Source organism: Hylaeus anthracinus, unplaced genomic scaffold, assembly GCF_026225885.1.
Source record: "Hylaeus anthracinus isolate JK02 unplaced genomic scaffold, UHH_iyHylAnth1.0_haploid 4, whole genome shotgun sequence".
In the NCBI taxonomy this organism is placed as follows: Eukaryota; Metazoa; Arthropoda; class Insecta; order Hymenoptera; family Colletidae; genus Hylaeus; species Hylaeus anthracinus.
The window spans coordinates 7,328,311-7,616,668 of record NW_026535289.1 but is presented as its reverse complement, the minus strand read 5'-3'; the positions used below and the strand labels follow the sequence as shown (position 1 = coordinate 7,616,668).

General features: G+C 45.6%; 1 protein-coding gene across 4 annotated transcripts; it reads left to right on the top strand.

The window, feature by feature from the left end:
• The first annotated feature begins 109,931 nt into the window (after positions 1-109,931).
• On the top strand, positions 109,932-252,605 carry LOC128894622 (discoidin domain-containing receptor 2-like). 4 transcript variants are annotated; one of them, XM_054156470.1, is made up of 10 exons: positions 109,932-111,106; positions 195,310-195,353; positions 208,815-208,946; positions 221,662-221,767; positions 226,926-227,157; positions 236,329-236,784; positions 241,627-241,834; positions 242,602-243,153; positions 243,443-243,540; positions 244,044-252,605. In XM_054156470.1, the coding sequence occupies exons 3-10, from the start codon at positions 208,871-208,873 to the stop codon at positions 244,209-244,211; spliced, it is 1,896 nt and encodes a 631-aa protein (XP_054012445.1). In that variant the 5' UTR covers positions 109,932-111,106; positions 195,310-195,353; positions 208,815-208,870; the 3' UTR covers positions 244,212-252,605. The 4 variants fall into 4 exon arrangements, with proteins under 4 accessions (XP_054012445.1, XP_054012446.1, XP_054012447.1 ...); XM_054156471.1 differs by lacking the exon at positions 195,310-195,353 and adding an exon at positions 179,733-179,778; XM_054156472.1 differs by lacking the exon at positions 195,310-195,353 and having other exon boundaries at positions 244,044-244,252; positions 247,791-252,600.
• Positions 252,606-288,358: the final 35,753 nt, after the last annotated feature.

Below are 288,358 nucleotides of genomic sequence, written 5' to 3'. Positions count from 1 at the left end.
ATCGTTTTAATTCAACGCGAAATTGGTTTTTAATGAAGCCCCGTGCATCCCGTTTGGATAAAATCGATGCAACTCCCAGCTTGGAACACCAACCAACCGGTGGCGCCAGGAGCCCAGGATCCCGTCGATACCGGGTAATTTGTAACTAAGCGTTCGTTGAACAAGGCAGGGTGTATCTCGACGCGTGGGGATGGACAGTGCGAGAGCTATGGAAGAAGGTCGTATGAATATGTGACCTGGTGGGTCATTAATGCGGGTCATCATCCTCTAAGAAGCCTGCAGACGTCTTGAATACAATCGTCTACTAAAAGTCATTAACTCTTTGGTTCTATGTCTAGTTACATTAAACATCATAGTTTACAATAAGGAGATATGAATCAATGAATTATGAATCAATGAATTCTATACACATTCAATGTATGATTAATACGAGTGTACACGTTTTAGCATTGTTTCATAACAACTGAATTCAATATTCGGCAACGAAAAGTACTTCGTTACACTTTTACAATCACTTTATTGTACCGTACTCGAACAATTTTACTTCAGAATGGGAAACACGTATCTCGCCACCGACCTCCTGCAAGTGGAAAAAGAAAAGGTTGAACACGAGCGGACGCGTAACCTAGACGCCGGTTACAGTGTGTTCGACGTAAACGCAAGCAACGACGACGCCTCTACAGCGCGTCGCGACGAGCCACGTTGCGTTTCGTCGCATGCCGATGACAGTGCAGATTGTTGGTCGAGTATGTGCCAGCACCGCCCATGTTTTGCATATATTCGCTCGGAGACGTATGCACGGTGTTTCCACGTACGCCTGGGCCCATCCTTCGACGCGCGTCGTATCGACGTTGTTGCGTAAATAATCCTAACCAGCGAGCCAGAACCGAGGCCTTGCTTCGAACGGGACTAAAAAGAGTAGACCCTCCTAAGCGAAGGGGCCTCTTCTCGCCGATCTCTGGACCCCTTCAGTTTGCAGGGACGAGGGGGAATTGCTTTTCTTTTTATTCGTTCTAAAGGGAGGTGAACCGATGCAAGGTACCCAGGTAGTTCGAATCTCGATGGCATGAATAATGAAATTCGGATGTGATTCCTTGCTAGATGGAGAAAACGCTGGAGCCTCCAGTAGGTACGAACTAAGCAGTTTCGATTATTTACATCCAATCGCAGAGGTAGAGGAACTTGGAGCAACGGAGGATTTTTCAGCGCGGATCGTCAGTCTTGGAGAGTACAGGGGCTGTACAAATTTCACCATTTTCGTAGAACTCTTTGTAGAACTCTTGTATTTAGAGTCTACATGTTATCTTTATAGGTAATTGCCTCACTACCCGAAACGTCTCGATCGATCCATGCGATACAAATAAAATCTTCATGATCTCGATAAAATGAACCATCTACTACATCTAAATAAGAGAATCTTCGTCACACTCGTTTATATCATATGTCGTTATTAAATCTAGCCATTTTTAGCGTGATTTAAAGAATTTAAGGAAATCGCTCCTTTCTTTTTTTAATGACATAGACTGATGGTTGGTCACTCTTTAGGTATATTCTTCACAGCCATCAAGCTTTCAACTCGACCAATAGGAAATAACAAAAATTAAAATTTGGCCTTGTTCATCGAACTCCGTCCCACCATATTTCATCCGGATGATGACTGACGTCGGCGTTGGTAGCGAAAGGGTTAATCGTCCGTGTTTAACGAGCGTGATCTCATACAGCGGCGAGTCTATTTTCGCAGGGAATCGAACGAAATCGTAATTGACGGTTGCAAACCATAATTTACGCTCGATCCGAGGAAAGGAAGTCCCGCTCGGATCGGCGAGAAGCCTCGTGCGAGTGGTACGGGCAAAAACAAAAGGAACGCTCGATCGGCTAAACTACTTCTCGTGTTCTCCCCGGCGCGGTGTCGTATAGATTCGAACGTGTCAATTGCAGCTAAGGTAACGAGGACGTCCTACAAGAAGGACGTCGCGCTGAGAAGATAAGCGGCCGAACTCGCTCCGTGCGGCCATTAAACTAAATTCTCGTTTCGACGGCTCGTTAGCCGCGCGCACGAAAACGTCCTCGAAAAACCTGCCTCGGCGAGTTTCTGTTTCCACAGACGACGCTTCCCGCGTACACGTCGATCGATCCCTAGAACGATCAACCTTTGCTGACAAATCGCGACCATCGACGGGGCTTCATCGATCTCCTCGGTCTGCTGCGAGTTCTTTGCGCTGACACTCAGAAAAACATGGAGGAGGCTGCCGTATCGACACGTCTGGTGCATGCTAGACCATAATAACATAATAATGACTTTAGACTTTAAACATAATGACTTAGACTTTAAACATAATAATGACGACCACGCTGTTTAAAAGATTAGTAACGAGTTGAATTTAAAGAATTAAGGAAGTGACTCCTTTTTTTTTAATGACATAGGCTGATGGTTGGACACTCTTTAAATATATCAACACTCTTACATACAGTCAGTCCCATAAGTATTCGTACCGTTTATCTATTCGTCTATTGAAGAAATTTATCTAAATTAAATGATGGGTTTGATGTTTCCAAATTACACATGTATATGTTCGTAATGACAAATTTATTTGGGAACATGACATCTACCATTTAATTTAGACAAACTTCTTCGATGTATATAGAAGGTATGAATACTTATGAGACTGACTGTAAGCAACTCTTGATGTACCATGACCACATCGCCAGAAAATGTCTATCTAAAAAAGACAGTTTCAAAATCGTAACCTTCAGAGTTGGGGCACTTCAAGAGTCCAATTCAAAGCCTGCAGTACCAATGTTTCCAGCCCTCGAGTCCTCGCAGAAACTGAATAAAAATCAATTCCTCGATTCGAAGTTCTCCAGACTGCTTTCTTGAACACCCATATGACGCAATTTAACGGGACGGTCATGGTTTGAGCACTCGATCGGTGACATTACGGGTACATACGCCGCGATATCGCGGATCGGTGAACGTTGGGAGAATTTTAAGAACAAGCGATCGCGCGTCGACAAACAAAACCATTTATCTGGATTCCGTTTAAGTCCCAGCCCGAACTGTCCTGCAGCGCGATAACCAACGTGGACTATCGGGCTCGCAATTTCCAATTCGAGTGTCCGTCAGGATGGCCACGTTGTTCGCTGGTACGAGCCCCGGTCTCTCGTAGCTCGTTAACGGGACGAACCGCCGAGAGAAAGGAGAAAGAGCTCGAAGATGGCATGGGCCGATACAGGGTGAGCTATGCCCATCGCGAGCCTCCTTCCAGAGAATCTGGAGCTTCTCCTCTCCATTTATCAATGGAGGAACGAGCGGGAAGACGGCGAAAAACAAGGAGTTCGAGGAGAAACGAGAACAAGAAGGGAATGGAAGAAGACGAAGAGCACAGCGAAGGAAGAAGGGAAGAACTGGGGGCCGGCGCAAAACTCATTCGATCTTGGAATAGCGGCTCGTTATTTATCCGCCAGGCTGGTAATAGATCCTGGTCTATAAAGTCGCGTTGCTCTTCGGTAATTGGGAAGAAACGAACCTCGAACAAGGGAAATTGAGGAAGGAATCTGCCTTGGCTCTGTGTCGCAACACGGCTGCCCCCAGGATTCAGGTCGCGCACTCGAACCGCTCCTTTTTCGTTTTTCGATACGCTACGTTTCACGTTCTGACGCTAAATCATTAACACTCGGGGAACACCGAAGGATCAAATACGACGCGAGGACTATAAATTTCGAATACTCTGTGCTCTAACGATCCTTCCATCGGACCAGTTCTTAAATCGTAGTTTCCCTGTTGTAGAAATGTACAAATATTTCATGATTACTGATCTTTATGCAAATTCGTATTTATTAATGACGAATATTTTTAGGGCGATCTTGGATTACACTCATCCATCAGCGAGGGAATGTAATATATCGGGACTAGGCACTGCAGGAAGTTGGGCCGGCCTACTTTCCACTTATTTGCTGGCCTCTGACGAATTAATCTTCCAGGAAACTGCGTCCGCCTTTCCGCGAGCGAGCGAGCGAGCGAACACGTTCCTTTTTTTTTCTCCAATACTTTCCCAACAAATCACGAGAGAAAATCTAGCAAGAGTTCGCCGTCGAAATCTTTCCAACTCGAAAGACGCTAGTTCGACAAACTTTCCACCCGGGGCGGTATTTCGGAATGAATTCGAGCTGTTTCAGAATTTAACGGCTGTAATCCGCAAGTTCTTCAACCCCCTGGATCCCAACTGGTTCATGGAAAATTCTTCAGTAACCCTTTTTAGGCGCTTCACTGGCGATAGTCCAATTGTTCGAATGCTACTTCGGTGTTCTTTGTCATCGTTATCTATGGGGCGCAGTTATTGCTATTTTAATCGTGGTATGGATACGGAGAATATATATTACGAGATACAGGTGTGCAAAGAAACATTCGAATGCGCTCGTAAATAGTAACGCGATGTATATCCTCAGAAATAAATATTTGCGTGGCACGGGAAATATTGCGCGTATTTAACCGTCCATGTTTTCTATTGTTTTTAGTCTGAGGATTGAAGTGAAATATCGAAGTACGTGTAATACGTTCTTGCAGAGATCTTGTGAGATATACAATCAGTCCCATAAGTATTCGTATCCTCCATGTTTATTGAAGAAATTTGTCTAAATCAAATGATAGCTTTAATGTTTCCAAATAAATGTTTCGTAATAAATACGTACATGAATAAACTTTACACATGTATGCATATATTTATAATAAAAAATTTATTTAGAAACATCAAACCTATCGTTTAATTTAGGCACATTCCTTTAATAGACGTACAGAGTACGAATATATGAGTTGTATTAAGTTATAAATTGTTTTTCTCTTGGCAAATAGAACGTAAAACGAGATTTTAATTTCTTTGAAACTTCAGAGCCCGAAAAATGTTTCAGACCCCACGTGAAAACCAGAAAAGCAATATCAAAGAGGGTCAAACTGACAGTCGGAAGCTTTCCAAGAAAGAGCGTCGAGTTTTTTTTTTGAGGAAAGTGCACACAGTGCGCGAAGTTGAAAGAGTCTCTTCTCAAATTAACTTGGTACGGTGAATTCAGCTCGTGACTCCACGCTCGACCCTTCCCCCCCTTTTTTCCGCTCGAAGGTGTTTCAATGATAATCCGGCACGACCTTCTCCCCTGTCACGAGCAAGTGCGTCTTCGTGAAACTGAAGCGCGTTACGGGTTCATGAATCGATGCACGCAAATTTCGTTCCACGGTACGCTCTTCCTTTGAGACGTCACGCATTGTTCGGCCAAGTGCTGCTTTGGAGGGCACGAATCGACAGCGAAGTGAACCGAAATGAGCAATTATCGACTCCTCCGGTCGGTTCGAGGGGAAAAAAGTCATTCAGCATGCGGAACCACGAGCAAGAAGCTTGTTTTCTGGGCGCTGACGACACTATGGCCCTGTCGAAATTAATTGGCCACTCGAGGACACCGACAAGGGTAGGATCAGGCGTGTCAGGCTCAAATCATGACGTGCTTTATTAACATGGTCGGAGTTTCGATTGCTATATACTATAATGCTCTAGCGGAGGAATTTTTTCGCACCAGATTCGAACAAAATGAATAAAGTCTGTGAAATACACCAAATGTTTTCCATATAGAGTCAGGAATATATATTATGTGCAGTTGAGGAAGTAGTTATGAGCTTCCGATAGTGTTCGACCAGACTATGGAGCAACGAAAAATATTTGATCGCAGTCTCCGATCAAAACTCGCGAATTCTACGTGTTACAACTGCGCCGTTCGTTTAAACGTAACGTGCTCGCTCTTGGAAACGTTGAATCAGCTATTTGTGAATTACCTTCCTTCCAATTCCGCCGCTACTTCGTGAACAACGACGCCAGGGGTTAGGCGTTATATCGCCATGGTCGACGTTTCCATGACCGAAGCTAAGCTAGCGGATCCCAGCTACATACGTGTACCACGCACTGATACGCCAAACTGTCCATGAATCTTCAAAATTGTATCACAGAGCAAAATTTGTACGGTCTCTTAGATTTTCACGAGTAGAATCCCCCATGGCAAAGGATCTTAACTTTTTTAGACTCATGACAGTGTTTAGAGCAAAGACAACATATTAACGATTCGTGTGTCAATATTGATACACAGAAAATTTCATATTAAATATAAATTTTATTAAATTTTGCCTTTAAATAAATTATTATTCGTGCCAAAACATCCAGCACAAACAATCGCTGTAAATTTCCAGATCATTTGTAAGCCATAGTATGAAAAACTTGCAGAACCCGATATTCACGAGGGGTTTCGATGGCTACTGACTTATTAAATGGCTATAAACATGGCTATAAACGTCACATCCTCTAGATAATACCGTTGGATGGCTGAGTGCTTAACCTGTTTTCTCACAGGTTTAATTAAGCAAACGACTCCGCATAGGAGTTAATTGCAGCATGCACGACCGACATGCAAGGGAAGCGTTGTTGGACGAGACTTATCGAGGAGTCTGCCAGCTATATAGGGCGAAACGTATTTTTGCTAAGAAAACATCTGTCTCCATAAAAGAGCATCTCATAACCCATTTATGACACTTTTAATTTCTCTCATTAATACGATCATTATACGTTTATCGTGAACGGGGTACATTCTATTTTCGATTCGCTTTTAATTTATCGATGTTGGCGTGACTCGTTATATTATAAAATTGTTATTTTTTGCATGACAGGGCAATAAAATCGAAACAAATAACGGAACGTTCGCGACGAACGTAAATTCAAATATGAAACAGCGATCCTGCTGATTGAGTGTTTTAATTTGATAAATAAATGTTGAAAAAGTATTCATCGTACATTTCACTGTTCTGTCGTGTGGAGGTAATTGGATACTTGCAATCACGATCGTCGACAAATTTATTCATTTCGCTTCCTATTTTACGCTCCTTCTAGTCTAATTAAATATAAACTATCGATCAACGTCACGTTATACGTGACACATTAATTAGATTAGTCGATTGGTCTATGTGAAATACGTTCCGTTTGCATGTAATCAAAGCCAGACACTGTCATTAAACAAAATTACGCAGTACAAATCTAATAGACTCTAATTGACAAGCGAGTGGTGCCAAGAAAGATGTTAAATTTTCTTGAATTATGAATACAACGATTATAATCCATTATCTTGTATATATTTTTAACGAATCTCGGTGGCTACTTACTCGTTAATTTTCCAGGGCGACTCCTAGTGGAGAACTCTAAATCCTTGGCAGCCTTCCGTGCCGTAATTGTCGATAGTCCTGCACTATTCAGGCCGTTAACGTCGCCTCTTTCTATCTCTCTCCCTCCCTTCTTTATCCTCGGTATTCGAGCCACCCACCGCCGTGGTAATTGTTAATTTACTTCGGGCAAAGAAGTGCGTCAACGTCAGGATCGTGCGATGGCGGCAGAGAGAGAGAGAGATTGGAACAGGGAGACATTACTCAAATACTCATTAGCACGGTCGAAATAAACGCGCGGTCCTGGTCGCTAATTAACGCACGAGACAGCCCCGCCGTACTGCTCTGCCTCTCGCAGTCCCGCAGATGGGTTAGGGCGGTTCTCAAGATATTGTGTCGTACCGACCTCGCTTTCTCTCTCCTACCCCTATCCTCTTCATCTGTCCGTGGAAGCGGCTCGACTGTGGTCGTCGGTGTGCGTGAACGTACCTGGCATTACCTGTTTTAATTAGCCACGAGACTAATGCGAGATCGACGTGGCCAATCCGGAATCCCAAGATGCCATGGCCACCTCGCCAGCACGCGGGCGGGGACGGACGCAACCGAGGGGAAAGATCGCGCGAATAAAAGGCTGGTGAAGTGTCCGTGCAGATATCACGAAAGTTCTAATAGGTTAATTTTTCACAGAGCGGGGGGGGGGGGGGGACGAGAGGACTCTTAAACGGTTAACGAGAAAGAATGCAGCCGGTTACGCTTAAGCACCGCCACGGTATCTTTCGGGTTCCCTGTTTTCGCATTCCGAGCAATTTCTGTTAGTACGATCGGCAAACACTCGAGTTTTCGTAGTTAATCAGGGAATATTATTTTTGAGAAATTTGCAGAAATGCTTCTGTCATTCAGTATCTAATACTGTTGCTCAATGATGTTATCACTCAAGTCCATACTCCATTCAACCTTCTAAAATAAACGGTTAATGCTATTTAGTATTTATAATTGTTAGATGTAAGAATTAGTTATGTTAACCGTAAGTCATTCCATACTTATTTTAATTATATTATGACACACATATGTACATAAATGTTAAACATATAACTCAGAGTGGCTGCTAATGGCTTACACGCTGATGCGACAATAAATAAATAAATATGTGTATATAAACCAATTAAAATAAGGATCAACAGTATTAATTAAAATTAATTTACTTCGAAGAAGAATGTCCATTTCTAAAAACAACGTCAAGAATCGGCGATAAAAAGACATCGAGCATAGTTTCGCCCCCTAGAATAACCCACCCCCGATAAAAAGATGTTTAAAACCCGCTTGTCTGCGATGTTTCATCGCGATCGCTTTCGACGCTTCGCGGGAAGCGCAACCGAGGATCGTTAATGAATTACAAAACAGCGAAAAAAGTGGGGCAGAAGCAACGCTCGATGCCCCGCTGGTATTCCCGCGGCGCGTTGAAAGAAATCGTTAATTAAATCGTTCCTCGGGCCGCTTCGCAGCCGCGACGAATCGCCGTGCGCAAGCAAACCGAGTGAAACGGTCGCCGAAATTTATGACGGTGAAGTTTCTTAACAACCTGTAACTGGTGCGCCGCTTAAGGCGGATCCCGATTGATAATCCTCGGCGTGAGTGGCGCGAGAGCTTGCGCAGGACCGGCAGCCTTCGCGGATGAGGGATTGTCGTAATTTCTCGAGGACAAGGCTACTTACTCATTCGACGCCGATTCCTGCGAATTCGATAGGGCTCGTCGACCTCACGGAGAAGGGTAGAGGGACCGAAATCAAGAAAGATCGTGGATTCGCGAGGAACGAATGTCTGAGGAGGGATCCTTATGAAATTTAAATGTACGCCCTGTGGAACAGGGGTGTACATCTCGTAGGTTTGGCCGGGTGGAGAACAAACTATATGTGCTATTAAAGGTTGGAATGGAGATAAACATGAAGTTTAAAGCATTTAGGATGATATGAATATAATAATTTTAAATGCAGAAGATAATGTGATTTATCAGAAAAATGATAGAAATGGTTTAATTGTACATGATATTAGGAATACTAGTCAATGACTATGTTTATTGTAGTATACTACACTTTCTCAGATATCTTGATAAAAGGAAGAGAGTTTTCTTTGGTAACAATAAATCATGACAATTTTTGTATCCAATATAAACTTTCATCAATCTGTACCTGTGTATCACACACAGGAGATACATTGGGTAGGTCTAACCCTACGTTTAATTTTATAAGAGATCCAGGAAAGTTGCCTCAAGCCAGGGAAGATCGTGGATTGGCGAGGCACCGACGTCTGCGGCGGGATTCCTATGAAATTTAAATGTAAGCCGAGGAAGCGTCTCTCGCGGTGGACAGGAGACGTTGGCCGTTCGACCAACCGGAAAGCCGCCGTCGGAAGGGACAGAAATCCAGCTACGTCCAAAAAGGAAGGCTGGTTGGATCGAGCAAAAGGACGAACAGAAGAGAACCGTGGTCGAAAGAAGAAGAAACGAGGAGAAAGGCGCTGACGATACTGGCATTCGGCCACACAAGCCCTCTCATTAGCGGATCTGCATGTCTCAGTCCTCAATTATCTCGTCCCCGCGCAGGCCCGTTATTCTGTTTTCCCTTCGAAATTCCAGCTGGACGCCTAATACAATATAACAGAGTTCATTTCGTGCCAATTTGCATGTACCGTCGGCTAATTCCGCGAGAATTGAATTTGTCGTCGCGCCTTTCCTTCCACCGCGTGCTACGTCTCTCGGTCGCTCGTAAACCGGCCGGACAACAGTCTCTTTCTCCCTCGCTTATCCGCCATCGAACGATCATTCTATGAATTCATTCCCTGCACCTCGAACCGTTGTTCCCCTTTGCGAACCGCTCGCAACTCGATTAGGATTTATTTCACGCGCGATGGGAGATTTCACGGAATATTCGTCGCTTTGCGACCCGGTGAATTACAATTTGTAGCTAATATTAACTGATTCTAGTTCGCTTTGTGCGTACATACATCGTTGCGAGCCGGGTAACTCGTTTTCATTTCATCGAGTGTTTCGGGTGTTTCTACTTTGAATTTTAGGTTTTGCGTGTTTAGGAATTTTGTACTATGTAGTTCGATAGAAATAGTGTTACCTCAGATGCCTAATTATTTTCTTTTATGTATCTATAAATTAATTCCTCTCAATTTTAATTATTGATGCAATAATTACATTTGAAAAGAGAGTGCCCGAAACAATTTTGTTTAATATGAAATATTAAGGAGTAACACGGAGCGAACTTACTTTCGTTATACTGCGTGTACAACCAGTTTCTGTCATGTTTAGATCCTAATCTGTGGCACGAGTGCCAGTCATGTTTGGCCTGTAATATTGGCCACGAGTCTGACTCGATATTACTGGGCAAGGGGTTGTAACACGTTCACTGCGATGGCTGTTTTCATACACCAGATACAAGCAATATTCCTACCCAGATGAAAACTTCGAACTACCAATAGAAAACAACAATCTTTAATTAAATAAACTTGAAATACTTCTCGGTAGTTTGCAACAAAAAATTTAACTATTCGATCAAGCACACGTCACGAATAAAATCACATATTTTTATTTCCCCTGTTATCTATTACTCCAATCTTTGCCGTAGACGTCACGTGCCAGTTCCACTTTTTTCCGCCTATCAGGCACCGCAAAATTTCCAGTCGCACTCTGTGAATTTCGATAAAAATAATAGAAAAATTGGAGCGATATCCCGTTGTCGTGTAACGACGGTTCGGTGAAGCATGGTCTCGCTTGCAATGAAACACGATACGGGGGCATGTGTGCTCCGCACCGCAATGCACGCGTTAAAGAAGACTCGCGATTGATTCGATAGCAATATCGACTGGTCCGCCAATTGCGGCGTCGACGATGCGTTCGCGGTTCGACCTGCGAGAGATATTAATTTGGCCAGCCGTTTCAAAGGGATCGGGTGCATAGTCAAAAGTCGAGGATAATGGAGCGCAACCCAAGATAGAGCCGCTTTATCTGCGACTTGATGATACGACGACCTATATTCGCATTTGTATAGCAATGTTTGCGGTAAACGCCAACACCGTCGCGCGAAAAGAATCGATAAATCAATTCGTGGCGAGTTCGCAAGCGCGCAGCCCGAGTCGTGCCACGTTGGGAAGCCGTTCGTGCCGCAAGTAACACGGCAAATTTTTCTTTTTCTTTTTGTAAAAGCACATCGTGCCGCCTACGGCCCGAAGAGGACACGCACGGACCTGATGGGACGCGTGTATAAATTATGATCGATTCAGGCTACACGTGTTTTAATGCGCGACACATGTAAATCTCGAGTCTGATTTCTGGTTGTTGGCCGTAATAACATGCGTCTCGTTCGTGGGACGTCGGACGAATCGTGGAATCTTCTTTAAATATATCTACATATTTTTACGACTCGAGCCAGTCGCCAAATGAACATCTTACTTTCGCCTGTCACGAGAAGAAAAAAAGTGGGATCCGAGGCGAACGCGGAGATCCGGTACGAATGATCGCGCTTAAACCCCTCTATGTGACTTCTTTTTCATGGGTAACTTGCACAAAATTGGTAAAGGCTCGGAATTTAAATTTCATTCTTCTCTTTGGTTAATTCATTTTGGGACATCATACCTTGCAAATCTGCGTTTCCTGTCCTACGGCACTGCCAAATCCTTCATCCAATGTAATTTTCCATAATTCATACTAATTATTACGCACTTCAAGTTTGTTACTTGGTACATTATTTCTTATTTTGTCTTCTGTGTCAGATCATAGTTTTTAATAATAACACTTTGTTGCGTCTGACTTCTTTTACACTTTAATTCATATACTGACCCATCTTTACCATATCTTATACAATCAAATGCAAAAAAAGGTGTAAATTAAAACAAATAAATAAATAGTACTACACTACATGATCTTAACACCTGAAATGCAAACGGTTAATTCCGCATCCCTCTCAGGCAAAGAAAGTCTCTATATTCTTATCGAGGGACGATAGCACCCGCGATAATGGACGGGGTAGCGGGGAAGTTTCGAATAAAAGGCAAGTTTCGTCCGCGTTTCCAGTTCTTTCTCGCGTTTCCCCCGTTGTTCCTTGCCAGCTGTACCGAACGGCGGTTCGATACAACGCGTGGAACCTGCACTAACGACATTAAAGCGCGTAGGGACGGCCGGCACGGTCCGTGATTTCTTCGTTGCCATTTCCCCGAGAAATTTAATTTGCTTAATCGGCGCGAGCGACGGCGCGGCCGCGGGTGAGGGAACAGCCAGTGGAAAGTTTGAACAGAGTTGTACTCTCGAAAGGAGAGAGAATTCATTGGCGTAATACCGGTACGCTCCGTCTTGCCACCGGTCGTTGATCGACCACACCGATATCGACGAAGGCGGCTGCCATAATGGATGCGTGTTCACTGTTCATGCGTTCCACGAGTCGCTGGTGCACGCACCAACAATCCGAACTGGAGATTTCAGATAAGTGGTCTTCAAGCTTTTTCGAAGACTTTTAAAAGAAACTCACGGGCCGCAACTAGAACTAAGCTGCTTCTAATAATTCGTATTGCTTACTTGCTGTATTGGAGGATATTTGAAGGAAATCTTTAGGCAATTTGGATGCTTGGAAAATGTTGTACTAATAAGTATTATGATTGTGAATAATTACACGTACTTTAGTGATGTATATTCGTCCATAGTGATATTGGGTTGTCCAGAAAATTTGTGCCAATTTCTAAGAAAAATTCAAAGGCATAGACTTTCCAGATAAATCAATGTAATAGGGCAACATACGATTGAAATCTGCCATTGGCCACCAGGGAGAATATAAATTTGAACTATCACAACGTAATGTCCTGCATGTCATTTAGAAATTGAACCAGTTAATTATCAATACGCGAAGCACGGGTAGCGAAGAACATATCCAGTGCTGAATCAGGATAAACGACAGCCACGAAATACAATCTCCTCGTCCTCATCAGCGGTTTTTCTCACGATTTCGTTGACACCCGGCACCATCTCATCTCTCGTGCCACAATTTCGCCTTTTTCTTCTCACCGCGTATCCTTTTAATCCTTCTCACCGTCGCGTCGTCGCGTTTCCGCCTCTCGCACGCCTGTTCTCTTTCAGCGCCGCTCGACGCGCGTCAATGCAACGGACCCAAGAAGTCACGTGTCGGTTTACGCGTCGCTTGAATGGCAGAGCGTGGTATCGTTAAAACTCATTATGGAATTAAAGGTGACGCGCCCGTGAAAGCTGTCTGCGACTAACAAGCGACCATCCCGACGAGACAAGCACACGCGAGCAAACGGCGGAGGGATTGCTGGCGAAAGTTTCAAGCCCGAAACGAAAACGGTACGAATGAACGCGAAAATCCGGAAACGCGCAACGCTGATCGCGAGAGAGTGAACAAACAAAGGACAAATTCGCTGAAATCGAGCAGGTCGCGACGGGAATCCTCGATCGCGTAGTTATCGTTCGGTCTCCGAGGGGACGTCGAGGAAAAGAGTCGCTTGACGCTGTTCGAAAATTGTCAATGGCCGAACGCTGGGTAATGGTTCAACCCCCATGTCAATACTCGAAAGTTTCCCGTCAATACCCGGAGTACCTGGGTACCCACTGTTAGAAGCTGAGAGCCGAGGGAGACTTGCGGTGTCGAGAATCAGAGGTTTACCTAGAGTTTGTCGCGGATGAATCTGCAACTTCCACGAGAACCGTATTCTGTACCCTGATGTTGCAATCCATACAAAATTAAAGGTTACCAATACGGTTCACTTGATGATGTTCGAACGGGTTCTCGAATTTTTAAAACGTCTCCACCTTAATATCGAAAGAATCGTGATGGTGTGAGTAGTCTTACACAGAAGGGTTGTTCGGAAAGAGCACCGTCAGTTAGGGCCATGGTCGTCGAGCTGACGCGCGAAATGCTTTCCTCCGCGAAGGGGGACGAACAGGAGGGGTGTGAATGGTCTAAGAAAGCGTCGGCGGAATACAATAATTACTTCACCTCAGATTTACGAGGACCGGGAAATTGAAATTTTCGTGCCACGCCGGGCACGAAGGCACCGTTGCCGCGCTCGCACGCAGTACAGAACATTTTCAATTATGGCATTATAATTGGTTGCCTCTGCCACAGCGAATGCGCGGCTGCTGCCGGTAGAGATTATATTAATTTAATTTCGTCTTCTTTGACCGTGTCGGCTGTACCCCCCGCCGCCCCTGCCGACCCGTTCCTCTCAACCGCGCCTACAGAAAACGCGTGGCTGTTGCGCGCGTGCGCGCACGCCCGCGCCTCCACCTATGCAAATACCTACGGGAAATTTATGCTTCAACTCGCGGACGGACGCTTTGATATATTTTTCAATTTTTCTGGCCGGCGCGCTTGCCACTCCATTTTGCGGCGACTTTAAAGGGTGAATTTATATTTACGGGCAGATTTTCTGAACGAAGATTTTCGTGCCACCCGCGCACCACGAAGGCGAGCCACGCGAACCGAAAGAAATTACGACTCGTAATTGGATGTTGCCGACTTTGGAATCCGAAACGGGCTCGACGATTCTGGAGGGAGTCACGGATGCGACGATTTACGCGGATTCCTTGGTTGAAGTTATGGTCTCGAGATCGGAGATCATCCACAAATGCTGTTGGATTTAACGAGGAGTATATTTTGGAATTTAAGTATCTAGGAATCCTTGAAAATTTTTGAACGCATCAACAACGTCAATAGAGACTCATAAGTCTGGTTTCAACCTTATCTGGTACCTTAATATGGTTCCCACTACGCGACACCATTGTCAGTGTAGTATTTGGGTCTTGAAGAAGTGAACCGCAATGGTGACGATTAGAATAGTATAAACTTTTGATTTTTGACACGAATATGTTCCTCAATGTCTAAAGATTCATATAAGCTCGAGTATCATTCAGTAAATTACATGTTTTATAAGTTACATTTTGTAATACGGCGTGATTCCTATTTGCACATTCTGTAACGAAATGGCTCCGAGTGCAAAGGGTTAATCGTGACAATTTCTTTGAAAGGCCCAGTGACACCATAGAATCCATCCCGATTACAAGCAAAATAAATAATGTCTTGCTGGAAGGGAATATAATCAGCGCCTCCGCGTCGAAGTCACGCGTAACGATCGAATCGAAGCTGTTCGAACCGTGGAGACCGCCCACTTGTTTAACGAGGCCTTCCGAATACGATTCCACCGGTACAAAAGCGTCTCTGCGGGGGATGAGGGCAGGGGGATCCGAAACCGCACCCTGTCCGCGTGAAAGTAAAACGAAAAGGAACTGGCTCTCGTCCGTGCGCTTAACGCTTGAACCTGCTCGCGCAGAAACGATTGATCGTTACGCGGTCAGTTTCGTGCGAGAGGCTTCGCAGTTGGCCCCTGGGCGAGAAAAAACAAAATGAGTGCCCGAGTGCGAAAGTAATTATAGCCAGGCCAGGGTACGCGCTCGATCGAAAGCAAGGAAAAAATATTGGAGAAGGACGGTCCCATTCGAAGGAGCGAGAGAAGGCGGAATGCGGTGGATGGCGTAGGAGGAGGAGGAGGAGGCACGGGCGTTAGGGTTGCACGGAAGGTGGAGGATACAGTCTGGCGAAGGGTGGCTGGCTGGAGGGGTGGAATGAGCGGCTAGTGTCAACACTCGCTCACTTTGTGAAGCTGGCAACTCGCTCGAAAGCGGGTAGCGCGCGATATTAACGTTTTCTCCCCTAGCGTCGAAAATCCACGGCCCCCTCTCCCTACGCCACTGTGGCCACGGACGGCCACTTAAATAAACACCGTGCGCGTTTTATTTGATATTTTACACATGACTCGGTCGAAAATGAAATAACTCCGTGCGATACGTTTATCGAACGTCGTAGCGGACTGAGAGACACGCCGTATCACGCGTGCAACGCAGCGGACTCGTCTCAAACAGAGCGCTCGTCTCTTTGACGTCGGTTCCGAGCTCTTTTTACATTTTTGCCCCGAAGCAACCCAGCCGCGCCAAGTTGTTTTAAACGAAGGGAACGGGGGGACGAACAGACGGATCGCGGGGGTGAGAATCGACGCGCGGTTGCATCACGGCGGAATCGAGACCGCTCGCGATTCGTTTGTTGACGCGTCGCGGCGGCTACGTCGACGACTGTAACAAGACGACGTTTGTTTGCGTACAGACGACGCACATCCCCTTTCTGAAGCGACCCTGCTCGCGTTGAATTTTGACGTATTTCTCAATGCGCTCCGAAAATAATGGCGAGGGTATTTTGAAACACAGAATTTTCCTTATTTTTTGCTTTAAGTCCTGAATACCAATGCAGACCAGTATTCAGATACCTAAGAAATATTTTTCTTCGAGAAAATTTCAGTGAACCAAAGACAGTTGCTCGCAATGTTTACAGTGTTAACTCCGTAAGGGCACAGACTTAGACTAATCGCATCACCATACGGCACACCATGCGGAATTCGTCTCTCACGGGCGTCCCTATACCTGGAATCATCGCAGATTATCGGTTAATCCGCAAGAATCAACCCGTCCACGTAAATACAGTTATGGAGATGTCTGTTTATTTACATCGCCCGGCTGAAAATGATACCCTGGCTCCCTGTACTTAGGACGCAACCGTAGATTTGAATAATTCTCAGTGCGCCAGAAGCGCGTATATTCGACGATCGTCACCGGTAAAACATGGCTCGAACACCTTGCGTTTGACTGGGAAAAACGAGGTACAAAGACGGTACACGCACCGCGCTTGGCCGTTAGACGATCAATTTCCGGGGCTCATTGATTGGCGGTAGCAAGGCGGGAAAACGCTGTATCACCGTCTGGCATGACGCTGCAGCGTAGAGTGCAATTTACTGCAAACGCACGCGGCTTAAACCGATGATAAACGAGCCGGCTTGACCGAGGGAAAAGAAGCGAAAGCGGAATGACTTTTCGACGATTTCTACTCGCGTATATCGCTTCAGATTACCGTTTCGAGGCGAGATTGGAAAGCATCGTTCTTTACGGCTGGTTCGTTGAAAAGCTGGCTATAATTAATCGGATGAAATGCTTGAAATACGATCCAGAGACGCGCGCTTCCTTGGAAACGTCCGATCGAATCGACTCGATGGAACCTTCGTATTGTAAGAATTCGATCCGATGCTGATATCGTCGCCCTTGAAGAAAAACGAAACGCGATGAAACAAAACGTGCGAAGTGGGTATGGAATACTGGAGCACCATTTGCATGCTTCGTGCGATCAGAATCCAATGAACAATCGATAGAATACGCGACCGCAAATAGGCTCCTTTTACACGGTCCACTGGCTCTACTGGGGAATACGCGACGTCTACCGTTTACCTGGCCAATCGTAACAAAGAAAGCATCGAGACAGGTTGGAAATGTGGACGATACTACAGGAATTCTATCTCGGTTCGTTCTTCGCGTCAACACTCCGCGAATTGCTCTTCTTTTGAATAGTGAACTCTCAAAAGTAGATGATTCTCTTTTGCGGTGGAGATATTCGTCGATCAAGGAGTCGTCGAGTTAATTACATCGTCGATGAGATCAGAGAATTGAAGTCACGTTCTCAAGTGGCTCTAAAACAGAGGTCGACAACCTGCAGCTCGTTGGATGCTCTTGATGCCGAATTATCGATGGAATTCTAACTAGACACGAAGGAAAGTCTATCGAATGAGATTGATCTTGGGTGTTAATATCTTTATAATTCGGATGGCTTCATAATTATATTTTCGATGTCAATAGAATATTCGAGTGGTTCCTTCGAATGCCAATTATTAACGTGTAGTTTATTGATTGTTTATTGATTCTAATTATATACAGATGACCTACATATTTTTCTTTACATAAAATATGTTATTTCCCGCACTCAGCCGTTCATTAGCCACGATTGTCCAATACCCTAAACAAAGGTTCCCAACACCAGCGCTATCGAGATCTTTCAAAAGCAACTCTCGCTGAATTTTCCCCGCTGGAGCTCCAATTACTATCTATTTCGGGATCCTAGACTATTTGCTGCAATCGAGGATAACACGTTTCAAGCATCGATCACAAATTGGAGGATTTGTTTTGAAAATTGAGTACGAGCGAATGAGATCGCCGTGTTAACATAGAATTTCGACGTCTCTCCGTCGAGGGGTCGTCGACCCCTAGCTCTAAAACAAACAATCGATCCGAACACCGTCTCCCGGGCTGATTGTCCGAAGCAGGTCGCAATTGAAATCAATTTAAAGGCGGCGCGCAAATGCATCGCGCTCAGCCGTCCACCGGTTCGCTGGAAAGGAGGCAGAACACGAAATTTATTTCCAGCCTGTCAAGGTGATTCTGCATGCACCGTAGGTGCATCCTCCCGATCATTACGGACGTGCTTGGAGATGGGTGGAGAAAGAATCGCCAGTCGAGGCGTTCCGGACGCTTGGGAAGACTGCAGGTTTCTCTCCAGGTCGTTTCTTTTGTTCCATCCGGTACCTCGTGATCTCTACTTAGAACTGTGCGAATCCAACGAAACGACGCACGTGTGCGTGGCCGATATTCGTCGCTCCTCCCACGCAGCTGGCACGAGCTTGCGGGGATCCGTGGCCCTAAGTGCGGAAAGGGACCCAGGGAATCTTGTTTATCCCCGCTATGACCGGAATAATAGGACCGTATATTTTGGCGGACACGCTAATCGCCAGTTATTAATATTCCATTGGTCCACGAATCCCGGATTAGGCACATATCTGCCCCGAATTCTCTGCCGTCCGTCTCGATAATTGATCGTCGTGGAACGTTCGACCACGCCTGCGATATTCCTCCCGTTCCTGTTTCCATGCGAAATATCGGAAAATAGAAGATTGACGATTCGTGTGAGAGACTCGTGTCATGATCGAAGTAAGCATCCAGAACCATTCACTCGTGCATACTAATAGGAGTTGTGCTCCGAATTACTACCCGAAGAGTGATCTGATAAACTTCTACTCGCCGGTGATTTTATCAATCTTATTTCCACTGCTCTGCAGAGTTTCGAAAGTAAGACGAACCAATACAACAGTCCTCGCTATTTTATTAAAAAATCTACCGTGGACGATCGCATCTCAATTGGCAATATTACCATCCCATAGATCCTCCACAAATCAAAATATTTTCCTATCCCGCAGTTTAAACACTCCCACAGACCTCCAAAAGTTGCCAAAAATTGTTTAGATACCAGCTACCTCACCGCTCCTCGTAGCATCCGATTGTCGCGCGTACTCGATGCAGTAATGATCCGATTACTCGCGAAACAAGCACTCGAATCGACCGGCGAACACGAAGTCATGCTATCGTTGAGTAACGATCGCCGGACGTCGAACACGGGTGTTCGCGGAACGATATTAAATCGCAGCTCTGAATTAAACGCGCCGCGCGAGTTCAGTACCCCGTGATCGGTAACCAGTATCGGTGCGTGTCGATCAGAGTCATTTATTAATTTTACGATTCGACGATTCGCTGGATTCCGATAGCGGCAGGCAGCGGCGCAAACGGTCGTGAAACGGGCGATCATTAATCACGCGAGTGATCGGCTCGCGATCCATTTTTCGCACATGCTAATCGCGGTTTATTAATATTGCATCGATTATGGGGACCGACGTACGGCTTATGCGAAGGGGGAACCGGCCCCAGCCGTGTAATTGATGATCGCTGGAATCGTCGTCGGATTCCGTTCCTATCCGTTATACGTATATCCGCGAGGATTATGCGTATGAGTCTTCATAGACGACTGGCGTCGCACACATGCTTACACCGGGCTCTTATGACCGGCAGCCCGCATCACGGCCGGCTATTCAATTATCCGAATCCGTTGTATACGAGCGAAGTTAGGTGACAGAGCGTTTGGATCAGTTGCCGGGTAACTGACCTTTCGGTTATATCGAGCTGTTACGCACGCCTACAGTGTACTCCGTTCATTGATTAGTGTGACTTACCGTTAGGAGAGCTGCTGGGGCCTCGAAACGATCTCTCATTTCTGAATCAGTGGTGGAAGTAAGAGGGAGGGTAAGTGCACCTAACTGTTAGATGGATCAATGTATGATTTCTTGAGGATCAGTGGACGTATAAGCAATATTTATATAGAAGCAGGAAATAATGAGACTCCTAAATTTATATTTACCTGTCAAAACAACCTCGTCAGGTTGTGAAAAACTTTTTCTTGAACTTTCTAGTGCTCGAAAACGTATAGAGTACTGGAGAAATTTATTGCACCACTTGAATACTACTGAAAACTCGTCAAAGTTCCATAACTCTCACATAATTGATCCAAAACTTTTGCAAAGAGATTATAGCTTGAACCTCCTACCCGTTGACCTCTTTCACCGATTTCATTTAGAAATCGATGCCGAAAAAGTAGACGCCTCCCAAATTCAAGCACCAACAGGAATTTTGGCATACACAGAATTTTCTACAAGGAGCTTTTTCACGTTTAGTTATAATCATGCATACTTTCCAGTAACATAAAAGAAATGGCATTTATTCCATACCACTCATGTTTGATTAACTCAAAGCTATATATGAAAGTGTACTAACAGCTCAGCTGGAAAATTCTAATTATCGATCATACTTTTCCTGCCTCTTAATTCATTGCACCGCGAGGAATGAATGCAACTACCAAAAGTGGCCAAACTCGAGGAAAATGTAAACTGCGCAGCCATGGCGACTCGCATCGGAGCGTGATCGTTCAATTTTCCGAATTGTCCGGTAAACACGGCCGATTAATCACGCTTTTACGCGCGATACGTCACAGCCGGTCGACAGTGTCTAGTTTTCGGTACGAGCTCGAGACATATGCTCGCCAGCAGGAAAGCAAGCGCGACTCGACGGTTTCGCATTCGCGCGCCCCTTCCGCGACTTAATGGATTGGAATGGGGCAAAGGTCGAACACGTAATTGCGAGTACGACTAGACCGAGGAGGAAACGGGGGGTCGAAGCGATATTTCGAACTTCGTTCGCGAACGCTATGACCATTTGTCCATGAAGAATGGATCCCTGCCTTCTCTGAATTGTACTTTCCGAATTGGTGGCTCGATCCGAACGATCCTGAGTCCGAGCGGTCCAGGAAACGACAGCCTTGGATCGAAGCCAGAGACCATTCTCGAATTTCGACGGTTCGAAGTCGTTCGAGATTCTGAGGTAAACAATGCTTGGGTCAAGTTCGATTGGTAATCACTCGATTGGATGTAGCCAGCACTGCGTCGGAATTGAGTGATCGTGTATTTTTAAAATGTTATAGGGTGAGGCTTTGGTAACTGGAATAGAGAGTATAAGAGAGTGTCAATATATGGATAGTTTGAACTTGGAAGTTTGACAAGGCTGTTCTTTTGCAACCTAACCCACCACATCCGCGTTAACCCCTTAAGCTACGATTTAACCTCCAACAGCTTGGGACCAAAATGTGATGTTTACATATAGCCTGAACTATACACCATGGATCAAGCTCGTGATAATCAGTTTTGGCCCGAATATCCAGCCACGAGTCTTCACACGTGGTTGTAACTACAAGGGATTAATATAAATCGTTATCATCCTACCTTCGCTCCGAAAATGGGACGTATGTTCCTCCTCGACGCGACGTTCCAATCACCATACGAGTATCGTGAAATATTGATAAAAGCACGTCCGTCTGTTGGTTTTTTAAATCGCCAGGCCCGCGACCGCGACAGCGCCGCGTCGATATTTATGAAAGCCGGTAATATCCGGCTGGAATCGGAGTACGGATGCCTGCATCAATTCAATCTCGTCCCACAAAGCCCAGATTTTAATTATGGGACGAAACAATTTCGCCAGCGATAAATTGTTATTAATCGTTATCAGTCGTACAGTGCTCGTTACACCGAGAACTCTTTTCTCTGCGACGTCATCCATGAATAATCTTCTTCAAAATCCGCATGCGGTGTGGTCCTCCCAAGACACGCTAAAGACATGTTAACCACAAGATATACTCTTCGTCTGTGCAAACGTAATCGCGCCTTTTGCAGCGAAACAGCAACGGGAAGACCCGAAGCCCTTTTACTTTCGCTTTCGTTGCACGCCGACGGGCGTGTCGGAGGCTACAGTGATGTTCAAAAGTATTAGGCACCCATAGAACTTGGAAGTCCTCGACTTACACGGCTAAATCGTACTGAAGCTCCCTTAGTAAGTGTGTAATCGCTCTGTGGAATTATGAACTACAGAGCTAGGTAAAATTCTTAATTGAATATGAAACTCAAACGAAAGTTACTTGCATTTGCTTAAAATTTAGCATAAATTAGTATTTTAACTATAACACCCTCTTACATCTGCGATGAACATCTGTGAATTGTCAAACATTTGTGAACCATCGTTTAAGTAGCATCTTACGTTTAGAGTTTCAAGGGATGATCCAGTGCATGAAATATACCCCTAATACTTTTGACCGCGTCTGTATGCACGCTAATCGCCAGCATTAATTACTGAATTTGTATTGTCCATTGTATGTGCAAGGGGGCGGCAAGTTATAAAGGACGATCCATCATTTCCGAAGATACGCCTTCCCTTGCACGTAATCACGGATACACGCGTGTCTGAAACGTCGCCGCGGAACACAACCGAGTTGTAATGGCGTTCCACGCGCCCTGGGAACTTTCTTTCACCAGACGAATTAGAATCTCGTAATTTAATCGAAAGTTTTATACCGCGGCCATCATGGAGGCTGCTTGAAACGCCGACAAACACTTTCTTCGTCCCCTCTGAACCCCGCGGACAAAGTTTCGTCGTGGTCGACGCGACAGAAGCAGGAGGAACGTTCGACGCGTGATTAAACAGCTGATAGATTGCCGTCGAATCGATCCCTCTAATAAATAGACAGAGCTTACCCCCTCATCTCTGGCTGACTTTCTTCGGTAGCCAATTATTTCGCTCCCGAGCAGAGAAAGTCGACCAAGCACCGGAAATCGTGGTTCTCGGATAGTTTCCGTTACGGTGTATTTGGACCTCGGCCAATGGGGGAACGACGGTAACGCTGCTAGGGGAAAAAGTTCTTGTTCGTTCGATATTTTTCTCTGACATCATAATTTTCCTCGTTCCTCTCCTGTGGGGCATCGCAGGTGAGAGGAGCCGAAAGTAAGTCGAGTGGGAACTGAGTTAGAAAGCCAAATTTAGTACAGCAGTGAACATCATTGCTTTTCTGAGACCCGTTCTGGATAATTCCACGTTAATTTTACCGAGGAAGAAGGGAAACCACTTGAAAATTACAAAATACAGCAATGGCGTTAATAAAACTGGCATTTAAGTGAATTTGTTCCTTTCTTTCTTTATTTGAATTGCCTTATTTACTAGTTAAAGCAAATTTAAAGTAAAACATCAAAAAGCTTTGGGATCTGCTGGTAACGAAATTGAAATATAATTAGGAGTACGAAGGGTTAACCCATACGCTTCCGTAAACGATTAAACAACAATAGGAAGCCGGAGATCTAAAATGAACAGAATTTTCTGAGTCATCATTCGATACCTGAGCGACACGGAGGTGCTTCTACGTCCCAGTCACGTCGATTCAAAGGGCAGCCGCAAGATTGCCAACCGGCCGATTCGATGCAGATCTCCCGCGGAAATGAAGCTCCTCCTTCTCGGTAATAATCGAAGCCCGCAGGGTGAAAATCGTCCGTTGAAAATTGAGGGTTATGCAATCGAATGCACGGCACGGCAAAGCTACGCGAATAATTCTCGCGGAGCTGATATCGTGAATGGAAGCAGATACTCGGACCCCTGCCGACAATAATTGAAACCGCATTCTCCGTGGCCATTAATGACCCTCCCGATCCCTCTCTGCCCGCCGTTTTCTATCCCCTTCTCCGAAACCCCCTTCGCCATCTCCATTCGTCGAGAGCTAGGTGGTTCTCTTTTCCTCTTTTCCATTACACTCCTCGCCTGGCGAACCTATGATTTGGAAATCCACCGGAGACGATGCGAACAGGTAGCTGTGCAGTCGCGACGGAGAGATATATGGGTTACACGGAACTGGGGGCTTCATACAAATTGAATTTGTGCAATTACGGGAGTAATTACGTTGGGATTAGGGCCATTACCTGCGCGCCCACCGCACAGACTCGACCCCTCCTCGTCCCATCCCTTTGACTTCTTCCTTCGTTACTAATGAACGACACTGCGAGACCTCCGTGTTCGATCGTTTCCTACTTAATCGAGAAAAGTGAGCGCGCCTTTCTCGCTCGCGACACTCCGACGTGGCTGCTCCCCGTTCGACTTTCACAATGGTCGCTTTCGATTCGGATTCGGGTAACTCGAATCAATGAGAATGAGGGACTGTTTACGCGATCTAATTTTTTGGAGTGCTCTTTGTTGAAAATCGAGGCATCCAGTGGAGGGACGATCTTCTAGGTCCTCTGGAGGAAGGGTTCAACAAATATTTAAATACTTTGATATATGAGCCGTTCATTGCACAAATTGATTAACTCCATAAAACAAAAAGTTGAGAAACGCGATGAAATGAGCGCTGAAATAGATTATTTATTATTCAGTGACCAAAAAAATGTTGTTTAATGGTGTTAATCTTTATTATTCAAGAAATTGATTATAAATATAAAAAGTTATGACTATAACAAGTGCTCTGACACTTTAATTTAAGATCGTTGAAAAGTGGAGTTAATCGATTTGTATAGTGAACGGCTGATATGATAACTATTACATGAAAAATTTCTCCACCCCTTTCTCTACATTCTTCCCCATATTCTATAAACATTCACTTAAAAGACCTCGTTTCAACCACGAGTTCCACAACTTTGAATGCCATTTTTGCAATCCCCCGCACGTTCTCTCCAGACTCCCGACACTCAAATTGCAATCAACGCTCGCAGCACTTTTGGAGCGGTCTGAAGTGTCACGGCGTGAAAGAGATACGCCGGTAGCCCACAAACAGGGGTCCTGTGAGAGGCAGAGGCGAATCGACGACGTAACGCGAGCCTCCTGCGTGTTCTATCTCGTCCAAGGGATGCAAACCGCATCCTCGAGCGGCAAACAGTTGTAAAGAATTCGTGCGCAGGGTTGTCTAGGCCGTTCGGTGTACGCGGAGTCGCTATCTACCCCGAGCAGAGGCCCCGTTAACTACCATTTATCGCGAGCCGCGTCGCTGCGTAATCAATTCCTCGGCCCGCGCCCGGAATTTCAAAACTTTTCAGGCTTCCCTCTTCTTCCACTTCCCAGCGCCGTTCCGCCCTCTCACGGCAGGGGACAACCCAGAGGGAACCAAGGGTAGGGAGACCCTGTTGCGAGGTTTCGCCGTGTGGCTTATATCAGATTAACCCCGCGGCACCCGTGCCGCTAATTTCCAATTAATTATCTCCGCGCTGACGCACCGTGAGAATGTGACGTGATTATCGTGATTGCCAAGTTTCCTCGGCTCCTCGACCGTTTTTTTCTTTCGCGACGGAGTTTCGGAGGATGATGTCTTCCTCTTTTTTATTCTTTTTTTTTCGTTCGTCTTCTTTCACTCGTTCGACCCCCCACCCCCCCCACCCCCCACCTCCGTCGACGAGCCTGATACGAGAGATCCGCCGGAATCTCCGCCGGCACACCTTTAATCCGTAATTAAAGTTTGAAGCGTTAACGTTCTCGCACAAGAATGCGGAGGATACTAATTTCCAGCGAAATATAATTACCGCGGACCTGCCGCTGGGGAGCTAATTAAGTTGTAAATTATTTCCCGCGAACAAATGAGCACCGATTTTACTTGGACCCCCGTCTCGTTCAGGAAATCGCCTACCGAGACCGAGGCGTCTCACTCAGCAATCGGTTGCCGATTGCTTCGATTTAGAATTCTTCACAATTCTTTCGAGGAAAATCCGATTTTCATTTGATTACAGAATATTAAAGGATTCTGTATACAAGGATTTTATCGAGTACGGAGTTAATCGTTCGGTCATCCGAGTGACTCATATATAAATCATCCAACAAAATTCTGTGTACATGCACGTTGGTGCTCATTTTGCTTTATACCTCTCGAGTGATTCATGCCACTCGAGTTATAACCTACGTTCACACTTCATATTTTTCACTGAGTAACTTTAACCCTTATAGGTCACTGGTACTCACTGTTATGAGTAAAGAAGGTGCGAGAATTTTGTATTTTCAAGTTTCTACGTTCATTCACTAAAAAAGTGACAAAAAATGGTCAGGGAGTTCTGCCCTATAAAGGATTAACCAAGCATCTATGTCTCTATGAATTTGTAACATCTACCCCTTCTCGAAACTCATTTCCTGGTGACGTTCAATTACCAATAGTTATTCTGAACTGGTCAAACAATACCTTCCGTTACTCTTCGTCAATATGCAGATGAGAAGAATGCAATTTATCGGTTAATGGTATTAGGATCATGTATCCACTCGTCGAGGATTGTTACACGGCTGAACGCGTAACGTGAATTTTAATCGCATCGATTCCTTCCCGTGTCTTTTCTGCTCTCGTTCCTTTTTAATCCCATTACTCCCTCCCCACCCAATTACAGCGGAAAGTTCAGCATTCTCCGATTCGCTGAAAAGGGACTGACGGAGTCGATATCGGTAGCAGCGATAGCGACTTAATGAGCTCGTTCGAACCGCGTGCACCCGACTATACGGTCCGCCATTGTAATTCAGCGAACGCAATTCGGCGGGCATGATAATCTGTAATAACTGCCGACGAATTTATCTCGACTAACGACGCTTGAAATAAGAAACAAGGAAATGGGCTGGTGGAAAACCCCTGAGCTTTCCGAGGGAAACCCTTATGAAATGGCTGGCAACATTGTTGTAGAACCTTGTGTAATTCAAAATATATTTATTTCTCTCGCTTTTAATAGGTAGATTTGCCAATTAAAATATTTGGTATTCTCTATATCTATATGGAATTTATATCACCCTCTGTTAATTTTTTTTTTTTTTAATTGGATGGCATATAGTCACAGAATGATTTTTTAATGAATCACAGACTTAATGAATGACAGAATTTTGTTTGATGATTCATACATGGTACACTCGGGTGATCAAACGATTAACTCCATATTTGATCAAATTCATGCATATAGAATTCTTTGATATTCTGTAATCGAGTTGAAATCGCATTTTTCTCGAAAGAAGAAAGCTAGTATTTAGAAAACTGCAACGATTAATCTCATACAGAATTTTGTGATCACTCTGTTTTGTATTTAAATTCAGAGCATCGAGAAACGCAGAGCTCCAGGGGTTGAAATTTTGGCCGATAGTAATTGTCCCTCCCTGGTGTATTCAATAACAGCTTGGCAAGTAAAAAGAAGGGCGGAGGGTTGCGGCCGTAAGACGTTTCTTTGCGCCCTCCACTTAAAAACTAACCACCTCGCCGCGCAGGGTCGTGTTTAATGGACGCGAAAAATATTGTGGCTGCTCTGGGGACGGCAGCCCAGGGGTGGCTGTACATTGCTTGCGATCGCACTTGCCACGGCCCTAAAGCGAAGTAGCTCTCCCCCACGTTCGTGCCAGCTCATTACGTTCTTTCCATTATTCGATTAATCGTGGACGTTTATTATCGTTCGCGAAGGAGGCGTGAATCGAACAGGGACACGCGTTGCCCGCCGTAATATTATGCCTGATAAAGAGCCACTCGGAGCGAAGACGACGACTTCGCGGGTCGTGGGGTCTGCGGAGGGAGGGTTGGTGTATAAATGCAGCGGCTGTCCTAAAAAGCGGAAAATTGCTCGGGCGTAGCTCGAGTTCGGATCCTTTTAATTTTAACTGCTGGCAATCGAGTCAGGCCTCAAGGACCTTTTTTACTAATTAATATAATGGAAACGGTCTTGTAAAGAAGATGCTCGAAGGAGGAGCAGGAAAGGTCGAAGATAAAGCGACAGAAGTGGCGAAGGGACGGAGGCCCGGGAAGGGGGGGGGGCTGAATTTATTTCTCTGTGTCTTTCTTATCGAGCCATTCGAGCCCCTCTCTTCGCGAGCACATTCTTTCGGGGTCGTTGCGCCCGCGGGGGTTATACACTGTAGAAGAAGACACTCTTAAACGCTTTTGTCTAAGCATTCGCTGCATTGATTGCGTCTGCCGAGGAAGCCTGAATGCAAATATAGGTGCACTGCGTTGGTATGAGCAATTTTGCACGCATAAGAGCTCGAGTCTTCGAAACTTTTCCAACTAGAAAAATCGAAGTCTGAAAATATAGTACTGAAAATATAGTTTACCATATTATTACTCACTGAATACCAAAACCAATCAACGATATATCCCTCCTAATATAATGCTTCAGTTAAATAAGCATTACAAGTGTGTCGTAGACCTGTTGGATGACCAACGCAACTAATCACAAACGTAACAACGATCATAGACTTATCCTCAACGAAACATCCTAATCTCAGTTCCTAGGTTCTCACTCATCCTGTACTTCGTACCCTTTCTTAGTCGTGCTCTCGTTTGACCGCTGTCCTTAATATCACTCATCCTCCAAACGATATACAAATTTTTCCGGAAAAACCCAAGAACCAGACAGAATTCAGTATTCACCAACACAGTGTGGACGCAGTTGTACAAATAAAAACCTTTAAGAGTTCCTCTAAAACAACAGTGTTGTCAGTTAATTCATTTCGCTCGGAATCTAACAGACTGTGGCCCAGCAATCGTCGAACATCGCAAGGCAGAGGGGGTTTCGAACCAAAGATCTTAGTTCTCCCCGTGAACGTTTCGAAAGTAGAGCGGAACACCGTCGCGCTAAGGACCAGAAGGGTTGAGCGATGACACAAGAGAGCGGAGCAGCCGACGGGCGATACTGCAAGGGCAGGAACGGAGGATCAGATTGATTAATAGGGGGTACATCTGTTACCGGCGAGCGAGAGAGGGTGGATGGCAATAGTCCGGAGAAGGGTAGCTCGCAGTTAGCATTAATCACTGCAACACGCCGCGGCCTGACTGTCAGGTCCCGTATAATGCCCATTGGCGTGGAACCAGTCGGTCTTTCCACCTGGGGACAGATCGACGGGGTCCCGTTCGAGTACATTGGACCGTATAAACTTACCGTATTACTGACAATTCGGTTACGTGTTAGTGGATATCCTCAGGATTATCGCGGTCCCCATGCGTGAATTATGTAATTGGGATCTTGTACCTCCGCGTTGCATGTCTGTATACCTAAACTAACAAATTACCGGTGAAGCTATGGGATTCGATATTGAGGGATTTCCGAAATTATGGTTCGCAGAATTATTGGGTTGTCCAGAAAGTTCGTGCCAATTTTTAAGAGAAATGATTACATCGCTACCACTTTGTTCCCCAACCTTTCCAGCTTTTAAGGGATGTATACATGTTACCTGTGTACCACCTACTAAAAATCGACATAGACTGTCCAGACATTTGTAATCGTGTGTAGCACAACGTTGAGAACTTCTGGTAGATGTGGGGAGAAATTGCTTCGTGAAAAGATACAAGCAACCGGTATTGGTAAGCGATAGTAGAAAAAAATACACGAGAAATATTGCAAGGATCGATGGAATCGCATTTACGGGAATGGTGGATCGCCAAGTGGCACGAAGGGTGGACAGAAAATATGGACACCGATGGAAAGTGTAGAAAGCTTTTCCAGCACGTACTTCCCAGTCGACGACCGGTGAATGCGTGCACCGACTTTGCGAGAATCTATCATCTGTCCCCAAGTAGCAGATTTGACAGCTGCGGGGTTCACTCTGTAAGCATCGGACCGAAGTATCCTAGATTCCTGGCGTATTGGCCCCTCGTGACTGTAATTAATGAAGGGGTACCGCAGCGGGTACGAACACTTCGTGGAGGGTGCCGACAACGACCCGAATTCCGAATTCCTCCCCCTCGGTAGGCTTACAATTCTATTTATTATATTTAATTCAAGCACCGTGGCGCAAGTGTACACAGTGTCGAGCTATAAACCACTTGCATTATGTATGGCGCAACGTGCGCAAAATCGATTCCCGTCGAGCGAAACGCACGAATGGAATTCTTTCGTGAACTCCACGCCAAGAGAAGATATTTCACGATTTTATTGCCACGGCACGTGTTGGAACTATGTTCGTAATTAAATTAGGAGCCTGGTAAATAAAAACTTCTTAACGGGAAATCGATGGTTGATATCGCTTAAGCGTTCCGCGTGTGTATCTGTATCATAGCTACGACACTTTTTAAGAGTTCCTTCGCGGTTCACGCCGGACGCCTTGTATTTCATCGGAATTAATTAACGGTTACACCAGGTGCAATACATATCGGGCTATGTTCACATTGTACATCGAACCGCTCTCGAGCCTGAGCCAGACCTGGCCGTCTTCGCAAACCACAACCACCGAAGAGGAACGATCTCGAAACAAGAGAAATGTTGAACCGCTTGTAAGACGTATGCACAGACGAACTCTATGCAATTGACCCCGAGACAAAACGATACAATACTCGATCTGCGGCCACGGTGCTGTACACTGCCTGTGGGGCAACGAATTAATGTACCGTCGATCGACGAATTGCGAGAGGAATGTTCGCAGATAAGTTTCAAATAATACCTCAAGCCTTAAAGATCCTTATAAATGATTTGTATACGTAATTTTATTATTAGATGAAATGATTTACATTAAAATCCTCATAAATGACATGTATGTATACGTATATTTTGTTCATTGAAAAATGTATTTTTTATCTTACTTTTAAAAATTAATTCGAGATTTAACAAATTTGGACATTTGAGAATAAAATTTGGAATTCCTTTTCTTTGATAGACACTTCTCGAAGGATCTGTTTTCAGTGGCCTCTACCAGTATTTATACAAAAGGAAATCACTACAAATTATGCCATCTTAGACTTCTCAGTTGTCCTCTCTAACAAGACACGATGGAGATTTAAATCATTCGAGTGTTGGAAGTCTCGTTATTACCCTTCTGTTGTTCATCCTTACACCCTAATGGTCCTTTTCGTCGTACGAACGGAATCTCTGAAACATCTTCGAGACATGTTGTTCATAACGGAGCACTTTCTAGTACAAAGGTCGAATTCGTGCGAAGTCCTACTTCCCTCTCACTGACAAGAGAACACTGGGAACTGTCAGACACTAATATTGACTAAACTTTGCGCAAACGTTGGTCCAACCTGAAAACTATGTCATGCTTCACGTTTTCTATTTCAAGTCACTTCATTTATGTATAGCTCTTAAATTAGACAAGATATCGAACATTGTTTCAAATGAATGTTTTTTTCCAGATACCAGAAAATTGATAGAGAACCCCTGTCTCGAATATTCTTTTCCATAACCTGAACTACTGTTACCAAAGCAACGATTCACGAGTTCCACTCTCAGCTTCTACCGCAAATCTGTGAATTTTTCAGTGTATCGGAATACCATCAAAACCGACACGCAGCAACAAAGCCGAGTTCTATTCTCGACGTAGAACCACGTCGATCAGTAATACAATTGCGCGTGGCACAATGGCGACGACCGTTAGACGTTATGTTACACCGTGGCTCGGAAATCGCAACCATTCAGCCCCTTTAACGCGGAATTAATTAAGAGATACGTTATCCCAGACATCATTCACGGGCGTTCGCAGCCCGAAGAGCTAGCCACCTCGACGGAGCTATCACGTAGGAACCGGTATCGCCTCGAAACAAGGGCGGTTCGCGGATGCGTGGGGGTTGCTTTGTCACGCGAAAGACGCGCATTCGGAACGCTCAATTCCAAATGGCACAATGCGGAATCTCTGGCCGCCCCGTGGTGCCTACACGAAGGTACGTAATACGTCGAGCTCTTCAGCTACTAGCACGGTATTGGCGTAACGTTTACATTCGTCCCGTGGAAATTGCCCCAATTATCCGTGCGAAGTCGGCCTACGAGGATCGGCTTCTGCATCAGAACGCATGCTCTGGCAAAATGGAACGCAATTGCCATTATCGCTGGACACGGAAGCCAGCTTGCTGCTCGGCCTTTGTTGAAGGGACCCGGGCCCCTGTGAATGGGTAACGATAGCCGTGGAAGGGCTGTTAGTCGCTGGAAACTAGTCGAAACTATCGTGTATAACAGTTGTGCGTGGATGTTAGGGTACGGCTAGCCTAGGTCCCTTTCTTTTCATGGGGGAGTGTGAGTTTTGTTTGACTTTCATTCGCCTTTGAAACGAAGATTGTATCGCGAGGTTCACTGGACCACACTCTAGAATCTAGAGTCTAGATGTTTAGACCGCCAGGCTTCTACACTTCTTGACTTTGGAACATCTAATCTTCTAGGCTCGCAAAGTCCTACACTTCCAGACTCTCGGACTCCCCGAGTATCTAGAACTCCAAAGTCTTCCATCACTGAAGCCTTCATAAAAATTCTTATATAAATCAATTCGTTCTATCTCGTGTCACGATGACAACTGACATCTCATGTTTCACACCTCATAGTCTTCCAAATTCATCTATGGCAGAAGTAACTCTAATGAAATCACGCTTCTAATAATAGCCACGTCTCAAATTTAAAAATAAACAGAATTATGTTACATATTCCTGTAGCATAAAAATTAACTATGCGACATTGGAAATGTATACTTTCTGCGTTGCAATGATTGATCGATGATAGAAAATCAGCGACTGCACTCGGCCGCTGGACTATCTGGACCTCGGCGAACGATCCCCCCTCTCAGCAGGTTTTCTATCTCGTTCGAAAAAAGTTTCTCGATTAAAATTTTGCTCGTTCCTCGGCGGAGTTTCGTACGTAGAGTGGAACGGGTAACGGGAAGTAAATAGTATTCGCTGGAGCTCGCCACCGATACCGGTGTAAATTTTTAACGAATTTAGCATAAGTTTATGTCGGTTTCCTTGGCCCGAAGGAATAACTCCCGCATTCTTCCATTCGCGAGAAGTTCCAGTAAAAATCGTTATTCCGTCCTCGCTAGCCAGGGGCTCGTTGACGCCGTAATGGAATAAGAAAATACAGATGCTACCGGGAATAATTAATTAACGCGGTTAAAGTTCAACGATTCAGCTGACCGCTCTGGCAAACGACGCAATACAAGATTAGGGAAGAGAAGTCCTCGTGGAAATTCTATCATTTTATGTGGAAGGAGGTTCCTGGAAGATCGAAGTGGTTTGTCAGAGAAAATAGCGAACAACCACACTTATAGATATAATAACGCCAATTTTAATAAGTCCATTGTGAGCATTAATTCATTCTCTTTTGGATGGCAAGATAAACATCACGATTGTAAATACTTCATGACACTTACACGATAAAATACATGAGCCCACGTTGAATTATCGAAACAAAAAATAATATTTACGTGACAGCTTCTGAAAAAAAAAGGGTACAGCTTGTTTAGCCTTCCGTTCCTCGACGCATCCTCCGTCCCAGGAAGAACGATTTTGAAGAGGACCCTAACCTCAAGGGTCGAGGATGTTTATCCTTTGCTTGTCAAGACTAACAAACATAATGATTCTGGAAATATTCCCCCGTGAGGAAATAAATAATCAAATAAATCCTGATTGCAATCGAATAAATTGAACTTTCACGGAAACTTCCCCCCAGCGTTCTAATTTAACTTTCGTTTCGGATCCTCTACCGGGCTCGATTTTCTCGCGGAAGTGTCGTTAAAGTACAGATACTTCCCAGCGACGCAACGAAGTTCATTACTATAATAAATTACACTCTCCGAGGACCTTCCCGCGGTCGTTCGAAAAGAATGTCACGAGTCTGGTATCCGTGGTTAGAAATATTCTACCCTGTGCCCGGGCTCGCAGAAAAACTCTGGAAAGTAAATTAGAAACACGTCCGAAGTTCCTCGAGCACGGCTCTCCCGGTAACTATGTCGAACGTTGTATAAACAACGACGAAAACGAGCCACTCGGCTTGCCGTGTCCCGGGAACGATCTCTCTTCGGTAGCACTCGTAACTTCCAGCTTCTGCGAGAGGGTGCACCGCGTATCCGTTTCTGCGAATCCTGAAAGGCCGCACGCTTCTTCGAACCAGAGAGCAAAGATGGCGCGACAAGGGGAGGGAGAGGACATATGGGAAGAAGTGGAAGGGAGCATCGTTCCCGAGCATAAGTTTAGTCTACGACCGGTGCACGACCACCATGTGTCCCCCATCGGAAAACATCCAGAAGAGGCGCACTGACAACTTGTCAGCGCAGCGTCCACGTTTGAGGGCCAACGAGAGACGTCGAGACGGCACAGTGTAAACACAGGAAGCGATGACGACGTGGAAGCAGCCCTCCAGGAAGCAGTGACCTCTCATGATCGCTGGCTCGCTCTTTTTTCTGCCGTTTCTGCGCACTCGCGTCCTCTTTTTCTAATAACAACTTTATTTCTTCTTGACTCAGTCGCTGCGAACTGGGGAAATGTTCTTGGGAAGTTGATCTTCTGCATGCACTTCTCCAGAGGAGTGGGAGCGTTGGAATTTATTGCAGTGTTGTAAGTAAAGAGTCTTTTCTAGAGAGAGAGAGTGTGATCTCATGTTTGTTTTCAGGTATTTCTGTAACTGAAAGCTTCGAACTTTGTTATGTTAAACCTTTTATAGGGCAGAACTGCCTGGACATTTTTTTCACTTTTTTCTAAAAAAAAAAAAAAAAAAAAAGAAAGTATAAGCATAGAAACTTAAAAATACAAAATTCCCGTCCCTTCCTTAGTGGTAACAATGAATATCAATGACCTATAAGCGGTTATAGAGTCGATGCACCCTTGCTCCAATTTTTCCATTTTACTTCTCAGTTTTCAAATGTTAAATTAGCTACCATTGGCATTGCTTTTCAAAGACACCTCTAATGATTTGATCAGCGTCTACAACTAACACTGAAATCGCATCTAGCGTTGAAAGCGCTAGGATCACGGCTTCGTCGATCCCCAAGACGCGGTGAAATCCGTGATAACTTGCATCTGTGGATCCCCAGCAGCCGTCGCGCGACACATTCCCCGCCTTGACGTCGACGTTACGAATTTATTCGACATCCCACCGCGGAGGGGTTAAAAAATTAAGGAAAAAAGAGGGACGACGGAGCGCAGCGCTGGTCGCCTAATTGTGGCTGACGTGGGTGCTGAAAGATGACATCGAGCGAACCGTGAGACTACGGTCCGGTGTCACTCGATACCGTGTTTTGGATTCTAATGGCGTTTACCAGCATGTCAGGTTGGACGTTCCGGAGCAACAGTTGGCATAAGTTACGCTCGGGTTATAACACGTTGTTGCTCAAAACACCGGATCCGTTTATTCGATCGTTTGCTCGTTCGCGGCTGGCATATTGTGTTTCGTTCGATGTTTGCACGCCTGGGTTTTACGTCCACGGACCTGGGAGGAGTTCTGTTTTTATAGCGATTACTCGTGTGGAGACAGGATCGAGTTGTGGAGAAGATCGATGAGGGTTATTTAAATGATTGGTTTTTAATAAATCGAAATTACACGAAGAGAAAAGGGACTTATTTTCTAAAACTGATGTATTTCTTTTAAATCTAGAGAAAAGGCTCTGAGATCAAGAGCCTCGACGTAATTGGAAAACCTCCCCAATAATACACGGTTCTCGAGTATTTTCTACACAAGAACCCCCAAGAAATCGATTTCTCTGCATAAAGACAACATTGAGCCGTTTACTGCGAAGATGGATTAACTCTACCTGTTACATAAAAATTGTAACATTACTGACAATTACTTTTTTTGCTATTCTGTCTTATTAATTTTATATACCGTTAGATGAAAGCTACATCTGTATTTATGCATTCTACAATATTTATTTGAATTTATATTATAAAGGGAATTTTAAAAAACAATATATATTATTTCATCGCATTTCTCAACTTTCTATTTTAGGGAATTAATCGATTAGTGCAATGAACGGCTCAATTACACTATCATTTTGAAACCGACATAAATTGCAATCGAGTTTTCCATAGGTGCATCGACATTACTCGCGTAGGAACGATTCGAGTGGCACCCTGCGCACGCCACTCTTGCACTTACCGCTATCGAGTACATTTCCTCTCTATAATCTGTATCGAAAAGTCTGATCGAAGCAGGGGGAAGGACGATTGGCCATGAGAACCGTTCGATAACGAGACCGTGATGACAGCCGGTTGTGTGTGTGTTCAGGTATAACTGCGTGGGAAGCGCTGGGTCGCAGGTCAGGTTGCAATATCGCGCGACCTCTGACACCGAAATGGCGGGGCTGGGTGTGCAGCTGGAGATTTTCAGCGGGTGTAATAGAGATTTAATGGACGATGGGTAGCAGATTGTAACGGAGGCCCGTGGTTTGATCGCGGCGCGTCTAACGGGCCGTGGCGTGTATCTGAGATTGCCATCTGCGAGCGAGACGTGCGAGGCTCGAATGAAAATCCACCAAGAGGCGTCCACGGGTATCGGGGTACTTTCTCTCATATTTTATCAGTCGAAGGCGTTGGCAAGAGAGACGATACCTGTCCATTGTTTCGTCCCCAGGGTATAGTTACCCGAGTTACGTTGGCGTTTTATAGTTATTGACTCCGATTACGTGAGTCCCGCTGCGCCGCTCGGCGATGGAAAATATTTTGTAAACACGGAAACGACCGTCCAACGAAGACTGTCTTCACGATTCTGCACTCCAAACGATCACGTAAAAGGATGTTATTTTAAATTATAAGTGAGATCGATATTCGGTTGGAATTGGGACTCTTTGATGTGCGTATGCTTGGGTAGGTGTCGTCGTTAATATCATGTCCAGAAAACGTTTAATTAAATTACCCATGTTTCTCTAACTATATCTTTCTATTTTCAAATGAAAAGTGTCCGGAATTCGTTACGGGAAAATTAAAAGGTTTGTTAGAGGAATACGTTGCCCGCTTTTTAATTAGATGTTCTCTGTACATTTAAGTGAAACTTTAAGCATTCAAACTTTGAATCGTTTCAGAGAAGCCACACCGTATATTAGTACTCCTATAGGTGCTGTGCGATTGAAATCGAGCGAATTTAATGTCAAATGTGTTTATCCGAAACAATTTTTAGAGTACCCATTATACAAGAAATAAAAATATACGAATAAAGGAAAACAGTACATCAGAATTCGTGCCGTTTGATTAACGATTTCAATTACTGACGTCTGTTGTTTCCACAGAATTTCAAATATTTCAATTTTAGGAATAACTCTGATGAATACGGTAGCGATAATACCATCCCCGGTGATGCCCAATAAACTGTATCTCTCACAATAGTTTCCATCGACACGTCCACGCGATCGCGAAATAATGTCAAAAATTGTATACTCACGAGTTATTTTGAAAGCTCTGGCCAACAATGGAAATACCGCACCGCTCGAGTAATCGAGAAACGTTCAAATCGCGCGTCGATTAAATTTTTCATTGGCAGAAATCGTCGATACCAATAAAAAAAAAAAAAGAAATGAGAGGAAATTTTTTTACAGCCGATAATGGTTTTCCATCGCGATATGTTACCACGATAACCGTCCTGGGATCGAGCGTTTCCGTGGCAAAATTGCGCTGGACACGGGGCGCGTCTTCCCAAAGAAATCAGATTGCTTTCAGCCATGAAAGCTCGCGAATTTTCCTCGATACATCGATTCCACGTGACAGCGTATCGTTCGACGAGCGATACAGTATTTTCCGCAAAAGGAAACGTGGGCGGATAAGCCTGGAAGTGGCGCAACCGGGTGTGATAGAGGCAATCAGAGAACCCATTATATCGCTGTCATGAGCTGAAGAGGGTAAACTCACGGGCGGCAATATTACTTATAAGCCTTTTACTACTGATTCTTAATACGTTATTGCGATAATGTTCTCGACGCGCGTTCTGCCTCGACAACGGGAACCTTTTATAAATTGGTTTACTGCCTAGGGGGCGACGAGACACGCGTCAATATGCAGAACCTAATATTCTAACACTGTCGATTATTACTGTTCGCGCAAAAAATAAGTTTATATGTTTTCACAACCATTGCGAGGAAATGATTCAATCATTTCTTGACATATTTAGTAGGTTAACACGTGCGCTAATCAATGAAATTATTACACGATAAAGTGTCTACTTAACTGTTACTCATTTTACATACAACTAAGTTTTCCAGAACATTAGGAAAGCGTAAGCTCCATTTCACTGCACCTTACAACAAACAAATAAAAATGATTTCGTCCACGTCCAATGGATCCTATTCTGCCACGCACAGTAGCAGTTTAAACATTCAATACCAGCCGTAATCAATGAAACATGTCTGTAAATTTGCGAGGTCCGCGAACGCTGGTCGATCGATCAGCTTCATCCCGAGATAAAAATTTTAACGCTGCTGAATTATACAAGCAACTTTTACGTAGGCTCGTGGAAAAATCCACCGAATACCGATGTCCCGTCGCAAAATGGAAAGGACAGACCTCTCCAGTATGCATTTTGAATCCGGATTACCGCGTTGTATTATTATTACGCGCTGGTAATCCTTACGGCTAGGCGTACAGAGAGCTTAGAGTGACGTCGCGGAGTATTTTGAAAACGATGTACGGTAATTCCTCGTTTTACGATTCGCGTCGAGGGTATTTCATCGTAGATATTATAAAGTATGGCGTTTTGAAAGGTAGTATTTATTACAATAATAAATATTGCTGATTTTTCATGGTCCGTGTGGTTCTGATTTAACTTGTTTACCGAGCTTGAAATTCCAGCTAATAATAAGTAATTTACTGTCGATATTAGACGAAGAAGGATACTTTGTACCTTATGAGCTGCGAATCAGACAGGCTCAGATAGAAGAGAGTGGGCGCGGGGTAGTAGATGTAAAGTATGAGCCTCGTTCAGCAGAAAATTTAATATTACCCATCTGATTTATTGTCATTTGCTATACAAGGATCAAAAAAGTATCAAATGCTTGCTTATTTATTCACTGATTGGAGGCTTACATATCACACTCTCAGATTAGAGTTATTCTGACTAGGGAAATACATTTACTTTCTAGCTCTCGTATGCATTTTTAGTTTATTTTTATTCGTCCATACTCCACACAAACTTAACATCGTTTATGTAAGAATCACGAACGAAAGTTGTCAAGTTATCGCTTGCTACTCTATCTAAACTTTCACTCAGTCAGTTAAAAACATCGAAACATTTTCCATTTCCGCATTCAGTTAGGCTAAAAGTGTCTACAAATTAACCATGAGTCCATGACCACTCCCGGCGCAAAATGATCAACCGCGTGGGGTGAAACAATCGGCAGCGATGTCGGGGCATTAATAGGTAACAGAGGTCGAGCCCGATCCCTCGATATAATCCGAATGCCGCGGTCTAGGGGTCACAGGTCGCGGGGTCAGGTCGTCGGCAGGTGCAGGTGCAGGCACACGTTCGGGGGGTGGACTGGAAGGGTTCGAACGCGAGCGCCCCGTAGTCGAAACGGGAACTATCACAACTTAATATCGATCCTGTAATTCTCGCGGCGCTCTGTGCCTCTCACCTCCGAGTTCCCTCGATTTTCGATCTCGCTCGTTCCATCGGTCGGCCTCTTTTCCACCGATGCATCTATACCTTCTATCGCCCACTACCTTCATCCCTCAGTTTCGCCTACTGCTTTCATCCCCCCCCCTCTCTCTCTCTCTCTCTTTCGTTCTCTGCTCTCGTCTTTCCGGCAGCGGCCGGTTCCTCACTTTCAAACTCCCGACAACCGCGAGAGAGTCAGTCGCAATCAATATGGCATCCTACTTATCTCCATGCCAGGGGTTTTCGGCTCTATCTGTTCCCTTCGGCCATTCCTCTGGACTGCGCTCGATACACTGTCACGAACAGGTTTCGTGAATCGCTGGAGGAAGCACGCTCCCTCTCGTCCCTCGACCCCCGCATCGCTGAACAGCTGTCAGCGATAACAGCAACGATTAATAATTGTTAAGTATAGCTTGTTGTTTAATTGCACTCGTCGATTGAGGCATATTGTAGAATTACGGGGGTTGATTGCAAGTGACTGGAAGAAGAATGTTAGAATATCATAATTTGTAGAGAAAGGGAAGAGGAGGAGATTCTACCTAAATAACTTTTGATAGTTTCGTGGTAATATTAATGCATCAATGTGGCCTACATCATACAATAGTATTGTTTAAATACGTTTATACAGCTTTTCTGAATTTTGGAAACTAGTAATACAGTTTAACTGCTAGTACAAATTACACTCAATTTCCACGTCGAGCACTTCATCGAGTACACGCAGCACCGACAAAATGACGCGTTCACTCCCCGTTGATCGGCTTACATTAACTCTAAAGTACCACCCTGGGGTGCAATGAACCACACATGCACTTCTCGCACACTTTACCAATTGTGTACCTCACTGCTCATAAATCATGCACTCACGGCCGACAGGAACTTTTATTAATTGCAGCGAGGAAAACAATCCTTATATTACGTCCCATTTCCATGTACACATAGTAAACACATAAACAATCGAAATGTATTAAAGTAACGAAAAGGAATAAACATATGTTCTCTTCATGGGGATCCTTAGGATTACGGTTTTTTATAATAAAATACGTCTCTCAGTGTATCCATACTGAACGTCATCTTACTCTAAAAGAAAACAAAATTCTGAACCCCCCCTTGGAAAATCTCCCTATCCCTTTCAAAAGATTTCTCGACCTTTCCACCGACATATTTTTTCACGAAACAATGACCTGGAGTTTTTCATTGAAAAAACACCAGATCCGTCTTCCGCGGTGGAAATGTCAGAACATCGAACTTTCACCGGTTACGTGATTGGCATTTAGAGTAACGAACAATGCGTTCCGCGCGACGCGATTTTTCCAAACGGGAATTGGTCGCGCGACACGCTTGGAGCGCGGCCAGCGGAAATCGGCTCCCTTTTCACCAACGGACTCCGGCGTCCAGGGGTTTCCGTTGAAATCTGGAACGAACCCGAAACACGAAATACGTGATTAGCGGCCGGACTGGGCACGGAATTTTATCGATCACGGTCGGAGATAGGCGCATGGCGCGGGATCCTGGCAGCCAGTCGCCTAAAGGCGGTCGTGTAAACGCGCGCTTCCGGTTGACGACCGATAAAGCGCGGCTGATTCGGATTGCGTAGCGCGCGGCCGCACGCGTGGACACGCACCGCCTGGAATGTTGATCGAACGCCGATAAATACCTGGCATCGGTGCTCATAGACTGAGCCTGTGCAACTACGAGTACGAATTTCGAGCGACTGTCACCATTTCCCCTGAATTCCAGGGTTTGTAGTCGAAGAAAAAAGACGGAGGCTTTCGATTATCGGAGACAAAAATCGGCTTGGGAATGCGATAATCGGATGAAGACGTTTTATCGTGAATTTAGGTGTGAATGTAATACATTTTATTTTTCAGAATTTAATTATAAAGGGAACACCTCTAATATCATGCAGACGTGCCAAAAGAAGTCAAATTTTGATTATTTCTGAGTGAAAAGACTGAGACAAAATTTGACTAAAAGGGGATAGACTTTATTAGCACGTAAAAGAATTATATGCATGTATGGAAGTTTGAGTCAGTCTGGTGCATCCAGAATGAACGAATGTTTATTTCCTGAAAAATGACAATCTCCCGAAGGCTTGCGAATATTTCGCACAAGATACGCATTGCCAAATACACTACACACTCTACCAATAAGATAATAACCTCCCATCGAGCCAAGGAATTTTACCACATGAACTTTTATCACAGAAGTTTGTTAAATTTGCAGTCTTCGCATTTTCAGTACTTTCACAATATATCCAAAGCGTATTCCGCAAATGTGTATTGGTTTTCTATCTCAAATACGTCCCATATTTTAATTGAACAACACGAATGATTTCCAATGATCTCCAATGGAGAGTTTGAATAATAGACAATACATTTTTTATCTCTCGATTGTTCCAAGTCGAAAGACACTCGCAATTTCCACGTGAATAAGTAATCCGCCGCTGAGGCCACAGTCGAGGGACACCAAGAAGGGACGCCAGTGACCTTATCAGTCGAGCGCAGACTTCGCCAAAGGAAAGTCCAATATATGTACTGAAATATACATCCAGCTTTGCGCCGCCTCAGCGTCCATTTTGTCATCAACCGCCTGGACGTGTCCTATCAATTACGACGTGTATTCGCGTGATCCCCCTGTACCTGGTAACCCCGTTTCAGAATTCAGCGGTCGCCTCGTATGGATCACGGAAGATCAAGACCTCAGATTAACGGGAAGCAACGCGAAATAAATCAATTAGCCTGACGTGCCGCGACGGGCACGCTTGTAGCGTCTTCGTTTCCTCTTGTTAAACCTGGGGACGGATTGGCAGCCTTTTTTCCCTTCCCTCGGCCAGCAACCTATCCCGCTCCCGGTAATAAAAGTCCCGACGAGATTTTCTTGTCAGTGGACGGCTAAATAAACTCGTGAACGGTGCCACGGAGCGGGTATAGGTGGCGAGGAATGTTTCTCTTTTTGTTTAGTCCGGTCTGCGCGCAGACAGCGATCGACCCGGACGTGTCGGGAGATAAAATGACGCGCGTCTGCATCGTCATTCGTGATAATGGCGGTACGGGGCTACGTTCGAGGCGGGGAACACGAAGGCTCGCTCCCGCTGTCATTTCGACGGGTTATTGTTTTGCCAGCGCCGAGTCACGACCACGCGAAAAAGAGAAAATAAGTGTAATAATAATGCGACTGGTCCTCTAATTCGCCGGCTCGGGTGGACTGGAATTTGTGGAGCTCGCGCGAGATCGTTTAATAATTCAGCAACTGTGAGCTCTAATCGATGCAAATAAACTTCTCGCGCGTCGTAAGCTGGGTTCTCCGCGATCATTCCTCTATGTAGTCCTTGAACGCGTTTTTCATTGAGTGGGTTCCAATGAATCATAAACGATTCAGTTTCTGACGAAAATGGAAAGTTTCTTACAACGATTCATCCAAGAATATATAATTTATGGCTTTGCTTATTTACACCGACAACGTGTCAAATATGTATATACCATATGGAATGTTTAAGCATTCCCAGATCTAAATTATCTAGTTCCAGCCAATTCGGGATGTATCGTGCGATATTACTTTAATCAAAATTGGCATGAGATTCCAAACTTTCGGCCCGCGCTGCGGATGAAGCGTCGCGGCGCCTCGATGTAAATAGCGGTGTTATATGTTACCACCCGATGCGGAGGATGGGTAGATTCGAAGTTACGTACACTTGCAGCAAGGTGTCGTAATGCAAGTAGACTCTACCGTAACTTTAATGCATCTGTTCCTACAGGAAATTTGCAACCGCATCACGTAAAACCAATGGGCGGTACGAAATCAAATTATATTTGGTAGTTGTTACGTGTAACGTAACTCCGTTCTTAATTGTATTGTACGACGGGGTTCTACTGGGAAATTCCATTCCAAGTGTGTACGCGGGTCACTCTGCTCCCAGATGGAAGAGATACTCTACCTGGTCGATGCAACCGAGGGAATGATATTCCAGGAATTAATTTCAAATTCTCGCTTCGATGTTCCGATGAAAGTAAATAAATTTGGTCTGTGTAATCCATCAGCTAGTCCTCGGTTCCAAGAATATAATGATCAAATCTTTATTTTCACTTGTATAGTTATTGTACTAGTGTCCTATCAGAAGTACTGTCGCTGGAAGAGATCTTATGAGGTCGTAAACCGAAACAGCAGTTACTGCTTTATTGGCCTGATATAGGTAACTGATCCGTAGGACGACAAGGGTGTCGCGGCTCTAAAGTATACATGCCCACGTTATACTCCGGGGCTCTAAGACCTGTTGTTTGCTACGCGGGTTTTTCCAAATTGGAAAAACCGAAAACTCTTGACGATGATTGGTTAACTAAGTTCCTACCTACCACAGTATTTTCAATAAGTAATATTTTTCGTCATTATTATTAGCATAAAACATAAATATTTGTGTGAGTTTGATTAAACTAGACTACAACCTCCTCTTCCCTCCCCTATAATGTACAATACAAAACGAAATAGTCTTATTGGAATCGATTCATGCATTACAGAATTATGTGTGAACATACATAAGAAGAAAAAAGTTATTGAAATATGAACATCCTAATTCTGATACCATACGGACATGAACGAAAAAACCAGCTCTGTCCTTGTCTAAAAAGGTGTCAGATTATTAATTGCGGTCGACTTAAGTTGTAAAGATCGATGTCCGACCGACTTTACGACCTGAAAAGATTCCTTCCAGCGACAGTACGCCTCTGGAAGTTATACGAGGTGTGATACTTGCGCCGCCTGTGGGTAAACCGTAACCATGCATTGCCTATATCAGACGGTATTGCAACCCCATGACAAATGTTAGGATTTTATGGTAGTGATTTCGATAAAATTGAAGTATTAATGCACGATTTATTTATTTTCGCCGGTGTATGGCCCGACGCGAAGGATCGCCAACGCGCTTGCAGGGGGCCAGCTTGTATATCCGGGGCGCAGTCGAGGGAAATAAAAAGGACGGTAATTATGAAACGTGTATCCAGCTGTGTCCTCGAAACTTGGATAAAGCCCCTATTCTGAGATATTGGTCGGGGGTCGCCATTTGCCCCGGGCCTCTCGAGCTCGCTGCCTACCTTACGACTCCATTGAAAGCTACCAGGCTGCTAAGTACACGCGGGGAAGGAGTTAATCGACGATATTCGACCGGGAACTTTGCAACTTTCGCGCCGCCTGCCACGAGGCCTAGCGGCGCGCGTTGCGCCTCGTCGACGGTGGTAAAACTGTCACGAACTTCCGCATTATTTACGATCAAATTTCCGTTAAATGAGTCCGGTGCAACGGCCATGGTCGGACGATACCGCGCAAGGCATTTGAGTTTCACGAGCGCTTGATCGGCGTGAGATAGGTTGAAAATGCAGGTCTTCGTGGTTATTCAAGGATTAGATGAATTTATGGAATTATCGAATGTTGCATAGCATATTCTTCGAGTAGAAGGTCCTGTCTAGAATATAAGTAGGTACATATATGCTCTGAAAGGTCAATAACACAATTCATATACTGGAATTTTATCGATACGAATGCATCTCACTGAATTAAATATCGAGAAATATCAAGTACCAAAGTCATTACCTGAAATCAAACCGAACTACCTACACAAAGCTTACTCGAAACGTCTACGAGGCTCCGCGGCTAGCCTCGAATCCCATTGGCATCGGCCCGAACAAGCCTCGGACATGCATACCGATCGATTACAGATCCTTCTACCCAGTATCGCAATTAACGCGCGAACACCGCGTGATCGACTCGTCGAAATCCACCGACATCCCTCCAGGTGTAACGTGTTATGTAATAACAACCCGTAACCGTCAATCGCGACGGCCGTAGACAGCGCTTATTATAATGGCACCGGAGGACGTCGCCTTCGGCAAGGATGGTTTTCGTGTTATTTGCAGATCGTGCACGCCCGTAGCGTGCAACGCGGATCAATTGCGATGCAGCTCTTGTAGGAGAGTACCACGAGGCAATGCATATCGGGCGATGCGACCGATGGAGAGCTAGACCGGCGATCGAGAGAGATCGTGGGGATGCTAGCGAGAGAGGAAAACGTGTCGTTCGGAGAGGGACAGTCGGAAGGAGCAAGGAAGGGCTGCGGGGATTGGCGAACAGATGCGCAGCACGATCGCGAAGCCCGATGTATTGCGTTTGCTAATCCCCGGCATGGCTGACAGTATAATACACCGCTTTGCAAACAGCAGCAACATCGGCGCTGTCGGTGGTGCTGCTGTTGCAGTTGCCTTGCAACCCCTTCGGCACCTCTCTCGAGCTAGGTAAGTATGCACGTATGTACCACCGACCAGATCCTACGCGAGAGTACGTGTCGCGCTCGGGTTGCCGTGTAGAAGGGCACGGACGTGTACTCGTTTATGGAGGAACCCTCACGAACACTGGGACGGATACCCGCTACACATTGCGGTGGCAGCCGAACTGAGCCGGCACCGTTTAACCTTCCAATCCGTGATCTGGCCACGTAGCTTTTCTAAGGTACATATTGGCGATGCATAAGGTCCGTGCGGGTGGTAGAAAGCGTTGTCCTGTGGTTAACTCGAAAAGTCGAACGTATTATTTAATTGACCCCATATTCAGGGTACGCGCGTTCAGGTGATTCGAGGCATACTGGAAATGGGGTATAACGAAATAATGAAATACTAAATTTATTAATTAATTAATTTACTAAAATGTCACGAATAAGCTGAGATCTTTTCTCTACCAGGAGCTGCTCAAGACTAACTGACGAACGTTATAAGAAAAAGGTAGAAAAAATTTCTAACAGTATACACTGCAGCTTTCACGCATCTTTTCAACGACCTCCAATGGCACGTGAGAGGGCTGGCCATATTCTAAACCTACCCTTCCGTTATTCTGCAGTGATATATATACATATACATTGGACATATATTCTCATTACATTTATTTTTGTAGTAAAATAAAATATTGAATTATAGTAAATATTCCAAAAAGGCGTTTGGGGGTTGAAAAGGAAAATCTTATTTTGAGGGTGCATCTGTGTTTCGGTCTTCTTCGTCAATTGTTTGTTCCAAATGCGACGAGAACCGACTCTAACGTATGTCTAACCACCCGAGACATCTCGTCTCCGTTGAAGAACCCACCCCTCGAGAACGCCCAGTCCTGTGTCGAGCGACAGGACCCCCCGTCGAAAGGATTGGAGTTCACTTTGATAGAAGGAGGTCGATTAATTCTCGCGAACCGCCCTCCTTCGTCCCCGAGAAACGAGCAGCTAAAGAGAGAGAATAAAAACAATCGACCGTGAACTTGTTCGAGCGAAGGAATCGTTCAACCGCCAGAGTCTCTCCGTGAGAGGACGGTTGGCAAGATGAAAAAAATATGAAGTGGAAGAGTAGAGAAAATAAAATAAAAATGGACGGTGCAAACAACAGTTCACAAAGACGCAGCGGAGCGTCTGGAACCCGCGGGTAATTTCATTTTCCTTTTATCGATGCTCGAGACGAGGCCGTTGACAAAACCGACGCGTTCCTAGGTCAGAACCCCTCCGCCGCGACGCGTAGCGTGGCCAGCCCCTCCTGGTCGGTTCCACGAGTACTTGGCGAATGAAAGTAAAACGGAGGACATACGGAATCGCGAGTGGCACAAAGGCGCGAACAATGAGCTATTCAGAGTACGAATCGAGCTGAATGTGACCCCGTCCTGGGACCTCTCGATATATGCGCCTAGGCACTCCACGCCTGCTGGGCCTGAATGGAGGGCGAAGCTTTCCTGGGAACGAGATAATCTCGCTTATAGAACACCGAAGCTCGAGCACTCGGGGGCCCCTCGAGCATCGAGCGTTCCTAGCCCTGATAACAAAAAAAAGAGCGAGTCTTCAAACGAAGAAAATCTCGGGTGAAAAGGATCGTCCTCTTTGATCTCGTCAGGAAATGAATGCAAGGTGTGTTGACCTTTTTGCGGCGGACAGGGTGAAACGGGGTTAACGCATATTGCAGAACGCAGTGCTTTCGTACCTCTCCACACAAGCGGAGTCTCGCAGTGTAAATGTTCCTGACGCTATTTATTCGAACGAAGACGCAAGGGATCTTTTATTAAATCCAGAAGGTATTATTTAACAAGAATTTCTTTCTTTCATTGTTCTACATTTACCTGATGCACTAGAGAATTTTCATAACACGTGTTCAAATCAATACCTAATATTCTAAGGGGTTACAAGAGAGAATTGTGGGATTTCAAAAGAAAACGACGCGAGCAAAAATCGCAACGAAATTCTTTCATCGACGCGAGAGATTCCAGATAGAAAAAGGTCTAGACACGGCACTGCCGGAGTTCTTTCCACACGAGTAAATCGTCCGATTCGAGCAACTACCGGGTAAAGCACGCGATTCTTCCTTTTCTTCGGCTTCTCAGCCTCTGACGTGCATTGTCTCTGATTCAAAGGCGACACGAAGATTGCCGTTTGATAGGTTATCTTCGGGTGGACTGGTTTCCGCTGAAAAAAGTCTCCAGACGGAGGATGTCGACTGGTTTCGATTGTCTTAATTTTAAGAGAGGAACGAAACTCAGGGAGAAAAATTTCCTTGTCGAATTTTCCTTGTTGTCAACGAAAACATACGAGGAAGTAACCCTTCTCGCCTTGTTTACACTTCTTTGGGAACTTTGTTCTTAGAACGTTCGACCTAAAAATTTGAATTCCAGTCGACCACGAGTTTCAAAGATGAACGTTGACTTAATGAAACGCAGCCTCAAGTTCCGAGGACGCTATTTTCTAGAAAGTAGATGCGATCAACTGTACGAGAAGAAAAAGGTCAACACGTACCTTCAAAGCGGGATGATAATTAGTTGGAATTAATTATCCCCGCGTCTGGGTAGTTTTAATAGCCGAAAAAGGGTACGGGTCAGGATTCGCGACGTTGGCTGAGCAAGAGCAGAAAAAAAAAACAAGTTGGAAGTTATTCGTCGACGCGAGTTGAACGATCCTCTCCGGAGAGGACAAGGTCTCCGCAGCGGAGGCGTTAAGTGACTGATAAAGCCCGGTGAAATCCAATTAGGAGCTTTTAATACTTATCGGGGCTCTCGGCGTTGCGAACCGTCACGTCGCAACAATATTTTACGATTCCTCGGTGTCGAGGCTCAGGCCCCGTTCGTAATTGCGCGCACTTACCGCGATTTATCAGTCACGACGTGAACATTCGAGGGCAAACGGATCGGGCTGTATCGCTGGCTCTCAAAGCGAATACGCGCGAACATGCGTCGACTCAGCGCGCCAGCGTTTACACGCGCCACGACGCGCGTCTTCAGTGGCGTAACTCAGGATCCACGGTTTGATAAATCAAAACTTGTATTCATACACGAAGAATTAAAGAAGAGACGAGTTGAGAGTCGAATCAAGGGATTTGTAGGAAGAAACAACATTACTTTCATTTTTAACAAGAATTCATATAAGAATGTCTCTATTTATGTCGATGGTAATTCTATCTTCCGAGATAAAAAGTACGGTTGATTGGAACTGAAAATATTTTTTAAAATTACAAATATTCTACTTTTTCAAGATGGACAGCATTTAGAGGAAGGAACGGTCATCTTCTAAGAGGACTCGAACATATGCTCGAGACGTAGACACCGGAATGGATTATTACGCCACTGGGTGTCTCCGTACACGCGCGTTCGAGATTCTGCGAATCGAACGACTCACTGGCTAGCTAAAAGTAAGGCATCGTTTGATAAACGAACGACAAGAACGACGAGATAATGACCGCCCGTGGAGCGATAGCCCCTCGCTTCAACTGAATCGTCCTTTTGTATGCGATTTCGTTCCGCGAAGAAATATTTTGCGTGGATACGCGGAGGAGAGCGTGGAACGCTTCGGTCGAAATTCAACATACCGTTTTATACACCATCCGTTTGATGGAGAACGAACAGAGGGAGCGTGCTCCAATATATTTCCACTTTGTGTGGTGAGCTATGGCGGTGATTGAGTACTTTTACTAATCTTTTAAATCAGATATAATATCTGGGGGGGGGGGGCAGAAAGTAATGTCATTTCTTTTACGTTAAATTCAAACGAATAAATTTATGACAAGTTTTTATTTGTAATTCAATTATGTAATCGCTCTCGTTATCAACAACCATTTGCTATCTAGTAACGAGCTGACAAATGATAAACGAGTATTGACATTCCCAGAAACGACATTACTTTCTGGTCCCTCTAATATCTTTGTGTCTATCCTCATTGAAATAGTGCAGAATAGAAAGAAAATATAATTAAGAACACCCGAATATATTAAGCTTCATAGATCACTGAATTTGGTTTTCATATTGGATCTATCACAGTAACGATAAATTAATAACAACTCTACGTTCTCTACTACTACTATTTTTTCCAAATTCACCAAAATCTTTGTACTCTTAAGACCAGAATCTTCGAGAAATATATTTCGTTATCTGAAAGTACCAGTCTGGCCTTAACTCGCCCTTTGTCTCGTCGTTTTCACGGTCGGCCGAAGAATATTCAATCATCGGCCAGGTCCGACTGCAGGGGTGGATTCGGAAGAGAATGCTTAAGGAGGCAAAATACGAAGGGAACCGTCACCGAAACATCAAGCAAACGTTAGCCACTCGACACAGGACTTTCAGGCCCGTCGTTTCGCAGTTGATGAGGCCAGTCTTGCGTGAATCCCCGATAAGCGAGTGAATGGCCGGCGCGGGCGTCTCCGGTAAATTTCTTTCGTCATCTGGCAAGAACGTCCCTCCCGCGTTCTCGCGAGACTTTTGCGACCAATTTTCGCTGCACCTGTTGTTCTCTCTCCACCCGTTTTCCACGAGATTGCCATTTCTCCACTGTAATTGGGTACTCCACGCGACGATCCCGTAATGGGCTATTGTCCATTAAAATACATCTCTCGTGGCCCGTGAACCTTCGCTCAAAGAGCTCAACAAGAACGCCGATGGGTTAAATTACCATACACGAGCTTTGTGGAAGAAACTGGAATCCACCCCCGCTAGAACGATACAAGAGGTCTCGCGCAAACCTTGCATTTTCGCCTGTACACCTTCTTCTCGACCGTAGAATGCCACAGTTGAGGTTCAATACACTCCAGTCTATTTTACCCTCGTCGTAGCCTTCGCAAAGATTGGCATTTTAGGTGTCTAGCCTAATCAAGGGAACCCAAATATGGGCATATCCACTGGCCCCCAAGAGTTCTAGACACCCGCACCGCAAACAATATCCGTGTCGAGTAATTATCTGGAACGGTTGATTCGTTGTAAATTAACAAACAGCGCCGAGGAGCAGGGAGAATTAAGTAAAACACGTATCGCCGTTAGAGACACGCGTGAAACAACCGCGACGCGAGCCTCCTCCCATTGTGAGGGCGAATTGAACCGTCGAGAAAACAAGAAATTTCCCGAAGGACCCCTGGAATACCGAGATCGACTCACTGAGCAAACGTACCCAGAGCGCTCGTACGCTGAATCTTGCATGTTGATTCCACTGTCTAATGTAAATTTAAGGTTTCATATTTTCCACGCCGTTGGAGTTGTTAACGCCATTCCAGGGTGCTCCTGTGCCCATCATTGGTTTCAATATGTGGGAACACGCTTGATTACACTTTATCCACCTATTAGCTACATAATTACTCGGAATAAACAATTGCGTTGGAATTGCGAAAAAGGATCATAAGTATTAAGAATCCATTATCTCTCAGAAAAAAGCCAATATCCCCTTACTCCACTCTCTATCGAAAACCAGTGCATAGGAATAAGGTGTCCGCGGAAGAATCACGAGCTTTTCTTAGCCGTCGAAGGACCAGTAAAAATCAATGTCTCCAAAACACCCTGTTCGCTCTTCCCAGGGGTGCGAAGTGACTCCAAAAACGCTGTGCTCTAAAACAGTAGCCCGCGGCGTCGAGAACTCCTCGTCGAAGAAACGCAGGGAAGAGGGCGGTGAAACGAACTTCCCTTATCGAAGAAGCGAAAATGAAAATTCGGCTGAATGGCGTGCGCGGCCGCGGTCGATTAACTACCGCGAGCGAGCGAAGCGCGGCATTCTCTCCGATAAACTTCGAGCAGGATCGACAGAACTTTTCACGAATTCCGAAAAGGCGTTCCCATCGGGCAGGATGTCTGTCGACAGTTTGGAAAGTATGGCACGCTCGGGGTGGATCCGATATGATTTCGCGCAATTTCAGAAGACAGAGGAATATTGTGAGACGACGGTGGAACGAGGGCGAGGGCGGGCGAAGAAAGAGGGCGGTTTACCGGAGGTAGAGAGAAACGGGAAAGGGGACAAAGGGGCACTCAGTAGAACGATTAGCACGGCCCATTGCCCGACGCTAGTGGCACACAACAACGACCCTGTTCAACTTGGATCGCTTCCAAGGGTTCTGGACTATCCTTTATACGAACCGAATCGTCCTGCCCACGCTCGCTGACGCGCGGCTACAAAGTATTTTCCGCTCGTCTCACGTATACGTTAGAAGTCATTTTTTCTCGCTGTTCCCTTGCCAAACTCCTGACGACGGGGCAAATTCTGCATCCAAGCAGAGAATTTGAAATAAGGAATAAGAGAACAGCTTTCTATCGGTTGTACACGTTGAAAGAAGGAGTTGAGAATGGACAACCCTTTACTGAAACTTTCGCAGCTAGATGTGAATTTTTCCCCATCCCCTAACCCCTGGAACCTACCAAGGAACTTTGATCGCGGAGAGAACAGGAGATGCGAGGAAACCGACGTGTACAGACGCGTTGCCTCGAAGCCTTACTTACAAAGTTTACTCGCGACAAGGGATGGTTCCGGCGTCTCACGGTAAAAAAAGGAAGCACAGTTAGTTCGGATCGGAGCGAAAAATAAATATCCCTGGACGCTTTTTTCTCCAAAGAACGTGGGAACTCCGCCGCCGCGATCGAAAGTTGAAAATACTTGTTGAACTTTTATTTCTGATAGTGAAGGCGACGGTGGGCGCGAGAAGAACGGCGGCGAGGGGTGATGGAGTCGCCCGCGGGGAAGAATTTTTCATCGCTGGACCAGCTTCGAAGGGAACAAGGAATATCGAAGTGGAAAAGTAGGGGCGTTGGAGACGAGGTGCACTTAGCGAGTGAACGTCGTAGAAGTGGAGGGTTGCTACACGCCGCTTAAGAGGAAGGTGAAGAGTACCTCGAAGGGAGGCACCGGGGGATGACACGAGCGGAACGTTGGGGCGTTTTTTGGTAAAATAGTAGGGTCGAGGCCTCGACGAAAATGGGAAATCCTTCGGGAACGCGCGTGCCTCTTTTCGTCGCGCGTTCGACGAGCCGCCTTAACCTCTCCACCGATTCGATCGAAGAATTAATATCGACTGGTCTCGTCGACTGGCTGCGAGAGCGTATCGCGCTCGATTACACCGCTCGCGACAGTGATTTATGGTCTGGATGTGATATCGTTGTTCCTCGTGCGGCAGTAATCGATTTGCGGGACTTTTGAACGCGGATTTTTATAAGCTCGAACGTTTCCAAACGCCGCGCCAGCCTCGAAAATCCCAAAAAGCTGGTCAAAGTTACTTTTTCGGGGGGAACTACGTAATCCGATTTTAGAAATAACGCAAAGGTATAGGTGAAAATTCGAGTTACCGAGTTCCATCGATTTTTATACTTCATCGTTGGTATTTCCATCGTTTATTAATCGTTGCATACTGCAAAGTAATTCAAAGTGAGTTAGGTATTTTAACTAACTAACTGATCGCGAAACAAAATTTACGTTTAACATGCGATAAATAAAATGATCGTCCGCTGGACGAATTATTCGCGTTGAAAACTAATGATCCGTTGTCTGCGATAACATTGACGAGGAAACATTTGCGACGAATTAAATTTAACGAACAATTGAACGCGACGCGAATTCACGACGATCGACAAATTTATAACGCGAGGCGTTCAAGTATCGCGCGTGGTATCACAATTACCGCCCCCCCCCCCCCGCCCTCCTCGGTCGTCGCTGTTGATTTTTCCATTACTATAATTATTTATTTTCGGAAAATGAAGTTTCGATGACACTCGAGCGACGGGACCGACATCGTTAAAACTTTCGTAGCCGACTCATAGGAAAATTCTAATGAGATACAACTTCGTCACGTTCCGGTGTTCAGCAACGGGGAACGTTCGACTGCGTTGAATTACACCGCACACGGGCGAACGGGATCGATACAACGTTCGTGTAATATATGGTACATCAAAGGTAATAACAGTCGGTCCGGTATTTGCTTTCGTATGTACGGACGGCGATCGATCGATTATCTACTCTCGCTTTTAAACGGATATTGAACTTCACTATATTTGCCTGTTTAGTCGGCGCCGTTCAATTTCGCGATTACTCGATCCTCTCACACATACCAACGCGTGTTCATTACTATTATTAGCATAAAAATTAACCTGGTATATACAAAATACGTTCTTTGTCGGAAGGAGTTCAATATCCTTTGTAACTCGAGTTATCATTGGTTTCTGAAGAACTTACATTATACAGGTGAAGTGTGAACATAAAAAGGTGATATTTAATGAAAATATGCTTCAGAATATTCGATTTTATCATGGGCGTACGGTTACTTAAAAACAGAGACGAGCTGAGCTGAGAATTCATTAACCCATCATAAAAATTAATTAATTAACTAAACTATGTTCTGTCTATGAGACGAACGAATATTTTTTCAAGTACCTTTGTACGTATGTATATGTCTGTATGGGTTATAATAATGGACGAATGTGCTGCATTGTTCTCGAAAGCCCACTTAAAAATATCAATTCAACTACCAAGCGCTACGCGTTTTCTGACACATAATTCCGTGACGATGAAACAATGATCGTCTAAGAACCGTCTTCCTCGTTCTTTCGAGACGGAAAACGACGCGACGCCGACAGGGGAAGCGTCTTCTGAATGGCTCGATTCACCGAGCTGCAAGCACAGCGAGACGTACAGGCATCGAGGGGTCGTCGATTCAAATTCACGTCGATTGAGCCGCTCGTCGTGCCATTAGTAGATTGTATCGCGCACTCCTCTGCCCTTAACTAATTTCGAAGTTCCAGTGACCCGTCGACCGGCGCACCAATTACAGGAATGCGTCGTTACGCCGATTGCCAATGATGCGATTAGTTGTCGACAGTGATTTTCTGCGGGGGATTTATTAATGTTTCGCGATGCATCGCTTCGATTTTCCTCTCTGAACATAGGACACCGTTTAACATACAGTAAGTGATCAAATCATTTATTATGTATACTAAAAGTAGATCCATCTTTGAAATTAACGAATCGAGTATTCTCTGTCAAGTTAAACTTCTTCAAAACAAAATATTTACAAATAAATAGTAAATTTACTTCGAAAGGTCAGATAATTTCCACGACAAACATTTTAATATGTAGGATAGCTTCAACTCGAGTACAATGTATCTACCCCCTAGCGTATATGACTTATATTTTGTTATCATTTTATTTATTTTTTACATCTGAACTTCAGCTTTAATCTGAAACAGATATCGTTCGAAGTCCACCCTATTACGTTCCCCTTTGTCCTCGTCGAATACATATCGGTACCAGTCGTTTCCCTGTTCAGACACTTTTTCCCTCGCCCCCGGGACGCGTTTCTTCCAGGTCTTCGAAGACGATGGTATGAGAGGGGTATCGGACCAACGGATGATAGATTGGCTCGCTATCGAAAACAAGGTATGTAGTCACTCTTTCCTCGTTCTTTTTCTCCCCGTCTCTAGTGGATCCGTCGATCCCCCGCGAAATGTACATGCCCACCCCGAAATCCAGCCTATCGTGCTCAGTGTCCCCCATTACCGCAGCGCGAACGGCGAGACGTAATTTCCGGGATGTCAACCAGATTCCAGATCGGTCGTCATCGTCAGTCTACCTCCATTCGAGCAGAGCGCCCGTTGTAATCGTTGTGGAGCGATCCAGCGATAGGAGACGATCTCTGTCTATGGTTCTTTCCCGTAATTACGTACGAGTCCCTGGTTCCGTTATTTCGCGTCGGTTTTTCTTTTTTTAACGTCGGCTGCGGTTAATTCCCCGCGTTCTTCGCAGACGAAGCAGCCAGGAAGACACCGTGTTATCGAAACCAACGAGAGACCGCCATTAATCACTCCTTGTTTGTTAAGCAACGTACACACCTGCTTCCGTAATATCCTGGCTGCAGCCAGACAACCCTCTGTCCTCGGCGTTCGTCGTCACGGACAGAGACAATCGCGAACACACGCGATGAGAAAGTCGCGATAAGACCGTGCACCGAAAGCTCTCGAGTACGGGGGTTGGCTCGAGGAGCGCGCGACTCGATGAACGATATCGATCAACTCGTCATACGCTGACAAAACGATACCGACGTGGATTCGATGGCGAACGCTATCGCAGCACCCATACACTTTCTGGCGGCCAATTAATTAACGCCGTCGAACTTGAAAGCTCTCGATGCTCTCGATACGATCGCAACACCGCTGAGCTGGAGGAATTGTGTTTTTGGGGGATGATTTTCGGATGACATTCTCACTGCAGGTATTTCGACACTATGGGATCATCTTTGAGGGGGAGGAGGAGGGAGGGGGGGAGGGGTTACATAGTTGTATATTCAGATAAGATGGATGTTTAGGAAATTATGAGGAAGACTATGAGTCGTACCTGTATTAAGGCTGCGTATATAACCTCGAAGAACCAAGAGATTCTCGATTTCTGGATTAATTTTCTAAAATTTTAAAGGCGTTTATTGTTTCATAAAATAGCAGGGGTTTCTGTTCTTTCCTGCGCTCTTTTTCGTACAGTATCTCAACAGCAATCTAGTCCAACTCGTTTGCAGAAATCGATAACACGTAGAGTCAAAGTGTGTATGAGTCAGAGTAACGTTTTTAACCCTCCTACACCGCATAATGTACCTAATCGAGAATCCAACGAATAGAATCTCTAGGATTTTCTATCGAATTAAAACGTACAAATCACTTTTTCAGCAAAAGACAAAGTAAAATGCACGCAATAGAGGGACAATAAATATCCTCTCGTCGTTCTAAAAATAGAGGTCGTGCTCCAGATAGTGGAGTTAGATAGGACACGCCGTATATGCCACAGTAATAGAGACAAAATGGGGTAAGTGGTTTTACTTCGAAGCGAAACGAGGCCGAGCCCGAGATAATGCATTGGCATAACCGCTCAGTCAATACCGAAATCTAGTTCCGTGAATTCCAACAAGGATCCATTCGTTCCGATCAAGCATCCAGGACAAAAAGAAACATCACCAGAAGCACCCACGTTTTACCTGCACGATCGAATCAATTTTGTCTGGTTAATGATGACGGACCCTCCTCGGGGTTTCGTAAAGGGTCGTGTCCTCGGTTTCCTTTCGACTCGCTACGGAATTGCTTGGAATCGCTGACCCTCGTGCGCCTTCAATAATGAATAAAAGGTGTGCCTATTGGTAGGATAAGAGGGACTCGGCTTGGCAGCGATAAAATCGCTAAGGATAAATTGAATCGAGGTAACCCCATCGATTCGGGGTCTCCTTTGATCTTCGAGAGGTCAATCCTCGTCGAAGGCTCTCCTTCGCTGGAGCTGCCTAGCCTTGCGGTCGTGGCAACCGTCGCGATGACTTCGAGAAATCGATGCATCGCTGCCCTGAACGGAAGGACACCGTCTGCATCGCATTATTCAGATCCTTCACCGGCGAGTTGTTTCGTCGTCATCATTCGGCTTATTTTCTTTGATGCACTCAGCATATTGTGCACGATGCTCTCTTGGGCTACTAGATTGATTACTAATGGCAGTCCTTGGGGATCTGTTCCCTCAAGGGCCCATCTATTAGCACTTACATTTATTTTGTCATAACTGTCACGGGTATATTTGAAATACTACTACTCCTTTTAGTAACGCTATTTCCCTCCTACAATCACCATCATCGCAATCTTATTTTAACTTAGCTAATCAATCTCATCCCAACCCTTCTAGTTTCATCTTTGTGTGTCCACGTTGGTTCGGCCCTCGACAATGGAATTTCGAACAACACTTGGGTCTCGAGACCTAGAACTCCGCTCAAAGTGCTCAACTATGGACGTTCTAGGCTGATTACGGATTTATTGCGTGACCCAGCCGTGCCTCGATCGAAATCTTCTCTGCGAATGGCAAGGTACAGCAAGCAGCCGCTATCGTGCGCGGACAATTATGCGAAGGGCCGTCAGGGTGGTCCAATTGGAATGGATTTCACGCATATAATTGCTTAATGCCGCCAGCATGTTTAGGCATTATTACTCACGGCAAACCGAATGGTGGCGCGTTTGGGACAATGGAGCGATGCTATTGTAACAGTTTAGTCCTCGAATCATTGAAGATTAAGTTGTTGGTTTTACGAGCGTATTGTCAGCTCCACGAGAACGTATTGTGGGATCGAGGGAACGTATGAACAGAAGGCTACGTGAGACGTTTGTTCCAGCTACTTTTAAAAAGTGATTCTATCAGTACATTTGAAAGAAGCAGAAGTGGATTGTTTTCTTTGAGCACCCTTTGGCTACACCATTGGTGACGAATTTGGGCAATGGTAATTTACTTATTATCGTAATTTGTCGTATTATAGAATTTTCGCTGAATAGAACTAAAAGCATGAGTTTCATTTACAAGTATCGATTTACTGAAACGTTGTTACGTTTTCAGGAATTAAAGTATCACGAAATAGAAGCGATAAGTCAAGGGAGGGATTAAAAACTAATTGCACGGACGGCACAAACTTAATTGTAAACGATCCCTGCGCAACTTTCTCGGCGTAAACTAATTCAATTAATATCCATAATTGAAAACGACAAAAGCAGTATGCAGAACCGACGCGCACGAAAAAGGTCGGGATACAAGTGGAGGCAAGCAGCGTAATGAAACAGGCACCGGCGCTAGCAAAAATAGAGGAAGCAAGGGACTAACAGAGATACAAAAGTGCATAAGTTAATGGGTCATTAGGTAAGAGGTCCTTCCTCGCAGAATACTCGAGTAGGAATGGTAATTAAGCGAGCATCCGTGGCCTCAGTGCATTCGCAAACCTCTGAATTAAACATAAACAACCCACTTAAGTGGGTCAAACCAATTTGACCTCCCATATCTGTGTCGAAGACGCTGTGACGCCGATAAGTAACCCTTCCTCTGTACCAGTGGCTCTCAAACCATTCACAAACGAGACAAGAAAAATGCTTTGCTTGGAATTTAGGAATAAATTTAGGTTTGTACTTAACTATGGAGAGCTACTACAATTCAACCCAAACATTCCTGCTATATATTTTTTTTTACTGAGAGAAAACTTGAAGAATACTCTACTCTATAACATCAAAGCTCCCGAATAATAACGTTCTGCTAAAACATTGCGTTTTAGTAGATAATTTTAGTCACGGCATTATTTTCCTCCAACTGGAGAAAAGAAATCTACCTCGATAATGGGCGCGATGATTCCCCGAAACAAAGGCAATAATGACGGTAGAGTAATACACGGAATGAAAAACAGTACGCGGTACGTTTCGGGGTTGGGGAAAATAACGGGATATTAATATCCCCCGGTTCATGGTATTCGATCCCAGTGGGACTCGTTTCGCAGCGGCATTAACAATTCGTTGCAGCACTTTGGGAGATACTTTCGCGAAGAAACGCGTTACCCCACGCCAGGCCCGACAACCCGCGCTAGATGATTAGTGTCGTTTTAGTTTTGAGTGCCAGCGACGACGACGACGATCCATCCCCTCGAACGACGCTATTGTGCCCGGCTGGGGGAAGACAGTGGTGGCTTTGATTACGACATTGTGCGCGAGAGAGGCCCAGACGCGGCGTGACTTCGCCGGGCTTAAGCCGCGTTCGCATCATCCGCGACGGCAAATCTTTCGACACGGCCAACATTGTCTCACGCGACGCCCGTAATATAAACGACAATTTGTCGGGGATTGTTCTAACCTTCGTTTCGGGGCTGCTTTTAATTCCGGGACAGGGAATCCGCGTCGAGCCAGACGAGTGAACGTTCGAGCTCTATCAAAAATTGATTTGAACGCCGCGGAACGTGACACTTGACGCGCGTCACATAAATCCGCGCTTTCGAGTGGCTGCAAGAAGCAAATATCAGGGCATGGAAATTGTTTTTGGGAACGCGCCTTTCGGGTCCAAATGGGAGGCTGATATTTGGGAATTTTTGCTGGTGATACCAAGCGTTTATAGTAAATACTTTATGGGTAGATTAATAGTACTTACTTTGGACTGCATTCTCTCAAATTTTCGTCCAGATTTGTTAGTTCGTATAGAAAGTATATAGATTCTGAGGATGGGGCGTGAACTTCAGAAACCATATCAATGTGGACATCGTTATACGTATATAGAAATTTGTACTTAAATGAAATGATGTACCACGTTCTCCACGTGATAATACTTTTTTTTTCTATGAATTATAGAAACTAATCATATTATTTTCAATTTACTACTACATTTTTGAGTCGACTCTTTGCCTTTTGTCTAGCGTGGAGTGCGAGAGCAGGGCGGATAGTCATTTTTCAAACGGTCCGTTTTTTTCCAGCCGTGTTCGTCCTTTTGCGCGATTTTATTGTACCTAGGATCGCCGACGTCTCTGTTCTTCGGGGCGAGGGAAAACCGGCACTCGGGAAATCGAATAGGCCGCGTCAAATTGTCGAAATTTCCAATCGGTAGAACCGGCGCTCGCGCGGAGACCGCGGCCTTTGATCGATTTAGCCGCTCGGATCCGAACTGGTCTCGCAATTTCGCTCGACGTAATTGCGTGAAAGAGAGGCTGTCGCTTTTTTTTCAATCCCTCTTTCAACCCCGCGAGGAGGATCCCCTACACCGCTGGGAATTTCGAGATCTATATCCCTGAGGTCGCGTCGACAGGTGAACTTCCTGGCTGCGGATTACACGATCGATACCCTCGGAACACCCGTTACATTCATTTTGAAAGGCTGCGAACACCACCGCATTTTCACGAAATCGGAACAAAATTAATCCTTATCGAACGTCAATGGCTTATCTGACTCTAAAAACACTCAAATTCGTAGTTCAGACACTCAGCGAGGTAGAGTTTTTCATTCTAATGTTTACCTCTTGGAATTTATTAACTGTGATGCTGGTTGTCTACTTGGAAAACTTAATTTGCAACTACATTCGTCTGTCATATAGTTAGGGAAAACAGACAATCGACTGCATACGTATGCTCCGCTAAATCCTTTCCCACATATCAAGATCTATTCGCCAATAAAAATTAAACCCCGATTTGGAATGTACCCCATCGCGATAGAATCGCGAAAGGAGAGTCAGAGTTCGCTTGCCCTCCAATTTTGTTCAAAAATTTAATCCAGTTCGGTGCCGGTCAATTTTCAACAACCACGTCCGAGGAGAAGATCGTAAATCTACCGAGGGGGTAGGATTCCGACGGTTTCGCAACGCGAACGTAACCCCTTTCGCCAGGAGTATTTCCCACAGGATCGAAGGATGCCCTTTTTAATCCAAACGGACCTCGAAAAATTCCAATTCAACCGTTCCCGGCAGTTTCCGAACCCGTCTGGAACCAATTTCCATTCGGCCTCGTCGTCCCGTTCGACCCCTTTCTCCCGCGAGTTTATGAAACGCACGATCGCGACAATAAAAAAAATACCCCGGAAAAAAGGAGGAAAAAACAGGCGCACACAGACGCGAAACGCAGCCACCGACGTCGGAACATCGCGAACGATAAAAAGCCGCACGCCGTATCCACGAGCAAAAAAAGACCTGGATGGTGCGGGGACGAGCGACAGGACGCGAAGGGAGATAAAGATACAGTCTACCTGGATTGTACTCCGGGGACGAGCGGAAGCGATCAGCCCGAGAAAATTACCTTCGATCGGTCGACCTTGAACCCGTTAACACCGGAAAAAAAGACGCGAGTGCGGTAACAAAAAGGAAACAAACGGACTCGAGGGGTTGTGGAGATGGTTAAGGAAAAGGCGGAAAGGCGAGGGTTGAACAAAGATCGCGAGAGTAAGATGGAGGGAGACGCGGATGGATCGTTCCCGTGGGACGTTCGTGGTAGCCGTGTTCCATGGCGTGCCGCAGGACGTGTCCATGGTGTGTTTCGTGTCGTGCTGCGGTGCACCGTGGTACGGTGGCACACGTTTGTGTACCGTAGGTGCGGCTAGGTGAGCGCACGTGCACGTACGCGATCGTGGGCAGACCGGGCATAGAAATACTCACAGATATAGCCTCAAACCAGAAACCCCAAGGGATTTCCTCGGCGCAATTAGTGGTCTGGTCGCTGAGAGCTGGGCAGGTCCTTAATTATATCTTTTAAAATATCGGACTTAAATTGAAAAGTCGCCTCCTTAATTATATTTCGGGGTACAGCAGGTATTATATACCTCCACCGCCCCCGCGATGCAACCCCTCGCAAGGGCCTGCCGAGCGCCCTGTATATACCGATATTGATTTACGGAACCCTCAATTATCCTAGGCGGCGCGGATTCATAGCGTTCTCCTTCCGACGTCTCCTTTTCCTCCTAACCGCGTCCCTTGTCGCTGCTTTTCTTTTCTTTTACGCTCGTGGATACAAAGCCGATCGTGAATCATAAGCCTCAGGCTTAACGAGCCGTGCCTTCGAGCGACGAGGCGGCTCGATGATGAATTTAAGGAGGCTTTCACCTTTCGGGCTCGAAAAAACGGGGCTGCGCTTACATTTCTCCTTCGAATAATTGTTAAGCCGATTAGCGAATTTAGCTCGCGTGCTTCGAAGAATGTGTACAAAAAAAAATCAAGCTACAGAAGTATAGTGGAAAGCTCCTTTGGAATCATCTAAGACGAAAATCCGAACAAGGGTTTACTTGGTAGTAGTTGAGGCATGAAGCTGGGATTTTGGAAAACATGACAGATGGACAAAGAGACAATATAAACATAAGCTTAGTGGATAAAGGTAATATTAAAAAATTTCAGAAATACCTCAGAACTTACTTCTGTTTCCACATAAGTCGATGGTATCGAATACTCGGTCGACGCGAGTCGTTGAACAAATTTCCAAGACGGAGGAGGCGACGTCGTTCTTTTTTAAATGCGCACCCACCGAGATTCACGGTGAAATTTAACTAACGTTATTAACGCGGACCGCTTCTCGCCCCTGGAATCGACGCTTCTCATAAATAAAATATTAGGCAGCCAATTAGAAACTCTGGCCGGGAAATTAATGAATCTGGGCGGCGGAGGCACAGGGCGTCAGGTCTTTCGCCTCGTTATTAAAACACCGTGCGTACGGAATTTTCGAGAGGTCGGGAACACCGTCCGGAGACCAGAACTCGGGGATTCACCCTGCGTGAAACATCTGATATTCCACCATCGGTTTCGGTTGCATAGGTGGTGGCAGTGTAATTTATTTTGCTAAACGACGATAAAACTCTCAAGAATGAAAGAAATTCTAAACAAAAACAAGAACTCGCTGTAATCACATATTAAAAAACAATGGACACGAAACTTGATAGTTACACCGTGTCAAATGTTTCTCCTCAAGAAAATGGCTTCCATTATCCATCGATTCGCGTTCTCAGTACACGAGTCGCAGCTTCTCGATATTTTTATTAATACCCGAATATTCTACTGAAGCAACTTTCGTCGAAGTTGCTTCTATCCCCCGCGAAAGTTAGAACAGCGTAACAGGATTCCGTCCTGTTAAAAGTCCGCCGAAAGTACACTGGTCTAAAGAGTTGTGTTAAATACGGATACACGAAGCCACGGTGAAAAACAGTAAGTGATTAATTGCGGCTTCTTATTTAACTCGATGAAACTTCGAGAATTTCACGGAGCCCGCGTCCGCCTTGAAAGGGGGGCGGCTGCTTCGTTATGCAAATAATAATAGCGACGCGGGACGGCTTTTTGATGCGTTTCATTTATCTTCCCCCAGACGAGACGCCCAACAAAAATTGACTCTCAAATAGTTTTTCCACTTTAATCACTACTGAGCGGAGCTGCCGCGCAAATTAAACATTCGCGAGCCACGGGATCAGCACCTACGAGAACGGACAACGACTTCAATTAGAATTCTTGGATGGTCGTAAGGTAACCGTTCCGGTACTCGAGTAATTGAAGTATAGGAAAACCTTCTGTCCTTCGGAGATTAATTACAACAATCGCTTTTACATGCTATTGAAACGAAGAACCATTTGCATTTAAAGTGTACTCATAGTACGCTATACTTTCTGCCTTTATTTTAAGTATTCAACACCATAGAATTAGGTACGAAGCAAAATTAAATAAAAAATGCTGTCAACGTCACGTACGAAAGTCGATTCATTTCATCGATACCCGTTCAACGCAGTATTACGATTCGCGCGCGATATTTCAATAGAAATTTTATCGAATTCGATGCTCGATATTAATTGAAACAGTATATCGGTTTGTCTCTGCTGATTTCCGAAACAAATACGCATTAATTCGATATTCGTTGCAACGAGCCCGCGTCATTATCAGATATAAACATTTTAATGCGAAATTCATCGCAGCCAGGCACCTCTCCTCTGCACAACCGCCAGGCATAAATGTTTTAACGCAGAATTAATTGCGCCTGATGATTCCCGTTACCATCAGACATGTACAATTCGAACGTCGATTTCGAGTTAAGGGTTTACACCTGGTGGGAGTCGTAAAATATCCATCGTTCTTTGAAAATTGCGGTGAAACCATACGTAAGAAGGACTATAGAGTCTAAATGAATTATGTGCAGTTTCGAATGTATATCAAAGCACATCGGAGTGGATTATTAAAAATTTTAAATTGCTAAGATAGAAGAGAATTTATTTCCAAATGAAATAAATTGTTGTGCTGTAATTGTTCCGATAGTTCTGCCAAATATTATCAAGATTTGCTCGAATCCGTGTTAGTTATATTATTTAGCAAACACAGTCATCGACGTAGTACGAATTGTCGATGTTTTTTAAAATCCCGGAATTCATAGAAACAAATGGTTTTCGATGTTCGGAATCTTCCCGACTCTGTGTACCTCCTCGAATCAAATGTTCCTCTGTCTCGATTCCCGATAAAGTCGTCTCGACGAAACGTCAAACAGCGTCCCGTTCGCGGCTCCTTGTCGCGAAAATCGTGAACGTATCCAGGACGACGCTGTTAGGGATGTACGAGGTTCGATTCCAACGCGTTTGGAGTGGCAGGAGATTCAAAGGAGCTCGCCGGACAACTCCGAAGGTGATCCCCTTTGTGAAAAAGCAATTGTACTCGATCGTAGGAGAAGATAGGCCAGTGAGTCGGGCGGGCTCCGCGTCGCGTCGGCGTTCTCCCCTACGGGCACAATATCGACTCCGATCGATTATGCCTAATCTTACTAAAACTTTCCTTTATATACCTGCCGCTAAACGACGTCGATACTTCCTTCGGATTGGTATCTCGGGGCTGCCATCGTTGCCGACGTGACACCTGCTACCTGCTACTTACTTATCTCGTCGGCCTTAAAATCGTCCCACGCGCCCCTATACTTATGTAAGGAGTCCGTTCCACGGGCAACGTCGGGCATCGGCCAGATGGGCCCTGCCAGATAAGCAGCAGACAGTTATTCACTTTGTCGACGTTCGATCATGCGCTTCTTGTCGACGAAAGAGGATCACCCGGCTCCGTCAAAGCGAATCCGAAACCCCCTCGGTCCTGTTTTTGCTACTAAACCGAGAGACGATTATAACGAGACGGGGATCCACGGATACTGGACGAAACGGACGTCTTTGTATTGTATTCCGTCGATCGAACGACTCGTTCTTGCGCATCCCTGGCCTTGACAATTACGAGTTTCTTGCTAGCGAATGGACTTTATACTTGATGGGATACTCCGTGGCGTTGATGTACGATAAACATTTTTCAATCGCGAAACCAGCGTTGCAGCTTTCTTGCGTGCTGCACGACATTACGCACGATAAGCGATTCGTTCCCAGAGATAACTTTATTAGCCCTGATTCTGATCGTTTTGGAATACACACGCCGCGGGCAGCCTACGTGGACGTGGAAGATATATTTCATGAAATTTTATGCCATTTTTTTGTTTAATTTATTTAGTAATTCGATCAGACACAGCCAGCGGCATTAATAATTGTGGGGTAAGCGTTTGTAAAAGAAACTGGAGGTGAGGTGAGCTTAGGTGGTGTTTGTAGATCTTAATATATCAATTGGTAAGTGTATAAATAACCAAGAAATAATCTCTTTTTCAAAAGACGAAAGAAAATTCATATTCCAGAGGGTTAAAAAGCATACTCGTACCTCGTACATAAGCCAAAGAACCTGAAACCACTCTATTTCCAGAAATGTGAGCGTGGTACAAGAACCGTTCGCGAAAAATCTACAAAGGAAGCAAAGCTTCGTCGAACGAGCGCAACAAATTTCCATTCTTCGAATACCTCTAGTTTTCGCGCGTGACAGGGTCCTGTAATGTACATCCATTCCTCCCCCAACCCTCGGGCGATAAAGCTTTTCTCGCAGTTTTAATATACCTCAAAGCGAGCCGACCGTTATGATTAACTTTGTATAATTGTCAGGGAGATGGAAGAAAAATATACGCCGGTAGCGTTTTAAATCTCGAGACGTCGGGAAGACGAATGACCGGAGCGTACGGTGTATAAACATATTCCTCGCGGTTTCGCAACATGGCGAATATTTATAGAAAGACGGCGGGGGCATTGTTGCGTGCATCGCGCGCCTCTATCTTTTCCCTCCTTCGATTATTTATTTTTTTTTTTCTTTTTTTATGCAGCTCGTTCCACCGAGGCGTTCTGTCCGAGTCTCTTTTGCACGGTTTCACGGTGAAATGGCAAAGACACGGCAACCGTGCGTACGGCTATAATTACGCGGCCGTCGATAAGTGATCTAGGCCGTAAAAGACACTGTATAACCGGGGCCCGATTATGCACGCCATCGATTCCGCTCACTTTGTAATTTTCATCCAGCCCTCGTACCGATGCCCGCTCATTACTTTCACTGGACGGCCGATTATACGCCGTTGCGATCTATTTCCTCCCCCTAACCCCCTCTTGATCACTCCCACCCCGTATCCTCTCGATCTCTCGATCTCCTCTTGTTTTATCGGCGAAACGTTCTCTCGCGTGCGCAAATCTCGCGAACCCTGCGATGCCGTTTCCCACCACCGCGCACACCCCACGTCGGCTAATCATTTCGGCGTTATTAAACCGGCTGGTTTCTTATTCGTGCCTAATGCCGCGTAATCACGCGGTCGTTCCTTAACTGTAATTACAGAAACGTTTAAAAGTAACTGTTATTGCGCGTTGACGTACGACGGCGGATGGCGACCGCTAATGGAGGCCAGGGGCGCTCTTAGGGCACTCGCCACCCAGGCTCGTGTTTGCCGACAAATTAGTCCCTTCGACTAGTCTTGATTTCAGGCTTTGTAGTGCCGTGAGAATATTGGAAGTAGTTCAATTTAATTCTTCAAGCGTGCTAAACATAATTTTTATACATAACGTATTTGAGGTCTATTTTAAATATTCAATATTTTGTCTCTCGAACTCGTAGAACTGTTCAGCGTTATAATTTAAACTCAGACTACTGCGTGTTTAAAGCAGAATAGAAGACATCCTTCTATAAAAATGAGGAACTAAAACTGTCCCTGTAACCAACGCTTCAAAATGTCTTACACTTTCGTACTAACGATTTTCTCAACTTTATAGAAATGGACCTCTCGCCCTGAAGCCTCAATCCGTACCTGAAGGTGACTTTGACAAATTCACCCGGACCGCTAGAAATCTCGATCTAACCGAGGAAAAGAGGAAACCCGGAATCGTTAACGGCAGCGCACTTACCCGATTCTTTCTAACCGCGCGATCATACGGGGAATCAAGTTGCCATAATTTTGCCTGATGTTCAGGTTTGCCCGAGGTAAGTTTCGCCTACGCGATAAAATAAGCCAGCAAACGCACAGTCTGCGAAAGTTCCAGGCGATGGTTAACCGACGGGGACACCTGCGCCCTTTGAATATTTGATCTCCTTCGGTGCATCGGACTATATTGCAACGCGCCGTAAATGGATTCGCTAAATAACATCCAATAATAAGGTTCGTCGCGGGGCTTATCGAGGCAAAGGCCTCAAGACGCGGCGAGCAATATCTCAATCGATGCGACGATTAAATAATGCACGGCTTCTTCGCGGTTTTGTATCGGTAAAAGCATTTTCCCATCTCGTACGTCAGCCACGGGGTATCCGCAATTAAACGCGCCACCGTGTCCAACTAGGCTCACGAGATCCGCGATAAACGATAACGCCGATACACTCGACCTCCTTATTAACGACGCGGAACGATAAGCGACCGATAATGGCGTTCAATCTCTGCGCACCTTCGCGTCAACGTAAACAACGCGATGTCCTTCCGCTGGGTAATATTATCGTTGGCGGAGGCGCGCAATTTTATCGATCCTAGAATAATATTGCAGAGTAACGTGGTTCTACTTCCATCCAATGAGCCGTTCATTGCACAAATCGATTAACGTCACCAGTTACATAAAAATTGTAACAGTACTGACGATTATCGTTCTTATTAATTGTATAGATGAAAGCTACATCTGTATTTATGCATTCTATAACATTTGAATTTATATTACACAGGGAGTTTTAAAAAACTATGTACATTATTTCGTCGTATTTCTCAATTTTTTATTTTATGAAGTTAATCGATTTGTACAATTCCATTAAAAAAATCTTTAGCGAAATGTATCCCTTCGGAAGCAAACATTTTTTTTCCTGTCACTAAAAGCAACAGAGATATTTCAGCCCCGATTAGACGACTCCCCCTCCGCAGTCAGGGGATAAAATATTCACATCGTCCCCCACTCGCGACAATTTCATACGACGCGCGAAACGTTATGATAAAATCAATCAACGGCGTTGGTCGATTAGCATATCGCGGCGGGGGATAGGGGTTGGCCAGCGGTAATAAAAAAAAAAAAAGAAGGAGAGAACAAGTTGCGTGAGGGGGGGGGGGAGGTGAAAATCGTGTAAACTGCGAGATGACAGCGTTTTCGTGGCAACGCGAACGGGCCGAAATTTGGAGGGAAATCGCTTTTCGCGCCGGGTACCCATCGGCCTGCACGGCCAATCAAATATTAATGCACGCAGTTGTTACATAGCCGGGCAATTTCGAAACGAGCTCGCCATCAAGCGCGGGTTATATGCCTCGGCCATAAATTCGTTCCAGCTGGCCCCTCGTCTCTCGCGCCCGCTCGCCTTTCCACCCTCGCTCGACCGACCAGGGAATACTCGTGAAAAGGGGTGGTGGTCCCTGGCCAGCAGACACGGGGGTGGTTGCGAGCACCTTTCGACCCCTGTACGTGAGACGTGTCGTAGCCGATATTCCGGGTATTGATAAAATAATGAGTGCATTATTAACTCGACTTAGCCGCGGGGGTTCCCAGTGTAATATGTGTTGGCATGCGTGCCGTCGTCCGTGCATGAGAGCCGACCACGTACACACAGAGAGAACGCGTGCGTTCCACCAGCACGCGTTCACCGGGTGTCCATAATATAGCCGCGTTTCTGGCATTCTTCGAGGGGGTCTTTCCACCTTTCCACCTCGAAGGGAGTCGCAGACCTAGAGGAGTTGTACTTGAACGTTTTCCTGCACATGACGAATTGTGTTTACAACATATTCGCACATAACTTAGATTCCGCAGACGGCGCTGGAATTTTTCGATATTGGTTGCCGGCGAGAGCAAAATTTTGGTCTTTGAGAATCTTAGTACTCTCGTTTCATGAGCCCTTACTTTGTTTCGTTACTTTCGTGAATGTTTACTTATCAAAGTAGGTTGATATTTTACAATGTGGAAATGGAATTCTCTGATTTTTGAGAATGAAGAGAGTCAGAGCTTGAGACTTCACAGTCTTCTGTTTATATTTTCTTTTTATAGTTCACTGTTTGCAGTCAATCAAAAGGTTCTTTATTTCCAAATAATGCCCCGAAGAGGAAATTACGTAAATAGGAAGAATCCCTTGACCTCTATTCTAATGGGAAGAAGCTCTGTACTAAACCAACCACGTCCAGTCACTATTCTATCTACCCTGTTGCATACACTGTGATTTTAATATCGAGTAATTTTCAAGATATTAATTTCAGTAATTTTCAAAATATTATGCACCATCGTTTGAATCCTCCTTTTGTAGTCAGCTTTCGTCGCAGAGAAAATAGAGCGCAAGGCGAACACCCTGTAGGTGTGCACGCACGAACGCCGCCCCTTTCGCACATTTTTTTGGTGGATAGATAGGAGAGTCCAGGGAGACGAGGCGGATACCAGCAGGAGGGTGAACCCAGGTACGTGAGGATATGCGTGCACGCGTTATATTGATCTTATAACGGACGAGTGCGTGTCGGCAGGCAGGTAACGCTCACCCATTAAGCACACAGCTTCGATCTCGCCTACGAGGGTGTTCCCTGCTGGCTGTGCACCAACGTTTACCGACCTTCCCCCTAGCTTTTGCGGCCGTTTCACGGGGCAACTGCGATAGCTACTTCTAATTCGCGTTGATAAGCAAAAACTGCGCGCGATAATTCATTGATCAACTGATACCTGGCGTACACTCGTCCTCGACTACATTCAACCCTGGAAAGGTCAATGGTAGAAAATGGACGATTTTTAACTACGTTGCCGACGTGAAACTTTTACAGAACGCGTGTGTACACTGCTTCCAAGCAATCTACATAAATACTGTGCATAACGGACGGTATACTTTGCTGTTTCAGACACGTGCGTGGCTCGTCGACTCGCTTTACGTGACAAAGAATTATTATACACAAAGTTTTGTATACAAATTTCAATTTTAGTTCTGTGGAATAAATATACAGATACGTGTATGTTCCGTGAAAATTTCACACTGGCAGGAAGGTGGAGAATCGGCTATTTTCTACCACTGTTCCTTCAAGCTTACCTTTTCCACCATCTTCAAAACCCAGTATCACGGAAACTACAGAACGGTGTCCAATTTTCAACAGCAATTTCATCTCTCGAACGTCAATGCGAAGCAATTTTCGGACTACAACGACGGACGTTTCGCTTAAAAACCAACCCTAGCGCACAATGGGCCAGAATTTATTCGGTAGTTGACAAAAGTAATTTATCGACTTCGGAGCGACCTACTTTCCTTAATATTTCTGCGTGACGAACACTTGGCAACGCTTTCTTAATGTTAAGGAAAAATAAATTCAAATAAATATTGAAACAATTTCTTTCCTTTTCGGAAAAGTTATTAGAAATATAAAAAGTTATGACTACACCAAGTGCTTTAACACTTAAATTTAAGATTTTTCAAAAAGTGGAGTTAATCGATTTGTGTAATAGATTTGATTGTGTAATCAATAGAATATAGAAATCAAGAAATCAAAGATGCAAATAATTGTTTTATTTGATTTCAGTTCCCCTTAACCGATTATCGAGACACCCTTTTCCCTAAATATTATTCTACGCGTTCCCTTGTCCACCGAAATCAGTCAATGAGTGATCCACCGGCGGGACGGAGTTGAATCGCCCCCATTTAATGCACTCGAAATGACGTTACGCATCAGCGAAGGCAACGGATTACGAATTAAATCCGCGCATCGATACGCTGTTCATCAATAGCCCGCGAATCAGCGCTGAAAATTCTCGGGAAATCACTTTCGGATCCCGTACGTAACGTTTACGGGGTCCCCTTTCAATCCCGGATATGGAGGAGGATTAGCCGAGCGCGTGGGGTCGTGGGGTGTTGTTTAAAAACGCGCTAACCCGTATGCGAATCTGGCCACGTGGGCTAGGTAAAGCGAGAGGGGGCAGAAGGGAGGCGTGATCCACCCTCCGGAAGGGATGGTGCCCGACGAAGGAGGAGGAGGTTCGGAGGGTACGTAGGTTGGGCTCGTAGGCTGCCTCGACGTAGACGCACCTGAGCCCCCTTCGTTTTCCGTTCTCGCTAATTCCCACAGACGGGGCTCTTTAAGCCCCCGTCTGTGCGCCGCGAATGCCGCTCATTGTGTGCCAGGGAACGCAGCGACGGAAAACAACAATAATAAAAGGAAAAGGCAAAAAGAAAAACGGAGGTAACACGGCCGGGGAAGGAGGAGCGAGCAGGAAAAAATCTTTCACCTGAAACGCGGCTCGGAGAGTTTTCAAGTTACGTCGGAGTAGGCTCGACGGTGCGGAACGACAGTCTAGTGATAATGGTGATAACAAGCGGTTATTTTTTAATTACACTATCCATTTTCATCGAATTTATCCCCTTAACCCTTTGGACTCCGAATTATATTTCAATTTCGTTACCAGCAGTTCCCAACGCTTTTGAGTGTTTTATTTGAAATTTAACTAAAAAATAAGGCAATTTAAATCTTACATACTTATTGGTAAGAGGACCGATCAAAGAACAGTTTTTTTCCCTGAAACAAGCGTTGGAATGGGCTTCACGGCGCAGAACAGACAGTGTGCATAGTATCGGTGACATTATCAGAGGGGCATATTTAAAAATTGTCCTGGACGTTTCATCGCGATGAGAGCAGACCGTGCACGAACCATACATAAATGTGCAGCATCGCGTCCTATCAAAAAGCCCACGCAATACTCGTAATTATCGCTGGTACCGCGGTTGTCATACGTGGTCCCGCTGATTGCAAGTGTTCACGAGGTGAAATAGTTTCGGTTCGAAACAATAGCGAGGGGAAGAAGAATGGTGTCGCGCATGCGAAACAAGTATAGTTATCCGTCGCATACCGGAGAAGCAACGAGACCTATCCAACGACGATCGTTGATAGCGACACGTATCGGTTGCAAGCATTGTGCTGCAGTAAGTTGATGCTAAAATAGATTGAGAGGATGCACTCGTCGATGTCTTGTATTATTGAGACCTCATTGCGACGACTCAGCAGCTAGTGTGTTATCCAGTTACAGATTGTCCCATTTTAAGAGCGTTTTTATTAATTTTACACTTTGACAGCTTGTATCTTTTCAGCTGATTTTGTGTAACTTTATCCTATTATTAACTATTTAGGTAATTTGGAACATTCAGCGCCACTAATTATGAAGAATTTACACATTCACGTTGATCGCCAAGTGATTACACCGCTTCCTTCATGCCTTGTGCAATGAATAGATATCGGTGCAGTATCAGCATGTTTCAACACGCATGGAGTCGTTCAGACACATTCCATAGAATGATCCTGTAGAAGTGCAAGAATTTCCAACGTAAATGTATCGATGGTTCCAAGCCTCCATCTCTCACGACGTCTTTTCAGGCTAGGAGTTCGAACGGTGATAAACGATGGCAAATATTTGCCTTCAGCTCTTCTCGCGACGGCGTTGTATCCAACTCAAAAAAGGATCTCGGTGTATACCGTTAAGAGGAAATGGGTAGGAGGAGAGATTCGTATTCGGTTGGGAGAGAGCTCGACGTCTTTGGCTGAGGAACGAAGCTGGAAAGTGGCCATTTGTGCGAGCTTCTACTTCCAGGACGCACACGGCCGCGTTATCCTTGATACTGAAAAGAAATCGCGGGCTCTTTGAACGGAACGTCTGAAACTCTAAAGGCACAGATCGAAGGCTGTTGCGAAACATCGTTAATCATCTGCGTGGGCGTCGAGATCAATCCGCGTTTTCAAAGACTGATTCGCTAAACTCTGTTACGATTACTGTGGATTATTATTTAATACTTGAGTCCTTCACTGCTCGGTTCCTAACTATAAATGCTAACTATAAATATCAGTGTGTCCTTTGATTCCAGAAGAAGCTAGCTCCCATGCTGGTAAAACGTCACAATTTTCTCCATGATGTACGAATTTTCTCCTGTGATACGTGGTCTCAAGAGCTTGATAACTAAATTCTTCAAAAGAAGCCTACCTCTATTGACTTAGACTACTTTAAAGAATGACACGAAAATAGCCCTATATCCCTTTATACGTTACAGAAAATAACCTTGAAAATCCAACTGGTGCATACCAACAAAATCTATCCCAGCCACGGTTTAAAGAACTCCAATGTTTCTTTTAACGAAGGAGCCAACACGATCCTGTTTAACCTCAAATAACTCTGAAAACTTAGATTACGGATGCCACGGGGCTTTGATCAAATCGTCAAAAGGCAGCGATCGGCAGCTGTTGCGAAACATCGTTAGTCATCGGCGAGGGAACCGACAATTTCGCGTTTTCAAAGGCTAGGTACCGATTCACTAAGCTCTCCCGCGATTTGCCAGCGGGCGAATGGCCGGTAACCGCGATAAAATTATCGCCCGGAGCTGTACGAATGGAGTCGAAGAGCTGCAACGAAGTAAAGGAAAGGGTGGAAGACGAAGGAGCGAGAGAGGAGCAGCGCGCGATAGAAACGCTCGCGAGGCATCAAAGAGCTATAATTGGACGTCAGGTTGTAAGGGGATCTATATTTAGGACGATGCCTGCGAAACCGTATGGGAGGTCGAGCGGCCACCTTCTCGCAGGGCCTACGAGCGCAAAGGGCAGGCCTCTTAACGTCACGAGAGCCACGAATTATTGCGCCATTCCGGTCACTTAGGGTGCGACCGGCCCTTATTACCGGTACACCCGCCACCCCGTTCGCTCTCGCGTCGTCTTCCGCTCGAGCCTCCCGCGCGGATCGATGGGAAACCTTTCGCTGGTTTCGTTTTTACCGCTGTTATTAAATCTGTGCTCCATCTTTTCCTCGTTTGTCCCGAGTAACGACGCGTCTTGAACAATCAATATTTTCAACTCGGACCTAAATATTTATGCAAATTTTTTGACACTGTATTCTTCAAGAATGTTGCTGTTTCTTGTCACAGAAAGCAGAGGTAAAAAACAAGAAGCGAGGGGTGTCAAGTCCTGATCTCCTGATCTCTAAGAACCCTAAGATGGTTTTGCCAGCTCTCCAACTTTTGCCATGTAATAGGTTTCAGGTTCAGAGAACATTTCATCAATATTTTCTTATCCAATTAGTATACATTCCTAACCGTATAAAACGATGAACAAGAAATAGCCCAACTTGGTATGACTACCCAATTGCAACGAAACGAAACGAAACAATTTATTCCGGGGGCAAAAACCTCGAGTCCACCACTGATTTCACCTCAGCTTTTTCCTGGATAGGATCAAGGGACCACGACCGTCTCTAATCTGCCCTTGAATATTTCAGCTGACGTTCGGTCTTACAACGCTTTTTCATTGTTTCTGATAAGCAGAAGGGGTTGACGCGCGAGGTGTTTTCTGAGAGGCGATTACGGGCGTTAGCGTTCTATGACTTTTTTTTATCCTAGTTAGAGTGGCAGCGGGGAACTTTTAACTTTGCCCTCGCGGTAATCTGTCGTTGAATACTTTAGCAGTATCGATCGAACGGGGTAGCCGATGAAGAAGTGGCGAATGAGGATAACTGAGCGCGCATGGCATCGCGATGATGTCTGTAGATTTCCGTTCGTGGAGTATCGATCTTTAGAATTTCTAATAAAACTAACAGGAGGACGAATAAAATATGTTTTAATAACAGAAGCTTATCAATAGTATCGTTTAAAGAATTGACAAGACATTAGAAACGTTTGTTTAAATTGTTCACAAATTTTCAATCGAATTTGATGCTATTAAAAAATTCTGTGCAGTCTCACTATTTATCCAAAATTTATTTATCACGAGCAGAATCAAATCTTTCGGGTCGTATTAAGTAAACGATATCGAGAGATGCTACTTATTAAAAACGGAGGAAATATTAATGTTGCAGGCATCCGATGGGTCCCCCGTTATATCAGACACCGTGGGAGGGTGAATAAAATCAAATTTTCGCCTAAGAACGAACGGAACATGATTAATGTATGTCACGTAGGCTCTTCGTTGGAAGGAAATGAGGCGCCCCCATACATTTAAGAATGTTTTTCAACTCGAATTTCCTTTACGGGGTGAATAATACTGTTACCCCGATGGGAGTGGCGAATAAACTACTAACTTTTTCGCGTATTTCTTCTTGATGTCTTCAGAAGCCGATGCGATAACTTCAGGTCACAACATCTACGCTATTTTTTAAAAGCTATTCGACCAATCGACTTGAAATTTAAACGTATCATACAAAAATTGTTTATCTGAAAAGCGAATATTACCAATGTTTAACTAATCATGTTTTCGGTTAAGAAAAATACCAACATTAAACTACATCACAACAGCCTGATTAAATTACTTCCTCGCGGAAAAACAATTATAAACAACGCTCCATTCTCGACCCCACAGCAGATTCCCCTAACTTCGCGGACATAATACGATCACGGAAATATCTGCCCTAACGAATTGCGCGCTGGAATTATTCTTTTTGAAGCCGACTAAGCCGCGCATAACTTTATTAAAGGGATCTTGTATTCAATTTAGAGAGGATTCCGAAAAGACATTTTTTTTTTCGCGGAGATACGTTCTCCCCTTTGGTTGAAGAAAAACAGCGAAACTCTTAAGCCCGTAAGCTCATCAAAATATTTAGTGGGCTCGGTTCTTTTTCTACGAAGCCATGGAACGATGTAGTATTTTAACGCGGATCGATGCGGAACGCAGATGCGCTTCCAAAGTTCTCGGGAACTGCGGTACGCGGTATAATTAATTAATGTATACAGATTAATGGACCACTTCTGCATTCGATATTAAATTGTCCTTTGTGGGCATATTGTTGCGAGGCGTTGTCAAAGCAGTCAATTAGGATATTCAAATTAGGGTAAGAATTACGTGGATTACGAAAAGGGAGCAGTAAGTATTTTAAGCCACTCGAGGTTAAGGGACGCCAGATGTTTCGGATGGAATTCGCCTGTTTTAAGTAGAGCTTCAGACGGTAGATGATTCTTTTTGTTCAGCTGAATTTTTAAACGTAACGTTGCAAGTTATTTTTACGCATTTTCGAAGAGATACTATACATTATTTTATTTACGTTGTCATTAATAATTACCATTAATAACTGTGGGAATATGTGGAAGTTTCGATTCAAATTAGAGTATATAATTGTGTGTAATCGTACCTCCAATCACAAAATCGATGACTTCGGGCTATTCCTGGTCTCCAATCGCGATTATTATAATTATTCGGATATCCCTCCAACGTTTCTGCTTAGCCAGTTAATAGCGACGAAAAATGCAATTGACGATAGAGTGGAAGAAGGAATTCGATGCTTATAAAAATGTCGGTGCCCGTTCAATTAGTGCAATTTATCGATCGGCCGCATACACTGGCAAAAGTGTCTACATATTCTCCGGCAAGCAGGAATATTGCTCTCGGATCAGCAATTTTCTGACCCGAGTACCTCGAGCACCTTCGACCCGACACCACCCTCGAAGTGCTCAAGCGTTCATCGAGTGTTTCCGTACACCCTTGGGAAGTCGAAAGGGTAGTGCTCCACCCGGCTTGAGCAGCTTCGTCTCGATTTCCGTCGAGCAGTTAGTAACGCGATCTGTCGTAGATTTATTTTCCTCCTCTTCTTTTCGTTCGTGCCAGCGGTCGAGGATATCGACGCTCCGCGATCAAACCGTGAGTATTATTAGAGGACACGCCAGACGACGTTTACTGAATAATTAACAAAGCCAGGATACGGATCCAGTTACGTAGCATCCAGTGCAACCTGAGAGACGACGTACGTCGTTCGTCGCTGGGGGACCTGAAATATTTAGAACGCCGATTCGAGCTGAATCTTCGGACAGCCAATCTGGTACAAACTTTTATTCTTAGTAAAAATCACCTTTCTACGATAAGGGAAGTTCAAATTTTGAACAACCATGCGTACGCCAATTTTCGAATCGATTATTGTTAATTCTAGCAAAAAGTTTGCGCATATAAGCTTTCAGGCAAGGATGAAACGTGATATGGCCTAAATCAGAGGGTAGAGGGTGAGTCGTAAGGATTCTTCTTTAAATCCGAAGACCTCCAAATCGATCGATGAATTTGACATCTACAGGCTGCGAGTAATAATTAATTATTGAAGAGTCTATCGAGACTTGTTTGGTTGAGAGATATTTGAGATTGCTGTTGAAGCGACTAACGCTATGAACGAACATTTTCGAAGGTGCTGACTCGCGCTGCAAAGGACTGGCGCGATAGAAGAATCGTACAAAATAATAATATTCACGGTTAGGATAAGATCCCATGACGATTGAAATACGGTAAGTACGTTATTGTCCAGGCGAAAGTATGCTAAACGCGAAGCCTGCTCGAATGGTCGACCAACCCCTTTTGGCGATCCCTTCTGGGGGATTAACGGAGTCACGGGGTACAGGACGTAAACACACGTTCCTGCGGCGGGTCAGGATGTGGGTCCTGGCGGCGTCTGACAGGGGCTGAAGACGGCTCCATTCTGAAATGGGATTAATGCCGGCGCGAGGAATTTGAAAAAGCAACCCTTGACAGCTTAATGCCGATCAGAGTCTAAGCCGGCCATTTAACCCTCGAGATCGCTTTGGTCATACGCGCAGCTGATTTCCCTCGACTTGCCATCTTATTTGCCTTTCCTCAACCCGGAGTTTTTCTCTCCACGCCCATTTTCCCGTCTTCCCCGTCGCAGCCACATCTTTCTTCGACTCGTCGAGGATTCACGCAACGGGGAACATCCAAGTGGCTCGCGGTGAACGGAGCCCGAGCTATGAATTCGTCGAGGACCACGGGATTTCTTTTCTCGAAATTTCTCCTGATCCTCTCGTATTGAAAGGATGTTCTCGCATTGAATACAGCGTCGCCTGCGGCACCGACTCCTTCCTCTTTTTCTTTTGGAACCGTGAATATGGCGCGAGGAGCACTACCGTCGCGGACAAGTTGATTTGTTGCCACTGTAGCTTTTAATATTTCGTGACCGAAAATGCATGGCGGTCTTCTGCAGCCTTAGGTTTTAGTTTGGAGCTTAAGAGGTGCTTGCAGAGGCTTCAGCAAGAGGGATGTGATGTAGTAATATCATTACTCAACGTGCTATAGCATTTTCAAAATCATCTGTTATACAACTTAGTTGAAAGAATAGTTCAGCAATTTCAGATTCACTTTCACGAGGATCCAACATTTAATTTAAAAATTAGTGATTTCATGGTACTTCGCTAGATAGATGAAGTAATTTAAATTAATAATTTTGATCTTCTTACGAATTCAGGAAGTATATTAACGCGTTAAAAGTTCCCTACACTGATTCTAAAACTTTAGCAATCTACGTCCACCGTTATTGCGACATAGTTGCTTACCATAGATTCCCTACCAGCCGCACGTAGCTTGTTACCCTCCGACGCGATTAAAAGTTCTAAAGAACACGTAGAGCTCTTTATCGAACGCAGATACGCAGAATTGTGACAGAAATCGTTCGATGACCTCAATGAGTCTCTTTCGTGTCCGAAGATAAACACTATGTGATCCATGGATCAGTTTGGATAAGATAAAGCCAGTTATCATCCTCGACTTGTGGATTTCAATTGGTCACCTTTTACTAGAGTCCCTCAAACAACAATTCGTGTTTATAATGGCTGGCCATTAACAGCTTTATCTACTTATTGCGTCGCAACGTCTTTGTTTTGTGGAGTCGAAAAACATTTTATATCTGACTTGATAATTCTTCTTGTCCTTGTCACTGTCTTATATACCTTCCTCGTACTCATCACGTGGCGATATCGGTAGAATATTTCGTTGCTTTTCAAGAAGCTGTATCTACTTATTTCATCGCAACGTCTTTGTTTCACAGAGTCGATAAATATTTTATATCTGACTTGATAATTCTTCTGGCTCTTGTCACTGTCTTCTATACCTTCCTCGTACTCATCACGTGGCAATATCGGTAGAATATTTCGTTACATTTTGATGTTGACTTCTGTACCATGTAATGTAAGGCGATCATAATTGAATGCGATTATTTTGCATTTGTATTTGAATGTAAACCTCTCTTGATAATTCTCTGACATCCCCAGATGTAATAGTAATCTGTTGGGACCTATTGGCTCTTCCATAGCTCGGGTACCTTGGGATTGCCAAACCCGTACTGTAGCTACAATCAAACATAGCTACAGCCCCTGAGGGCAAGTAATTGAATGTCACAACACTCGACGTTCCAAACGTACATTCCTGCTCCAAACAAAACGTCTTTAAAGGATTAAGTCCAGACGTCGGGGGTGTCTCGAAACAAAAACAGCCGTCAGCGTAGCCGGAGCGGTGTCACCTGAAATTCCTCGTGGAATCCAGTGGCGAGCGTCGAGGAGTCGCAGATGGTGACGTTATACGTTTGAAAACATTTGGGTCTGGCAAGCATCCGCGCTGCCTGGCCGTTCCTCGCCGCGGTTCCCGTGGGATTTAACGAGGGATGGCCAGGATCTAAGCTATACCCCCGGTGGAACTTCCTGGGATATAGGAAATACAGGGCCGTCGATCTCCCAGCGCGGAGCAAAGCTCGCGAGCTTATCCGTCTAAGCTCCTCTCAGCGACTAGCGCGGCCATCTTTTGCGCTTGGGAAGGTTTCTGCCGGAATCTCGGACCCTTCAACAATGTTTCATATCTGAACAATATTGTAGAGGACAGTGACGTAAACATAATCGCATTATTTCATTTGCAAACATTATTCAAATGTAATTCGTATAGGTTATTGAATTCTGAATTTTCATGTTCGCTCTACATTCCTGAAATCGTGGAAACCTTGGATACCGGGCTCGTAGGGCGTAAAACTTTCCTATCGATCAAACGATGCAATTCTTGCGCGAAATGATCTCGAGGGTTGCTCGAAAGTTCGAAAGAAAAGCGGAGAGCCTCTGGTGCGTTAGATTCGTTTGATGATCTTTCTTCGGGGGAGACTGGCATACGTATGCGTTCGTTTTCTCAAAATCGTAGGAACTGGGGGCTCGTCGAGAGACAAGGAATACAGTTTTCGACTTTTGAAGTTTTCAATGCTCGAGAAATTTATTCCAAAGTTGCCTCGAAACGTCGACAACTTCTAGGAATATCGAGCAACGTTACCGGAGCCGTTTCACCGTTCCCTTGACGATTTCCGTCGATCGGTTTAAACGCAGGTCGAAAGAGTTCATTCCTGCTCAATTTTGTTATTCAGTTCATTCTTTTACAAGGAGATCTATCATCTTAGATAAATATATATTTTGACCAAAACAATCGTTTCTACTATATCTTGAGAACCACCCTACTTGTCTAGAATTTTCCAAGCTATACTCCACATTTGTCAGTTTAATTTCGAATTCAGATAAAAGGATATTTGTTAATTCATGAATACAAACTTCCTATTGTAGTACCTCCAACACATAGAAGCATTTCAACAGCCCTTTCAAGTAACTCATCACCTGGGGATCAGTCCCCACATGCCCCTATATCTAAAGGCAAAGTGTCCTTATCAAAACTGAACGGTTCTCCATTTTATCCCAAAATTAATTCCGAAGGTAACGTCAACGGGTTCGTGGAATATCGAGCAACAGTTCTGTCGCCTAACCGCTCCAAATGCAGGTCAAAAGAGTTCCCGTTCATTCTACCAAGGGAATTTTCGGAGTCTGCTGTACACGCACGCGAAGAGAGAGCGTCGATATCTTTCCGAGGTCGTGAGTCATGCAGAGCACGTCGACAGACCGTTTCCCAATATATTTCAGGTATGCATGGCGCTTTCCACGATAAGATATTTCAATATTGACGCCCTGTCAGTATTTACCAGCCGGCGCGAGAGATTAGGCGAGCAGTCGGTACATATTTGTACGAGTTTCACTTTGGGTGATTGTACTCGCTCTTGCTCTCCCGCTCGATCGTCGGCGAATCGTCAAAGAGGGACGCACTTTGACGGCTGCGATTCGATTTTGATAACGATTCGTAATGCAGCCGCGAGCCGTGCCAAAGGTCCATCGGCTATCGCTATTTCCGGCAGACTTAACAGGATCGGGCAACGAATACCCAACCGAATTCGAACGCTTCGTTTGAATTCGAGGCGACAAAAGCGACAAATCCGCTCGAACGATTCAAGTAAACGAACCGTCTATACCGAACTGTATTTAGAGTAGCTAGTGTCAGACATGGACCTGATCGAATCTGCATACGACTCTAGGAGCGCCGCGGGTCTTGGATCGTTTTCGTAGATACCTCGTGGACGAAATGATAACAATGCCGGTGGATAGCTTTATGTATTCTGTTAAAGCTGTAGCCGTAGAGTATACAGGTGTATAGAGTTAAGATTTGAAGGTGTATTTTCATAACTATTTTAAACTATGAAGGTATCTACAAAGAGACTGGTCTTCCCCATCACAGGAATCTTCACAAAGCTTTGACCAGTCTTTAAATTTCTAAAGAAAGTCCCTATTGCTATTAAGTAAGCAAACTATAATTTACACGTAGCGGTCGTTACTTCCATCTCGATACGGAATATGAAACCTCGTTCCATAGTTGCCGGCAGCGAAAGAAAATGATAAAGAATACAGCGTCACGTTGAGCGTCATTTTTACTGGCCAGTGTAATTACGTCGGTGAACGATAAAATCAGAAAACAGCTTAAACATCGCTCACGCAATCGGTTTAAAGCCGTGTCGTTCGCGAAGCCACGTTCGCGTTGGTAACGGTGCATGGTGGCCGCCATTAATGCAACGCAATTAGTGGTTACACGCTTACCAGCGGTCCCACCGCCGGGGGTTCAATCTCTTCTTGGTAAAATTACGTTTTCTCCGCCCGGCGAGGTTGAACCGCGTCCTTTTTCGACGTAAAAAGGAAACGTCCGATCGTGGAAATCAAGAGCACTCCGGCTTCTACGCTAACGAATTCCAGATTCATCGGAAAAAGCACCATCAACGACGGTAATTTCATTTCGGGAAGCCAATCGGGGCCGCTGTATTCCGAAGCATTTCGCGATGATCAAAGTTAATACATTTCGTTAATTTCGCGCGGGCTCAGGTACAGCAATTTTCATTTAGCCGTCTGTTCACGGAAATTGAAGACCGCGACCAGCGATTAATAAAACGCATCGAATAAAACGAATTGTAAAATGCTCGCGAGCCCGCGTAAGGACGAAATCAAATTTTCGAAATTGAGGCGCGATTACCGCCGGCGTTACTCGCCTCCCTCGTTTCATTTCGACGGAATCAATTTTTCTGTCGTCGGATGACCCTTCCGCACGGTTTCCAGTCATCGTGATGCATTTTTTAAGCAGCTATCAGTCGCGTTTTGTCAATGCATGTTGGTATACGCGACATACACACGTGTGCCATAGAAGAGAGTTTTAAGCTATGGTTTAAACACTCTTCCAGCCTTCCGGAAGGAAGGAGGAAGGGTCACACGAGGTCAGTGGGAAACTCGCATCCAGGAAGAGTGTCGCGCCGCTTCTGCGATGTACAGTTTCCCAAAATTATAAGTCGCTAGACTTATCTATATTTTATACCTAAACCTATCCCTTGCACTCTCCTCCGTCTACACCCTGAATGCCTCTAATCGCCTGCTTTTCCACTCACCTGTGAATGGAAGCCTCGCAAAGCGTAAAAAAGAATTGTCAGGTAAGAATTCGCGAGAAATTTTCGCGTGACGGTCGGAGAAGCACGCCCAGGTGACTCTTAAACAGCCGGGTCCGAAGCTTTTGCATAGTTGATCCGAGTTTACTCCTCGGATACTCTTTAACGCGGTCTGGCGACATTCTGCAGCTCGAGAGCGTACGTGTATCCCGAAGTTGAAATACCTAGCCCGGCAGTTTGTTTGGAGGCCAGAGGCGTCGACAAGGGACCACCGTCGCGCAAACGTTCGCGCTTCGGAGCTTTCCGGGCGCGAGGAGGACGAGAAAACCGGGAAAGAGAACGAAGAAGAGGGACAGTCTTCGGGGCTCGCGTGTTCCATCGCATTCTTCGACGACGAACGGGCAAGGACACGTTCCAACGACCCTACGATATACCGCGGACTCGGTGCAATATGTATGCCCGCATTATCTATCCTAGACTACGCGAGTTTCCGAAGTCAGCCGGCGAGGCCAAAGGTCGTAGCTCCGGCCGGCGACTTTGATTATAGCCTCAGATTTCCGCGGGGAAAATTGAGAGGTACAATAAGCTATGCTCGTTCGGAGTTTTCTGTTCCCGAGGAAGTCGTACCGTCGGCGCGAGTAATATTTATTACTGGGAGGCTCCGGGACGCTCCGAACCACGTGTTAGGCCCCGGAACGTTTTATCGAACGTTCGTGGCAACATTGTCTGCAATGTTACACGGAAAGGATACGATGCCTTGTTAACTTCGTAACCGTTGGAGGAGATCGAGCTTTTTACGAAAGAAAACAGCAGGTTGCCAGTTCTCGATACAAAGCACGAACGACGTGAAATTGTGGCTCGATTAGGAGGAAGGAGGTCTTTCCTGCAATAGTACGTGTATCGATATTGTGGATACCTTGATACCAGGAGATATTGATTAGGAGACGACAGTATACAAGGATTTCTTTGGCCATGAAGCAATGTTCCATTTAACACGTTGGCTGCCAGACTGATTTACATGGAAAAGTCCTGGAAATGGCAGGACTAAAACTTTGAGACGTTTAGCTAAAATTTACGAATTCTATTCAGATTTGTTTTCATCGACACTTAGATCTCAAAATTAATTGTTGACGGTTCTTAGTAAAAAGCTCTGTCATCCATGTATTGGTGACGTAGCTTCCAGCGTGTTAAAGGAAGTAACTTATCACTAGAAAATTTATTTAAATATCAAGTGATTTTTCAAGTGTGAAGATCACGGTGACATTATTCATTAAATTTTCAGTTTCTGGTACCATCGTTTAGGTCTAGATGGACACTCAGAGTTACACTCTTTCTGAAAATACCACTTGCTGTACGCAAAATGATCGCCAAACGTGGAGAAAAATCGCAGTCCAGACGCGTTTCACTGTGGAAACAAGATGTTCATAACCCGAAGATGAGGAAGAGCAGCTGGCCCGAATCAGTATTTAGCGAGCCTTGGGAAACATCAAAGCTCGTCTTGGGAGTTCTGCCTCAAACGAGATTCAGCATTTGAAAGCAATAAGTGAATCCTTTTACAAACTCCTAGTAATGATATTAAAATACAAGTCAAGATGTTTGTAGGTTAAAATCGAAATTAGACTTGCACGAACCTGAAAGCAAGGAAACTTAAAGGAATTTGATTTAAATAGTAAAAAAAAATGTTGGAACGAGTATGTTTCTTGAATTTTCCAAATAATAATTCTCGCGATTTAAGGACCTTTTCAGGATCAGTTTCGAGAGTCATTATCACGACAGATCCAACGAACGCGTTTATTTTAACAGCTCCAGAGGAAGTTCGATTCACCGTTCCAAGAGTCCTCTCGATGGTTACGCGGCATTGCCAATCGATCCACGGAATCGTAACCTTAATGGCGCACTATAAGGGCTTACAAGATCGCGCACTTTCGGTGCACCGTGTGTCGAGTCCACACGCGTGCGTTATACCTCAAAGTAGCTCTTTATTGTCCCGCGATAAACGGTCCATAAAGCCGTAAACGCGATAAAACTGTGTACGATTCACGGTGCACGGTATAAATAGTCACGAAGGTTCTTTCACCGCGGAACGAAAATACGTTCGCACCCATGCAAACGTACCAATCTCTCGCGACGTTCCGCCCGTGCTTAAATCAACAGTCTAGCCGGTTGTACGGTTTCCTCGTGGACATTCTTTTTCTCTAGACTTAACTTAGATCCTCGCAAAGAAAGCCGTCGTATCGCTCGTCCGTTCGTGCCTCGGCCAGATACCGGCCGGATCGAAAAGCAAACGAAGCGTTGCGAAAGTTCGTGTTAGATCAGAAACACGGACCTCGGAACGCGGTGGAAAGGACGCTCGGGGTCGAGTGGTGTCGATTGCCGACGATATTGACTCTATCGCATGCAACCTGTGCAATCGATGTCCTGCTAAAAGTTACTCAAACAAGGTTTTCTCGAACGGCTCATCCCTGCTAATCTGCGGGCCACCAGAAGCTGTGCATCGCGTTTAACCCGTGCCGGAAACGTTGCGCTAAACGTTAAGTAAACAGTGTTTTACGTTTACTAATCTGTGGGGACGTAGAAACAGTGCCGGCTTTATTAGAAGCGTTCTGTGGATCTTTTCGAAATTAAACAGTTACATTTTACGAGTATAAGTATGGTAAATTGGTGACTTTATTTAAAGAAGAAGATTATCATATTATAGTTAACCCATTACCCTGGAGTGCGAGTGTGAATTGTGGCGCATGACCTGAACCAGAACATGTTGATACAAGTTTTCCTTGTAGTTGTCTATTTTGGACAATATAATGAGCCTGATTGTCTACATCAAACACAGAATATATGTAGGATGAAATACTTAAGTGATCTACCTTATGTGTTTCACCCTGTATAGGCACAGAATAAATGGGTGTCTCTGATATGAAGGAGGTATGAAGGAGGCTCCAATACACCCAAACAATAGAATCAACGATATTTCTAGGTTGTACAAATGAAAATGGATGTTTACCAGTTCACAATATTCCCCCTGTCATTGTGAAGATTCAATAGATACAATTTATGCCCAGATAGCCAAAGAAACTGTGAATTTTTCTTGAAGATATGTCAGTCTATCCGTAACCACCAGTCTACCTGCAAAATTGAGTACAATAACAAGCAAGCGTACATCAAACCAGCAATAAACCGTGTTCGCCACGTTTGGCGAAACGATCAGTCATCCTCGGTGCCAGAGTCGAGCCGTCCCACTAGGTGGTTAGAAATTCGCCCTGTCGCGAGTGGCCGCGTGCCGTCGAGATAAGGACGCAACGTAAAAAGTGGCCCTTCGAGCGTACCAGCCGTCAGACACCGCGCGATCCCTAAAGCGGTTCTGACGCTAATGTATGCGGGCATCCCGAAACAAGACGGCTGCATTCTTATACGGTTGCGCGCTCATCGCGCGAGATTTTCACGGTGGACGTGCCCGCGCAGCTGAATACACCGGCGGCTCGAGAAGCGTGCAACATTAAAGGGACAGCCCGTGGCCCCGAGGCGGGATGAATAAAACCGGGACTGCCTTTCTTGGGGATTTCTCTATTTCATAGGGATCGCGAACAATGCGTGGAAGCAACGGTAGAAACAGCGCTATGTAGGCTATGCAGTCAAGGATTTGCTTGGCGGTAGTATTACACTTGCAGTGGAGAGTAACACTCGCTTTGCGGGAGATGATCATCGGATGTAGAGGGAGTCTCGGGTTGATAGCGTTCCCTCGTCGAAAGGAGATACTCGTATTCTGGGAACGAGCAAAAACAGGTGGATGGGGGTGGTCATTATTAGCACTTTACTATTCAAGGCAACTGGTCTCCGAGAGATATCCTTCCTTACGCAATCAGAGAGTTGGACAGGAGTAACTTTGTCTGTGGAAACAGTTTTGTTGGCTGTAGAGTCATGAATATACTTAACATTCGTGATACATTTGGAAGAAAAATGGAATACGGAACTGGAGTGGATTGGCGTTCGATGTACACTATTAACAGCTTCACTGTCCAGAGTTTAAGCATGGTATACATTCGTGGAACGCGCTCTAATCTTCTTGGGTGTCTCGACCACTCTCCCAGCGATGCCCTTTCTCGTGGATTTCTCTATTTCCTAGGGATCGCGAACAATGCACGGAAGCGGCGCAGGGTCGAACAGGAGTCACGTTGTCTATGGAAACGGTACGAACGGTGGCAACGTACGCGGGAAAAGAGGCCTAGGCCTCGTGGCACCTGCAACACCTGCTTGTTAGCGGCAACTTTCCGCGAGCAAAGCACGGACTCTCTCTGCCTTCTCACGTGTGCTCCTCTTTGTGAGGTCCGCGCGCCTCCCACGTAGTGCGAGTGTCTGCACACCGGTCGGCCAGTGTAAGTACACGGCGGCGTGTAGGTACTCGGTTGCATACGTATGCACGACATCAGGTGGGAACACGACATGCTGCCGCGGCGAGTCGATGCCGAGGTACACACCGCGGACTGGCTGCATGCGCGCCACGAGAAACCTGTATTTAATCGAGGCGCGTTCTGGAAAGCGATAGTTTACGCGCGATACGTGTCGCGGAATGCCGAGGCGTTGCAGTCTTGGAGAGATGATAATTTTGGGTGAAATTTTTGGTGGATCAGTGTAGAGATTTCGACGAACACAGGTGGTTAGATGGGTCTTTTGTTGAATAGACTGTAGGGAAAAAGAATCAAGAAGCTTTGATTAGATGGATGGAAGGAAGTATGCGTATAAATAATGGAAATTAAAGTAGCACGTACTATGAACAGGTCAGTGATACGTGAATCACTGGTAGAAGAAGACATTTCATAACTGGACTACGTATACCCGCGAGTTAGAGACTTGTACCTCTAGAATCTGTAGGTGTAACTTTATTCATCGATAATGTATTAGATAAGGTCGTTGTATAGTCGCTACTAAGAACACAAGATTCCTAATTGACGTCATAAAATATGTGATGAATGCCACATTGTCTACCCTCAACGACCCTAGAGATTCCAACCGGCAAACTATTCTCCTCCGCACAGTAGCACCGCTATAATGCGAAGCTTCGACCCAATCCTCTGTCGCAGTCAGAATTGTACAGTCCGAGGGAACGGGAAGCCTCGCAATCGGCAAAATACTTTATCGCCGACAAGTCATAAACGGGGATTTTGGGCAACAATACGCCAGATGCGCCTGGCCCGATCAGCGGTCATTTTAGTTTTCGCAGGCTGCTTCCAAAATCCCAGAATGGTATCTATAGGAAAGAAGTAATTTTTTCTATCCTGTGCACATGCCTTTCGGACCTGACACTGTTCAATTATATATCAATAACAAATCAATAATTAATTACTGCTACTTGGTAATCTCAACTATGAACTCAATTTAGTCCAGCATCGCCAGTAGGATTCGACGAAGCTGTTGACGATTCAAATTCCCCGTTGAAATATCTAAGCAGCAGTCATGTGTTCGAAGCATTACAACGGATCGGAGCTCGTAGAATAACCGGACGGCCAGGGGCACCGGCTACAGCGACGCCGTGTAGATTGACTCGGATAATCGAGCGACGGTGGCGTTGCATAAAGTAGAAAACCGCCGCGGGGTTGTACGCGCGCGAACAAAGAACGGAAGTGCGGGAATCGATGTATGCACTTCCTCTGGTCGGTTCTATATGCGACTCTGACCGTGAAGGGACAAACGCGCGGCGCGTGCATCACTTATCGCGATTACACTCGCCCCGTGCGTGTGCGTGTGCGTCGCCGTGAAACACGAAACGGAAATCTCCGTACGACAATCGACGCGTACAACGATACACGTTGATTTAAAGTCGTAAAAATCTGACGAAAAATAAAAAAATTGGAATTTAAAAAATTGGAGTTGCTTTGTTACGGGCCTGTTGCTGTTTTGATGCTGGAAGCAATTTTTCCGTGGTTACTTTGTTTTACATTTTTAACCACGTGGAATTTTGAGTCTAATTTTTTAGTGGAATATGCGAAGCGATATAGTTACTGAAGTTTGAAAGGCTGAATAAATAAGCTATCGGTGCAGTATTTAATTTTATGCATTATTTAAACGCACTGCATATTTCTTGACCAGGAATCAAATCTTCTCCGGTGTTATTCACGTCAGAATAGTTTATCAATGTGAAACATGTTTGAACAAAATTGGTAACCGTGGCACTAGCTGGCGAGTGCACGCTAGAGTTGCAACGTGTACACAGGCGGGTTGTGGATGTACGTGCGAACGCGCGAGCAACAAACGCGGCACACGCGACGAACACCGGCAACATAAAGTCTCCATTTAATATCTTTACGAGAGCCGGCGAAAATGATGAGGTTTCCTGTTTTTTAATAATGTACCCGCGCGCACCTGAGCCTCGTAATTCTCGCCTTGGCGCGGACCCCTTCCGCGCGGAAAAGCTGCCCGCCTTCCTTCTCTTTTTATCCCCGCTCCTACTCCATCTCTGTCGCGTGCGCTATTCTCCCCTCTTTTAGTATAGTTAGTCGCGGTTTGCGTGCTCCTTGTTTTACTTCTCGACCACGGTTTCCTTTCGTCACTCCATTCCCATCTCCCGGGTCTCCGCGCTTTTCTGGAAGCTGCGCAACCCCTTTGCATCCCCAACACCTGGGATCGTTGCAAGGTAGTAGTGCTCTGTTTCGGAACATCTACGATTTTTAACCACCTTTCTAAATATTTCTTTTGCTAAGTCTTGGAATGAAATGATTCTTGACTTGTCTAGAAGAGGAAGAGGGAGGCCATTTAAGCCAAATGGTTGTAAATACAGAAATGAAATTATAGTTTTCTTTCTCTTTTAATATATACTTCAACGTTTTTAATCCTCTCCTACTCCAGACTGACAGTCTTAAAAGGTCCACTACCCGTAGACCAGGGATATGCAAAATTTAAATTCGATTCTTACCAGGTCCGTGCTTTCCTCAAAGCCGCTGCTACCCAGGCCCACCCTTCTGCACCCGCGGCAGCAGGTGTTATTGTATTATTCGCCCACCTCCTCTTCCGTTTCCAGTCTACCCCCGCCGATTACCGTTCGCATTCCAACGACCCGTTTCTTTACCCCGCCTAGGTTCAACTTCTTCCATCGCGTTCGTGGATTTCCGTGCCTCGTGCGTCTCGTTTTGCGTTCCAGCTCGCGCCTCTGGTATATCCTCCCTCCCCTATCCATCTATCCGGGCTGTGTCTTTTTTCAAACTGAGCTACCTACCGAACCAGCCGCGTTCTCCGCCTGACTTTGCAAATCCTTCGGTAAGCAAGAATCGCGCTACGGAATCCTCGAGGATCGTTCTTTTTCCCTCAGCTACCCCGTTCTCCACCCCCAGCCGTATCTATTTCCTATCTCTGCGTGTCGCTTCGTTTTTCCCAGTCGTTTCCTCTTCGAGCGCCATTCTTTCGCTGGCTGCGCCTTTTCGACACTGCCCACCGCAAACTTTCTCTGCACACTTTTAAGGGGCTTCTCAGAATCTGCCTCGATGGTTCAGAAAAATTCGTGCCTCGAATATTCCTCGAGCTTCAGGTGTTAGGCGTCGGTTATACATACAGATGGAATCGTCGCAAGACGGTTGTTAATCGACTTTTAACCTTGTTCTCCTTAATTCTTTGCGTTGGGAGAATGCAACTCAAGATATGAAAGATATCAGGGCAATCTGATTCTTTTTCATCGATTGTAGTATAACTTATGCGAAATAGGACATGCGAAAGTTTTTCGTAATGTAGGAGAAAAGAAAAGCGAGGAATTTGGCAAACCATCGTCTCGAATTTCGAAGCCCCTATTTAAGGGTTAACGACGTTCGACGAAAACTAAATTTGGGGGGACCACGATATCCGAAACAGAGAGCCTATTAGCTAGAGCTACGGTAAAGTGGTGGCCATAGAATTAGAGCGAGTAATATGACGTTTATAGACGTCAGCATCAACGGCAAAGAGGTTGCACGATATTCTATTCTCGCCACTGTGAAAGCAGCTTTGAAAGTTCCTGGGCGATGGCCGCTGTAAAACGTTGGAACGCGGCTCTGCTCCCTCTGATGTCCGATATTACTGGCTGCGTCGGTCGTGTATCTCGCGCCGTGATAGTAAAAGTGACAAAGGGATTTTCGCGTAAATACAAATGATGCATTTTGGTCGGGACGTGAAAGTGACCGCTCGTGGAACTTGTTTAAATAAAAAGAGGCCCGTCATCGTCGCCGGTAGTTGACGCGTTAGCGCGACGATGGACGATTCGCATCGTTATTTCGCGCACTCGACGAAACAGTGGTGCATTAAATGTGAAGTGTTTCCTAATGAAAGGTCGTTTCGCTCGCGGCGAATTTTCTTTTCGTGAGAAATTAATGAGCACGTTGACGCATTTTCACGGCCATTAGTAGTAGGTGATTGTAAGTTTGGAGAACGGTAGGAAAGTTGGGATCATTTATCGTGGCGATTATTTACTCTTCGGGTAACCCTTAAAAAACGCTGTCTGGATGAAGCTGCTTAGGGATGCACCAGGGGTATGTGTGCCTTTGGTTGCTTCGGATGTTTGTTCCGCTCGGTGGAGTTTATGGTTCTTATGACCATTGGATGACGCGGTATAAACAACATTAGTTTACAAATTTTCAAATTCTTCTGGCCAAGCTATTAATAAGTATGTATATTAATGAATTAAATCAATAGCTTTGATAAATCGATGTTGAAATTAGTTGCGTTTGCGTTTCCACTGGCGAAAGCACTATTGGTTCTTAGATTAATAGCATCGTTGATCGCGCAAAAGGAATTCCAAGTTACACAGTATGGGAACTGAATCGTTATTATTTTTCCATTAAACGGAAAACATGGTATCGATTCGACGAGTAACGAAGGACACCGCAACCAGGACCGATGGCACGGCTACCGACTTTTCCGAACCGAAAGTTACAAGCATCGCATCATCAGTCTGAAAGCTTTCGCTTATCACCGAGCTACCAAATCCCGCGAAAAACGAAAATCAACGCTCTTTATTCTCTGCCGAGCGAACCGCGATATTTCACCAAATGTTTCACCGCTGGGCGAAAAGCGAGACCGCGGCGTGTCGCCGGCAGGCAAACGAAAAAACAAAAACCAGGAAATTTCATGTTGCATTATCGCGAGTAACGGCGCGCTCGTTATTTTCAAAACGCGGCACGGACGTGCGTGCCACGTTCGGAATTAAAACTCCAGGAAATTATAAACGAACCACCCGGCGACGCGATGCGAAGGAATCCTATACCCACGCTTCATTACGTCTGCTCTCTCGTCAGTCGAAAGGTGATATAATCAGGTAGGGATGAAATCGATATGTCTCACATTGTGATATTTCAGCGATCTAGCGGGACAAAACTTATGTGGTTCAATATCTCGGAAACTATTAGCCCGCCCCCCCACACGAAGCTACTCAAAAGAAACGTATTTGGTTAACATTATTATTTGTACTCTTTTAAGATTTCGATTTTCGCATGACTTGCGTTTTCTCAATTGTAATTGGAAATCTTTAGATTCAGATAGTACAATGCGGTTCTAAATTGAAGTCAAGAGAATGTTTGGAATAATATTTACGTTTTGTGGTGAAAAGGACATTCTATTATTGATTTATAATATTCATAAAGATATTTGGAACATTTCGTAAATTACCGTTTATCTCGCTAGATCGCTGAAATATCACACTGTGCGTCGTATCGATGACTGAAGTAAAATTTTTACTTGTTTTACTGAAACTCTCTTAACACCGTCTCAATTAAAAGTAATAAAAGGACAGCAAATTCTATTGAATCTTTCCTGTACAATAAATTATAATTTTATCTGAAAGCCAAATGGAAAGAGGAGATCCGTAAAAAATCTGTTTTTATCGAATAACTAAACATTCTCGACTCGATATCGTTGCAATCGTTTTTCGCGATCCAACTTCGTCACGCATAAACGCATACGATCGTATGCGCCGCGGTTCGATTAATTAGATTCAACGATCCGAGCTCCGACAACGTTAATGATTCTCAGAAATATCCGTCGCGAGAGGCGAGGGGGGGGGAGGGAGGACATGAATGCGAGCGCACACGTGCTGCCGAATTTTTTTACAGAAATCTGTCACGGGGCCGGATGAGATTTATCAACGCTGTTGCAAAGTTCGCGCATCACTGGCTGGCGGACGAATGGGTGAAAGGGGAGGGTGGTAGTGTCCTCGAGTTTTTCGGCAATGTGAGTATTTTAATTGGCACCCGGCTAAGGCTGTCGCAAGAGATTTCCCTAGACGTGGTTTCGCGAAAAGGACTCGCCGCATGATTTACAGGGGCTGGTGCAAGAGGAGGGAAAAAACGTGTCGCAGCGGCATCCGGAAGTTCGGACGCCCCTGGGCAGTTTCGTTGAATCTTATATAAAAAAAAAATCGACTTTTTATCCTTTCTTGAAGAAGACAAATTGGTCGGTCTTAATCAGGCGTCCATTACCGTCTGGAGTCCCTAGATCATCTTCAGAAATTCAGTAAATACTCATTCGAGTAACAATCCATTTTTCTGTATTCATATAGAACTACAATGCTACATACATCACAGAAGAGGTCCTCAAAATAGTGGTCGAAGTGATCAAATAACTTAACATACTGTCTACGTCACATCAATCCTATTTTATTCTCAACTTATTTCTAATCCATTTCAATTTCACCCAGGTTGTAACAGAGAAACGCCGACAACCCCATCATACGTTTGCAACGTTCATTTTTTCAATGCAATCGTAACATCGTACAGTACTAACGTCAGCTAAAAATTCAATTACGACGTGATCTTTCCCCGCGAGAAAAAAAAATCGCAAACCTTTGTCTGGAGGTCTCCAGGGTGTCGTAACCTCTTAAACGGCGGGGCGTGTCCGGAAATTCCTGAACGGTGCGCCGGTAGGGGTCCAACGGGTGACCACGGTCGGCCGCGATAAAATGAAGCGTCGCGAGTATCTCTACCTTGCGTGTGCGACGTGGGTAAAAAAATATCGAGGGGGAAAAAGTGCGGAGCTTTTTCCGTCGTCGGACACGTGCGGAATTTAAATCACCGGGCCCGCGATTCGTTTTATTAGCGACGAGTATCGTGCGGGCTCTCGCGTCGCAGTTGCCTCGCAATTTTCAACCCAAGCGTCCGCGAATTTGCTATCGCTGCGCAATGCCGACAACAATTATAGTCGCTACGGAATTAATGAATATTTAACGGAATTTTAAGTAGGGTATTGTCAGCCTTAATAAGCGCCGAGGAAGCGCCGAGGAGGTACTGCTCGATTCGTGGCCGAGTTCGAGTACGAGCTATCGCATTGTGTTACGTACCGATTTCTGAATAACAATGAGAGTTTGGAATCCGATTCAAGACGATGATTATATGTAACTCATTCCATTCTGTTACTTGTTTTTCCTGTTGGTGGTTTGTGAGATTGAACAAAACGGAGTAGGAATTTGTAGCTGGTGGAAGATATTAAGTCATCTCGTAAGTTCGTGCTGCAGACTGTGTTAATATTTAATATAAAAAACAATAGAAATTGTATAGTGACTGTGTCAGAAAGGTGGAGAAATATTGTAAAACGAAAGAAATGATCTCATTTTACAATACTTAAGAATAAGAAGAGTAAGTGGCAAAAACTTGCTGAACGACCTAATACATGCTGGTGTTGTAGATGTACATATTTTATCTAGTGTGTGTATATAAAGAACGATCATCTAACTTGCACACTACCTTACATTTCGACTCACCAACCCTCTAATATCCACCGAGGGATCACACTGTAAGAGTACCAATATCCCACATTCCTCTCTTAGACGCCCTGCCATCATAGCACGCTTACTGGTTCTTAAACAAGCTTCAAACATTAGTCATTGCACCCCCTAAAAACCGTATTAAGCGTAACGAATCGACGAATTTACAGAAACCGAGCCGACCAGGCATCCCCATCGAAACGTGACTCGTGAAACGCGTTCGAGGCACAGGAACTGCAGCAATAAAGAGGATCCTCGTCCCGTAATCGCGTTAATATCCCTTTCACGGGTGTGTCCGAAAAATCTATAAGCCGGGAAGTCAGCCGTGAACGTCGAAACGGATGATTCATTCGTCGAAATCGTTTCTCGTGACGATTAACGGATCGGGGACCACCGCAGCGGGATTAAAAGCGGTCGAAAGGTTGAAATTTTCACGGCCAATATTCGTGGTTACGCGTACTCCGATGGGTCGCACGTACACATTGGCATCCTCTTGGTAACGCACACGTTGTCCTCGAAGCGGGATCCGGCATGCAGGAGCCGGCATTTCGGATCGTTGTTCCCGGGTGCAAGGGACGCGCGATCTCCGAGGGTGAGAGAGCTCGACACCGCAATGCTATTGTGCTGGCCCGGCATAATGGTGGGCGGCATTATAAATGAAACGTCTGCAACTAATTTGGGACAAGGCGTAGCGGCGGGATCGCTTCGAAGGACCACCGGGCGTCGTTTACACCGCGTACAACTGCGTCCCCGTGTTCTCGTTTGCGGACACGAGACTCCGTCGACCTTTTCGTTCTCCAGCGGTTTCCACCGAGTAGCTATTAAGCAGTAACTTTACAAGAAATTACTCGAATAATCGTTTTATCCGTTTAGCCCGCGGGAATTATTTACCTCTCGTGGAAAATTCATCCACCTATGTCATCGAATAGCACGTGAGCATTGCAACGTGAACGCGTACTGACGTTAACACAGTCGAGGACTCCAATGTTTTCAATGTCTATTTTTAGACACCGTGTGTTTATTAACGTCCAGGTCCTCAAAAGACTTATTTACGAGGCAGAAACTCGAACACACTAATTCAACGCACGTTTCTTGCGCGAAGAATCGCGCTTCATTTGTGAGGCGTGCGGAGCGCGAGTCCCGGTCTGCCCCTTTCCGGTCACCGTGCCGGAAAACGAAAACGAGAAATCGCGTGCAGCCTTCCTCCCTTGCAACCGCAGATTTTTGCCCGTCGTTTTACACCAGCCAACTTCTCACCGTTTCCATTCCGTGAACATTCTCGCCAATGTGGGAAACGCTCGCCCCGTTTAAGCGGACTTATTTTAATTTACGAAACGTCGCGGTGGAGATTGCCTAAATTATTCGAGCACCGTAAAGAAATATTTGACTTCCATGGAAATTCCCGAAGAAATTGGACGAGAATAAGAAAAAAGTTTCCCCGTTCCGGTTTCCCTAAGATCGGCTTATTTTCACGGTCCAGTTTCAATAATTAAACGTCGTAATTGAACTGACGTTCATCAAGGGACGCCTGGAATTTAAACAGTCCGTTCAACGAGACGAAAATCTCTCCGAAGACAATTACGACACGACCACTTAGCCGCCGTTCCGTTTTCTTACAAACTTTTCCCGCCCCCGTGGTTCTCCACTCGTCCTCGAGGGCCAACGTCCGTCGGAGGGGACGCCTTTTTGCTGGCCGAAGGAAAGGCTTAAACATACAAAAGTTAATATGACTTATTAACATCGCGACTGTTGAGTTTTCATTCACAAAATCTGCAAATAACGTAATTACAATTGAATTAGTTAGGTTTTCGTACGTCGTGTATAATCATTCTATGGTCAACTTTGCAAGATATTTTTAACGATAAATGGAACCATGACGCGAGCCAAAGAGCCCAAAAGTCAGTAAAACTATACGCTCGTATCGAAGGTTGCGAGTTTTGGCTTTTGCTTTTGCTTTTCGTAGTCCCTTTCGGTCTGTCCTTTCCAAACCGGCGCTGAAACGGAGGTAACCAGAAGCTATCGCGTGGCCACGGTTGAAAAAGGACCCGGCACCGTCGGTAAAATAACAGGCATGACAAACGTTCGTGGAATAGATTTTACACCCTCCCGGCCTCCGCGCCCGCCCTCGGCTTACCAGACTGGACTTCCGCCACTCTCGCTGGATCGTCGTCGGGAAATAAGGCCTGGCAGACTACCAGACACCAAAGTCCAGAGATATCAGCCTCTTATTCCGTCTTCCTTTTCCATTTTCTCTGGGGCAGCCCCATAAAGAGAACGCGGACCTATTGCATCGATGGTATCTTCGATATTCGTTCTTGAATTGAAAATCAGTTTCTTCGGCGAGCATTATGCACTCGTTTCTTTGTCGTATCTGCAATATTCGATCGTCCGCTTCGATTCATGAATACTTTAACGTTCAGCCATTCTAAAAATTGAGCGTATCGGGTTGGCTGATATTTAACGTTGCGATAAATCCGTTCTCGAGTATCGAACAAATCCGAACAGATACCTTATCTTTTACGTTAAATTTCTAATACTATCTGTACTTGCACCATTTCTTTTCGTACTCCGATACTTTACATTTCACCTGTAAGAGATTATTTTATTTTATTTTACCTGTAAGAAATTATTTTATTTTATTTTACCTTACCAGAAATTAATACTTAGTTGGTTCAATCAATAGATATTAAAGTATTTCTCACGATTGCTGCGTACAATGAATACTTATTCTGAACCGAGATTATTATTAATATGTAATCAAAGACTGAATGTTACTGTATGTATCATAAATATTTAATTCATTCGGAAATACACATGTTTAATATATTTCGGAGTTTTAAATTATTATACCAATATTTCTCGGGAAAGTAATATTTCCGAACATGAAAAGTTAAGATAAAGTAATTCGTAAAATAACTTTTACCTTTTATTTTCCCATAGTTGTCCGATTCACGTACAGCCTGGTAGGCTTGTGTACGTAAGTGGTGGGGATAAAAACATACAGGTACTATATGTATGTCGACCCGGGGCACCCGGGGCTCGTTTCTGGCATCACTTGTTTGCGCCGGTGATTTTCACAGAACCGGAAGACCTTTCGAGGCGATGAGCTATACTCGCCTTCCTGTCAACGGCTAACGAGTCCCCGCCTCCTTCTTAACCCCCATGTTCGCGCCGCTTTTCACCCTAGTCGGGGCACCCCGCCGCGCTTTAGCCAAACACTGCCGGACACATCCAACGCTCTTTCCTTCTGTCGAAGGAAACTTGATTTACCGCCCATGAGCTGTCGGCAGTTTCTTTCCACGATTGGAACGTTCTGCAATTTTCTCGCGTTTATTGCGCGGTTACTTTTGAGAGCGTTGATCCATGCCAAATGGGCCACGATGAATCTGGTTGTACGAGAAAGAAGTAAACGTTCGCGAAAATGAAATTATTTCGTTAACGCTAGAATACTAGCGAAACTATTATTTGCTTTTAGAGTCTTTCATGCTAGCGTGGAGTACTAATAACAAAGAAATTATCTAAAATCACGAGTAAATATGGACTTTGACAAGCTACGAAAGTAAATTCTATCAAACTCTCTTCCACAATCCTTCGAGACACCAGACTACAAAAGATCCAAAGCATGCTCCAGAACATGCCCTACTCGGAATGACCTGCTTTCGCTCCGAAATCGGTTAAAGCGACAAATTTATCAAAGTAAGAGATAAAATCAGTCGCGAGGATGGTCGCCCAAGGAAGACGTCCTTTCTGAGCGTGTCTCGACCGTTTGCTCGGGTGTAACGGAAAGGGGATCCCGCGCGTTGATTGTTTTTAATTAAGGACGCAAATATAATTGGCCTACGGGGAAACGTCACCTCAAAGGAGGAAAAGGCTGATCGTGGGGGCGCGTACAATGGAAGGGAACAATAAGACCACTCTCTTCAGGCCGCTATTAACCCGCCAGCCATGTTTATGGCAGATTCGTTTCATCGTGGAAAAATCATCCCCCACTTTCGCTGGTCGTCCTAGGCGGTAATTAACCATCGTCGGATCGTTTTCCCTGGTCGGTAGCCCGCTAGCAACCGTGCGGCCAGCGAGACGGCCGAAGCTTTTCTTGGAGCTCGCGGCGATGTAATGCCATAGCGTGGGCGGACCGACAGGTACTTCTGGGAAATCGAAACGTGTCTGGCCGTTATTAATCTCACATCGACCGATGTGAAATATGATTTCGGCTGTCGGGGCCAACCCTCGGACCTCTCGTGCAAACGCTCGCCTCGTGACGTCGGCATCCTCGACTGGGGGGAACGGCAAATGTTTCTTGTAATGCGGGGAGTAACGTTTTTTCGATGGAATATGTAACAGGTTGTCTTACGAGAATCCGATGGAAAGTAATATCCGGCATTATTGCACTAAGGCGATTTGGAACGGAGAAACGGCCACCTTGAATATCTTTATTTCCGAACGAAGGTAACGTTTTGCTGGATGTTCTTCTTTGGTATTTGAAATTAAAATACTGTTTCTTGTTTGCACTCGAGCCTACCTATCGGTACTATTACGATCTACACATGGTATGATCTATGCACTTTGCGTTTCACCAAGCTACATTCGAGTCGTCTGAAAATACAAATGAGAACATTTCTATTTTCCCCGTTCGCGAAAATTTCCACGTTCGCCATTTATCACTTTCTTTACAATGCGCGCCAAGTATACTCGTCCCGTGTATGCTCCTCATTAATAACAGGATTACGCGTATTCCTTTCTTTTTTTTTGGAGCAACCTCTTGGAGTAGGTGAAACGCGCGCGCAAAACTGCCGGGCATGGGAGAACTAAGCTTCGCGGCGGGGCATCGCGTGAATTATTGTCGCGGACGTTGGTCCTTGCCCCAGGATTTTCGAATTCCGAGCTCTTCGACTTCTACCTTGTTGGCGAAGCGACATCACGCCTTACCCATGTACTAGGAGCGCCGTGTGCAGTGTGCGACCGAATGCACACGCCCCGACTTCCTCTTCCATTTTTCTCTGCTTTCATAGTCTGCATCTTTTATGTATCCTACGGTGCCACGCTGATCTACGTACTCTTTTGATCTTATTCTACATGCGGGGCTTTCGTTTCCATATTACTCAGTGTTGATATTTGTGATTTTATTTTGTTAGGATTAGTTTTATTTTTCGTCATTTTTATTCTCGGGTTCATACATTTTTGTTATCTTTGCAGTATTTTCTGAGGAAAGCAATTAATAACTGATATATGTAGACACCATCGACGTGCCATTTTAATCATTTCGAAAGAAACTAGACCGGAGTACGCGAAACGCTGGAGTGAACGATCGGATTCGTCCTCGCTCGAAAGTTTTCGAATTCCGGCGCCGTTCGAGTTCCACTCCTCGAACAGGACGTTTTTATCGTCGGTTCGTGGAACGAGTTGCGTTGGATCTGACGTTGCACCGCATAAACAAAAGGGAAGAATTCGGGGATGTCGCGACTCCCTTCGCAGCTTCTGTGCGCGCGGTAGCTGCGCGGGTGCGTGTCGGCGCACAAATAAACGAGCGTGAGCACGTAAGGGCCCCCTGTGTGGGTGCGCGTACGCGTCGGAGTAAAACGGCGGTCGAGCTTTCCCAAGTGGCATGCGGGATCCGTCAGGGGTATTCAAATATACAGAGTGGTATTATTTACGAGCGCTGGATACACGGGGTGCCTCGGATTCCCCTGTAAAAAACAACACGTGTCTGGCCTCCCCTCGCGCCCGGCCGCCGTTCCTAACCCACGTTCAATCTACGTTGCATCTCAAAAGCGATCCTCTTGGTTCTAAGCGACATTCGGATTTGGAAATGATACCAGGCTTTTGGAGGAGGTCGAAATTCCGAGGCGCTTTCGCGAGATCCTCCCAATTCCAGGTTCCCTAATCCAGCGCTTCTCATACTTTGCTTCTCTGAGGAACACCTCGATAAGGGTACATTCTTGAGGTTTCTGCAATTCTTTTTAGTGCAATTGTGTGAGTGTAGATTGAGGTCTTCTTGGATAAAGCGTTGAAATTTGGTTTCCAGGTGTAAATATCTCTCATTACAATCAAGGAAGATGGAATTTAATTGCTTCGTTTAATACTAAACCTACCGACATTTATTTGTATCTATTTCTACCGTGATCGATTAAATGACTGGTCTTAAAGACACTTTTTCAATTGCATGCAAAAGTATTTCGTGAATTTAGTAAAATTTAATGATACATGAAATAATTGTTTATAATTTATATATTGTATATAATAACTGTACACAAAAGTTGGAAAACGGTCATTTGACCGGTCGTGGTAGGTTTAGTGTTAATATTGCTCTATTAAAAACTAATAGATTTCGAGTATTCTTCAGTAATCTACAAATACCATTTCCAATTTGTCATCCGCGTAGGAGGAATTGTTTCTCTCGGAACTCTTCGAAGCGAGATTCTTTTGGCAAGCGTCTCGTGCGTCTTTGTATGTTTTACGATACTTAAAGGACGCCCCAATTCATCTTTCCTCGAAGAAATATGTTTCGAACGTAAACCACGAGGAAGCAAGACGTAGCTTCATCGTCTGGCCGAGCGCTGTGTTCTCTCCTCGGCAACGAACAAATAAATAGCCAAATATTTATGCGAGTTTTCAGGCAGACGCTCGACGGTAGCACACCCTTCGATAGTCGACGATGATTTTACCAGTAAACTGACGTCAGTCACAAAATTGAATGGGTGTGCTCGTGGCTCGTTGCACGGGCGTCTGGCGTTCGAATGGCGTGAAAAAACACCAGGCTTTGTGCTCACCCTGATACAAACAAATGACCCTACGTCGGAGCTTAAACTCTAAAGCTTGCTGTTAGTTTAGTACTCGCGTTACTTGAGTTTATGCCTGAGTCTGACAAAATATTATTCAATTTTTGCTACATGGACCTGATGGGAGATTATTGAAGGCATTAGGTGGAAACGAGATGCAAGTGATGACAGATTGGAAATCATGTTTCTGTATTTCGGGATTTATGGTATTTTCGTTTGGAAATTTTCATATTTTATTCGTTTTCGTATTATTGGATGTTAGACTTCCAAAGCTTTTTCTATTTTATTTTAACATTCTCTGGTACGTCCATAATTCAAACATAGCATAGTCGAGAAGCAACAATTCATTCATGGTAGCATGCGATAAATTGGCAATAATCTTGCCACAATTAGCTACCTTCTTCTTTTATTACTTGCAGTTATGATTTATCAGTGAATTCATGTACGAAAGACGGCCAAGAAAAGATCCTCGAGGTACACCGCGGGCAACCGACCTAGTACTAGAAAGATTAGAATTTCGTACCGATAAATCTACATAAAAGCTGCAACGCGTAATAATTCACGTAGTCTTTTCTTCTACCTCGTGGCTCGCCGACGCTCGAAAAAGAAGGTTGCCTTCGTACGCGGTCAAATAATAACAGCCACCCCGCGGCTGAAATACCTTCGGTACTCTCTCCGTTCCAGGTGTATTCTAACGCCACCGGTTCACCTTGATTTGTATACCATCTTCCAGTCGTTCCCTGTCCCCTCCCCTCGTCCATGGCCGCCTCGTAACCCGTATTCAGCTGGCCATAATTTTCGTGAACCCCGGCCGAAATCACGACAACCCATCATCGCGTCGATCGCACTCGACCGGCGGGTACGGACGGATAGTATCGATACGTCGAGCAACAGTGTCGATCTTTCTCATCTCGTGGCAGTGGTGGATCTAGATGATCTTATGGAAAGGGCCGACAGAAAATTAGATTCCCTAGGAATGATAAAACTGGTTTAATTATTGAGGTTTCATTCTACCGATCAGTCTTGCAAGAATTGCCCTTGGTCTCGCTTTACAGAGTTCCGTGGTCACATTCTCGAATTCAACTAAAACATTTCACATCCCTATCAAAAAATACAAAAGAGAATGCCCCTCGAATCGTAGCCATCTAAACAATTACGCTTTCCTCGGCTCCGTTCAAAAGTACAAAATTTGTTCAGTGGCGGGGTGCTCGAGGACAGCATCGCCCTTTGTATCCGCCACTGTCTGGTGGGCATCTCGAATTTCCGAGTGCTCGCTCACGGAACAATTTGCTGGAACCAATAAACGGGACGCGTAACAAATGTCGAGAAGTATTTACGAACCTCGGCTGCACCCACGTCAGAAACAGCGGTCCACTTGGAGTTTCGCGGCGGGAACGGGTCGGTTCGTCGGCTCGTCGACCACCCTTCGGCTCTCCGCACCCCACCCGGCCCGTACGCGCGAACGAAACGAATCGGGATTCGGACAATACGTTGCACTTTCGACGCGGCCAGCCGCACAGAGGCGCACGGACACGGCCGCACACGCACGTGCGTGCCAATCCATTACACGAATTGGCTTATTGAAATTTCTCAGCCCCGACAGGGAACGGATGGAGATTCGCTCGTTCCGCTCCGCCACTTACCGACAGCCTCGTTCCAATTCACCAAGGTGAAGGGTGCACCAGCACGGGCACACCCTTCGCGACTCTTCCGAACGGGGATGCCAAGTCGAAGGAGGGACGTTCGCCATTTAATCTCGCGACCTACGGTGCACATTTAATTATTGTCCGCTATTCGACGACCCCGAGTAGAAAACGATCTTTATCTACACGCCCGGGGACGATGTATCGAACGAAATTAACGTTGATTTGATTAGCACCGCTCCAAGGGTGACGACGGTAGCTTACGCGAGACTCCGCACGCGAAGACTGCTGCTGCATTCGCTCTTGGGGTGACATTCTTCTCGAGTTGATTGCGGGACTGGGGATGGGGTTGAGCATCGCAAGTTGTACTTTGACAGAAAATTGCTGGGCTGTGTTCAACCCCTATCTGACATACGACTGATGTCGAGGGGATATTTCGGCACCCTTAAATGTACTGTTGAGAAATGGATGACAGAGTCGTTTGTAGCGAAGCTATTCACAATAAACGATTAGAGATTTTCTTTCGTTAAAGTCTAGGATACAATGCTAATCACGAAGGTTCTCAGAATAACATTTCTCAGAATAACATTTGCTAAAATCTATGTATTAATATTTTTGCCAAATTGATAGAAACAACGATCGTACAATAAATAACAATAAAAAGAATAACAGCAGTTTCTCCTCAAGGACGAATTCATGGTATTTCTCGATGGTTTTTTAAAGCAGAGGGAAAAAATCGGACAACGTGGCATTCGTTGGATCGAACACCATCCAGCGCGATTGTTCGTCCGTTGACGATCGTTAGCCACCACTTGACGCTTTAAACGCGTTTATACTTGGGATTTCATCGTCGAAGTATCCGCGTACGTCTCGCAAATAATTCGTAGTTTGCATACAGAGTGCTCGTTCGTATTTTTTCGCGGGACCGAATGCGTCCCGATGGGACGAGGTATTTATGTAAATGACGAAAGTGTTTAATGAATAATGTAAATAACGTTGCGTCCCGTTCACCGCGAGCCTGTTTCTCAAAATTCTTTGTGCGTTCCAGGCTGTCCCGATTTATTGATTTTTCGGTAGCAAAACTTGCGGATGACGGGGCAATTTTAACAATATCCATCCGTGGAAACACAAAAATAAAAATCAAAAAATTCGACACAAAGCTTGGTTTTCATTTGACTTCATGATTCATCGATTGCTCTCTCTTCGTAGATCCATTTTTTGTAGACTGGTGGAACGTCGGTAATTTCAAGACAGCGAGCTTCATAAAGACTTTGGAAAGCGGAGGAGACCGAGAGACAAGGTAAAGGGAATTTAATGCGGTAGCATCGGCTGCGTCGAGGATAAGATAGACCCGTAGAATATTTTATCCCGTAATTAAAAAAGCGCCGAGTCACCGAATTTTCTGACCAGCATCTGGGAGGCGAGGGTCCGGCCAGTAATTTAGGCTCTCGAAGGCGTCTCGAGCCTCGATTTGCATGCAAGATGAAACGAAACACTGTGGAGATCCCGCGGAGGGAGTTTAACCGGTAATGCCGTGATTTCACCGTAAACACGTTCTTTGTCGCTCGCGACTGTCGTGCGTGCGCGAGCCTGGGAGTCTCTATAAAAAATTTCGTCGAGGACTCTTCAACGATCCGGGCGTCCGTAAGACGCGCAATTTATTGGAATCCCCGCTCGAGGCACCCACGCGCGAGCGGATTTCCGTTTTCCAATAAAATCCCCATCGGTGTGCGTCGCCTTTATGCGCGTAGCGCGCGTTCTCTCTCCCGAGAGTGCGCAAACAACATCAAAATACCCGTGGAAAACATCGCAAAGCCGAGTGTAATGGTTCTCCATCGGCCGTGGTTAAAGACCGTCTTACGGCCGCGATAAATAGCGAAATTTATTTTGCACCTGGTTAAACCTATGCATCTCGCGTTCGTGGGTACTCTCCTAACGCGGTTTACCTTGCCAGTTTATGCGTTGGTCGGATCGATACATTCCCGAGAGGCGACGGGACGAATAACGTACTGTTAGGTACAGAGGAGACAATAGGGTCTATTAATAGGCTGCGTTTTGTTTGCGATCTTTGTCGAGTTGAGAAATATGTGGATATTCCTTGGTAATTGTACTCTTGATTCAAGAATGAGTCTGTTTGATTTACCTAATAGTGAGAATATCATTTATTCGACCGCGGTAGAAAGAAGAAATGAATTTGCTTCTGTGTCCTTTCGTCACTGTTGTGGAAATTCTACGTAATAATACTTACAAATTATCGACAACACCACCGACGGTCGCGGATCGTGTCACAAGACTATCGAGAAGGTGATCCGTCGATAAGCGTAAACAAGACAGCTGAGGCGATTACGAAACGAGCATTCCAGTGGCCTTTATTCGCCAACGACTCATATTTTAGCATAAAAGAGTCTCGTAGAAGGTATCCCAATCGTGGAGTAGACTGCATGTTCCACGCGATTTCTTTCTCGCCGCGTTACTTATTGCCCGAACGTGACCTGTGGCCACAGCCTCTCTTAAGGGTCTCGAAAGTGCCCCAGAAGAAGGATTCGAGATTCCTAAATTCCTATCCCCTTGTCGCGAAGATTTAAAGACGTAGTAAAGCACTAAACAAAATGGTCGAGCAGGGCCCAAGCGAAAAGAAGGAGATTCCTGATCGCGTCCTTCTGACCGAGATCTCCAGCCTCCGGACAAAAGAACTGGGTCCTTTGAAGGATCCACGGACAGGACCTTCTTCTTCCGTTGGCACAGTGACCTCCTACCACACGACCGTTGTTCTGGCGATTGTAAACGTCCTTCCACGGTAGCAGAGATTTACTGCCATCGTAAATTACCTCGAAGATATCGCGAAGGGCTAACGAGGAGACGACTCAATAAGGACTGATTTTTTCCAGATGGAACAAGTCCAACCAGATAGAACATTGTACTGCGTGGACGCAATACAATGCCTCCGGGCTTAGGTGCCATAAAACGGACTAGGTTCGGTACATCGGCTGGGATCCGTTCGCGAGAAAGTTCCAAACGATCCTTCGGATAACAAAAAGATCTTCCTCCGGGTCCTTCCGCTTCATCGACACACTGACCTCGTCAATGCTTGCGCAGAACTCGTCCCTAACCATACGGTTGATAACCTGTACCTTGGTTCGCCGCGGTGGCAAAGATTTACGGGCGTCATAAAGCACTAAAAACGGTTACTACGGCAAGTTCGGCCGACACGGCAGTTTTATTTGCGCCCATACATTCGCCGACGACGGCGGCGTCGGCGGCGCAGCGTCTCTACCATATCGTCGCTCTAAAACGTACAAAAGTAACAATGAAACGTGCGATTTCAACCCCCAACGCGCGCGAGAGCGCGCGTCGAAAACTTTTCCCGCGGCCCCTCGGCCACCTCCAGCGTGAAACTTTTCACGAACACTTTCGTGCCTCTCATTCTCAGGAACGAGCGCGTGTGGGTGCGACGACGCGGATGCGATATATTTGCGAGACCGACGATTGGACTCCGCCGGCGCTTCTTCTTTCATAAATAAGAATGAGCTTAGCCTCCTCTCCGAGCCGTCGTATTTGTCGTTGCCTGGCGAAGTAGCAGACGGAAACGAGGAACTAAGAAACATTGAATTGGAAAAGTCCTCGGTCTGTTGCGTCCACGGTGTATCTCGTGACTGATGCCGCGATTATAAGATTGTTCTTTATCAAAGAATTTCGCGAACAATGTTTGATTACGTCCACGGGGAATTCGGGGCGATGTATCATGCGTCGAGAGCGGGTGGAGCGTGTTTACCGAGTGGTTCGCTCGGTAGCTCTACGCGTATTTCTTGGATGGAGTTGATATTTATTCAGGGGAAAAAATAGAACTGCTTCACTAGCACTAAACCTACCACGACCGGTCAAACGACCGTTTTCAAATTTTTCATAAGCCTGCCTCGCGATATTCATGTTTAGGCCAAAATCTTCATCGCGAGTTAGACTCGTCAAAGTACGGCAAGGGGTTAACTTCCAATATACTTCATCGATGCCCTTCGAATAGCACGTAACACCTACGTGTAAAAAAGGAATCATCTCCTTGCGACACTCGCGTCTAATCACGCGACAGAAATGGGTTCAGGGAATAAAAAGGGTAGTAATAGCGATCCCGCGAAACTCGTTATCGCGTCCTTTTGTCCTGATGGCGCGATGGAACACATCGGTTAACGCGTCCGCGGGCTAAACGCGCAGAAACAAAGCAATACGAGTAACAGTTGCATCGCTCACCGGAACACACGAGCCAGGTGAAACTCGCGGCGAAGAAACGGTAGACGTTCGTCACGGTGGTTTTTTGCTGTTAATGAAGCTGTCCACCGTTCCGGCTAAGTTGCAAAACGGCCGGGAATTAGCGGGCTACTAGCTCGGCCGTGGGAGCGTGGTTCTCTCGTCGCGACAGTGCAATTACAATAAACCGCCAGCGTCTCGCTACCGGCACGCTACCGTCTGTCGACAGACGCCCGTTTCACCTTCCGTTCTTCCTTTCTCTCGATTCAACGTGCCCTGGACCGCGGTAGGTCGAATGCTAAGCTTCACGCTAGGCGCGGCGGGGTCGAGGCTTAAATTAAATCCGGCTAATGTAACCGTCGGGTATATTAGATCTCTTGTCTGCGGGCGCGTGTCCTTCCCCTTTTGCGCGCCGCTGCCAGGATTGGTCCAGGAACAGAGACGGCAAAGTGGTAGACAGAGAAATTGCAGAACCTCCACGACGGAATCTCTGATCCTCTTCTTCGTCGCTGGCGTTGCAAAGGACCTCGCAATCACCGGTTAATTTCTGTCCGCGGACCCGACGGTCCTTTTACCCGTCGAATCTTTTTCTGTCGCGGTGCGTTCGACGGTGACATCGAGTAGCCTTCCCCTCGAGCAAATACGGAAGAGGGCGGAAATAGGTTCCAGCACGCGTTGGACCAACCGGAACGGTTAGTTCTGAAATGTTCTTAATTGGTGTCTTCCTATAATCGGTTCATGGTTGGAAAACATGGTGTAACTTCTCACTTCTCATTATCGTGTGTGCGGACGTGACTGATGGTAACGGTGATAAATATCACGAGAATTCTAAACAAGAAAAATATTCCATTAGAAGAGGGAGTAACTCCATGTAACGTGTTCGATACTTCAAAAAACTCATTTTTATTTGTAATATTCCAAAAATGTGTGAACCTCTAAAACACATAATCCTCAGACTTTGAAAGTCCTTATGTCAAAGCGAACTCTTTCCCGCTGCGTCTCCACAGGGTTCCCGCGCCATTTTCAGCAAATTCCCAGCCCTGAAAACGCCCCCTCTGTCGTCGCATACCTGGCTAATTCCTCCTTTGAAGCTTTGTTAGGATCGCGCGTGCACCTTGCACCTTTCTCCAAACAACGTTACGCGTACGCGAACTGAAATCGTCGCGAGAAGTTACCGAAGAGGGCGAGAGAATGAAACGGAGATGAAGAGGGATCAAAGAGAAGCCAGCGACGTTGTCTCCCGGCATCGGATGCCTCGTGATCGAATCGCTAATTAGCGCTCGCTTTCGGGTGGTGGAACTCTTTGAACCGAGTGGCTGCTTCTCGACCCCCCACCGGTAATACATTCGGATCGAGTAAATCCACTTTAAGGCTCGTCGCGTCGGGGTATTGGAAACTTCGAGAAACAAAGTTGTCCGAAACGATTAATCGTGTTTATTTCGCGATTGGAGCGGAAATGGATTCGACGAGCGGTGCCGAGAGTTTCAAGGACGTCAGTTCTGCCGTGAAACCGAGCCAAAGTCCGTGTTTTCTTTCTTTTCGTGGGTCTACAGTGGTCTTGGAAATCCGCAGAATCTACGAATTTAAAAATCTGTACTCGTAACAAGGGTAAATTGTTAGACGGAGAAGTTCTGTGTCCAGATTGCTTCCCAATCGCGATTCCAAATTACTCCGATTCGTGGGTTCCGCGACGACAAAAGGTGTTGGCAGGTTAATTATCGATCGACAGCTGTCGCGACGATGACGAAGGACTCTCGGCGTCGCGGTGATAAGTCATAAACCGGGGTTGCGTGGAGTATCGATTCTTAATACTTGTCAAGTTGTTATACGTACTCCATCCGCGGAGGGATTCCACGGTGTACTCTGGGGCGCCGTAAACATTAATCCGAATCTGGTCGGGGTTCACGCTGCCCCCGTCGCGATCGAGCGAGTCGGTGCTCGATAGCGACAAGACACAATATCTCACGATTCTCGCGATTTTATGGGCCTTTAGGGTTACGACACCGATAAATCCTCGTGAACGATGACGGCTCGAGGATCGATCAGCGTGGGATTAAGAATCCCGCACGGAACGCGTGATTAATGTTGCCTCGTGCCTTCCTATCGCTTATTTTATGTATGAATTTTACTTTATCGTAACTCACCACAACGCACACTCTTCTGTGGTACTGGTGCTTTAGCAAACGCAAGACCCAGATTGCGAACAAATAGAGAAAGAGGCGGCGGGAGTTCGCTGTATTAACTTATACCCCCCGAGGAAACTTTGTTCTGCGAAGAGTAATCAATGAAAGACAACAGGAACATCTGTACAAGACAAACCCAAGAAAAAGTGAGGAAATGATGAAGCAAACAATGCTTTTGCTTGATATTGCAAGAGACAGGCTCCAGATAGCTTCTATTTTTTAAGTTGCAATCTTAGGTTTCCTCATTTATCTTCGCAAATTGCACCATGTCATACAAAATATGTTTCCACATCGTACTTTCTTATACAAATGCTCTTTGTCGCTTTTTTAAGATGTAGACTATTTATACATTCTTTTTTCACGTCACACAAGCTCATATTTATTATGTATATCTTAATACATGTACCATATTTTTATTTGCTTTTTCGTGGTGTTTGAATAGAAACCTTCAAGGAATCGTATACTTTTACAAACTTTACATTCTCATAAGTTCATCCCGTGTAACCACTAATAAACTTTGCCTGGACTTACGACGTCCTCTCAGAAGAGACATCCGAGAGCAAAGGGTTAATTTCAATGGTCCAAAGTTACCACGAATCGATCAGCGGCTCGGTCGACCGGGATTCGAGTAGATCGTCGTAACAGAGCCGTCGGTCGGTGGCGGGGCACCAAGGTATGTATGCGCGACGTAAGTCCAGCCGCTTAATTAAGCGTGCGCGAGTGTACGCGACCCTCTCCCCATCCCACCCCCGTTCGCGTGGGGTAGAAAAAAGATCAATAAAATCCCTAGTCTACGGGCGACCGCATTCATCGGCCACCCCATTTCTACAACATATTTTGCAACCTCACCCCAAAGCAAGCCGGGTTTGCCTGGTCCCCCACCATCGCGAGCAGGACGGACCTCCCTCTTCGGCAGCCCCACGTGCTCGTTTCACCCCCACCGGGTTCGCGGTCACCCCGTAGGGGTGGTGGAGGCCCGTAGCCGAGAACCAGTTTGCCAGACCACCACTAGGTGGCGATAGAACGCGAGGAAGGGAGTCGAGTCGCGATTGAACACGAGGGAGACCGAATGCTCGCGTAGTGGGAGGAAAAGAGAAGGCCTTCGCGTATGGCTACCCCTACCCCCGCTGGCTTCTCTCCATCGAGCAACTGGAGGTTCTCATCAGGCTGTCAGTTAGTGCCGTGGCGCCGTGACGGTACGGTGTTGTTGGTTGGTACGTCGCTTTTCGACCGATCGTTTGCCTCGCGAAACGTGTGTCTCACATCCGATGGGGACCTTGCTCCGAACGGACCGATCGTGTCGCGAAAGACCCATCCTAAAGCAGAGATAATCAGTGATTTTTTATTAATTATTTTTTTTTTTTTGGAGTGACTAAAGAAGTGTGATTTTTTTTTTTTTATTTCTCGGAAGGATACGATTTTTTTTCCACGAGGACAATCGCGTAGTTCGTAGACCATAGTGCGCTTGTATATGTATAACGTGCGAGGTGTACCACCAGCGAAGTGAGCTCGAATTTTCATCGAGATCGCCAGAAAAGGCGGGAAGAGAGAGCCCGACTGTGATCGATGATTTCTTACGTGCTGTTCGGTGTGTGTGAGTTCTACGCCTGATCGACGTCGGTGCAGTAAGCGGTGCTACAAATAAGGTGAGCAACACGACAGTCTTTTCATTATCGTCCCGGCTGACGCGCGAAATGTGGCGTTGTCGGGGATGCCACGTGAACGGAGCGCACGGAAATCTCGGAGTAGAAAATAGGTGAAATGCTCCGGAAGTGTACCGTTTGGTGCTAGGATTCGAAATTGTAAATTTAAGAGAAAGAGCTGAGAAAAAGAGACAATTGTTTTTAAATACCGAAGGTACTACTCCGGATTTTAAAAGCTGCTTTTAATTAGCAGCAAAACGGTGTTCATGATTAGAGAAAAATCTTTTGTTCTCTATACAATGTGTTTTCAAAATAGTAATTCATTGCTAAATATACGCGTTGTCCATTCTATTACTTTTCCACCGATGTGCTCCAAATCGATTAAATCCCATGGTATAGCTTAAATCGGAGTAACTTCGGTGACCCTCAAACAAGTTCAACTGTAGTGTCCATTGCACTTATTACCTTAGTTCCACGAGGTGAAATAACGTTATCGATGGTCAGTTTACGTAAAATCCCAACTTTTCCAAAAATTCTGATCATCAAACCCGTACTCCAACTCCAAAGCTCCAGTCCCTCTCTAGCACACGTTCCGACTCCGCACGAGAAATCTTCATTCCCCAGCGTTATCGCGTGTTTGGCTCTATCCAAAGATCCTCTTGATCCCGGTAAACAAGATGAGTGAGAGATCCCAAAGCAGGAGGAGCGTAATCACGATCGTGGAGTGTATCATCGATCGGCTGGATGCCCTGCCGTGTCGAGGTGGGCCTCCTTTAATCCGACTTATTGTTAGAAAGCCGTCAGCCGGCTGAAATCTGATTTCGTTCTTGGTTCACCGTCGTTCGAGCCTGCGGCGTTGTGTCACGAGGCGAAGTCGAGTGACGTTTTCACGGTTTTCGGTCCGAACAGTCGAGGATAACATCGATTAATCCGCTAAGCTCTGCTCTCGAGCTACTCGACGAGACGGAGACGCGGATCGAAGGAGGGCAACGGAGACGAAGAGTGAAATAAGGTGGATTAGCGAGAAGAGACCCTCGACGGGGTGAAGGGAGCGATGGCGCGCAAAAGGGAACGGGACAAATGAAATTTCGTCGTGGCAAATTGTCCGAAAGCGACGCCGCAGAAATCAGCCGCGACGATTAACACGGGGGATCTCTTAAGACTTGCTAATTTCCTGCCCCGAAGCGCTCCATTGGGGAGACGGGTAATATCGAGAAGCAGAGAAGGCCGTCCATTAGCGGAGTGATCTATTTGTCCGTAGCCTCTGTAGATCTTCCGAATCGCGACGTGAACTGGTTCCCTAAATGGTTCCTTCGGACCCGTTCGGACCCTCGGGATACTTCTCACGTTCGGGAGCCCGTGGCGAACGCGAAATGACGCAACAGGCAATGATGGGCGAAAGAGAAAGGGGCACGAACGGAATTGGAATCGGTCCAAGCGTGCATCGAATCTGCGAGAACACCCAGATCGACGATCGCTCCGGTAGCGTTGGCTAGACGAACTTTGATGATCCCGGACGCGATGTATCTCAGGTCTGCGCGATTGTCGGTTAATCATCATTGTCACTGATCTTCTATGAAAGAAAGACGGTTGGTCAAATGAAGCTCGATTGTATATAGACCATTCGACTCTTTACGGTACAAGAATTTGAGTGTTCGGATAGCTTTCAGCTCCTTCGTGTACACAAAGGGTAGAAAAAAGTGAAAGTGTGGTACTTTTACTAGGTGGTGCAACTGTATGTCATCCAAACGCAGTTTAAGTCGCGAACCGAGCAACAAAAATGATCCACGATCGTTCTCCGATACTCATCGTCGATTTCGGGGGTCCTACTCTTTTTCCCTTGCCGCGAACAGGCCGCGAGACGAACGATCGTAAAATTTAACGACGAGAAAACCGGGAATCGTTCGTTCCCGTCGGGGAGCTGGGGCACATCCGATTTCAGTGGATTTAAGCGCAGTCAGGAAAGTAGGTTTTGAATATTGATGAACCGGTATGAATATATTCATAAGACTAACAGTTTATTTCTGCACTCGACTCGATTCGCTTCGCATTGATCAATCGACGCGAGTTCGTGGAAGCGGACCGCTCTCCGCGGTAAATTCGACCGATTAATATTCGTAGGTAGCTGCCGCCGGTACCATCGCGCAGCGCGGAACTTCTTTCCGGCGAATCGACCGTCGGAAATCCTGCCCGCTGAATACTCCCCGATTTCGGCGATGTGCTTTGATTAGAAACATAGTTGGCGACCTGCGACACGGTTTCCCTCAAAATCGTTCCACCAATTTTACCATGTTCAGTTAAATACATTGGTGTTGGATCTAGGGTTACCTCTGAATCATAAGGAAAGGGCGCAAGAGAATCTTATTTTATTTTAGAAGAGAATTTTATTTTATTTGATTATTCGAAATGAAGAGAAATCACTTTTTCGTTTCTTATCAGTTTATGATTTAATTGATTGAAGGCCTGGGGAGTTACAAAATAGACGTCCAATGGGAAGATAAGAAATTCATTTATTTAGTAGACGCAGCTTTTGTATGAGTGGCATCAGAAGAAGCGTTATCGCTATGATGTCAGCGCTATGGGAGTAATACTTGCGCTGCTGACTATCATTACTAAGAAAAATGGGTCTATAAACAACGTCTTGTCCGCCGGACGGACATTTTGGAGCACAGACGACAGAATAATTTCACAAGCACATTATAGAAATCAATTTTTACCGATTAATGAATTCAAATTTATATATTATGGAAACTGTGTCCTCTGTCCTCTATACATAACGAATAGACGACTAGTCTTCTCCGAGACTCGTTTCACAGTGTCTTCATTTTCGAAGGCCGTCACAAATTTTACGAGGAGGTCTCGTTTGCACGAGGGCGGTCGAAAGCGGCACGCGTCGTAACTTATCGCGTAATTTATTATTAATAACCGCGACGACAGTTTGACGAGCGTGTTCGCCTCGAAACTGGAAGATCAAGAGAATCCCAGAAGAGGTTCGACGAATTCGCTTCAAAGAGAATCGATAAATTTTGGTCCGTGTCGGTGTCTGTGGCATCGTTGAAATAATCGAAATGCTAATTATTCATTTGCATAATTAACGCGAGCGCGATAAAGCGACCCGCGGCCTGCCGTGAGTGGTCCCACATGCCATCGAAGATTAACGGTAGCCCTGTACCCCTACACTGTCCCCGTTAATGTTCATTTTGAATATTAACTCCTCGGAAATGAACACGACCGGTCGTCGGATCGTTGCAGGCGAATTCAACGTGGTCCGATGAATCGGATCCGAGCATCCCCATGCATTTTCAACGATTTCGAAAGCTGCTCGGCATTACGGATGTAAATTGATACGCGATCGCGTTTTCCGGAGACCTCGTTGGAAATGGTTCGTTACCTCCAGCCATGAATCGGACGCCATTCTTGTCGACCAGAGATGGACAGAATTCTCAACCGTGTAAACGCTTCGAGCGACGAATAAGGAAGAACTGTTTACGCGTTCGTCGTCGAGTAGAAACTGGATTTAGTATTACAGAATTGAGTATCTCGAAGTGGAGATTTCATTGACTATTCAACATTTTGACTGCACGTACTGTCTTCTTTAGGGGCAAACATCTTTCACCTGGTTTTCTTCAATTTATTTTTATTTTTATATTAACGGTATAGTACTTTATTTACGAACGTTTCGTTTTATGCTTCTTTTATGAAAAAGTATGCACACCTTTCCTCTTGTGTTTTTAATATTCTATTTTGTTACTGTTATTAATAGAAGAATTCAGTTTTTGAATAAATCGTTGCCCACCTCTGTCACTTGGCTTAAGGAAACATTTCTGGATATCCTCGGAAACGTCGAGTTCAATTTTCTCGAGGCGTTCCGTTCGCCTTTGTCTTCTGCTCCAATTAAGGTTCTAGAAAGCCTCGCGTGGCAGAGGTCGTTTAAATTCCCATTTTTCTAGCGCCCTTTAAGGGCGGTGGACGTCTCGAATCGATTGAAGCGAACCGGAGCCGTCACTTTCGCCTGGCGAGGGTAAATTGACCCGGTCGTTTACGGTCAATTTCCGAAAAATCTCGCGTTTCTCGGCTGCGAACGAAAGCACCCCTCGCCGTCTGAACGCCGTAACTTTCGGCTACATTTCCTTCCTTCGTCGCTCGAAATGACAAGCTGGCCAACAATTGGCGTCGTGAATTTCCTTCGTCCAGCACCGCCGTATCTTTCGGAGTTGTTCGTATCTAATCCATTATCCTGATCGCGAACGATGCACGCCATTTGCTAGATTTACTGGTACGCGAACTCCCTTTTTTTTTCATTCCGAGTGGAATTGTTCCTGTCTTATTCTGCAGTTACCGAATTCATTAATCGCTCCATTACGTATTCCTTATGGAGGATTTATGAACGTGAAAACTGAGTGAATACACACCTGAATTTAAATTTCTTCAACGAATACTGTTATATAGCTAACGAGAAAAATGGCTAACATTAATTTTCCTTCACCTTTATACATTCCTAAACAACTCGCGTATCTCCAATGTTCAAGAGTTCATGGCTCCATAAAATCCAGTGAAAAGAACCCAAAATTTCTGACGTCCCTAATCGACATCCCCTTAAATCCAACCACGGTTGACCTATTCATCCACTTCAGCCATCGAGACAACGAGCTAAACCTAAGAGTTCCGGTTTCCCCTCGGACGATTCGGAGCAAATCGCGCCTAAAGCATGCCGCGGCAATGGAGATCAGCGAGTGAATGCAAAACGCACGAGAGCAGATAAAAGTTGGTCCTCGAGGGTGGTGGCGGTGTCGCACGCATCACTTGCCGCGTAAGGCGTAAATCGTTCACGGTCAATTTCCGAAAGGATCCCCCTGGTCCGTAACGTTGTGGAGTGGATCAACGACGACTTCTTCTCGGGCTCGTTTCCGCGTCATCGTCCAAACACGAAAACGAAACAACGGGTGGCCACGGGGACACGCTGATGGCTACGGCTGCCTTTACGGTGAAACTCCCTGGGGAATACAGAGATTTTTCGAATATTTTGAGATAGATGCAGGGTCCACAAAAAGATGCAATGATCATATGAGGGTTCAGAACAATATTTTGATGTCTCGGTAATGTCTTAAACGATCCTGATGGGATTCAAATCAAACCTTGTCAAATCAAGAAGAAAGGAGTGCAAGGGTAGAAACATAAATTACATAGAACAGTAATTTTCCGACGTAATCATTGAAAAGTCGAAAACGAAATAGTTGCTCGGTTATCTCAAACCTTAGATTTTATTTACTTTCGATGAATCACAGCCGCGAAGAGTGCCTAATTTGGAGGTAGCATGGGTACCATGACGACTCCATCGTCATTTCTGATGATGGGTCACCGCGTCAATGAGAATATATCAGGCAGCTGCCGCGCTGGACGAATCCGAAGGCGGTTGGGGGTCTCTGCACCTGATTGCCGGACATCCATCTACCCTCACCTCCGCCCCTCTGGTCGACAGAAGGTGTAGAAACTCCACGGGAATCCAGGCCCTCCGCGCTGTTCGTTACACAATGAGCACACGCGCGCGACCAGCGGATCATAATGGCTTTCTAATTGCACCTCGTGGCGGCTGATTTCGCGCGGAGACCATGAAACGAAGAGACACTGTGGAGAGGAAAGGAAAGCCACCGGCGGGGGAGGGGAAACGAAAGCTGCGACGATGAATAGAAAGTCTTGGCGAACGCGTGTCGTCGGCGGGAATTAACGAGGAAATTGAGTCTTGTACTCCGTGATCAAATTGCCTGATTCAACCGTCGGCGGTTTTTCGCGTCCGTAGAAACAGAGATTGGTCCAAGCGACGGATTTAAATTCATGCCGCGATCTCCCCGCTGTCGGTAGAGAGACTCTCGCTTCTTCCTAGCCGAGCGCGAACTTAATATTGTGCAAGTTATTCGGGGTGAATACTAACAAGCTCACCCTGGGATATTAGACTGCTCGAAATAATTAGAGAATCACCTACTCGGAATTGACGTCGCTCGCCGAGGCGCACTTTAACCTCTTCCAGCCTGCCATATACTTCGATGTTTGTGAACTTTAGATTATACCTGAAGTAATGCAATTCGTAAATTCACGACTGATTTGTGCACAGCTCCTGAGTTGTTTTCTTTTTTTTTATAGATTATTGTAGTTTCTTTGGAGATTCGTTAGTTTTGCTCGCCATTTTGAGGGTTAATAATAATAATAAAAATATCTAGAATATCCCTAAACTCGGATAAGTACCTACGCAAAATGACTTCGATTCCGTAATTATTCACACTAATGTAGCTATCATCATTCAGTTTTGGTAACTGCTACGTTGCGTCCCTGAAAATTAGACTCGACCCGGAAGGACGAGCCCTCGTGAAAGTTGCGTGAAATTTAGGTCCCCGATAGCACCTGCCGAAGCGCTGAATCGTCAATCCAGTGGGTGAAACGACCTAGACGTCGAGCTTTTTGTCCCCTTCGTTAGTCCTCTCGGAAAGTCTGTACATCATTGTCCGTCCCCCGACACGGAGACCTCGAACGGGACACGAGGGCATAACTCTCGCTTAATAAAGTAAGAATGCCAGGCTGCGACACCGCGGACCGACCGCAAAACTGCTTTAATCGTCGGATATCGCGGAGAGAAGAGGGTGGGCATTTGCGAGCGCAACGATTAGCGGCGATTTCTGCGGCCTGGGCCATTTGTCAGGGCCGGTTTAAGCGACGCTGCCTTTAACCGGTCGTTGTTGCTCCACAATGCCCCGACGACGATTCTTTATAGTCGCAGGATCGATTCGACGGGTTAAACCGATCATAAATCCGAATGGCTTAGACTTAACGCAAGTGGCAAGGAGAACGAAAGAGTGGAAACGTTTCGACAGACTCACGATGCGCATTGCACCCCTGTGGCGCGTCTCGTTCTCGTCTCCGCCCCTTGTTTAGTGGCTAATGTTTCATCGAAGGTGCCGCAAGTTTGAAACGTAAAAATACACGATGCTGCAAATTGATATCACACTCAAATTATCCACTTTTCGAAAACGAAGAATCATGCCACGAGCTTAAAAGGCTTATGAATCACTGTCAGGACCTCTCCCACCACGTTCTCCGAAGGAAAACGATGCTGGACAACAGAGAGATAAAATATGCAGGATATAGTGCTACCTCCTGAGGGATACACCTGACGTAGGAGAGACTGTACCAAATATATCCACCCCAGGGGGATAAACGGAACGGTCGATAACTCATTCTAAATACTTGTATGCTAATAACGACGCTGCAACGAAAATTTACTATTCCCCAAGCGTTCCCCAGCCGCTCGTCTCCCTCCCTCTCGCGTTCATCTTTTCACCTCTTTCTCCGCGATCTGTCGCCGTTCGCCAACCGCGCGCATCGCGGCATTGCGGAACACCCTTACCCAGAACTCGAAGAACCGGCGTATTAGCTTTACATTATGCCCTTCGGTGGAATTTATGCAACGGACCCGTAATCCCGCGGAACCATAAAGTCCGCTATCTAGATCGTTTATCCGCGACACCTTCTCTCCTCGCTTCGTCTTCCAATTCTCCAGGCTCTTTTCCTCCCGTCCTATCTTCCAGCCAACCTCCTCGATCCTTCGTCCCTTTCGCTCCGAGCTAACGCGAAATTGAAATCCTCTGGCTCGAATGACCCGCGAGAGACGAACGGGAAGAGTTCCACGTAGAAGCAGCGAATGTGCCGGAAGATGCATGGACGAACGCGCATATCGCGTCTCTTTGGCTAGCGTTCGATTATTGGCGCGGCGAAATATGGTCGAAACGGGTCGGGCAGGCTGCGGGATCGCTTCTGGCACGATATTTCGATGTTAGGGTGAAATTTCTTGATACACGAGTAGCTCCGTTCGAACGAATGGTTCAGGAGCTTCGATACATTTTGGGTAACTGGAGTACTATTACGGTGAAGCGTAGATTTTTGGTATATGGAGGAGATGCAAGAAGTGTTTTTCGTTTTTAATTGAATCAAAGTAAAATCTATTCGTTTCCTTTAAGTTGCGCTGGGCAAGAAACTTCATTTAGCATTTTTATGTTCATAAATCTCCTGTTTCGTTTAAAAGGAGATGTTTCTTGTATTTTTAATACTATCCTCTCTTAATTTTCGAAACGCATTATCTATCTCATTCTTGTACAATTTCATCCGCATTATTTTGTAAAACCAATCCATCAACTATTTCTTAATCGAGCAACCCGACTAATAATACACCAAACAAACTATCACTCACAATAGCCAATTTCGATCGAAACTCTGCAGCAGTCCTTTGGTTGCATTATTTCGAACGAATTACGCTAGTTTCGGCCGATGCACATACGGATCGAGAATGTTAGAAACTTTTCGCATCTCGAATTCGATTCGTTTATAAACGCTCGGCAACCGTATTCCACTTCGCGTCTCTAGCCGACATAAAAGTCAGAGTTATTTCAGTGGCGTGTTTGATGTTTCCTTTGTAGCAATGTTACGACTGCGTTAAATCACTATCCTCTTCTGACGCTAGACAAATAAACGACCGTTGGATACAATTATTACAATCCGATACAGACTGTGCAACTACCTCGGTCAGCATCGAGTCTTGCAAATTTATCGCGGAAGCATTTGCGCATGGTGTATGATGTTTGATAAGGTAAACGATAGACTCCAGTCCTCCAGTTATCGTTCAATTGGGGTATTAAATAATAACGGTCTGTCATTTGATACCTGCAGAAGATAGCCGCAACATTGACGAAGAGTATCTCCACCGAAGGACACGGAAGCATAGGTTACTATCGACCATAAAACATTTTAGTTTCGAATATCTTCGCCTCGTCGAGGAAACGCGTCGGTTTCGAGTTTCCCATTTCCGACTCGAGAGCAAGATTACGAGATGTTTGAGAAACGCAAACGCGAAGTCGCGAGGGCATAACTGTAAATCAAGCCGTGCAGGGTAATTACTTGAGAACGTGCGCTTTCGTGTTTGCTAAACAGTCCGAGCGGCGACGGACTTGCCATAACGAGAAAAGTCCGGTCAATAAATTAATTAAACTATCGTGACTTCGAAGCAGGAATCGCCGCGGCCGGTCGAGCGTAATGCGTTCGGACCTGACCTCATTACCATTCGCGAAATCATAATCGTTTCGAAAATTGCGGAAAGCTTTTAGCCAAGCTGCCACTTCGAAAGTTAGAGTGGCCACTCGTGCTCGAACGCGTTAGAATCCCCCCTGGCTCCTCGTAAAATTTAAACGATCACGGAATAGAAATGTATCCATTCCTGCGGGATTAAATTCTTTGTTCCTGACGATCCTGGTCAACGAGTGGCGTGCAACGTTTAGTACTTTCCGAAGGTGACGTTTAGTTGACTGAGAAATTATCGGGAGCCGGCGATTTATTGTCGGAGATACATGTTTGACATTTAAAATCTTTTCTTCGGGTAATTTTAAACAAGTATTGTTCGCTGTCGTGGTCGATGCTTGGACACCTCAATCATTTTTATTTTCCTACATTTACATCGATCCTACTTACAAACTTCCGAATATGATTTTAAATCAAAGAGTGAAAGATGGGAAACGTTGTAAAACACTCGTGTTTCTGTCGAAAAATGAGACGTTCTCTGCCTGGTACTCGGAAATTGATGCTGTCTGCGAACACTGTACCAAATTACTTCACCGCTAAATACCGCGAGTGTCTGTGACAGTTTAATCGTGTACCGTGTGTTTGTCTACTTACGGGAGACTCTGTAACGTGTACTTGGCGAATGTAGTTGCCATGATACAGACCTGAACCTCTTCTGGCTAATTAGCGACGACGTGTTCGTAGAATACGACTAGATACGTGCTGCTCTAACGGTGGATTTATAACTTTTGTCTACTCAGAAGAAATTCAGATGTGTCGCTCTTTTTTTGAAGATTTAGAAGCATATTATTATTAACAGATCGTTCCTTATTAAAAATGATTTGACCTGTTTTCACTGAATATGGGTGAATCTATCCTCGTGTACTACTTATAGTGGGCTTTATACTAGAAGCATTCAACTAAATAAAACGTGAAAATATACCTAAAGCAACTTTCTGGCCGAACGCATATCCTCCGCTACTTTTCCAAACGTCTTCCTGTCCTATCGTAATTTATGTAGCTCGTATTGTCCTGGCGTTTCTAGCGATCAACCTATGCACGACGCGACGCATACACTCGAATCCCAGGATGGCCAACAGTCCCAATTTACGATGCTTCGGGCAATAAATGATTTCTTCGCGACTCGTGGTCCCCGAACGTTGAATTCGCGGCGCGACATTCGTGTAACGACGCGTCGTAACTCGTTGCGTTAAAGCCAGAGGGGGTTCCAAAGCCGAGGGATACTTCTCGCGCGAGAGAAACGAACGCCTTTATTAGCCGCGAGTAAAACTGCGAACGTATCGCACACTTTATCAACGGGTATACCGAGGGGCACATTAAAATTTCTCGAAGGTGTCAACGGCTCGGTGCGCCTGGCCGACTTTATGCAAATCGCGAGGCATCAATTAGACTCGATAAAAGGGGGCGAGGGAGACTCGGCGTTTCGCCGAAAAATCGTTGTACCGCCCGAAGCAGAGAACGAGTGAGATAAAAAGACAGACAAAGAGATGGTACGAGAGAGAGAGAAGAGTACGCGTGGCTAACAAGGCTCTTCCTTTTGCGTCTCACTCTGAATGCCCCGCTAACGAGTCGGGCTGGTAAATTATTTCGTAAAAGGGGGCGTTTTACGCGGCCCGCCGCGGCATCCGAGTTATAATTTCCGCCGTGGCGACTTTATAGAGCGGGTCGCCTCGACGCGGATACGGCCTCTAAACGGTTACCCGTAAGCTACAATCAATTCTGTGTACGATCGTGCGTGCGCGCTCGTTTGCTCGAGCATTCGATGCCTTCGGAGATCCGATGATAAGAAACACTAAAATTCTGCTCGGAGAACCGTTAGAACCGAGGAGCTCACTGGGTATTATAAATCTAACGAACGCGTGTTGACGGGGGAAAAAAATATTGTTGGAACGTCGCCCGCCACGGATCATCGTTATTTCCTTTTCTAACGCATGGATTAGGTTTTCTTCTTATCGGAAATAAGTTAGATTTATATCGACAGGCTAGAGGTTCTTCATCTGACGATAGGAAAGACTATGCGATAAATGTGTTTAGTATGGGAGTTTCTCGAAAAAACTCGAGAATGAGGCGGGTTAATCCTAAGTGGGCGAGTGTTAGAATGGGTGAAATTCAACTTGTACGATATGACTACCTCATAATTGTTTGTAACTTTTTTAAAAGTCTGTTCTACAACTATTCCGTTCTGTCCAATGTTCGTGCTCCAAAGTGTCCCGCCACAAAGGGTCGATGGAGACGCCCTAGGCGTCCTCGGTGTAGTTTGTTAGTCTCACTCGATGAAGTTCATCGGATGAACGTCTATGATTTCATGTACTGTTACGACACGAACTCCATTGACAAATTGTCAAAATTATTCTGTCAATACTCGAAGGGTCCATACGCCTGTGGGTAAATAATTGTAATTCGTTGAAGAGGATCCCACTTAAAATTGAAATGAACACAAAGCCTCGAACGAAACAATTTTAACCCTTTGCACTCGAGACCTCTTTTCTTATATCTACCAGCAACTCGAGATGCTTTCTTAGCTTTCTATTGCCACGAATGGTAATCTTAGATTAACTTCTTAGAAAATGAGAATTCTACTTTGAAATTTGTGAATCAGGTTAGCTTTGCCTCACCGACCATCATTTTGTTGATACTTGAAGTTCCAAAAAAATTAAATCTAAACGAACATTATTATTGGTTGATTCGTTACATCGAATCTAGTGGTGCCCGAGAGTCATCTTTAGAGTGCAAATGACTAATCCAAATTTTCAATTTACGCTGGTCCTTGCGTAATTAAATTTCGAAAAGTCCCTCTTCTCACATGCCACCTCGCAATTAATCCGTGAAATTCATCGATGACCATCTGCCGCCACATGTTGCTTCTTTCCACCAAAACTCGATCAATCGGTTTGCGTCTGCGAAACATACGGCGCGTATTCCAAGCACCGATAAAGGGTTTCCTTTCTCATCGGAGGGCCAGACCTTCCAGCATCCCCGTCGCTGTAATTCGTCATTTTGGGTAGAAAGAGGAACAAAGAGGTCGGGGGTCTAGCATGAAATTAGCATGCAGGTCCGTGTCCGCCTCCGAACGCAGCGTGTTGGATAAAACATTATCCGGCGTTCGGGAGAGAAAGCGGGGGGGGGGGGGGTGGAAGTCGCGTCGGGTCGCGTGGCCACCGGGCAGACGAATTTTCAAACGTCAGACACGTAGAATCGACCTCTGTCGCCGAAGGAATTGTTACCCTTTAATGCATGCGGGCGTCCTTTGTGCCTTTTGAGGATTTCTCTCTTGCCTCCTCGTCTCCGTCCCACTCCATCGGCTTTTTCCCCTTTCGAGCACTGGCCACCGTGCGGCGGGGCTGCTCACCCCGCATACAAAAACGTGAAAGTAAAGGGACCGGACCGGACATACAACGCGTGCCGTAGAGGGTTAGTCGAGAGGGGAAACGAACTTGGGGGGAGGGGAGGAGGCCGTGTGGTGTGGATGAAACGAAAAGGAAGGTATATATGACCATAGGTAGGCCCCATTGGAGCGGGAACGAGGTGGTAACCACCACCTTGACGGACAGTGGCAACGTGGACACAAGAAGCCTCCCTTCATTTCGTATTCCATTTCACTCTCATATTCCCTTTTACCCTGCTCGTCGTTCATTGTCTACTTTTCCCGTGGCCCTGTGTACTCCTCGCTCTGCGTCCTTCTTTATTTCTAGCTGCGTTTCTTTCCCTTCGACGCGGCAAACAGTCGTGGGAGTTTGATGGACACCGAGCGCAGAGAATATCCGATACGCTCCCCGTCGATTGCGAACGAGTTCGGCTGAATAGCTTTTCAGGGTGTCACGGCTGCGAACGCGTTCGTATCGATAATGTCGAGGATTCGCGCCGCTCAATCCTCCATGATGGCACGATCGTGTCTGCTGTTTTTCATTTGTTCATTTAATAGGTAAGGTATTAGGTTGGTAATAAATTAATGTCGATTTTTGAACTGTATATTTAAATCCTCATAACATAAAAGCTTAAATACCGTTGGTATCGCACGTGAAATAAAGATTCCCTTTCTTCTGTTAATATTAATACGTTGTATCCAGCTCGAGTCTCGAAGAATAATTGCTCGAATTACCTCCAGAGTATCGCGAGCATGATATTCTCAGAGGAACGCGTCGAAGGTTCGGTCTGGTTCAGCGGATGCTGGGCATTGTTGTTCTCGACGCTACCGTTCCGATTGTTTAACCGAGCACAACTTGGAATCAATTTCGAATTGTCCCGGTGGAAAGAAAAAATGTGCGATCGCGCGGGGTCGTCGGCGAACAATAAAGCTCGCTACGGAGCCGGAGCTTTAAGAATTCAAAACAAACCGTAGACGCAGCCTCCGCGGGATTATCCGGACGCTTCGGCTTGCCTTCGTCGAGGATCACCGAGGCTCGAACGAGATGAATCCGCTCCCCAAACAAGCGTGAAGCACCACCGGTTTCAGGAGGACAATGAATTATTCTGTTCGGGCGGACGTTTTCATTCGTCTCTCCTGTACTCACCGACGGGACGAGAGGAGAAGAATCGGGAAAGAGGAAGAGGAATAGAGATAGCTATCCCGCGGACCCCACTGCACCGAGATTCTCATGCTCGGAGGTCGCGGAGGAGTCGTTGTATCGCGAGGCAGTTTTATCTCGCTCCGGGACCACAAAGCCCCCGTTCTCGGATCCCCCTTTTACGCGTGTCCCACATTATGCGTCATATGGAGGAAATTTCCGGCATGACACAGACGGGATTATACCAATCGCGGGGGTGGACTCGCTCCCGAAGGAGGGCGGAGGTTTTGTTTGCCTGGAATGATTTTTTGATCCGAGAAGAGGATAGTCTGGCTACGTTGAATTCCCCTGGAAATTATCGAGGGGTCTGAGACTTACGGTCGTATACATTGAATTGAGGTGATCGGATTTAGATTGTCAGTCCTTTCTTTGTACAATGCTTTTCTAGACTTTTTCTATATTTTCATTCTACTTGAGAAAAATAGACACTTGGTCACCAGTATTACTTCCGTTTTTATTTCTGCATACAGTCAATACCATAAATAATCGTACGCTCTATGTCTATTGAAGAAGTTTGACTAAATCAAATAATAGTTTTGATATTCCCAAATGAAGTTTTTTTTATAAATATGTATATGAATATGCTTATAAGTGTATCTATTTATATATACATCAACATATTTGCACAAACATTTGGAAACATCAAACCTACCATTTAATTTAAACAAACTTCCTAAATAGATATAGAAGATACGAATATTTATGGGACTGACCGTATATGTTTACGATGATTCTACCGTGACATTAAGGAGCGTTCCAAAAACTTACAATTAAAACATCAAAAATTGAAACACGCGTAAAGTTAATGAATTAAAATTACGAATGCACACCGCGAAGACTATTTTTTGTATATGTTGTTTAAAAAGGGTGCCATTATCCCAAACGTCTCTCTTAAAATAATATCATTCTTAATACAAGAAAAGGACTAAGCCCGACATTTTTCACCAAGAATATCAAGAACAGACAAACCGTAAGCCTCATGCTCGGGATAATTCGAACAAACGTGTAAGTTAAATTCCACGGAAAAAATAACACTACCGAGGTGGAAACTCGATGGCGAAAAAAAGGAGCCGCGAGAGCAAAAGCGACGCGCAATTCGACAGAACGCGGCAAAGGTCGCGTGTAATTGGTGCTCACGTCATGCGAACAGCATTTGTTCCATTGCGAATGTAGACGTATCTCTTTTCGATGTTTGCAGGCGCTGGCATAAAAGCCAGTTTCCCTTTGTGGGGGGGACAATTTTATCTCGTAGCGAGATCACGTGGCTCTCGCGATCCCCTTTACGCATTTGTGTCCCCTATTATATACGTCGTACGGTAGGAAATTTCCGGGTGAGGCAGGCGTGCACGATTAAACGAAAAATTACCGTGAACGACACACGGATCCCGGTCGAGCGGGAAAAACCAACGGGACGCGAACTTTCATCTTTCGCCATTCCTGCCAGCTGCAAAACTAAAGCGTTTCTCCATTGAACCGAGCACAGGAGGGTTTGGCCTTTCGGGGACTCCTTCGTTGATCGACAGTCTGCTTACGGATTCAATTACGCCGGGTTATCGACTTTGTGACTACGATCCAGTCCAATTACCGCGTCGTTCTGAGAGCGAGCTGCGACAGCGATTAAAAAGGAACGGGGACGAAGCAGAAAAGAAAGGAAAAAGCAAGAAAAAAACGCTCTCGCGTCCGGCGATTATAGATCGACGTTTCAACCTGGCTGAGATCGTTTGATCGTCCTGGATATGCGGCCTTCGCACGTTGCATTTCCACCTTGAGTCTCATGCCGCGAGCGTTAACATCGAATTCGACGTCTTATCGCCGCCCAGAATCGCTCTTGTCGTGTTCGACGTGGGAACGTTGGCTCGCTGATAGAGTCGAGTATTTTTAATTACGTCGTTCGCATATTTAGTTGATTGATAAGTTGTCAAGAACTTATTACAGCTATAAATCAATCGGTGCTTTAAAATTTTTTGTTTTAATCAACAATGAGAAACTCAACTTTGCTATCGATCTACCTAAGCCTCGATCCTATAATATCCTCTGCTTTAGTCCGATCCTAGCACCTTTTGTACACTGTTTTGTAATTAGTTTCAATTTCACCGTCATTCCTCTGCAAAGCAATCTTATAAATCTAGACGTTGCTACGGCCTCTTCCTTGAATTTTGAATCTTGCATTACTGTTAAGCTCAAAGCTGCTTACCTCGATCTCCTCCGGCTACTTTCCTTCTCTCGTTTTTACCTCTCCGTCAAAAGCTTCTTCTTGCTTTACAACAGATCATCTCTGTATTTGATTATGCTGATGTTGCTCGCTTTCGCCCAGCTAAAAGGTCCTGAACTAGTGCACGACTAGTACAAAATGCATGCCCGAGATTCGCTCAAGGGACACATAAATGTGATCATGTTACGCCTCTATTCGAACAATCCGGTTGGTTAAACGTGGAACAAAGATACACGCTTCATCTCGTAAGCTGATTAACCGTCTTGTTGTCTGGTACGTAAAATCCTTTCTACTGTAACTCTCCGAAGCAGCTGGCGTATGCATTAGCTGGCGTATCATTTATTTTCATTCTATTTTCACCGTAGCTTTCGTCTCTGTTTTTTTCTCTCCCGATGGTTATTTTATTTTATTTTTCTTTCCTCGTAACTCAATTATCCTACGCATTATTCCACGTTTCCTTTTTTTCCCTCGTAATATTAAATTTCTCAATGCATATAATCTTACTACAACAAGTACATCTTATTACCATGACAGTAATCTTCCACAGAACAAATAATGCTCTCGCCCATATGAAATTCAAAACAAAAATATCAGGGTCTCCTCCGCGTATCGACACAGGTTTATCGATTCCTCGAGTCGTCTCCTTGCGGCGCGATCGACTCGCGACGCGTTCGTTAAACGGCGTTTTTCGCTCGCATGCCGGCGCCAAGGAGGCATTGTCTCGCGGCCAATTAGCCTTCCAAGCGCTGAGAGCGTTAGCCGAGAAAGCGTTCTCGATTACGCGCGCTGCCTGCTTCTTAATTTACCGCGGAGCGCTCGCCGTTTGCAGCGAGCAATTAGCGCTGATAAAAAAGCGATCGACTCGCGGAGGCCTCGATGCCGAGTTTAGAAAAGCACGTGCTCCCTGGTTTCCCTTCTTCCCCTCGTCGAGTGGCGGTTCCTTCCCTTGTCCCTGCGGTCGGATTATAAACGCCCGAGACCTTTATTAATCCCGTTACACGGTTCGAGTAGCGAGCACCAAGCGAGGAGGTCAATCAGTAGTAATTGCTCTTCCGGTTCGGAGATTTCGCCGCGACGAGAGATTTAATCCTTGACCCCGCGCGTGCTTAGGTTTCAGCCACGAACCTGATCGCGGGGGTGTAGAGAGATTATTAGCGCACGACCTTGATCGCGTCTCGTCGCCGCGACTTCATTGAGATTTCATGGAGCGGTTATCCTCGCCGGTATCGAACTCGTCAGCACGGACGCGTTAATTTCCTGCTGATAATTAACGGATCACCCGATATAACTCTGACGTTCGTCGATAGGCACGTATGATACCTTTAAAAGTTCTTAATTGGTTCGTGAATTCGTTTAGTGTATTAAGGCATCGTTACGTCGTGGACTCGGGAGAGGAAGTTCCCCTAGCGCTTAAGGTCTTTGCCAAATGAATTAACCGTTTGGGTAACCGGAAAGTCTTTATCACTACGAATCGATGTTGAAGTAAAATGAAGAATCAGCAATCATTTATTTCAAATACATTTAGTTTTAGGAATGAATGTTTGGAAAGATGGTGAACAAAGCTTTTGGAGAATATATTGTTCGATAACGTAATTGCGAGGTGCAGCTAGGGGCTGTTCCTGAACGTAACCTCGAAAGTATTACCCGCCCAATTAATCGTAAGACAAATCTAGGAAGGAAGATTAATACGAAGCAGGGGGCATTTTTTGAGGGAAAATACTTGTAACAATGAGAGGATGAGACCTGGGGATTTCGAGGTGTAGCAAGGTGGAGTAGAAATAGATGACTCGCGAACAGGTGGGATGAAAATTAGCAGAGTGGTATGAAAGATTGGTACGGATGAGATTGGCACGGTACGGAGAAGAAGCAGCGCAATGGGTTTGCAGACGAGGAAGGAAAGGTGGAAGATCCATCTCTGCTTCGCGTTGAGCCAGCCAGGCCTTTCAAAGAGGGGAGAGATAGGATCAAATTTACGTCGACTGTATATGAATGGGAAACATGAATTTTGGACGCGGTGTACATAAGTAAGAGGAAAAGAAGGACAAGGCGCGCGTCCAATCGCGTAAGAATCAACCATCGGGGTGAAAATATTAGTCCCTTCAAAGTTTACAAAAGTTATCATTTTACGAGTCCTTCGGTTTATTAACATCTCAGCGAATGAACGATCTTTCTAGATTCATCCCGCTGTATCGTAATTAATAACCATGACGAAGCTTTGAGAATTCAACCCTGCCTGGTCGAAGGGTGACTAAATGTGTAAAAGTTTAGCTCTTCCAAAGATGACTCAACAAATACCTTTTGCTTTGACTCAGACCTAATAATATCTACGAAGATCTAATGTAGACGAAGAATTACTGAACAGGTTTCAGGTTCGTTTTCCGTTGCGTTTCACGATCCATCGGTCGCGTTTGATCGCGTGACGTCGGTGACAGGAATGCGGAAAGAGGGCGACTGAAGGGATGCCGGAAGTGGAGGAGCGTTAAGCCACCAGAGTGCCGGGCGGCTGCCCCTGTTCAAATAATAAGTCCGAATGGAAGTTGGATTCTGGTGCAATTGCCCGAGGCAATTCGAGCGGGAGTCGCAATATCCCAACCCCTCCACCGCCCCCTCCCGTCCAGCGCCCAAGATGGAGGCAGAGGGCAGAGGCGGAAAAAGGAGAAAAACCGACGAAAGACCTCGCAAGGCTTTCTATCGCGCTTCGCCTCTCGCCGAGCTTTCGGGGACTTTAATCGCTTTAACTGCTTTTTGCACATCGAGGGACTTTGACGGACGGGACGAGCGAACCGAGCAGAGGGGATAGAAAAATAGACGAGGCGAAAGTGGCGGCGAAGAAGAACGGATAGGAGGAAGAGGGTCTCATTGTTGGATGTGCCAACGGAGGAACGACTTTTCTGTGGATCCAGAAACGACAATAAGATTGTCACACGTCTCTTCTTCTTCTTTTTTTTTTCTCTCGCCAGCCCGTTCCTTTTTCCCTCGAGCGCCATCCCCGTTCGTCCTTCTGTTCTTCCCCGTTTCGCTTCTTCACCCTTTCAGGTTTCACCGGGTGGATCGCGCCACCGGGCGAGCGTGACTCGTTATTTCGCTGGAGATCCCTCCGAGGAGTCCCCTTATGGAACTTCTTTTCCCTCGTCCAAACTCGAGCTCCATTGTCGGATCATCGCGACCCCCATTGAATCGAAACCCTCGCGAACGAAGTCATCGTTGCCCCGTTGGTCGAGTCTCCGTTACTACTCAACGTCGGCCACGCGAGTCGTTGACGTCATCGCTCGCGTCCTGGCGAACGACCGTGGCAACCTGAGGGAACCCGGGGTGAACGAAGAGAAGACGAGTTAAATCGATACCACTTTCCTCTGGCTCGGGGCACTGAAATACCGTCGCTCGAGAAAACACGGAGGGCGGAGTAATTGGAGGGAACAATCGTGTCAACGGGGAAGAAATAAGCGCGGACTCTCTTCTCGGAGGTGAATTTTACGCGTGAGAGATTACATCCGCGGAAACGGGACGTCCTAAACCTTTGCACAGTATAAATGGTGGAGAAATTGGCGATTTAGATAAATCTAGGCTTGGCCATTTCCGCTTTAGAAATTGATTTGATGTCACTCTTCTCTAATGGAGCATCTATGCACTGTGCTTTTCTAGGTATCGTGATTGCTTGTACGATTCTTGAAGGAAATATCACAGGAGATTCATTAATATTTGGAGAACATTTAGAGAATGTAGTATCCACACCTTCCATACCCAACAATAAGAAGTCGAATGAGAATATGAAACGTAGGGTATGGGATTGGTCGTGTAGATAAAGGTGTCGATCGTGGGTTCGAATCTCCGTGTCCTTACTTTTCGTTTAGACCACTATATTAATATCCCCTTGGTGTAATTATAAGAATTGAAAAAGTAGCTTTAGTTTCTATCTATACATTTTAAAATGTCAGAGAACGATGTATTTTCGGATCCCTGCCACTCCGAAGTCAATTAGCAGTTCCGACTTTGTCAACCGAAAACGCGAATTATCCATCGTGCGAGAGACGAGAGCGCCGCTTGATATTCCGAGCGAAGCTCGAGGAGAGACTTTTGTAAAATTCAGTACAGTCTCCAACTGTCGCCCCCACCGAACGAAAGAACTTATCCGCTGCACCTGAACAGAGACGTACGGAAGTTTATCCGCGCCGCCCTTTCGGCCGAGAGATCAAACGGATATCCCTGATAATCCACTTAGCCGAGGCGGGGAGTCGCGAGAAAAAAGGGAAGAGGGACGATAGAGAGAGGAACGATAATAGGACATCCCGTGGAGAGGAACACTCGAGGCAGGCGCAAATCGCAGACTCCTCGAGCATACCGACCGAGCGTGAGCTCGCATCGACCCACTGGAATCAAACTGCTCCCTTGATTCTTTCCTGTTTTGTTCCTGGCCCCGAGAGGCCCACGAGGCCCGGAAAAGTCAGACTCCCCCTTGTAGGGAACTAGGTCCCCTAACAATGAGCCAAACGTCTCTTTAAACTTGGTCCCCTGGAAGGTTCAGCTGCTGGATGATTCGACATGCCCTGGAAAAGGGGATTCATCGATGACGCCGTGATTCAGGCGTCACGTCAAGTTGGGAACGTAAAATATTCATAGTTTTTCACCAATTTTTTCCAGTGGAACCATGTGTTTCAATAGCATGTTCGTGGTACATGAATATATTGTTACGCCGTCGCAATGATGCGAACGAGTGCTTTTCGCCACAAATTTGAATAATCCTCCGATGATCTCGATACGCGAAACATCATTTACGTTCATAATAGCGCGCTGTCCATCCGTGACACGATTTACGGCGATATCGGCCGAATCACGACGAAACGAATCCGCTCGTGATCGAGCAGATTTCGCGCGAATTCGATCCGCCGTATTCCCGTGGCAAGAAACGCGCTCTCGTGCACCACGGATCATCACGGTTCCGTTTCTTGCCACGAAATCATGAAATTATTCCGCCTCGCTCCGTGAAGATCGGGCTTTCAACGTAAATCTTTCGCTCGTCTACGTCGAGCAGTTTCTTCCCCAAAGTTCAGCCGACAAGCGCGTGTCAATTCTCGACGCCGGTTCTCAGGCTCGCCGATCGAGATTTTACACGCCGCTTGGCGAGTTACCATGCTCGAGGTACGCGGCTGCGCGAACCACGAAAGAGATTATTACCGTTAAAGCGTAACGAGGGCAGAAGATACGAAGCTTGCCCTGGGGGAAAGGCAGCCAGCTTAGAGAAGCTATTCGACGGCTTCCACGAGCTCCTGATGCTCCCCGAAGCATATCCAACGTCGATTCCGATCCGTAAAATCGAAGGGTCCGTAGGGGGTTCTGGGTACCGTCTGCACGCCAGTTTCCAGCCTAACTCGATGAAGCTCCTAGAGCTTATAGTCCTTCGCAACTATTCTGGTCAAGTGCGTTTACAAGCTTGCCAAAATGCAACTCGGTGTAATTAACCATCTTTCTGCGATAGGATAAAATAATTTCTCATTGGGTCTCCAATACCTAAATATATCGGTTATAGGCTAATTTTAACGACTTTCACTAGTTTTCATCTCTCATTAGCCATACAACAATCTTTAGATAAGTAGTAAACGACAGCCACGGAGCAACTAGCATAGCTAATAATCAAACCTAAGAGTACATGTAGCAATTGTGACAATTCCTCCGCTCCTAATGTGTCCTAATCATCTCGAATTTCCTGTATCGGAAACATCACTCTATTTATGCTTTACATCCAATTCGTTCAATTCCTCCGCCTCCAGGCTTTGATTCGACGTGACCATCGCTGAAACGACCAGTTACGCGCACCACGGAAGTCGCCGTCGAACTTGCACCTTGATCTTCGGTCGCGCAAGAATTACCATAGCGAGGTCTCGGCGAGCGTAACTCGCGGCAGAGGTCGGTCAGACGGCGACCTTCTTCGGTGTCTGGAACGCATCGCCGGCCTGAGAAGAATTTTATTGGCGAGGACAGAGATATTCATGACTTGCAGCGAGCCGTACGTACAGTCGCTCCACGCGGAACGTCGAACGAAGCGGCTCCTGGCAATAAAAATGGTTGGCCCGATTCCAGATGCTCGGAATTGCAATGGGGAACAACATTCCTCGATATATCGCGGCCGATTTTGCGGCAACGTTGTCGAGAAAGGTCCGCTCCCGATATTCCCAGCAATATTTCTAATAAACGTGTTCCTCCATTTTCGTTCTTCGCTCCGAATCAAAAAAATCTGGAACCTCAATCGAAGTTTTCGAATGCAAGTGTTGCTTGGCATGGGTTAAAAATGATTGCCTTTGAAAAAATTTCGAGGGGGTTGAAATCTAAATTTCTGTGAAATTTATTATGGTATTGTTTCTCTTTATCTATGGATGAAGACTCTAAAGAGCGTGATAGTACAAAAAAAAACTCGATGACGAGGGTCGTTCTCTGTCTGATGTGACACAAAAAGAATGGCTATGTGCCCCAGTTAGCAAAATTTCAATTGACAGAATTGACAGAAACCGAATGTAAAAGTGTCTTCGAGCGGAACACGATGTATTAAATAAAGAAAATTGAGTGGCAAAATTGATAGCGCGCGATGCTCCGGACCGACATCGACGGTTGTTTCGAGCATCGTAATTTGAAACTGAAAAAACACTTTCGGCCGAGCTTTTCGGGTATTTTCAACCATCACGCGGCGAGCGAAAATTGTTAACGCGAACGGTGTCGAAGTTTGGCCGCAATTCCGCCTTTTGTTACGGGCGGTGCGCGTTGTTGCGCGAAAATTAACCAGCGGCCGCTGCTCGGGATTGCGGCATCGCAGCTGGCCTTTTACGGGGCGAATTTGTATGTAAACAGGTTTCGATCGGTCGCTGTCGGCAACTGGGGCCCCCGAGAATTGGAGTTCGAGAGCCCGTTGACGGAAATTAATGTTATTAACCCGATACGACACTGTTGGAGAACACGCGTCGGCGTAAACTTCGCGGCCGGCACGTGTTACCCTTCGCCGATTATGAATTCTGAGCGGCGAACGTTGTAGAAATCTCCAGAGTTTGAACGATGGTGAACGCCAACTGGCAAACAGCTACGGAAGCGGTGGGGACCGTATGTCGATGCTGGATCCGTACGAGTTGTTAGCCCCCTCGAATTTCACGTGCCGATTATTTAGCCGAGCAAAGTCTTGTTTGCAAATAAAGCCATGTTTATCAATTACGATAGGGGGACAGGTGTAGGACATAGATGAAAAGGGAATGATAACGTACAGTGTTTAGTTGATTCTTAAATATAAGATCGCCTTGTGTAGGTGGTCAAAGGGTTAGTAGATTGACGGCGTAGATTGACGAGGGTCGTTCTCTGTCTCTAACTCGGGTTTTCCTTTTTGTTTCAGGTACGTCACGAGAACTTATCACAGACGAATCGGATGATTTAATAAAAAAAGATTTCTCATCACAGGTATTTATATTCGTAATTTAAGGCGCGCATGACGTTTCCTGTATAAATCCAAAAGTGATATACTTGACTATAACACTTAATGTAACAGTCTTGCATTCGTTCGTGTTTTACATTCATTTAACTCTTGCTTTACGTTACTTTGCATATAGGTCTGTAAAAAATACTGTAAATTTCCTTTTTTGATATATTGTTCGGGATCACTCAGGAAGAAATTACTTCATTTCTTCCAAACAGATGTCTTGACCAGTCCCCGACCTGGTAACTGACTCTCCTTCTAGAACAACACTCAATTCGATCATGAATTCGCGTTTGAAGAGTTCTGACACGAGCGCGAATCAAGCCTCACGCCGTCAATGTTCGAACGATTACCATTCGCGGATTATCGCGCGTAATCTCGTGTCGATGAAACGGCCGATTGACTTCGCGGTCACCGCGAATAGAAAATAACTAGGAGCGAATTAGTTTCAAATTGCGTTATCAAGGGACACAATATAACCGGACGTATTTGTATGTAAACAAGCTTCGATCGGTCCCCGACTGGCAGCGTGCGGCCGCATATAATGGAATCGGAACGCGGTCGGACGGATGGAAACGCTGGCGAAATCATTGACGGAAATTAATGATATTAACTCGATATGCCGAAGGCCGAACGGATCGACATAACTTTCCCGACCGCGCGTTTTCGCGCCGTCCCCGCTCGTATTCTCCATTGGAAGACAAATGCGCCCTCGCGGAAGCCAATCCGGTTGATTCCTGCTTCTCTTTCCTTTTCCATCCGCGTCGAAGCGAGAACAGACGCCAGGCACCAGCTGTCCTATTTAATAGAGCAATAAAGACGCGAATGGGACTTTGATTTATGCCTCTCCTATTATTAACAGTTCTGGCTCGGGGCGAGAGGGTGTCGTCGATACCTCTGATTCTGGCATCGCCTTTCAGAGTTTGAATTCATCCCCTAGGATCGGAATCGCGGGGATTTCTTCCCTTTCGACATTCGACCCCGAAGAGAACGATCGGGACACCCTGTCGGGATCTCGGGCCATTAGATTTTTATCGTCGAGGAAAAGTGAAAGAAAAAATTTAATGATCGAGTGGCAGGGGATTATTGATTGAATTTCTAGTGCAACAGGAGGAATTTGTGGAATGCTAAATTTAATTTTTCGGAGGTGTTAGGTTAGGTTTAATTGCAAGTGAATGTGTTTACTATGTATATCTTTCGAATGCAGCTCCGCATCCAATATTTATTCGCGGAACGCACTGGCACAATTTTATTCTTTTACTCGAGGCAATAAAGCCACGAGTAAAATTTGATTTATGCCTCCCCTAATCTCGGTCTCATAGGGTGTCCTCCACACCTCCGACTCTGCTTTTCAAATTAAACCTACCCCCCCCCCCCCCAGAATCCCCGGGACTTCCTCTCCCCCATTCGATCCCGAAGAGGGACACTCTCCTCTTCCCCCCGGTTATAAACTCGTTCTTTACGATCCAGGGTGCATCGAGGTTTGCAAAATTCTTCCGTAACCGTCCGCTCGCGCAGGCTTCGCGGTCGTAAATCAGCCGAAACGAGAGGCCAAGCTGGTAGCAGCGTCGTACGTTGAACGTCCTCGGAAATACCAGCTTGCCGACGCACCGGTGACGACATGACGCGGCGTGCCAGGACATTCGTCACCGTCCATGAAGCAGGAAAGCACCATGAAAAAAAGGAAGGGGAGCGAAGAAGAAGCGACGGGGCGACGACGTTCACGGTTAACGATCCACCTGTCGTGTAGGGCAGCGTATCGGTTGGGCGTTCTAAAAATATGGCGCGCCACGTGGTTCGCGAGCAGCGGAAACGACGGGCCGATGGTTCACGCCGGATGAAGACGATTCCGGAGTCCCGGGGCCGAAATGGCCCAGACCCTCCTCGGCAAACAAACTTTTTGGTCCTTTTCGGACCGTCCGCGCGAGACTGTGAAAAATGTACTTTCACGCGCGACGCACTTCGTCAGGAAGTATGGCAGGGGGGAGACGAACGAAGCAATTTTTAAAGTCAAGTACAATTATAGAAAAATTGAACCTTTGAGAGGGAATTTTTCGCGATTTAATCTTGCGAATTACAACTTTTTAAATTGTGGTGATATCGGTGGATGATTCTTGTACTGATACTTTTCTCTTTTCGTACCCTTGCAAATGTGTGGGATAGACAATTATCTGAGCTTATCCTTGAAACGTTTTCCTGGTAGCCGTTTCAACAACCCATCCTGCAGAGATAAAGTTGAAAAGTACCAGCAGAGCTTTTAATTGAATCAATGAACAATCGCGGAAAATTTCGCGAAAGTGTCCGACAGTCCACACCGTTTCTTCGCGAGTCGCGGCTCGTTTGCATGCTGGCGCCACTCGTATGATTGAGAAACCGTACGGGACCGTGATCCCCTTTTCCTCTCGTCAGGTCTTCGTAGCTGTGCTCGGTCAAGTGTACGCGCGATAGCATACGATAAGCGCTGCCCGAGGAGTGAATAAAGACTCCCTTTTTTCGTAGACCTCTTCCATGTACGAGAAAAAGAGATCGGTATCCCGCGGAGGATCGGTAAGGGTACTCGAGGAACGAGCTTCCTCGAAAAGGTCGTGAAATCGTGTATCTGGGCGGTAGGTAGGGCTCGCTGGAATAGGGGGTTAAGTGCACGGGGTGATTAAAAGGGGGCATTGACTTCCTTTGGAGCACGTGGGGTCTGGGCAAGTGGACGAAGGGTTGCAATTATCTTTCTAGCTCCGAAATTCATCGTTTTAAGGCATTGGGAATGCTGGAATCTTGTTCCAAGTGATTTTGATTCATTGAATTCAATGATATTTCGAACGAATGAATTAGAACGGCGTGGGAGATTTAGAGATAGAATACTGAGCGAATTTTATATTAGGAGGGCAATCTTTGTTGTAGTTCCTTTACTTATTCATATACAGTCAATCCCATAATTATTCGTACCTTCTATGTCTATTGAAGTAGATTGCCTAAATTAAATGATTTGGTGTCTTCAAATTAATGTTCCATTATGGATATATGTATACATGAACAGGCTTTACACATGTATATTTATAATAAATATTTACTTGGAAACATCAAACTTGACATATACTTTAGACAAATTTCTTGAATAGATATAGAGAGTACGAATACTTACGGGACTGACTGTATATAGATGCTAGCATTCCAAAGAATACAGTATTTAATTGAATTAAATGAATCAAAATATGTTTCGTAATGTGATAAATATAAATGGATTTCGAATGGATATGATCGATCATCCTGTCTTGATCGATCATCCTGCCTTACCCTGAACGATTGCGAAATGTATCTACATATCATTGTCTCTCACGGAAAATAACACATTCCGAATGATACACTTGACCTGATTCATAGGTACCAAATACAAAAAGATTTCTAGTCCAACAAAATGCATTAAATCCACAAGAATAGACCTGCGATTAATTAAATTTCCACCCACACAAATTCTTGCTTGCCCCAAAACAATTTTACCTCATTAGAATTATTCATGAGGCATGATATACGAGCATTCATAAAACATTTAGAGGTATATCTTAATTGAAATCTAAGTAATTATCCAGCGATACAATTCACGGACTCGGTCTCGCGGTGCCAATTTTTCCGGCATCAACTCTGAGCAGGTTGGCGTTATTTTTTCCAGACGCCGAGTAGTCGTGGCGGCGTGGAAACGATTTAATTTTCTCTAATTAACCTCGAAATATTTTCCCTGGCTGCGGCACGATTACAGTCGGTTCGCGGGCGATTAGATTGCCTCCGCGTGCAAAACAAAAAAATCCGCAACCGGGCCGCAATTTTATCCTAACCACCTGTTTCCGTGGAAACGAGCGACCGGTCCACCTACAAACCGTGTTCGCCGATGTCGGAATCCATCGGTATTTCGCGTTCTTTATGGGAAATTGCAACGCGTGCTCGCGCGCTACGCGAGAAAACACCGCGCGTAGATTTACGTTCGACCATTTTATTTCAGTTTAACTATAATTGCGCGACGCCGAGGAGAGCCAGTTTCGAGTAGTTGCGCGCTGTCAGGGCCCCGCTCGGTTATTACAGCGTTTAAATTCGTAATAGCCCGTTAATTTCGAAGTTTCGTTTGCTCAGCTGCAATCGATTACGTAGAGGGGGCCGCGTGTTCGAACCCTCGGACACTCCCACACGGGTCAACCCGACAACGAAGCGTTAATCGTCGCGTTTTTCCTCCCGGTTTAAACTACTGTTTTCCGATTCATCAATCTCGGACAGACCTCGTTGAAATGCATCGAAGTCGAAAGGGTTTCAGTCGTCGTTGAGGGTCGACCACGTAGGGGAAAAAACTCGTATTACTCCTCCATCTGCCCCCCTTCCGCCCCACACCTCGCTGCCAACGATGAAATTTGTGTAAACTCTACTTACGAAGGAAACAGCAGGGTCTCGTCCCTTATTATTTACTCGTGCATTATGAGCTTTCGTGAAATATGAGGATGAGCCTCCCGATGGTCAACCGAACGCTCGTTGTGCGCGGACGGATTTAATTAACGATACGAGTAATTAAAGTTTGTATCGAGACCACGGTTTTTCGAGTGCATACGGCTCGGCAAAAAGTAATGCACTCGGGGCCTGAAGGGGATACCTTTAATTTAAGGGAATGAAAAATTGTGTATAGTTCGCTTGTGTTGTGTACTTTTCCTTGGAATATATTGTATCCCCAAGTTGAGAGGTCAACTTTAACGGGATATGAGCAAAATTCAGATGAAAATATTATAAATAATGTTAAAGAATCCCGTGATATTTACATACCTCTCAATTTTAAAATAATACATTCAAGACGAACCTGTTTCTCTTACATTCTTAAGTGATTCACACGATGACTCTAAATTTAAATAAACCTCGCATGTTTCTGATGACTCGGAGCTACCAACGTATACAATCTACCCAATTTCCATTCGCTACGATACGCCGGGAGCAGGACCGAATTAATTAATTAAAAAGTGTAGTTTGCCGAATCGTGCACGTCGACAGAAATTCTCGCCTAATCCGGTTGAGTAATTTTTCGCGTACGAGTCGGACAAAGGGGCGCCGCGACGATGAATCATCGCGGTTGAAGAATTGGCGCACAGACGGCAGGTAGACGACAAGGGGTATAAATCCGTGCGCGGTTTATAATCAGCTTATAATTAGACCCTCTTCCTGCTGGCTCCACCTCAATGCCCACTAGGTTGACACATTCGAATCACGTAGCGGCCACGCTTCCTGACGCAGAAACAAAGAAAGAAAGAAGATAAAAAAAAAAAAATACCCTCGACTTGGGTTTGTGCGCTGAAGATTTTCTCGTAATCCCGTTGGGCCAGCGCGCGCACATGCATCGTGCAACGACCACGGGGCACGTGCCGGTCGTTACGACTTCCTCTGCAACCAAATTTAATTTACAACGACCGCCCTCGCCGCTCAATTTTCGTCCCCGAGCCTCTTTCCCCTCCTCGAGCGTGTCATTCTCTAGAATCATCTACCATTTCTGGTACAGAGCGTTCACATTTTTTCTGTCCTGAAGAAACGCTGCTGCCTCGTAAAGAAGCTAATTTCGTGTTTTCGTTCTTGCGTTTCACGCCATCGTGGACAGGCATACGTATCGCTGAAAAGGATATTTTCGCGAAGAAATTCTTTTGTATCGAATGTTGGAGGTTGGATAAATAAGTGATCATTCTCTCATTCCCACCAAAATTTTCTCAGAACTTTGAAGAGACGCGAGAAGCTCCTTGTAAAATGTCACTCTTTCTCGAAGCTCCTTGAATTTCAAAAGTTCACGTGCGAATGGAGAGCGTCGCGACGCGCGTTGGTATTTAAATGTGAACGACCGTCTCGAGACATCAATCGTGTATTAGCAGGAAGCAGCGAGACTGTTGCATTGGTAACCTACACGGCCATCGGCTTCCCAGACCGTGTCCTTAACGGGCCGACGGTGATCGATTTCCAATAATCAGGAATCGAATCCCGATGGCGCCCCGTTGAAGAAGGATGAATCGAGGAAAAAAACCGGCCACGGTCTGGTGAGCACCGGTTACTGTATTTGCCAAACTCGAGCCTCAGTCCCTGGGCTCTCTGCCTCCTTCAGTGTCAGTCAAATCGAGCGGTGCATTAACGGTTATTAAAGTAGCCTTTGGAATTGGTCGGGACGAAATTGAAAATACTCCAAAGACCTGACGCGTCGGTCAAAATAAAGAGAGATGTAGTCAAATTTAGCTCATGGAATCGTTGATACGTACGACTGCGTCACACATCGCGGTAGGATCAAACTTTTCGATGATTATTTAATGGTAGATGTCTGCGCTAAATTTAAATGAAATAATTATATTTAAAGATTGAAGAAAGAAGTGGAAAGGGTTTAGTGATCCCCTTGACTTGAGATACATATTTCTTAACATTCGTTAATTGTAGACTGTAGATTTCATGCTCTCAAAGTATATCAAAGTTGTAGGCAAAATGTATGCAGAATATATTTCATAAATTAATCTCGTAATATTACGGTTTTCCAATTATATCTGAATAAACAGGAACCTGTGTGTCAGGTGTATTTTTGATCAAAACAAGAGAGCAATTATTATTCGGAACTCTTCTAATTCACGTTTGCATATTATTTTAAGGAAGGAATAGGATATCCTTCCTGGAGATATTTAAATAACTATAATCGATACTTTAACGGTAATAATAAATTACCAAAATCGAGCTCCCCGGCCCGCGGTCGTTAATCTTCCTCGAGGCAATCATTCGAGACCCGAGGCTTGATATCGGTGGCGGGTCGCGTTCGAATAGACGGAAAATGGAGAAAAATGTATGGAAACAACGAAAGAGCATCGCGAGTCCAGCAATTGTACATTTTACCGATGAAAGCAGAGAAGCAGAGGCGCACCTACCGCTTAGTCAACCGTGCCCTTAACGGCCGGCCAGGGATCGATTTCCGATAATCAGAAACCGAACACCATCGACGAGCCGGCTGCAATCGGAGACGACGGAAGAAGAATACGCGAGAGGAGGCGGCATCTACGAGAAACAGAGGAGTTGTACGCATGTGGACACGGTTGCGAGCTGGTATCTTTAAATCCCCGGGCTACCTCGATCTTCGTTTTTCGGCTGCTCCAACTTCCGTCGGCAGGGGCCGTTTAATTAAAACTTTTCGCGTCATAATTACAGTCTTAAAGCGGCCGACTCGGACATAGTCGCGAGCGCGACGTCGGCCCCGTGACGTCGACGGTAGACGTCTGGGGAAAATTTATCGTTAATTGCTTTTTATTTATGCCTAGCTGGCGAGGCGTTTATCAGCCTAAAGCATACTAAAGGGACGTCAAAGAATTTTATGTCCCCCCGCCGTTCGACGGACTTTACGAGTGGAACGTTATTTACAGTCGGATTGATTCTCGCGGAACGCGGATAGCCTTCGAGGATATTCGCATGAATCTTAAACCGCGGAGACACGGTGTATATCTCGCGGCTGTGGACGGACTCGCTTTTGTGCTGGCCGATCGTGGCTGTAAATTTTTCGTTCAGTTAGTTAGCCGGGGGCGTAATTCTGCGAGCGGGTCGCCATCGAGCGGGAAAAACATGTATACGAACCGCGAAATCGTTGTTTCCTGCGATCGTAAATCTCATTAACGACGCGATACGCGTTTATCGTTATCTGGTATCGGGTCGCGCGGAAAACAAAGGACGCCGTAAAGTCTCCGGCCGACTACTGGACTTCCAAGGGACACCGAGTCGGGGGACTGCCAGAGTTAACTGAAAAGCGATTCGGACACTAGAGACTCTATTTTCTGGCTGATTTCATATTTATTTATTTAGCGACTCCATTCACTATATTCGCCCAATGTGAATCTGAAACAAGGACGAAATTTTATTCGAATAGTAGATGACGAATCACGAATTATTCCATTGAAAAACTTGAATCTTTCATTCATTTAAAGTATGCACATTTTTAATCTCTGATTTAATCCTGCTATCAAAATTTGTTCACATGAAAATTTGTGTTTCAATTTGTATCCATAACCCATGCAATTTGGGTTACGATATCCAAACAAAATAAGGTTGTTCGACAAACCTTAATTAACCGTAACTCCTACGCGTGTTTGTTTAGTTACAATTATTTATCGACGAGAGCGATCGTATGCTAGGTGCTGTCTACGATAATCTCCCGGAGCTTAAGGGATTTGCTGCCCCACTCTGTTCCCTCACCATTACCATATGCATGGACGTCATTTCGTGATGTTGCGTTATACGTACACGCATACATACCCACCCAAACACATTGCGGTCCGTAGAGGGTGTTAAATTTTCGCAAGGGGTTCCGTTGGTGGATCGTAATGGCGTGCTCATGACTTCTTAATGATGAACGATGATTTCACTCGGAAATTATACGTGAATTTTCAATCGCCGATTCAGCTTTCAATTGCCAATAATTTTAATATGCAATCTAATCTAACAATTCGGATCGCAAGACTCAAATGTACGCACGACAAACAAAGAACATTCGTTCTCATTCCAGAAGAAAATTGCCCCCTAGTCGACTAACGCGTATAATAAAGCAGCCCCGCTCGAGTCAGTGTCACCGAGAAGAAATCAACTCCAGGGGACTTCTTCCACGTTCGAACCATGAAACGAACGTGGTTTCCGTGGAAAGCGAGCCGCGTATTAAAGTAACTGAAACATATATTTCAAGACGCGACTGGAAGGAAGACGGCGGTCGCGGTGCAAGCAGTTCCGTCCTATAGATCATCGTTGGTGCATCGGGGCTCGTATAACGCGTCGCAATGTGTCGTGGGGACCTTTATGAGACTTTTTGATTAACACGAGAAAACTCGGGGACGTCTCGCTTTCTCGCGACGTCCAGTAATCCCGAGGTGTATCCCCGGCAAACGACAATGGTTGGTGGCCTGGATGTTTCCCAAGCCACCCTTCGTCCCGTTCACCCACGTCGATTCCGGGTACACACGGATCCGTCGGTTATTAGCCCCGTCTCCTCTATGATTAATGCCCGTTGGACTTTGGAAAATTGGCCCTGGCTCGGATAAAAAAAAAAAACGGACGGATAAATGCGCGTCACGTGCGCCGACGTGCGTACGAGTGTTGATGAAACTCGCGGTGGCGGTGGGTGGTTTGACTCCTCGTGGAGAATGGATCCCGTGGAAGAAGAGCGTTAGTGTGGGTGGGAAGGCCAAGGGGAGCAGATCGGTTGCGTGGCAGGAAGAGTTCGCGTGTAACTCGTAAACTCACATCCCGTGGGTTCGTGCTTCCGGTCGAGGAGTCGAGCCCCCCGTGCATGATCGTGACGCGTCATCGAATATTAATTAGCGGCACGGAATATTAATTAGCGACGCGATATCGATGCCAGTTGGCCTCGGATGAGCTTTTTTATAGAATTACTAGGCTTAACATTCAACAAACAATTCGATAATTTTTTAATAGAAAGAATTAAGTTGTTTCAAGATTCTTAAAGTGCAGAATTCTTATTGCGAAAGAATGGCCAGCAGGCTTGCCTTCAGGCTATAGGTGGCCTCTGCGAGTTTCTTCTACGAACGTATGTAACTAGAAACTACCGCAGCATAAATTTTACTATAACTCATATAATAAGGTCAGGTATCTATACACCCAGCTCGCCATACACGCCATCTCGCCGTCGTGTCATGGAATATTAATTAGGGTGACTGTCGATTTCGTTTCCAACAGCATTGAAAGCCGTTTTCGTTTGGCTTTCTTCGGCCGGGTGTGCTTTTTGTCTGTCGCGTCATCGGTGTTAGTAAGACGACGCCCTTTTTCGCCCTTTGTTGGCTTTCTTTTCGACCAAGGGGGGCAACGAGGGGTGGTTTAAGAATGCGTCGACACACGTCCGGGACGGATAACGTTTGCGGGAACAGGGAAAGAATTTTAGTGAACGCGGACAAGCCGTGTACGGGCGCGTTTGAGAAATGGAGCTGCTGTTCGCCTAAAATAGGAACGTAGACGGTCGAACGTGGCGACAGCCCTGGGGGAAAAAATTGAACGAGTGACAGGGCACGATAAGCTGCCACCGAGCGATCTGTTAATTGCTTCGCCCGTTTTCTACGCACGGGCGAGAATAATGCATTGCTGTCGTCGTTATTTTCAAAGCTCATTACGGCCTTATGAAGGCGCTCGAAGGAGCCACCAATTTACTTCGTCATTTTTTCGTCACAGCGATGAGATGAGCTGTCGTCGCGTGATCCGTTAATTGCTCCGCATACTTTTTCTTTATTATGAAAGCGATTCGTTGTTGTCATCATTAATTTTGAATTCGTCGCGACCTCGGATATCATCGATCGCCGAATGAACAAAAGGATCGTTGAGAAACTTTCGGTCTGGTTCTTTCTAACGATGCTTGTTTCTGTACCTATGTTTGCAGACTGTCGAACTATTTTCTTAGAGCATTCTTCCTCGAACCTCAAGGTTCGTTGTCGTCGATGACTGACGTCGCTGGAGCATCTGGAGCACGACATGACGTAAGCGTTAGATTAAGAAGGAATTCGTAATAAAAATGACATATTCTATAAAGGATGACATACTTTTTAAAAATAGTAGAAGCGGTTCTACTTGGATAATCGATGGAATTTAATAGCTCGGCTTAGTTTAAATTGGCAGAAGGGGTAATTAAGTTTATTGGTCAATTCACTACAGCTACATTCAGAGACTTTGGTGTTAGGAACGTATTGACACTTCCAAGGGAATGGTTAATTCTCAGAAATGGGCGATCGTCGATGACCAATGCGAAGGAACGAACGTTCGGGTACGTTATAATCCAGCGTATATCCGTCGTTCCACGGATTTTCCATCGCACCGTCTTCAATTTACCGGTGCTCAATTAACGTTCGAAGCTGTCCCGACTTGTCGCGAAACTTTTCCAATATTTTCGATTAGCCGAGAGCGGCGGCGAGTATGCTAACAAGCAGATGCTCATCGCAGAGGCGGATTGAGAGGCCGGTGACCCTTTTCGCTATTGATTTTCGAGATTTCGAACCGCGAAGGGCCACTCACCTCCCACGAGGGTAAATATTGGATCGTTGAGTCTGACGTTGATTGCGCGGAAGGGAACAAATGTAATTTTAATCGCTGCTCGAGTGGAGGGAAGGAGGGAAAGGGACGGGTCAAACGTCGGGAGAGAAAGCTCGAACAATCCTGTACGTCGCGAATGCAATCGCCGGAAGTGGATGAAAATTATCGATCCAACGGTGGATCGAGACGACGGGGGCGGAGTAGGATGGCTTATCGAGGTCAGTGGACACTTCAGCCGACCGCAAGCCGCAGAATAGGTATATCGATGATGGTAAAAATCGATGCGACCGGTTCCATTGTCGCCGACAAGAAGAGGCACGCCAATCGTTTCCGGATCAGTTTTGTGCCCGATCGCTATGAAACGACCGACCATTCTCGGATTTTTTGATCGAGCACGTCGTTCTGCGGTTGCTCTTAGTAGGCGGTCCTGTATGAAAGCTTGTGCATTCGTAACATGCATATTTCAGGTTTTCGCGTGTAGCACTTGCGGAAGCTCTTACTGGAGCGCAGACCGCGCATACAGTTTCCAATTTCATTGTCCACGAAACGCGTCAGGATGTATAAAAGATGACATGGTGAACAAATGCGGTACACGTGTATACGTAGACCAGATAACCTGATCGTCTCGATCATTTTCACTGGCGGTGATCGGTTTCAAATTTTCCCATCAAATAAATGGGAATCGGGGGTACGTATAGACACGATATATGTAGGCGAACGTAAGTGTGCACCGAGAAGTAAAACAGTCGAGGGGACGAAGGAGGACGCGGAAGTCGAGAGGACGATAACAAGGAGCGTGCATCATCGGATATCGGTTCACACGAATCGCGAGTAATCGAGCTCCCAGGTCGTCGCTGGGGAATACAATAACTGGGTGATAGTCGCGAAAAGATGTGTAACGACCGCTTCTGGTCGGTCGATGGGTGCAGTAACCTGCAGGGGCGTGACCAGTAACCTTCTGGGCGCGACACGATATCGATTCTACTTAACGATAAGAGAACACGACGGTGAAACGTGTGTCATACCGAAAGGCAACCTATTTACGTGGTCGATACTTTTGTTTGGAAAGTGACGTTCCAGCGATCCTGGCAAATTTTACGACCGCACTCTCGGTGGAAACGATCGAGCTCCTTATGTTACAGTCGTGAAAACGACACGTGGATACCAATCATATGCATTTGTGGTTTCGTAACCGATAATGATTCGTTTTTTTTATCTTGAATCGAGGTGAGAAAAAATGTGAAATTTGATGTTCTTGAACCCTTTGACCTATAACAACGTGTGAGATTCGTGGTACAGAATTTCAGTCGAAGATGAGAAACACGATTCTATAGTAAATCGTAGGTCAAAGGATCATAATAAATGAAAATCCCAAAACCACACAAAGCTTTTCAGGCGTGTATTTGTTGTTATTGTTTCGTCGGCGTTTTTCGCCCTTTGTGCAAACGTCTATCGAGGAGCTCTCTCGACGCCCCTTCGCGCCAGTTAAAATATTGTTTCCCCGCGACGCCTTACTTGTTTCGTTTCTTCAAATTGAATCGTGCCAGTCCATTCTCCCGTCCTACGATATACGTACACAACGAGTGAGTGTAGCGTATAGGAGCACGGGCCTCTGCAAAGAACGTGAAAGGCGAAAAAAGGAAGGAGCCAGGGCTTCGACGAACAAACAGCTTGAATTCGATTTGTCGATTCGTACGCTCGAAAATCGAGCAGCCGTTCGGGCGATAAAACGGGGAAACTACGAGAAGAGGAAGCAGGGAGAAGACTGTAATTCACCTGACGCTGAAGATTAGTAGCGATTCGCGGAGAATCAATACTTGAAAGTATCGAGACCGCCTCGAGAGTCTGTTTCGAGTCGTGGGTGTGACAGGTGCTTGGGTCGAGCCACATTTTATTGCATGACGAAGCTGATGGGCCCTCAAGTGTCTAACGAAACACGGGATCCTCTTTGAGATATTCTAAGGACCGTTTAGATTTGGGTGCTACATGGTAGCCGAAAACTGTTGTTTGTCAACACGTTGGAGTAGGTCCAGTATAGTCTTAAAGATTCTTTAGAAACTAGAGGTAATAACGAACTTTGTTATTTTAACACGTTGACTGCCAGAGAAATATTCTTGAAAATGTTTACTAGGGTTGAATATTATTCAGACTATTGGAAACTACATAATCAATCATTTATCGTGGTATTTATTTTTGTAACTTCATCAAAATTCATGAATTTCATTTAAATTCGTTTCACCTGCTTCCATAAAAGCACTGTCACCCATATGTGGATGACGTGGCGAACAACGTGGTAATTTAACGACTCGGAGTTTAATTAAAGGTGTCTGAACACACTTTTCAAAGCCTCTAGATTTTCAGCACACTCGTCTATTGCTTACACTAAAGCTCGTATCCCTTGGCCAGCAGCCCTATTCTCCAGCCCCACTTCCTGGACTCCCTTATCGCTTCAATTTCGCGAAATGGAAACGCGAAAGTACAACTTCCTCGCGAGCGGAATGGCTACGCATAGCCCCGAAACCGCTCGATACTGATTTATTTCTCAACTTCTAACGAGTCCGTTCGCCAGCAACCGTCGAAGAATACGTTCTCCCTGACGGCGACGTTTCTCCAGCGGCGTGCGAATGTCACGTGTGAGACGTTCGATACACGTATTCCGATGCGGCGTCTCGCAGACGGTGAGAACGTTTCGCGTTCCCGATATATAGAAAAATTGGCTGGTTCGCGTGTAACTGCGGGGGCGTACGGTAGACTGCCAACGGCGAGGGTGGAGCACGACGGTTGCGTACGTTTTTGGGTACGTGCTCCGCGAGATGCTCGATAAAGGGTAGCAGGTGAACGAGAAAGACCTGGGAGGGGCGCGAACGCCGAGGGGAGGGAAAAAACTGGCAGCGACTTCGCTGATCGGAGCTCGCGACTATAACGCGAGAAAGTCGAGTTTATTTTCATTTCTGCCTCTTTTCCAGCGACCACCCCCTCAACCTGTAGCGCTCCCTCTGTTTACGATTTATATTTCGTGTTGCACGCCGATGACAAACGCTCCCGGCGTCGCGGCTGTCCCGGAAAATCCACGCTTTTTCGCACCCGCGGATGTTTGCGCGAACGACGGAAATGCTCGCGTAATCAGCCGCCATTTGCAGCACTCCGGAACGACAAACCGCGGAGGAACTTTCCTATTCGAGTGATTAATCGATACTGTTGCTTCGAGTTTGCCTCCTTTTATTGGGTATATTTTTATTTTTAGTTCCTTCCACTACGTGCAGCTTTGTCTCAGTACGCAACTTTTGTTTCGCATCGTTTCGCAAGATCTCCACTAAGCTATCCAATAATTTAAGAAAATAAAAAATGGTAAGTTCACTTTACTAGAAACGTGAACGGTGAAATTTAATCGCAAAATTCATAATCACGTTATAAATCGAATGGAGCAGCGCGTTTAGCGTAAGTTGCACGTATACTTTCCCTTCGAAAGTGCATCTTAATTCAAGCGCGAGCTTCGACGCACGGAACGAACGAGAAAAGAATCTCGTCTAACGAGTGTCCGCGATAAATACGGAGCGAAGCGGTGTAACCAGCCCGAAATGAAGCCGCGACGCTGAGACATCGGGTATACGCGTGCAAGAGAGTATGACAAAGGCGGCGTGTCACGGTGGCACAATAACCGAGGCCATTAATAACGATCAAGGCGTGATCCGCGTTCGTCGCCGAAAATCGTGATGCATTGTGCCGCTCGTTGGAGAAGAAACGCGCGATTCGCGTTCACAGAGCGACGCACGGAAGTGACTCGATCCTCCTTAACCCCTTTCACGACAGATTTAACGTGTCTCCGGAAACGGGGCCTCAGCCAATCTCCTGAACCAGTGCTTCTCAAACTTTATCGAATGTAATTATTTGTACAATTATTTATACATTGGCAAGAAGTTTAGTATTCATTGACGCGATACTAGAAATGAATTCATTTAGATACTCTGCAAAATAATTACACAAACAAAATATAGTAGTACCCGCGTCTCCCATACCCGAGAGGAAGGAGTCAAACACGAAATGTAGGATACGGGATTGGGCGTGTAGGCAAAACGATCGACTGTGGATCGAGGATCGTGGAGGTTCGAATCTCCGTGCCTTTTTCGTTTAAACTCCTACAATATGCAATGAAACAAGCAGGAACAATATCGACACTGACCAAAACACTGTAATACTTTCTCTTGTATCTCAACACAACTAGAAAAATCGAGATCGCTTCAGCGAAAGTCCGTAAAGAAACGGCAATTTTGTCTCGGTAAGAATAAATATTACAATCAAGTACTTCCCTATGGACGTATTTTCTGAGACGAATGACAGTTTGAGAATCGCTGGTTCAAACAAACGCCCGCTGCTGCGGCGAGATTCGCCGAGGGGTATCAAAGGGGAGTCTTCAGCCGGTTTTCGTTCGGCAATTTATTCGCCGACAACAGGTCGTAATTTCTGTACGCGAGCAACGGAATCGTGTCGCAGGGGCTCGCTTAGAGAAAGCCTCGATCGTGTAGATCCGAGACGCTCGGGAAACGGATGTGTCCTCTGTGTGTAGAATCGGGGAACGAAGGAACGATTTCTTGGAAATTGCTCGCTGCTTTAATTGATGGTAACGAAGTTTGCGAACTGCCGTTGAAGAGGGCGGTGGCGGAACTTCCTCCCTGTTTTTAAGAGCGGCTCGGCCTTGCGGACTTATGGCGCACGCTGTGATTGCGAATGAAAAGGGAGCATTCAGATGGCATGACAGTTTGTAATAAACGGTTCTCGAGATAACTTAATTTTCATTGCGCGTTCGTTCGTGTAATAATCGCGGGACGTGGTATATTTTGTCTTGTTTATTGATTTAGTGAACGGGTTATACACGCTTAGAAGTCGTATCGAGGAATAAATGAAAATATCATAAAATATCGAAGCATTGGAGTCTCGAGCTCTAAATAAAATAACCTTAATCTACATTAAGACGTATCTTTAAATTATTTTTCAAACACCTGTGGAATGCAAAGGAAATACGTGGCAGAAAAGCATTCGTCCTCGTTAATGTCTCCATCGGTCTCGCTAGACTCCGATCGTGCGGTGATCCAGCGATAAACATTTTCTATTAAGCTAGAGCACGTACAATAAATACATAGTCGGATACGTCCTCGAGGGCCACAACAAGAAGAGAGCATTTTATCCGAACCGGAGGTGCATTCAGAGCCGCGACCGTCTTAAATTATACGACTTTACGTGGGTACACCCGGTGCGCAATCGCCGGAGGCACCTCGTTAAACCTTTCGCCGTTGCGCATAAATACGCTCGTTGCCCGCTACTTGTTTTTCAGTCCGAGTAAATACGTTGATTATATTGCCAGAGCCGCGAATAACGTATCAATTTCTCCAACGATCTGCTCGCGTTGGCAAGATTTACCCGTGGTTCGCGAGCCGTCGTCTGGATCGAAACGCGCTATCTCGAGCGTTTTACCGATCTACATCGACTATCGATACATGGCCCTCGGTACATGGCCGATTAGTGTAGCGCGGTTCAGCTATCGCTCGATACGCCTACTCGTATCGCTGCATAATCAACCGTTCGCTAATACGGCGCCATATTCCGAGCGGAAACGAAAATTCGCATACAACTGGAAAACGTACGGGCAATAATTGCGCGGGCCTCGCCATTACCGAGATTAATGGCGTGTCATTTTCTTCGAGATTGAGCAAATAGGTAATATGGATAGCAGCGTTAACGGGAAGCTATGTTGCCGCATTAATAATTCTAGCTGCGACTTGGAAATTACACGTGTTAAATTGCACGTTACCTGGAAAATTATTCGCGTCGAGTCCGAAGTGGATGTGATATTTATCAAATCTCGCGAGGAATCCTTGATGGACGAGGGATTTAATTCCGCGTATCAGGCTGCAGGATGCAGTACCGGATAGACAGCTTTTGCGTTGTGTTTACAATTACGAGAGTCCTCGTGTAATATGGGAAAAATTATATTTTTGTTGAAATTGATTGAATTCGATCTGCAGATGCCATTTATTTATCTTGATGAGCCTTTTTCATATGCCATTTTGTTGGCTTAGCGACAATCCAAAGAGTTACAATCACCAAGTAAATGAACTTGCATCCTTAATACTTTTCGTACCAATTGAACCCAATTCGACTCTTTGCAGTCTAGAAGTGACTCTGTCACCGCTAGGTTGTACGCAGCAAATCTACGAGCAATAACATTTTTTGGGGTTTAGTTTCTTTGGAACTAGAAGTGTCAATGAAATGACAATCGGACTGCATCTTCGAAGTCAACCGACGCTTAGAATTCGTGGCAATACAGAATGCAGAATGTAGAATGCTTAGAGCGTATCTCGAGTTGCTGGTATAGATACCAGAAAAAAAAGCCTCGAGTGCAAAGCGTTAACTATTACGACAACGATATATTTAATAAAATCCTAATTGATAGTCTCAATTACTAGTGTCTCTGCTCTGAACAGAAAATTTGCATACCTCAAGAACTAAAATTATTATATCATATTCGTTTCCATCAATAAGTTCTCCCACCTCTCAGCATTCGAACCAATACCACTTTAGTATATCCCCGAAGTCCAGTTTGCTCGGCGCAGGCCGGACGAGAATAGCCCTAATGGAATCACATAGAAGCTGGAACAAACATGCGGCGGTAAATCCAAGTGGATTTCCGCGAAATTCCATTCTTATCCGTCACCGTTTTCCCCGTTTATTGCCACGCGGAGAAATGCCGGGCGAGGGGTTTCTACGCTGGTAGGCGTTTCGCCTCGTTCTCCTCGGGTACGCCTAAAGTGTCGGCAGCAACGCTAGAAGGACTATTATGCCCATCTGCCGGCATAACGAGGCGTAATTGAAATCTCTCATATACGAACGCACGGTCAGGCTTTCTCACGTTAGGGCCACAATTAGCTTTATTGTCGCGTCTGCGTGACGGGGCCGTGTCCTCTCTCTCGGAGTTGCGCGTTACTCGGTGCCCGTCGACGCTCACGAAGACAGAGGCGCCGGTCTTCCTGGTAAGACGTGGCTGATTGCTCGGTGCCACGACGTTCCTCGTTGCCGTTATCGGCGCGCTCTGTTCCTATCGCGAAATCCGATGCCACGGGAATTGCGAGGAAACGACGGAGATCTAGGGGGGGTTGCGTGGCACTTAACCCTCACGGCTCGCGATATACGTAATTATCGCGACGCCCCTGCGTTTACGACGGGGTGGTGTCCCTTCCGGTTGAAGCGACTTTGACGATCCGGGTGACGATCGGGGGACGTTACGGCCGTAATTGAATATTTTTCGGGAAGGGGGGCGGGGAGGTTAACGTTATTACGTGCAATGTACCCCCGTGATGCGCGGTGCACCGCGCGGGTTTATCGAGACAAGCGATAGATGGTAAGGATGATATACCACCGGTCTTCATTCGGAGTGCTAAGTGTAAATGTGTGCAATAGGGCTGGGAACTTGTCATCGCGTACGTAAAATTGATAAAAACTAGTTGATGAGAGTTCTTATTGTTGTTGTATTTGTTAATCCTTTGGGTGCCAGAGGAAATTTTTATACGTATCCGAGAAATGCCAGACAATTTTAAACAAAGATTTATTTACATATAAAGAAAAAGATAAGGACAAATAACCCTTTGAGTGCCAAGGAGCGAATATCGTCATTGACCCTTTTTGCAAGTGTATGGTCTTGGTACTCAGAGGGTTAAATAAGAATTTAATCGTGCATGACGTCTTGATCTTGAAGAAACTATGAAATTTTTGTAATTATATAGACTCCCTTATGAGTACCTATCACTTTTCATTAACTTGCTCTTCATTTACTCTGTTCCAGGTGGGTACCCATCAGTATCATACCGAAAATGGTTCCGAATGGTGAGTCGATCGATTAGCAACGAAAATAATAGGAATCACGTGGTTTACCCTATTCCAACGGAGGCTGCAGCCGAACAAGGAAATATCGTATTACGAATTCGTTTCACCGAAACCAATTTCCATCGGCTGGTTTATCGCAAAGTGCGCCCACCCTACGGCACGGGAAGGGGTTAACCAGTCCGTGGCGAGGAAAGTTGTTGTTAGTTATTACTGTCGGCTATCAGCGACGATAGGTATCGTTCGGACAGCGCCGGTTCTCGAATCATAACTCCGGCGTTAATTAAACGTGAAATCTCGAGCTGGACTCTGGGTTCTGCCAACGTTCGTTGTTCGTAACGAAAAAAATCCTTGATCTACGACTGATAAGAGGCGGTTCCGTGTCGCGTAACGGGATTTTTTCCGTCTGCGGGCACGGGAGGAGCCGTTGTTGCGCCGTTGGCGGCGATCGAGAAAGTCCTCTCGTTAAGGTCTCCGTCGAAACGCGGTCGAAGCGCGGGGAGGGAAAACGGGAATGCGAGAAACGCGTACACGCATCGATACTTTGGTCCACCCGGTGATTGGGTGTATCGATACGCATCGCTACGCCACGCTCGGGCGACAATAATCTCGTTAACCCTCGGCTGCATAACGCGCTCGATCGGGGACATAATGAAAACAACTTGGATAAATTTCCCGGAGGAATTTTTATAGGATATCCACGGTCCTGTTTTGTTATTGTGGTCATATAAATTCAGATAGTTGTTATCTAGAGTGAGCATTCATTGCTTCATGAAATTTGTTAAGAATAGACAAGTCCTGTCCATATTAGAATCACTTCATGAGCTTTCGGGACGCCACATATCTCGTTGCTCCGAAATATATTATTTTTATTCGTCAACTTGTCCTCACAGAGTCATAATAAAATAGCGACATGTAATATTTTTCAACTTCGGTTTATTATTCCGACAAATTCCTGCTCTGAACTCTGAAGAGTTGCCATTCTATAAAACATAGGTTCCGCGGGACCGCGTTTAAGTTTTCATTCCAATCATTTCGTCGTGATATTTAACACGTATTTTCTGGACACTACCCACAGAAAATGTAAAAAATGGAGCTTCCCGACGCGGAAAGAAAGAATATCCCATTAAGAGCGGAATACGCAGAGGGTCTACCCCTGGGGAAATAAATGACACCGGTGCGCGGGACCACGATAATTTCGTCACCAAGGAACGTGGCTCCCGACCATCCTTCGTTCTTTGCCCACCGACCTCGTGACAGACGGCCCTTCGAAATACAAGAAAGAAAACAGGACGGACGGATCGTCCTCGAATCTCGTTACACGCTCGTAAATTTGATCTCGCGATAATGCAGTCATCGACGACGCCGTGCGGCCTTTGGCTATGAAATATCACCGCGTTGGATGAATGATGCTCGTTTAAACTTCTCTGTACAAAGTGGGAAGTGAAATTTTTTCGATAGAATTTTAATGAAATTCGGATATGACGAAGAGAAAACTTAATTGGGCTGTCCTTGGTGGAATACATATTTTTATACAAACGCTCTTCTTTATTCATCTATGTAGTACTCATTGAAATGAAATGAATGAAAATATATCAGTGATAAGCTTGCAGTCTATTATAAAATTTCAATAATCGTCAATTTTGGATAGTTAGATAGTAAGTGTTGGATTCTCAGCAAGGGGTTGGAGAATGAAACGTTTCCAGGTGAACGCGAGCGAAGTCGTTCGTATCATTATCCGGTCTGCAGCCCCCGCGCAGCCTTCTCACCGCGAATAACTGAACGGAGACATTAGGCACGTAGGTAGTTCGCGTGCTACCTAATGCAGGATCTTGATCTGGTACTAGAATAGATCGACGAGGAAGAATGTTCTTCCGAGCGAGGTAAGTCGCCCGCGGAATGTTAACCAGACGTCGTAACTCGCGTTTATCGGTTCCCGATGTTATTAGTTCCGCCCCGTGGTACTCAGAGAGCCATTCAGCAGAGTCTCGTTCCTCCGTTCACTATATATCCGTTCCTTTTAATTGTTTACCCGTGGTCCTGGTAAATTAAACTTCCTCGGGGTCGATCGATACCATACACACGACTACAGTGACACCTCCAAGATCCACCACTACTGCGGATTCTCTGGCAAAGAAATTTTTCAGCCGACCTTTTCTTTTATCTTACAGAAGGTTCTTTCGAACTGTTATTAACCCTTTGCACTCGAGATTGCACACGAATGCTAATTTTAGATTGACTTCGAAGATGTACCCAGATTTTCATTTTATTGACACATCGAGTTTCAAAGAAATTAAAGTTAAACAAACATGCTGAGAGTCACCTTTCGAGTTACTGCATCACGTTAAGATGCGACTGAGAGTCACTTCTCGAACGCGAAAGGTTAAAATATACCAACGGTCCAAGTAATCCTCTCATTTGAACCCAGAAAATGAACACATCAACTCGAGGCCTGAAGAGGTTTAGACGCCCAATTTAACATTCTAGAGAAGCACTTCTTTCATTTCCAGTAAGACAAGCTTCGAGTTCAGTCTCCAGCAGAATTATTCTGTCGAAGATTCGCAGTCCAAGTTCATAGGTGCGCCAGATGGTAGGTTCCCATAGAGCGGAACTAAATTCGTCGAGCCACGTTGAAAAAAGCTGTCGCGTGGGATCGATCGAGGCTCGTTACAGCGGACCAATTAGAGTCGGAAGTCATTATCAACGGGGGGGTTAGAATTTTTCTGGCGATCCCCGGCATATCTCCTCGGCATAATGTCCCTCGTCAGCGACGAGTCGTTGGTCCGCGCGCATCCCAGGACGTATCGCTGGAACCGCGTTGGGATGTCCATCGCTTCGTAATTAATACCCTCTCGCCCGGGCACGTTGACGGCTCGTTTTAACGCTCTGTCGGGCTTCCCCGTTAAAATATAGACAAGCCTTCGACTGTGTTTCGCCCCCGTCTCTTCTCTCATTTTCTCTGTCCCTCTCCGCCCTCGAACCACGTTCGTCCAGCTTCCGTTTCTCTCGTTGCCACTCTCCCGTGTGCACTCTTTCGTTCTGTGCTCGCTGGCTCATCGATCAATCGGGAATGATGCCGCGCTTTTATACACCTGCGCTACCTGGCCCGCTTGATTGATGATACAAAGGTGTAAACGGTCCGTCGTCGATCGTTCGGAGCGTGCACCGATGCAATCCAATCTACACGCCAGACGCGTACGCGAGCCGTTTCCTCTGCGACGAGGTCGCATGTTTTGTCCCCGACTTTATCTGCTCCAAGTCGGATATCGAGCTGATTGCAGCTTTACATGCGCTGGAGATTGTATTCTCGATTGTGCCTCTGTATAGATCTTATTCGGACATCTCGCGAGGTATAGACAGCGTCTTTTAAATTCTTGAGGAGGAAAATATATTCCTCAAAATATAGTAACAAGGTTTTTGACATTTATTTGTCAAATCAAAATTAATTCGTTTGTAACACTGACGTATACGAAGATGGTATCGAACGTGTACCACCAGTGGCGAACATTCGCCAATCGAGCCAATGACGCGAAACCGACCAGTCTAAATCCTGATCCCGCCCGATAAGCGCCTTCATTTTCACCAGATCACCGCGATACACGTCGCGATTTATTGTTCGTTCTGCGTGTTCTACGCGCAATCGTTATAGCAAATGAATTACCGACTGGATAACCGTGGAATACGCGTTTCTTTCCCCAGCGGAGCTATTGCTGCTCGGTCCGCAACTCGACACCCGCATAAATTCAACGCGTATTCAGAATCGGTGATTGTCGAGTGTCCGAGCCGTGCCTTAATCACCTACGCACGCGACGAAGCCAAAGAATAGTCGACAATGTTCCAGACGGGATCACTTTCCCCGAACGCCATGGCAACGATCGCGCGGCGTCTCGTGGCGCCTGTTCAACTCTTCGACGCTTGTTTCGACACGACTGCACGTATTCCATTGATTCGGAAATGCGACCATTTACTATTCGCATCGTGACACGCACTGCATATTATTTCATTTACAATAACCCGTGATCTTTTCGTCAAACTTTCTTCGAAATGTCAAGAAGCCCTGTACTAGAAGAACGCGCTAAAAAATTTCGTACAAATTTTCGTAGAAAGTACATGGATCTAGATACCTGGAACATATTACATATTAAGATCTAGGAATAAGATTCGCAGAGTATTGCTGTCCCAGCAGCTCCGTCGCGCGAAACCTAGTCGAGCGCTAGGGATGCGTATTCATTACTCGCTCGTCGTCGTCGAGGGGTTAAACAGCGTTTCGCCGCGACGATACGGAAAGATGCCGCTATGTTTGCCCGCGTTAGACGATCGTGGCTCGGTCTAGCAGCTAACAGGATTCTTACTTTATCAGGAAGAGCCGCGGCTGATTAGTCGGCAGAAGGAAGCGAGAGTAATTTCGAGGCCGGTTGGTGCAGCTGAACCCGGCAGCCGAGATAGCTATGACAAGACGAGAGTTTACACGCTAGACGGGAGTAATTACATCCAAGTTTCGGGGCTGGCCTCTCTCCTCAGCCTCCCTCCTTGGCCTGCTCGTCTTCCTTGCCTCGGTACAATCGTTTCCTCTCTGTCTCCGTCGCTCCCTAGACGCTTCCGTGTCTCGTCCTGACCTCTCCGGGCTGTCTCTCCGATGCAACCAGTGCAGCTATCATCCCCGGCTGCAGATAATGCCCGCTCGCGGTATTATCTGCCGCGAATCCGCCCCAGGACGGATGCCGACAGGACGAGACGCGAAGGATTAATCAGTCGAAGACGTTGCCCTCGTCGGCGCGGATTTCGCGGATGTCTTGGTCGCAAGATCTCGGCGAGAAGGGGATCATGGGCGCTTGGAGATGCAACGATAGGGGACTTTTTGCCTTATAAGGCGGAATGTTAGGTGGACCGACGGGTTAAGTGGACCGTGATTTTTAAACCCGTGTGAGGTTGGATACACCTGGTATCTTAAAATAAAGTTGATTTTGGTGTGCTACGATTCCTATAACTCAATGTTTTTTAATCCTTTGCACTCGACGCCTTTTTTACTGGCATCTATCAGCCACTCGAGATGCTTCATTAGCATTCTGTTGGCACGAATGCTAAGCTTAACTTGACATCGAAGATGAGATCTCTAATTTGAGATTTGGATATCAGGTCACCCATGACCCTTCGACAATAATTTTATTGACACTTCGAGTTCCAATGAAATTAAATTCAAACAAACATTATTGCTGATTGATTTACTGCGTCAAACCTAGTGGTGACCAAGAGTCACTTCTCGAGTTACTGCATCACATTAAGATGTGACTGATCGTGAGAGTTACCTCTCTAGCGCAAAGGGTAAACTCGAGGTAAAACTGTATTCTGTACATTTAATTGGTTTGCTACGTGAGTTGGCTATTGAACACGAATATTTGTATGCTTTAACCATATATGACCTGTCGGAAAACGAAGATTTATATCGATAAGGCTATTGTTTCGTGTTGCACGGGATCAGTCTGGTTATTTACGAGACAGTCTGCGCGTCTGGATTGTCTAGCGAAACTTGACGAGGTAATCGCGGGTGAAAAGCGAGACACTGGGAACGTTATCATTATCTAGTTAAGTGGCTGGACCCTCCTAGCGGCATTACTCTATCTAGTTAAGTAGCAGTATTAACCTATCTAGTTAACTGTCTCAATATTCCACTCCAAATTAAGTAGTCCACCCTTCCAGGAAGAGAAAGCATCAATTATTTGTTGCGCCGCACGTGTAATCGAATTCATATATTTATTCTACCAACCGCTGTAACCACCTGGTTATATCCCTCTCTTCTAACGTTCCAAATGTCCCCTCTTCTTGGATTCTATTAGGATCTGGGTTTCTTAAGCGTTGCGTAAAGTTGCCTAACGCGAGCTCCCGTTGTAAAAAATACCGAACAAAAGAGGACGCGTTCACAAAGGAGATTATACCACGGAGCGAAAACTATTCAGGGGTGTCGTGCGCGTTCGGCGCGGGGACTTTTCGTGCGATGCTGCTTGATTTATGGCTCGATTTAGCTGTTATAATAAGGTGGTGCAAGGAGCCAACGAGGAAACGTAAATCAATGGCCGGTTGATAGTTTAATGGATCGTTTCGAGCACGCTGCCTGCATACGTGCTCACGTTTGCTCGCCATAATTACGGTTGATCCGTTTTCCGGCAGCCCACTTTTCATTCTTCATTGGTCCTTATTGTCCATCTCTCGCGTCGTGAGCTGCAACCGCGTCCGCGGCGCCCAGCACTGGGCGATCGTGTTTTAAGAATTAATTACCGTCCAGGGAGATAGAGTCGTGACGAATACGTTAACGGGCCCTTGGCCGTTATTTATGGGGACTCGTTGCACCTTGAACCGGGGAAACATTTCTCGTGCAGGACAGCTTTCGTAAGGCGGAAAACGCGCGATTCGTCGTAATAAATAATAAGTCACCGGCAGAATGGAGGCGACCTCGAGAACAAGATGACGAATGAACGTCAGGGTGCATTCCAGCGCAATGATACCGCCGCCGGTGTCGTTAATCTTGGCCGGTGTGTATTGTGTATCCGAACGTTTACCATCCTGCCGGGCATCGATTTTCTCCTCGATACACCCGCGGTACCACTCCGTGGTACGCGAACGTTTCGAGCCGGGATGAAAGAAGCTAAGGAAATTTCCAATTCGAGGAGGACTGCTGCAGTCGAGCCATTGCCCGTCAAATGCTAGGGACTTTCTTAGCCAACAGGCACATTATATTACCAACGATGCTAAGCTTAGATTGATTTGGAACATATAGCCGTGATCGCAAACTAATTTGAGATTTGAGAATCAGGTTACCTTTGGCCCACCGACAATTATTTTATTGACACTTCGAGTTGTAAAGAAATTACACCTAAACAAGCAATATTGCTGGTTGATTTGCTGCGTCGAACCTAGTGGTGACCGAGAGTCACTTCTCGTGTGCAAAGGGTTATCAACACTTCCTTGAGTTGCAATATACATTGAATTACCCGTGCGTAGTTACCACTTGAGTTCTTTCCCAACTAAGAGGATTGGTCTTTCGGAGTAAATTGTCTTCCAGGCTAGAATCTCGGCCTCGCTGCGTGAAAATGATAAACTCTTCGTTTCCAAGTTTAGAGTCCAGGGAAAGCAAGTTAAAACTCGAAAAATACGAAGTCACGGCTCTTCAAGCCACGATATTTCGAGTAGTTTCGACAACATCTGAATCCTTCGTTCGGTTGAAACCCAAATTGAGAGACAAATAATTGCGTCAAAGAATGCGACTAACGAGGCGGCTGCCGTTCCCCAACGAAACGCAAACTTCGTTTCCGTTCATCCCGCGTTTCTAAGTAACACTCTGGTTTTTATTATCCGTGGAAAATCGAGTTTCCCTTGTCTTCTGTCCCTCGCTCGGCGCGAAGTCGTGGAAGCAGAAGAAGAAGGCTGTAGCCAGGGGTGAACAGACTGTGGGGGTGGCCACGGAGGCGGTCCGGCCCAAGATGGACTTTGTCTCCTTCGATTTTCTCTTTGCGCGCGAGCCTTAACACCTCCTTTCGAACTTTTCGTCAACGCAATTCTATCCCCGCACGAGGTAATGAGATTTCCTCGGGGGCGCGAGCACGGCCAAACCCGTAATAAGAATTCTTCGTCGAAGTCCGTGGCGCACAATAAGAGGGGCTCCTCTTTCGGTAGAGTCGCACGGATCCACGAGAAAGGGATAAAATGATGGCGCGGAGAAACGTCGTTCAGGGATGGGAAGGGAAAGCGGGGGTTGATTCACGCGATCGAGGAAGAATTGTCTTCTATATTACGTGCGGGCTCGCGAGGGGTGGAATGATTTATAAACGGGACAACTGGAAATACCGCGGATGGCTTCATGCAGGCTCGCGGCGATGCTCGTAACTTCCAATTAGGCTCCGAGGTTTGAAGCGTATTCGGTAACTTCTCTAACGGAGATTAAATGTAGTCGCTCCGTGGCGCGCAATTTGCAGCTTTCTCGGGATGTTTCTGGACCGGAACTGGCTTAGAAATTAGCTTTCTTGCCGCTGGGATCGAACCTCTCGATCGAAGCCACCAGAGGAACTTGGGACGCTTTCCAGTAAACTTTGGTCGAATTAATTCGGGCAGTTAACGCGACGAGGGGATACATGCGCGTGGTAAATTGGGACGATGGCTCGTTTTTTATTAATATTTTGTGGGAGGATGAGTGTCTATGACATTTACCATGACTGGATACTTAGAGCAAGTGACGTTGAATTTAAGAATCATGTTGGTTAAATGAATTGCGCTTGATGTAATATTTAACGAAACGGAAAAGAAAACATGTCACTAAATAGTCCTATTTTAGAGGACTATGAAAATATATTTAAGAATTTTTTTCTTTCCAGGGTCTTTCTAAAAGAATGTTTAAACTACTGCTCTACAAACTGTAAATTGAGCTTTTTGTTCCTACTTTGTGAATTCCCAACGAACGGTGTAAAGTAAGCACTTCGCCTCGTTCGTTCGTATCGAATTCTCATCGCGGCCTTGTCGTACATTCCCCGCGACTATGCGCAGCTTATCGTCGATCGCGGAATATTCCTCGTTCCCCCCGAAAATAACAAATAAAACCGACACGGGGTATCGGTTTACCGCGGATGGCGAAACTTTACGATTAGCAATTCCCGGTGGCCGCATCGCCAAATACAATATAAATAAAAAGAAACAGGTGTTCGGGGGTCGTTGTGGATGCGCAATCTGTGGCACCTGTCGACGGCAGGGGAATGAAAGAATTCAGCAACGTCTTCGACATTGCACGAAAGCGAAGGCCGCGGTGCGGGAATACGAGAGACGTCTCCGAGCCATGCTTCATTTCAGCCCTACCTTATATTCTATCTTCGGCTCTTGGAACAACACGAACAGCAACCACGCCGGAGAGACGCTCTTTCGTGGAGATGCCGTTCCAGACATCTGTTGCTCGGCTCTCTTCTTCCCTGCAACAAGGCATTTGCATAATTATAATCTCGCCGCGGCCGTCTCGAAAACTCGAGCTCCACGGACCGACTCGGGTCGTACCCACCTTCTACATCCGTTTCTGGACTTGTTTGTTGGGAAAGAAAAAAGGAGAGGGAAAGAACGAATTGCTTCCGCTAACCACCGCGCGCCGGGGCTACGTCGTGTCTTATTGAGGCAAAAACAATCTTGGCGTCTCGGCTGAGGGCAAGTGACGGCTTGGTTAAGCCATTTTTACAAGAACACGGGCCACGGCATTTGCATACAATCTGTGAGCGTCTGCCGCTGTTCGTGGGGCAGGGAAACTTTGTCCCGCGAAATTTCGCGCTTTTGGAAAGTAATAGACTCGCTCGAATTGGATATTCCGTCCGCTGGACGAAAATTAACGTGACGGTTTGATGTCGCGCACCGTAGTTACGCGTACATTTTGCTACTGAAATCTGAGTTTGTTACTTTATACGCGTTTACTACTTCTATCGTTTCTTATAGCAATGAAGGTTAGAAAATTTCAGTCATCGATGGATCTGAATATATCGGAATGGCTGAAAACAAATAACATATATGTACATTCCTTAATAGGTGGAAAGGTTGTGAAACAAAATGGTACACATATAATTCAATAAATATACATCAAAATTCAAACATGCCTTTGAATTTTTTTTAAAAATAGGCATGAACTTTCCGGACAACCCAATACTTACAACAATGATATTTCAAAACATATTTTGTCAGTTTTATCTTCGCCCTAACGATACAAATTTACAATGCTCAGGTTCAGAATTTTGCTGGGTGTTAGAAACGTAAAATACCTGCCGGTCGCGAATATGTTAACATAGGCCACGTCTATAGACACAGCTCTGTATCCAAACATCGCAATATTAACAATTAATTAAGATCGCCACAGTCGTCTTCGCGCAACCGTCATTTGAAAAGAATTTTAATAAGGATATCAGGAAACAATTCCCATCCTAAAAGCGTTCCCTCCCCGCGACAAACTGTTTACTCGGCGACCAATGGAGGGTGAAAGGAGCGGCCCCCTATCTCCCAAGCAATCAGTAAAGTGACCGTAAGAGAAAGCCGGGGCGGCAAGTGGAATCCGTCCTTTGTGCGGGTGAAAAAATCGCTAGCGATCGAGGAGGACTCTCTTATAAATGGAGCGTTTTGGGGTCGTGAAAGGTGACGAAGGACCTCGGGGAGCCGCAGAAACGATCGACAATACCGGGATAGAGGCGTCCTGCGAGAGAATCTTCGGGAGCGTCCGGCTCGTCTGCGGATTCGTATAGACAGGATTACCGGTGGCGAACGGGCGCAAACGGGGAGAGGAGGAAATGAGTATGAACGAAGGTATTTTCGCGAGGATTTCGATGCTGTCAGAACGCGTTCCTGGAACCGTTACTTCGACGCCAGAGGGCGAAAGGAAGTTGACCCTAGCGAAACAGAGAGCCGAGGTGCGACAGGGGATGAAGGAAAAAAGAAAAAGAAACGGTGAGGCAGGGTGAAAGAGAAGCGGCTCGAACGGCGGATCTTAAGGGATTCCGGCGTCGATATAATTTTTCTTCCTCGGCTTCGAGATCGTCTCATTTTCCACGATTTCGTCGCGTCATATAGCGTCCCGACAATGGCAGTGATTTCTATCCATTGAATTCCTCATCTCCCTTTCTCGCATTGCCCTCGCCGATTCCCTTCCAGCGTTCGCGGTTCTTCTTCGCTCTCCTTACGTCTACCGGGTGTCAAATGATGCGTATAGAATAGACTGGAAAGCCGGCTGGATCCATTATCGATCCTTCTTTGCTCGAGGAATTCAAGCAGCGCGGCCGAGTAGAAGGCGGAGAAGGAAGAGGTGGGGTCGAGTCGTAGAGGCCGGGGGCGGCTCGGGGATGGCGCTGTGGAAGGGTGGCGGTAAGAGAGTCGTCGGGGACGGAAAGAGGAACGAACAACCCTCGTGTGGAACTTCTATAGGAGAGCAGTTCCCGTGTCGGAGCCGTTGGATGCCGTGCCACCCGGTGATAAGCCCTTACCAGCCACGGAATTGCCTTGAAACATCGACCGGACTTTCCGATGACGCCGAATCGCTTCGAGGTTTCGTTCTTCGAATTATTCGATCGCCTGGGATCGTTCCATTGGCGAACGGGAAATCGTCTCATCGCCTTGACGAGCATTGGGTAATCATCTAGACGCACGCATCGCGGCGACGACGCGACGTTTCGCGTGACGTGCCACGACGACTGGCGTCTCGATTGATCGCAAATCAGGGCAACGACGACGGTTGTGTCTCTATTAAATGCCTTCTTCCTTCCCACGTTCTTTGCGCGTCGAACTTGTCGAATTACCGTCTACAACAGTTGGTCACGTTAACGGGATAGAGAACGTCCGTTTACATACGCGACGCTGGTGACTCGGACGGCATATATTGAGTTGTCTGAAAAGTCCATGTCGATTTTTGGTAGGTGACACAGGTCTGAATATATCGGAATGGTTGAAAAAAATAACATGTACACATCCCTTAAAAGGTGGAAAGGTGTGGAATAAAATGGTACCTAAATATGTAATTCAATAAATATATATCAACATTCAAATACGTCTTTAAATGATTCTTAAACACTGGCACGAACTTTTTGGACAACCCAATATTTTGTACGCTTTCGGTGATGTCGATGGAACTTTTGAATCAGTTGACTTGCAGACTCGAGAAGGGATCGCACAATTCGGTGTTGACACCACCGTGGAGTCCACAGGCGTTAAATAATATGCCCAGGACACGAGGTGCCCCTTTGTTCGTGATTTTTTTCCAATCGCAGCAGCATTGTCTCGCGCGAGGAAAGGTTCTCGGAAGTCTCGACGAGCGTAAAGGTTACAATTCTGACGATCGTTCCCCGCGCCCGTTATCCACGCTCCGATCAGAGCAATTTATTATAATCGTGCATGAGCTTTGGCGTTCCGTATGCCGTCGCAGTCGTTACATTTTCTAGCTTCCTCTTTTTTTTTCACCCCTAACCGCGGCCTCCTCCCACGTCGCTCCGTTTCTTTCCCACTTTGCACGGGACCCTGTATATTTCCGTGGCAATCTGCAATGACCGGGACCCGGCGTCATTTGCATTCGACGTTGCATGTTCCATCAGTTTACTCTAGGAAAACATGCAACCGAGGCGACCAAAGCATTTACATTCAAATTCCTTTCTTGCCCTGAAACGCATGCAACGTAGAATGCAAACGTTGCCAGCAATTGATCCTCGTACGTCGTTACGGAAATAGGAAGGAACGCTTAAGGAAGAAACAAAGCGAAGTGGAGTAAATACGAAGCGTGCCACGGGAATTCCGAAATAATCGTGCCATACTCGAAATACGGAACGTCGTTTCCCCGTCGTTTCACTACCCCTCACCCCCTCTCCTCGTGAAGTAACTTTCGTCCACATTCCGTTCTCTCTGCACAATTATTCCCAGCACTCCTGTCGGCGGAATGCGCGAAGAATACTACCGTTTACCCTGCATCCTCTGATAAGCGTATCAAAATAAACATTTCGCAGATGTTCCCCTCGAATCGTTTCCTAATTGTCGCTGTTGTTTCGCAGCGCCAAGACTACGAGAAGTAAACATTTGCGAGGAGCGAGCCTCATCAGGGAGTTTGGCAAGATGCTAACCCGTGGGCGGTGGAAACAGTCTATATTCTGAATTGTGCTAGACGAAATTTGGAGGGAAATTCATCCCTTACAGGTTCCCAACTAATCGAGAGGTTTTGTGAATATTCCTCTATGCATAATTCATGGTCGAGTAACTGTTCGAATCATGCTCTGACGAGAAAGGTGTGTACAGCGTGAGGTTCAGGTGTTTTTGGGGGGAACCGTGAGTCCTTTCCATTCGTCGGACAGTTAACGCTGATTAAGCCACGCCTACAGGTGAGCAGAGATCTGGAGAAAGTTTCTTCCAGTGGTCGGTGTTCGTGCGATCTGTCAAACACTGGTTTCTATTAATCTTTGCACAAGTGCTGATTAGTTCATCGTGTGCTTATATAACGCTGCAATTACGGAGCATATTGAAAATATTTCACGGTGATTCTTGTCCTAGTAGGAGAAAGTCTTCAGGTTAGTTACCAATTATAACGCCTTACCGTTAAGATAGGCGTCTTGATTGGCGACTTTCTCCTCGCACCATTGGACTCCTCTGAGGTATCCTTCAAGATTGTACACCTGAGTTCGAGTTTGTACAGTGAACATTTCAATTGCTACACCTTCACCTATACTTGCAACCCCTTGTTTTTCAACTTCTAAGTAATTCAATGGCATCTTCGGAGAATCATCCCTTATACCATCGCAATATACCTGACTCGAATTACGAGGGAACTTCGCGATGCTCATTGGAAAAAAGACGTTTCTTACGAGTTTTAATTAAAAATGGGGGATTGGCGAGGAAGGAACCGATGGTGGTCGAGAGAGCGGAAGGAAAAGGGAAGGCAAACAGGCACTAATTGGAGCTCAACCGCCGATGTTTACCGGATTACCTGCGATGCCGACGTCACTCGCCAGATGGTTCTTCGTAGACGAAACCAGAGAGAAGCTAGATTTCCCGGTAGACATAATAAAAATAGGGTGCCACGCTCGGAGCTAACAAAACGATTCGCATGGACCTTCGACCCCCACGAACCTCGACATCAACATATATTGGATTATGTAGATACCGAAGGGAGTCGCGGGGAACGTCAGTACTCGGGATAAGTTGTATACAGAACGGGAACGAAAAGAATCGGCCGATTTGAATGAAGTCAGACTGCATGAAACGCTCGAAGCCAAATGCTCGCTCGAGCGGGGAAAGGACGAACGGGGGGTAGTTAAATTTTATTGATTCGGTAAAAGCTTCCTCCTGTGATGCCCGCGATGCATTTCGTGCAGTCGATTACGTCTAGTTCCTCGGGAACGACTGGACCCTGGCCACTTCTCTTTTCATCGATACCCTGTTTCTTGGAATGTTCCTTCCGCTTCCCGAATTTCGGGAAAGTGTTTTCCGTCGAAGCTTTGCAGAGACTATGGAAATGCTAGCCTTTTCATTCTCAAGTGACGACGCGAAAGAGAATGAGAAGCTGAGGTGTCGAATCCTTGAGGTGTTCAAAGTACACCCACTTGTGTTAAGTATACATGTGGAACTCGAGAAAAGTAAGACTTGACGAATGACTACTTAATTCAGATAGTCACTGGATCGAGACTCTTCCTTTAAAAAACAAAGATTCTACCGTCTGGACCTATGAAAATATTTTTCTCGTTCCACACCGTTTGAAAAACTGTGCATTACAATTACTAACATGGAAGAAGTATAGAGGGCTCAGAAAGAGAGTTAAAACAGTGTTCGTGCTACACTTGCAAGATATCCAATAGGAAAATTGCAAATGTAATTGCAACAATACCGGAAGGAATGCGTCTCGAGGACACGGAGACCACCTACAGAATATTCCAAGAATGTTGATGAGGAAGTGAAGGTTCATGGAGGACAAAATATACATTTGCTCAATAAAGCCGATAAAAAAAATCCACTCAGGAAATTCTGTTGCTCTTTTTTCTACAGGGTCAGTATCCTTTGCAAATTCAGCCACTTGTCATCTAGTTTGATCCAAAAATTAATTTCTCTTCCCTAAACGTAAATTCATTCACCATGGTGTTCATCAGTTTTATTTCAATTTTTTTATTTTTTTGATGGCTCTATTTAAGCGAATAAAATCAGATGGAACATGGTGTACAACGACGCAATGACGATGATGTTCGCAGGGCTGTTTCTTATCGTCGAGAATCCTCTGTCAAAGTTTCCAGCAGGGGGACAGTAGCGGCGAGGGACGCGAGCAAATAACGAGCTACACTCAAACGAAACACTGTCCTCCCCGGCTCGCCCGCTCGAAAATTGCCGGGAACGCAAATTGGCCCGTTCAAGCATCAATATCGCCGGTCTTTAATTTCGGCCGGTCGAGCTCTCGTTTATATTCGCTCTCGCACGGTAGCCCCGGAAACTTTGTACCGCGGCTGCTTCAAAAAATATTTGCATTCGACTGGTAGCGACGGATCCGCAAACTCTTACTTATTTTCCCCGGCCGCTCCATGCGCTCCGCTATATTTGCATAAATCTTCAGCGATCCTAGTGAGCTTCCTTTACGAGGCGAATTCAATTTAGGGTATTATTTTGCCGTACCCCTTCCTTGGGGCGATTCCTGAGTATGTGGGGTCGAACTGACCATCGTGCTTTCCAGTATAAATTATCGCGAGGATATTCTCTCACCCTTGTTCGTGTAAAATGTGATTTTCTCACTGGGGATCTCTAAATGTTAGTTACTTTTTTCCTGTTGGAAATCAGGTTTCGTTGTGTTTACGCTTATGGTGATTGTCTTAAGCTGATCTAAATGTACCTTCGAGAATGTTGATCACCTCTTTCCTAAAATTGCACACATTCGTTTCCATAAAATAAATAAATAAATTTCACGCTGCACGATGAGAACCTCGGGTGCAGCCCCAACCCCCTGCAGGATAGCCTGTTAGCCGATGGATAGGATCGATGAAGTTTCCGCCCCACGCAGATATACCCGACGATGGACTCTCGCTCCTCGTGTGGATATAAAACCGGTAAAAAAAAAACTGAAACGGCGATTATCGCCGCCGCTTCGTTAGTTTGCTCGCGTCGTTGGTTAAACGCGACCGTTTCCACGGCGTCTGGTATCGGAACGAGTTTCTTCTGGTGAACGTAAGTGATTTAAAACACTGCTTCAGGTGCTATGTAGAGGTCTCTCTCTGCATACAGTTTTTAATTTACGTTGGCGAGGTATTTTTAATTACTTTTTAAATTATTCGAGTTATTTATCACGTACTGCTTTGTACAAAGCAAAATGGAATGAATGATTATACGTGGAATAGCTTAGTAATTTTCTTCAGAAATTCACCTTACTCTTAATTAGAAATCATTCTACGAGCTATTCTTGAATGCAGTTCTTTTTAATGTCGGAATAAATCTTCGTTAAAAAAGCAATCTATAACCTCCCCTGCTTCCTCAGTTCATCCTGTAAAAGTATCTGTAACTTTCGAATCATGATCGAAGTTTACTGCATCTTTCGGTTCATTAACTCGAGCTTCTTCTATGCTCCGATACACAACTTTAGCATCGTTCTCGACGATCTTCGTAACAATCCATCCCCGAACTCAAGTACCCAGGTCGCCGGGGGAAAGTGTATTCCCCTGTGAATGCGTCACCGCGTTCAATGCGACAAATATGATCGTATCGCTGGAAATTATCGTGACTCCGTTGTTTCAGGGTAACCTGGTTACGCTGCATTAACCAGCCGTACCTTCTACCCACTTGATCTACAAAACTTCCCTATCCCCCATCTATGGATTTTGAAAAGACTCTCCATGATTGGTAGAACAATAAATGAAGTTAAAGAATACAAAGAACAAGTATTGGGTTGTCCAGGAAGTTCGTGCCAATTTTTAAGGATTATATAGGTATCATTTTGTTCCACAACCTGTCCCCCTTTTAAGGGATGTATACATATTATTTGCTTTCAATCATTCCGAAATACTCAGACCTGTACCACATACCAAAAATCAACATGGACTTTCTAGACAACCTAATACTACAGTTACTTCTTTGTTCTAGATTATGAAACTTAGATATTAACGTTCCAACTGGAATTGATGAAATGTAAAGAATTGTTATCTAATTTGTCAATGACAACAAATGTTTTTCTTTAAATAATCAAGACTGTGCAGGTCTTTCAAGCAAGAATAGACACTTATCGATGTCGAAGAACGTGAATTAAATAAGAGCACGACATAATAGAGTAAAAGAACAAAAGCATCAGCTATGACGACCAGCCAAGGCACAGCAATCTTTCCACAGGGCCTGTCGGCGGCCACTTTCGTTGCATTTTTGCAGCTTCATTATGCCCCGAGTGGATAAGGTCGGCTAGCCAGCCAGAGGAACTCGCGACGCCCGTTTCAGCCGCGATTGTATTCAAGATTGGCAGCGGACGGGAACTCCCATCGCCATACGAGTATATTTGCCGCGGTGTTTCGTGGGCCAGAACAAAAAGAGACCCCCGATTCGACGTATCCGATCAATCGTTATCCCCCAGCGGATGAGGTGGTTAAGTGTGAACGCAATTACCGCCGCAACCACCTACGGTGGTATCGAATAACACGTATTAAGGGCAGAGGGGCGAAGATGAACGAAGAGGGCATCTCGTGGCCGAGGGACGGATAAAGAGAGAAGCAGATGCAAGAGACCGGCACTAACGAGCATACCGAAGCACTGCTGGGCAACGCTTGCAAAGCAACTTCGATCCTCCCTCTCTCTGCGGTCTTATTCTCGACTCCCTCATTTTTCCCGGCTCCCTCAGCTCCGTACACCTTACTCCAGTGATTCTTAACCGCTGCGAGGCACCACCACCCTCCAAGTGTGCTGCAAATGGTCGGCGATAGATCTAATGGTTCGTGGAATTTTTGATTTCTCAAATTGTTGGACGATTGAGTTTGCTCTTTGAAGATAATCAAATTTTCGGGGATCCTCCTCATTTATCATCACGATCCACAAGCAAGGACTACAAAGAGTTGACCCCTGGAGATTTCATGAAATTGTACTACATTTCTATTTTAACCCTTTGCACTGAGACTTTTTTTCTGGTATTTGCTAGCAACTCGAGTTGCTTTCTTAGCATTCTATTGCCACGAATGCTAAGCTTAGATTGGCATCGAAGATGAGATCTCTAATTTAAGACTTGAAAATCAAATCACCCTTACCCCTTCGACAATCATTTTATTGACACTTCGAGTTCCAATGAAATTAAACTGAAACAAACATTATTGCTGGTTGATTTACTGCGTCAAACCTGGTGGTGACCGAGAGTCACCTCTCGGGAGCAAAGGGTTCACCTACGTAATGCATCTAAAATCTTTCAAAATCCTTTCCCAAATTGTGTCTCAGGCGTAAAAGGGTTAAGAACCACTGGCTTGTTCTGTCCGCATCGTGCGAACGCGTTCATCTTCGGTCATTGATCGCAATCTCCCGCTAACGAGCTTACCGCCGGGTGCGAAAATCTTACCTGGGGCACCACGGCCCCGACCTGTGGCTTCTTTTCGTCCTCCTCTGCGTCGGGCCTGCCAACATTGTCTCTCCTCTTCTTCGCAGCGCGAGGATTCATTCGGCGCCTACCTGCGTGCTCGATGATAATCGAACCAGCGGGATCGCCGCCTGCTTCTGCTTCTTTGCTCTTACACGAGTCCCAGTCCCGAAGCGTGATCTTTATTTACAGAATCGATCAGCACCGCCGGACGCGATCTTTATTTATGACCGACTACGTGACCGTTCCATCGGGTCCAGGACGATGCAGGTGCAGCCTCCAAAGTGATCGGCCTGGTTGCCCTCCCTGCGCGGTGCAATGGTATCGGTTGATATTTTCGGACAGCCGTGGAGCCCTCCCACTTAGCAGACACGCGGGGCGTATCGATCACTCGCGGATTACTCGTGAATCTAACATAACCCTCGAATGGGAATCGTTTCTTTGGTTAAAGAGAAGAAATTTCTTTCGAGACGATTCGAGATTAACTCGGGGGATACTGGGTTATTTTTGGATATCGTGTCTGGTGGCTTCGTTGTTCGATGACGGATGCAGGTTAATTCAGGATTGGAGGAAGATACAGGAATCTTGATGAATCTGTGGGATTCTTCCGAATATAGATGATTCTGGGGCAGGCACATCGAGGGCACGTTAATAAGGACAGGACATCTTTCTTTTGTATTAATTATAATTGTCTGCGATATCGATATTTTCGTCTTAGAAGAATATGTTAACACTAAACCTATCGACGTTCATTTGTAACTATTTCTATCGTAATGGTATAAATGACTAGTCTTAGAGATACTTTTTTTCAATGAAATGCAAAAATATTTTACGTGGAACTAAATTGAATAATGTATGAAACAATTGTATATAATTCATATGTACCATATAAGAACTGTATACAAAAATTTGAAACGGTCATTTAACCGGTCGTGGTAGGTTTAGTGTTAATTTAAAGATATAGTTGCCCCCATTTCTTGTTCACTCGCTAATTTTATTCACTAATACAGTTTTACTGGCAATGATACCAGTGTACGATAGAAATTCCAGTTTGAGTCAAGATGGCCGCGGAAAGCCATTCGTCTCTCAGGGGTCGAAGACGTTTGGGAGCGGACGTGGCCGGGCATAATTCTCGTCATGAAACGTCGATATTAATGCGGCGTTAATGGTATCGATTTCCCATCCAGTCGCCGTTATAGCACAAAAGAAACGTCGCCGGAGTCAAACGAACCGACTCCGGGGGACGTTTCTAATCACGGAAATGGCAAACGCCACTCTGGCTGGACGACCCCCTCAGGATCGGTTTCGGCACTGAATTACATTGCCCCAAAATCTTAAGGGGGATGCTCGCGACACAATGTCGTGCACGCCCACGCAGATGGCGCGGCCAGGGTGTAGTAGTTAATTTCCTCTGTCCAAACAGCGCTAATCCCGAGTGACATAAGCCAACTGACGGCTGAAGCTACGGTATATACACCCTAAACAGAGGGGGAAAGAGAAACGGACCTCGGGATGGAGCCTAGTTTCCTAAACGAAATAGACAGTTGCCACGCCGGATTTCTGTCTCCTGCACCGTTAAGAGGGAAACTGGATCATTGATTCGTTTTCTTGTGGCTTGAAGGTCGGTGACTATTCGTGCACAGGGTATTATACATGTGCCGACGTTGTGGCCGTTTAACCCTTTGCAGTTCAGATTTTCTGATTTCAGTACAATTCTGTCAAGTCTGATTCGACGTAGGACAGCAAAGGGTTAAATAACTGAGGTTCCTTTGAAGGAGCTTATTATCTCTGCGTGGAATCCCGTTATAAAAGGATCTCGAGTATACGAGTACTTCTTAGCCTCGATATCCATAACCTCATAGTCTCCTCTACCTATGCATCCTGATAACGATACTCAGATTTTCCGTCTGTAATATCCACGTTTCATCGCTTCTTTGGCACCCAAAGGCTACCTAAATAGCTGAATCGATCCTCCCCCCTCTCCACTTCAGATATTAAACTCCTCGATCAGTTCCCTCGATGATAATCGAGAACAAAACAGCGAAATTGATTTGCTCCCTCCTCGATCAGTCTCTCCACGCTTCCATTCTTGCCGCACAATACAGGATTTTTATTTGCCATCGGTTTATTTGCGATGCCGGTGTATTCATACGTTCCTCGATAGGGAGAACCGTCTGACTCAACCCCGGCCACCTCTCACCCTTTACCCCCCGCCGTAAATAGGAGTACGCATCGTAAAAGGATTTATAGGATACCGCCGTGACACGCCGTCATCCCATTACGGATCATCGTAAGCCTATTTGTTTAGGATCCGAACGGTCACGGGCTTAGATCGTCGCCTAATTGTCTAGTCGGTGCAGGCTTGCAACCTGACGTTCGATTGGCCGGATCCTCGTTCGCCAGGATCCACCCTAACGCGGTGTCTTGCCCCGGGTGACGCGTCGCTTTTGTTAGCATCGTGAGAAGCAGATGCACTAAACGCTGGAACCGCTCTGTATTTACCTTGCTAACAAGGCGAAAGTAGAGTCTTCTCCTGCGCGGCTGATGAAGACGTCGTAAAAGGCGGGGAAAGATGGAGTCGGGGAGGATTCTACACGACAGGGGACCACTAAAGAATAAATACGAGGTAAGATATCTGAAGCATCTGGAAAGGTTGTACATAAATCCATTGGACCAATCGCGTTTGGGTTCAAGATGAGGCTTTGGTCATCGATCTTCCATGTAGATTATTTTACAACCATAAACACGTCTTTTCTGCACTTCCACCTACGAGAAGAATATTCCTATCACTCGAAACCAGGCAAGATTGACCTCGATGAATTTTTCTCTACAGCCAGAGGCTAATTTATTCAGGTGACCCTGTTTTAAATGCCCCATTCCGTATAAGAGAGATCCCCGATCGAACGACTACCAGAGACGCTTCGTTGTTACCACGCCTCGACTCTCGCGCACGTTAATTAGTAGGCGCGAAAAACGGCGTTTAATAAACTACGTGGGCCGAACGAAGCGATCCACGGGAACCGTTGTCGGTACACGACATCGGGCTAATTCACAGCGAAGGTTTAATTAAGTAGCAGGGACAGGGAGCTGGAGGAAGAGCGATCATTCCAGTCAGAGTCGGCTCGTGTTGGTACATCGGAATCCGTTATCATTCCATCCCCGACAGCTGACGTCTTACTAAAGGGTCAGTTCCCTTTTTCCTCCAAGCTATAAAGTGATATATCGATCCCTACGCGCGATCTTGTCTGTTTCAACGGAGCATTCGACGCCGACGATTTAACCGGGTTTTACGCGCTCGACGGCGAAGCGTTGTTCGTGGATTCGATCCGCTGTTCGCGTCTAGTTCCTGACGCGCCACGTCGATGGAGGTTATCGAGTATCTCACGAAACTAATTAATCGTGTGTCTAACCACGATCATCTGGACGAACGTTATCCATCAGCCGATCGACGGGAGGTCAGCGAACCGACGTCTCGTAAGTTGACTTACTTAACGTGGATCGATCCACCGTGATACCATCTCGACTCGTGTTTTGTCTCTTCGGGGCTAGACTGCACTTGCGCACCGATTGATCTGTTCGGCTAGCCGCTAGACGGACAGGCTTGTTCGACAGATCCGGTAGGAGATTTTGGGGAGCTAACGAATCGAGCAGTTTGGAATTCGTTAGAGTTCAGGTTGCTTTACATTTTCAGAGGGGATATTGGCTTCTGGGACTACCAGTTTCTATTTTCGTTGGTTCTTGTTCGAAGCAGAGAGGCCTACTCGAGAAAACTCTTTCGAACAGAAAAATTTATAAAAATTAAAATAAAAGAGTAAATATTTCTTTTGTGGAAATTGCTGCTTGATCATCGAGTATTCCTGATACGTTCAACTAGACCGCTAGTCTCGAAATTAGCCCCCCTATTTTTTACGAAGACGTGTAATAACTCTAGAAATTCAAGCTCCTCTTATTCGAAAGATAAAGCGAGCGAGTTAACTTATTCCTCAAGATTTAAATTGCTCGTGGAATAAGGTCCGAATATTGACAGAGGCGAAGCGAGAATTGAGCACTGCGTCACCTAAGTTACACTTGGAATATCATAAAGAAAAATTAAAAGAAAACGTATATACGGAAAGGCCGGGAAGCGAAGTTTTCGCTGGGTGAGCATTTACACGCAGTCGGCCGGAGTTTCCCCTCTATGAGATAGCAAGCTGCATCAACGGAGCTACGGGAAGTTCGGAAATAAGACTCGAAAGTAAAATAAAAGTTTGCTTCATTAAGGTCTAGTTACCATGAAGACATTCAATTGACGTACCCATCACCCCCCTCCACTTTCCGCGGAATTTCTCGTTTTACTACCAGCATCGTTCTCGGATGGTAAACTCCCCGGGAGGAAAAAAAATTGCGAGAAACTTTTTAAGCTGCGAAAGTTTCAGGGCGAGACCGTCGAGGTCGAAATTACGGGGCGTATGCTCGGTTTCGCCTAAAATCGCGGAATCTGGACGTCGATTACCGGCCGAGACGAGCTCCTTTATTCGAAACACTCGAGATACACGTCTAATCGGTCATTAATGAAACTCAGGAGATCCCTTCTCGTAATTAATTCCTTAATCATAAAAGTTTCTCGAGAGTTTCCACGGCGACAGCGACGCGAACGTTCGAGTTTCCATGCCGCGTCTCGAGTGTCAACGCTTTTCTGGGACCACGTGGCAGACACTCGATGCACGACGCAAAAGGTGAACATTAGTCTGCACGTGACATGGTTTTCGCGAACTTGGCTATGCCGTTCCCACCGCCAAATTATGTTCCTTCTATCCCGACAACCAAAGGCGAGCAATGTTGTCGATTGATCTCCACGGTCGCCGGTGCTGGGGACCAATTACCCATTAATGCGCGTAATACACGGCTTACAAGTGAAGCTGAGGAAGTAGTTGCGACCAGACAGCTTCACTTCTGGCATCTACTGTGCATTACTTCAACTTATTTGATGAATTTTAACCGCGCTTCTTCCGTGTATTGGTATATCACTCCAAGCTACGATAATAATTACTTCGACAGATCACTCTTGCTAATGTTCACCTTGATTCCAAAATAATGTTCACTTACCTAAATGCAAATTCCGTTTGACACGTTGATTGCCAGATAATACTCTTGAAAATTTCTACTGTGTTTAAGTTTTGTTTACAGGCTACCGAAAAATACATAATCAGACATTTATTGAGGTATTTATTTTTGTGTCGTTAGCGAAATTAAAAAATTTCATTAAAATCCATTTTTTTAACACATAACTTTTGGAATAAATTTGTTAAGTTTTTCAGTGAAAGGCACTGTCACCCATGTATGGGTGACGTGGCGATCAGCATGTTAACGCGAGTATCCATTGCGCCAGTCGTTCAAAAATAGCAGACAAATGGGTTAACATCGCGAACATCGGTGAACGCGGCCGCATCTGAGTGTCGACAGTGCGTCTGGCAATAAGCGAGCCTGGCAGATAGATCGCAGGAGTTAGCGTTACGATCAACGGGCGTTTACACAGTCGGATGCCTCTCGAGAGGTCAGTAAAGGGAAACGCTAAATTTAAGCCGTCCCGTCGCTCGTTTCTCAAGTGTACACGCTTGTCTGCTGTTCGCGAGTCCTGCTCTGACGGACCAGATAATTGTCCGCTGTCGGATTAGGGAATATCGTTTCCGAAGTCGCGTCCTGGTTTCGCTTGCCAATTACACTCCGCTAGGGCTTCTTATTCTTCGTCCTCGGCGTCTGCTCGTTCGACGTCTTTTTCCCTTTCTTTTTCGGCAAAGTGGCGCTCCTCGAGGGCACGAAGGGGCTCCCATTTGCCTGAAACGATTAGCGAAACGGTAGCAGAAACCGCTTCGGAACCGTTCGCCCGTTCTAAAATTACCTTCGAAAAATTCGCCGGAACGGATGAATCCTCCGAGCTGGCTTTGAGGGTAACGTCGAGTGTCGGTGATCTAAATTTACTGCCGGTCGTGTAAACGACACAGGAGCCCTTCTACATACCGTAACATTCACGGGCAGACTGTTGGCTACGAGTACCATGAACGAGCTGGAGGTGACGGCGGCTTATCTATGCTCCGATTTCTCTCTGTGTACGCCATTCACGCTGGTCATCGTCTCCCATGCGTCACCCGCTCTCGTCGAATAACAGAGAATACCCGGGTTGTTCACTGTTACCGCGACCGTTGGTCTCCTCGTTTTTCTTCCTTTTCCTCTCTGGTCTCTCCTTTTGTGCCACGCCCACCTGTTCCGGGAGGGACAGTGTAACATTACCGCGACCCACCAGGAGATAGCTGGATGAGAAACGTGATATAGAGTACCGGCTCTTTTCTTGAAAACAAACGAGATCGGTCGCGTTTCATGAACGGAGGCTGGGCACAAATTTGAAAATTCTGTGCTATCTAGCAGAAACAGTTGTACCATAATGGCGTCGAGCTGAAGAGTCGAGGTCGATGGCGAGAGTGAGTCCGTTTCAAGTATCCCTAACACGGATTTGTTCAAAAAGCACCTCGATCACTTCGACCACGGACCTCTCCTTTATCTCCTTTTCCTTTCTGGCCTGTCCTTTTGTGCCACGCCCACCTGTTCAGGGCTCAGTGTAACGCGACAGCAGCCCACCAGGAGATCACCAGATGGAAACGCGATACCGTATTCAGGCCACGATGACACCGTTATCATCGTTTTGACTCGGCTGCGAGGATTAATCTACTCGCCTGGTTCCTTATCTCCCTCGACTGACACCCACCTGTTCGCGATCGTTGGAGTTCGTCCCTTGCCGCTGTTGGCATAGACTTAACCAGTAATGTAAACCCCGAGAGTAACACTCCTTGCAATTGCCCGAGACTAGAGCTTTACGAGACTAGAGCTAGACTCCATGGGTTTGTCTTTCCATTCTCTTTCTTATCGGCTTATGATGGGTTCGTTATAATAAGAACCCCATCAGTGGTACTGATACAAATAATCAAACAAATAATAATTTGGCGCCCGTTCGCCGTTTTACGAACCCATCACCTTCGAGTCGGGTCAGGTTCGGCCTGGTAGGTAGTGACCCTCGGATTAAACGAAAAGATTAAAAGATGTTCGCGATCGTTTGCCCGAAAATAAACGCAGACGAGTTGGGCGTTGGAAGAATGACTCGTGGGAGAGGAGAGCACGAGGGACACGAGCCGGTTATCTGGGTTTTCGACGAAAGAAATGGTTCCCGGAGATGTTACCCGCGATGCTGACGCGGCGGAAGGATCTCTGTACTCCAGCTGGAGTGATAACGGACGAGGGAATTGTACAGAATTACCGAGGTCTCGAGTATCCTCCGCCGAGGACTCGGTTTTACGAGCCCGCGAACACACGGTGCGCTCGATCCTTTCGCTATCCGAGCATCGGTGCACGAGAAACTCTGAAACATTAACTGATCTCGTGAAAGTTCCCTCCGAAGGTAATCGAAGTACCAGAACGAGAGTTGGGGGATTGGCCGAGCTGGAAGTGCACGGGAGATTTGAGAACAATGGCTGAGGGAAATGTTGATCGTCATTTTTACTTGTCAAATTAAATACTCTTGCCCTATGATAGACTTTTAATTTTGAGGAGCAGAGAGAATTCAGTCGGATATGGATAAGGATAATAAGAATACTTTTGTTGGGAGAAAATTCATTTTTAAGAGAGTGTGCGCCGAACAGTTTCCTCTTAATTTATTCTCCAAGTGAGATTAAAACATTGCGATAGCAGCCCTGGTTAACCGTTCCTCTTTGTCGGACAGATTCGTAATGGATCAAGTTGTGTATATCAAAGAAAGCAGTCACATTGTTTTGATCTTTGGACGAACCCGTGCTTCCTTTCGTTGAGGTGGATCCGTTCTCTTCCATTGCGAGGATTCCATTGCCTTGATTTCAGGATAGTTACCATAAATCCATGTTTCGTCACCAGTAATAATGCAATTTATGAAGTTTGGATCGTTTGCAGCTCTTTGTTTAAACTCGATGCAAACTTCTCGACGATGGCTCTTTTGTTCGTCACCGAGTAATCTCGGCGCAAATTTGAATGCAACCCTTCTCGTGCCAGAAGTGTGAGTTAAACTTAACCGACACCTCTAAAATAAGATGCCAGTTTCTCCTGCTATCTCTCTAATGGTTACGTGAAGATTTGTTTCCATTATTTCTAGCACGTTCTCGGTATGCTCGCGATATTTGCATTTCGTTAGGAAGTCTTTTAAGAAGTTCCTTTCCTGGTAAAGAATATTATAATTCACATAGTCAGACTCGGTTTGCTCTTTCAAAAATTGTGTGAAAAGTGAATATAAATATTGTTGCTAATTTGATTTTTCCTTTTTGTTTCAGGTGAGTCACAAAACATCATACACGAAGCAGAAATTTCTCGTTATAGGTATTTATCATAATTGCTTCATAATATAGAGTCAATCGTCGACGAGTGTCGCGAAGATTAGTTTGGCAACTACTATGAAATTATAATTAAAATTTTGAACGAGGTAGGAAGACATTTCCGGTATTTTCAGCGTGATGATCCTCTCGAGGAGCTTATCAGCGAACGCAACCGAGTGTCGTGATTTCGCGGCAGAACGTCGCGGGGAAATGATTAACGAGGACCGGGATTAGAAAGTCGGGAAGAAGTAGACGGCGGGATTAGACGTTGGCGGGTGGAAGAGTTCGATGCGGTAGGAGCGAGGTGGCGTAGGTGCAGAAAGCACAAGGGATTCAGGCGGTGGAGTACGCTCTCTGCTCGCTCATGCGAGAGAGCGCGAATGAGATTGCACCGGCGAGGTTGGTACGCCACCGCCGCCGCCAATTGTAGCGGCGGTGGAGCGAGGGAACCCACCCACCCTTTCCCAACCTCTTGTCTCGTTCCCCACATCGTCGACCGTCATCCACTCTTGCTTATTGTGTTTCCATTGTGCCTCCCTTTTCTCTGGCCACGGCATTTTTATTGCTGGGCTCTCGCGCCTCCGTGCGTAACGCCGGACCAAACACCGGCGCAAATATCCATCGGCTACCTTGTACTACACACGGACTAATCGGGGCCCTTCGTTTCCGGGGTCGATCAAGCGTGCACGCAATCGCGAATCGGGAAACTGCTTCGGTCCATGGGATTTTTCCCGACTGTTTCCCCAACCCGCCCCGTTCCACCCACTATGTCGGTAATGAGAACCCGACCGAACGGGGCGACGAAAGGACCCCGTGATTTCGTTTCTATCGATCGCCCGGATTTTTTGGAGGAGAAATTAACAGTGACGCGTCTCGATGAAAAAACAAAATTGTCGAACATGCTTGGGATTGGGAGCGAACATGGATCGGGTGAAAATTAGAAAATGTGGACACAGGACTCGATGGTAGCGAAGAAGGCTGTGTAATATATCTCGGCTGGATCAGTTCCGTTTAAAATGTGTTTAAAATGACGAACGACCAAAAGCCGCAAGAGGCAACTGTCGTTATCCGGCATGATAATATAGAATTTTCCCTCCTAAAAAAAACTTTGTCTTAAACTTTGTCTCGATTATGGTCCTTCCTCTCTGGTCGAAAAGTAGATAAAGGACGCGGTTCAGCGAGCCGCGCATTCGAACTTGAATCTTTCATTTCGCCATTGTTGACGGGGAATTCTCTCTTGAGTCTAATGTACGAGTAGCCGCCTCCCCCGCGATGCAACGTTTCAGCAAATGTTAAAATTCATGCGTGAGTGATTTTTATTATTCGATAGAGTGGCGGGGATCGTTTCGGTTGAGTTTCCCCCGAGCAATCAGAATCTCCCATCCAAGGCACAGAGAGGAGCGCAGGATCGGATTATTCTCGTCTCGTGGACTGGGAAACTAACGAAGGACTTTTAAGACATCAGTTTCCAAGTCTGGCACCCGCTCGGAGGAAGAGTCGAGTATCGGTTCGACGATTCTTCGGATCGAGACTCCTTTCTTTCTTTCGTCGGCTTTTCCTCGATGGGGAGCTACCGCGACGAGGATCGATCCTCTTCGAGAAGATTAGCTTTACTTAAACAACGGCGTCTTGCCGTTCGATTCTCGGATTTTTCGGTTGGCAAATATCTTCCCTCTGAAATTAAAAAGCTTCGTGAACTGTGCTCCAATCTTTTCTTTCAAAGACTGTCGCTCGGTGTCAATAGTAGCTATAAATCGTTCTTTCCATCGTTACGTTAGAACACGTCGAACAAATTTTCAAAATATAAATTGAAATGAATTAAAATTTCCTCGGATTACAAAATCGGGATCAAATATTATAAGTTCAGGCAATATGTTCGCGGACGATCTAACCAAAGAATCAGATTTTATCGTATTCGTGTTAGCACGTCAGTTTCCTTTATGCTCGTCTGGCGTAGGATTTCATGGCGTCCGACGCTATTGTTCACCGAAATCGCAGTAAGGTATTGACACCTCGAGTCATCGCCCTAGCGACGATCGAGCGTGCTTGCTTGGTAATTCGAGACACATCGTTCTACCCTCGATCCTGCTGGATCTCACGTTGCGTTCCGTTTCAAATGAACACGTGTCTGTACACATCCTAGCGCTCCGGGAACGTGCGATCGAATATTGTTTCGGGTCCTCGACCGTGTTACCGTATCCGTTCCCTTGTGAAACGGGTTCTAACATGGGAAGAATTTGCACCCCGGCAAAGGGATTTAATTGAAATCCAAATCGCGCTGTCCGAAACGTGAGGTACACTGGTTGCTTGAAGTTTAATCCTTCTATACATATGCTGGATCTAGATTTTAATACACGAATCTTCTAATCAGAATTTGTAGTTTCTATACATTGGAATGTAAATTTGATTAGTCAAAATTATTTAAGAGGCTTGCCTAGTTTTTTAGAAAACTATTACAAATATTAATTTCCAAAAGTATTACCTCGATAAATATGCAACATCAGCTACAGTGCGTCAGCGCTTTGAAGTTCGGTCACCGAGCGCGTGATAAGCCAAATCCATCGAGTACTCTGTTCCCTGAAGTCACACCCTAAGAAGTAGACTAACACGCAACGTGTCTAGTAACACATCGTTACTACGCATCATCGGATTCAAAATGAAAGATCAAACACGGAAGGCGTTAGAGGCACGGCCCAACAGCCGTAGAACATCCAGACGGATCTGTAGTAATAAAAAAAAATCACGTTGCGTGGCAGGTGCAACCGTCTGATTTGTAATTAGCCGAACGTTAACCACGGTCTACAGGGGTGAAAGAAAATTTCCGCGTGAATCATCGCTACGACTCGCACCTCCTTTCTAACCATGCCTCGCTTCGGATCAGCCTTTTAACCTCAATTAACGCTTCGACTTTGCACGACCCGTATAATCACGGCACAATGGGGAACAAGCTTCACCTTTGTCTCGCTTGAAAATCCTAAACGCCCGGTGCGTTCTCGTTAACGCGTCGAAAAAACAAAGTCTCCCACGAAAACGACCACCCGGCGCGTTTCGACGCCCAAGAGATAGCCGACAACCACGCTCCTCTACAGCAGTGTCTCAAATAATATTGATAAAAAAATTAAAGCCCGCACATCGCTCAATAATCACAGAGATAAACATTCAAAGTAAGACATTATTCTGTTGATTAACTTTAAAATTATGGATTGAAACTTTACTTTCTCCTCTGTGAGCCTACTTTCCCCGACGTGTAACCGACGAAAACTTCAAAGAGGAAAGGAAACGTGGGCGTGCAAGAGTTAGGAGGCTGCGGGAACACGAGTTTTTCCTATTTACGCGGTGACGCGAGCCAAAAATGCAATCGTCGACGCGGGCGCCACGCGATGCAATTACCAGGGGAATTCTAGGCACGCGGAGTTTGATACCGTCCGACCCGCGCGCCGTAGATACGCCATGCCTTTGCACGAAAACAACCCTTCTGTCCCTCGCCGGATGGCCGTCCCTCGGTGGAAGGAGGCGCAGCTGAAATTCCAGCCGGATACGAGCCCCCGAAAACCGGCTGTCTCCGCGAAACACGCTTCCCTGTGTACATATCTCGCCCGCCCTTCGCTCGGTTATCATTGCTCGCTGTCGATCAATCGGATAACCGGATTACGGGAACGACCGCCAATCAATGCGACTCGGATGTCGGTTAAGACCAACTCGGTGTAACGGTAGACTCCCGAAGGATGTTCGATTTCCTGATTTGGCAGCGACATGGTTGTAAGGTGAGATGGACTGAGGAGAACCGTCGAGCAAACGATACCGTGGATTCGCAATCAACTGTCAGAGGTGTTTATGCGCATTGGCTTACCTCCCTATTAGGAGTTGGGTGAAACGATTGAAGTGTACGACGAGGAATCGTTGTTTTTTGAGAGTAGTTGAGTAGAATACTTGTTGTGAATTTTGTATTTATGTAGGATCCGGATCGATGGGGATTGAGGAAAGGACGGACGTACCAACAGATTAACACAATATTATAAGTAGAATGCAACTCTTGACAGACACGTTCGTTTGCAGTGTCAGACGACAAAGGAATTTTCAAATCGCACTCTCGACATTCGTTGTGCACGATCGATTATTGCGCGATATCAATAACCGCGCAAGTTCAGAGCCCGGCTCCTACATTTATGATAATTTATAGTTTCAGACACCTAAAATAAGGGATGTTGATAAGAATGTAAGGCTTGGGAGGCTGTACTTGTTAAATTTTGTTTATGAAATTCTATTAGTTTTTGAAGAACACCATCGTAGATAGATCTGGCTTGGGATTTTGTATGAAACACAGCTCAGTCACTAGAGATTCCCCGAGAATGAAGTATTCGGTAGCACTATGAAAACACATGGGTTTCCAAACCTGTGTGTTCCCGAAGTTACATACTTTAGTCAATTGAAATTCCTTGTATAACTTTGGATAAAGTTAGGGAGAGTCAACGAAGAGCAACGGGATCCGGCGACTGAAGGACACGAGGAATTCATTATTCAAGCGCAACAGGCTCTTAATTAGTTACACTTTAGAAGCAACCGGCTTCTCTTGGCTACCTTTAGTCTTTGTCATATTAATGCGTATCAATTTTAATTGCTCTTAATTCGAGTTACCGGTTTCTCAAAGTACTTCAGGTAGTTCTTCGATCCAGTCATCTCTCAAAGGTTGTTTTCGATAGCTTGGCCCATCAACTAAGAAAAAATGTATTATCAACCCTCGGTTAAAGAAAACTTGTGGTCCCGTTCTGGGTTCTTTAATCTATGAATGACCGTATTAGGATTCACGGCGAGAGCTTATGGGAATAAGATCGATTGGAAGTCTCTGGAGAGAGGGAGGGGACAACATCGCGAGAGCGGTCATGTTTTCTTTGTTTTCAGTTCACATCGCGTGGAAGGTGTCCAGCTTGACGGCTGAAACGGATGCTTCCGCGGGGTCGAGGTGAATAATTCATAGCGAGGTCGACGCGAGAGTAGCCTTCTATAAATAAAGCGATGGACTCCGTTTTCTGTCGCGCGTTATTGTTGCATTACCGATTAATCGTCCGATTAATCTACAAAATAAACTCTGACTTTCAATAATTCTTTTTAAAAAAAGGTAGCGATAAATAATTGTGAACCAAATGATTCTTAGGTTTGAGAATACTTAAAATAAAGGAAGCCTTGCGGCCTAAGACCTATTCCCATCGATGTAATAAAATTGTGTTTATCCTAATCACCGACATGAGATACCAAAAATTGACCCAGGTACCACCAGGGGGATAGTTAAATACGGTTTCCATCGCGGCATCGATGTCAGAAATAACGAGACCCTCTAGTAACTCTAGCCTCCGTCTGAGAACAATGAACGCAATAACGGGGGGATGGTTTTCGAGTTGTGCGCCAGTGGTCGCTTTAATGAAGAACTCGGGAAGAAGAATTCTCGGCCGGAGATTCAACGACGGACGACGTATTATTTATTTCGCGGCGGAAAAAAGGTCCGAGCGTCGCCTCGCGGTGTACCGTCGTCATCCCTCCGGGGCTCCTCTTGCTCCCTCGAGGGATCTTCGTTTAAAATGTTTCCCCGACGAAGGACGAGGAAATAGCGCGAACAGACGCGAAAAATAATGTAACACGAGCCCGACCCGACGAGTTCCGCGACCCGAGTAATCCAAATGGGAAGTTAAAAGGAGGTTGTTCGCGTTTCCCGGCTGTCTTGTTACACGGTCGCGGTCGCGACCACGTTTTGGAATCCTCTTACCCGAGGAGAAGACGAGAGAGGCGGGTTACGGATGGAGGGAAAAAATGACACGACCGTTTTTTGGGGGGAGAGAGGAACGAAACAGGGAGACGGTAGACGAGGAGAAGAAAGAAGGGCCCTAATAAGAATGCCAATCGCAATAAAGAAGGCTTTGCATTTGATAAGCATCGTAAAAAAGCGCCGCGTAAGGTCATTACGTATACGTATCCGCGAACTGCAGCAGCCTACGCCTCCCTGTTCCTGCCTTTCGAAATACCTCGTTTGCCGTAGCTCATCCCGGCCACGGTGATCCTGGCTAGGATCGAGTCGCGGGGCTGCCTTTGAAAGATGACTTTGGGGAGACTATATATCGCTGACTATACCCGTCCGACTATCGGGAGCCTCGAGGTATCGACCCAGTGAGAAAGCCGTCGTAAAAATCCACGCCGATAAGCTGTCTCTTTTAGGACGGCTCTCCGAATTGAAAACGAGGATACACCCTGTTCGATCGACGTATAATCCTCTGGTTTATCGCGCTGACTTAATCTTCGATGAGTCGGGCAAAATAGTTACGCGATCGGGTCTCATCCGCGATCGAATCGAGATATTGATATCGTAGCCCGCAACGTTACAAATGTATCGTAATCGTCGCGAATTAATGCGACCGTGTCACGTTGGCCTGGTGTCTCTGGAGGCGCCAATAATTGGCTGCTGCGAGCGGAGATCAACGCAATTGGAGTTCCACGAACAGAGGTCGACGGAATTGGAATCACATTTTTCGAGTCCGTAGAGAAAAATCGTATTGCAATTTAAAGTTTCTAAAGGAACTGCAAAAAACTACATAATTCCCTTACAAAACATGACAATGGATCTTCCGTCTGCGAAAGGATACGTTAAGAAGAATTTTTCCGTATGACATATTAGTCATCGCGACAAAGGGTACAAAGGCTGTCCGTTTCTAGCGGACCATCCTGTGTAACGACCTCACAGATCTATCCAGACTGGCGAAGCAGCCAATGGGATGCTATGAACGTGATTTTTCATCGCAGCTGTCAAAATAACGCAGCTATTTGCCAACGCCAACGATTCGACTAGAGTACGAGAACACCTATTCTTAGAAATATCCAAAAGCCTGGGAAGGATTTTATCGTCGCGGTGTAAAGTCAACGATACCGAATAAAAGCGTCATTTTTAGAGGGGAGGGCGAAGACTGGGAAACAGTCCCGCTAAAATGATGAAGGATCGGCCGGTGAAGATGTCATGTCGGACAACAATTGCGACGCAAAACTGGAAAACGAGCACAATGGAGTCGGAGGACGATTCATTCGCGCAACCATAGTCCAGACAGACAGCTGGACGCCCCGCAGGGATGAAACAGGAAGCCATTGTCGCCCTCGATCCTCGAAACGTAGCAGCCGTTTGCTTTTTTTCTCCGTTCTCTCTTTTTTTTTATACTTTCCAACCGAGACCCGTACGTGTGCACGGGATCGTGTGCGTGTTGCATGTGGATGCGTGCGTTGCGTTGCACGTCGCGTGCAAATGTTGCCTTTTGAGCGATGCCGGCGCGCACCGAAAAGTAATTACTCCGCACGCGACCGCGCATAGAATCGTTGCTGATATATGGCTACGCGGCCAGCTGGAATAACATTGTCCCTGAATATATTCGGCGAGCCCGCGAAACTGCCACTCCGTATGTCGCTATTAAAACCGGACGGAAGGGGTATTATCCGCCGCGCGACGCGTTAACAGCTCAAAACCGCGCACTCCACTCTCCCTCTCCATTTCCAGATTCTCGTAATTAACCGTGAGTGGTGGCCATTTGGAATATTAAACTTAGAACGCAAGAGGAAAACCTATTCAAAATCTTGGTTCGAGGGTTTGGACGATCAAACTTCTGGGGGTCTAGCCTGTCGGGAATGACGGAACGAATGTTTGTTGGGGGTGATGGCTGTAAAGCCTTTGACCCTTGGTGGTTCTCTTCGGGCGTTGAACTTGGATCTGTGAGTATACAGTTGGATAGAAGTAGAAAAAAGGGTATATAGACAGACCAAAGTAATATGGATGGGGATGAAGAAGAACTTCGGAATGAGAACGATGGCCCTAGCTCTCGGTGACTAAGTGCCTAAAAACTGCACTGCGCCCAACACGATTCGCAAATCCCAACTGTCCGTGAAATGAGTCCGTGACTCAGCGTTAACAACCACCCAACAGCAGTTGCTCCATAGACGACAGACCCGAAATCCCGATTTCGTCTTCTATCCAATTTGTCGAAAGACGTCGTACCGCTGACACTATATTCTCGTCTGATAATCAAAATTAAGCTGTTCTCAACTATCAGGAAGGTCCGTGTCGCCTGAATCGGTAATCCTGGACTCCCTACCGAATGACCATACCGGTCGATGCTGCTTAACGCTCGCACAGACACAAAAAGAGAAAAGTGTCCGGGACGGCGTAGCGCGGCAGCGTTAAAGAGAACATGTCCAACGCTTAGCGTTAATTAGCGGCCTAATGAATGCAGTCGAAATGAAACCGGGAGCCATTCAGAGAGGTGAGAACGCTAGAACCGGAAACTGGCTCCCGAGTGTATTCTCGCCTTTCACGGCCGACAGCAGGGGCGAGGAATAGCCGGGGAAAGAAAAGGGACAGTTGTGTTTCACCGCGGTGGACCGGTAACGTGTTCGGGACACTCCTTTTTGCTAATAGCATGCACGCGACCATCCGGACCACACGTGCGCAATAATGGGTAGCGCGTGGGTGTGTGTTGGTGCCGGCGCAGTCGACCGACCGTGGCCAAGGGGTCTCTGCTATCCAACTTTCCGACGTTACATCTGCTCCTTGTTACCCGTGGTTATTAATTAGCTCTGCTCGATGCATCGTGTCGGCGTTACACTGCACAAAACGATATCCACTGGGATAGGTACCCAAAATGTCTAAACTAGGTTGGGTATTTTGATCTGCCAGGGTGGGACCTTTAGGGAGTGTTATATTATACTTAGGCGGTAAGAAATAACTCTGAAGGTAGTTAATGGCCTTAAGACTGCTGGAGACCACAGCCATGGACTCGAAGATCAGGGGGTTAGATCATCTACGTCTTGAATCTATCCTCCTTTATGAACTCTGCCTTAATAGCCTCTGCCTTAATGACCTCTGCTTTAATCGTTGAACATGCACCTGTAGCAAGTCTTTCTTCCTCGTCAGTCATTTCATCTGCTCAATCGCAGAACCCATTCGGTAGAAAATCCTTAAAATCCCTTGTACCTCAGCTTCGATAAAGGAACATGATCCTGGATGCAAGAGGAGCAGACTCCAGGCCACGGGAGAGGTGCCAGAGCGCTAAAATATCTCGCGAGTCGACGAGTGTGTAATTGTAAACTGTGGATCGCAAACGCCCGGTTTCTCGCGTGTTCTTGGCGTGTGTCCTCTCGACGCGAGATAAAACGCGTCAGGCACCGCTCGAGGGTGGTTCGAGGGCGATTGTTATTAGCCCGTCGCTGCCGCTTCAAAGGGACTGCTCTCGCGTGATCGTCCTTTCTGGAATCTGTTTGCAGTTCGACTGTGATTGTTGGCATCGTTTGGCGTTGTTGGGATACGGTAGACGTTTCGTATTTCGTTGAAATTAGTTGATCGTACGCGAGCAACGCCAGCCTCGTCGCGCGCTTGTTTATTTGGCAAGTTCGAGTGAAAGGGGGAGGAACTTCGACAGATGTAGAATCGTCGAATGCAGCCATGTCCTTCGAGTTGTCGCAATTTGTTCTCTTGGGTCGATGGATGGCAGGGATATGTAGAGGTAGCTTTCATTTTCAATATCTCTTAACCCTTTCAGACCTGGCGTTCACAATTGAGGACCCAAAATTTAATAATTAGCAACATTATCGTTTAGAAAGAACGTCCTTGTTTAATAACCAAAGATAAGCTGTTACCAACTACCAGGAATCTTCGTGTCGCCTGAATCGGTAATCTTGGTCTCCCAAACGAATTACCATACCAATCGATGCCTCTATAATGACCATACCGGACTTATCAAACTACAAGTAGTCAAACCAAGACTCTTCAACTTTTACCACTGTACAAAGATTCAGCGTAAAGTGTAAGCAAAAGCTAACCCAGACGGAGATCAGACCAAGTTCCGTGCACCGTTCATGTATCAAATGTCGATGACTGTCTGGCATGCCGCTGAATGCGCTGACTTTCGGGGCACGTTTGTTCGGCTCCGTCGTCGTATTCTCGAGCGGATCCTTCTCAATTCGGTGCCGGTAGCGCAGCCAGCAGCATCAGGCTTTCCCGCAGAAATGTAAATACCGGACGGCCAATCAGCCTGATTGGTCCCATTCGCTCGAATGCTCGTCATTCACCGGCGCATATAGCGCGCCGTAAGGCACGGTGCCGGTGGCTGTTATGTGCTCTTGGATCGGGCCATTGTTCGCACAGATATGCGTGCATTTGTATGCGCGAGCGCACCCCCGTACGTGTACCTTGATGTTACGTGTACGTACCGGTTATGTAGGCATCGAACGATTCGCGTATCGCAATTGAAATCGCTAAATGAATTTGCGGATCCGAAACCGGCGCCAAATGCGCGTGCAGCTACTTTGTCTGGAATGTTCTCAGAGTCTTTTCTCTGCTGGGTACCTTCAGTGGAATAGATTACGTGGCGGTATTGCGGGTCGTGCATTATTCGCGTATCGCGAAGTATAGTTCGCTGAATAACTTGTAGGACACGGGAAAATAAAGACACAATGACTCTTGATTTTAGGAGTAGAGCTTTGGATTGAATGTTAAGCTTTAACCCTTTCAGTGGTAGAGGAAATTTTCATACATATCCGAGAAATGTTAGACAATTTTGAGCTGCAATATATTTTTTGCAAATGTACGGGATAGCGATATATCGCTCCTTGGCACTCAAAAGGTTCGTACCTTTTAGTACATATAGTTGCTACACTATCAGGGGTCGTTAACAGGTTGTCCTTCCTTTGCAAAGCCGAAGAAACTAGACTAAACTAAACATTTGATACTACTTTTCGTTTTTAAAACAGCAAGTTTCAACAGTCTGAGATAACGGTAAGCTCCTAGGCTCCCCAGCCACGGGCAGCGAAGTGTTAAGAAGACGCTACAGAAATCGATTCGTGTTCAGAGACTTCATTCCATGGGCGAGCGTTTTCTGCGTACTCAGGAAGTTCTCTAAGCCAGTTCGTGTACGCGGCCAGGTCCGTTCAATTTGTACGGTCGTTAGACGGTATGGACGAGGATCGTTCGGGTACGTGGAAACGCGCCGACGCGACGATTCCTCGTGCTGATCCCCCGTGACGGGAATCGTTGCGTGCTGCTCGCTCATTGTTATGGCAATGAGCGTTCCCGCCGGTATCTTCCAATTTTAGAGCGCGCCCTGCAAATTGTCTTCCTAATCGCAACGCGCGTTTCGTTCGCTCGATTACCTGGAAACGTTATTTACGAAATCGTCCGCATATCATCGCGATGAAATTCAAGCGTGCTCCATTACGATGGGGGTTCTCACTAGAACCCTCGAAGTCTCGTAAAACGAATTAAATAGAATTGAAAAAATAAATAGGTAACTCACCGCTGGACTGAAATTCTAGAAGCAAAATTATTTCAGCAACGAGGCAACGGTGTACTCGATCTCCACCTGCTAGTAAATACCAAAAACAGACGTGTTCGTTCGATTCTCGAGCCACGTGTTCAACAAAAAACCGAACTTGCAACCACACTCATTTGGACTCGTAGGCCGTTTCGTCCCCACCCTGAAAATCGGGACACCGAGAGCGCAGCCCTCAGCCTCGGAGGAAGAACCGAAGCAGAGGATCAAGGGCCGCGACAACGTCGTCCATTCTCGGAGATAACGCATTCTTTCGTGAGCTTGTTTACAACGAAGTCCAAATCCGGTGGAAATTCAAGGAAGAGGAAAGAAACCGAGGGCTCCACTCGAGAAGATGAAGCGTCGTGTCCTCTTTTCTTAAGTACTCGCGCTTGTGCCACAGTCCTCTCCTGGCTGCTTCGCTACCCCGTCAGTCGATGTTCTCTCTTTTCAGCGGCGACGTGGACGGGGAAGAACGCGCGAGAGAAAAGAGTGCACCGGCAAGAACCCGAGGAGCATCGATTACGGGCTGCGCGCTTCTAATCTGGTTTAACTTGTTTACTGGCCCTCGATAAAAGAGCAACGCAATTCGCGGGTAGCTCGCCCCGGCCGCCTCAAATCTGACTTGAAATTTATTATGTCGGTAAATATAACCGGTGAGAGGACCCCGCCAGCCGCTGGAAAGCCTGACGGGAGGAATGGGGGAGGAGAAACCGCAACGTTCGTGCCGGCATTCGTAACCGTGGCCGCCAACAGCCATGGTTTTTCGACGAGTCCGTGGAAGACTCGATCGAGCAGCTGGTGTTTTTACGACTGTGCACGGTATCGGTTATAAACCGACGTTGTCCTAAAACCATTTGTCTCGCGACGTTACGACGCTTCTTTCAAAAAATTTCGAAGATATCGACGTATATTTTCCATCTGGTTATTGGAGATTTCTTCGGTTTGGAAACTTTACGCGGTGCATTTCCCGCGAAGCACATGAAATTGTCGAACCGTTAAGGTATTCTCTTTATCGATACTTCGGAATAATCGAAGCTAGTGTTGGTAACGTTCACTACTTTTATAAATTGAAATAGTCGTAAAGAAAACCCTTGGAAAGTCTCGTAACACGTTTATCTCCTATAATTGTCGAACAACCCCCATACATTTTCGCTGCAGTCACGGTTTTCCGTAGCCCGACATAAAACCTCGATTGTTTACAACTGCGACCAGCTCTGCGATTGCACCAAGAGCATGCAAGCATCTGCTGATCTTGATATCGCGACGACATGAAGGATTCGGGTAAAAAATCAAAGTTACCGTTCGCCATACATTATAGGCGTAATCGCAGGGACAGTCGCCGAGGTACGATCCATTCATCACGCTGAACACACGACGAACTTTCCGTCACAGGACATCGTAGCTGGTATCAGCGGTTACGCCATGCACGACAACGACGACAACGAGCAGACGACCGACGCCGGCGGTTTTAGCATCGTCGGTGCGTCGCAGGATCCGCTTTAACGAGGTTGCTCGAGGGGGTTCATCGAGACGCCGGCTGGTTTGGTAACCATGTGACATATCCTCCCTCCCCTTGTCTGTTCATTTTCCTCTTCGTTTTATTATTCGCCTCTTACTCCCTTCTGTCGGTCGTTCTCTCGTCGCGTTGCCGTTACCACCGTCTAACCTTTATTTTCTTCTTCCCCGAATTCTCGGCATTATTCAACGGGCGCACGTCTCTCATTGAGGATGCACGCACGTACCGACTACCTGCTAAGACGACGAAGACGAAGACGGTGAATGACGAGACGAGCAGAACGACGTCCCGTAGTCGCTCGAAATCCGCGATAAAAACGTCTCGCCTTGCGCAGCCGGTTCTACGCACGGGGAGAGCCGAGGCTCCCTCGAAACGGTTCGAATATCTGCATCGCAATGAGCCCCTGGAATTGTTTTTTCTTCTCTAGCTAACCCACGTCGACGTTGTCATTACGTTTTTCCCCGGTTGAATGCGAACTCGATGATGGCGAACGCGTCGCAGGTGCTGGCCGGGCAATGATGTCCAAGGTTCTCGGTATACTCCGTTTACAGCGGTAAGCAACGTTTTTACGAACAATTGTTATTGTTTATTTTAATAGTCGACGGGGTGAACCAGGATTATGTGCAGAATTTAATAACAACACGTGACTATTGACATTGGTGACAGCAGAAGGACGTGCTTTTGTACCAATCCACACTATTTCGAACCACACTTACACCACTTGTTCTTTGCGGCATACTCTCTGTATTGAGCTATCCAACTTTTCTTAACTTCAACTTTCACTGCAGCAACATCAACCCTCTCTGGCTTCGTAGAATTGAAGACTGTTAGGGCCTAACTTTGGATTAAGTCTCCACTCAAAGGAATATTGTGGCTCGTTTGATCTTCTATCCGGACTACTGAAACTTCACCCTTACCGGCAATAAGACTGCTTCATCTTCTTATCATCTTCGAGTTCATCAAAGTAACTCTGTTTACTTCTTTTGAGAAATTTCTCTTTGAGTTCAATACTGCACCGACTGTCTGTGGTGTTATAGATAATAATAGATATAAATTGATAAATGTAACACAAGAATAGAACAAATTATTCGTTACTTAGATAGGATCCGTCTTTGTGATTTCTGCTCGAGGTATAGTTAGTTCGAACTCGTTAAAGGGGAGCGTTATTATAAATTTTATAGACGCGACCCTCGTAACGTTCCGGCGATACACTCGTCGACGCTAAATCCCGATTACACGGCCGGTGTTACTAATTGCACGTATCACATTATAAACTTTAATCGCTTTAATTACTTATTGCATGTAATTAAGCGTTTATTGCTGTTGCTTCTCGCGTCGAGCGTTCGATGATTCCGGCTCGGTGATGCGCTCAACCCCCACCCTTTCGACCCCCGTTCGCGTCGAGCCGGCCACTAATGAAAGTTTGAATCGCAATTTTACCAAATTAAAGCCAGACTAATTGTCAACGTTATTTCGAGGCCGAGGCTATCGCTATTTTAATTATTCTTGCCCGGCGATACGTTTCGTGATCCAATCTAAACGTTCATTAGCCAATTCGAACGATGAGCGTACGAGTGGACGCACCCTCCTTTGTCTCGTGTACAAAGGGCCAGGAAATTTAATCCATGACCAGATATGTATATTTTGGAAAGTAAGTTCAGTTGGTTGAAATTACTCGGAGGAAGCGAGAGAATTTGAAATCAAATGCTGGTGCTATTGTACGTTGCCAGATTATGTGCAATATTCGACGCAAACAATATTGGAAATTGAAGAGAAACAAGGAGCAATTAGTTTCTGAAAATTGCATTTTGATGATGAAGATTCCAATGGAAATTTTATTTCATCCCCTCTGAATATGTTTACCTACTTCTTGGAGTAATTGATAGAATAATTCTACATAATATTAATTAATTAAGATGACTATCACAGTAGCCTGTTGGTCCTGGTTATTTTTTTCCCCGTTGTTACAAAAGATTGCGCGATCGATGAGGTCGCGAGACGTTGTTGCTGCCCAGAAATAAAGTCACGCGCGAATTTACCAGGAGTTTCGTACGCTTAACGATCGCACGCGTCCCGTCATTCTTCACCTCCCCTTGAGCGTTCTTTATGGGGTGGGACGGTTTAATGGGCTCCAGAGCTCCGTCGTCCTTTTCTCATTAAAACGCCAGAGGACGTCTTATTGTACGTCACATTATTGTCATTATCGTCGAGCGAATCGCGACATTGCAACTCGATGGAGTGTGCAAGACATACCGTAGACGATTCCGGGGCTAAACATTGTAATTATTAATAATCACTGGAGCCACGTCGTTCGATCACTGTCGAGGGAAACGAGACAGTATCGCTGGGGGAATCTGGGGACGTTAATTCCGAGACGTTTGTTCCTGTCCTGCAAATTTTGAAAGTAACTAATTTCATAGCCACTCTTTATTAATTGATATTTCTGGTTTTAAGTGCAGTTGGAAAATAGTCGTGTCGCGAAAGTATTTGATTACTTGCGTGACCGTCTATTTAACTGTTACTGCTGTTGACAAATTATAGTAGACATAAATTATTCAGTTTTATATTTTCATCAAAATTTGTATTTAAAAAATTCATGTTAACGACCGTTGGTTGCCAGTCCGCTTTATTCTAGTACTTCGTTAAAAAAATCCCCCGCTAATTACAGGTTTTGCTTTTTTCGTTGCAGCTGAAGGGCAATAAATTTCGCGAAACCGACTTCATGAGGAAACGGTATGTACGGTGATCGTCGTAACAGTAAGTTCGCATACCGGTTACCAAATCCTGTTAGCCACGGACCACAGACTATTTCGCTTTTCCAGAAACAGTACGAGCAGAACTCGACGGAGTCTGCAACCGAGGGCACGCGGGCCGAGATCAAATGAAACAACGCTTGACGCGTTTACCCCGCGAAACAAAGGCCTTGGTAATTTCGAAATGAAGCTCGTCTTGCGTTTCTGTCTCCCTGTGCTATTTTTTTTTCTTCTCTCTTCTTTCTCGACGTTTCTGTCTGCCTCGAGGTATACGATTGCAGAGCGTGTTTGATCGCGTAGGAAGGATTCTAGTAGAAAACTGCTCCAGTCTCGGCGCGCTCTGACTCCCGGGAGGGATCCCTCTTTCCTACGAAGTACATAAACTGTTTTCTTAGGCACTCGGAGCTCTTCAAAAATTCCTAAATATTTACCCGAGCGAAGGACCCCCAGACGGACGACACTTAAACGGTATTTCCACGGGAACGGTACACGAAGATGGGCTTAAGCTCGCTGAAGGACGGATTAGAGCCACTCGTGCACATCTCCGTTCCACTCTCCTTCTCTTTTTCCCCGTTCTTCTGCCCTCCCCCCTTCGCCCCATCGATCCCCTGTTTGGATCTCTTTTTCTCAAATTTCCGCTCCTCCGACCCACGTGCAAGCGGTATTTGCACTAAGGGAGGAGATCGTTCTTTGAATCGCGAACACATCCCGACTTTCCTGGTTTTACATCGGGAAACGATAAAGCGCCTCAAATCGTCCGTAAGAATTGGACATTTTTCTACGGCGAACGTCTCGCGAAACGGAAATCCGTCGAACAATTATGCAGGAATGTTGGTTCATCTACGGTTCGTCCAACGATTATAAGGAATGGTTTTTAGGGTCAACTTTTTCTTGGAGCAAAATCAATCGTGTGTTAGGTGCAGTGAACCATCTGATATACACTCCAAGAATGAATTGTAAAAGTAATCTATAGGCAACTTATACAAACTTGGAAGATCCCAAAGATTAACATTTTAGATGCTAATTTACCAATGAGTTCACGACAAATATGTGAACTTAAAGACTGTACTTTTTCCCAACCAGGCCATAAGAATTAACCTTTGGTATTCACTGTTTATCACGTGTTTGGAATCCCAAAGGTAAAATGCCGAAGTCATAGGCCTGTCCTCGATAAAACAATGCTCGCCACTCCTTTTAATTGTGACTCGCCCATTGCAATAGCAATCGCGATTCTTAACGAGCAGCGAAACGTCAGATTGATTTAATCGTTCACCTGTTTCGTTGCCACGAGCTACGAACCTCCGGTTTACTTTTCTCGCGATTTATTAAATTAGAGTCACCGGGCCTTGTCCTCCTTCACGAAACCACTATCGTCAACCCCATTTCTCCTGGGTCAAACTAATTACTGCACCGCGTCCTTCTTACCTCGGATCACGAAAGCGAAATATATTTCGTGCGCCACTGCGTTTCCCAGCAACGCGAAATTGTTCCGTAATCGCCGGTTCCCCTTATCTTCGGTCGTGAATACTCGAGACCGAGAACACCTGGCGTCCTTTCGTGGCGCAAAAATTCACGAAACACCGGCATCGATCAGACAGAGAAAGTGGGACGAATATCCTCGCGTTATTTTCGAAAACCCTGCAGACTCGCACTTATTGAAACCAAAATATTGAATTTCTACAAATCACGTTAGCATACAAATATTATACTCAGCATTGCATGTTATTCTACAGAAAATTTATTGCGTTCCATGTTTCTGGGAAATTTCCCTCTGATTGCATCGTATTTCTCCACGTTCCATGCTAAAAACGCAATCGTTTCGTGCTATTCCCTTCGAAACGATTCCTAAAACCGAAGGTTCGGCCGATAGTTGAATGAGAATACTCGTTCCTACACCAGGGTTCGACTCTTCAGTTTCTGGCGACTTTTTTCCAGTCGGTTTCAGGCCTCGCGCCGATGCAAAAGCATTCCCTTGTTCGAAGTTCCCGCGTCTCCACCCACTAGTCGCCTCCTCTGCCCCCCTCTTGTCGGATTCGCGATTTTCGTCTGAGAGCTTCGAAAACTTTCGGCGGTGGTCGGAATACCGGACTGCATTAAACATGAATAAACGATTTATGAGTCCGAAATGGCTGCGGGTGCTTCGGGGCGGAGGGGGAGGGTCCTAACAAAACAAGGTCGATCGGATAGCATCGAGTTCTTTCGATTATTTTTTTTAGAATTGCACGCGATTGCGGTCCAGCGTTGTTCTCTGATAATTAATCGCCCTTAAGGCACACGTGTACAGGCCGGTTCGAAGCTATCTTCTTTGTCATCGCGGCGAATAATAACTCCTCGATAATCGACAGGTACTTGTCCATCGAGCGGATACGTTTGTCACGAATACACTTGTTATGAATTTTTAAAGCGAAACATTCTCCTATTTCTCCTATTACATATTTTGTAGAACCGTCTATAATTACAGTGCGATCTCTTCTGGAAGCATCGTGATATCCAAGTTCGTTCGTCTAACAGCGGAACGCAAGTTTTCGGCTAACAGGATACCCGCGCAGCGTTATCTACGTAGGACGAAATAGATAACGAGGGAATTATTCCTCTTTACGACATCTCTATCGTGGGTCGAGACTTAACGCGGCATCGTTTCGCGAGTTTGGAAAGTTTGCTTTCCCGCGGTTCGCCGCGAGCTAATTTGCGAGCGTCAGCTGCGTGTTTCTGCGACTAATCGCGAGTTTCGTCGCGACGCTCGCTCGACAGGAATTAAGAACGAACGTAACGTGTTTTAAACGATCCAATCGGAATCTACCCTGTACAAAATTTCTTTTTACTTTGACACTTGTACCAACAAATTTATACAATTAATTTGTAATACCCTTATTACGAGTACACATGAATCTTTCTTTGACACGAGTGACGTGCTTCCCCCCCCCCCCTCCCCCCGTAACCATGCTTGTCGCGCAAACTCAAGTGACACGCCAGTGAACGCGTTAAAAAAGACTCTACTCGAGATGATATAAGGAACAAGCCATGGGCGTTGTCGCGACGGCGGTGCTTATTGCATCAGGACGAAACTTCGACATGGTTCGCATCGATGCTCGGCGCCGTGTAATATAATTATCGCATTCATGACGCGCAATAACGACCGGTCGTAAACGCGCGGCAAAAATAAGGACACGGCGGGAGAATCGCGCGGCAATCTCTGTGACACGCCCGACCGCGTGTTTCGCGCGCAAAAGCAAAAGAAGGACGTAACCGGCGCGACCAGTCATTAATTCTTCTCTCCCCGAGATCTTTTATTACGGTGTTACTTTTCCCAGCAGAAGATGAACGCGAATTCGCCAGTTTTTCTTTTTTCGCCCACGGAAACACGCACGCCAGGTGGACGTAATTCCTCGGCAGTCGCCGTTAGGCAATCGTTAATTGCTCGGCGGATTTAATTAGGCGGTAAAAGAGCAATCGAGGGCCCCGTAGTCGTTGATTAATTGACCAAAGAACGGGAAGCTATTAATCGATAATTAATTTGCGTCAGAAGCTAATGCGCCACCAGTCGCCCCCGGTGGAGGAAACGGTGAAATAAAACGGCGTTCCGCCACGGTTAGAATATCACTTGGACGCCGCCTCGTCTGAAATACGCATTGTTCCCGATATCCGTTCCCAATGGAGTGTCGAGGCTCCATCCAATTCCTGCGGCTCTCCATCTCGTCTGGACCACTCGCAGCCGAGGCCTCGTCGCTACAGATTCCTCAGCCAATCGAACTCTCGATAATGCACCGTGTCTGGGTCGACCGTCGCTGAAAGCTGCATGGAAAGGTAGGCGGGGAACCGCCTTCCGACAGATCGCGATGCTCATATTTTGCGAGCAAAGACGAGCTGGCGTAGAGGCAAATCCGTGCGAATTTTGTTCCACAAGGTTAGCTTCAAGAAACACTTAAAATCGTGGGGTGCCCTTCGTCAATTTGTCTTGGGGTGTAGCAGCCCTCTTGAGCCACCCCGTCATTGATCGCTTCCTCCGTGTCCCGTCCAACGAGTAACCATCACGGGCAATCTGCACGGAAAGGTGGAAAAGCGGAGTGCCTTCGAGAACCACCGACGCGCATTCACCGGTTGATTATCTCCTTTTCGTTCGCGCGAGACGGTAAATGGCAAGACCAGCCGAGAATAGGAAACGTGGAATCGTCGATCCATCGATTGAATGGAAAAAAAAAGGGAGACGGTGGCATCGACGAGCAGACCTAAGAAGGGACTAACACGTCGTTCGACGAGAAGCAGAAAAAGTGGAGGGCCACTGGGAGGCGGGAAAGGAAGTAGCAGGGGAAGAAAAAGAGTCGGTAGACGAAAGGCAGGGACGCGATGGCGCGACGTTTCACTTGTTCGGAACATAAACTGGAACGGCAGACGTGTCGGTATGAAAATTTCAATCGGCCGGGCTAAAGTGTCGGCGTAGCGACTGTTGAGGAGACGGCCGTCGCCGAAGGTGGAGTGTGGCAACGCAGAAATTCAGGTGGTGGTGGAGAAGTCGACGTAGAGAGAGGTGGAGGCTGAGAACTGGAAGGGTAAAGTGGCTCTGGACCGCGTATAGGTGTGCCAGCGGTCTCTCTGTCTCCTTCTGGCTCGTTACCACCTCGACTAACGCTGTTCCACCGTCTCCCTTCGTGACGTTCTCCTCTTCTATCGTGCGAGGCCCTAGCCCCCGGCGAACTGCATAATTCATGGCCCTGCTGCACACCGACCGCCTCCCCAACGGACCCTCTTCCAGAGGGCCGACGCCAGCCAACCCTTCTCCTGCCAGCGCCGCCACCTTCTCTGCCTCGACCTCCTCCACCTGACTTTCCAGGGTCAACCTTGCACGGCCGCGTTATTGTACGTCACTGCGTGCGACTCGCGAACCAGGGGAGGGTCAGTAGTGGCGAACGTCTATTCGATAAAACTGTTATGGAATGGGCTCCACCTTCGGAAACCAGCTATACAATATTAGCTTTGGACGCCCGTAAACTTTCCAACGGAGCGAGGCAAAAGTTTGGGGAAATCCGATTGGTTGGTGTACGCTTGTACTGGAGCAGTCTTAGAGAGAGGTTTGACCTCTCTTTTCTAGATAGTCAATGGTAATCCAGAGCTCTTATTCAAGTTTATAGAATTAATTTGGTTTATTCCATGGTTCGATGGATTTTCTCCCAAAAAAGTAGACGAAGTTGGTTTCCGAACTAAACTGTGCCAATGTCAGCTATTTTATATTTACTCGTCTCACCGCATATATGTCTATTGTGTTTAGATCCAGATTCTGTTATTCTTATAAGCTTTAACCCTTTGCACTCTGCGCCATCTCGTTGCAAAATGTGCGAACAGGAATCGCATTATATAAAATAGTCTAACTTTGGAAACGTGTCTTTTTTGGTAGTACTAGATTTTCATTATTGAAGCGTTAACACCACTGCAAACAAAAGCTATTTATCAAGGATTTATGTTTGCAGTGGTGTCACTATCAAAATTTGTTAGACTTACGATGTCCGCTCATAGAGGACATCCGAGTGCAAAGGGTTAAACATGTACCCACCTGTCATTCCATTCCAATTTTATTGTAATCGACGTCTACAGACCATACACTTACATTGAACCCAGGTAAAGTTTACCCCTACGTAAGTTCTACGTTTAGCTGGGGACGCGCAGAATGTAGGCGAATATTTCGGCTGAGTTATGAACGACGCCCCCCGCCGAGGCAGCGGCGACCTAACGAGAGGGACGCCACGGGCGCTTCGACCGCTCTCGATCGTCTCGGAATACCTTTCCTGACAGCGAACAAGATTCGAACGCCGGAGTAATGGATTTTTACGAGTCCAGCCTGAACACGCCTCGACACGAGGGGGTGCGTGGCTCTGCATGGCCCATTGTAGCGCGACCGTGTCACTTTTTATTTGGCATTGTGCCGCTTGGATTGTATTTTAGGCTGTCGGTCGGACAGCCAGACGACCGACCGAGAGAACCGTGAGACGAAATCGCGATTAGGTTCGAAATCATGGAGTCAAGTTGGGGAGAAATAACGTTCTCTTCGCGACCAGTGAAAGAGACATCGAAGATCCTATAGTCAAAGTCGATAATTTGATTATTTGGTGCTCACAGACTCCTGGAAAGTAGAATTCAATTTTCAGAATGATGATCACGAGGCACAGCTTGTCTCCCACTTCGCCTCTTGTTTGCTCCACGAGCAATCGATCTTTGCTTTAAAGAGAAAAATCGCAATCTAGAATCACACTTCCTCTGTCTACCAAGCGGCCAATCGATGCAGAAAGATTCCTCGATAGCGAGTCTCAAACTGATTGCGTTCCTATTTGTCCAAACGCATCCGTCTTTGTCACAGAGGAGCACCATGACTGTGACAGCGTAAGAGAGGAGCTAAACGGAACATTCCTAGCCATCGAGGAATGTGCAAAACCTACGAAAATAGATAAAAGCAACTACGTATAGCAAGTAAAGCATGTTCGATTCTTGACTGTTCACTCGAGGAGAAATCGAGGTGCTTAACCGGACTAAACAGTCCAGTGAAATTCCTGAAAGTCAAACGAGACGAAGGAGACAGGTCCATCGAGATAGTCGACGTTGCACAGACGACTCGTCGTCGCAGATGACGCTGACGGTCACCTCGAACGCGAATCTGATTTAGATACCAGAACAGGATGTCGTTAAAGTCGCTCGTCGATCGCTCCCATTGGCTAAGTCGCGCTCGAGGTGCGATTCGTTCTACCTCTCCAACTACCGATGGAAGACAAACTGTTCACCCGAAGCTACGGACTCCGCGCTCAAAATTAATACGAAACAGGCTCCGAAGCGTCCACGGGGAACGCGCGCCGCGACGCGACTCGCGACGTTCAAGCAACTGGAACGAGATGCAGATATCCCGAGGCTCGACCCGCGACGCGGTCGTTTTCTCTCGTCCTACCGGCAGAAATGTACCGGTTCTTTCGCTGAATAAATGGCAGATACTCTGCCATCTTGGGCCTCCATCGCTCGCGTTCGAAGATAAACATCAGCGCCAGCAGCGTCGTCCGCGCTAACAGCACACGGTAGTCAAAGGGAGCCCCCGTAATTAGCCATGCGCGCAGCGCTCCTCCTTTTTCGCGCGTTGGAAACGCCGGTGCCCCACGAGGATGCTCGATCGTCGCGATTTACGGACCGTCTGGGAACGGATCGATGCGTTAGGCTACTACGCCGCGGAATGCTCCGCAGATCTTGTCGCGAAGACGCGTTAGAGGATCGAGACAAGCGAAGCACATGTGGGCCAACGTTCGTCAAGGTTTGAGCACATGTGCTTTCATTTAATTCGACTCTTTGGTTCGTGTGTAGTATTAGGTGCGACTAGACGTCGAGGTGTTCAACAAATGAGACTCGAACGCATAATAATTTGATCTATGATCTTGTTTCGGTATCCCATAGTTGTTTCTCTACAACTCCTGCTATATCTTTGGGTACGTTGCTGTATATTTACAAACCAGGGCAAACCATGCGTGGACGTTTCCGAATTTTTACGGCGCAACGCTTGATCTCGGATCGCGATACAGTTAAACGACCAACAACGTCGAAAACGTCCTCGAAGTATGCTCGTCGGGAAACGGTTTCTATCGTTATCTTCGGAACGAAAATCGCCGGATGCACGAAGGCTGAGCGGTAGCTTGGACTTCTGTAAATTTTATAGATCCTGTTTGAAGCAAACTGCATACGTCCGGGGACGCACGATGCTTGGTTCTGATTTCGCGGAAAGGCTGGCCGTAAAACCTGTTTGTACGTCTCTCTGAGGCGACATCCTCCGACGTCGGGCACAGAGGGGAGTTCTCGTTGCATTTCCGGCACGATACTGTAAAGCGTAAGTGACTCGGTTGACCGCCGCCGGTGCTCCGTGGAAATGCTATTTGCGTCGCAGGAAAATCCGAGCGACGCGTCCACTTTGCTCTCGCCCCGTCCAATCTGAATTTTGACGACGCCGTCAAAGGAGCCCCCTTTAAGAGGCCTGCATCCGAAAGGATACGCTCGCCGAATGAAATTAACAAATTGAATTCGTGCTGGCAAGGCGAGTCGCGATCTCCGTGCTCGTCTTCGGTCCAGGATACCTGGCGCGAACCGTGGAGTTCGATGAATATAAATTAACTTTATACACGAAATGTTTGACTGGGTACTTTGAATGTGAATTGAATGAATGTGAATTTACGAATTTTGTGTCATGGTGGAATCAATGGTACCGGTAGTTGACCATTTGAGGCAGAAATTTGATTTTTCTTTGTTTAGACGTCTGTGCTTCCATCAACAATAAATATTAATAATGAAGTCCACTTTTGAATCCACTTTGGAAGTCCACTGTCACAGTATTTAAATTTTCCTTCGTAAATATGATTGTCCGTGTACCTTTAGCATTACCGTAGGAGTGATATAAAGCTCCCCAAGAACCCAAGAAGGTATTCGACCGAAATGGCTGGGAGCAAAGTTTCGAGGGATGTGTGCGTACGTCGGAGTGGCTGAGTGTTGACCGTAGCCGTGTGCGTTTGTATATTCGTGGGGTGAGAGTCCTTTAGGGTGCGCAGTAGGAAGAGTCATTCTGTTCTTGTACGTTTCACGGAAAGAGTTAATTTTTTTTCTGGCCTAAAACAGATTAGTGTACAGAGCGAGAGTAACAAAAGAATTCCAACAGGATTTTGAATTTGCATCTCAATTACTGCCAGTCACCAAATTAATTCCCGGTGTAGTTCCTTTCCTATGAAGAATCTTACATTAAATTATCTAAAAATGAATATTTGCCTATTATTAGTTTTTAAATTGCAATGTCAATGATCCAATATCACATCAAACACTCCTAAAATTCTTCCCATGAATAATTCTAATGAAAATTCACAAAACCATGCGTTAAGAATGTATACCAACTCGGCAGGAATTTTTTCCCTTTGGAATAAAGGATTCGCGAAACATCACGCTGTGCGACGGCGCGGGGACCCACCCGCGTCGCGAATTCTCCCGTCGTCGTCGGCGTCGGCGTCACCACGGCCGTCACGAGAGGGTCTACGAAAATAAGTCGCGGCGCGCCCCGGCAATTACGCGAGGACGACTTCGTCGAGTTTTAATTTGCCTGGCCACTCGAGAGGAGCACAACGCGCGCAGGCGCTCGCGAATCTCGCCTTTCCGCGAATTCACGCGCAAATTTATGCGACCGCACGATGGAAACGCCCGTTCAAAGAGCGCCACGCGCGACTAATTCTTTCCAGCGGCGTCGTAAATCCCTCCAGCCCGTGGTTCGCGCGTTTTCCCGCTGCGAAAACTGGGAAACGCCGTCGCCCGCCGCGTGTTTTCTCGACCGAATTCGAGTGCTTCGTTTCACGAGCCGAGCATAACGATCTGGGAATTGTTAGTCGCGCGAAAACTTTCGCCGAGGATAATATTCCAAATGATTCCTTCAAAATGTTAGGTTTATCGAATATAGAATATTGAATTTGTTTGTTTTTTATATTGTAAGGGTGGTATCCGGTTTACATTGATTATAGCACTTATTGGTCCAGTCTAGCTTGTCACAAATCATCAGTCTCTTACACATATGTGTTTCCTTCCATATCACATTTACATTGATTTAAATCCTTGACTTCTTACGCTACATTCATTTACATGTCTGCACTTACCACCTATAGCTCGGGTACCTCGGGATCGCTGACCCCGTACTGTAGCTGCGGACGCGCATTCTACAGCCCCTGAGGGCAAGAAGGAAGCTTTCCAAATATATTTCTCTGAGCCTAAAGAAATAATTACATTTCGCGAAAGTTACCATCGTAAAAGCGCACAGTTCAACGCAAAGTATTTTCAGGTTGAAAACCGTTCCTCGCTATAGTTCGGGTAATATTCGCGGCGTTCATCGCGAGGCTCGTTGATCGTTGATTTTTAAACTCGCTTCGGGGAATTATTGTAAAAACTTGCGGCTCCTAATCCGACGTTCGAGGATTTATCGATGGCAGCTCGCATTATATTTTTTGCGGGCAGCGAAGCTACTCGAGGGTGGAGGCAAACTAGTTTGGATACAAATTTTTCGCCTGCGCTCGAGAGTTTCTCGACGAGCCTCGGTTAACGATCCAGAAACGTCGGTAGCGTGGGGATGAAACCGTGTTCCCTCGTTTATATGCCTGTACGCAAGTGCTGTGCTTTCTCTACCCTCGTGGCTTCCATTACGGGAGCGTATCTGTCCAAGAAAATCGCTGCTTTTCCGTGGAACGACCGTGCAAACGTTCTCCGTCGCGAAACAAGGTGTTTCGGTTTAATTGCATTCGAGTTAATAGGGATTAACTTGCACGTGTAAAACACTTACACCTTGATAAAGATTAAGTACATCCATCTCCAATTTTAACAATTTTTCACTGCATTTTATTCGTTCATTGGGAATGATGTAATTCTACCTGCAAATACAATTATTTCCATACCCTTGCCCTTAAACGAGGATTCATTTCGAGTCTTTATTAATAAGAATTACTCCTCGCGCAAGAATGTCGAACACGTCGGATGAGAAAGACAGAAGGCGAATACCGTGGAAATCGAGCGTCCAGAGTATGTACAAGAGCACTTTATGTAGCAACTCGCGGTAAAAGTCGACGGCCGAAGGTGGTGTTTCAGCGGATGAAAGATGGCAGTGTGCGTATCGTACGAACTCGGAACAAACGGGCCACTAAATCCACGTGATTTCTTCGTTCTCAGGGCCGGTATCGCGCGGAGATTTACAGGAGACGTTACGTCGGCGCCAATGCTGGAAATAGCGCAAACCGTGCCGTTTCAACTAGCAACTATAAACTCACCCCCAACGGGGCTCGATCGGGCTAGATATAGATCCAACGATCGAAATTTATACGGGTGCAGTTAGGACTTCCCGTGGAATTCTCGGTGTCGCGTTATTTTCCCGCTAAATTACAGGAGCTCGAAATAACCACGAGAGAAATGTCTCGGAAAAGAACTTTTCCTCCAATTGAACGTCTTTCCCTAACGACCGCCGAATCTGTTTGACGTTCGTAATCAGACACGGTCGATATTACGCGGGGGAAATCTAACGCTACGTTAACCGCGAACGGCTCTAATAGATCCTGCGCCCGTGACCAATGATTAATAGCGCGTCGGGATGAATTCAAGCGGTCCTGGAACGAGTGTACGTCTCCGACACGGTCCGCTTGCTCCGACTCGAGTAACTCGAGCTCGGATGCACCCTATGACCTCAATTACTGCGTCGACTAATCGATCCTCTGCATTGTGATCGTGCTATCCCTCGACACCGGTACCGACGTAACCGCTTCATGCTGAATGGTATCTTAATTGCCGGTCGGATAATCCGATTCAGCCACTTAATCGATTATGCGCCTCTATGAAGCTGTCGCGCAACCGTTCACCGACTCTTGATGGAATTTCCAATTTACCGTTCAAAGGGTTACCGCGCCATTGCAGGTGGACGCGATCGATGGTTCTTAGAGTTTGTTTTGCTTGATTGGAAATCTTGGAGATTATATTCCACACTTAGTTAATAGTCTGGTATTGTAATCCTAAAGATAAACGGCGTGTACTATATGATTGTATTGGCATGTGATAGCTAAAGGGTGGATTTACTTTGATTTTCATCATTCCGTTGGAGTTGCTATGGTACGTGGATAATTCATGAGTAATGCAACCGTATCAATTAATTGACATGGGGTGTCCTCCTTCGATGAACATCTCTTGTCCTCGCCTTGTTACGGTCCTGCAACGTTACCTTTTTCCTAATCCTCTACAGAGGTATTTCTCAGTCCCAAGACGATCCACCGAAGGCGATCGTCCACCAGATCTCCGACAACTTCATTAAAATCCCCGAATACCGAAAAGGAAGGTCGCGCCCGTGGAATTCGTGTCGCTTCGGAGCGCGTTATTCGCGATGGCTACCCGATAGAAACTGAACCGGGCAAAGAAACGCGTCATCGGGCCGGGTATTTTTTCACAGGCCGTTGAATAACGAGCCAGCCGCGAGGGGGAGGCCCTAAACTTGGCCAGATAAGCATCGCAAAGTAGTCGGTAGTCGAAGAAACTCCCGTTAATTAGCCAAAAAGTGAAGGCTCGCCTATGGTCTCTCCGGCGGGAACCCTCCTTGCTTTTTTCTCTGGTACGCGCCGCGACGGCACCACGGTGAATAAAGTACCAGTCCTCGTCCCTCTAGCTTGGCAGCGCGGGCCCACCCTCTTCTGCGCCATCAGCATCCGCTACACACGAGTTCGCCCCCTCGTTGAAGAGAAGAACAACCAAGCGAAGGTCCCCGCGGCGTTCTCCGCCGCGTTCTTCCTTCTCGCTCCGGTTTATCTTTCGACAGTACGCACGCTCTTTTTCTCGCCCCTTCGTCGTCGTCTCGCTTCTTCCCGACCGAACTCCCGATCCTAATCTCGATAATGACGCGTAATGGCTGGTGGCGTGAATGTAGCTCTTTGTCCGCGGCTGCTGTACCGGTCGTATATCTGTCCGGTACGAGAGCCGCGCCATTTCACCCCGGCGAAAAGCACGGGGAGCCCGAAACGGCCGTTTCCAGCCTCTGTTTTTCTGCGTTGTTCCTCCTAGCCCTCGTTCCCCGTACCCCGTCGCGGGCGCTCTTCCAAGGAACTTTACGTTTAATTGCTTTCTCCCAGCCGACAACGAAATTACCAGCGTTCGAGCGATTTTACAATCTTGTCTTCTTGTTGCTGCTTGGTAAGCGTCGTCGAAGGTCTTCGTTCCTTTGCAAGGAAATCTACACGAGGTGCGTCGAGTAATTATGTAGTACTCGAAGAATGATCACCGTCGGGTACCAAGACTGGTAGTATAGTTTGAATTCTCCTTCCAAGGTTGTCTGAAACATTTAACACATTCATAGCCATCGTCACCCATATATGGGTGACAGGGTTTTTTTACCATGCAACTAAACAACATAATTTTATGAGACGATGTTAAGGAAAATAAATCTGGTTAGGATTCATTTATTTTGATAACATTATAAAAATAAGTACTAAGACAAACGTTAGACTGTGTAGGTTTCAATTGTTTTCAAACAAAATTTTATTCTTGTCAAACTGTACAGAAATATTCATGTGGCAATCAACGTGTTAATTCTGTACGCGGAGACAGAAATTTATCAATGACGATATTTAAGGCATTTTTCTAATTTGTGAAACGCCCGTGACCCTTATGCGGTTCTCCTGCATACAGGCTTAACGTCCAACAGCCCCTTAGTCTCGATGACACTGGCCCATAAATTAATGTCTCTCTGGTCGCTGTGTGTGGGCCCACGGTGCGTCAATTATCATTGAGAGCGGTTTTGTCGCGAGAACACAAGTCCTTAGGAAACATGACGAACAGGAAACGCTTGCAACGACCTAAAACATAGCTCTCTCGAACATAGCATAAATTCTTGGTTCTTTGGCGTAAATGTAACGTTTGTCTTTTGGTGTTCTTGCAGAAGCGGTTATGAGAGTTCGATGACCAGTGGCTAGCGGACCATCCATCGACGCCACCATGGACTACCTGCAGACGTGCCTCATCTTCTACCTATTGAACCTCTGTTTCTCCGGAGGACGATCTATAGACATATGTAAGTATCTCGATCAGTCCATCTGCTAAAATGATCGAGGGTCTACAGTTAACGTCCTGCGCATGGCAAAGGTAACTTTTACCACCCTGCGAAAGTACGTTGACCTCGAAGAGGGACAGGTCGTGTACCTGCGTCGTAAGTTCGCCGCTATTCAAATATTCCGGCGTTCTCTCTTCCGCGTCGTATTTCCAGTGGTGATCGGACGTAATTGACGACGTGACACCGAGTTTGGGAAAAACGAACTAATCGCGATCGTCGAACCGTCAATCTCCGCGAAACTTTGGCGAATCCTGGGCGCGATAAAGCTCGTCGGGGACGTTGTCGTCGACGGCGCGCGTCGTTCGTCCCTGGCAGAAAATCGATCCCCCGCTGTTCCACGTCGACTGCGCGCCCGGTAGATCGCGGCCAGCCGTTTCGTACAAGGTAGAAATACGTGTTTACATCCGAGACCATAATTCTCGCGGCGGTAACAGGCTCTCGCCCCGTTTGGGACGGCCGATAAAAACAGAGAGGTATCCACGTTGCCCTCCGTTCTTGTAGCGCGTCGATGTTGCCACGCATTAAACCACGGTCCTCCGCTCGGTTTCTGCTCCGCTTGCTTTCCATCCCATTGGCCACGGGTATTCGGCAGCCCCGAGTCACCCTCGTGTCAGGTAAACAGGTCGAGAAACTTGCAAAGTATCCGCCAAGAGTTCTGCCCGGGAAAGGCTTTCAGGTACTCGTTCGTGAAATCGAGCTCGAACCCGCGTCTGCGAGAACGTATTTTGCACCCCACAGCCCTCGCGAACCTCCGAAAGATGGATGGAGGTCGGTGTTTCGGTCTGGTTACATGTTTCGGAGTCTATGTACCGCCGTTATACATAACAGTTTTAGAAAGAAATAAATCCCCACCGAGGCGGCAGAATGTTTAATGGACTGGGCGGGGAACCATGGAAGCGTTTTTGCCCCTCCTCGACCGATTCTCGGTAGAACGCGAGGCGTTCTTGCGAACCCGGAGTCCGGATTGAAATTTATCGCGACGAGAGGGCTATGACGACAACCACCGGTCACGGTAATCATCCCCGCGGGAATTCGATTCTTAGGGAAATTAACACCAAACCTACCACGACCGGTCAAATGTTCGTTTCCAAATTTTTGTATACAGTTCTTATATGCTTCACCTCGACAGCACATCCATAGGTGTACTGTCGCTTACATGTGACACTTTTACTTGATTAGAAGCGGAAGTTGCGAAAGGTATGAAAGGTAAATGGAAAATTTGCACAATATAGTCCCACCTCTTTGGTTAATCACGGCACAAGCAGCGCTAATTCAGAAGGGGTTGCGAGCGATAGATTCCGTCACGCCTAAAACCTCAAATCTCCCTGAACAACCCTCGTATCCATTCCCTGCTCGAGTTTAACTCCGAGCATGTCTACGACCGTGCATCCAACGCATACAAATTCGCCCATGGGCTATTCCTAACTTCGCGGATGTGCGAAAAGAAGACACGTCTGTATACGTTACTTTCGATTCGATAATAGAAACGTATGTCTGCGGTGACACATGACGCGTCACTTACAGAAAAAAGGCATTTTCATTACAGTAGTTAGCTAACTTTACTAGGGGAAACAAAAGGCCCCTTTAGCTCCTTATCATTACTTCCATTGTGTACTGCCACACTTCAACCACTCAAAATGCCGGCCTAGGATAATAAGAAATGGAAAACTCTGGTCACCTTAAGGGTCCACTTTGGGAACACCTTCTAGTTTTCATACGAGACCATAAAGAAACACCCAAATCGCCAAGAAATGTCTAGATCCTCCGAAGAGAGGATCTTAAAACCAAAGTTCCATTTCGGGCCCCAAGTTCCTCGGATCGAGAGAAGCGGGTGGGAACGATAAGCAGCGATCGACGAAAATATAAATAGCGTCACGGATCGTCGAAAGCTAGAGCGACGCGAGAGTTGGGGGACGGGAGATATCGGCCCTCCTGCGGTGAGTGAACTTGTGCGTCGAACCGCGTTGGTAAATTCGCGGTCGTGTTAAGCGGGCCAGCCGCTCGTCGAGAGGACGAGGGCCGACTGGAAGGGCTGCGGGGCAGTTAAAGCGCGCATAAATTGCAATGTTAATGTTGCCTGCGATACATAAACATGTTGTACGTCGGTCGGATTGCGGTCTGCGCGGGCCTAGCTCTGCACGCGTAGCGCCAGCCTGCACACAGAGGCGCGTCCACGCACTCGCGCGGAGAGGGGACACGCGTTCGGATTTCACGTATTCGGTGCCCCAGGAGAACTCTTGAGCGTGTATGCACGGGTCCGTGGATAACCTGGTGCAACGCCACGCGACGACGGGTGTTGCGACACGGCCGTGTTCGCTTCGCGTGCGCGCTTCAACATGGACGACCCCGCGTGATCGCTTGGGAAACACGGGATGCATGCACTGCCGAGATTTTCAGCTGAGGGTAAAATTGAATTCTAGGTTTGTAATGCTACACTGGAAATGTCGAGCGCTTTGATTTTGGATTCAGAAGCGTATTGAATTGATGGTTTTTGGGTGGATCAGCGGCCGCCAATCTTAAAGAGTGTAAGATAGGGTTGGAAAACCTGTACCCTTATATTTAATCGATCTTGCACCTTCTTTGGTAATAAATTATTGCAAAGAGTTTCCAACCGTGATTTCTCTTCTCAAGGGAAATAAAAAAACGTTTCCACGCGTAAAACGTAGGCGCACGCTTCGGTTGATCTCCCTGCCCTTTCTTATTGTGTTTAAAGGCAAAGTAGGAAACTGGGAAAGGAAGTTTACAAAGCAATTACAGCTTATGAATACACCGACCAAAAAAGCAACCGAGCACTTCTTCGTACAAAGTTCTTCCCGTTTTTTTTCTGTTTTCACTTAAGAAAGAGCTGCGGACCCCAGCTACATGAATCATCGAGTACAGTTCGCTCGTGGGAACGAGGGAAAAACAGTGTGGCTTTATTTTGAGAATGATGCGTTCAATGCCTGGTTTAATCCACTCAATTCTTTTCTTTTCGCGTTTTTAATTACATTCTTCATTCTCGGTTTCCTAATTCTTTACGTCCTCGAAGCTAAACAAAAGTTGCACTTTCAACCCTTGATTTACTATTAACACTAAACCTACCACGACCGGTCAAATGACCGTTTTCAAACTCTAGTATATATTTCTAATATGCAATATGTGAATTATATCCAATTATTTAATGCATTATTCAATTCAATTCCATGTACAATATTTTTGCATTTAATTGAAAAAAGTGTCTTTAAGATTAGTCATTCGCCCTACCACGGTAGAAATAGTTTCAAACGAACGGCGGTGGGTTTAGTATTAAGCAAATTATTTACTCGAAAATAAAAATAGATAGAACATGGTCGGGTAACAGATAAAGGACTAATGCTCGCAGTTGGTACACCGCAGCTTGCATTGCGTCCCCACCCGATATGAGTAACGATGTTAGAGTAATTACGTGCAAACGTTGACATGCGAACCGAATCAAATGTTGGTAACAATAACATCCAAGTCGAGGCGCGTTTGCGCACGTACGTGTCGAGCGATGGAGCGTGTACGCTTGTACGAGAGCGTGCATATTGTCGACGACACGTCCAGGACGAGCCGGGAGACCGTGCCCAGGGTGGAGAATCGTTACGCGAAAACCCTCTTGCGTTATGGCATTGTCATCGGTCCGTTACCTCCCACGAACCTCCGTGACCCCTCCTTTCCAATTATCCCCGGATCCATTAGGTCCGCGCATGCCACTGATGAAATTGTCGGCGTATTAACATAACTGGGCGACAATTAAAGCGTTATGGCGCGTCACGCGGCCGGCATACCTTGTTGATTTCTGGCTGGTTCCCTGGAATTTCACCAAGGATGGCATCTTAGGAGTCCCAGGAATTTCGAGTCGTTTTTAAATTGCGCCCAGTCAGTCGTATTGAACGTGAAACGAATGCATCACGCGGATACCTGGAACCATCCGTGTTTCTATCGATCTGAATCGGTTTCCTTATCTTTCGAAAGATGATTCAACTCGGTTGGTGGCAAGAAATGTTCTTTTACTCTACTTCACCAATATCCCAAGTTCAAAGATCTCATATTCCTACAACCCTCGTACCGTTACCTATCTCTCCATTTTGTCAGTCTTGATGTAGATTTAAAAACACTACCTGTCTCAGCCTTCGAAGTACTCGATACTGTACAGGGTCTTCTGCATAAAAGTCCACAGCGACAGGTTCGATTGCATCGATGCCTTCGGGTTATGATATTATTTCCGAACCCCCACGGATAGTTAAGACCCTTTGCATCCAGAGACAGCGCACAGACGGCCGTCACAACACGCCACGGTGATCGTCGCGATTTGTCATCTCTTTGTACGGGACGCGGCGTCATTAACACTGCAGCTCTACTTTCGCGGAGTTTGTTTAAACGTCGAATTGCAGGCACGACAAAGGGGCCGCGGTGCACGTGTACGTCGTATGTCTCTCGTATATAAAGTCCTCGCAGCGTAAACATTCCCAAGCGAAGAGAGTGTCCCGACATCTGTTTCTTACCCCGTTCGCGCCCTCATCTCGTCAAGCTTGATCACGTGCCAGAAGCGTCGGTTTACGTACGGGCCGCGAGCCCGCCAACAGTTCCAATGTTTTCTCGTGTTTAACGATTCTCGGATAAATCTTCGGTATACAATCGTCTCTGGCGATGTTACGCAGAACAGTTCACTGTAACACTTCGTATAGTGTACGTCAAATATTGGATCAAAGTAGCTTGGTAAGTACTGGATAGGCGTACTTGTCGAGTGGATAGGTAGAATAAGGGAAGGAACACCTGTGAAATACCGTGTATTGTTTTATTAATAGGGGCTTGGGTCACGCTGCCGTACAGGGGTTGAATCCCACAGACTCAGCGCATTTACTTTTATAATTGTACTTGTGCTATCGATTGCGCGATGGCTCAGCCTTCCAAGTTCTTTACTACTTTGACTTTACTAATGAAATGAAACGCGCTGAACCCTGCGGTCGAAACTACCAATTTCGTTGATATGTAATCCAGGTAACTGTGCCGACTAGGGAAGCATTATCATCTTGGGGCATCCTTGTCGAGTAATGCGTGGACCATAGTATGGACTTGATCGTCTACAATGACCAAATACTAGCAGTAATAGGACCATCGATACCCTCAATGGTCCTGGAATGCCAAGATATGGCCGCCCAAACCATTACAGGACCATTCACGTGTCTAACAGCGGACATTCAGGACTATACACGTGTTACATAATTCTCCGTGATTGCGAAGATTCTTACTTTAATAATTCTACCATCCAGCGCAACTGACTTTTCAGTTTTGGACGTAGTAATACAATTCCAAGTTTTGGCTTCGTGTATCAAGCCTGGAGGATAATTCCGGCAGATTCCAAGAGACACGTCTCGACCTCAACGGGCTGAAAAGACGTCAACTGTCAGACGTCGACGGCGACATCGAGTGTAATAATCCTCGACTTTCGGGTTCGAAGGGCAATCCGCCCTTTGGAACTGTATTTTCATAAGTCTAGGCCGCGAGAGCAAACACCATATCCCGAACTCGAGTGCGTTCTCGAAGGGTTGAAACCACCCTCGTTGTTCTGCCTTCCGGTTACAATTGTGGAGGAACATCGTCGAGGAAGACCTTTCTTGAAGGTCAACTCGAGTTCGAGGGTGGAATTAATTCCGATGTTCGTTAATTTATCGCATTATAATTCATAATTTCGGTAGCTCGATCGAGCTAGACAAAATCCGAAATTACAGATATTAGTTTCTCGAGTTTATTTGTTTTCTCTTTGGTGCGTCCCAAGAAACGATCACAGGTAAGGCCATAAACCTCTACCCAGCACAAACCGCACACAAACTTTTCTACTCCACTACACTACCACAGTCCTACGTATCCTGAAGAAGTTAGTTTTAAGAAAAGTTTCACACAATCATCAAAATGTGCTTCAATTTCGGTATGATTTTGTGACATTAAATTGTGGCAGAAAAATACATTAACAAATTTAATATATTATCCACGAGCGTCGATCGACCCTACATTCGATCTACTCAACGCTCAACACCCTTGGTAGACATACCTCGGCGCAAAGCATCGATCGCAGTCGGCCAAGTAGAGACTTAAACCTGAAAATACAGAAACTGTTATTAGAAGCTGCTTTATTACTTTTCTATGTAGAATCGAACCGCGTCTAAGCTATGAACGCTCTGGGCATAGCTCGACATCAAAGTCGCGGCGATGTCACGATTAACGAGCTCCAGAAACCGTCGCGATATTCCAAGCAGCCGAGGTCAGAAACATAACTCTCGCCCCGGAGCGACGTGGCGAGGCTTGCTTTTGATAAATCCAGGCCACGAAGGCGACCGTAACACATGCTCGCCACGAGGCACGTACCTACAAAAGGGGTTGCAGCCACGACCCCCGAGGAGTAAGCACTGCACGCAACTCGAGACGGTGATTTCAAGACTCCCGGGGATGGGTCACGCCTAAGGGGAGGTAGGAAAGGGTCGGTTATAGGGGAAGGGTTTAAAAAGACTGCGGCTAGAGGGGCGGTGGGGACGAAGGGGTCGTGTAAAAGTAGTACTTCCGTTTCTCCAGCCGTCCTGGCGCCAGAACGTTGGGCATGCGCCGTCTTGGATCGCGTTGTCTTCTGCCTACAACGATTGTTTGTTTTCCCTGAGAAGAGACGAAAATGGCTCCCCTGGTTCCAACAATACCGAGGAAAACTGTGTTTCGGTGTTCGCGGCACTCTCGAAAGGGGTGAACGCGCGCGGCAGGGGGGAGGTGGAACCTCGAGGTCTTCGGGGTCGTCGCTCTTACAAACATTCATTCTAATTTCACTTGGCCCCGATGAGAGACGCAACTCTGCAGTGGAATAGGGAAAACAGGGCGGCCAGGTGTCCACCCGCTAATTCCGTTAAGTAAATAAAACGCGCCGGGCGTTGTCATAATACAGCAATTAGGGGTTTCGCTTTCGCTCTTCGTTCTGTTTTCCCGCTCGTTGGTAACGTTTAGCCAAGTAATTCCGTGTTATACGAACCAGAATTCTGAGGTTCGAGGGCTATTAGCGTTGCGAGTCTGGGTACACTTGTGACGAAATCCATACCTCTGGAAAACGACTCCGCGTATGGTCTGGGCCAGAGATAGACATATGGTGGGAATAGCAGGTGAAAAAAAGAACTAAGTGTCATTTTTGTTGGAGAAAGAACGTATGAATATTTTTCAGATATGAATTTACGCGAATGATCGGTCTCAGAAGACGATGAGGATAATTTTGTGACTCGAGAGGCAGTGTGTCCAATATGTGATAAATAACATATATACGTATATTTTGTTCATTTAAAAATGTATATTTTACCTTGCTTTTAAAAATCAATTTTATTATTAGATGAAATACATATTTACATTAAAATCCTCATAAATGATGCATATATGTATATATTATTTATTTTAAATAAGAATAACATCTTAAGGAAGGTCCGTAGCAGTTCGAGGGACAAATCTGTACCTACTCGACGGACATGATTTATAATAATTCAAGGAGCAAAGTGACTACTGGAGGTGCTCGGTGGTGGAGGTTTCGAGATTTCGATTAGACGAGAGGTTGGTTTCCGTCCAGCGTGAAAAATAGTAATCCGTAAGTGAGTCGTGATTTATGCCGTAATATCGTGGTCGTAATAAGGTGGGGGTTGGTTAATATGTTTTTCGCAAAAGACCCGGCGAGTAATTAATTTACATTCACGCCCGCGGAAGAGGAAAACAAGGCGAGAGGAACCGGGAACGGCGAGGCCAGACCGCCGACCCTCGTACATCGTCATTAATAATAATTGCGGAGTTAACAAAGGCGAGCTAAGCTGGAATTATTAAATCCGGTGAGATAGAAAATTCTCGTTGCTCGGGCTTTATAAGCCGATCTCTCGCCGTCTTTCTATTTCTTTACCGCCGGTAAAGCCAGTTGCCTCTTCCGCTTAATTCGCTCTATGCTTCCTCTCTGGCGCCAGCGACGACTGTTAACGAATCCGTCTCGATTCGCGATAATTAGATAAGGGGTTGATCACATCTAAACTTTACTCTTTGTCTAAGAAACTTAACTGTTAATTGGCTGAGTAAATCTGCTACAAACCTAGTAGAATTCTTCTATCTACGGTGACTTTCGTGGAGCTTTGAACATTACATATTTATAACATTAATATTTCAAAACGTATTTTGTAATTTTCATCTTCACCCTAACGATATAAATTTGCGATGTCAAGCTTCAGAATTGTATTATTTTCGCCAGTACTCGGTATTATTCGCTGTCGCGAATTTGTTAAAAGAATATGGTAAATACCAATTTTCATTTGTGGATAGCTATTATCATTTACTAACAGTACTAGTAATAATTCCCTATCGGGTCGTATATCCTTTCCCCGTCTCCGTGGTCTCGTATAAATTATTTAGATTGACGAAATCAACTTGTCCCGCGACGATAATACCTGAGAGGGGAGTCGGTCGCCCTCGACGCGCATTCCGCGGCTTTCCTGGCAGCCGGAGGTTGCGAGGAGAAGTTGTCCCGGGAGGAAGGAGCGGTTATCAATTTGACAGTGACGCGGTTAAGAGTGGAAGAAGGAGGACCCAGATGCCACCGCGAGGACAGAAGAGAGTAGTCGCGTGGAGGGGTTGCGAAGGCATTCAATTTCCCTCTTCTCGCGGATGGAGGGCGGCGCACACCCTTCCGTTCGGAGCTGTCACTCCAACGAGAGTTATGGTCGCCGAATGAGTGGCTGGGGCGGGCCAAACGTCGCATAACTTACTTCTTCTTCTCTCGTTTCTCTGCTCTTTTCCAGGATGTCTATAAATACGAGGATCGAACCTGGCTACCGGGCGACACAAGTTCCTGCGTTGTTCCTGTAGGGTCCTTCGCGGTGGGGTGAACTACTGAACTAGAAACGTTAACGTTTATCGTAGGGATGACTCGACAATAGTATCCCTACCATCCTGACTACGGAGTCGATATTTGGAAATTTTTGTCTGGGCCCTGCCCTGTGTCTCTTTGCATCTTGCACAGCTGTTATATCTTTCTCTTCTAAGAATCCACGCCTTTAAATGGTCGATTGATTTTCCTATAATTCTACTCTAAAGTGATCGAAAACAATCGATTTGCCTTCGAACGTTCTCAAGTATTTTTACATCGAAAGGAAATAGAGTTGTTTCGTCGAAGCTCTCGATTGTTGAGTCGGAGTCCTCGTCTTGAAGAGTTCGCGCCACTTGGAGGAAATTTTACCTCCCCGAATTCGAGTTCGTTCAATGTTTGGAAGTTTCTTCTGTCGAGGAACAGTAGCGGAGTGTGTTATGGTTACTCTCGTGTCCCGAGACACAAGTGGTGTGTCCAATCTCTAGCTTTATTTTTCTTATCTACACTTGAATTACCAAGACAGGCGTGTTTGTTCGAATGTGTCTCGTAATCTCCAGTTTATATTTTCGTTTCTTCTGTGGCTCCTTCGCATCCGGGTTTCCCTCTAATCACTCTCGTAAAACTTTTCTCTAGTCGCGTGGTTTTCGTTTCCTTTCCCCCTTCCGCTCCCCAAATAAACGAGCAGTCCTATAGTCGCGCAGCATCAAATCTGGCTCCTGTATGAATTACTTCCTGTCTGAATTAATTTATTAAATATTTATACAAAACAGGACAATCATTAATATTATTATTCTGTTCTATAAATTCTAATTTATCCATTTCTAAAATGAATTTCAGGTGCATAAACAGAATTAGTACGACTTCCAATATTCCTCGCTTAACTATCAGCAATTTGTTTTTATACCTATCTTGATCACGTGCAAATAAAGCGTTGCAGGAAGCGAAAACGGAAATGGAAAAATGAATATCTCCGCTGAAAGAGTCGCGTTGTTGTCGTACAGCGTCGGCGTTCACCCGATGGTCGCGGCGAAGAAGAGCGAAAAACCAACACGGCGAAATTTCATACCGCAAAAACGGTGTTGTACGGTCGTCGGTTCAACTCCCGGGAACAAGTGCCTCCATCTAGAGAAGTTAATTACCAGAAATAAACGGCCGTCGAGTCGTAAAACTTGTACGAGGCGGCGACTTACACGGATACGTGTATGTATCTAGTTAAAAATTTATTTACGAGGAAAGTTCATCGCGCGGATTAGGACTTTAATCTCGCATAAAAAAAGAAAAAAAGAAATGAAAAACACGTCGCGGGCGGTCGTGGAATCGTTAGTTCCCGCGACCAGGCGAGTCTCGAGGGAAACCTCGAAGCAAACGGATATCGACGAAGCAGCCGAACCGTAAATTTCGATCGCATGATCGACAATATCGCTGCTAAGCCACAGGTCGATGGAAACGATGACAGTTAACGGATTGTACACTTGGAAATGGCGTTTTAAAACGGATGGTCAAAGCTGTAGGTAGCAGAAGGGAGGGAGAAATATTGTTAAAGTGTCTGTACCAGATTTAATAGTTATTCATTGTGACATTTCCAAGAAATTAATTTAATTTACTTGAGTATAAACTTTAGTCGATATTATATGAGTGGAGAGACATTCGTATAAAAAGCTCTCGAGAGTTTATTTAAAAAGATATTTTCATTCCTTTTAGTAGCAGTCTACATACTCGCTATCAATTTATTCTTATCGACTGTAGAATCTCAACATCTTGATTCGATATAGTACCTGCTCGATTCGATATTTAACATGTCCCTTTATTTATTCATCGAGTATGAGACGAATTCTCGATAAAGGCCATTCTAATTGAGGATTAAGAGGAGCTGGTTTAAATCTGTATGCAACGCCACCAACACGCGGAGAGGTATAAAAACGAGCTTCGTCGATGAGACCATCAAAGCGGACGATCTGTTTACCCGAACGGGGCGGAATCGGACTTCCCTGGAATAGGAAAATAATATACGACCGTTTAGCGGGAAACCGTATCGCGAACGAAGGCATCCACGGTTCGGCAAACTCGATAAATTCGGCCGCCAGGAATGGCAGCCAACGACAGCTGTTTCCTGAACCTGTTCCAAAACCGTCAACGGTCCACTTTACTCCCAGTCATGATATTTGGTCACGTAAATACAGGACGCTTCGGAAAAGATTTGGGATTCTTATATACCTCAATCGTTCTCCGTATCAAATTGTGTCAAAGGCAGGCTTCACTTGATAATCTGTATTTGAAAATACAGTAAAATCTTTTTTTACGCGTACACTCTGTTATTCGAACGTCTCCCCATTGACAGTGTCACGAAGTAACTCGTACAAGTGTATTATACTTTTGACAGTTGATTTGACAACTTGCGAAATTTTAATAAGAAGTAACGTCTTATCTAGATTCTTCAGACAACTCGGCCACCTGACAAGGCCCACTTGTCTTGCCATGGAAAGCCCTTTTCTCCTTTGTTTCCTCCCTTGTTCTGCTTCTCTTCTTTCACTTTTCTTTGTCACGAGGTCAAGACAGATTTTACGCCACGCCTGAGACGAAGATAATTCTATATTCAAAAACATGTTGGGGTAATGAAACAGAGGATTAAAGTACGAACAATAAAATGTCTGAATCTCAGTGTTTTCAACCCAATAACTCAGCTGTTGCCTTAAATATTCCAAATGCATATAGGAAAGAATGTAATAACCTTACTGTCGAGATGAAATATAGTATTTGGCGATGGTATGGCTGTTTTAAAACGCTGCGCGACGTCGGCGTCCAGACGGCTCGCGTGTTTCACGATCGTACGAGAAGCCGAGGAGCCGCAGACGTGTAATTTCGGAGCGTCGAAAATGTTTCTCTCGCCTCGGACTCGCGATTGGAAAGCGTTTCTCGGTATCGCAATTATCGCGGGGCAGCAACACACCGACGAAAAAGTACGATGTATCCGAGGCCATAATCGCGAGTCGTTGGGAACTGCGTGTTGGGAGGAAGCGGCGTTCGAGACGTGTAATGAAAGCTCGATGAACCGTAATCCGCGTCCCGCCGAAAATAACGACGAGGACTCGCGGTAGTATCCGACCTGGATCGTTGGATGGTTCTGTTGGCATATGCAACACATGTGGCAACATATACTGTTTCGAATGGTATGCAAAGGAGCAGGAAAACGGTTAGACCTGTTTGACCTACGTTTTTATGGTGCTTTCCCAACTCCTCGACGGGGCAGAAGGACGCAGGAAGGGTCCGGTCGTGGCGGTATGAAACTCGTATCCTGAAAGAGTACATATGGTTATAGTTCTCCTAAATTGTTGCCCTTTTAACACATACAGTAGCCCATCGCTACATTTAGTACATTAAATAAATATCGCTATACATGAAAATGAATTCTCTTACTTATAATAGTATTTTCTACTGCGCCACGGCAGACAACACTCATTACGATGCCCCCAATCTTTAATTACCTACAAAAAGAAACGTAATATCGGATAACCATTCGAGCGTTAAGAGACCAAAGTACACTCTATCGAACTGTGTTGGTACTTATTAATTCTCTTGTTACTGTAAAATATTAATGAGGTTCCGTGTTTGAATTTATTTTAATATACCCCTCGTAGCTCCGTGTTCGTTCTTTCCGAAAGGTTATACCACCCAACGATGGGTTATAATTAGCGTTATAATTGCGGCGAACAATCGAAACGTACGAATCGTAATCACGCTCCTCGCGAGCAAAAGAGAGCGCTGAACGAATATAAACGTATATATAATCAAAGCAATTTCCTTTGTTTTCAGCACAATGCATCGCACCCCTGGGGATGGAATCTGGTGTGATTCCCGATGCAGACATCACAGCGAGCTCGAGTTTCGATAGCGGAAACGTCGGGCCACATCACGGACGGTGAGTGAATTATCGTGTATTACCGTCTCGTTTATGGAGCGCATTATGCAGATGCGATGCAATACGCATTCGGAAATATGATAAAATTAACCCCTTTGTGAGGACCGCGGTGCAGAGATCCAATTTCCCGAAATCAGCGCGCTTCGTTAAGCGACCTATTCGGGGATAAATTGAAGCGTTCTCTCGAAAAGGACTCTGCGAACTCCGTCCAAAGAACCCGCCCAACTTTTTCCTAGGTCGTTAAAAATGTTACGAAACGTTGAAATCGTTTTAATTAGTACTTGAACTTCTCTTCAATTTTTTAATTATTCCGAGGCGTGCGAATTCCTGAAAATTTCACGTCAAGCTCATTTTAATTCATTATTTTTTTCAGATTATTTCAAACTTTTTTCATACGTCACCCCTGCTCGTCTGATGAAATTATTATCGACATCCTGGTTCATGAAATTTGACTACAAGTTATAATTTCTGTATGTTAAGCGCAGTAACAATGGCCACAAGAGCTTTTTATATCAAAATCATGATTACGCCTCTGAAATATTTCTATTTCCAATCACTTTTTATTTTACAATATATTAGAGTACAGTGTCTACGAATTCTCAACAAGAATTTCGGAGTACAATGTGCTCCTTAGAAGCAAAAATGGTCTCCGTTTGGCCATGGATCGTTAATTTGAGTAACGAGATACTAATAGGTTTCTGTATCGGAATATATTTATCACTGACGAATAACGTCTCCGTCGAGAAAAGATTTGTCAGCATATCGATTGGTGGACATTTTAAAAAGCGGCGGGAGATTGATGCGGGTGCAATTGTGCGGTGGTGATCGACGACGGAAAAAAGAAAACCCCGAATCCTGATGTGCGATAACGTTTCTGACTCCGAATGCTTTCTACGGCTTTAAACGGATGATCCTCTTCCTGTCCGTCATCCTGTCCACGGCCGAGATAGCTCACGATCGGGACCCAAGCGGTCACCGTATTAATCACCGACTACTAAACTGCACGTCTAATTCGGCCTTCAAGCCGCAATGAGGATTAATGACGCGGGATGTCCCGCATGCGGAGCCATTTGTATCGAACGTTCCGAAGCTCTTAAGCATCGTTAACGTGACCTCCGCGTATTCCTTTGATTATACGTGCCAGCTAATTACCATTTCAGAAAGAGAAATCTAGCCAAGTAGTGTACCCAAATAAGATCTTCCAAATCGGACCACCCATGGCGTCGACGACCACACGCTCGCGAATCGTTTAATCGCGACATTTCGCTCGAGTGGATTTTTAAATTCCTCGATAACGTCGCCCGAAATAGTTGTATAGTCGTCGTGAAGAATATCTTTGCGGATACATTAGCATTCGAATGTCTTTGAACTGCTGTCTTTATGGTCCTTGACACGGTGCTAAGAGGAATAGTAATTACTTTGTTTTGGTAATCAAATTTTGAGAGATTTATTGCAAACTTTCGGTGATGTTCTTATTCAAAGAAGATTCTCGGAAAAAAAAGATGAATATTCATAATAACTAAACCACGAGTACCACTGTCTTCATCTTTAAATTGTTGTGGTAACTTTGTTTAATATCCAGGATGACATTTACGAACTCCCGAGGTGCCAGCGGGTGGTCCCAGTCTTTTGAACGCCACTGTAAATGAATGCAGAATTTACCGAAACGCTAAGAATGCGTACCCGTGTTTATGGCACGAGGGGGCTTCCCTGATAGAGGGTGTTAATGTCTGAATGGTAATTGAAGTTTTAACGCGTAAGAAGCTATCGCGATATTTTTCTTCTAGCTACGATATAAAAGCAAGGAAAGCCTTTTCGATGCAACGCCGATAACGTCGCTTGTGAACTCTTTACCAGTAGACCGTCTAGACCTTCTTCAACGGTATTTCCATGGCTTCCTGATACTGCGGGCTTCCCGGTGAATACCCTATTTACCCCATACGACTCCGTTTACCCTAAAATACGCGCATCTAACTCGTATTACGTGTTCTCCACGCTTTTCGAGGTAGCTTCGACAAAGACACCCTTGAGGAACCAATATCTCCTTGGCCAGTATTCTACCATGAATTTTCCAGTTTCGAGGAAACACCCTTAGAAATTCTGCATGGGAAATAATTTTATTTGGTATGCTAATACCTGAGATAGAAACGTACTTAAAATATAGGTAGTTACACAGGTAGTACATTTTATTTTTAAATGAAAATTTACAGTCAGTCTCTTAAGTATTCGTACCTTTCATGTCGATAGAAGAAATTTATCTAAATTGGATGATAGGTTTCACGTTTACAAATAAATATTTCATTATTAATACACGCATGTGTGAAGTTTACTCGTGTACATATTTAGAATGAAACATTAATCTGGAAACATCAAATCTATCATTTAAATTAGACAAATTTCTTGAATAGACATAGAGGGTACGAATACTCATGGGACTGAGTGTATACATATAGATTCCACCACATCTTGCATACAATAAAAAACGAACTTCGCAATTTCTAAAAAATTCACTTAGTCGTTAGCCAATTTCAGCGACTCGGAGAGCACGCGAAGGAGATCACCGGCACGCACGGGCCATAAAAATAAATCCCGCGTTCCTCCGACGCTCCAGCAACAGCGTCGTTTGTCTTCGCGCGTCCACTGGTCGCGTGTTGCTCGAGCCCGGTCGCTCCTGGTCCAAGCCCCGGCACCTTCACGGAAGAACATTTTCATCAAACGACTCCTGGGTGTACCGGGTCACAAAAGAACCGGGTCTCTTACCCCTGTCGCCGGCGGCAACAAATCATCTCCGTCCGGACGGTTCCCCGCGTCTGAGGAGGCGTAGCTCACGGAGTGACTCCCTTCGTTCGCGTTCGACAAACCATTCCTCTCGATAATCGGCCTCTTCGTCGTCGCTGGGATCTCGCTTTCGGCGATTCCGCCGACGTGGCAGCTTGCAGCCTGAAGTCGGCGTAATCGTCCGTTCCCGAGATTTATCGCGGTGCAGGGTGGCGCGCGCGCTCGCGGAATGTCTTTGATGCCCTGGACTGTATCAAAGTGGCAGCCAAGGCAGTTCGAGCTCTCTTAATGGGCTATGAGTTATGGTCTTTCGCTGGGCTGGATATCCCTCTCAGTCTCACTTCGTCCTCCTATTTACCTTTCTCACCGATTCCCCCCTTTTCTTCTTCGGTTCGCTTTCATCCCTGCTTTCCGTTCTTTACCCGCTCGGAAGACGACCTCTGGATCGAGGAGGCTCGCTCCGGGGACGCTTTGCTCGACCGCTTTTACTACCCTTCGACGTCAAAGCTACACTTAAAATTCTGACGCTTTAGAGACCGGTACCTCACCTCTTTATTGCGACGACGAACCTCGACGTCGTACTTCTTGGGTGTCGTGTGTGTAAAACTGTTTCAAGGTTTTCAAATTGTATGCGTTGCGAGTCGAGCAAAGTAAAGGGATGTGGTTGGCTTTTTCAGCCGAAAATTTAGTATGTTTGTACTAGCACTGTCAAGTGAAAGATGTTGGAACACTCTGGCTGGATGCCTCTTCATAAATGCATTGGTAAATTAAGAAGTACACGTTAGCAGTCACCCGTGTCATCTTTATATTTCAAAGTGAAGTGGCGCGTTAGTAATCGATCGTTAAAGAAAATGTGCCGAGGGAAACGTGTACGAATAGTAACCCCATTCATCCAAGCAGCACGCGTACGTGCGAGCGACTGACTCGCTGTAAAACATTTATAAGCAGAGGTAGCGGTTAATGAGGAACTGAAATGGTAATGAGTACCGAGAGTGAGCCGTCAAACGAGCCAATGAAGCGATTAGATTCGACGTGATTCCCTTTCTTTCCCGGGTTTTCTACTCGATCCGTGGAATCCGTGCCGACATTCCTCGGTGTTTTTCGCGGCAATCGCGGCCAAGGGGAGGGTGCTTTTTAATGCTATAGACGAGTCCGCGAAAGGTATGCGCGAATACAATTATTAGCCAGCTCGAAGTGGCTTCCCCGTGCGTCGTTCTCGCGGCGGTGCCGGCGCTCATCTTTAATTCATGCCATCCGGTGGCTCGATCGATAAATTATAATTTCACCCCGTATAGCCCCGACGAGGTGACGGTTACCCATCAGCCGCCAGGAGGATCACGTATTTATACGATTTCCTTTCTGCGACGATGTAACATTTCCGATTATACCCTCATCCTTTTCGCTTTCGTCTTATCCGAAGATTTTTATCGGCACGTCAATCGCCGCGTCTGCATACGAGGAGGAAAAACATCATGAAAATTTATCAAGTCTCATGCCCGCTGATTCATGGTACTCGCATGGTTTGGTCGAATGGATTGAGAAAGCTATTCGACACTTTTGCTAATATTTCTATGTAAAACTATGAGTATGAGTGAGTTTACATTTAAAGTATAATAGAAGACAGAGAGAAATCTCTGGTGGTTTTTAGGTCCTCTTGTGCAGGGTGTCTAGGCACTGGTGGCACAAGAGATTATTTTACTCTTTTGGACATGGTTATTTTACTGTAAGTCCCATAAGTATTCGTACCTTCTATGTTTATTGAAGTAGTTTGTCTAAATTAAATGATAGATTTGATGTTTTCAAATAAATGTTTCATTATGGATATATACATGAACAGGCTTTACACATGTATATATATATTTATAATAAAAATTGATTTGAAAACATCAAGCTTGACATTAATTTAGATCAATTTCTTGAATAGATATAGAGTGCGCGAATACTTACGTGACTGACTGTATATGAAAAAACGAACGAAAACTGTAGAATATCGTTTTTTTCATATGGAGCTTCGTAGTCGAGAAAATCGAACATGAAAAGATTGAGAATCCGCGTGCTATCGGAATCCACTCGTCTGGCGTGTCTGACTATGGCTCGCCGTTTCTACTTATTTTGCTATCCACGACTATCGATGCGTCTTGGTGGATAATTGGACGTTAATTTTGTATTGTGGCCTCATTCTAGGAAATTAAAATTAAAATTCTCCGGAATTCCGAAAAAATACCAGTTTATCCCGGAGTTCGCAGTCGCTTCCCTATGAACGATTCACAGTTACAGTTTTCCGGGGCGATGAGTCGGCAGAACGCTTTTCGTTGAGATCGAGGCTGGGGAGGAAAAAAATAAAAGACGGTAAATCGAGAGTAAATATTTATTCTTGCAGGCTGAGGCAAGAGAGCCACGGAGGAGCCTGGTGCCCGAAGCAGCAGATCACGACGGAGCCACGCGAGTGGCTGGAAATCGATCTTCACACGGTCCACATGATCACCGCCACAGGCACTCAAGGCCGGTTTGGTAACGGCCAAGGTGTCGAATATTCGGAAGCTTACATGCTGGAGTATTGGAGACCGAAGCTGGGAAAGTGGGTCCGATACAGGGACGTGAGGGGCGAGGAAGTGAGTATATTTCAAAGGCGTCGCGATGCTTACTTCTAAGAGGTAGCAATTGCCCTTTTTATTACGCGTGAAAACTACGTCGTTGGTGCTTCCAATGCAAACAACGAAAATAAATGAATAAAACGAATGATCGCTTGCTTTTGCTTTCTTTTCTGTTTTCCTTTGTTCTGTAAACCTTGTAAATTGTCAAAGTTTGTATACTTGGTACGAATAAGATTCTCGATCGGACTGAAAGCGAATAAATTCACGTTAAGTTAGGCGAAGTGCACGGTGAAACAGTTATTGGCTCAAAGGAAACAGAGGAGGTGATGTACGGCAGGAAGGAGTACGTTACTCGAGACATATTTGTTATTTCGGAAAACATGAGAATCTTATTGGTCTCTCCGTGCCTGTACCCAGATACTATGTACGTGACTTCTTTCTCTTTCGATACAGGTCAATCTGTCTTCTCCCAAATGTAACGAGATTGCAAAAATAGTAGTACTATTTCACAACTGTTTCATACGTTAAGAACAAAGTTACTCGGCTTGAACGTACTAATGCGACTATATGAAAATAATTCTTTGCCAGAACCACTTACAAATAAAAGGTTATCGAGTAACAATGGAAAATTTCAGCATTAATTAAGAACCCGCGCCAGGAGCGAGGGCGGCCGCGTAAATCCTGCATAAAACCTCTCTAAAATAGGGAATCAGCGAACAAAGGAATACGCGTACAGGAACGTGAAACGGCGCACACGTGTTCGGAAACGGGCGGAAAATTTCACGGGCGTCGGCACAATTTCTTCCTTACCTTTTTCCTGTAATTTATCAACGAACGTATGAACACGACAAAAGAAACATCGAGTATGATAAATGCTCGGGGCACGAGCGTCGTTCGATGAGGGCTCGGTCGCAATCGATACACGTGTTTGGGCGTTAGCGTTTCTGAATAGCGAGCTACCGGGTCCTTCGAGTTATCACTCGATTGGGATCGAATTGTGACAACTCGAGATACAATAGTTGTAGCTACTCGAGAGACGAGATGTTTAACATTACGAGGAACAATATTTGTAACAGCTTGAAAGACAAGACTTCCAACTGCTCGAGGCACTATATCTGCAACAGTTTGAGGGCCATTACCGCGGCCAGGACCAGAGGGGCGCATAATTCAATTCAATTAACCAGTCACAACAATTCACAGGGACGAGAGATCGGCTCGAAGGCTAGGTGTAAGCGGAATTGCGCGGTTAAATTTAGTCACGGGGCGATACGCATAAAACGAGCCAGCGCGTGGATTATTGAGAATGATTTGTTGCGGTGTCCGCAAGTCTGCGGGCCGAGCGCGGGCTAGTAACTAAACCGTGACGTTAACAAGACGTAAATCTCGGACGTAATACGCTAACGCTCAAAAGTGGTCCGCAGCGGTCGATGTAATTTACTAGAATAGATCGGTCACCGTGAACCTACGACATTAATTAGCAACACCCAACAATGGGGGCTGGCTTGCCCCTCATTTATTTCGTTGGGAAAATATACAGTAGAATGCAAAAGTAGCCACTCTCGAAATGAATGCTTTGTTGCTTTAATTAGTATTAAATCCACCTAATTAAATTTTAAGTACATTTAACCCTTCACTGCGCCGGTTCTCTAATTCGATCAAACAAATTGATACCGTAAATGTGTATTAGTATCGATTTTTTAACGTTTCTGCCTAATAGTGCAAGTCTTACCTCATGAAGCACTTCGCTCATATTTGTCGGACTCATTTTTATTCTTCCTATGCTTATCTACATAGCGCTATTTTCAAATTCGAAGTGTTACAATCGAGCCCAATTTCTTGTTAGGATTCCTGGATACTTTTGCACCCAACTGTATATCTTCCACCGCATTACTTTCGCAAGAATCCTGTGAACTCAGCGGTCGAGATCCAGTCTGACGTCGACGAATGAACTGTCCTCGACACATAGTACGCGTCGCCGAAGGGCTCTTGTCACTTTGCGATACCTATTATCGCGCACAGCCACGTGGAACGCAGCGTAAATCATTTTGATTTAACGACGATAGTCGCGGTCGCGAGGCGAACAGTTTTGTCCGCTTTCGCATAAATACGACGCGTCGTTTGGCTCAAAGTGAGGCTCCGCGATTCTCGAAGCAAGTGAAAATCGCAGGTGGGTGTACGGTCGCAACGGCGCGTTTCCATTGAATTTTTAACACTTCGCGATATTCCCACTCCTCGGAGGCGACACAAAGGTAAATGTAAATCATCTTGACTGGCTGGCATTGTTTTCGTTTTCCGTTACCTTATGATTTTCGCTGTAGGAAAGGCGAAAGCTGGGGAAACGGAAAACTGAGTAGGCAGATCTCTATGAAAACGTGATATTTCTTCTGGATAACGAAGCAAATAATTCTGTCGCATTGGTAACTTTATATTACAGCTACTTTTCCTTTGAAAAATTAGTTAGCTTCGCAGTGTATTTCGCACTCGAGGTCAGGAATTTCATTCTAATTCAAGGATATTTAATTCAATAATTTATACTGTTGTTTGGTCGATGAATAATCTATTTAAAATTAATAATCTTTCACTTCTTTCGTTTCGAATCCACGAGTGGGCTCTGCAGTTAAGTTAAAAACAATCTCGTCTCCGTGGCATTGTTTTCAGTTTCGCGTCACCTTGTGATTTTCAGGGGTAAAAGCGAGGTGGACGGAAATATGTGGGTAGACTTCTATGGAAGTTCCACTGTTTCGCGATATTTGTTCTGAAGAGCGACGGGGGAACCAATATAAGTCATTTCGCTCCGCCGACAATAACATTATTTTCGAGCCGCGTATTTTTATTTTATTTCCTGCGAGAACGCGAGGCGGACGTTTTTACTCCGAGGGAACGATCGTGATTCCAAGGGAACGGAACGCGGGGGAAAAAGAGGGCGAAAAAAGGAGAAGGAAGAAGAAGGTGAACGTCCAGTCGACGAGGTGGATTTCCTTGGAAGTTAGTACGTAGAGAGGGTGCTTCGAGCTTATTTGTATAGGAGGGTGGATCAATAAAACGAGGGAAGGGAAAGTCGTCGCGTGCACGCGGGTCAGACGATTTCGACTCACCTACATAGGCGTACCTGGGGTGAATAGAAACCGAGGTCGTTCGAACCTCAGACAGCGCATCCCACGAAGGTCGAACTCGACGAAATTTCACCTCCCTTCTTTGACCGCGTCTCCCATTTGCATACCGTCGCGGAATAACCTTCACCTCGTGTACGATTACTTCGCGAACGCTCTATCCCTCGAATATTCTCAACAATAGTCGCAGGGAACGTCTCGGATTATGGCAGGTTTACATGCAGGACGACGTTACGACTATGCTGCGAGTATTCCAGGGGGTGTCGCATTTTGATCAAGCCGTGTAAATATTGTTGCAACGCGATAAACGCCGACTTTACCTGCCTGAAAACATAAAAGCTCTGAGAATCAACATAGAGACTGAGACTGGTCACGAATTTTGTTAAAACATGGAGGAAGTACTGCACGGATTCTAGGTTAAAGTTCGATTATTTCCTTCAAATTTAGAAATGCTCGCGTGTAGAAATATGTTGAAGAAATTATGGTAAACATAACGTACCCGTATACAGCATAAATAATTATGTAGATTTAAAAGAGCAAACGGTAGAAAGTAGAAAAGGTATTCTTAAGTAGAAAAGGTGGTTCCGGACGGACGTACGGTTGGAACTGACCAGGTAACAAGGTACGGCAACAGAACTTGCACTTCTAAGTACCTGGCTATCTAACAGTCCTAAAAAGGCCAGGGAGGCTGAAAATAACGGTTATCCTAAATATATATCGGGTGTAGAATTTTCAGAAACATATGAAATTGTTAGCTTACTTCAGAAAAATATATGTGCAGTACGATACAACACAAGTGTCATTTGAAAGTGAGTCCATCGCTCATCGTAGGTGTTGGAGACAACTCGCTCATCTTTTGAATTTTACCTTAATTGAACTATTCATCAAGTTAAGGAATGATTTGTTTCGAATTAAAATTGATAAACAGACACAGGTTTCCGCCCACGATATTTAAATTTTTTCCAATGTTCGATTATCGATGTAAGTCGGTATTAATCGGTCACGGTCGTAGCTTAAGATTAGTGATAAATTACGGGTACCAAAATGGTGGCAGCCTCCCGTCGATTTCTGGCTTGGTTTAATCTCGTCCATAAAGTATACTAATTAAATACACGATATTGTACGCCGCGAGCCACGAAACCGGTCGAAAAAAGTGAAAGGAAATCGAGTCTCGTTAATGGATGACGAACATCATTCGTGGTAGCGTGCTGGCTGGGAAAAAGTTGTCGGCCGTCGCTCGTTACTCTTGGACAGAGGCGCATATCGGAAGAAAATTAAAAGAAACTACGACTCAAGACCTTCGACTATATCAATTTATTTTCGTACTTCCACATGAAAGAATATGAACGTTCAAAAAGTGGGTGTTTCGGAAGGGTGTGAAGGTTATTGCGCCACTGGTTCTGCATCTCCACTGAAAAGATACAAGTTCGAACGAATCTGGCCACCCAAAATACCTGGTCGGGGACTCCCGGGCGGGGATAAATCTGCAGAAATACGTGTCTCGTTCCACCCGCTGCGCGGACCATGCTGTTCCTCGCTTAATTACACAACGACACTCGGCTTATCCGACGTATAATCTCTCCTAACAGCTCGGACTGGACCAGACGACGTCGGTGGTACCATGCCGTGCGGTTGTCAACGACCGGCGTTTACAGTCCGTTCGAATGAACCGCGGAGGAAACCAGGAATAAAAAAGGAACAGAATCGCGGGAAGCGTCTAATATTTTTAAGCAGCCGTATTTGGTGCGACGAAAACACGCGCGCGGACATAATTTATCTCGCTGATCCCTCGTGCTGACCTCGCGGTCTAGCCGAGTTAATCGTTTCCATAAACTATCTCCTCCTCTGGTATTTCCGCTAACATTCGACGAGTCTTGCGTGTGTTTAGCAGCCGACGACAACTGGTTCTGTTTTTTTGCATCGGTTGGAAGAAGTTTAATCCTCGTAAATATGAGATTTGAAGCGCTTTATTAGGAAAATGCATAAATTAAAGCAGGATGAAGTCTTAATGGGGTTAGGGAACAAAAAGACACGTTTGCGATAGGATTTTTCGCGACAACTTGCTGGTTGTGAAGATTATGTTTGCCCTCGGGGCTGGGTTATTAAGTACACCGAGGAGGAGTTATGACATGGTTGGTGCAAATCATACGGGATAATTCGTGATAATATCACGACTTTTACTATAAATAAGAAGGCGGAAATTGAGTCAATAGAGGGAAGACTGATAATATAACATCGGTATTGCGATAACTGTATTTGTTACATAAATAACCTCATCAGACATGCAAATATGCTTCATCAACAACACCATCGAGTAATGTTCTTTTTTTTTTAAAGAATACTTGAATATTTACAATGATATAAATGAATAAACTTAGAAATGTCAATAATTCATCTACACTTTCAGTCATCAATCCACAGAATCTCTGAATTACTCAATTAAATTCACCCTCAAAAATTTGGTTTGATATAGGTCAAACCAAATTAGGTCCCCCTTAATCCCCAGAGAATCCCCGATGAATCGACTGTGGCCGATCGTAGAGGTCGACGAACCTCTTTCGCGAACACATGACGCATCGGGAAATACGCGCGTCTACACTTCGGACCACCCGTTGCGTAAATATCCGTCTAATTAAACCGTCAGACGGCTTATCCGTCACGATCTTTCCTCGACGACACGAGGCCATCAACGACAGCTTCTGTTCTGTAGGAAGCCGCCGCTTCGCGGACTATTCGGGATCGAGACGCACGGAAACATTAACATAAAATGGGCGTTGGTGGCGCGCCACGCCCTGTCAGGACTTCTTCGACCCGTTGCACGAATTTTGTTCGCTACGAAAAGTGACGAAAAGTACCGGTGACGCACTCAAGAAAGTGCTCGTTAGTAATTGCACCCTGTCTGCTACGAATATCTCTTTTTAAAGGTGGATAAATGTCGTCCAACGATATATCGATGAGGTTGGTTTAAAGCTGGTTGAGATGTTCGATAATGAGGAGAATGCACCTGATTGAGAATTCGGTACTCTTTGAGCTCCTCTAATTTTGTAATGCAATGCACATTTTGCGTCGAATGCTCTTTTTTCGCCCAAGTGGATTATAATGAATTTTTACATTTAACGTGTCCCAGCTCTTGTAGCTCATCAATCTTTTTGTCTATGTACGTGCCTTATTTATACAAATGATTGAAAAAGTTCTGAGTCAGTGTTAAAGAGAACTTAAAGAGAACATAAAAATAAAGTTATAAGAATTCCTCTAATAAAGTTTCGTAAAACTGTCGAAAAAAGAATAAAGTTTTATAGATTTCCTTAGCACGCCCGCCGAAATACCGCTGTTCAGGATGATTTTTAAGGAACACGGTCGTTCTGACCGCGACGGAACGTGAAAAAGTTTTTTCGGCTCGAGATCGCGGCGTCGTTTCCCAGTCGGAACGCGTGGGTGTGGAGATAAATATCGAGATTACTTATTTTTCTTGGTGGACGAGTCGACGGCTCGTAAATGCCGCTGTATTTTCGCCCTCTCGTTCTCCCTTTTGCCGCGCCGACGACGAGTTTTCTCGGAATGAGCTGAAAATTTGCGGAATCCTATCGCGGTTCATTGGAAACGATTACGCGGGCGTTATTAACAAGCGGATTTTTCAATTGCTTTCAATTGCAGAGGATGGCGGCGAAAGGTTTATTGCCCGGCGTGATTCATAGATCCTTGTCGTCTAATGTACTTCCTTTATTCTTGGAATCGAAAGGAAACGTTGCTTGAGAATGTTGTGTGATTTTAAAAGAGAGGAAGGTATGAATGAGAATCTTCATATCTGAACGGATTTTCATTTTTTCTGCAGTAAAAGTTGAATTCTTGTATCTATTTAATTGTTTGATTTATTAAAGTACGCGAACTTGAGAATTTGTTCTGCAAATTATATAGTCAAATTCGAAACACTGAATTTTTTCTAATATAATTGAACAAGAATCTTACGAGTACGAATAAGACGAACAGATCTTAAAATAAGGTCTTAAGACTCGAATTAAGGGGAATGAGATGTCTGATCCTAATATCTAAACCAATACATCTCCGCAACTCATTTCTCCGGAGAACTTCTGTCCCAATTAAATTCAATCTCGAGATGCATAAATTCAACTTACGTAGGACTTCCTATTTCTCCGTATCCTTATTTGCTGGTAGGTTCGCAGTTTGCATTGCAATTTATTCTGATTTTCTGCCAACGTCACCGAAATTTCAACGCCGCGGAAGGTCTCCTTTTTCCACGGCCCGTTCGAGTAGACTTCTTTCAGGACTGTTTCGTTCGCGGGCATATTTCAGCCTCTTAACGAGCGTTTCGCCCAGCGGATCGTCGGCGCGCTCATTAAACTCTTGTAACGAAGTAGGAACGAGACACAGTTGTCTACGATACGATGCGCAGCGAAATTTCACACGTGTCTGCTCATTGTATTTCACCGTTGGCCCCAACCTGCCCCGCGCCGCAGTCGTTTCGATGTGCTAAACATCAGGTAGAGGCGTCGCGGCGGGAATAACGAGCGCAAATAAAACGGTGTCAGCTACTGGTCCCAATTACCAGGACTACCCCGCCGCAGAACGTGCCTGTTCCACCGGACCGCCGACGACGATCATCTTTTAATCGGGTTTCCTTAACGCGATCATGGCTCTGGCTACCAACTAAAAGAGTCTACTTGTTGTGAAAAAGCTGCGCGACGCCAGTAAACAGGGCTACGGGGGAGAACTGGATATTACAGCGCGTGGAATTCACTTCATCCTAATTGACTCTGGAAAAGAAACTTAGGAGGTATGATCACGAATGTCTGATCGTAATTGGTTGTACGTGATTTGATAACTTGTTTATCAGTAACGTTAAAAAGTAATTTGAGAATGTCACTTCGATACTTTTTAATGTGTGCTTGGTACCCTAGGATAGTATATAGAATCTCTCACCTAAGTACTCCATCTTATCACTTAATTCTGATGGTATAAAAAAATACCAGAAACAAAATAAAATATAAAAGGTAGCATCCCTTCTAGAAAAAAAAACCTGTCGATTCACCTAACGAGGATTAAGAACTAACCGGATGGAACATTTTACATACAAGTAACGTCTACGTTCGGCATCTCGAATGGCGACGCTCGGAATGTTTAATTATTGTCACTGCCAATGAATTCCTAAGGGAGAAAACGTGAAATGTTTTCACGAGCGTTATTAGGATTCGTCGAGGCATTCCACGGTGCAGCGATTTCTCGTTTCACGCGTTCCCGGATAGAACAACGCGCGTTCTATTCCGTCGGCGGTGCGCGAGCCCGAAGGTCGAAACGCGTGTATCGCGAAGAAGGATCGAGAATTTCTCGGACGGCGTCGTCGAGGGTCGTCCCTTCGAAACAAAGGACCTCTTATTTTCCACTTACGAGCCTGACAGCGCCTCTCGACTCCGCCTCGAGATTCTCACGTATGGCCGCTTACGTGACCGTGGTTATCGCGTTCGTGATCCCGACAGGTGTATACGCGCTATTTGAATGTTCATTATTGATGCGATCGATGGTTTATGGCATTTTAATGATACGCCTTGAGAGCCATTCGTCTCTTTCGGCCAAAGTTCGTACAGCTATATATTCTAAACAATTTGGACAGCTAAATTGGACGAAATTGGACGGGGAGTGGTTTATTCTAATCGCTGCAGATTCATAGACCGTTACACACACCCGTTTTTTTTTTCATCAATGTGGTAGGAAAATAGCCAAACAGATATTACACGTTGGTGAATATTCCTGACAACAGTTCAGTCATTTAAGAGTGGAATTAATTTGTAATAATATTACGATCTTTATCAAATTATAAATGGGAACAGCAAGCACCACGTAGACAAATTATATTTCTCCCTCTGCAATTTCATTATACGTTCAAAAAAGACTGACTGATTTCCATCCTGAAGACTTAGTCTCGACTCTAGTCTCTAATAATAAAATAGTTTTACGGATAATGTATCAAGCCCGTCGAAGATTAAAGTCGCCCCTAGCGTATCAAGCGTTTCACTTTCAAACTGAATGCATAATTAATAATTTTCTCGTTAATTATTCGTTGCAGGTGATCAAGGGGAACACGAACACCTACCTGGAGTCGAAGCACGAATTGGAGCCGCCGATGTGGGCGAGCAAGGTTCGTTTCCTGCCGTACAGCTACCATCGGCGAACCGTTTGCATGCGCGTGGAACTGTACGGTTGCCCTTGGAACGACGGAATCGTGTCGTACTCGATGCCACAGGGCGACAAACGCGGCAATTGGGAGTTCTTCGACGCTACTTACGACGGATACTGGGACGGCCAGCTTCTACGTGGCCTGGGACAACTGACGGATGGCAAGATCGGACCGGATAACTTCAAGATGGGTTATTACGATTACGACAGGGGTCAGGGCTGGGTCGGCTGGAGAAACGACACCAGGTCCGGTCATCCGCTCGAGATCAAGTTCGAGTTCGACCACGTCAGAGAGTTCTCCGCTGTGCACATTTACTGCAACAACCAGTTCACCAAAGATGTTCAGGTGAGTCTCAGAAACATTCGTTATATTCTATCTCGTGGCGTGGGTCGTGAATTCTTTGGATTTTTATTAAATGCGAATTGACCATGCGAATGTATTTTAAAAATACAGATCCACAGTGCTCAAGCTATGGTTAAATTATGTATGTTAAGTAGCTCTGCTTTAGTTAGTTGTGAGGTCTTCTTCACGATAGATTTAACCCTTTGCACTCCGAATTATATTTCAATGTTATCAGCAGCTCCCAACGTTTTCAAGTGTTTTATTTAAAATTTACTTTAACCAAAAAAAAGGCAATTTAAATAAATAAAGGCGGAAACAAATTCACTTAAATATCAGTTTTATTCTCACTTTTGTTGTATTTCGTAATTTTCATACGTATAATATCTCTTGAAACAATATCCTTCACTATTGATTTGGACACGTAAGACTGTCGAGTGAGACTCGACAAAGGAGTTCCTGAGATAAAAACTGATGTCGAGTCACAGCCGACATCGGAGTGCAAAGGGTTGAATTCGGCAATTACCCCCAAGTTTGACGCGTAACCTGCAGCTAAGTCGATTTCGCGTCGTGATTTGGAAGGTAGGGCAAAAGGAAGAGACAGGAAAACCTGGTACGAGAAACCAGAGCCTTCCCCAACGTTTGCGGGTCGTGATCTCCGTATCCCCACGAACAAGACCCTCTAGCAGATTTTTGGCCCGGAGAACAGTCACGTAGCTACGTTCAACAACATGCAGCCCTGAAGTCACGTTCGATGTCTGTTAGCTTCCACTAGTGGTGCCTCCAGATCCCGTAATACATGCTCCCTACCTATTATTCCGTCAAACGCATAAATTCGTCAACCTCGTCGGTTCACGGTTCATCAAGCACGTTAAAGACATATTCTGTTCTTGAAAACTGGGAATATTACTTATTATGAACGTAGAAAGAAGAAAGTGCATTTTAGAAAGAAGCATCAAAATTTCAACTCTTTAGGGTTAAATTAATTTGCACTCGGTTCGCGACTTCAACTCTGTCGTTCGATTTCCATGGAACGGTTGGTGGCTTGCTATCGGTTACCAATGGTTCGACGATGGAATTTCCATCCCGTAATCTCCTTGGCACCGATCTCCGCGAATACAAGCCCCGATCCGCGTTATTTTCAAATTTCCTCCATGATCGTTCAGCGAATATCCGTGAAAATGCGCGAAAAAATTGTAGATAGACGCGCGCACGACAGGGAGGAAATTGGAAGAGCCCGCGGCGGTGGCTCGCCAACGTGGAGCTACGATACAAAAAACGAGTGGGAAAAAAAAAGAGGAGAGAATGAAGATAGCGAGGGAAAAAAATGGGCGAGCCGCGGGGTAAGGGGTGCGGCAAGGGGAGGAAAAACGACGAGAAATATGGATATATAAAGTGAAAAAATGCGAGACAGACAGTCGTGGCGAAATGCGCGCGAAGATCTCACCGTCAGCCTTTAATCCGGGCTTGGAGAAGGACGAAAAGAAACCTGGAGGGTTGGAACGACGGTGTACGCCATGAAATCTAGTTTCCACGTCGGAGTCAAGGTCGGACGTAGGATGGGTAACGAGGCGCAACAACGGTTAGCCCCTGGGTTTCGTGTGGAACGGATGAAAAGAGAAAGAGGAAACGAGGCGCGGGATTTTACAGGGTGGCAACAACAGAGGTGGTTGTGGTGGTTGTGCCACTGACGCAGGGTGTTGGCCGTTCTGTGAAAATTTTCCGGCCCCGCGTGCTTCCGGCCACGAATTTCTATATAATGGCCTCGCTCCCGCTATCAAGATTTATTTCAATGGAACCCCTCATTACCCTGGACAGAAATCTGTTCCATAATCGAGCAGCCGAAGGGACCTCGAAACAACAAACAATCGAGGGGGAGCGCACGCTGCTTTTGGGAAATGAAATCTTAACGTTTCGTCAGGTCTGAGGAACTCGAGTGTCATCGTCTTTTAGATCGATGAAGAGTTCGAGGAAAATTGAAGGGTTGTGTACGTATATCGCCAACTCCGAATTCTATTTCAATTTCGTTACCAGCAACTCCCAACGCTTTTTAGTGTTTTATTTAAAATTTACTTTAACTAAAAAATAAGAGAAGAAACAAATTCATTTAAATACCAGTTTTATTCTCGCTTTTGTTGTATTTTGTAATTTTCAAGTGTATGATATCTATTGGAACAATTTTCTTTACTATTGATTTGGACACGAAAGACTGTCGAGTGAGACTCGACAAAGGAGTTCCTGAGATAAAAACTGATGTCGAGTCACAGCCGACATAGGAGTGGAAAGGGTTAACCAACAAATAAAAGGATGACGAATCCTTTAGTCGTTCTGTCGGATGATAAGATTGTAAACGGAGATGTACATAGACATCTCTCAGAGACCCTCGCCAAAATATTCAATAATTCCTAATAAATGAAACAGGAAGACGTCGCGTTTTTAAGCTCCACGCTAAAACGAGACTCGACAGGGAAGTGGTTGAAGTCAGACAGTTAAAGTGGTCGTAGACAGACAGGCATCCGAGAGACGGGAAGATGGAATGGCTCCCGAGTTCGCCTCTTTTTTCCTCGCGTTCCACGAAGAATCGCGAAGTCGCGCGTCGTCAGAAGGAGAATGGAAGTTTTCCGGGGGCGACGTCGCCTCATGCGCGAATCTATATAATAGGCCTCGAAACACTCTCCTTACCGGTATCAAGATTTATTTGAATGGAGCGCCTCATTACCCAGCTCGAGGCTCGATTGTGTCGGCTCGCGACCGGGCAAGATGGGGGGTAGGTGGCGAAGGCAAGGGCAGCAGAAACGACGGCTGCATCGGCTCGGGGGTTAGGCCGAGAAGGAGGGAAGATTCGTCGCAGGACGGGGAAGGTAACGTCGAAGAGCATGAGAAACGGTCTGCAGTGTTGTTCTTTCTCTATCTCTCCGGTACGCACAATGGTGGCGAGCAACGAGCCGAAGGAGCAGATACGCCACGTATTCAAATACAATACCGACAGTCTGGCAAGTCTGCAGTCTATGGGTGAGGTATGGGGAACAAGCAAAGGGGTGAGGTGGGTAGGTGGTAGCAACCACCCCTAAACGTCCCCTTCTATTAACAAGCGCCCGCTCGCGCGGATAGGACACGTCTTCTGAAAGACAGCACTTCAAAGCATCGCCAGTTTCGCTCCTCGTCTCCTCCTACCCCTCCGAAACAGGCTTCGCGGCCGCCACTTCGTCTTCTTCGGCTTCCTCATACTCCCGGGCCGTCGGTCGTCGACGAGCTCCAGAAGGCTCCGACGGTGCTACCTTGAAAATCCATACGCGTCGTCGTTGCGTTCGTCTTTGGGGGCTAAGGGAGTTAGATAATCTCAGCTTTGTAATCTCCGTTTCCAAGCCCTTCGCGCTATTCTCCTGCCTATATCCCACTTTCTCCCTCACCCTCTGTTCGCGTCTTTCCAGCTCGCGTACGCGCTGGTGCGTCAACCTCTACGGCTTTCCGCCTGGCATTCTACGCGCGCAACTATCTTACGCTTTCCTGAAGTGGAATTAGCATTCCGCGCGTCGCCGCCTCCTGGAAACGCAGCCGCGGGAGGCTAGCAATTATCGAACTCGTCGATGTCAACCCACGGTTGCCTCTAGAAAGTTGCTCGTTATTATCCGCGATAAATAGCTGCGAGTATTTGTGCAAGAGAAATTGAGGGAATATGGTGATATCGGTTGGTAAATACTCCGCTGTTCTTGAAGCGAGCACTGTCGCTTGAGATAGTCGTCATCTTGGTCTCTAATTTCTGTTTTTTTCCAGGTTATATTTCTTTTTTAATTGTTCCATCTAAAACAAAGCGGAATATACTGAGAATAACACCACGAGATAGAGCACTATGAAATAGAGACGTCTACGTCGAAGCATTTTTAGATGTCGTTAAACGTGGTTTTTATTGGGAAAATGCAGTTTAAGATATGGTTCCGGATACAAAACCATATGAGATAGACCCTAACGTATAAAATTCCAAATGGGGAGAACCTAAAGTAGAATTAGCATTCCACGCGCTTGGGGGTCTTGGAGACGCAGCCGCGGGAGGGCTGGCAATTATCGGAGTTGTCGATGTCAACCCACTGTCGCCTCTATAAAGTTGCACGTTATATCCGTATTAAATAGCCGAGGTGTATTTGTGGAAGAGGAATTGCTGGATATATTAATATCCGGTACGCTCCTCGACGGAACGCCGCGGCTCCCATGAGCTCTAAACGTGCACCGTAAGATGCTGATTTATACATATAATTAATGTTGAATATTAGCCGCTATATCATGTTTAGTGTACACAATGAGAAGCTTAATTTTACTGTCTGAAATAACCTTTGCCGCGCCACGTTCCACGTATCCTCCTAACGACGTGTTTTACGTTTACACGCTCCGCTAGCCGCGGTTCAAAACGTACCCTCGGGCGTATAAAATAATTCCACCCATTTGTCAATTGCGTAAACGCGAAAAGTCATGCGAAAAGGGTCGCAAAACTCGCGACTAATGTTCTCCTATAGCTCAGCCTTGTCTAGCTGTTTTTACGTGCTTTTGTGCTCCGCTCCGACTTTGTATTTGCGTTGGGCGCCCGTAAGCGGTTTACGTCGCAAAAAAGCTGAAGAATTTAAACGTGTAACTCTTCGATCCTTATGGTGATACGAGCACTTTATTTTTGGAAACCTGTCACGCCTTCGTGTACCTATCCTCTTGGGAAGTTAATCTTCGTCGCTGTTTCAAATCACCTGCAACGATTACAACAAAGTAGCCACGTATAGTGATTCGAGCCTGAAGATAGCCATAAGAAACATCTCTATCGGTTAGCAACGCAAAGAATAACAAGTGACCCTTTTCTGCCAACAGGTGTTCTCCGAAGCGAGTATAATGTTCAGCGTCGGTGGTCGCTACTACACCGGCGACCCGATCGTGTACTCGTACATGGAGGACAGGATCTTCGAGCACTCGAGGAACATCTCGATCAAGCTGCACCATCGCATCGGCAAGTTCGTCAAGCTGAGACTGAGCTTTGCCTCTCGTTGGATCATGATCAGCGAGGTCACCTTCGACTCTGGTATGTACAGGGTAATTAGGAGTTAGAATCTTCAATGTTTGACATAATAAATAAGACTTCATGATCGAAAGATTTTGCATATACAGTTAGTCTCATAAGTATTTGTACCATCTATTGAAGATATATGTCTGAATTAAGTTTGATGTTTTCAAATAAATGTTCCATTATAACTATATACATGTGTAAGGCTTATTCATGTACTTATTTATAATGAAAAATTAGTTTGGAAACATCACACCTGTCACTTAATTTAGACAAATTTCTTCAATGGATATAAAGGGTACGAATACTTATGGTACTGGCTGTACTAGTGGTATGTCACTTGAAATTAATGGACACCTCGAACAGAGGGTGCACGAGAATGTTACGTTACTTGTGTAGGAGTCTAAACGAAAAATAAAGCATGGGGATTCGAATCCACGATCCTCGGATCCACAGTCGACCGCTTTACCTACGCGACCAATCCCGTACCCTACGTTTCGTGTTCTTGTTTGACTCCTTATTGTTGGGTATGGGAGGCGCGGACACTACACTTGGTTAAAGTACAAAACTCCCCATCTAAAGGTTAACAAGATTACTACTTCCGTTGAATTTTATTCCTCTTGAAAAAGTAATTCCAAAGGCAAATAATTAACGCAACTCGTTGAATCAAAGAACAATTCGAACTCATCCTGTTATCAACTAATCATGATCAGTGGGCCGTATCGCGCAGTTGTCCTTAATCTCAAGCCCGAGATCACGAGAGAATCGTCGATTCTCTGTTGCAGACGTCGCTCACGGCAACTTCACCCCGGAAGCGCCCCCCACGACCGAGGCGCCGAGATTCCGGGATCCAATCTCGGCGCGTGACAATCCACTTCAGGCCGAAGTGCCAGTGGCGAAGCAGGACGATCCGACTTACATGGCCGTGATCATCGGGGTCCTGACGGCTGTGATCCTCCTATTGGCCGTCGCGATCTTCCTGATCGTCTCGCGGCACAGACAACGAAAGAACTTCGCCAGCCCCTTGGGCGCCAAGAGCGCCATTCCTTCTAGCAATCATCAGCACCTGTCCCCAGAGTCTGCGTACGGCACCACGGAGAAGGACCCTTCGTTGATGACCTACAGAGTCGAGGATCTCGACGATCGGTACGCGGGAACCAAGTTGACGACGCTGCCCCGCGATCTAAACGATCGTCTGCTGGGCGACGTTCGATTGGACGAATACCAGGAACCCTTCCACGAGAACAAGTACCGGGAACCACCTCACGCCGCTTATTACGGTTATAGTACCGTGGTTATAGACAACAAGGACCTTCACGACAACGTCGAGCAGTCTGGTGAGTGCGTGATCGATTGCTGGGAATCCCCTTGACGCTTCTAGAGACGGTAGTTTAACTCCAAGCGTTTGGCTTTCAACGAAGTCTTCGCGTGGTTGAGTGGTTTTATGCTTGGCTTGATTTAAGAAATTAGCGTGTTAGCGTCGACAAGAAGCAGTAATAATATTCAACCCTTGAGGAGTTGGGTTGATAACTTCACAAGGGTTACCTAAAGTAACGACCAATTTTTCGCTGTTTTACTGACCATGAGGGATAGATATGTAGAACGTGGAATTCACTTTGTTCGCAGATGCCACTTACGATTACGCAGTACCAATGCCCGTGCCTAGTGTAAGTAGCGACCAGGACAGCGTATTCTCGAAGTCTTCATCAAGGGGTAGCGCGAAAGTGAGTATCCACGAATGCGTGGAAACCAAGTAGACTAATTTAAAGCGCATCGCAGACAATAGTGAACGTCTCAAAACCTTAAGTTTCGAATTCAATTTCAACTTGCTAAATGTATGAGCAACATATGAATTTTCATTGCGCAAATCGATTAACTCCATAAAACAAAGGGTTGAGAAATGCGATGAAATGGCCTCCGAAATGAATTATTTATTATTCAATGGCCACAAAAATGTTGTCGTTTAATAGTGTTAACCTTTCTTATTCGGGAAAGTTACTATAAATATAAAAAGTCATGATTGTACCAAGAGTTTTGACAATTAAATTTAAGATTTTTCAAAAAGTGGAATTAATCGATTTGTGTAGTGAACGGCTCATAAATACTTAATTTTTATGTAGAGTTACAGAGTTTAGTACCCGGGATAATATTCTGTGGCGCATCCTAACGTCTACCACTTTAAAAGTAACCTGAAATTTCATTTCTGTGTCGTCTGTGGTTGCATCAGGCGTGCTTGCAGAGCTTTTTCCCTCCGCCGCCGCCTCCCATGAGCGCGCCACCCCCACGAGGTTCCAGCAATCTGACGTACTCGAATCCTCCAAGCCCGGAGCCAGTCTGCGAGCGCGATCGCAGAGGAAGCAAACGTCGCGAACACTCGTTGCACAGATACGCGTAAGGATCTCAGCAACCTGCAGAGCGCACGCCGCTGGATCAAAGGTACGACAGAACATCGTACTTGACGTAGAGAGATCACGCGGTTGATCCAACCCTTCAGCATCCACGGGGTCCCTCATAAATCATCGCGCGTTCCCACTCCATTCTATCAGACCACGGGAGTTCTCAGCGTCCGCATCGAGTCACGATTTCGATTTGTACATAATCAAGCTCTAATCATCGAATAAGCTTGGAACGATCGGTTCCACGCGTTCTTTACGAATCCGCAAAAGTAGCTGTGGATGCTGAAGATGTAGCGATAACGTACGCGCTGTTAGCGTCGACACGAAAAAGAAGAGAAGAAAACGACACGGGAGATCGAATCGACTGCAGGCGAGTTGTAAACTGCTTGGAAATTTCAGGGCACACTGATCAGAGGCGAGGGACATTCTCTGATAACGAACGAAAGATCAGCGCACTTCTGACTCCTTCGTGCCTGTATCTTGATGTAAACCAGTTTCACACAATTCGTACTAAAATTGTGCGTGAAATTGTGTGCTTCTTAAAGAATTATAATTGCATTTCTTACGAATTTGCTTTCCAAACAGACTGATTGAATATTTAAGAAATATAATCACTGCAGCAATGCACGAGCACAAAGGAGTCGATGCGTTCTCCATGCTGAATTACATTTCACGTTGAACGAATGAAAGCTTATCTGCGTAAGTGTCCCAGCGAATGAACGCTGCGAATGAATCATTATGCAGAGTTTTCATTCATCCTTCGTTCGAATCAGACACTGCCCGTCTCTGCAACCAAATTAACCGAGAGTTCAATGGAGCCTCGACGCAGTCGATTTCATTGCGATCTTTCTCGACGAGCACTGCCATTGGCGCACTTTCTGACCATACTATATACTCATTAGTAGGTGTACCTCGAGTCTCGTGCTCGAGAGGACTTAACCTACTTCCCGTAGGTAGGCGAACGTGTAACCGGAGTTGTAACTACAATTGGCATATCAGTTTAACGACAACGCGCGATAGCTGCGACGACTCTTCTGGAAATTCGATTCTCGAAGCGTTCGCGAAGCCAACTGCGATTCTTGTTATCGACTCTTCGCAATCTTTTGCTACTATTAACTATTTTCTGCCATTTCTAAGGAGCACGGGGTGGACGCTTCCACAAACGAGGAAATTAGTCGGAAAAATTTACATAAAATGAACACTCATATACGTTGCCTGCAAGAAAATTTCTCTAATTTCCTCGTTTATTTATAATAGACGTTGAAACCACAAAAAGTGTTCGTATAGTTTACGTAAAAGGGCATGCAACTTTCTCCTTTTATTCGACTTGCAGCCTTCATTTGAAAGCAAAATACTGTATGGTAATAACGCGAGCACCCTGTACATCTTTCACTGCTTTTTCCCCCGAGATACGTGAAAAAGTTATTTCAACTCTCTCTTAAATTCCAAGCTACGGGTGAGTTACAGGTTTCTCGAGCTCCGCCCCGGAGGATCCGCCTAAAAAAAGAGTCATATTTTTCGTTGATACAACGCACAGACAGTCGCACGTACACGCGTGCATATAGACATCCAAACAGTGCTCGCGTGCTGCGAACGTTTTTCCGCTCGGTGCAACATTTCTTCCGCGCCGCGTGACCGCGCCGACAAAAAGCAAACGCAGCTTCGTTAGCGCGGAGTTCCGCGAAGGAATTGTCATTCGCGGTTCTTTTCGCGTTTCCGCGTTCCGTCGCTGCGGAAAAATGCGCCGTGCGCGATAAGGTAACCGCGGGCACCGACCAGAGATAGGCAAAGTTTTAGTCGATCCGTAAATAACGAATAAAACGTGGAGCGATCTATTCTTCCGACCTACCAGTTCAATTTTTAGCTGTTCATTGTGAAATATTGGTAACGGATATACGTTTTATTCATTATTGGAACGAGTGATGAGTAAAAGCGATATGCAGTAACTCATTCCAAACGTTCTTTCAATCGAATTGAATTCGTGTTTGTTCATTGTGAAGTATTTTATTGTATAATGGATTAAATTGAAATTTTTATTTAACGAGTCACAGATAGATGCTCTTTTAATCGGATGATAAATAACTTGTGAAACCTGTTTGTATTTATTTGTGATTCATTTCCAATTGAACACTTAAATTTTTAATTATTCAGTCCAGGATGCTATATTCTATCATTCGAATTCTAACTTCATTTTCACTTGAATAGAAATCTTCTATCTTGATCAGAGTCTTGACCATTTCTGGCACCAATCATCAACCGCGGATTTCCAGAAGCAGTTCCGCGGGTTTAACGGTTTTGTCTGTTCGACGCGCATGAGCTACCGGATCGAGCTCGCTATCGATCCGAATGAGACGAACGATAAAATTGAACGAAACGAAATGAACAAATGAAACAGCTTTTTTTAATAAGAATGGTTTACGTTTAACTAAAATTGTGGGAAGCGTCGATCGCTGGATCGCCGTCGATTACTGGCACGTTTATCCTAATTGCCGTTAATTGGCGTCTTGATGGGCGGACGTTTCGAGTTTGGCGGCGTGTTCCGAACGTCAGTCTATCGTCGCGAGCCAAGCGTGAAAAAGAAAAGAAATTGACGCGTGATCGGCGGTGCTGGTATCGAGCGTTCCCGTGTAGAAAAAGTTGGAGTCTAAAAGATTCGCGAGGAGGACGAACGTGAACTTTAGCGAGCTTCGATCCAGCTTCACACAAGACTGACGTCAAGTAAATAATTGAGTATCCCGAGCGTGCAGACTGCGTACACTATGCGCACGCGTGCACGTATTCGTCGTATTATTTATTATTGCAGCATATAGCGCCCCTAACGAATCTTTAATTTATATACATATATACATACACGCGTATATATGCGATATACACGAGAAGAAATATATATATATATATATAAATATAAATAGATATATATACGAAAAAAATTGGTAAGACGTAATATCGGCGGATTTTAAGCATATAATAACGATATATACATATATATATATCGTATAAGCCCGACTTTATTTCTCTATTCACTTACCGACATCGCCTTCATGCAACGAGGAAAATCGAGAGATTAACCGACGTAAGGAATCGACAATACAGGGATGAGACAACAATAATTAAATACTTGTGTACGTAAAAGCGGGAAAATTGTTGCGAGGAGTAAGTAAATAAATCGTGTACGGCGCGAACGAAGGAAAAACCGACCACATTGTGATATATTAAGAAAATTAATAATAATAAAGTAAAGCGAGAGGAACGGGAACCAGCTCGACAGCGACGAGCGAACGGGTGAACCGTAGACTTTCGTTGAACTTCTCGTGAAGAACGTGTTCCCTGTATATTCCGTTCGCCATGCTTAAGCGACAATCTATTATACGGTAACTCCTAGCAAGTTGTAACTCGCGAGGGAAAGAGACGAAACTTTATACCATTCACAAACACTGATTTATTTTGCTGAAATGTTTTTCTTTCGATCCAGATACTATAAATAACGCGCGAACTGGACTGCGCAACTTTAACGATACTTTTTGATCGATTATAAGAAAAATATACGCAAGTTCAAGAACTCATAACTTCTTTTGCAGCCTGCGAGGAGCTACCGTGCCTAGCATCCATCGTTCCGATCCCACGAAAAGTATCTCCAGGCTATGATTCGGTTCGTTTAATTTCCTCGAAAGTCTAGAACCGTTCCAGGAAAAGTTCCTACAGCGCACTACGGGTACCCGTTCCTCGTCGAACAGGAGGAAACCACGCGTAGCATCTACAACGATCGGAACTTAACTATGTATATTTAGTGTTTAATCGTCGATATCGTCGCCACCGTAGAATGTTAAAGTAAACCGTAAGAGTGACAGCTTCGAGTGCTTCGAGTGTAAATATAACCGTTAGGGACCTCGTGACACGTACACATACTCTCTCACACACACACACACCTTTCAAGCGCCTTAAGTTGGGGGGCACCGAGCAAATAACTTCGTCGCAATAATAATCGTCGTTTACTTTATCTTCCTTTTCGTTTATCATTTTTAAAGATGTAAGGGAGAACAAGAACGAAGGGGGGGAGGGGAGAAATATCACGGTACAAGCGACTATCGTCGTAAATAATTCAGCGGCGGACTGATAAGAGAACGAATGCTTCAAGGCTCTTTGGAACGATTCTCGACGATCGACTGGGACGTGTCCGGTGCGTCCATGTTCCTACGGTTGGATCCAAATTAATTCGCTGCTCGAGGTCGTTCGAAGATTATCTCCACCCTGATAGAGAGTTAAACGTTAGATCTTTTCCGAAATACGAAGTCGAAACCTAACCCTTTGCGTTCCTATGTCAAGTGAGGCGCGACAAAAATGTATTAAAATCAGAAAATATGGACTGCGAATGGTTAAAATTAATAATATCTCGAGTCTCGTAATAACCATCCTCTAATCCAAACGCAGAGAAGTATCCATAAATTGTCCCGGTTCCCATCCGATTGTGCTTTACTGTGAAAAACATGAACGTGTTACAAAAGAGAACAAAACAAACGCACGTTCGTGTTTCGTGTAGACAAGTGCAATCTGATAAGACCCTGTGTAGTCTATATGAAAAAATGTCCAAACGTTATCACGCGTATAATTTGCATACGTTGCCTATAAGACAGTAAACCGATATTGGAATTTCGATTCTTATTAATTCGCTTCCCTCTGAGACTGATATGTATTCGAAGAGAGTAGAAGTTCGCCTAGTGTGAAAGTGGGACTCGCGAAAAGGTGGCCTCGAGCGGCGAAACGTGTTTGATCCGACTTCGGTCGAGCCGTTCGAGTTTCGCGGCACCGATGACAGCCGCTACGCGATCGCGAACAGAAGAACCCAAGGTAGATACTTATCGCGCGGCGCAATTTTTCACCGAACTTCTGCAATAACACCGGGCACCGAGCATTAAGTACCTTGAACTTCTTGCACTTCCAGTACCTAGGCAGTTCGCTCCTGGCAATAATCGTCAATTTATCTTAAGCGTGCAGAGAGGCGGCAGGGAGCGACGTTCACGCGCAGACTATACGTTAAGGAAGAATTAAATCAATAACCGGCGGGGGTGCGAGAGAATCCGAGGGGTTAGATTGTAATAAAAAGAACGGAAAGAAAAAAAAGAAGCGGGAGAGGATCGTTAAGGCGGAGCTCCTCTCCTCCGCGACGGAGAGGTAGATAAAGATGACGAAGGAAGGTACTTTCGTGCCTGCTCACAGCGTACTTCTTAGGATACTTTATGGTTCCTTTGTGCAGCCGGGGCTGCACGCTGCCGACACGTCAATGACATCGGTGCCGAGTGTGCACCGAGATCACGGCGATATCGCACGGTCGTTCTAAATCGTTCCCGCGACTTGAGCGCTTATTCCATCGATTAACACTAAATTCTGTGGCTATGACCTCGTTCGCAATTTTCGGCTTGCCTAGCTAGTATTTCTAAGGTCTCGTGTTTCCATAACTGCTCGCGAGGAAGTTGTGGCAGTCGGGTTTTTGATGTCTACGATTCATCCAGGGGTGTTCGACCTCCTAAAACCAGTCGATGCTCGCGGCCCGCGACTCCCTTCGCGGATACAGCGTCAACGATTACCATACCCCGACGACTTCTGTTTCCTGGCGCGCCCTTTATGAGCCCGGTAATTTTTCTTCCCGCCGCGACGTCGTTCTCGATGCGGGAAGATACGCGAACACGGTCCACCGATATCGGCGAGATAGGACACGATCGGTTCTGCATCGGTACGCACGATACAGAAAACACGGGGCTAGGAGCGCGGCAACCGAGGGAACTTCCCGCGTATAAATCACCCGTTACAACCCTTTTTCAATCCGACATGAGAAATGCGGGAAGAAGCCCGACGATAGTGGCGGGACGTCTGGGACGGGTGTGCGGGGGGAAAACTGGCCCATCTTTTATTCGACGTCGACGTACGAGTGCGTGCGCGTACACGAGAGAGGGGAAAGGGATAAAAAAAAAAGAAAAAGGGGGATGAGCAGAAGTGCCGTTTGATCGACCGGCCCTCCAGGCTGCATTATGCACGCGTGTGCACCACTCACACGCGTGCATCGCCTACGCGGGATCGTCCGGAAAAATTTCATGCAGCTCTCTTGCGTTGATTGCGCGAGCACGTTTGAGCTTCGGGACAAACTTGAATTTACGAGCGAGCGGGATCTGTACGACTGTGATCTAGGACAGCGTTTCTCAAACTGGAGCCTGCTACGATCTGAGAAATTAATTGTACCGTGGACCGAGCACTGTCTCTTGCAAGTCTTCTTGGCTAGATCGTTAAAAGATTTTGGTTTCTTCATGAATTTTTGGTTTAATTTTAAATTATTATGCACTCCAAGAATGCATGTCTGAGCTGAATTTCGTAATTTTAAAATGAATACAAATCGTTGAAACGTGAATACATTTTTAAGAAAGTGTTTGATATTGTGTTTGTTCTACTCTTGGAAGTCTGTCTGAATTATCTCGTATTTAGGGTGCGTGTGAAGAGACGAAAGTTTGAGAAACACTGGCGTATGAGATCCAGACTGCAGGACGACGCGTGGGTCAGGTTGAAGATGTTGAAGCAGTGGTAACAGAATGGACAACCGTGGCGTACACGAACTGTAATTTTATTGCTTCGTATGAACCCTTTCATGTACAAACGTAACGTCTGTTATTATTCTGTTTGAACTAATTTACATAATTTTCTGTATCTCGGAAACTCCGGATCCATTTTAAACTTTGAGTACGTATGCACGTGTGACGCACATACGGAATCAATTAATTTCGTTGGTATTAGAGAGTAATACTCTTGATTCTATAATAAAATTCAATAAAAAATAGCATCGAAAGAAATCAGTTATATTTGTCGCGCACTTGTAGATCACGTAACTGTGAAAGCGGGAAATAAAACAAACCGACTGTAACTGTTGTGTAAAGAGCCGGATTTGACAATGGGGAAAATATACGCTGTTGCTAAATTCGATTCGAGAATTAAATCATGGAATTTAGAGTGAAATCGAAACAGTTAGATTACACGGTGGAATTCGTACCCTGTTACGTCAACGCTTTCACCCCAATTTAACGGGAAATCCGCTTACACGTTGACTGACACATCGTCGATCTTGGTACACATTCGGTATAAAGTCAACCCGATGAAAGTTTTGTTTGGATTGGACCCGGTTCGTCAAATACTGGCCAAATAAAAAATGTAGAAGCACCACGATCAGAGATCGCTACGTTGATTTACGCTATCCGGTGCTAAATCGATCGCTTAAACATTAATGACGTTAGACGCTTACCCACAGAGATGAACAAAATTCTTATTTTGATTCGCAAAGTTTTCTTTGTTTTATGTTAAATATAAATTGGAATTCGAATGATAGAATTACATTACATTCGATGTTGAATGCATAGAAACTAATGTATGAAATGCAAAAGGTTAATTTTACCCCCCGACTGTACGTATTTCTATTCGTAATCGATTATTCTATTAAAATCGTGACCATCTCTGACGATTAACAGAACCCAGTGAGCAGGCACAATGACGGAAACAACGACAACGGTTAATATCATAGGTTTAATAGGGTCGACGATTAGAAGCGTTCTCGCCACCCCCGATGCTATTAACGGCGCCGCATTATCTCTCAATGTATATAGCGATTGTAATTTATACCTGTATGTGTAAACGTATTATAAATACACCCGTCGACACACGGGAAGCGACCATTTTGTATATAATTGTATCATATAGCGTAACAACAATGAGTACGAGTGCGAGGATAAACGAGAAATATACAGCGAACGAGCGAGAGGGAGAGAGTGGAGATTGTGTATAAGAAAAAAAGATACCACTGTGAGTGTAATTATATTGATCAATAGCATAACGAGTAACGGATGCATATTTGATATTGTGTGCCTGTATCCTTTTGTATGCTAACGAGATAGACGAAATAAAAAAAAAAACTATACATATTATATTGTACTAATCGCGACGTAGGGGAAACTACGAGTAAACGAGGTGTAACGTGCACACACACGAGTACACGCGAGAGGAACACGCGTACAGAACACACTCTTCCATGCATATACGAACACAGACCAGACTATCTTGTCCTGGGTGGACGAAATAAAACTTTTAGCGAAGCGAAACCGAGTCGATAAATTCCCACAGTCCCACCGATGATTCGTTTTATCCCTCCATCCGATACTCCTTTATCCTCGTGAATAAATTGCTCCGAAGCTGGACAAATTTTTTTTTTCCTCGATACTTGTAACAGTTGAGAAGAAACAGTTGAAGCAGCACGGGATCGTCAAAAGTTATCGATCAGGTAACGCCATGACTATAGAGTACAGATTTATATAAACACATCTGAAAAATTTCACGTAGAATCTCCGCAAGGACATTAATCATCGTAAAAAGTTCCAGTTTGATACATCCCGCGCTTGTCTTTCAAAAAAATTCCGACCACTGGCTATTTCTCCAGGAAACACCTAAAAGGTTAAAGGTAGGTTGGAACCATCGGTCATCGCTGACCGAAGCAGCAACGAACGCGCTAATGGTAAGAATTCCTGGACCGTGGAAATTACAGTGGCGAGAAAACAAGGGTAATAAAGCGTAAGCAATAACCCCGAAGAGCCACCCAATATTTTACTCCCGCCTCTGTCCCACGCGAACCCCTCGCGTAAAGGGTTTTCGGCGAAGATTTTACAAGTAAATTGATGTAGCCGTGTACAGCTCGCGTCAAGGCAGGCCCTCGCGGTGGCTGTCGTCCTTTCATCGTACTAATTTGGCACCGTCAACGACGTCATTTGTCATTCTAATGGCCAGAACGACGAGCCACGGTTTTTAATGACTGGAGGACCAGAGCGGCACGCCGCTGCCTCCTCGATCCGCTTTTCCACTCTTCTTTTCCCGCGGAGTTCCTCTTTAATTTGCCCTCGACACAGTGCTTTACGCTCCATTCGTCTGTTTTCTCCTCCGTTTCTTCCCCCGTGGCCCTTCCTACACCCGTCCCATTCAAGTATTTTCTTTCAGTGGAAACACGATGCAAAGACGAGTCAGCGACCGCCGCGATGCTCTCCTTTTTCCTTTTCCACCCTCTTTTATATTCCTCCGGTGGGGCGCCCTTTCAGCGGTTTCGTATTTAGAACTAGCCACCGCCCGGGTCTTAAATCCTAGTTGCGCAAGACGCGTCGAGTGGTGTGTTTAAAACGCATTCTTTCGCGCTGAATGTATATTCGCTGGAAATTACGCCCGCCTCCACTGCTGTTAATTAATTCACGGAGAGCTCTGCTCCCTCTTTGTTCGACCCGCCCTGTCCAACCCCGACTACCTTTATACTTTAATTCGTTAACCGAGGTGGATACAAGCGCCAGCCGGAGGTGGGGCGAAAACCTTACCTCGATGGAAATATCGAGTAACGGATGATGAGGAAATAATTATCTTGGACAAAAAAAGTGAGTAAAACGAAGGTAGGTAGACAGGACTAAAAACTATTGTCGACTCTTCCTAAAGACCTAAAACAAATAGATAAAAATTCGAGTGCTCGAAAAATTTATCTTTTTACAATTTTACAACAGTCTCGCAAGTAGCTCGCCAAAGGCGTCGTAAAACAAAAAGGAACCATTCGTGCCCGAGTAAAACCACGCTGTTTGGCTCAAAGCGAGGGGGTAAAAATCGACGGTGTAACAGGGTCGGAGTTAATGCGACCACATTTACTCGAAACAACCCCGCAGACTATTTCTTGGGTGGTTCGATGGGGCCTAGGCGAATAGCCGGTACCCACAATCGGCTCCTCCACCTGAAAATGACGAAAAGGTGAGCCCCGGCTAATGCGCTTCCTGAGCAAGCCCCCAACGGCAGCCATTATTGTTTCCCATCCATCACGCGACTCAGCCGAGTAAGTGTTGCGACGGCAAATATATCTCACCCCGAAAATGTTGCTGCATCACGTTCGAAATTACGGTTAAATTCTAGGGAAGCGACGAGCGCCTTTGTGCGACGCGCAGTTCCGCTTTGACGTCGCCGTTATCGCGCGTCCTAATTTGCCTCACAATTACACGTCGTCTCCGTCGCTCGCTAAGTTCACGGATTGCGTGGATCCGCCATCGGAAAAGTCGAGTTCGTCTCCCTTCTAATTAAAAATTAGAACCTGCCTTCTGTTTGATTTATAACTGGAATAATATATTGTTATATATTGCCACTGTTTCAATAAAAATTCTTAACTTGTTTATTTTAATTTTATTTAGCGTTTTCATGGCACAAGTATATATTGATATATGAGAGATAAACACTGTGAAGCTCGAAAGTTAGGAAAAAATGATTCGACGGATTTGAATACCGTTTACTTGGCTGCGACACATAACGTGAATAATGAGAACGCGTTGGATTACATCGCCCGAGCTTTCAAGAGATTAATCTTCGGCTGAGCCGCCCGATCCTTTAATCTCCTTTTCATTAAGTGGCGTTTTAGTACTCGGCATTAGAAACAAAGTCCCCTGCGTATGCGATGCAAAGAGACCACGCGTATGCTCCCGAAGTAACACGCTTGCGGCAGTTTCACATTATTTAATTTCAATTCTTTTGTATTTTTTTTTTTAGGAACTTGCACGTTTTGCTCCTTGGTCGATCTTAAAATATGATTGAAATCTTGAAATATCGTCGTACAATTTTAAAGATATGATTCGATGCTTCCTGCACCAAGCACTTCCAACAATTGCAATTTTCTACACGAATACTTCTCGTTGTTTAGCAAGCCCCGAGAAACCCGTTTTTCCTCGACGCCTCTGTCAATTTGATCAACGACTGTGTATATCTCGGAACCTCCTTCTCTCAATGCAGAGTCATATTTTTACCACGAAGTGCGCATTTCTCTCGCGTCAGGGGTTAGCCACGACCTTCCATCCGCGGTATCGACTCCTCGCAGCCGTCTTCGAGCCGTTTTCCAGTCGGTCCAAAAATAAAGTGTCTCCCCGACGCGGCCGCACCGTCGTTCGCCCAATTATAAAAGCTGTTACGAATTTGCCGAGCGATTCTCGTTCCTTTCGAAAGGAGTATTCGCGATTCGACGCCGGTTGCATCGAAGCGGCCGTGCATCGCGCTGAGTAGTGACTTCCTGCTGGCAATTAGGAGGGAAACGGGGGCAAAAATAATGCCACGAAACGTCGCGAACATGCCCCGAGTTCTAACGACCCGTTGAGAGGGACAACGACGAGGTTCCGCGGTGTATCTTTCCCCGGTGGCGAGAATATTTGTCATCGAGCCCGGCCATTTGACATCCGATACTCCTTGACGGCGTCGCGTCGCGTTGAAGAATCGCCGTAGCCCTCCTTCGACGCTCCTCCGAACCGTCCCCTGATTTCTCTCGCTGATGGTTCCACGAAACGTGTCACCGGTATCAACTTGCTAATTGCGTGAAATATTATAGTATGCCGGTGGTCAAACGCTGGCTGGCTTCTTTGTGCCTCTTCTCTGGTGTCCAAAGAAAAATCATATGCTCCACCTCGAGGCAGGGTTCACAAAATTGAGCTGCTTCATAATTATATCCTTGATAATCCTAGGATTTTGTAATTGATGGACACAGTCGAATTGTTTTCTCTATCATTCTTAAAAATTGGGAGATGTGTTCCTTTTCTTTCTCCATCCTTACGCCTTTTTTTCAAGGTTGATTATTTCATTCGTATCATTTCATAATACTAGAGTTTTAGGGAGAATCTTCCCAACAATTACGCGTTTATATGACAAGCTTCGTGACGAAGGGTTCGAGGACGGTCCCGTAGCACCCTGTCACTGACGTCTAGAGCAATAACCCGAGTGGCTTCGATGAAATTGATCCGATCAGCTGGCCCCTCGAGGCCACTTCGCGATCCTCGAGCCGTTCGCTGCGAAATGCTCGAAAATGACGCGGCGCGATGCTCGAATTGGCCAGCTAAATTATACCCCGAGCGTCGAGGAGCCATGGACGATCTTTTTAATCGACCCGATCGGACGCGACGACTCGCGTGGGACCCCGTCCATGCTCCATTGTTCGTCTACCGCCTGGATAGGGGACCCTGAAGAGGCTGCCATTCAAATGTGCAACCAAGTTTCGCATTCGCCACACGGGCGACAGCTGGAACCGCTCACCGTCTGTTCACCGCTTGTGCCGATTATCTAATTGATCAATTGTCTCCCTGCCGTGATAATAAGCACTCATTTGATTAAGGCCACTCGTCGACGTCGAAACCTTTCCTTCTATTGCCTGGTTCCTGTTTTGAGTTTCTGCGCGACGCAGTTGTCCATCCCTTTGTAACCACTAACCATCGCCCCGGAGATCCTTGAGGCTTTCATTTATTTAATTCGTACCTTTCGACGCTTACTGAATACACGCGTCCGTTTGAAAACGGCGGTGCACCGACATCCGGAAGTCTCGAGCGGCTCTTCTCGAATTGGACACGAGGAAATTAATAATTAATCGAATCGGTGAATTGGAGAACCATACAAGTCCGCCAAGAACGGTTAGAGATATTCTAGGGAATAGTATTGGTTTTTGGTCGCGTCATTGATTTTACAGTGCTGATCTAATTTGTGCTAGCCATGGCATGGTTAAACCTGTTCGGGGTTGACAACTACGTTTCTACGTCAGACACTTAGAAAATAGCACAGATATTCAAATACACGCTTATGGTAGCCATATATTATTCACCGTAGACAATTCCAGAGCGAAACTATACCAATTTCATTTTAAAATTACACCAGTTCATTGCCACTACCGCTAATTAAATATTACCAGGCTGAGCCTCGCGTAGCGGGGGGTATTCCACTTGTCTCCGCCACAACAAACGATACTTCCTAATCGAAACGGCGCGTAAAACGTTCGATCAACGAGTCAATCCGATTCGAGGGCCCGCACCAATCGAAATGGCAAACGCACGGACCGGTACTTGAAATTGAGGTTTCGCCGGGGTTGCTGAGAGGAACGAGATAAAGAATTGCTGTTTGATTGTTCCGTTAATTCTTGCAGGGGCCTTTTGCGACATAACCGCAAAACGACCAACCGCTGTGCGCCCAGCTGCGGGAACATCGAAACCAACTGGTTGTGCACTCCCAGTGGCTAACTGGTAATCATGTCCCTACTAGCGTTGCGGTAATGGCGTACCGACAAGATTAAAAGTACTCGTCGATATTAAGGCTTTCCTGTCGCTCGTTTCCACTACCGTTTACAAGCGCCGTGCACGATTCATCGAAACTTCCTCGTCCGGAAATCGTATCTCTCCTAGGGAGTACCTCGACACGGAATATCACAGCAAAGACATCGAGTTCTTCCTTTGAACAATTTGCGTCCGTAAGTGGAATAATCCGCAAAAATATGGCTGTTACGAAATGGACAGATACGGTGTATGTGATTGTAATAAAGAGAAAGTAAACCATTGTAGAGAAGAATAAGTTTTAAAATTGATAGCAATAGCAGATCATAATAAAAAGAAATGTGTAGAATTAATATTGTATATATTGTAATAGGGGGGTCTGTCCAGGTACTCCACCGAGGTCCTATTCTACTTTCAACGTCTAGAGATACAGAGCCACGCGTCGTTTAGACATTTTAAGTAGAATAGGACACCGATATCGTATCTGATCAGACCGGTGAGGTAGATATTCGCGCGCGGCGCGATTCATCAACTAATTGGCACATAAATAAATTGATACATCAATGATCGATAAACTGGAGAACCAAGTGATTCACTTATGCTAATATCCAAGTAAACCCAGGAAGCAAGTTAAGCAGGAGTGCCAGCTACTAAAGAGACGAGCACTGAAGTACAGATTCGAAACGGTATGTCAAAGAAATATTTGCGCCCACGGACGCGTCGAGGGTCTCGAATAACTCCACGCAAAGTATTCCCAAAACATTTCGAAAATATTTTTAATTTTACGAGGGAAGGAGGGGGGTAAGAGTCTCGACAGCCACGCGAAACGGATCGCAATCCTAAAATACTCGCTTAGCCGAAAATACAGAGAAAGGTGGGCAGGGTTTTACGATTGTTTACCGCAAAAGGAATGCCTCCGCGAATCTTATGAATTCTTTAGATGCCGATGGGAACGACGGGGGCGGAAGCAATCTAGAGGTGGAAGAAAGAGGAGGGGACGCGAAGTTTATTCGGGTTTATGTCGGGTCCGCCGTTGTAAAATTCACCGTTGGTACAGGTATCGAATTTAATCCTGTGTTTCAGTTAACTCTGGAAGTCGCGTCACGTGTACGACAGTGTGAACTAACAAAGATATACGAACACACGGAATTGCGTACGAAACAACGCCCGTTCGAACAGCACTGTTACATTAAATCAACAAATAATACTTAACGTCTCCGGGCCCGCTGTACATCGCACCTCGTGTGAACTTTAAAATTGTGCATTTGCAGGAAATAATTCCTCATCTAAATAATAAATCCCGCGGATCCACGATTAATCTTCGGTTAAACGCTCATTGTGACATTTAGCGACGTCCTTCAGGAAATATTATAAATAGTTTAACATTATTGTAGCGTAGAGAAGAAATATTATCATCGTGGTAAATGTCATGAATAAATTAAAAATAATAATTGGATTTCGCGCTTCAATTCGTAGTGTGAAATGAATTAATCTTCTTTTAAATTTTGAACACATACAATCAGACCCATAAATATTCGTACCCACTATGTCTATTGAAAAAATTTGTTTAAATTAATCGATAAGTTTTATGTTACCAAATAAACTTTTCAATATAAATATATTTTCTTGTTTAAAGTTTATTTACATACATATATATATGTTGAAACATTTATTTGGAAATCATCCGTCAAACATTTATTTGTGAATCCTATCAGTTAATTTAAACAAATTTCTTGAATAAACATAGAGAGTACGAATACTTATGGGACTGACTCTACGTGTATAATCTTGTAGATGACCTATAATCTACAAACTATATCTACACTCCAGGCTCCTCAAGAACATCGAAATATCAAAAAACCATCCCGAATTTTTTTCCTTATATCATACAAACATACTCAGGACTAAACTTTTACAGAAAATTCAATTTTGTATCATCGCGTTATTAATTATGAATATTCTAACGTTGCTGCTTTGAGGATTGGCAAACCAGAGCTTTTGAGGGTCGGATCACGCGCGGCAAAGTTCCCTCAAACGAAATCTCCGAATTTTCGGGGCAGAGTCCTCGCAGGAACCGTTCGGCGCTTTTGATGTTCCCTTGAACGTCGATTGGACAAAGTTGGTTTCGCACGTCGAGGACGGATACGCCGTACATGCGGACACGTAGCGGGAAATCGCGTAGACTGCGGAGGGGACGAGCACAGCATCCGGTGTCCAGGGTGCATGCGTGGGTGAATCGTCGCGCGGCGCGTCGTGCATGCGTGCGTGGACGCGTGTGCCGGAGTACGCAAAACAATGCAGACGACCGTCGCCATATATTATTCATCGAACAAAGGCCGAGCTGTGACACTGGGTAACACACCGGAGGAAATAAGTTGTCACCTCGAGCCGCGAACGCACCGCTCAAATGTGACGGGGGCTGACGCGCGGCTGTTACGCCCCGCCAAACGGGCGACCGTCGATGGGACGGATTCCGACGTAGGGCAAAAATAACATTCGTTTCCTATTGTCACGGGACGCGACAGTTTCCTCGTGACATCTGGGAATACGAAATTGCATCTACATTCCACGAATTGCGCTCTATTCTTAGGAAGAGAGGTTATTACACGTATTACTGTACGTTTGGAATTAGAGACGGTAGAGGTGTCTCTATTTTCATTACTGTCAGCAAAAAATGGAGATACGATTATGATTGAGTAATTTTTGAAAGCAGGCCGAATGTGATCTGTTTTTAATGCAAAGTATTGGGTTGTCTGGAAAGTCCATGTCGATTTTTGGTAGGTGGTACAGGTCTGAATATATCGGGATAGTTGAAAACAAATAACATGTATACATCCCTTAAAAGCAGGAAAGGTTGCGAAAGAAAATGATATCTAAATATGTAATTCAATAAATATATATATCAACATTCAAATGCGTCTTTGAATGATTCTTAAAAATTGGCTCGAACTTTCTGGACAATTCAGTAATTCATTTCTCGAAATAGTAATTGGCTCAGACTGCCTGCGAGAAGAATATGATAAACTCCACACCTGGAATGTGCGTTTTCTCTACACCGCGTATCTCTGTTCCTTTATATTTCCCTTCCATTCCATGATTGCTTTGTTTTTAGGAAACATAATCGAAGGGAAACAGAAAGTTAAAAGTCCACTGCTGAAGCAAAGGCAATTATGATCAGACAAGGCAGACATGCTGGGACAAGACAGGCATGTTCAAGTAGAATCAGACGGATCCCGTTGATTTTGACGTTGGGGCAAAAATAACTTTTACTTCTTATTGTCACAGGACGTGATAGTTCCCTCGGTAAACGCGGTAGAAAGAAGTTCGCGACGCCATGTTTAACCGAAGTTACGCTGGAGAACGAAGAAACCGGGGATGATTAAAGTTTCACTGGTTCGAGGACGTCGGATATTTCTTCGGGCAATTTTGTGTTCCGAATGTCGCGACAGTGTCGTTTCTGTTTGATGATTTTTCGAATGTTCTAGAATTCTTTTCTTTCCATTTCAAAGTTCTCTCTTGAAACGTACGTATGCTGAAGACATCTTGTTGACATTAGTAACACGACTAATAAAGTTAGATATCACGTACAAAATTTGCAGCCAGGTGAGCTAGATATTTATTAACAACTTTTCACTTCTACTTGGTATATTCCTTCTTGTATAAACATTTAACCAGAATTTCTTTCTTTAGATAAGTAAAATAAAGGAAACAATTCTCTCAGCCTGTCAGGAGTCGTTTCTACATTTGTATCTCGTATCCTCAGACATTTAACGATCCGTATAATCCATAAAAAGTATTCCAAAACGCTTAAGCAAACTCTTTTCCTCCCGGCAATCGTGCAATCGATGGGTTCACACTTGCACGGTTTAATTGTAGCCCAGACCCCTTGCAGAGATAGACGAAACCAAGTTCGCGTTTCGTTCGCTTGGCCGACGATAAAAAGCAAAGACAAAGGGTGCTTAAGGGGTTCGGCAGGTTTCACGGGCCATCGAATTTTATGGGTAGAAGAGAACGAATCGTGGGAATACGTAAATGCGGCGGATTTAGCGACGTTGTCTGCGAGGGTGGAAGAAGAGTCCTACAAATGAGACCGATTCTGTCCAGGACGATGATTTCTATCCGCAAACGGAAAGCAGAATTTCGGTTTCCAACGTTCGTTCGACGAATTTCATTCTAGAAAACTTGTTGAGTCGAACGATCCGCCAGGCATGTATTTTATGGAAGTAGTTCGCAAGCTTTCAGGAATTATAATTGTTGTTTACGGTGGTGGAGGGGGAGTGACTTCGTCGAGCCCCTTGACTGCTCGTGCGCTTCGCCGACCGAAAAGCTCCGCGAAAGGTGCCACTCTCGCAGGATGCACGAGACGGTGCTTGAATTATGAATTCATGAATTGTAAAATCGACGCGAGCATTATCGATCTCGGCACGCTGCTACCCGAGGCGTCTTTCCAAGGCGACGTTTACTTAAGCGCTCGTCTCGGTTTCATCCAAAGTAGAATTACCGGCTAAGTGATACCGGCTTCGGCTTCGATTTCGAGTGTCTCGCTGTTTTCTCGTAAAAACAACCTCGTACACTTTCACACGCGGTACCCGTGTCAAGAATATATTGCAATTCGATACATACTTTCCATAATAATTCCGAATGGTCCTCGTATAAAAATTAGGAATTATAAAATTTGATCTTGTAACGAGAAATACAGTAACGTAAAATACAAGAAAGTTACGCACACGACATTAAAATAAATCACGTAAAATGGTTTCCTATTTTGTTGAGCATAGTATTGCGTGCTGTTCGTACTCCTACGCGATAACAATTGCGCGTATATCACGTGCCCAGATTGTTTCGTCTACTTTCTGGCCAAATATCGAGTAAACGAACGCGGTTCCCGTTTCCTCTGTTTGCATTAATCAAACACACACCACGGTTTAAATCATCGCTATAACGTTCCGTAAATAAGCAAGCATTACGAAATGAAATAACGGTTGATGAATGCGGTCAATAAATACGGTTGACGAACACGCTACGAACAAATCACCCCCGTTCGCAGATTAATATTTACAGTAACGCAAAACATCGTCGGATAAATTAGAATTCCGTTGATGGAGAACCTGGCTGCCCAAAAATCAACGTCCTAATTTATTCACGCGTACGTTTCGACTGTGGAAATAGACTTCATCGGGGCGAAATAAAGCAATAGTTTCCGGCAATATTTGTTTGATATTTGATAATGAAACGTATATAAACGAAACGGACAATAAAGGGGGAAATAGGAAGAAACATTTTCACCAATGCAATACTGCGCCTGCAATATTAAAAGTAAAAGATTAAAATATATTAAATCGTGTGTAATTAAAAGTAAATAATATTTTTGTTAACGTTCTATGATGACTTAATGTCTTAATGATTAATATCTATCTTTCGTGAAGACGAAATTGAAGACGGGGTATTACAGATGCCATACACTCTGCAAATATTAAAACGATACAAGGTACAAAGAGCAATACACAAATTATAATTCCTCTGAAAAATTTGCGAGCTCCCCTTGCGACCACGAATGATCGATACCGACGCCCACGAATTTCGAAAACTTAATTTATACTCGCGGGACGAAGAGACGGGCGTCCTAAGTATCATTTTCGAGCGGCTCCCCGGCTTATAATTCAATTTAAATGACAAATGATACATTACAGCATCCATCAGAATGATTAGTGATTGCTTATGGCTGATGCGGACTAATGGCATCGTGGTAATATTGCCAAGGGTATCCGAGGCTAGACAATTCCACTGACGCGACGAAAATGGTACATGACGTATATAATGCGGTTAGCATTTATTTGAACATCGAACGGGGGATGCCAACCCCTACGTGGTCGCCCGTGTCGGATGCTGTTCGAAGAAACATAAACACAACAGCAGGGGTAGCTGGTGCTTAGGACGAAAAATGGATTCGCGACAGAAATGCCTATTTACATTCCTATTCGATCACGGAAAATTAGTCGAATAAAAATGACATCCGTTTATTCAAGTTTCATTTGTATCCCAGTGAAACTCTACTATAGATAAAATCAACATGTTTTAAACATTTCCAGCGGAAACTCCATTTCTCCATAAATATGCTTGCACCATTTTCATAATGCACAGCCCGTACATCGTAATGATACGTCCTGTAATACGCAAAGCAAAGTTATTTAAATTACAACGTCAAGAATGAGTGATTTAACCCAGTTCTGCATTTCTGCTTCTATTCCTGAATGTTTCTGAATGTTTTAGGTAAATTTACTCATCTATCACGGGTTGATGTACCCCTCACAAGACAGTCAGTTGGTCTGTGGTTTCGAGTGCAGAAGTATTTCCTGAAGAAAATAGTATGCACATCATTCACAGCCCCTGTGAACTTTCATACCATCCGTTCAAAGTTATGGCCTGAATAAATGTCTCTGGGTTAATAGCCTGACTATAGGAAATGAGCTGGCTCGATGCCCTGACAAGCCTTTCGTAACATTACTCGCTCAATTTAATGGATGTATACACAGACACCACTGGCGTCAGGTAGCCGTACTGTCAACACTTTACTCGTACTTCTCTGATCTTATGCACCTGCAATTAAAAGTGTTTTACGTAACACTAAATACATTATATTTATATAATGCTTGTTTCGTTTAGAAACTTGGATAATAGTACTGCTATTGGAGTTTCGTCCCTCTTAAAGATTTAATGACTGTCAATGAAGTATTTCTAAAATTAGAGACCAAAGACAGAGCAAAATACCTTCGTAAGACTGATATTAATACGTAATAGGATTTCATGCCTCGGAAGGCAACCTTCTCTAAGTCGATCCTTCCCGCCTCTGCTCCTTTAACCGTATCCATCTTAAAGTCAACTTCACCCGCTATAACTACCGCACCGTGGACCAACTCCGCGGCAACTCAGCTGCTCGACGTTAATGAGATCGAATTTCAGGCACGAAGTTTGTTAGGAACTTCGAAAAACGGACCATAAACCTTCGGTCGGGCAATAAAATCTTGACGAATATTTTTTTCAAACCAAGCAAATGAACGTCACGGTGGAGAAGCTATCGCGAGCAATTAAAAATTGAAGAACGTTAGTTGATCAAATCGACCACCATTGCATTGCAAATTCACGTCTCCCTTTAACAAAGGTGTCACTTCCCGGTGATATTCTACGTCCACTGACCATCCGCTTCCAGGGTTCCATAAACAAGGGAACCATAACAAATCATCGGATTCCCCCCCGATTTCCATAATCCAATTGAAGAAATTCCATTTCCAGGCGGCCTTTAAGTAAATATTGAAATATTTTTTTCCTGCGGGATCCGCTCGGCCACCGAGTGGGTTCCCTCAAAAAGGGACTCGAGAGACCCGCAAGGGTCTTCGCGGCTGGTGCCATCGTAAAAGGGACAACCGCAGGAGCACTGGCGTCAGAAGCGAGACGGGGTTGTAACTTTTCTACGAACAAACGGGACGGTTGCACCCCCGCAGCGCCACCGACGTATAATCTAATTTGTACTTCGACAACTAAGCGCCTCTAGTCCCTCACTCCTGGCACCCTCTCCTCGCTGCCACGGGGCTCGACCGACGTCTTTCTTGGTCTCTTTGACTTCAAGATCCCGCTTTCTCCGTCTCCCTCGCTCCGTTCATCGCTTTATATTCCATCCACGTTTCCATCTCTTTCACCGTGTTCTCCCTCATCGCTTCGCCGCTCGACACGTCCCTACCCTGGCGTCTCTGGGAGGCTCGTACCCAGCGAGATCCTTCCGCGACTGACAAACGAACAAATTGGCTCTGGTTGACGAAACAAAGCACCCCGTCGACTACCGCGACGAGGGACATGGAAATGATTGTTTTAAACCCTCCCGCTACGCGGCCGGACCAGCGTCCGTCTCGTTCGTCCGCGTCGGCGTGCTTTAACGACGTCGTTAGGAGACTGGCGTCTAAACGTTAAGAAGGATAAAGCCAACTGCAACCAGCATAGATGAAGCGGAATGAATATGCATACCGCTGTACAGGGGTGTAGATCTTTGAAACGATACGTTGCGTTATGTTCCTTGAATCTAATTTATGGAAATCCGATTTCTTTAGGCCTTTGATTTAATATTTGGGAGAGGGTGCTTCGAGGTTAACCAGGTATATACTGTTAGGATCGAGCAGTCCTCTAGTTTTTCTTTTATCTTTGTAGGTTACTGATCGAGTCGCCGAGAGTAGCCTTCCTTTCTTATTTAATACGTGTAATTCTTGAATAGAAATATGCAATTCGTTGACTACGAAGAAATCAATGAACCCATTCCATCTTACGACGTCTAGCGTGATTCTAAATCTCGAACTGTTAAAGTCCAATAGTGTTTGCCAGAGACTGGTACAAATTGGCAGAATAGCTCTATCTTTACGAGTCAATAACACTGTTAGCATGCATGGATCTGGTCAAATCTGGTCGTGTTTTATGAAACGAGCGCTCAATGGTGCGATTCGTAGATACAACATCCGACAACCTTATATCTGGACATCTTAATTCGACTTCAACTATTTCTAGTTTGCCGTGGGCGATTGGTAGCGGTTAGAAAACATACTTAACACGCGGTATTTAGGTATCGAAGTACTCCACGTTTGGGATACATTGAATCGCTTTCCTCTAGTTAACGAGCCCCAACTTGCCACTGAAACGCAATAATACTTTGCTAACAAATTCTTACATCTCTTTCCATGAATACATACGACAAATTATGTCGAGAAATTTATTACCCTATCCGCGATACCGGTTTGCGCGCGTGTCGTTCTTTCAGGAATTCTCTATAACTCTCCTATTACCTCGCTAAACGCGTACACAGATAAAATTCAGCGTTTACACTGCAGGGAGCAACGGTGCGCCAAACATTCTATGTTCGCGTACTTTATGAGTCGTTGTCGAAGTCAGCGTGCGCGAGAAAAAGTCGTAGCAAGCGGACAGTGCACGCAGATGCAATAACAATCCGCTTGATCGTGCTGCTATGCGTACGGACGTCGATACCCCAGCCTCGTGAAATCTGCGAGCAGGCGTCAGCACGTTATACGCGAATTTAACGGTTCGATTCCTATAGTGTCCCGTGGGCAACCCGTAACGCTTTGATTAACGGGAATGGAAGTCAGTGCGTACGACGGTAACAGCTGGATTAAGGGCTAATAACTACCTCGAGCGACGCAGTCGTTTAAAAGATCGTATTTTACGCCTCTGTGGTTTATGGACCACCCTGCGATCGATTAGGGCGCTCGTATTTTTCCGGCGGACGTACACCGGACATACATTAGAAGGATATAGTACGATTAAAGGTAAAGAAAAGCATCTTCTTTTCTTGACGAGTTTTAAAGTATGTGGTCTTGGAATTTTTAATCGACTTCGAAAAAGTGGAGGTTACTTAATTCGACATGTATATTTTTGTTTAGGCATGTTTCCCAATTGCACCGAGATGGCTTGACCGATCGGGGTGAAACCTCTTGCATCTTGTAGAGTATTTCTCCCAGTTGGTTCCGTAAACAAAACATGGTGCGACTTGTCATTATGCAAAGAGACAATAAATTGAACTACAAATAGACTAATATATGCAGTATATGGATTGATTTCTTCATTCCCATTCCATTAAGAAATTTGACAACATTATTTTACTCTGCGTTTCCCAATAATAAAAATATCTGTGCTCCATAAAAATTGCAATTCCACGGAGTTCCTTCAACCACTAGAAGATTGCGATTTGAAGGTAATATATCGGGAACGTGGGGTACCACAATTTCCGTCGACTGTCATATTTCAACGGATATCCGATCGAGGCCGTTGGAAATGTAAACGTTATTTTCCACGTGTCTAAACGTTAACTTTATAAACGATACGCGAGCACGGGCCGTTGCGTGTACGCGAGACTGACGTTTCCCCGATAGTCGAAATCAATCGCGCGTACGTACCATTCTCCATGTGCATCCTGCCGCGAACAGTCGATAAACAGAGAGAAAACGGAACCGCGGGAGGAGAGTTCCTGTTCGTGGTTCCCTGGCACGACCCGTACGGCTGGACCTCGAGCCGTGGGACGAGGCTGTAATTAACCGCCTTTCATTGGATTTTCCCGATATCTTACCGTCAATTTCCGCCGTGTGCAATCCGGAAACCGCGAACGGCAGTTGGTCGATTCGCGCGGGATTGTCTCGTCCCATGAAACGGACCGACAAATTACGCCGCTAAAGGGCCTGCGTAAGCACACCCGGAGTAATTAAGCGGCGGGTAATCGCGGAAACTTTACGAAAATTGAATCACAAACTCCGGATTAAACTAAGGGGGGCCAATCGTTTAAAAGATTTCAGCGTCGAGGAAACGGGTTTTGGAACGGACGTTCGCGCCTGGAATGATTATCGTCGATCGCGGGTGGCGGGACCGCGATAACGACAGAAACAACCGCGGAGGCACAGTGGCGTATCTACCGAGGGAAAGCTGCGAACCGTGCTTTATAAAAGTTTATATACATTTTGAGATTGAAAGATAGCCACTGAAACGTTTCAAAGAAGCAGCGAGCAGAGCTTTACAGTTTCGAGGAATAGACTCAAACCTTCGGCAAAGGCCAACTGAGATACTTTATCGGTAATGTAACACAGAGTGAGTAACGCAATACGTTCTATCGATAAAAGTCGACAATGTGACACGCTCTATCAGCGAGTATCAATATGTAGTACATTCTTTCTCAATACGGAGGATCTAGCGTGAAAAATTATTTCCACCCCAATTAATTCTAGTACGCGGACTCTAGGATCGTTGGCTACGCCATTGCGAAGGTGTAACGATAAAAAGCGCGCGTTCCACGTAACCGAAAATTTCACGGGTCTCGAGCATGCACCGTGCGGTGCAAGCGGGTCGAGAGGGGACGCCATTAAAAGTTTCACAGAACTGTATTTTATCGCGTCTCACCGACGAGATTTCGCTCGGTCAATTACGGTCCGAGTCGGCTGCCACGAGCCACGAGCCTTGTCTCCGCGAAGGGACGACGTCGGTTGTAATAAAGATATTTAAAAAATTATGCACTCTAAAGCACTTTACGTCCGCTGCACCGTGCCTCCTACGATGTATGCGTCGGGGGGGATTCCTTTGCCGCCGCCTCTGCTTCCACTGTTTCCAGGATTTTTCTCAAGCGGCGTGTGTAGCGACCGGACCTGGTCGCCTCGACAAGCATCCCCTTGTTTTATAACCCGACGAGTTTAATGCTCGCATCAAACTTTTAATTACCCAACTCGTCTTACAAATTACTAACAGATGGGCCGACGTTTATGCCCCAGCGAACGTTTTCCTCGTGAAAAATATCGCACGACGCTGGAAAAATCTGTTCACTCGAGGAAGATCGACGTCATCCCCCTACCATCGATCCAGAATTTGTGAAGGGCTTCGGGTTCTGGTATTTCGAATAAGGGAGAGTTGAAAAATGTCTATTGCTTTTACTTAGGTTTCACTAAATTTCTGACACATAAAGAATTAATTTTTAAGAGATTGCCTAGGTCTCAGATACACCCACGCACTATACCGCCAACGATATAGCCTCCATTAAAGGAGTTGGGCATTAAAAATGAATCCGTGACGGGTTATTTGGCCGCACGTGTAAAAACAGAAAAGATTGCCGTCGTTCCAGCGGTATGAAAGTACCATTCGCGAGAGTTTCATTTTCAGCTGCGGACATTAAGCCGAATGCACTGCATACAAAAGTATATTGCGGAATGCAACTTTTATACCCGCCTCGGCTGGATTTTCCTACGAGTGTTTCTGAAAATGTAACAGGTTGGCCGAGCCAAGCTGACTCCTGTTTTTGCCTTTCCCACAACAAAATTGTTATCGACACAAAAACCGAGTTGCAAAGAACAAAAAATGTGGCCAAGTTACTTCATGCTTCGAGGCCTGGCTCGAGTAGACTATCACGATTTCTAGCATTTTCGTTTGTTCCTTTATTTTTAACCCCTTCAGTCACCCCTTCTTTGTTTAATTTCTGCCATCTGCTGGTCGTAAGTCCTTAATACTTCCATTTATCTTTTCACCCCATTGTACGTAAAATTTCATTTTTCCTCTTAATCTTTAACCACTCGTGCCCGCGAAAGCCTCAAACCGCGCAGACTATTTAATAACTTGCGGGTTTCCACGATTCCAGAGTCATTTCCCGCCCGTTGAAACGCGTAAAATCCACAGCACTGTTAAACAAATTTTCCTCGGATCGCATTACCATCCAGTAGCGAAGGTGTTAGGGGAGCAAGTGTTCCTCGGTTCCCCTCGACCGACGACGTTTACCGAAATCCCTCCCACTGTTTCAGCTCGTTAAATACGGCCGCGTAATTAAAGGCTTTTCATAACATCTCACGCACACGCTTGGTCTCGCCGAGGGAAGGCGAGGCACCGTAGGAAGGCTGAAAAGCGAATCGAGTGAGTTCGAGTCGCGCCATTTCCGCAGCTCGGCGTTTCCGGTGTCTCAGACTCGCTCGCGTTGGAACGCCGTCGACGAATTAACGGGTCTTCTGGTGTTGAATGCTTAAAAAGAGGCCTTTTCCTGTGAATTTTCTCTTCGAACTCGTTGATTTCCTCGAACTTACCACGGTTGTGTTTTTTTACGAAAACACATACACTTTGTTTTGAGCAGAAATCTATACTTTTTTTTGAAGAAATATGCGAGTCAAAACTATGATTCGCGTAACATTATCTCCGGGATCTTGCGAAGCAGACTGCAGTAAACGAAGGTTAGAATGATCCATGGTTCAGGAAACGTATCTAGCTGTCCGACACAAGTGCAGCTAACGTGGGTGATATTAGTTCGTTTCCCTGGCACGTACAGTAAACTCCAGTTTCGCGACTATCGTGGGCGTTCGAACGATATCTATCCCCAGGATGGTTACCGATGACTCGTACGTGATGACGCGCAGCGCGATGCCCCGCAGTTTAAACGATCCTCACGAACTTGTCCTCGACCTTGCATTTACGACAAGTGTTTCTTCGAAAAGAAATGAATTTATGTCAGAGGTGTCGTTGAATGTTGGCTGTGCTTGAAAATCACCTCGTGGTTATTGCTTTTATAGTCACGACATTTAAGTTCAAATGTGAATAGTACAATAATATAAAAACTATCGTGCTATTTCGTCTTTATTTCCTGAAAATAGACGATAAAATTCCTCGAGTACTTGTTCAGCCCGTTTTAAAAAGTTTCGATTTCATAACCTGTTGCTTAAACACCAGTCGATGCACGGTGACATTGTCGTTCGCGTCCATGGTTGACGCATCCGCAACGCGAGGTTCCGCAACGACCGTGAAACGTCCCGTTCGGGACACCCTGTACCTCGAGGTAAGTGGCGATTATCGGCATGTGTCGCGCGAATATTTCTCTCGAGAGTGGTTACAAAGGAGGTATACGTGGCGAGGGCCAAGATCTTTGCCTATCTTCTCCCTTATTTAGAGCACGTTGGCTCCGACAGAGGCCCACGAGGTAAATTGCATTCTCAATTTTTAATAAAGCCCTGAAGGGGTCAGGAGGCTTTGTTGAACGTCGGTATAAAGTGAACTTCGACGTCGGGCAAGTCGAGCTGCGAGACGAAGTGCAAGGCCGTGGAGAAAGAACGAGAGAGCTTGACTCGGGCAAGGGTGAGGGCAGAAAAAAACAGAAGGGGCTGAGGCGAAGACGAAGAGGACAACGCGGACGAGGACGGAAGGTCCTTTCTTCGTTTCATTGTAAATGCTGGGCTCAAGACTTTCGCCACTGAGCCGACCCTGCTCGCGTCGTCCACCTTTCCTGAAATATTGATTGCGGACGCCACGGCACAACGATAGACTCGTCTAGAATATTTCTCCTCGCTCCTTTTCGCTCTTCTCCGCTTCTCCATTTATTTCGCATTCCTGTGTGTCTTTGTACACGCTACTTTCCCACCGCAGATCCTTCCATTCCTCTTGTTTTACGGTTTCCTGGCTCCATCCGACCGAAAGGAAATTCTCCCTCGCGAAAATTTAATCGCGGTAGAGGCATGCTTTCGCGGTACTCGCATTTCAAATGTCTTGGGGCTGGCACGAAGTCGTGTACGGACCAGAGAGCCAAGACCACCGAAGACACACGTGCCAGCGTTCGCCAAGAATCGAGCACATGTGCCTTCGTTGACTCGATTCATCTCTATTCGTTTCCAATTTGTTTGGAACTCAAAGGTATTCAATTTTCTAATTCTTCTATTAATTCCAAAATTAATTGTAACACAGGATTGCGAAGACACATGTGGCTGCTTTCCCCAAGATTCAAGCACATGTGCCTTCATTGTCTTGATTCATCCATCTTCATTTTCAAATTGTTTGAAACGCAAAGGCATCCAACCTTCAATTTCTAGTATTGATTCAAAAAATAATTGTAACCAAGGGCTGCGCAAGACGTAGAAAAACTGAAGGACGAGGAAATAGTTTCAGAGTCCCCGTCGATCTCTCGCAGAAGATTCTTGTTCGCCAACCGAGGTGAGAATGGAAAATCGAGTTTACCTCGGTTACTTCGTCCCGAAAGTTCGGGATTCGCGCCAGCGGGCGCATTCGAAAACTAATTTATTTGCAAGTGGCTAAGAGTCGCTGCAGCACAAAAGTTATAAGCAATTAAAGGATCTGGCGCAACGGTTCCCATCGCGGGTTTTACCGTTAGTCGGGCTTATAATTGCAGCGCCGTGAACGCTCGATAACGATTCCTGAGTCGAACCCGCGGGCTCATTAACAATTATCTCCGATTGATACGCTTCTAACGAGCCCTTGCGATCACGTTCCTCGTTAACACCGCGTACCGCTAACACATTTAACGCACGCGACGCGGGATAGGCCATATCGGGTATCGTTTCGCTCTATCGTTCATTACATATTCCACTATATTAATATGCGTCCCTCCCCATGGAAGATGATATCTCCGATAGCAAAGAGACAAAACGAGCCGTCTCGCTCCCGGTCCACGATCGATCGATCTTCCTGACAAATGACTAGGATACTCGGTCTGGATAGAGTGTCGTATGAATAAAAGAAAGCGCCCGTCAAACTTTCGGCTGCTCGAAGACGGGGTGAACTCTGCACCGTGAAAAAATATCTTTATCGTCCTTTGTTGACATTCCAATGGCAGAGTTTCCCTCGGATTTCGAGCAATTTATTGGCCCGCTTAGGAGTTTGAAAAGGAAGCTGACACCTATGCTCGCGCTTAGGACTAATCCAGTTGTTAATCCAACTTTGCTCGGAGGAAGTCTCAAGCTTCGAGCAAGAGGTATCCCAAATAATACTATGCTTAGTTTACTGAAATTCACAGTGCACGCCAAACCAAACCCTGAAGACTCTGGTTCCTCCCTAGCTGATAACATACAAGCCAGGATTACCGTACTTAATTATACACTTTGTTCTCGGTTTCGATCAATCTGCCTCGACATCAACCTCCGGGAGTTCCTCAAGAAAAACAACCCCCGTTTGTCAGCATTTCATATCAAGGATCCCCAGTCTCCAAAAAAGGACGTCGACCACTCGCTCTCGAGATCTTCTCATCGATCCAGGGAACTTCAGACCCCGGAAACGAGACGCGTCGCTGCGACGGCGGACGCAGCCGCAAAACTACCAAGAAACTCCGCGGAACGGATGATAATTAGGTACGAATATAAAATGACGGGACACGTAAAGCTTCTTCGGATAGTTCCCGTCTTCCGAGTGGCGGCGCGGGGGTTGATCCTTGTTTACGGGTCGCGCGTCATTGCGCGCGCGTATTCCTCCGAATAAATCTCCAATAAAACTGCCATTACGCCGATGGTTATTCGCGAAGTTCCCAGGCATTCGAAAGTACACGCAGAACTTGCCCATGGCCGCCCTTATTGTTTCGTCGCCGGCAGTAAAATATCCCCGTCGTACGTCGAACGTCCCGTTCGTTCTCCTTCATTCCCTTCCGTTCGCGTCGCTTTCCAAAGGAACGCCGGGCTCGTTTGGCCCCTTGAGAACCGCGAACGATCGCTGTGTGTAGACAGCGTGTCCGTTCAGCGAAGTTTGCGATCGGGACGTCTCGAGAATTCGGACGAATTCCGGGATTCTTTATTGAGACGACTGGGAATCGGTAGACGCCCGGAGTCGAGGAATTTATCCTCGAGTTGCTGGCCTTTTTGTTACTGTGCCGTGTAACGGGGGCTGGGTATGTAGTTTGCATTTAAGTGAATGCGTAGCTTGCTCCATGAAGCAAGCTCGTGAATAATGTCTCTATTCGTGTCACTGTTTGAATGCTTCCGTCACTCGGTATATCTACGTTATTTCGTAGAATTGTTCATAGAGATCAAAGCTCTGTGTTTGTACAATACTATCAGCATAAGATAGATGTAAACTAAGTGAGATTTCATAAATTCTAGTTTTGTCATTTTAGAAGGATCACGTTGTTGAGCGTTTCTTGGTTACGCTTTGGAAGATTCAAGTATATCAGCTCTAAACATAGATTTATCTAGTTCGATGCAATTTGGTTCCGAGAGAGGTCTGAAACCATACCAGCATCGACTCGGAAATCGTTCTACAGTCGAAGAAAAAGTTTCTTCGTTGCGATTTCTCGTCCGTTTGATTTGCGTCTAATCGCGTGGGTGTTTCGGATCGCCCGAGTAATCCGAGAGAGGCTGGCTCCACCGTTTCCAGCCGACGTTATTTTCCTTCCTTAAGCAGCAGTCTCGCTCGCGTGGAGCGGACCGGTTACGTAAATATTATTCCTAGAAGTAGAGAAGCCTTCCTGGGACGGAGTCGACGCTTTTTGGAAAATGTTTATTCCATTAACGTTCATTCCGGGTGCATTCAACCCATTAGCGTGTTGCTTTTATTTTCGTCCTCGCTTCTGCTCTCGTGGAATCGCTGTTATTCCAGCCAACTTAGACGAGCAGGCTTCCTAATAAAATCCTCCGTTGTCGTATTTTATGACAAACGTAACGAGTCACCGGGTGCGCCAGATGTGGCGTTCATCGAGTGCGCGGGCCCGATCGGATGCTTGTTAATCGTGTTTGAGAAGACTTCATACGGTAAATATTGACTCCTGTAACGAGTTTTATACTGGGCACGTCAGCGCGTTCAGACGAGTATTTCTTGACAATGAGTGACTTAACAGTATCCGTGTTATCGATACAAACGGTGACTAAGTTCGAAGAAGGAACTTGAAGTGGATCGAAATGTTTGTCTACCGAAATATTTATTCGAGGTGATCGCAATCAATCGATTCGGTGAACTTTCCAAATCAGAAGAAAAATATTACAAAGTATCGCGAAAGAAATACTTTCTGTCCTGGAAGAGACTACATGAAGAAGCAAAGTCTAATTAAAAAAATCAATGCGAAGCCTTTAGTCCTTTCGGATACAGTCTGTATTTTTTGTCGCAACATTGCTTCAGTATCCCATTGTAAAAAAAAATAAAGAAAAACGGCGGAAAGGAGATAATTTGGAAGCTGCCGCGTCGTATGTCGTGACCGTATAATTAGGCAGTCAGACAACGGGCATCTTGTGACGATAAAACGAGGAAAGAATTCGGCTCGCGTGTTCGATAAAACGAAGAGAAAAAAAATATTGCAGGAGATCTGCGGGGGGAATGTGCGTTGGGCACTCGTTGATCTGAAAAATACCCGGTTCGGTTCCGCCTCCGTCTCGAAGAGTTCCATGATACCGGCTGCCCTCGCTCCGGCCAACGAGAAAAAAAAGGAGAAAAGAAAGGGAACTCGAGTTCTCGAGCAGTTCGGGCCTTTGATTTTGCTTATCCGACACCAAGAGGAAGGTAATGGCGCACTTCGTTAAATTAATTGGCTCCTTACAGCTCGACGGCAGCGAGTTAGTGCCACTAAACTTCAGCTTCGATTACACGGGCGAAACTCTTCCAGCGATCTCTCCGTAGCTGTATGTTACAACTGCGTTATCGAGGAGGGGGGGGGGGGAGAGACGTGCGTAAATTACTATGGAACAATGACCGTCGCTCGTCACCAGATCAATTTGCGCGATTTCCCGAGAATTCGCCTCGAACAGGGTGGTCTGCCTATCTACATTCTAGTCAGAATGCGATTTTAAATGGTAATTTCACTTAGAGATTACAATGATCACTTTGAAACTATCTTCTGCATATTTCATAAACTTTGCAGCAATTATTGTGAATATCATACCAATTTCCCTATAGAATTTATTTGCTAGAATAACGTGGTCATTCGTCACAGCAAATAGAAAAACTGCTCCCAGATCTTTTCTTCAAGCGCTTGCTTTCACTTCTCTCGCTTCTACCTTGTGCTTCCGCGCGTTTCCTTCACTTTCATTCATGCAGCCGTCCAGTTCGTTACACCGAAAGTAAGATTCATAACGGAAAGTAGCGGCGCGTATACCGCAACGTCGGCAACAAAATATATTCTCATTGTGTCTGGTTTAATTTGTGGCTGGCCCATTATTATTCCTACTAGTCGTTCGCTAAAAGGAACTCCGGTATAGAGACGTAGCCGAACGTCGATTTCACAGCGATAAACGTCAATACGAATTATGGAAATTTATAATGAGAGAGAGACTCGTAATAATAAGTCTTGTTAACCGTGTATTGCTTCCATGGAGCCACTAATGTCCCGTAATGCCACGACTACGCCAGTAAGAAACCGTTCGGAAACGGAAAGTTTAAAAGACCCCGTGCGGGAACGGGGAACGTATATTTTACTTAATTCGAGGGTCACGAATCCGAGGGGCTCTTTTTGTGGACGAGGCTGGCACGAAGGCAGGCCTGGCTGCCGAGGCAGACCGTGGGGCTCGTTAAGAATTTCATTCTTAAAATCGGCGGCCACTTAGCGGCAGGTGGGCTGCCGGCATCAAATCAGACGTGTTACGTTAACTGAATTTAAATTGTCGGCCCTGCGCCCGATGGGCGAGCACCGTGGATTATCATAATTTATGCGCCCTTGCGCCTTCGAATGAGCCGCGCCGCTAACCCCTCGGACCTCTTTATTATAAATCCAAATCGGCCGCATAATTCCACGGGATATAAACATCGCGCGGGAGCCGCGCGGGAAATTAGATTACGCGCGATGAAAGATACCACGTCGAAACCACGCCTATTTTTTCGGATTCTGCATTATAAAAGAATGTATAATGTGGGGGGGGGGCCTATGAAAATATCACGCGCGCCACTGGAGACGGATTCTGGCAGAAGGGGCTCACCTGAAGAGGCTGAAGCGTTTAAAATAAGTTACGACGCTACGGGTATTGGCGAATTTATTTAAACTTGAGTACGAAGTTTGATAACCGAGACTCCGGATCCTAGAAAGTAAGCACAAGAGAATTATTTTCATTCTTTGTACGTGGTAATATGATATTGAACAATATAAATGGACGAATACCCCTAATTGATAGACGTGATCAAATATAGTACGTAAATTATTCAATTATAAAATGAATGAGTGTTAAAGAATTACACTTTCCACAAACGAAAGTAAAAGAAACAACGAGAAAAACACCTATTCTAATAAATCTCATTTCATTCCCGAGATAGTTACCCAGTAATCCTCCAGATCTCGCATTGTATATCATTTCTGAAGTTCATTCTAGGTCTGAAATCACCCTCGAGGACACGAGACCGAGCGTTTGAGGTACGATCGTCGGTCAACAGGGTCATTAGCTGAAGCCACCCTCCGCAACGATTAAGACAATCTGACCGTCGCATTAGCGACTTCTCTGGACCGTGTTTTCGTGTCGGACAACCGCCGTTTCCTGGGTACGCCTGACAATGAGCTTTGGGTTTTCGAGCGTACGGATCCGCCTTAATATGCTTACGAAGCCGCAGCAATGCTCGTCTCGCTGGCAAAACAGTAATTAATCGGGTAAACACAGCCGTAAAACAAGACGGGCAGTACGGGTTACCGTGTCACCATAAACTCAAGCTTGGAACTTGACCGAATGACTCACGAATACTCGAACGCGTCGTTTCTTTGCCGAAAACTCTGCGAAATCCATCGATCGAGAGAGGACTGTGTGATATATGCTTTCTAGAGACGCAAACGGAGCCCTTCGTCGAAAGTGGGTTGTTCCACTGTCGGGTTACCTTTTTTCTTCCATTAAACTACACCACCCGTCATAAGTCTTCGGTCGTCCAATGAAAATTCAACGCGCCGAAGCGCTCAGTGAGATGTTCCTCCATCAAATCTGACGTGCCAGAAGGAAGCGTATTAGGGTCTGTTGTATGCACACAACACAGCTGATGGATGGTACGGTAGAACCTTGATTATTGAGAGCCTTCTTCGTTGCGATATGTTGATAAATTTAGCAACGAGCTGGAAGAGATAGGTAATCGTAGTGCTAGCGACTGCAGACTGTGGAGATATGCTCTATGGGGCTACTCTTCATAGGATTGGTTATCTTGATTATTTCCGGAAATTTCAGGTCTTCGTTCCTGCAATAGGCGAGGTTCTTCGGTGCAATATGTTGACAAGTGGAAGGGGTCACTTAGCACCGAGTGAAGTTGGAGAAGATAGTTCTAGTAGTCGTGTCTATGGATAGTAGAGATATATTCTGCGAGTGGAGGTACTTCTCGAAGGATTGGTTATCTTGATTATATGTGGAAGTTTCAAGCTAGGCTTCCTGCAGAGATCGAAGTTCTACTACACTAGACTGACGTTTAGAATTGAGAAGTAACGCATAGGTAGTCAAAGCAAGGAGTGCTCAATTGCTATGAAGAATCAGAAATTTGAATGAAACAAGCGATATCCGCCTATTATATTCTATTTCGAGCCACAGAAACCTCGACAAAGATTTTAGTACCCGAACAATTGCGGTAAGAGCCCATTTTACCATATCCCCTGATGGATGATCGGAAACTTACAACCGGTAGCGCACCTGTACTCGAAAGGGTGCGCATTAATTTGCAGGTTATGGCTTCCGTACGTTCCGAAGAAGCACGTTTGCATAACAAATGAGCTCGAGTGACGTGTGTGATTTTACTGCCGAGTCGAGTGCGCGGCCCACGATAAAAGTTCGCATCTCTCCGTGGAGAGGTTCTTTGTCATCGATTAAAGCTGGCTAACAATGAAATATGCTCGCAGAAGAACCAATTACGGTCCGGTTTCGAGTAGGGACGAGTCGTCTTTTATCAATCACGTGGTAGCTGGGTTTCATCGTTCAAGTTTTCAATTCATCGTCGATCAACGCGTCCTGCAAACGGGCCCATCATCGTCCCTTTAACGATTTATTATCGTCGCCAGGAGTGACCCGCGCCTACTTACGCGTCGTTAGGCTTCTTTCGGGGCCCGGTTGCAGAGTCATCGTGATGCAGCCGACACGATTCTCTGCCTTCGACACGTTTCTTCCCGGAGTTTCTGCGACTCCCAGCTGTCGCTGGGAACTTCCACGCGCGGAGGGACGGAGTTACTTAAAGTGTCACGAGTGCTTTTTCGACGAATCGTCGGATACGGAGAAAAATGATTGGGTTCGAGATTATAGAGTGGGATGGCGTCATCCGACAGACAAGCTGAGTTTACGTGGCAGTGAGGTGGTGCGTTCCAAAAGTAACAAGACTTGCTTTGTAACTCGAATTGATAAGTATGGTAGCTACGATTCGATTTTTAAAAATGTAACACATAGGAAGGATAATAAATATAGTCTCGTTACTTTGAGGATAATTTAATTCGCAGAGGTAGGTCTTGGTTTCCCCCAAAACGGGATACTCGCGTAGGTAGGAACCACGTGGAGGTGGCTACTTGCTCAACCATGTCTTAAGGGCTGATCTTGGATGCTCAGATTTTAAGACATTATAGTTACTTGCGTCATTTATCTTGTCAGTCGTATTGTATTCACTGGAGAGTCTTACCGTCCACTAGACACCAGTCATTATGTAGACTTCCGAGTCCTTCGTCGGTTAGAAATTGATAACTCACCTTCCGCGTCGTTATTCTTCCCTGTTTCACTCTATGTCAATCATTCCTCGTAGAGTTGTTTTGATAGAACCAACGTCTCTTCTCAAAAAGGACTTCTCTGAAAAATCCAAGGCGATCCATCGAAGCTAGCTTAAAAGAAACCTGACAACAGATTGCATTCGTCGTTGTCAGTCTCTTCCGTTCAAAATATCCCAACCGATCTTCAAAGGGGACCTTCGGCACTTGTTACCTTCGACCTGGCGAGCTTACAGAGTTCGCATTGTTAAAAATACAGTGTTACGGCCCTCGCTCGCTGTCTGGCGCGGCTGATCATCGGCCAAGGGTGTCGACTGACTAATGAGGGTTAAGGTCGCGACGCCCTTTTCGCCATGAATCTCCAACTCGTAACGCGTCTTCTCACCTACGGCCTCGCGAGCTTCCTTTGTGTTCCTTTCCCTCAGGCCTCGGACTCGGAATCGCCGCGGGCAGTCCGCTCGTGACGTTCCACTTAAAATTGATTACCTTAATTTATGGAGCGGTTAATCTCTAAGCGCGGCAACTGCTTCGGGCGAGGAGGCCTGATTTATCGTCGACCGACAAAATTGGGGCTGTTCGATTGTTAATTCGCTCAGGCCAAGTTAACAGGGCTGGGTCGACGATCGACTTCCGATCTTTCGATTAGCAACGCGATTGGCACACTTTAGTACCGGGTGAATCTTCGTGACGCGTAAACATCCCCACTAATTCCTAGAAATGATTACGATTATTTATGGCTCGTGTTCAGGCGTTTAGTTCCTAGTTTCGTCAACGAGTGAGCAGTGTGTTATTTCGTTTAATTAGAAGAATATTGATTTTTTAATCGTCAGGGCTCAGGTAAGCCTTGATTTATCGTTCGCCAGCGAGGTTGGCCCGATTGTTAATTCATCGATGCGAAGTTAGCAACACAAGCCTGGGCTGGGTCGACGAGATCGGCACCCGATCTACTGCGTCGCCGAGCCCGTAAGTTGATTCCCCTAGTTGTGTTTTCGCCAGGTGTTTTACATGCATTACCATCAACTTTGCTACGTACATATTAGAACACGTCGTTAGCAGGCACATGACCGTGCGTATGTATACATACATGGCGCTGAGCGCAGCTAACAGCGCGCCTACATGAAATACCGCTGGGATTCATAAGCTGGGTCACGGAAAGGAGAGCCCGGAGGGGTTGAATTTGGTGCGGCTGGCGGTTTAGGCGACTATGGCGGATATTCGTGTTGGTGCGCGCGGCTCCGACAACAATCTCTTAGTCCCTATCGTTTAATCTCCTTGTGCTTCGTTCTTTGGTCCCGCCTTTTGGCGATTGTGGCGCTCGAAACCGCCAAAAATTCAGAGATTTCCATCTGCTTTTAAAGGGTGCCGAAACAATACCGTTTGGGGTAAGGCAAACGCAGCGTAGAACCTGAAGTTACATTAAAAAATGAACACATGGTCCCCCGTATCCCGATAGAAACTTCCACGACCCTAAGCTACCACATTCGATACCAAACACATCGTCACCCCAAACTTTCACCCGTCCAGCCTCCGAACTATAAAATATATCTCTCTTCGGAGCCCACCCTCCCCCAGGTGAGCGTATAAATCGTAACAAAGACCAACGTCCACGGCAACGTTAATTACCCTAATTACCCACGAACAAAGGCTCGGAGAGAGTCCGTTTCGGGTATACGCGAACATACATGGAACGCACGATGTGGAAGCCGTGTATCGAGTCATGGAAGGGTCCGGTTAAAAGGGGGCGCTGAGATTCGGTCGCGGACGGTGGTCGAAAACGAGACGACGGCGGGAACGGTTGTACGAGCCCGAACAACAAACTCTCTCTCGTCGTTATCACGTTTTCTCATTCTGTCCAGGAGCCTCCTTCCCCCTGGGGCCATTTCTATTTGTCCTCCTGAGAGCCAAACCGTGTCGCAGCTTCCGACGGCACGCGTTCGCCAACGTCGCCGAACACGCCCGGTCAGCGGAGGGTGAAGCAGGGCCATTGCCAAGGGAAGGGAGAGAAAAGAGGATCCTTGGTGGTGCGCACCCCCATCTCGTGCCAACGAGCTGTTTTATGGCCGCAGATACATACCGCGGCCCAACGCTCCTCGTTAATGCCGAGGGGGTGCGTTGATGGCACTGGGTGAACGTTGCGCACTTGTTCCACGAACGCTGGAAAAAAAAACTGACGATGTTGGCGTAGAAATTGAGTGCTACCCTTCTCAACGTAACTGTAATGGAAACGTAACATTAGTATAACGCAATGTGTCATACATGTGTTCGAGTATTAATTAACACGTTGGCTGTCAAGTTAAAACTCGTGAAAATTGTTACAAGGTTAAAATTATGTCTGGAGACTATTGAAGATTAAATAATTCAACATTTATTACAGTATAGAACTTTGTAACGTCGCCAAATTCACGTATCTTGTCCAGATTGATTTTCATTATTGCCTCACCTTTGGTATAAATGTTTGTATTCAATAGTTTCTTAACGAAAAGTCTTGTCACCCATTTCTGGGTGACGTGGCGATAAAATAATATCTACTTATAATTCTTACAAAATGAAATTTAATTACGTATTAGAGCTCGAATAATGTCTCCGTTAGTATCTCACGAACAAAGTAGAATCATTCCTTGCGTTGTTAGGTTCCACACCATTTTCTGCCTCGTGTCAGTTGACCATTTTACGGGCGACCATTTTATCGACTGTTTACGACGTTACGTGGCGGAGTCCTCGAGTCGTTACAAAGCCAGGAATTGTGTAACGACTACGCGTAGTCGTCGTTAACTTCGAAATACGATACTAATGAGGCATTTCGAGAAATCTGACCTTTCTGTGTCGGAGCGGTCACCCTAAAAGACTTCGCGAGAATTGAAAATAATTCAAAGCGTGTTGCACCGGGTATCACATCATACCTCGATCGTACGCGATCTCAAACTCGACACGTCAAAGACGATAAACGACAGACAAAGCGTTCATGGCTCCGAAGAGTCATTCTCTAATTAACCAAGGTCAACGTTGAATCAGCCATTCGCTAATCGGCGATCATTAGGTTGCGCGTAGGAAATACAAATGATCGCGAGGCAAAAGTGCCTAAGTTGGCTCCTCGGGCAGAATCTCTATGTGAAAACGAATCTTCTCGTCATTCAGCCATACGATGATTCGCAATCGCGACACGGCCGCGATTACACGATTGAATAATTCATCGTTGCCGGTGTTTTCAAAGAATATATCGATGGGGGCGCCTTCCCTTTGCTTCCTTCATCAGCATTCGGTCCCTCCTACTCTTTTTTCGACCTTTCACCGTGACTGGGTCGTTCGTGGTTCCGAGGAAAGTGGGAAAATTGGTACGTATCCACTCCCTAAACGGCGGACCCGTAAGGGGAAAGGGATCGACAGCACCGATCGGATCACGGGAAACAAAAGGTCGAGTAAATCGCTCCTGTCGAAAGACATTTCTTTCGTCGGCTTTTGTTTCCCCGGGATACCTCGGCAGGTAGATTTTTTATCGTCTCCCAGCATGAGACTCGGAACGCAAAAGGTTCGTACTTCATTCCACTTGCTTCCCTTCCAACGATCGACCGGATGATCGCATGGTCTTCGTCTACCGGAATCCGCAGCGCTCGTCTTTTTTTTGGCCTTTGAGGCGCCGCGACAGAGGTTGGAGCATATTAATCACTCGCCGACGTTTCCCTGCAGGAAACTCTAACGTCAAGGTCGACTTTCTTGACACTCTTTACGATGGTTATTTTAAAAATGTGCAAAAATGTAAAAAATATCGTTTATCTTGATCGCATTCCTATCTGTGCGAATCGCTTAAAGCGTTAAATGCAGTTGTAGTTGCAACCTGTGTTCCCAGCATGGCACAACAAAGAGGTAAGGTTCATTTTGAAGCTTGATTATTCCTCCACGTAAACTTTCCCTATCGATTACAAAACTAAGTATCGATTTTTAGAATCGACCCGCGCGTGGAGTCCGATCGAAGCAGGAAATCGGCGCCGATAATTACGAAATCATGCGTGAAAGTTTCGTATCGGTCGATTATCTAGAGACGTCGCGAAACGTAAATTCCGCTTCGGGAACGCATCCTTCACGCCTCCCCTATCTTCGACGCAACGCCTCTGATTAATATTCTCGCGGAATCCGCTCCCCGGAATTAATTATCGGGATCAAATCGAGGAAGTGGTAGGACGCGTTTAAGATAAAATAAAACGCGCCCCTCGGTATCGCCGATTTTTCCGCAATTAAGCGTGATATATATCACCTGTCCGTGTAAACGGTCCACCGATAACGGCTTGTCCGCCGTCTAACCACGTGCGTTCGTTCGCGAAAAAATCCAGCCGTGTCGGCCGCGGCTACGGGGACAGAATTACTCGTGTTACCATGCCGCCGTGCCGTACATCTCGGCTAATGGATCCGGTCAGGATAAATAGCCCGTAGACCAGGGATGCGCAACATACGGCCCACGGGCCCTATGCGGCCCGCCGACGTTAAGTGTCGCGATAATTTTCCCAATAACTGTCGCGTGGTTATCCCCACCATAACGATATACATATTGGAAGTAAAGTGGCGATCAACTGCGTCCACAGCCACTAGTCCTCTAGTGATGTCGTTTAAATTGTTTACACTTGCTTTAGAATGGTCAGTGTTTTCTAATGGCTCCTTTCTATTTCAATTATTGTCGTTACCCTTTTAGAAATTATCAAAGGCCATAGCCAGATAAGAAGGGACGATTTGACCCAGCGTAAATGATCCTCATTTTTTTTTATATATGCTCCTATGAGTCTCAATTGAAATTTGGACAAAGACAATCGAATATATTCACTGGGATGTATATAGTCAGTCCCATAATTATTCGCACCCTCTATCTCTATTGAACATATTCGTTTACATCGAAGCTTAATATTTCCAAATAAATGTTTTATTATAAATATGTACATGAATAAACTTTACATATATTACACGTATTACATATTTATAATGAAAAATTGATATGGAAACATCAAACCTATCATTTAAATTGGACAAATTTGTTCAATAAACATGAACGGCACGAATACTTATAGGACTGACTGTGTGTCCCACTAGGGTTGAAAGGGTTAATATCAAAGTGACGTGCCTTATCGATGAAGTGTTTTATACTAACGAATCTTGCCGACGTAATAAATGTTTAATTGCACGTTCAATCGATTGGTTTCGTGGCAACATTTGAGTTGCGCACCCCTGGCGTGGTTCTCGTAGCGTACAGGTCGAAAGGGCCATCGATCCGATCTCCGATGCGCGACTCTGCGACGAAGGTGCAACGTGTCCGTTAATAACCGCTTCCACGGCGTGGAATGCCAACTCGGTTTAATCATCGCGGGACCGATAGGTGAGAAACGGGCCGCGATACGGCGCGGGATCGTGCCGGTCGCGCGACGCCACTCCGCTCCGTCGGACAGCGCGCTGATTTCCGCGATGATAGAACGACGGGGGAACTCATAAATATTCATGGCCGTGCGTGTTACTATAATGCCGCGAACGCGCTTTCTCGGTGTACGTTTTACAGTCCCTTCTTCCCTGGCGTCCATGAATTTCCACCGTGAAAAGCGTTTCAGCGACGTAGCGTATCAGGGAAACCGTTTAGCGCCTCCACTGTCACGCTGAAGAACGGGTACAGGTGAGGATGGTCCTTGGCCGTGAGTTCTTTTATGAAAATGTTTAATTTCTGTATTTATCGTATTATTACATAATCTACTGATATTGTATTCGTTCACTTAGCATTTTTATGTTTAACCCTTTGTTTACTGAATTTCTCAAAAGTCTTTAAAATCTAGGCGTCCATCTTGGTCTTATATTATCTTCCAGAGTTATCTCTAACAAGTTTCTAAAAGAAAAAAAGGTTGTGCTGCCATCCAACAATTAAAAACTCAAACTGTTCAATTAATACACTACCAAGAAAAAATCGACGTGACTTATAAGTCCCGCCAGTAAATAAAGAATTAAACTAAACCTGTTTTAATTTAACGGCGCAATGTTGTTACAGTTCCTCCCAGTCTGTTGTTACGGTCATAACACTGTCATAAACGATTCAACGAACCTTTTTTTTTAACGTACGCCTTACCATAACCAGGTTGTCTCGTTGATGTCCTTACACTGTAACTATCATCACCAACCGAACAGTTAACCGCCCATGTTTGGCAGTTACATGATACGAAGAATCGAATAAACGGTAATTAGGAATGTACTTCGTATATGGTGGTGTGTCACGAGACTCTTGACGAAGCAAGCAATTAAAATTTCTGAGGGCTTCTAGACGTAAGTTAAAGCAGGGTTCGCGTTGCCCGACATCGTCTCCTTCTTCTTCCCATATTTCCTTTTTTCGAGACCACGTTGCTCGTGGACGTTAATAGTTATCAAGTGTCGTCGATAATTTTGTTTATTTTCGCGCCTACCGTACGTTTAATAACCATGATCCCCGTTTCGATGTAATCACCGCTGGGAGAGTCGAGCACGGTGTCGGTTTTAGAGGCGCGCGTTCTTCTTACCGGTTTATCGTCCGATGGGCAGTTTGCTCGTAATGAAAGAACGCGTCAATATTCATGGCCTGGTGTACCGTAATAATATGGTAAATGGGCCTCATCGCTTTTAGGTTTACGAGCCGTGAAGTGGCAGGGTCTCGCCGATCGGAGCGATCGCGTTTCACGACGGGGGAAGATCGACTGCGTCCTCGAAGGACTCGCTCGACCAAGAAGGTGTTAATTTCAGCGCGAGTCGATGCCACGATTATCCTTTCAGCGTCGTCCGGATCCATTGAGTTATGGCCGGTTGCTGGACACTCTCCAACCGACGTACATTCCGTAGTTGAAGCGATTATATATTTTTAATCGCGTTTTATCGTTATTATTGTGTCGTTTAAGGTTGTAATTTCCTGTAGATCCATACAATCATGTGATCAAAGCTTTTAATATATGATATTCAAAACTGTAGAGGGTTGTAATAGGAATCTCGAAGAGTAGCCCTGAATTTGTCACATTTTGTTGCGACTCACGTACTAAACAAAAACGTTCGTCTTCGACTTCGAGGAACAACAAAGCATTTCTTCCTCCAGCGGACGCATTCGATTGAGAAAGACAAAGTGACTCCAAAGTGTACGATACAATACGTGCACCCGCAGAAACATCGTTGCTCGCGTTCCAATGGCGGGACGCTAGACTTTCAGAGACACCATACGCCGAGATACGATCACGATTACAGTACGTAGTCACCGTGATTCGCCAGTTAAAGCTCCATAGAGCCCTTCGGCTCGATAATCACGCGCCCGTGAAACACGGGACGCGGCACGTAATACGGTTATCGTTGTATTCGAAACCACGATCTGTCCTACGCCAACGATGCGCTGAAAGTTCTGGCCAAGTTTCAGCCGGTGCGCATCGATAGCCCGCGAACACCCTCGCGGCGGAAGGAGGACGATTCGATCGTTTCCCTTTCAATTAGCACCCTCGAGGTGGAAGGGACCATCGCGCTGAGAGATTGTGCATTTATCATTTGTTAAGAGATTTATTTAGAATAGTAGTTAACGAGTTATCTCTATACATGTAAGTCATGGTTACCTTCATTTTCCTAACCCTTTCCTCTGACATCCTTGTCATCCCCTGAAAATTCTGGCCAAGTTTCCGTCAGTGCGTAACGATGGCCCGTGAGCATCGCGGGGGTGGAGAGGGTTGTTCGATCGTTTCCCTTTCAATTCGCACCCTCGACGAGCTGGAAAGGGGTCGGTCGAGCGCTTTCCGGAATTTGTAAGGAATTTCGTTGGAGGATCTAAACAATATCCCGCGGAGCATCGCGGCTGGAGACGTTATTGGGATTAGGGTGTAGGCGTACACCGTCGACGAAGACGGGGGGAAGAGAAGGTGGAGGAGCAGCCGGAGTGGCATCTGTTGCGCCTCCATGAGGAACATTTACATAATCGCCAGGCTCTACGGTAAGACGAACAGCGGCTGCATACCGTTTTCCTCGACACGCGGCTTCTTTCTCTCGCGCTCTACAAGCAAATCCATCGACTGCCACTCACTTTGCCATTGTGAGCAAGACGGCCGAGTTGATGCGCAATTACTTAAAAATACACCCACTCGCGAACGGGAAGAGCCGACGGGACGGGTGCTCGCTTCATTCTATCCTCCTGCCGGAGGAGAATCGGCCGCTTTGAATGATAAACGTCTGCTCGGCCGAGTGGAAGAAGTATTTCGTGGGACAGCGAATTACGGATCCGTAGGACTCTATTGTAGCTTGTCTCGAGACCATCCCTCTCGAGTATCGCGGACTCGTCAAGGCGGGATGCGCAAGCTGAATTTGTCAGCTTCTTGTATAAATTATATTCTTGGGAATAATTGGGGGGACAACTGGAAGATGAAAAAGAATGAATCGACCGTTGGGGACGGAGTGTTTGTTGCGTCGGTATGTACACGTCTTTGATAATACAAGAAACGATTAACAAGGAGTTTGGTCTTGCGATTTGATAACGTATTATTTTATTAATGGATAAATTAAAAATAGAATATTCAGAATTTTAGGTTAGCATTCTTGGAATACAAACATGGATCCAATCCGTCATTTTATTCATATTTTTATTAACGAATTCTATTTCTATTCCATGGACTCATAATTCATTTCCAAATATATTAATTAATAGCTGCGCCCTGCGGGTTCACCTGCGTGGAATACTATTCTTATTCTATATCACGTTCGTGATTGCATTGTTCACTCACGTAGGTACAATGATTATTGTACTGATTATGCAAGTATGTAGATAGGTACTTCGTAACAGCTGAACGCACTTAACTAGGTGTAGGGTAGAGATAGATTTTTAAATGTAAATGTTAATGACTTTACCTCTTTATAATGTTAGTATAGATGAATGTAAACGTCATCTTTTCTCTCGTATTTAAATGTTTTCTCAATCAGCCTCATCGACGGGTCCGACGGCACAATCTCGGTAAACCTTCCAAACCCTGGAAAACTTGTCTCTTGTCGCATTAGAGTTGGCAGTCTCGGGACCGTTTTGATTTGCTCGCGGATGTTCAAGAGAGGATCAGTTATTATCATAAATATAAAGAGAGGACTGTCGACGTGCCATTACTTAAAAATCCCGCTTCGGATTCTTCTCCGCATTGACGTC

Bases quoted from the DNA above. Each gene is read 5' to 3' on its own strand.
- LOC128894622 (XM_054156470.1), top strand. From the start codon at position 208,871: ATGGACTACCTGCAGACGTGCCTCATCTTCTACCTATTGAACCTCTGT. The intron at 208,947-221,661 runs GTAAGTATCTCG...CTTTGTTTTCAG, and splicing joins AGGACGATCTATAGACATAT to CACAATGCATCGCACCCCTG. The intron at 241,835-242,601 runs GTATGTACAGGG...TCTCTGTTGCAG, and splicing joins CGAGGTCACCTTCGACTCTG to ACGTCGCTCACGGCAACTTC.